The following is a 283187-nucleotide window of genomic DNA, read 5'->3' as shown; positions in this document are numbered from 1 at the left end:
TGGATCCCATCATCAGAACTGAGTTTTGACATAAACGGGACCAATCTGTATATATATACATTCAAACAAAAAAATAATTTTCAAAATCGGTTCAGAAATGACGGAGTTATGGAGTAACAAACATAAAAAAAAAAAAAAACAAAAAAAAACATACAACCGAATTGATAACCTCCTCTTTTGAAATCTTGAAGTCGGTTAATAACCATACAAAATAATTCGGCTATATGGTAACTGTCAAAAAGCGTTGAAAGTTCGTATCTCGTAATGTTTGCAGCACATTGTTGCTCGGTAAGTTTTACATAAAATAATTACGGGGTCGGGGGCTTCACAGTGTTACTTAAAAACTTCTTAATTCATGATTACCCGGATAAATTATGTCTGGTTTGATTTATTGCCCGTGTTGGATTTACACACTGTATAAGACCGGGATATTAATTAATTTATTTATTTGTTTAGAACACAAACAGTCACATATACGTACGTAGTTGTTTTATGGGAGTAAAAGCAAACAACGTAACGCGTTACGTTATGTTTCGCGCGCAACTTATCTTGCGCATCTCCTAGTTAGTAACGACTGCATGGAAACCCCTTTATTTACTTTTTCGATGGTCACTTTACCCATTCACCGCTTAACACGATACGTTGTCGTTTTGCCCCTACAAAGCATTTCCTCTACATATCAGGAAACCCATGTTATCGGCTACGACCGTAGCTCAGCGGTGAATGTGTTAACCTTTTGTATGCTGCTGTCAAAACTAAGCCGTTTAGAGTGATCATATTAATTACATCCACTTGAACCAATCACTAACCTAGGGTTAACCGGACCCGGAATTACTATGGTTACCAGTACAATTTTGACACTGGATTAACAGTTTAACCGGTTAACCCTGGGTTTGTGGGGTGATAAAAGTGGCCCTAAGATGCACAGATCAGTGCCTAAGCATATTAAAGGGTTTCTCTACTCTGTCAGCAAGTAGGTACCTACCTCTTCTACATTCTCTCAACAAGTATAAGTTTATGCTCAATTTCGTAAATGACTCGTAAACGATGGCCATAGATTGTCCATTGTTTATTCGTAAGTACGTGTACAAGTTTTCTTTTTAATGAGCGTACAATTTCGTAAATTGTTTGATGTGAGTATTCCGTACGATACTATGCCACCGCTATAAAGTATGACACGAGTGTACACCTCTAAGATTCTTCACTCTTCCTTTTCACGCATAATTAAAACAACAATGGGTATATAATTTAAGTATTTATTTACAACTTATATATTTAACAAATTCGGAGCGTAGTTCGACGGCGCACTAGGTACGTGTTCTAAGTGCAATTTGTTGCAAGGCACAGATATCTAAATGGAATGTCTATATATAAAGTTTGTACTGTTACGCTTTGTTTTTCCAAATTTGGTTTTTTCAGTTGCACGCAACACATATTTGAAACAATTTTTCAAACAATATAATAGACGTTCCATCGAAATAACTGTCTTAAAACTAAAAAAAACCTTATGTTTGAAACAGGAACTTAAAGATCTATCATAAAGAATGCTGGGTGAACTTTTTTCCCAAATAAACTGCTTATGAGACTAGATGGTGGAATGTTATCTACAATATAATTTATCTACATAATATATATATTTGTATTAGACTAAATATTTGTTCTCACATTCTTATTAGTGTTAATAATAATATATGTAAACATTTTAGATAATATTTATTGCTTCAAAGTGATTAGGATATAACATTAGGAAGGCTGTAAAATTATAAAAAAAATTGGAATATTTCAAAATATCTATAATTCCGCATACGGATGACTTCTATTATTTATAAGGGTGTGTGGCATTTTTCAGTAGTCTCTTACATATATATACATATAGGTAATTAATTGAAATAAATATACAAAAAATATTTCAGGATACCAAAATACTACCAACTGCCATGTTTATTTAAAATATTTATAAAAAAAATGCGTCGGACCCAAGTGCTTGTCACTATATATGTCAGGAAATATAATTACGCAAATAAATATAAACAGGTGTTTATTGAACATGTCCTACGCATCTAATTGACTGCTCGCCTGCTCCACCACAACACTCGCTGATTTGAAACATTCAGAAACCAACAGTAACATGCTAATCACGGGAATAGTTCTACCACCATTTTACTAGCAAGTAAAATACCGATAACCGCATGAGAATATTATAGTGAATTTCACAAAAAAAGTGCAAAGAAAACACTTCCACTAAATAAGTTAACAACGTAAAAATATTACCTAAACATTATAATCATCGTAAATGTAGGGTAATCTAATTATAGTACAGCATCAATTAATCGTATAAATCAATTATCCGCCTTCACTTTAGTCTCAGACCAGCGTTTTCAACACGGCCTAAGTAAAACATCAATGTCGCTACTAGCTCCGACCCTGTACCAAATCACAAAAAACCGTGCTAAAGAAAGCTAAGTACCGGCTTATAAGGACAGGTAATTACTATATTTTATGTTAATTAATGGAGCAAAATTTTTGACTTTTATAGCAGACCTCGACACTTTTTCCTTTGATTGGGGAGTGCGGTGAAAGAATAGTGCTAACGCATCGAGTAGAGGCCAGAGGCGCATGAGTTTGTAAATACGCAGAAAACAACACGAAAATATTACTTGTTATAAAAGACATTTTCTATGAAGCTCATGCGTCTTGCCTCTTAACATTGAGTTTTAAGCGCAGTTATAAAATAACAACGTTAGGTTTACCTAGTTCTCTAATTGTAGGTATGTTACGAATAACTGGCCGTACGTAGATTTCTGGGTCGATATGTAAATATAATTGTCGAATCAGAAACATACGGCAAATTGCCAGGTTGGAAGGTATAATATGGTCCGGCGTGCCTAAGATGCTGGTTGCCCTTTTATCGTCTATCATCGTGTTCGACACTCGAGCGACACATAACTTAATCAATATCAAACTGTAACGTTGTCGCTTTCATACTTGCGCTCATAGCCCAATGTGTCTGTGAATGGCACGCGCCCCTTGTGCTGTCGACGCGTGTCCCGCCTGCGCCGGGCGCGGGCGGGCGCTTAGAGCTTGACGCGGCCGCTGCAGATGTCGCGGAACAGCTCGGAGGTGACGGGCACGAACTGCGCGCCGGCGCGGAAGTACAGCGGCTCGCGGATCACGTCCGGGTCGAAGCCCTCCTTCTGGTACTGCAGCTTCTTTAGTTTGAACGTGCCTGGGGAAAACGAACAAGTTTTATATTTTTTTCCTTATGTGGATACTCTTCCATTACCTACTCATTAGAGATGTTATGCCGGTGCCTATGTTCTAACGCTTTTGGATGACCCGGCGATAGCATGGACAACGAGAATAAGAGTTACTTTATAATATGTAACACAATAATACTCAGGTACGATAAATGTGTAGTGTAACGCATAGCACGAATACGCCATAAATTAAAACGGTCAGATTTTCTTCCTCATGTGACCGGCTCGATGGTATAGACGTTATTGAAAATATCGTTAGTCAATCCTGGATACGACTAGCTAAGGACTGGGCAGGGGCGGACTTGTTGGGCAATGTTCGCGAGCGAGCTACGATTACGGGTCAAAAAAAGAAGATGCAGTACAGGCCAAAGCAATCGTTTATCGACAAACGCCAATCGAAAAGCAAAAATGGATCAGGACGACAGATGCGAAACAACAAGTCGCGTAATCCACATCCACAGTAAGTTTCGATAGTCGTTTCTATATAGGACCGTTATTAGAGCACGGTACGCGGTCTCACTGGTGATGTCGATGTCGTCGACGAGGCGCAGGAACAGCGGGCGCGCGTAGGCGGGCAGCGCGTCGTCCACGTCGCGCGCCAGCCGCGCCAGCTCCAGCGAGCGCGCCGGGTCCGCGATGGCCGCCATGCCCGCTCGCCCTTCGTTATGGGGTATCTGCAATGCAATATATTTTCATATCATTTAAAGTAATAAAAGTTACCATTTACCTACTCTATAATGATTCGAATAGACATTCGATTACACTTGGATCGACGGCCTAAATTGTAGGTATGATGATCTCCATTAATTTCGTTGTCGAAAGTTTATGTATGTACGTAATGAAAGACGTTCCTGGAATCGGGTTGAAGCTGTACGTACGTTGCGTAGATATAAAGAGTCTGGGGATCATGTCTTCATACTAAATGACGATGTAAATATGCCGCCTCTCTATGCGCAAAGTATTAAGCTCCGACCGGAGTGGTCTCTGGTTGAAACTTAATGGAGGGGCGTGCAACGAGGCGTCGGGCTCACAAGTGATTTGATCAGCGTGAGGTTTTGCCTGGCATAGTTATGGTAACCTTTGAATTTTGGCATAAAGAGTGTCGAGTTATGATTATTTTCGAATAAAAGTATGGAGCAGGGACAAAAAATCAATTAATTTCAATAACCGTAAAACAAACCGTAATATTCTCGCAGATGGCTATACTACGAATTATTTGTGATTTTTGTGGCATACTATATACTTCCGCCACGGGTGCGTTTTTAGGGTTCCGTAGCCAAATGGCAAAAAACGGTACCCTTATAGATTCGTCATATCCGTCTGTCTGTCCGATTATGTCACAGCCACTTTTTTCCGAAACTATAAGAGCTATACTGTTCAAACTTGGTAAGTAGATGTATTCTGTGAACCGCATTAAGATGTTTACACAAAAATAGAAAAAAAAACATTAAATTTTGGGGGTTCCCCATACTTAGAACTGAAACTCAGAATATCTTTTTTCATCAAACCCATACGTGTGGGGTATCTATGGATAGGTCTTTAAAAATGATATTGAGGTTTCTAATATAATTTTTTTCTAAACTGAATACTTTGCGCGAGAGACACTTCCAAAGTGGTAAAATGTTGGTTCCCCCCCGTAACTTCTAAAATAACAGAATTAAAAATCTTAAAAAATGTATGATATACATTGCCATGCAAACTTCCACCGAAAATTGGTTTGAACGAGATCTAGCAAGTAGTTTTTTTTAATGTCATAAAATTAAAAAAAAAAATTTTTTTTCATCAAACCCATACATGTGGGGTATCTACGGATAGGTCTTCAAAAATGATATTTAGGTTTCTAATATCATTTTTTTTCTAAACTGAATAGTTTGCGCGAGAGACACTTCCAAAGTGAAAAAATGTGTCGCCCCCCCCCCCCCTATAACTTCTAAAATAACAGAATGAAAAATCAAAGAAAAAAAAATGATATACATTACCATGCAAACTTCCACCGAAAATTGTTTTGAACGAGATCTGGCAAGTAGTTTTTTTTTAATACGTCATAAATGGTACGGAACCCTTCATGGGCGAGTCCGACTCGCACTTGGCCGCTTTTTTTAAATAAATATTTTAAAGTTTTTTTTTTATTGAAATGGGTCTTTTGCCCATCATTTTTCTGCTAAACTATGATTTCTAACGATTTGGCTTGCAAGTAGTCGAGGTTAGGGATTGCAAACCGGATTGATTTTCAATCCGGCCGGATCCGGATTGGTATAGGGATATCAAAGTTAATTAAATGACATATTTTTCTAGTTTTTTGCGTAATACGTATTCCTAAATCTATAATTTGAATTTAATAAAAATAACTCCTTAACAATAAAATAACCCTTAGTAGTAAAAACACTATTTTCTTCTCTTTAGCATAAATTACAAATGCCTTCCATGGCATCTCCATCGTTTAATTTTTCCTTCTATTACAGTATTTATATCGTCGTATCGTGCCACCAACATGAAAGGCGACTTCTGTTCCCAGTCATCGTCATAATATTTTTTTTTTAACTAAATTTAAACTTTTTCATTAGTTTTATGCTCTGTTCAACTTCATACCTCTCATCCGTCGACTTTTCCTCATCTAAACCGCACAGTGCGTGCTGTATTTAGGCGTTTTTTTATTTGACCGGATCCGGTCCGGATCCGGTGATTTTTACCGGATCCGGCAGCTCCTGAAAAGTGCCGGATCCGGCCGGATTACCGGATCCGCCGGACCGGATTGCAATCCCTAGTCGAGGTATGTTTTTTTTAAACAATGTATGGAGCAGTGTCCCACTCACCGACACGCCGTACACCACGGCCTCCCGGTTGCCGAGCGCGGGGCTGGCGCTGAGCGCGTTCTCCACCTCGCCCGTGGACACGTTCTCGCCCTTCCAGCGGTACGTGTCGCCCGTACGGTCGCGGAAGTACAGGTAGCCTAGCTCGTCGCCCACCAGGAGGTCGCCGCTGACGAACGCCGCGTCGCCCTTTCGGAACACATCGCGCTCTAGCTTCTTGTTGCTGTCGGTCTGAAATAAAAGAATAGTAGATTGTTAACCAAGGGTGGAAAGCGAACCATGGTGGTGATATGTCACCCAAGATATTTTGGCGCTCGAACGAAATGACAGCGCCAATAGTTCGAGGGTGAGATGGTTACTTTTACCCGAGTTAAACACTCTACTTTTCATTTCGACTATGAGGAAAGTCAAACACAAGAAATGTTGGTTTTATGACTGGAATTGGCGCCATTTACATTTTGATCGGAAAAAATCTAAAACCATATCACAATCCGATTTTTAATTAGGATGTGTCTGAAACGGCTTTAATGTATATGGCGCGCCTTAAAAAAAAAGTGAAACTGAATGAATGAATGTGTTAAAGTAATGTAATGATAATATTTTAAACATTAATCGTCATTTATATTGATTTATTAACAAATACTTATGTTTATTACATACATTTGATTTAAATATTAAACACTAGTAGTATAATTGAATGCAATGCATTTAACATTTAATTTCGATAATACTTGGCCTGGAAATGCGAAAGCTAATACGAGAGTTTTTAACTGAATAATATGGCATATATGGGTGTTAGCCGTTGCTCGAAGTACAAATAAAAAAAATACTTTCCACCCTAGGGTGGGAAATGCAATTTTCCACCCGACTATCAGCCTATGAAAGGTGAACTTTTCGAATAGGAGAGATGAAAAAAGATTTGTAAAACTCATTAAGTAAACTGGGACGAGCTTTTTTTTACGCATACGCGCATCGCTATGAACGTCGAGCACCAACAATATACCATTACACTTGATGACAAAAATCAGTTTGTGTACCCACCAATTTCTGCGGCTCGACGATGACATTTTAGTCCTTTATTTTATGAGACATGCCCTATCTAAATGGCTACACTTTAGAATGTTTTTGCGCGCGACATTACTGCTTTACTGTTGCAAATGTCAAAATTGATTTCGCAGCAGTATTCCAGTGCGACATTGCTGCATTACTGCCGCAAATGTCAAAAATCTGGGCATCAATATCGATTTTGACTTTTACGCCTGGCCGTAGTTAGCTTCAAAATAAGTAGGTACATGCAATATCAGTTTTGTTAGCACATAAAATGCTGGAATTATTAGCAACCCACCTTGTCGACGTAACCGTAATATTCCCTCGAAGCATTCCCCTGTGCAATGAGACCGATGAACATCCCCGGTTCGCCTGAAATTTAATTAAAAAAAAAATACCAACTGTAACAACGAATATTAGGTAGAATTAATAGTACATTGTGCAACGAGGGGGGTAAGTGATATTTTGGATACGGGGGTGGTCATTATAGACCCAAGTTTGCAATATTCTTACCCCCGGAGTTACACACAATGTTTTTCATCACACTTGCGAAGAAAAAACTAAATTGTTAGCGAAATAATTCTTAAATACCGTGACATATCAAACATTCGTCCGCCATTTTGGAATTTCTTGGTGAAGGTGAGGCATCGAAGGCACGGCTGTTAAATTAATCAAATTAAATAATTTTAAACATAAACAAAAGTATTAAATTATAAACGTCAGTATTTTAAAAGTAAAACTCATTTATGCTACTGGTTTGTGACATAATAAAAAAAGCTTTTTTTTTCACAATCCATAACTCCCCGCCAAAATAGGCCTCTTTCTTTCAGTACACCTCCATGAAATAAGATCTTTTTCGAGTAAGTGTGATGAAAAACAATTTCGGAGACAAGCTTACCATTAACAAACCTCAAAAGTAGTTGAGAATGAAAAACAGTTGTTGTGGTTGGTATGCGAAATGTGGTAAAATAATACGCTGTGAAGTGGAAATGTTACCCGGGTCGCAGCGGATGCAGAAGCCATCGGGCCCGCGCACGAGCGCGCCCTGCTCGTCGACGCGCACCACGGCGATGGGCAGCGCGCTCGCCGGCAGCAGCTTCGGCAGGAAGCCCACCGCGCCCACTGTGTTGTCCACGTTTACTAAAACCACGGAAAATGTTCATACTCGTACATTTGTATACGAGCCCGTTTGAGTGCCGCACAGCCGGACCTAGTGCTCTCCCCTGGATCTCCATAACTCCCGATCATGTGACAGGTTGGCACTAAATATATGACTATGGGAATAGGCAAAGCAGCTTGTGGTGACAAATGAGCAGAATAGTCTCACAATACGACAAATTCACCAGCAGTCTTCAGCAGTCTGGAGTGATGATGAGTTGAAGGAAACTCTTAAGCTATCTCAAGGATTTAAGGTAGTTAATAGTTTTCCTCGAAGACGCGAAAGGTCTTCCACCATTCCATATTATGCTGTTTGCAACACCTGTGTTCAGCTGATATTTTATAATGATCGTGATTGAATTGTCTTTTTTCGAAAACGAGGTCATTGACCTCTACTTTTTTTATTCTTAAAAGACAGTACAGAATAAGTGCAGTCGTGTTTGGCGCCATAAAACTTTGAAGGGCTGCATTTTTAAAATGGTTGAGAAAAAACAATTTTGTCGATAAAACTCATCGTACTATACGTGGTTAACGGCTCCACTATATGTGCACAAACACATTGTATACGATCTTCGCGTACATTCTCATATTAATATTTTTTTAAACGTTACATACTTACATAGCCAATAATGTCACTTGATCTTTATAAACATCTTTATTTGTGTAATAATGTCCTATAATATTTATTTATTTATTTATTTATCTTACCTATCATATGCCATGCTGGTACGTTCAACATCTTTAAAAAATCTTGTTTCATTAATTTAAAACTTCAATGAAATTCGTCCTGAATATACGCATATACCCTGTTATCATAACAACTTACTTTAACAAATAGTACTAAGCTTGGTATACAAGTGATATCAAAGTGATAAATATAAACTCACTTATGTTGGCGTTGCCCTCCGTCGCACCGTAAATTTCATTTATCTGGGGCACTTTGAACCTGTAAACGATGTCACAACAAACAGCATTAGCTTATTCGTGCATTCATTAAGACAACAATGCTTTCGGCTGATTAAGCGACCGCTGCGACCCCAACTTATTTCTCATATTCAAATGACAATAAATTACTACATATTTAAATAGCAGCGCAAGTAAATGAGGTTAGGTGCCTACTAAAAAGTTCAGCGGCTACCATTTCTATTTGAATGGTTAGTCACTATTAATCCATATACTATACTATACATCCATATACTAAGTTGGGACTAGGTAAACAAGTAATGTTCTAAAAATGGCTCTAATGATATGCAATAAATGTAACAAAATCTAATTTTACTACGAAAAATTAAACTACTTTACGAAGGCGATAGAAATCAGGGCTAAATTTCATTTCCCGGATATTTAAATTTTACGAGATTTCCTGCATATTAACGCATTAATATTCATTACCACTTTGAGGGTAACCCCAAATTGGTCATAAATAATGTATCTATGTAATCGCTCGTTAAGCCAAATCGGAGACATTGAGGTAAGAATTTTTACTCGTAGATATATCTTATTATATTATATTATACAAGGGGCCTAATAACCAGGATGGAAATGGAAAACGCTATTTCCCTCTGTCACTCTTTATTAGTGCGATAAAGCAACAGATACCGTTTCGTTCACAGATTCGATAAATGATTATCATATTAGCTAGGCCCCGCGTCCTTTAAAGTTTTCTAATTCGGGACTTGATCCAAACAACCCGACTAAAGAACAAGCTATGTTGCAATACATAATTATGATGTAACAATTGAAATCAAATAATCTAAACTACCTCTAAAATGCTGACAAGTGCACAGTCTTACAACAATTGAAATCAAATAATCTAAACTACCTACCTCTAAAATACTGACAAGTGCACAGTCTTACATATAGGAAAAACAAACCCAAAACTAAATTACCACATTGACTCTGTTCCCCTACAAGCAGTAACTAGTCAAAGAGACCTGGGCATCACTATTTCACATAACTTAAAATGTCCCACGCATATCACCAAAATTACCAAGAAAGCAAATTCTATGCTGTAGGTATATGATCCGGAAAGCATTCCATGTAATTACTAAGGATCTATTTATTAGAATATACAAGTCGTATCTCCGTCCTTTACTTGAGTATGCTTTTCAGATATGGTCCCCCTACTTTAAAAAGGACATCACTTTGCTGGAAAAAGTACAGCGAAGAGCAACTAAAATGGTTGCTTCACTGAAAGACAAGACATATGAAGAACGGCTTCAGGAATTAGGTCTTACAACATTGGAGGACAGAAGGAAGCGAGGCGATCTTATTGAGACATACAAAGTCTTGTCTGGACACTACAATGTTCCAAATATTAAAGACTTATACATATCAAGCCAGAATGTAAGGTTAAGAGGACACTCTAAAAAACTAGTCAAACCTCCATGTGCTAGCAACCCTAGGAAACACTTCTTGCCAAATCGTGTAGTAAATGTGTGGAACTCTCTACCAGAAACTGTTGTTAGTGCACCGTCAGTGAACTCTTTCAAAAATAGACTAGATACACATTTTAGAACATTAAAAAGTGCTAAATAAACACAAGTGCTGCGATATACACGCATCAGCTCCAAGAGCTGCTAGTGTATCAAATAAATAATAATAATAATACCTTAACACACAGGGACATGCAATATGAATTGCTATAACAAGTGACCTGTCAACGATGCTCTGCCAGATGGCCGGGCGCATGCCGTTGCCCACCATGATGCGCACGCGGTGCTGCGCGTCGCTCGGGCGCGGCGGCTGCGCCAGCAGGTAGCGGCACATCTCGCCGATGTACTGCGCCACCTGGATTCAACGACACGCTGGTAAGTGTTTTCAGCAGATGGAAATACTTTAGCGAGCAGCAGCCTAATTTCTTAGACACCATTGTCAATATTGTTAACTGACAATTATATAATTTTATTTAAAATATACCTGCTCCTGTTATAGGTACCAGGTATACCTAATGCATACTGAGCGTCAGTACACATATACATTTATACAACAAATACAACTTTAAAATCTTACCATGGCCGTATGATTGTTTGCCACCGACGTAATATAAATAAAACATATTAAAAAACCTCTTACGATGCCAAAAAAAAAGCAATTGTATGCCAAAAATGCTCTACGTCATTTTGGAAAAGAGCTGATACTCTTCAAACTGCTAGATCGATTTCTTTCAAACATTGCTAAGAACCACCGCGAGAAAACGCTTTCGCGAGCGCGCACTCTCTTTCACGTAAAAAAAAACCGCATCGAAATCGGCCCATCTGTTGGAGAGCTACGATGCCACAGACCGACATTGGCGTCAAACATATTGTTACCCGTCTTTTTGTGTCGGGGGTAAATAAATATTATATTTGTCATCCCGCTCTATTGCAATATTTCATATTCATATTTATCTTTATTACTTACATAAGTTTCAAAATTAGAGTAGGTTATCGTGGTCGTAAAATTATCTTAGGTCTGTGACCGTAGGATATATGTATAAGGCTCTCGGGTGTAGTTTGGAGTATACAGATAAATATAAATTATAACCTACCAAAAATCTAAATCGAGATAAGAAGATAAATTTAATTGCGTAATGCCTCCTTGGTGGACTAAAACTCTTTCACTTTCAGTGGCCGCGTACTTCCAAAGTTGAAACGGCATTCGAACAATTGATAGCGTTAATCACGTTCAGCAGCTACGTGATAAAAATATTAATTAGGTAGGTACTTTATACGTTTGTTTACCGTGCACTGATAGTTGATACAGTCAGTCCAGTAGTTGGAGGCGGAGAACCTGGGGCGGACGACGGACGGGATGCCCTCCACTAGCGCCGCGCCCGTGCCCACCACGCCGCCCGCCGTGTGGTACATCGGCAGCGGGTTGTACATTCGGTCCCAAGACTTCAGCCCCAGCATGTGCACTGTTGCCAACACGATTAGAAGGTACCTGGAGAAGCGATAGGTGCTACTTCAAGCCGAGGGTCGAGAGGACAAGAGGAAGGTCGAGACGTCAGACTTTGTTGTTCCACCAGCAGAATCAAATAGCGCTGAGCAAGTTTCTTATTTGCGAACGTATGTTTTCTTTTAAAAAAAGCTTGCTCCTAACGACAGAAAAAGTGGGTTCTTAATAACTAAACTTCAAGAAACTATAAACGGAGGTGATAACGATTGTTACGAGGCACGATTGTGTTTGAGATCGCCATTGATAATTACAGTCCCTTAATGAGGTTAAAGTCTATTTCTCCCGTTCAAATGAAAACTCACACGTGAGGTAGTAAATCATAGATAAAATTTCTCATAAACACCATAGATTAATAATATGATATGTAGCTAAGTGAACACTGAACACTAAACGTAAACAGCAAACTTGTTATATACTCATAAGTTTTAGATAACTACAAATTAATTACGGCCACAAGTCACAGGAGCTCGGATAATTTGGACCATGTTTAGACCAGCACTACACTCTACGCTAAACAAAGTTCATGCACCTAAGTTCACTATAATAAACCAAATGACAAAACTTTTCGGACCAAGAAACGATGCCAATGTACAGATGTAGTGAATAATCCTTTCCCGTCGTTTTTTTACGCAAACGTACCAACGTGTTATGGTATTTCAGTCAGTCTCAGTACAAAATGTACTAAGGTTGACTGAAGTAGCATGATAAATACGAACGATCCCGAGAAAATACGATGGAAAAGGATTATTCAGTACATCTGTATAACATACTTGGAATTAGGCAGCACCGCAGCCTTCGGCATCCCGGTCGTGCCCGAAGTGTAGATGTAGAGCAGCGTGTCCTTGTAGTGCGGCGGATCGGTGACCAGCAGGTAGTCGGGCGGGTGGCGCTCCATCTCCGCGCCGAAGTCCAGGACGCCGGGAGCCGGCGTGCCGTACAACTGGAACAGCTTCATGTCAGCCGGCAGCTGGCTGCGGACCTCGGCCACGGCTGTCGAAATAAGTTACTTTATAGATACAAGATATTTCGACATTCCATAAATGTAGGCGATTTAAAATAGGAAAATGCCCACTCCTCCTTCTTCTTCTAAAGTTAGAAAACAGCATTCTAGATAGACATAATTCAGATGTAGGTATTTATTATTAAGACTTAAGACGTTTATCAGTATCGGATGTATTTATTTTGAAAATAAATTAACACGTACACAGCGAGGTGGAGGACTCATCTATACGCTGACTGGCCATGTTAACTATGCACAAGTGCAAGGATCATACCGTCGGCCATCTGATCGGAGAACACGATGGCCTTGGCCTTCGCGACCTGGATGCAGTGCAGCAGCGGCTTGTGGCGCAGGTTGCTGTTGATGAGCGCAGACACGGCGCCGAGCTTGGCCATGCCGAGCCACGTCCACACGTACTCGGCGCAGTTGGGCATGAACACGCACACCACGTCGCCGCGCTTCAGATCGACGTGCTCTTGCATCACGCGTGACACTTGGTTAGATTTGGCAGCCATCTGTAAAGGGTTAATTGATTTTGTATCTCATCGTCACATTAAGGAGGGATGAGGGATTCCACCAGTGAGCGACGTATGCCGCACAAGCATTTTTGTACTGCATTTGCTTGTGCCGCACACTGGTGGAATCCCGCCTTTAGATATTTTTACTATCTATATTTAATGCATGGTGCATGGTAAGATATACATACAGGTAGATTTGCAAAAGTGTAGTAACCGGACTTGTAATTTCTCTGACGGCTAATCTCGTACCGCTATTTTGGATAACTCGCTCCGGTTCCACCTATTTCCGTACGCAGGTATTATTACAATCCCATAAATATTTAACTGCGTAGTACGTAGGTATACAGGATGTAATTGTTAAGTGTTTACATGCGATTGCTCCGTAAATATAAGAGATATAAAAAAAAAACTGACATCAAAAGTGAGTAAAATAAGTAAAATTACATTAATAACTTTTTTTAATAAAACTAGAAATACCCAAAATATTAATTTTAAACGGCTCCATACATTTAGTATAACGTTCGTTGAGTGGTTTCATCGTCTACGATAAGAGATAGATATAGGTATGATTCATTGTTTACATGATCAATAAAACATTAAAGTAATAAAACATTATTTTGGAACAAGGACGAAATTAAATTTTTTGTTCACAGTTAGTTGCTTTGCTCGAAGTGACGCCCGTGTTGAGCGATACCCTGATGGGCCCTCATCATTGTTTCTAAATGAATTTTCTTATCAAGATTCCCCAATCTCACTCCCTGTGATTTCTTCTTATGGGGATTCATACAAGACAACGTGTACGCTGACCAAATGTGCAATCTAGAGCTAAATAAATTATGATGATTTCTATTTTTTATTACATGTTTACAGAATAATCCTGTAAACAAGAAAAAAACGTACTTCCATCTTAAAAGCCGGCAGCCCACTTACAACCCCTCTGGTGTTGCAGGTGTCCATGGCCGGCGATAATCAATTACCATCTGGAGATCCGTCTGCCGAAGCTTTCCAAACTCGTACCTCACTCTCTCATAATTCACACGGTATTCGGCGACTGAAAAGCTCTCTATTATATCACGATTAACGATTGTATAAAATACTATTTACTCATTAGATAACACAGTTTCGATGTCAGTATTTTTTTATATTTGTTATATTTACCGAATAATCGCATCATGTAAAAACTTAACGATTACACCCTGTAGATGGTTATTGATTAATTCAAAGAATACACACTACACAGTTTAGTGAAATTATAGACGTAGTCGGTAAACTTACGAATTACAGGTAGGTTCCTGCCTACCTACGAAGATATGATTGCATACGATCCTTTCCGTAAAACTTTTGCCGTATTTCTAAACAACATTCTATATACATTAGGTTTTCTACATTTGGTTCGGCGATATCGCGGAAAAACCGTAGTAATTAATAGATATGAGTCACGTAGGCAAGTAATTAAGTAGCATTAATGGCTAACCCTTCCATTATGAATGCGTTTAATAAGTAATAAGAAATGTAGGTCCGGCGACCTTGGATCTACGCTGTAATCAGTCGAGGCTTCAGAACGACGACGTAAACGGGTAACTATACGTTCTCACATTATCAGTAGAATAACGACTTTCAGGGCTGTATCTAAGTAAATAAAAACTTATCTAGACCTTGTTCATTTTAGGAACCAGACATCCATATTAATTAGAATACGGTTTCATAAACTCGAATGGGCAAGTGTGCATCTGAAGTATTTAAAATGACAAGACAAGAAGGCGCCGCACCCAGCCAGGACATGTCTGCTCCGGACCGCCGGCTGGTCCCGGGGACGGAGTTTGGTGGGGGTGACACGCTCTGGGATGAGGGAGGGATAGTTATAATCAGCCGACTATGCAGTGTAAGTGCAGTAATGTATATTTACCTATTTAAAATGATACAAATACAATATTATTTGTAGTCTCCCTTCAGTTGTTGAGGATAAATTTCAAAGCACTGGACAGTCCGCATTTTAAAAAGGTCCCGTATTTACAGAGTATTGTCTATATTTAGATCTGGTCACAGGATTTACGTACACTGGACTTAAATCTTACCTACTATAAATTAGAGATGCCGTGCGTACGGCATCGGGTTTTAGTAAGAATAAGCATATGAGTGTGGAAGAAGATAATATTCAACCCAGAACGTCCCCGGATACAATAGTAAACTTGGGCAATTTTCATACGTAAGTGACCCGTTTTAACATATTTAAACTTGGGCACTTCTATCCCAAATGGGCTTAGTAGCCTAGTAGGAAGTAAGTACTCATTTTATATTTGCTAGTCCAGGTTCGACCGCCGATGACAATGAAGAACAATACGAGTATTAACCGGCGTTAGAACGTAAGCGCCGCGTCGCCGAACGTCTATGGCATGTCAGGTGTCATATCCAAAGACAATAAACTGCAATGTGACAGAAAACTAGGTCAGAAATGTCACCTCTTTGTAGGTCCAGGTACGGTCTCCGACGACAATGAAGCAAGGAGCGTCGGGCATGAGCGCCGCGCGTTTTGTGAACAGCCCCGCGACCGTGGCATCCTGTCGCCCCCATATCTTCTGTCGGACGATACCTTTCACGTAGCGGCACAAGAATCTGGCGATAAAACAAGCAAATGAACACATGTAAAGTAATGACGAGTATGCTATTGATCCGAAGAGATCCGAGAACGGAATGATACATGACAACACCTGAGAATGTAACTGACTAATCTATGTGTATGGGTATGGTATGTTGCGTCTGAACATGTTACAATACGTTTAAATAAGGAACACAGATAGTCCATTATTTCCGAAATTAGGTATATTATCTTTATCTAGTTATAGTATATGTTTATACCATAATCAGTGCACCCTCAGTGAACTCTTTTGAATATCAGACTCGACAAACATTTTATAAATGGACAAAACATGAATCAGCTATAAGCTGTCTGTGCATTCTTAAATAATAATAATAATAAATGTTTTTACAAGTGGTTTTATGTAAATTGTAAATAACAGAAAGGTAAATTATGAACGTAAGGATCTTATAGACTGCTAGAATAGAACGTACAATAGTTTTTTATATAGGTACATATAATGTTTATCCTCCTGAGCCCCCCCCCCCCCCCATTGAAATGAAATAAAAAAAACAGAGTACAGTATACAGAGTTGTTTTTATTTACTGAACGAAACAAAATTTATTTAATGCAACTCTATCCCAGCTGAAAATTGTTAAAATTTAAAATTAAACTCGCGTGAGACATATCCTACACTATTTAGATACCACTCACTTTAATTTTTCGAAGATATTCATTTTTATATTATATCACATTTTATACAGTTTTGTAGGGGTTACCACCAAGAGATGTTACCAGTAACTACTAAACTACTAGATAAATTTCATCCAAACATTAATTACTCCATGGCTATTTTAGCTTTTGCACTTATACCACCGGTAAATCTGTTTTTATTTTTATTTTTAATTACTTTAAGGCAGTTTACTAAAAGACCAATCGACTTTACAACATTAAAGTACTTACTCTATACTTATACGACATTACTATTTATACTGTTTTTATTAGTATTTAACTTTAACAAAATTTTAGTGGTAACTATAACTACTGGGAAATATCCCACCTTTTATAGTTTGAGTTATCCACCCGTTATGTCGCCCGATTTGTCAAATCTAACCTTTAAAAGTATGACAATAAGAGTCAAGGCACGCGTCTTCGTGATTGACACGATCTATAACCACGGGAAAAAAGTCCCGGCAGTTACCACTGGTAACAACTTAGTAGTAACTAGTGTGGATAACCGTTTTTTAGCGTTTATACTTACTATGCTGTCAATAGGAAGACAAAGGGAAGAAAAAAAAATCCAAGTAAGTTTTCTTTCAAGTGGATGTTACGTAAGCTTTTGCTAAAACAAGAGTTCCAATAATTTTCATCACGTACATTAGGTACCTAATAGATCGCTAAAAAGTGCCGACGTGGCCATCGTTAACGCTCCGTAGCGTAGCGTAGTCACCTCTCTCTATCACTCTTATTAGTGCGATAGTGACAGTTGCGTACCGTTCGCTAGTGACGAGCGTCAACGATTGGCATGTTGGCTACGCGGGCTTGTATAGTATATAACTAGTCGGCTACAAAGAGACTTTGACGAGCGTTACGCAGTGTCAAGCGTCACCTGTTAAAGTTCATGGGGTTCCCATCGACACGAGCACTTTCTAGACACGTGCTGCGTTAAAGATTAACCTTGCGACGAAGTCTAGGTGGGGTGTAGTATCGATTTCCGAATGTTTCAGTCGAAATAATATATTTTAGTTATTGTGGCATACCTAATTTTATAGCCGCCACTAAACGGCAATTAGGTACCTACAACTTGAGGCCAACAAAAGACATCAACGTTCTACTTTTCCTTACCTACTTACCTAGTTAATTAATGTTTATGTTAAGTATTAGGTATAATATTTTGGGCACATCACAGACTTTTCAAGTTTCATTGACTCATTGGGAAAAGAAACACACATTCGGAACGTAAAAAATCCGTTGTGACCGTTATAACGTTGTCAATAATAGTAAGGAGTTAGAGTGCACAAGCACAACACCCTCTGGCTAAATTGCACAACGACAGTGTCATTCTATTCCCTAAGTATGATGATATGATATGTGATGACTGGGGAGATAGAGATTACAAAACAGTTTCCACTAACTAAACCTAGATCGCTTCAGTATAATATAATCTAGGTTTATAGGTTTCCCTTTTTTTGTTTTGGGCGGACGTTGTCTTTAATCCTCATTAGAACTTATTAGGTACCTACTTATATGTATGTACGTCAACACAGGCCGACAGGACCAACCCATTTAGATATTTATTTATACGTCAACCAACACAGGAATGTACTAGTTTTACCATTCGAGTGTTTATTAGCTATCAATACAGCAGACTGCATTATTAGGGCTGCAGACGTCAGTCATTCGCTGAACCATCCAAGGTATGTATGGGTCAGTAAAATACACATGTCATTGCAGCGTAGTCGCCATTAGATATACTGGAGCGGCCGAGATGCTCAAAAATATCTGAACACGTACTCTAACACCTTGACAATAGAGGCGTGTTCAGATATTTGCGAGCTCCTTGGTCGTGGACTCTAGTACGAAATCGCCTTTTCATACAAACATAGTCCTCATTTTCCTCTCTGAATATTCACATTACTGAAAATATTTTGACACAATTTGTTGTATATCAACCACAGCTTTGCCTCTTGTTTTTTTCTCGAATTTTTAATTATTATAAGATTAGCAGCATTTAAAAATTTGTATGAAATCTGTTTTTCGCTCCTAATTTTTACAATAATCAAATAATCTAAAAAAGTCACACGTAGAGGCATAGCTATGGTTAATATACATCAAATTATGTAAACATATTTTCCATAATGTCAATATCCAGAGAGTAAAATGGGGACTACGTTTGTACGGAGAAGCGGCCGGCCCCTTTCGTCTTCATATAGAAAATGTCAGCACAACATTATCTTATACCTTTAAACGAGCAATTCTTGTATATATATATATCAGGGATCTCGGAAACGGCTCTAACGATTTCGCTGAAATTTGGTATATGGGGGTTTTTGGGGGTAAACAATCGATCTAGATTAGTCTTATGTTTGGGAAAACGCGTGTTTTCGAGTTTTCATGCGTTTTTCTTTCGACGCCGAATATGGTCGTTAATTTCGTGTTGCAGGTCACTGTCCGTCCGTCCAGCGGGTTAAGACGCGGGCGGCAAGAAACAACCAGTGTTACGGGTTCGAATCCCGCCCAGGGACTTACTTTTTTTTTATATCTTCAAGCTTATATATAATATTTTAATTTTTATTGTTTTAGACTAGTTTAATTTAGTAAAAAAATGTAGTTAAGATTATCATCTATACACCACCATATTACAATAAATAGTTATAAGTGTTATAATTATAACCGAGCAAAGCTCGGTCGCCCAGGTACTGATTTAATTAAGTTGCTAGTACCTACTTAATTAAATCATAATGTTGGTACTTCCTTGCACAATAAAATTATTGGCATGCATTACCCTACCACGCTACCGAAATAAATTTAATCAATACCGTACTACCTAAAAGTATCTGCCACCCACAAATACTTATCCAGATAAAGACATAACATACCTATCTCGACAGTTTCCGTTCAAAAGTAACTGTAACAGTGCGAATTTTCTTCATACATACACATCTGTTTTTGTAAGCTAACCGAGAATGATTGTAATAAATACTGTTGGCTACTTTTGATGCTGACGGTACCTACTGCGTAAACCGTTTTTTACCTTACTTTCGATTATAAGGAAAATTATAAATTTCAAGATCAACGGAATAATTAAAAAAAAATGGTTAGGTTAGGGTTAGGTCATAACAAAATTGTACATTACGATACAAGTGCGAAAGGTAAGAAATGAGCAACCAGTGGCAACAATAAATTAAAACACGACCGAAGGGAGTGTTTTAAATCCAATACGAATTTCCTATTCGCACGTCTATCGTACAACGTTTTACATTATATGGCCCTTTTAATTTTCGACATAGGCACGTAAAGTGCTAGTTACCGCACTAGTGCGATGAAGTAGCATCATATGTACCCACTGTAAAATATATTAACTTGTACGCTCCTCCTCAGTTCCTTAACTTAAAACTTTGCTCGCAAACAACTGCATATTAATATTATTGTAAGTCAGCGGTAGCATGCAAGTTTTATAAAGTTCAACCCGTTGGTTGCATTAGCGTTGGCAATATTAGCATGGAGACGTAGAGTAGAAGCCATTCGAATGCAGTGTGGCGCGGCCGCGCGATCCCGGTGGCGCAGTTTGACGCAAGCGGCGCCGCCGTAATCCCATAATTCAATGAAGACAGCTGACCTTGGTCTTTGGGGATCGGCGGAGAAACAACAACAAACTGTCAGAATTTTAACTTTGCTTTATTGATTAGTTTAACTACTCAATGATTAATTGACTGTCACTATAGAGACATCGATGGGTTTGGAGTTATACTCGACTCCATCATCTGGCAAGCTCATTGACACCGTAATATTGAATTTTAACATTTTAACTCAATCGGACACCAAAACATGCCAGATACATATTTATAGATAATAGGTACCTACTTGACAACGGTTATTTTTATTTTTTCCCGGTGGTTAAGTTCTAACTAACATGTTAATAGTTCGATTTTAAAGAGACCGCCATGTGACCATCCAACCCGGAGTAAAGCAAGTAACTAGTAGTAAGGTGTATTATCCTTATATTGGATTAGTGACGTCAGAATACATGAGAGACGTGTGTCTTATGCCAAATTGTTTGTTACAATGTTGATACAGATTTTATTTCCTAATCGTTGTCGCATAGATAGCAAGCGCATCGTCTCCAGTTAACCGGTATTAGTTAAAACCTACCTAACGCATAGTTGGTAGATCTCGGGGCCACACTTATATTGGTTTTCTCGTTAAGTGGCTGTAGTAACAGCCGAGTAGCTACAGTACCGTAGCTATTCTACGCACGCGACTACTGCATCCAAAATAGCTCCGCGTAAACATTCGATAGGTCAAACAACCTCGATGAAGACTAGCTTGCTTGCGAAGCAGATTGATCAATGCAACCAATCACGCAATATTCAAGCAAGGAGTTCCATTCCAGATCAACACTTACAATCTTACATGGATGTGAGGGACAATCGTCATGAGAGCAATCGCTCTGTCTGACACGAGAGCAATACATGAGTCACTTATGGCAGAAAAAATTCAAATTGAATAATAATTATTTTCGGAAATTGAGGAACCATTTGATTGTTTACATTAAAATATTTGTAATCAAAGGGAAAACTTTCTTGAATAAATATTTTTATAATGCGCTGCGTCCTGTAACCTTTAAAATAATTAATTCTAGCAAAAGTTGTGCGGCGTGCAAAAACTAAACTGATTTTTTTTAACTAGGTACTCAAAGGGACAGCTGATCTAAATGTATGCATAGCAATATGCAATAAGGTAAACTGAGAGTATGCCAAGGGCAGTGAGTCAGGAACGAATTAAAATAGTCGGCGGACGGGTTTCACGGGCTTTCGGGAGGACGGCCCACCACAGACAACTCTTTAACGTTACGTGACAAGTATTGTCTTATCTGCTCAACATTTGGTTAAGAATCAAATAGTATATACATATCGTGAAACTATACGTATTCAAACGATTATCCGTAATAATTGAACGATGTTATAAACGCCAACCATCACTTATTTTAGCCACAAATGATTTATCGCAACCAGGGAAACATGGCAAAATCTTTGATAAGTAGGAATAATAATCACACACACAATGTCTCTGCTTTACCTTAAGGTTGACTGGTAGAGAATGCCTTTTGGCATTAAGTCCGCCTTTTGTACGATAAGTTTTCTTTTGTGCAATAATGTTTAAATAAATAAATAATGGACATCCCTAACCCTCCTGCTTGATTTTAACAGGTTGTTTTGTTATTTCTACCGTTTAATTTATATTGTGGATATTATGTTTGTAAGTAGGTAATCAATTAAAATGTAAGGAGTCCTCAATAATGTTTTTGACCTAATTTAGAAAGAATTTTACTGTTAAATACATGTAAACAGTTGCAAACATCGTCGCAGCGCCCCCCCGACACGAGGTGGCGAATGTAGGTGGCGGCGATCGATCGCCCCAACACACGTATAAATATAGGAGAAACCGTTCAGGGCCGACCTTCAATTCGCAGGACACCGGAAAACGAGTGATAACGGTCCTTGTTTTAGCACACACTTTGTTTATCCATTACTTACATCGACCGAAAGCGCACTGAACTTCGTAACCTACAATACAAGGCAGTTTAAACTACTTTAGAAATTGGTATAAATACTTATGGATTGGGTAAGTAAGTCAGACCAAGATAACTCTGCAGCGATTTTTATAGCACAAATGTAGTGTTGTTAAAAGTGAACTTTGAACCCTTAAATACTCAAACCTTGAAGGTTCAACCTTTGAAGACTCAGCGTTGAAGGTTTGAGCTAAAAACCTTGACGACTCAAGTTTTTAGGGTTCCGTACCCAAAGGGTCAAACAGGACCCTATTATTAGGGTTCCGTACCCAAAGGGTCAAACGGGACCCTATTACTGAGACTCCGCTGTCCGTCCGTCTGTCCGTTCGTCCGTTCGTCCGTCCGTCCGTCCGTCCGTCTGTAACCAGGCTGTATCTCATGAACCGTAATAGTTAGCCAGTTGAAATTTCTACAGATTATGTAGGAATTTCTGTTGCCGCTATAACAACAAATACTAAAAACAGAATAAAATAAATATTTCGTACGGAACCCTTCCTGTGCGAGTCCGACTCGCACTTGTCTGGTTTTTATTTTATGAGCTCTTAAGTGTAAGTCTTTAAGACTCGGGCTTCATAGAGAGTTCACGCTTTAAAAACTGGGGCCTATTGAAAGCTCAAGCCCCCCGAACCTCGAAGGCCTGAGTGCAGCGTTAAGAGTTTTTATTTTATGAGCTCTTAAGTGTAAGTCTTTAAGACTCAGGCTTCATAGAGAGTTCAAGCTTTAAAAACTGGGGCCTATTGAAAGCTCAAGCCCCCCGAACCTCGAAGGCCTGAGTGCAGCGTTAAGAACTCAAATAATGAGCGTTCTAGGCAGAAAGTATTATTGTTTTTTTTTAGGGTTCCGTGCCCAAAGGGTAAAACGGGACCGGGAAATATTGTTTTATATTAAATTAAACTGTTTCATCTTGTAAAAGCGTATGTACCTTTATACATATAATATGTAAACCTCATCTCATTGTCTAATTTAGTTTTAATAGCATCCCCAGCCGTATGGTAAAGGTTAGGTTAGCCATTAAGTTAATTCTACTAAAATCACAATGCTTTTGTAATTTACCAACATTCATGGTTATTAGGTTAATGGACCATTTCAATACTTGTCTACATGTTTTTTTTAACGTTTGCTTTTTAGTAATGCGTAATGAATGAATTTCCGCTCGATGTGATATGGCTAGCGCCACTTGTAATAGTTCTAATTATACGACCCCAGGGTTTAATGTCTGTCCTCCGTGACCGATCTAACCGCGTACTATTGATCCATTAATTTACCATAAAAATAGACACACATAATGAACGTCCTCGGTATCTTAGAAACTTATGATTGATTATTAAATTGATATTTTTTCAATATTATTTTAGTTAGATTTACTTAAAAAATTGGTTCGGACTTTCTGGATGTTACTTCTTTTTTACGAAAGCGACTGCCATCTGACCTTCCAACCCAGAGGGTAAACTAGGCTTTGTTGGATGTTACTAACTACCTATAAAAAATCTGGTGCATGCGTCATTCTAAAACTTCTCTACGCACACTTAATCACATCATCCTTCCAAGATGAAAAAAATGGTCGAAGACATATGTTTCTAGATAGGCTAGCGTATTGTTATGAGAAGAACCGTCATCTCATTCATAAATCATAATACACAACGTGAGTATCGTGACAGCGCGTTGAGAAATAATAATAATTATTAAAAGTAAGTATAGAAAATGTTTGAAGAGACCAGACGTTTTATAATAAGTATAATAAAATATAATAATCGGTCTTGCCGGGGGTAGGGCCGCGTCGTGGGCGTCAAGTGCAGTGAAGCTCGAAGACTAGTCCGTTACGATAACGGAGTCCACAATGCCGTCACGTTTGATGGCGCTTCAGGGAAACGAAGTGCTCCACTAATCAAAGATTTTAGGATTACATACAGTTTCGAGACGTCGTTCTTCTCGATTGACCATAATTTTACAGAAAGAGTCAGATAAAATAAATTGGTAGTTGCATATAATTTCAGTTTCATTTTTTTTACATTTTAGTTATTTAATGTTGTCCAAATTTTATTTTGGCATACGTTAACAAACAGAGCATACACTAAATCTGTACAAAGGCAAATTTTACATTGCTAACTTACTAAAAGATCCCTCAAAGTTTGTAAAGGAAAATACTGAAATGTTTAAATTTATAAAACAGAGTAAAGCAACTTTTCATGTCTGGATAGCTGCGTTTTGTCAATGTTTATATAGGTATATTATATGTTTCAAGCATAGGCCTAGGTATTTAATTGTTGTTAAGTGGAAATAAAAAAGACACACACATATCCGATGATGATGGCGGAGATACAGTACAGACATACTTAATATCTACTGATGGGAACGAATGATATGACCGTACGAAGCTTTTATCATTTTGATAATATATTATATAAATAGCTATAGGCTCCATTTTATTTACTCTAACACTGATTTGTAGGTATATAGATGGATTGTGGTTTAAATCCTTTTTTAGGGTTCCGTAGCCAAATGGCAAAAAACGGAACCCTTATAGATTCGTTATGTCCGTCTGTCTGTCCGATTATGTCACAGCACTTTTTTCGAAACTATAAGAGCTATACTGTTCAAACTTGGTAAGTAGATGTATTCTATGAACCGCATTAAGATTTTTACACAAAAATAGAAAAAAAAAACAATAAATTTTGGGGGTTCCCCATACTTAGAACTGAAACTCAAAAAATCTTTTTTCATCAAACCCATACGTGTGGGATATCTATGGATAGGTCTTTAAAATGATATTGAGGTTTTTAATATTATTTTTTTCTAAACTGAATAGTTTGCGCGAGAGACACTTCCAAAGTGGTAAAATGTGTCCGTCCCCCCCCCCCCCCGTAACTTCTAAAATAACAGAATGAAAAATCTAAGAAAAATATATGATATACATTGCCATGCAAACTTCCACCAAAAATTGGTTTGAACGAGATCTAGTAAGTAGTTTTTTTTTTAATACGTCATAAAATTAAAAAAAAAAAAATTTTTCATCAAACCCATACGTGTGGGGTCTCTATGGATAGGTCTTCAAAAATGATATTTAGGTTCCTAATATCGTTTTTTTCTAAACTGAATAGTTTGCGCGAGAGACACTTCCAAAGTGAAAAAATGTGGGTCCCCCACCCCCCCTGTTACTTCTAAAATAACAGAATGAAAAATCTAAAAAAAATATATGATATACATTACCATGCAAACTTCCACCGAAAATTGGTTTGAACGCGATCTAGTAAGTAGTTTTTTTTTAATACGTCACAAATGGTACGGAACCCTTCATTGGCGAGTCCGACTCGCACTTGGCCGCTTTTTTAATGTTAGGGGCAACAATATTTGTTAACTAAAACATGGTAGGGGAGCCCAAGAGGGATTCTGACGGATGCCTAATGTGTTTCGAACTTATAACCGTCAGATTAAGTAAATGTGTCCAAATAATTGTCAGCTTAAGTATTAGTACAATTATAACATCAACGTGGACCAAACTAACCAAATTCACTATCTACTTAACGATTTTTTTACTGCCTACCAACCCTTCACGGGTAGCAAGATATCGCTCATATCGTAGGTATGATACAGTATATATATATATATCATGATCACTTGAAGATTCTACAACTACCTATACCCTTATGGAGAGCACCATGATGAACAGTTGACAGGTTATACACCCATGATTATGTAGGTATTTGCACGGGCAGATTATGTATGCAAAAGAAGTCTTGATGAGCACACAAGGCACCCAAAGCACGTCCGTTTGACCAAAACACTGTGAACCGGTGTTCCTAGGGAAGGCATACGATCCGAGTTTATATTATTCTGGACACGTTATGGGTAAAACTTTACTGTATCCAAATTTGGAAGATAACTACCGGCTCGATTTCCGAATGAAAATTAATATTTCCGTTAAACAATTGTGACATTGTAAAATATCCCAACAATGACAAACAATTTTTAAATGTGCCTCGTACACCAAATTATTGTATTTAAAAATGTTACCTACGTAGGAAATATCCTAGGTTTAGTGTAGTAGGAATCGTTATTTTAGCGGATAATTTGTGCGTACTTTTATTAAATCAATGCTATTTAGCACCAGTAGGAGCGATACGTAGTATTTATTATCCAAAGAGCATGTCATAGGGACATATGTTTCAAATATTGTTTTCCTTAAAGGTTTAAGTACGTAGTTTATTTATATACCTATTCCACTATTCTCTATTTGTAAATCTTCTGCGTTTAAATTTTTCAATCAATAGGTCCAGCGCAAAACAATTCGATTTCTGAATGGATAACAAAAAGGTTCTTACTTGAGATCCCGGGGTAGAGTCTTGACGATTACGTAAATGCGTTTCCTGTAGCGGTATACACAGGGCGCGATCGCCAGGAGAGCGAAAATCGCGGCTTTGGAGAGCGTGCTCAGCACGGCGGCCATCGCGGCGGCCAGTGCCATGAGCGCCACGAGCGCTGCCAGTACCGCGTCCATGCTGGCGACGATCCCAATAGGCCACGCGACTATTATACACTAGTATCGCACTGCCGGAGCGACCGATCACACCGTTTGATGCGCGTCCATCGACACAAGTTTCGCCGTTAGTGTAATGCACGCCGACACCACCGTGTGAGCGCCTCGGGCGGCCGCGCGTCAATGGCGAGCCGGGGCCGGAGCTCCCCTCGCAGCTGCACATGCGCCGACAACAGCTGATCCTTGCCGCAGCCTAAGATAACAATACCGGCGTTATTCAAACTAAAGCACTATTGCAATTTCTTACTGGAAACCGACACTACATGACATATTTCACTTCTAATTTTTGAGTGTTGGAATTCGGAAGATTTTTTTTACCATTTACATTTTTTTCATTTACAAACAGGTTAGTAGCGGAGGTTGGATTTTTGAAAAGGGAGGGTTTATAGCGCCATCTATTAGTGCACAATGCAACCTGTCTGAACTGAACCTCCCACGCACCCACGAACCTCCCCATTATAAATTACACACGTCACGTCATATAAGTATGGAGCAGGGGTCGGACACAGTGTTGCCAGCGCATAACTCCAATTTCGGACGGTGTGTAATCTGAAAAGGGACGGTTTTTATGACAATGGGACGAAAACGAACTTGGAATATTTTATCATAGTGTATCTCAATATATGTTTAAAACAAATGTGTATTACTGAATTTGTATGTGTGTTAAAGTGTGATACTTATGATTTTATGCATTTGTAGATGTGCAGAGCCATAGATGGTAGGATCCTACAGATGTGCTATACGCGTGCGTCCTAGAGGGACAGAACATACGCAACACAGCAAGATGATTGGTCGGATATGGTGGGCAACAAATAATCCGACCAATCATCTTGCTTAATTTAAAGTGGAGAATTTAAAAAATTGTGAGAATGTGACAAGGACAAACAATAATATCGCTTTTTTCATACATTTTCATAAAAAGCGAAAACAACATTAAATATAGACCATATTTAATGTTGTTTTCGTTTTTTTCTCAGATTTTGATTTAAGTTTTTGGATATACAGGGTGATTCATGAGACGTGAGCTGGACTAAGCCTACACAATCAGTAAATGTTAATGAATCGTTCACCATCATATTTAAGTAAAACAATCACGCTTTTTATCTGTTACTTAACTTTTTCTTAAGCACAAATTTGATTTTCTACAATCATGGACACCCTACAACACTTAATTAACAAAGATAAAACCTCTTTAACCGTTATGACAGCACTTTGATTATGAAGAAAATAAAATGTCACACTTGAGTGAGATACGATTTTATAAAAGTAACCAGACTCCGATGACATTCAATTTGTCACTAATTATGGATAAAACAAAGAGGGTGACCATAAATATCGTAAATAAAATAAAACTCTTTTTTTTTAACAGTAAAAATTAAATTAACGTTAATCTCACAAATACTGGTACGAATCAGTTGCTGATAATTTACCGAATATGCAGGCTTGATCCAGCTCACGTCTCCTGAATCACTCTGTATAGAGTTCCGTTATCTGTACAACTCGAGCGCCACTGTGTCCTCAAAAATATTCTAGCGAAAACGTATAGAATTTCCGTAAATAAAAGGAAAATTAATTAAATAAAAGGAGATTTCGTGTTTATTCTGATCAGAATGGGAAGCCTAAACCTACCAATTTTCATATCAATTTAAATCTGAGAAAAAAATAAAAATTGACATTTACTTACTCATTTTATAAACGTACCTAGTTTCGACGGCGCTATTTGGGCTATGTATTTGATTCAGGAGGCCTATCGCGAACCACGTTCGACGTGTTGCCTCTCTGTCGCACTTGTAAATCCGTACGTAAGTCTGATAGGGAGGTAGCACGTCGAACGTGGTTCGCGGTAGACCGTCAGATACTATTAGTTAACTTTGTTTTCTCGCAAAATACAAAAAAATACAAAAAAAATACAAAAATAGTTTATTTGGTTTAACTTATAATACACATAACATAAAGGGCTGGAATCTCCCATTAAGTATAACAATACTTGTGTCGGGAGACCCCGCTCTTCCATTAGGAAATAGGGTAAAAACAACAAACTGTACTGAACTTAATTAATATACAATTTACAAATCTGATTATTATTTACTTACTATTATAATTTACAATAAGTATACAATTTCAGACCCGATTCAATTGTGTTATTACAATTAAGGATCTATAATATTTTATAACAATAGGTAACACTATTAAATTAGATTTTAAGAGTAAGTGTTTGTGTGTGCGTGTGTGTGTGTGTGTGTGTATATGTGTGTGTGTGCGTATGTGTGTGTGAATGTGTATGCGAGTGGGATTCATAATAACAGTGCCTCCGTTTCTTCATAAATTTCATAATCTAGTGTTCTTAGCCATGATCTTACTCTATCTCTGCACTTTTGGTATGGCATTGGGTAAATGTTAAGTATTTTATTAACAGAATTATATAACTTAGCCGATTGAGTTGGAAATTGGCGTTGGGCGAATTTTGATTTGGTAGATGGAATTACAGCAACATTGGGTATTCTCCTACGTTGAGTCAAGGTGTCATTCACAAATTGTATGGTGTTGTTTAAGAAGCAAAGCTTCTATATAGAGTTTTCTTACGGAGTGGAGGTCGCTAGTCCTATATAATTCAGTGGTAGGGAATCTAAAAGGTTTAGAATATATGACTTTAAGCAAACTACGTTGAGCCCTTTCTACCGCTACTCGCAAAATAATCTAGATATGTTCCTCTGAGATAATGTCAGAGATTATCACCTCCTCTGTAAGACTAAAAGTTTATATTCCCAATGCAAACTACATAATGAAATTATAGCAGTTGTACCCAAATAATTACGAAGAAATAGACAATTATTTAATTTAATACTTACACAAATACAATAGGATTAACCACGTTACCGAAATTTGCCGTTTCTTTGACCGACCGATCAAATGGTTGTAGGAGAGTTTCTATACTTTCAACTGAATGAACGCTTTAAAACAAAATAATTTTGGAAAACTTACTTAAGAATAAGAACGCTCCAAGGAATAAGGGCTCTTAAGTACCTAGATCACAGTGTTTCTCTTTGACTCTCGCTAGTCGCTTTTCAAGTTTACAGTCCTCGACGTTACCACAGACAATGGCTACAACAAATAAACTAAAACTAAACTAAGGCGAGATGTAGATTAGATACAAACGCGGAAACTATTTTTGTTACGTAAGTTACATTTCTTATGTTGGTACACCTGTCAAACACTATAGGCTACTACAAAGTGAGATATAAAACTAAAACTATATATAAGCGAATGCTACACATTCGATATTCGCCGTGGTTGGAAGATATTTATCGACCATGTAGCAAAGTAAATTGTCATTCGTCACTTTGAAATTAATTATTCTAGGCACTTGATGCCCAAAAGGGACGATAGCTTGGAAGGGGCGGGAAAGGGACGGTGTGGCATTAAAAGGGACGGAAAACCGTCCCTTTTAGGACGATCTGGCAACGCTGGTCGGACAAAAAGTGCGGATGACGTAAAAATGACGTACTTAATCTTGCACACAGGATGATGTTTGAGTTTGTATTTAAACTTCCGTGTGACATGTAGTAACAAAGTAGTATTAATGAAGTAACAAAATAATCGTAAATAAATCCATGGAATTAATAATACAGGTGGTAGGGTGATGTAGTGAATAAAATAAATTTCACGAAACTTGTTACCATAAGGTATAATTATTTGAAATTAGTTAGAACAAGTCTGTGGGATCCTCAGATAAATAGGTTTAATAGTCAAAAGTGGGAACAGTAGGTAAGATTAGCAGTATACGTGTTTGTCACGTACCTCCAAAAACGGAAAATTGCCACAATATTCGAGTAAAGATGACATTTTAGAGCGTTTTCTTATATATTAGTAAATATAAATTTTAGCTAAATATAATCGTGGGGATACAATAGCTAAACAATAACGAAGTCAATTTATTGTTCAGTCAGCGTCAAATACTTCGTAGCAGTCAAAGTAGCCAAATAGTTCGGTACACCATATATTTAGTATGGTGTACCGAACTATTTGGCCACTTTGACTGCTACGAAGTATTTGACGCTGACTGTTCATCTGATTGACAATGTGTCAGTCAAAAACGTACTTACTCATTTCAAGTGGCGATCAGTGTTGCCAGATCGTCCTAAAAGGGACGGTTTTCCGTCCCTTTTAATGCCACACCGTCCCTTTCCCGCCCCTTCCAAGCTACCGTCCCTTTTGGGCATCAAGTGCCTAGAATAATTATTAATTTCAAAGTGACGAATGACAATGTACTTTGTTACATGGTCGATAAATATCGTTCAACCACGGCGAATATCGAATGTGTAGCATTCGCTTATATATAGTTTTATAAAGGTTCATATCTCACTTTGTAGTAACCTAGTGTTTGACAGGTGTACCAACATCAGAAATGTAACTTAAGTCTCCGCGTTTGTATCTGATCTACATCTCCCCCTTAGTTTAGTTTTAGTTTGTTTTGTTGTAGCCATTATCTGTGGTAACGTCGAGGACTGAAAACTTGAAAAGCGAGAGTTGAGCGAGAGTCAACGAGAAACACTGTGATCAAGGTAAAGTTTAAAGTTTTCCAAAATTATTTTATTTTAAAGCGTTCATTCAGTTGAAAGTATAAAAAGTCTCCTACAACTATTTGATCGATCGGACAAAGAAACGGCAAATTTCGGTAACGGGTTTTGGTGAATCCTATTGTATTTGTGTAATTATTCAATTAAATAATTGTCTATTTCTTCGTAATTATTTGGGTACAACTGCTATAATTTCATTATGTAGTTTGCATAGGGAATATAAACTTTTGAGAGATGATAATCTCTGACATTATCTCAGAGGAACATATTTAGAATATTTTGCGAGAGAAAACAAAGTTAACTAATAGTATCTGAATCAAAAACATAGCCCAAATAGTGCCGCCGAACCTAGGTACGTTTATAAAATGAATAAGTAAATGTGCCAGTTTTTATTTTTTTCTCAGATTTCGATTGATATAAAAATTGGTAGGTTTAGGCTTCCCATTCTGATCAGAATAAACACGAAATCTCAATTAAGGACAAAAAATATGTATGTATTTTCCCTTTATTAACAGAAATTCTATACGTTTTCGTAACTCGCTAGAATATTTTTGAGGACACGGTCGCGCTCGAGTTGTACAGATAACGGAACTATATACAAGGTGCCCGTGAGCATTGCGAGACATTTTAACTAAGTATTCCTGGTAATATTTAGAAACTAAAATGTCATATAAATTTTTCTGGATTAGGCCTAGTTTCAGAGATAATTAAATGTTTTTCGAAATCATTCTTTCACCATAAGTCGATACAAAACCAATTTTTGACTGCGGTATTGCCACTTTGAGGTCTAGTCTGGACATACCTATTGATTGACATCGAAAAATAAAAAAAATAAAAAAAGTTTTTAGTTAATTTTAGGTTATGTGTTTATCAATAAAAAATACGTTTTATGTACAGGAGTGTTCTAAAAAAGGGGAAAAAAACAAAATCTTTTTTTTGTCAAATTTCACAAAAAGTCATATAACATTTTTTGCTTCTGTTGCCATCAGGAATGCACCTTTAAAATCTCTCGCAATGCTCACGGGCACCTTGTATATCCAAAAACTTAAATTAAAATCTCAGAAAAAATCAGAAAAAAAAAACGAAAATAACAATTTAATGCCATATTAAATGTAGCTTTCGTTTTTTATGAAAATGTATGAAGAAATAGATAGGTAATATGAAATAGTTTGTTTTGCTCTGCCCATAAATCTAGTATTAAGTATGGATTGGGCATAAGTGGTGGGAAGAACTGACAGAACGGGATAGTCTTATGTATCTTTCAGTAGGAGTAGCGAAAAAGCGATATTATTGTTTGTCCTTGTCACAGTCTCACATTTTTTTAAATTCCCCACCGTAAATTGAGCAAGATGATTGGTCGGATTATTTGTTGCCCACCATATCCGAAGTATCCGAACAATCATCTTGCTGTGTTGCGTATGTTCTTTCCCTCACGGACGCACGCATATAGCACATCTATAAGATCCTACCATCTATGCCTCTGCACATCTACAAATGCATAACATCATAACTATCATAAGTATCACACATTAACACACATACACATACATATTCAGTAATACACATTTGTTTTAAACATATATTGAGAATATTGAGATACACTAACTATGATAAAATATTCAAAGTTCGTTTTCGTCCCATTGTCATAAAAACCGTCCCTTTTCAGATTACACACCGTCCGAAATTGGAGATATGCGCTGGCAACACTGGTGGCGATATCGTTTAATAAAGAGGTCAATAAAGAGATTGATAAATGATACGTGATAATTGTTTATGAAAATCAAAAATACTATTTGAAATCACCTATAAGTGGTTTGACGTCATTCGCACTTTTTGTCCGACCCCTGGTATGGAGGGTATTGGAATCGGATTCACGCGCTCCGAGGGTTCCGTACTATCACACATTAGCTAATTAGTAATTACAATGTTTCTTTCAAAAACTAACGCTTGACCGGTGTTTAGTTTATTATTTCTTGCATGTTTTTTTATTTATAATTAGGTACGCCAAGTTTTATGTTAATGTGTTTAAATAGAGTCATATAAATACAAATATTCACGTTTTTTGTAAAAATAAATATTATATCTAGCAACGATTGTCTATTGCAGACTTGCAGTTCATGAGTTACAGCCCGTTGAGAGACTGACAGCGCAGGGCCTACGCTACGTCATAGGCCATCTAACAGGATTCTGTTTGTCACCCTGCTCTTAGCTAGCACGGGAACTCCAAAATAATTTCTTCAGCATAATTGTTCTAGAAACAGCCGCGTCCTGCTTTGATCGCGATTTGTAATGCATCAGGGCAATTATCTCAGGCGAGACAAAGATGCGTTTTTTTGCTTACTCATCGACTCGGAACTACCTGCGGCTTTATGAGCGTGCGTGGCGTGAGCGTGACTTGAGCCGAACCGAATACGTATATGTAGTTAGTAAGCACAGTGAAGAGAAAAATATATTTCGTGTCATTCACGACGACGCGTAATTGGCACGTATTGTCATGTTATTAAAGGTTAGATTTGACAAATCTGCGCGTCATCGTGGATGACACGAAGTATAATGTATAATTATTATGTATACGTCCGTAATGCAATCGAATTAAGGTCGTGTATTTTTTTTATAAATATTCAAGGCGATATTTTTTATGTTAACTGTAAGTACTTAATTTTCAGGTTTAAGTATTTGAGCAATTGTGTTGAGGTTGGAATGACAGACATCAAAACATCACAATTGTTTTTCACACAAACGTTAATTTGTTTACAAGTGTTATATATGTTAAATTACCGACCCAACCCATATGTTAAATTACCGACCCAACCCGAATGCCGAAAGACTCGCCGAGTTAGCGAAAGATCAGGTTGTCCAGGTTGAACCGAGAGCGTGGAGAGAGGTTTAATTTGCATTTAAATGTAGGTACAATTTTAAACTCTCAAGTAGAGATGGGCCGAATGTGGACTTTGCCGAATATGCGGTTCACTTCATACCGAACCGATTATTTGATACGGTATGATTTTTTTCTGATTATTTTGGAATTACTGAGGTGGAGAAACATAAACCATACCTTTGTTAATTTCAAAACTCTATAATATATTTAAATTATATAATAATTGTGGCTATAAACCGAAATAAAAAATAAATAAATATATTCTACACCGAGTTTTTTTTATATTTCCGTTTCAAGGATACATTCCTGGGCTTAAATTAAGTAACTTTCTCAAAGACACCGGTTTTCTAATTAGAGAGATATTATTGATTATATCTCTCTTTATTTTTATCTTAAAAGGCCCTTAGGGCCTGTTGATATACATATTGAATAGTGTTTAGTACGAGTGTGTATATTTGCTATTAAACGTAAATGCTTATTAGTAAGTAGTAATTTTGGGATCCCTTTGTTTGACATAATTATTGAAAGTCATAATGTAATGATAGTCATATTATCATTAGTCATAACTCTGAAACCGTTAACTTTTCAGGAATTTCCTTAGATTATCCTATAGATAGGTTAGGTTAGGTTAGGTTTGTTTTATGGCAATCCTGAAAAGTTACGCGTTTCTGAGAAAAACCAAATTATGACTAACGAAAATGCGGACAAACAATACATTATGACTTAAAACTTTATGGGAAACAATAGAGACCCAGTAATTTTTCGTGTTAATGGCTCCATCAAGGTGTTGATGATTCTGCCAATGTTGAGGTTGGATAAGACAAGTACTATCTCGGACGATAGGGAGCGTGCATGAACTGTAGGAGGCAGCACAGGAGCCGTCAGATTTTTGGCGCGAGGCGTAAATGTGATGTTTATTGTTCCGATGTAGCCCACGAGATGGCAGAACCTACTATGCACAAGAAAACACGTGACGTGTAAATGTACATGTTTATGGTTTCGATTCAGTGACTTCTATACTTATTATGGAAGGTAGAGTTAATTATTATAATAAAAAAAGGGTGACAGCTGGTAACCACAGTTACCAAAAGCAAGTGAGTGGATATAGAGGTTCGAAATGACATTGATATGTCACGGTTTTCAATTGTTTGGTTGAATTAGATGTAATGCCCGTGTTATAATGACGCTATATGCAACATTTCATGACTTTATAAAAATAATGTAAAAATTGAAAAATAAAGTTTATTTTTTTTGAAAATTAACTATGCCATTTAGTTTTATTAAACGTACTTACCCATACCCCATTAACGGAATTCAATAAAAAAACGGTGTATAATAATTATAATAAATATTTTCATAAAAAGTAATTTAATTTATTATTAGATCATTGTTTCTATTGTCAGTGATATCAACGGTTAAAATATACAACATTTATTAACGGCTTTACTTTTTACAATTTAACTGCTTTAGTTTAATGACATAGGATATATCTTATAAATTACCAAAAAATCGCTCCAGTTACTTGCTTAAAAACATGTTTATTCAGTAAACTTTCGGCAATTCGAACCGAACTATTCCGTCGAATATTGAAAAAATTGCCGAATACCGAATAATTACCGTATATTCGGGCCATCTCTACTCTCAAGTTACCTACATAAGGTAAATCTGTATATTAAAAAAATAAATTTTAACGGGTCTATCACGAATTCCTTTTGTTTATCTTTATTTCCGACGTTTCGACGCAGGTTACAGTAGACCTAGCACATGATTGGCGCGAGAGTATCTCGCGGCGAGATAGACTATCGGTCTTTTTCTAACTATGTGAATTAAAGAAGGACGGGAAGTCTATCTCGCCGCGAGCTACTCTCGCGCCAATTATGTGCTAGCCCGGCAGGTCTAGCACATGATTGGCGCGAAAACGTTAAACAAACGTTACTGACATAATACTATTTAATTTCTGGTCAGTAACATAAAGCCATATGACTAGTTAAGTAAATCCTCGTGGAGGGCTACGGGACCTAAGATTACTGCTTGGATCTAATTATCTGAATATATAAACGGTTTACGTTTTAGGGCAGATACAGCGTTGAATGGTGAGCAACATATTAGGAATAGTCCTCCTCTAGACGTTTTCCCCGAATAGTTCATTAATTAACAATGAACATACACCTCGTGTTTCCTCAATATAACCTATAGTCGTTCGTGCGCGAATGTGGAATAAAAGTTGCATAAAAACTAGAAGTTGACGCATTAATAGTGCAATGTTTTCTACTTGTGCTGTGGGCTGGAAAAAACTCAATTTTTCTACGTTAGTTAGCTGATCGAGTCAGACCAAGACAAGTCTTGTCTTTTCTATATATTTGAAAGAGTACACCGCGGAAAAACGGTAAGAAAAAAAAATATTTTAGCCAAACTCCAACGTTCTCATAAAGTATTCAGGACAGTTAAGTAGGTAGGCTCTGCTAATTAGGAATGCCCATTTTCTTAAAGCTCAATAATTTAATTAACATTTAACATGTAACCTATACATAGGTATAGGTTACATGTTAAACGTTACGCACGCATTTTACGTATTATAAATATCATCATAGGATGATGAATGAGTTCAAAAAATAAACTATCCCACTTACGTGGACCTTTGTATTTGTACGATTGAGCGATTTAGATGAATTTTGGCCCGTAGGTACAGTCAGCGTCAAATACTTTGTAGCAACCAAAGTAGCCAAATAGTTCGGTACTCCATATATTTAGTATGGTGTACCGAACTATTTGGCCACTTGGCCAAAATTCATCTAAATCGCTCAAAACTGGAGCGTAGAAGATAATACAGATAGATTATAATAATAATAATAATAATAAGCCCGCAGGGCAGCTTGTGGCGAGCTGTTGGGAAGTAACGACCCCACGGACCCGAGTGTTCCCGAGAGTCGGTCAAGGTCTCCGTCTCCGGCGTGTCTTTGTCGGTCGGAGTGGACCCCAAGGGGACCCGCAGGACTCAGCTCTGGCTTGTCTTCATTGGCCGTCCAGAGGGGAATCGTTAGAGCTATATGCTCCGGGGGTGGAAGTGAAAGATGCATAAGACGCGAGTTGGCACAGTGGCTGTTATCAGCCACAGGGTAGAAAGCGGCGCACACCTCTCGACACCCCTGAGTCGCTCACACCGGTGTTGCTCCTGGTCGTCTTTACGACGGCAGTTTCAGGGGCCCATCTAGTCAGCGGCAAGTCACCGCCTGCCTCGATAACGTGTTTAAGCATTGTTATGGCAGGTGTCCGGACCTCTTTACAATAGCCCAATCTTTTGACCAGCCAAAGTTCAACACCATAACCGGCCCTCTTATCCACTTTATTTACAATAGCCCCTACACCAGCTGGGACCGATTTACGGGTATCTATTTGTACCCGTGAATGGGTTCTAGCTGGTGTATTACATAACATCAAAATTGTCTAAAAGGGCCTCTGCGCTGTTGGCTTCGGCCCCACGCATGCCTCCCAAAGGTCCGGGGCCCCATGGTCCCGAGATATGGAAAGACATACAAATAATAATAATAATAATTCAGCCTATATACGTCCCACTGCTGGGCACAGGCCTCCTCTCATGTGCAAGAGGGCTCGGGCTATAGTCCCCACGCTAGCCCAATGCGGATTGGGGACTTCACATACACCTTTGAATTTCTTCGCAGATGTGTGCAGGTTTCCTCACGATGTTTTCCTTCACCGAAAAGCTAGTGGTAAATATCAAATGACATTTCGTACATAAGTTCCGAAAAACTCATTGGTACGAGCCAGGATTTGAACCCACGACCTCCGGATTGAAAGTCGGACGTCATATCCACTCGGCTACCACCGCTTCTAGATAGATTACAGGTAGGCAAGTACTTTCCCATGTATAATAACATATTATTATATGTATATGGAGTAAGTCAATATGGAAGGTATAATGTATTGTTTTAGTAAGTAAAATTTAGTTTGAGCGAAGATGGAATACAATTACCTATATTTATGCAAGCAGCTTCAGTGGTCGCTTGAATAACCGTGCCATCGTGTCCATAAATAATAATCTATACCCGACCGCCGCGTTGCAAAACCGTAACCGGGTACTTATATAACGATATGTATTTACAAATCCTTATTGCGAACCTACCATCAAACTGAGTAAATAGATAAGATAAGAACCTAACAATATAAAAACATTTTACAAAAAAAAAGTAAACCGACTTCAAAAAGTATAAAATAAAATATTATTATATATATATTATTGCGAGCCTTTCGTCTTGGCAACAATTTACATGAAAATGTTTTTGATGGGATTTCTTAGTTTATCAGACAGTACTTATTATGTACCTACAACATGTTTTTTTATTGCGGCTATAACAATAGCTAAAAAACATAGATGAAACTATAAATAAATTATACGACCAAATAATTTGATTTCTGTACCATTTCGTGACTTTTCGCAGTGCCAATAATATGAGTTCTTTAAGCTCTGTTTTCCTAGGATAGCGGTATCGTCATACAGCGGCCGACTCCATACAAAATACTAACCCTTTCCTAACTTCGTTCCAACCGAATGTTCCTAGACACTCACGCATTTTTTTTATCAATAATTTTGTCTTCGCAAAGTTAGCTTAAAACTTATGTGTTTTGGTGATGTTTTTATCTATGTATAGAGTGAGCAATCAATGCTTACTGAATTTCTCTATGGCGGCATTCAGATTGTTTGTCCTGTGACGTGACAAGGTAAGAAATTACATAAATTAAATTCCTTGAATGTATATTTTTTTCTTATACAAAAGTTTTTTTAGGACTATGGATTAGCAATGATGCTTGAATTAAGCATTTTAATATTTTTTCAGTTAAAATAGAAATCTCGTTTGTTAAAAAGTTACTCTCGTAAATTTATCGTTTTATCTCAAATTAGCATGGGCATATTATATTTGCTTATGCAGGCTGTATAAAGAATGTGCTAATTTACTTAACCTTGTGAACGCCAAAAACACCTAAAGTTGTCGTTACTAGTCGTGCCCACAGCGCCAAGGACAACTATAGGTGTTATGACGGACACTGTCAAAGTAACCTTCACACTTTCAAGTAAGGTTTACATTAGCTCTGTTGCGCCCGGGAGCTTGGCGTTTGAGTGATGTTTGTGTTTAAGACATAAAGCGTTCAAAGGGTTAATAACTATTGTTTGCGGAAGTGTTTTTAAGCCCTGACGCAAAAAGAGAGATGTTATGTGTATATGTTTGACGCCAATGTCTGTCTGTGGCATCGTAGCTCTCCAACGGATGGACCGATTTCGATGCGGTTTTTTTACGTGAAAGTGAGTTTCTTTGCAGTGGTTCTTAACTGTGTTTGATAGAAATCGATCCAGCGGATTGAAAAATATCAGCTCTTTTCATGAAATGGATTCCATTGAAGTATATCGTAGGGTTTATATTTATTCATTAGTTATGTGAGATGTACTTAGAAGTATGAACCTACTGGACAGTATACCTAAAGGGAAAATCTCTGTATCGAATATAAAACGAAGCTCAGAAAATATATTAACTGTATTCCGACCACATGACTTACAATTAATTAAACATCTGTACAATACATAATTATAAATATAAGGTTTTAAAAGACAAAAATAATGCTGAAAATAAATTCTTACAAATGCGGTCAGTCTTACAAATTTATTGGATTCATGCTTTTTTATTGTGTATGTACCTTAAAGAAAAAAAACATTGATTATGATTAGTATCGCTTTAAGCATAATATCACAATACATACAAAATTACAGTTTTGCATTGACACAATTAGGGTAATGACAAACAAATATTCATTAATGTTCATTATGGTAAACTATTACTTAGAATAAGCAAATAATAAATTAACTAATTTCTATGAAGGGGATGAAATTGTTAGAAATGTTTCGAATTTTCAAAGATGCCTAAGTAACGTACCTAATATGTGTCTAGTTTCCAGTTTTTGACCAAAACCAAAGGGAATAAACAATAAAATACATCCCAAACACCGATTAAAACTAACTTTTTCTTACCTACTTGAGTACCTACTTACTAAGAAGTTGATGTAAAAATTGCTGTCGTGTACGCGTTTTCTAGCACGATGAAAAATAGGACATCTATTTGGTTTCCTTAGAATAATCAAGGACATCAAGGTAGTTGATATTCACGAACCTACGTTTTTAGCAATTTTCGCCTCAACTATCTATCGAGAGCCAAAAACAAATAATTATTTGAGGCATTTGAGTAATTCGTCTTCATATCACAACCGCTATCTATCTTAATCGAGACAGATCTAGAAAGTAAGTACATTCAAAAGCATGAGATAGCAAAAATATAATTTCTTAGTAATTTTCTTTTCTATTAGATGCTTCAATAAAACGGGCAATGTACAGAGTAAAGACAAACATGTGCAAGTAGCCTGATTATGAAGGAAGCTTATGATATTAAACGTGTCTAAATTTTATTGATATTGTTATAAAAGCATAATTAAAGACAGGTATGTTGTAGTTGGATGTGTTGTAATATATTACTGAGATACAGCCACCGAGTACATTGTCTGTTTTAACCAACAATTTCTAATATTTTAACTATGGTTAAGTATTAAACTCAGTGCGGTTCATTGCTTATAATCAACATTTAGTAAACTTTTTCATAAATAAAGTAAGGACGCCACTCACTAAAAAGGTTATAAAACTACCTTCACGTCTAAACCAGACGATACGTAAAAACATCTTTTACTATAAAATTCCTCTTCATATTCTTATTTGTCCTTTAACAATTTTTTCATACTCTTCCGAGCCTAGCGGTAGGTACCGGCCCAACTTCGAGTCGAGGTAGTACAGCTTGTCTTTCTTCACTAGGGCAGGATCGAAACCTTCTTTTTGCAAGTCAGTTTTCTTCATTTTAAATGTACCTGAAAAAATAAACATGCTTTAACTTGTGTTTTAATGCAAATGTGTCCAAAAATCTGTAAAATATTTGATATTTCAATTAACTTGTTAGTAAGTTTACGAGGTTACAAAGGGCAATGGTAACAACAGATTTTAACAAAAAAATAAATCACAGCCGTCAAAACAAAAGATAAATGCATTTTAAGGTAAATATATTGTACAAACAATATGCGGAACATAGTGATAATAAATAAACTCGGACTTCGAACAAGTTAATAACCTTGTGTTATTGATTTATCAATTATTGTTGTTTACTAACAATGTAAACAAACACGGGTGACGGCCGGTCGTGTCTTCTCTAGCTTCGAAGAAATGCTTGTATTTTGCGTCAGATTTCATTCATAATTTTAAAAAAATCGGCCTAAAAACCTAAGAAAAACCTCCTTTACGTAGTATTTTAACTTATCACCATAATGTTATTATTATATTATTTAATTCTGTTTCGTATCTGTTTATTTTGTGTCGGTACACACTGCACAAGTGTAACAAGGATTACAAAGGCAGTCTTTATGTTTACTAAATCACATGTTAAGCTTCATTCTGTCTCACAACGTCCAATCAAGCTTCTAAAGGCTTACCTAAATTGAAAGCATACCACTCTACATATACCTATTACTTTTATAGTACAATTTTTTATAGGTGACTTGTCACCGCGGACTTCGAACAAAAAGCCGCCATGCGACAAGATCCCATTTAAAAAAAAATGTTTACTCTTACTTGCTAGAGAGAGTTATGGTTGAGAATCTACCTATTCGGATAATCTCTCGTATGCTATTGGAACATGGGTCCATGCAAAAGGCAGTTGTTCGAAGTTATTTTAATTAAAGTTTTGCACTCTTCGATTGAGAGAGAGAAAAACATTGTCCCGAACAGTTTCATAATTCGTTACGCTACAAAACTCCACACTGTTAACTTACAGTCGTAACTCGTAAATCTTATTGCAAAAACATAAGGTAGAAGTTGGTAATAAATGTTGTTGTTAGTGTTAGTGCGTGTGGCAGTTTATTTGAAAACAAAGGCAAGTTATTTGCTTTTACATTCTCCGCGTTTCTAAAATAACATAGCATTGTCATGTCAAACACACAAAATTTACAAAACACTTTTCTATTGTTGCTGCTTAATGTAGATGTAAACTGTAAAGCCAGCTGCTTTACAGTTTTTTTAGCGATGTCTTTGAGTTGGGATAGTAATAGTTTGTTAGCACTTGGGCAATATCGTTTCTGTGTCTTAAATTAAGTATCCTTTTGATCATTTTCCTGAACCTACAAATCTTACGATGTACCGATTTTCCGGTTTCTTGTTCTTTTGCGATCTCGCACGAGGTTCCTCAGGTTCAAAGTATTAAAACACTCTTATTTCATTGGATTCATGTTTTTATACTGGTCATAAATGTTTCACGCCCTTAAGAGGGACGTGATCGTCCATAGAAAAAATAAAACGTTTTTCCACTTCTAAATATTTTCCATTCTCCATGTTTCTTTAGTATGCTATTGACACAATGAGAAACTAGGTTTATAGGTTTTCCTAGTCTTCAAAATTTGCACAACAAAATTATTATTTTTTTCAAAAAAGTGAAACTTATAAACCTAGAATATATTCAGCTGAAGCGATCGACATCATCAAAGTCATTTGTTAAAAGACTTAGTTAGTGGAAACCGTTTTCTCCCGAAATGGAATTTCAATGAAAAATTACCGTTATTTCGTTAAATTCGAAAAGCTATTCTTTCCTCTTAATATGTGATATGAGTCATCGGCACACAAAGTCCCGAAAGTTTGTCTTTAAAATAACCCACCTGTCATGGCCATGCACGCGTGACCCGCATGAAGACCGAGCCATTGCCGCTCGGCTATAGGTCCTTGAACAGGTCCTGCGACTTGTCTAGTGCTCAGATCCCTATTAAAGGGAGTATGAAACCTTATAAAGGTCGAGCGGAAATAGTTGGGCAGATTCAAGCCAAGTTTGACATACACTACTAATTCAAAGTTAAAGTTCTCTTTTTGTCCCTGTTGATAGGTAGTGCATCGAGTTTAAGTTAGGTTTGTAGTAAGCCTACCTGTCATGTCCATGCTGGGCATGACGCGCATGAAGACGGGGCGGGCGTAGCTGGGCAGGTCCTTGGCGAGGTCCCGCGCCAGCCGGTCCAGGTCCAGGGTGCCGGCCACGTCCACGATGCCGCACATCCCCGCGCGCCCCTCCGTGTTCGGAACCTGTGCATTCAGATGTTGGCCATTAACTCCTTCACTCTCATTCACCTCCCGCTGTCGTTATATCTGATCACGCAATTACGTACAAAATGTATGGAAAACGACTGGGAAATGCTGAACCTTGAGGGATTTTGGCTTATTCAGCTTAGACAGTTAGTTCGATCTGATCTAGTGTAAAAAAAACCGGCCAAGTGCGAGTTGGACTCTCACAGGAAGGGTTCCGTACCGTTATCTATAAAAACGGTCACCCATCCAAGTACTGACCCCGCCCGACGTTGCTTAACTTCGGTGATTGGATGAGAACCTCGAGATTGGAAAGAAATATTTATTTTATGCTGTTTTTAGTATTTGTTGTTGTAGCGGCAACAGAAATACATAATCTGTAGAAACTTCAACTGGCTAACTATCACGGTTCATGAGATACAGCCTGGTGACAGACGGACGGACGGACGGACAGACAGCGGAGTCTCAGTAATAGGGTCCCGTTTGACCCTTTGGGTACGGAACCCTAAAACTCGAAGAATCCGGGTGTCAGGTAAAGAGAAAAATATATTCATATAGAAGTGTCAAATGTATGAATTTGGCAGCTGAAATAGTATGTCCTCAATCATTACTCGGTAACTTGGGTGTTCAAAAGTTGAAGTTTTCAATTCAGTTACCACATGCCATGGGCGCCGTATAATGCTAGATAGTTCCGCTGTCGAACTCTAAACACAATTTTATCCACAATTTGTACACAGACATAATAATGCTTTTTAGGGTTCCGTACAAAAAGGTACAAAAGGAACCCTTATGGTGCGACGCTGTCCGTCCGTCTGTCACAACGCTAAATATCTCGATAACCACTTAAGCTATCGATTTGAAATATGGAATAGTTATAAACAATGCTAACCCAGACACAATAAAATATATATTTTTTATTTTGATGAAGGAAAATGTGAAAAAAATTATTATTAACACTACTATACATTTTACAGGAATTATATTAGCAGACCTCTATCTTGATAACTGTTTTATTATTAACAAAATACATTTCCGAGTTCAGTTTGCAATTTAACCAACTTTACGTTTGTTTATTCCACTTGAAATTTCTAAGAGATTACATTATATACACCTTTTTTCACATAAAATAAATTGAAATGGGTTCACATTATAGAGATGATCGAAAAATCATTATTATATTACGGGACAATAATATGGTGAAACTCGACAGAGGCAAAACGAGTTTTAGTTATTCAAAATCGCGCACTACATATCCTGGCCGGAGTGAATGATAGACACTCGTCTAGGGGAGAGTCCATTCAACGGGACGGCTGAGAACTGTTCCCCGCCGTATGGCCTTAGCTAAAAAAACCCTCGTGTGATAGTGAACTGTGTGATCAGACATTCAAACGCCGATTGAGACATTTTTTGTTGGATAGACCGTTGTATTCTGTTAGTGAATTTATGAACGATGTATAGATTTTGACGATCCTCTACAGGAGATACTATCTTGACATTATTTTAAAATCCTAGTATCCTGTATTCATTTAATTTTTGAATTGATATTTTATTGATTATGTTTTCGACGATCATAAAATCATAATATGAATTCTTGTAGATTGACATGCTTGCAAATTATAATGTAATCTGTATTATGAAATAAAAACTTTGGCTCAGCGATCCAAAAAGAATCTTGGCCTCCGAAACGAGAGAACGCCACCTGTCCCGATCCAGCGCGGTTTCCTGCCATGAATTGGCATTCAGCATTATCAAATAAATAAATCTAAATCTACGTGCATTCACATTACATCGTGCAAATTAGTTATACAATTTGCCGATAGATGGCACTGTATACTTAGTATAGCTTCTGATCAAAAGTCTTTCGCCTTTATAGTAACAAGAGATAATTCAAAGTTTGAACGGAACCATCGGTACGCGAGTAAAACGAACTGACACTAGACCGGTTTTCTTAATTTTAATAATGCTTACGAACTAATTTGATAAATCCGCAACGTAGGTTTCGTCAGGTGGGTACAACCATAAATCAGCAACAGGTGTCGTCGTTACACACAAACAATACATCTATCCGCAACAGGCTTCGCCATTTCCCCTTATGTTATCTATTATATTAATTAAATTAAATAAGCCTTTAACTCACGTATGAAAAGGGCTAATTCGATTATTCGAATATTTGACCTGTTTTGATATTCGGATATTCGGCCGCAATTTTTTCGAAATTTCGAATATTTTTTATTACTCGAAAATATCTATTTCATCCGCTATAGTTACCGTTTCTGTGTGTTTTGCCGGTTATTAATAATGAATAAGGAACGGTATATATCCAAATGCGAAGGAAATAATATTATTACTGTATTCCTCTCGATAGGCTTCGTGAAATTACAGCTAAACCTAACTCAATTTCAATTTATTTTTACTGTGCGGCTAATGCTTTTTGTAAGACTGTAAATACAAAGCAACGTTACGTAGATTTTAAGTCAAAGGGTCATTCTCTTTATTCAGTACAAGCGTACCTAAAGCGAATATTCGAAGTTAAAACTTTGGCCCTTCTCGCAATTCGCAAATTTTATCATACCCAACCCATTTAACCGTGCCCCTTTAGCTAAGGAATAATCTACCTAGTACTCCCAGTAGTCAGTCAAATTTTTCCGGAATCAAATTATTGTAAGCTTGAAAGCATTTATAGACATATATATCGCCATTAAAAATTTCAATATCTACCCTAATGTATCGCCGCATAAAGCAAAACGCTGCAATTGTCGGTCGTTATGTGATGTCCTGTAGTATTTACCTCGACTCCGTAGACGACGGCGTCCCTGTGGGCGGCGGCGCGCGACACGGCGGCCTCCACCTCGGTGGTGCTGACGTTCTCGCCGCGCCAGCGGAACGTGTCGCCGGTTCGATCTCGGAAATACAAGTAGCCCAACTCGTCCGCCACTAGGATGTCACCTGGAACATACCCACGGATTTATAATGTCCCGAATGTTCTGCATTGCCACATTTGAATTTATACGTCCGTCATGGTGGTGAAGAAGCTTATCATGGATTAAGGCAAGTTTAGCTGCACTTAGCTCGTTTTTTAACATTAGAAAAAAAGGGAAGTAACCTGACATGTCTGTTTAAAAAAAAACGTTTTTAATAATCAGTAACTATTACTTATGAAAGAAAAATAATGAAAATGATCTTATATGATTTATAATTGTTACATATTTACCGTGACTTATTTTTCAAAAGCGTTTTTTATTTTTCAATAAAAAGACACATCAAAATCGTTTATCTTCTTTCTAATGCTGAAAAAACGTTACCGGTTTGTTAAAAGTGTGTGGTAGTATTGACGCTATGTGTTTGTGATACTTTTCCATTCATATCAAACTGAGACTTTTACCTATGCCATTACTGTTAAATTTCGAGTGCCGAGTCGTACTGCTGCTTCATTCGAACTATACATTTACGGTCAATGACGACAATGTAATCAGTTATTGTATATAGTACCTATTCTATAGATTGAGAACACGTCTCGCAAGAACTTCTTGTTGGACACGGACTTGGTGTTGGTTAAGACCCGAGTCCTTTGAGTCCTCTGCTTTGAAACTCAGTTTTTCAGACTCACATATTTAGTCTAAATTCGAGTTCTTATTAACTTGTTAGAGACTCGAGTCTTTTGTAGGGACTTGAGTCCTTTTCGGAAAACTCTCAATGTATTGTTTAAAAATTTCGAAATGCCTTGTCTTTAAGTAATAAGTTAGTTATAGCACACAAATAATACAATAACGCAAAATTTCTTTACTTTTATTTAGGTTAAACCTATGAAATTGTTGACGGAGTCTTTATTCGGAGACTCGGAAGTTTTTTAAGCGTCGAGATTCGTAAAAACGAGTCGAGTTCTTCAAATTCAGACTCAAAAGACTCGAGTTCCTACCAACCCTACACGGACGTGCCCACATTGCTCAGGAAGACGCGCGCGGGGTCGTTGAGCGAAATCATGTAATTACACGCGATAGTTACCAGAGATGAACGCCGAGTCTCCCCTGGCGAAGACGTCTCTGACGATCTTCTTGTCGGAGGCGGACTTGTCCACGTAGCCCAGGAAGGCGCGCGCCGGGTTGTTGGCCGAGATCTTGCCGATGAACACGCCCGGCTCCTCGGGCTCCGCTAACTGGAAACCATTATTAACACTTAAGAGGGGGCGTAAAAGCAAGTATTTAGAAGGAAACAAAAGATATGGCGCGCCGCGCGAAACATGCGACGGAAGATTTGACGCTTTAGGGCGGTTTCAGACTAGCGTATTTTTACGCGCGCATACGGTCGTTTCGACGGCACGAGATTATACGCACGTCACATTTCCCTACATTTCATTTTCACGAGCTTACGCGCCCACTTAGCTTACGCCCGTGGGGCCTAAAATCATTGTAGATTACCCATTAGAATAACCCCTTTCAAGGAATACGGCGAATGTCCAATCACCCTGTAATGCACGCGACGTCTAATTCAGCTGTCAAACTCAAAGCAAAAAAAAAGTCAACAAAGTTACATTTTACACGTCTTTAACCCTTTTACCGCCGATCTTTAACCCTTTGGCCCACCTTCGTGCTTTCCGAAAAGGTTCACAGTGACAAGCCGCCTACGATAGGCGTAGCGTTCAAAGAGTAACTTTTTGCTTTCGACTACTGGATATGACTTCTTCTTCAAGTATTTTTTTCTCGGGTATAAGTATTCCTTTATGATTAGAATAGAATATAATAAAATTATTGTAAAACTAACTATACAATAGCATACACAAAAGGTGTCTAGAGAGCCCCAAACTAGGCTGAGCCTGTATCTTGGGACTCACCAATAAGAGTGTGTAACCGTTGGGCCATTGGATAAACTAAACCTACTCGTAACCTAAAATTATATTTCAGGGTGAGACTGGGTGACAAGGTGTGAGCGTTGTGCTTTTGAGGGTGTGTACATAAATAACTTCATAAACGAAAAATATTTTGCAATTTTTGTTCAATAATCACGTTGAACAACACGAAAGTAATTTAGGAATGTAAAATCCGCAATTTTTTGTACGATTTTTGTAAAAAAATATTCGATTTTATAAACGTAAAACGTTAACACTTTTTTATTGCCCTAATATATACTAAACACTTGTAACAGATTCCTTATGTTATAAGGAGAAAAAAAATGTATTGCAACTATACAGTTGTTTAGGGCAAACGCGTTTAAGTATACACTTACAACGCATTTTTTTATTTTTTTACGGCATAAATAGCGAAAAACTTATTCTTCATGATTCTTTTGCACACATTTTGGCGCAGCCGTGAGCGAAATGACGTCACATCACGCTCGCTTTCTGTATGGAGCGTTTCAACCCGGAGCGGGCGCGCCGCATTTACTTTTGTACTTTGTAAGTTCCTCAGGGTACAATCCATACAATAGATATCAGAATTATTAGAGACATTTGAATCTCACAAGAAGTAGATTCGATTTCCATATTCCAAAAAGTTCATGCATGAAGCTAATTGTGCAACTGCAGCACTCTCTAGTACTTCGTTGTAAATATAATATGTTTTTTGTTATGTTGAACGCAGACATTAGATGGCGCTGTCTCGATTGGTGCTACTTTGTTGCATTCAATTACTATTATAAAGTTTATAGTGTGATTCATGTTTGCGTGCGGTTAATCTTATCTAATCTATTTTTATCGCACAACGACTTCATCTGTTTCATAATGATTTCGTAATTGTTTTTCTATCACACATAAATCACGTTCATACGTGATTTATGTTATGAGTTATGAGATATGTTTAGAATAAACTTGGTTTCATTGTACCTTAATTTCGTTATTCCCTTTATTCGTTTTTTTAAGTATTGTAATTGAAATTTGCATTGTTTTTTCGAAAGAAACTTGAAAAAAAACGAGTCGTTTGGAAATTTTCCCGTATTTTTCCGGGTTGTTCCAACTCTAGTCACAATACCTAAAACTCATATTACCTACACTAAAAATTACTGCTATGTATCGTCTTTAATTCCAGTTATTATTTAATTTAAAATCGACGCCATGTTTCCTAAGAACAGATGTGGCTATCTCTCATAGTTTCTGACTTCTTCACACTGACCGTTTTGGATTGATCCTGTATAATAATAAGGTAAATTTACCTGACAAAGTCCGTTAGCGTCCCGGACGGGCTCGCCGGTCTCCTGGTCGACCTTTATGATCGCGATCGGGTACACCTTCGGAATGATCCTGGACACGAAGCCGATGGCTCCGGGTTTGCTGTCGATGTTCACTGAAGCATCAAATATTTTGATTTAACCATAGGTCAAGAAGCGTACTAATATAATCAGGCGATTTTAAACCTTATCCCGTTATGATACAGCTGAATTGAGACTAATATTTACGTATTATAATTATCTAGGAAATTTCGTACCGGCTAGGAGTTTTTTTTTTATCGTATTTTTACCATTGGTATCAACTAAGCAAAACAGCCGTTCGCCAACAAACTGTCAAGCAGTTTGGCGAAAAAATATGTAAAAGGAATTATTCTGTGTATTTCTTATTGTGTATTTAAATAAAAAAAAAAAAAAAAAAAAGTAAGTATAGGGAGCGTGCATGAACTCTAGGAGGCAGCACAGGAGCCGTCAGATTTTTGGCGCGAGGCGTAAATGTGATGTTTTTTGTTCCGATGTAGCCCACAAGATGGCAGAACCTACTATGCACAAGAAAACACGTGACGTGTACATGGGCATATTTATGGTTTCGATTCAGGCCACAAGATGGCAGACCCTCCAACGCGCACGGTCCCTATATTGAACATTATACTGATTTTGTTGGTAAAACTGGTATGAAAATTATTTTTTATCAACTTTTACTAAAGTAAGGACGGGAAATTTCGGACATTGACCCGCCTGATCCTATCTCTATCGCACGCATTTGAATATATTGCTGTCCCGCTCGCACAGTGGCAAGGACGCGCGAGAGATAAAGATAGGCACAGGCGGATTAATGTATGAAATTCTTCATGCTTAGCGTCTTTAGTGGTAAACACTGGGAAAAAACACCTCAGTAGTTACCACCAAATTCAAGTGACAGGTGTGTTAGTGGTAATGTTACCTACCTATATTAGCGTTTCCTTCGGTTGCCCCATAAAATTCAGCAACGTGTTTGATATTGAACCTTGTCACGAAGTCGTTCCAGATCTGTAATGTGTGCCACATTTCTTTTAATACGCCTTATTATTCTCAAACATTCGAATTTTACATTACATTTTCGTCATATCTGCTTATTTCTTATGGAACATGAGGTGCAGGATACGATAGCGCAGATGACTTTGTAAACATAATTCCGTGAATGTCTAACGAAGCCATACTCTTAGCAGCAGCTATGTATAAAGGAAAATGAGCTCGCATTCCTTTGGCTCATGAATAATTTGTTCTGCATTGTTTGTATGATTAACTGTAATCCTCTCAACACGTACCTTTACAATTAATTAATTACTTATTATTTTCTTTAGTTCTTACCTGAGGGCGCATGCCGTTGCCAAAAATCGTGCGAACGGAGTGCTGCTTGTCGGTCGGCGCGGGCGGCGTCGCCAGCACGTAGCGGCACATCTCGCCAATGTAGTGCGCCACCTGTCGACAATATAGTGAAGTCATCGTCAACATCATAGGTACGCACTCACACTTAGATAGCTCCCGCTCCCGCCCACCGTAGCGCGACAGAAACATAGCTTCAAAAATTCGAGATTTGAAAAGTTGCTCAGCTAGAAATTGCTCTGAAGAGCCTGGCGAAGTCAGTGATTTAAAATAATTTGCTATTTTCAACTCTATTGCAATGCTGCAAACATTCAAATCGAACGACATAGGCACAGCTCTTCAATTTAGTGTGCGAACTATCGACAATATGGAAAAGTTGGTGATTTAAAATGTTTTGCAGGTTTCGACTCTGATTCAATGCTGTAGGATTTTAAATCAACATGTATGAAGTCAACATGTTCGTTTACATAGTTGCGATGCGATGCCGATACGAAATAAATATAACTATTAATTAATTAACCATTTATGGAGTCTATTTTAAATTCAATATATCTTTGGCCTTATTTGTGTGTGTGTCCAGATATTCTGTTTGACCATTGAACCAGTGGCCTTGCCCGCTAATTATCTTGACAACTTGTCGTGTTTGGGAGCGAATGATACGACCGGCTTGCTTCAGAACTGGTTTATTACTGTCTTACATACTTGCATACATGACACTCCTCCCACGCTTATTCTGGGAACCTGATAACAAATAAATAATCACTAGGTAAACACCGTGGACAACAGAAAACTTACAAACTAAAACTTGTAATTTACAACCTTATCTCTAGGGCGCAAGTTAATGCGGCGAGCGCCAGACTCACACATTGCCGCGTTATCATTATCAGTAACAACAGCTGGTGGCACGGAGTCCGTAGGCTCCGTACAAGCGGTAGGAACGGTGTTGGCGTGTGAGTGTCGCGCTTCCGTTATCCCCTCAGCGTTTACATTTTGCTCGAGGCCTGAGTGGGGCGTCGCAGATGCCGAACCTGCGATCAGCTGTTCGTCCCCTCCCGACATAATAGAATCGGTAATGGCGCCATCATCGCATTCAAAAAATTCGTCATTTATTTTATGTCGTTCGCTTGTATTTGAAGGGTTAGGTATTACCGCTTCCACTTCTGCGGAATGTGGGTGTGGCTCAGCAATACTTAACCGAGACGGTTCTGAGTTAATATTTGGTGACGACAAATCTGAGTAATCGTAATCAGAACTGATCGGTGCATAATAACGTCTTAATTGATCAACATGGCGTTTGCATATGCCGAGACTGTTCACAAATACTGTATACATTCTATTACCTAACTTATTAACAATCCTACCTAATAGCCAAGTAGGTCTTTGGGATATATAACAACGAACCCAGACATCATCTCCAGCCTCAAAGAATCTACACCTATTTGTGCCAACATCCAGAATTGATATATTAAGCTTTTGTTTAGGTAAAATTAAATGCAGACGTGTACGCAAATCTCGACCAAACATCAATCTAGCCGGTGAGTCACCGGCTGCGCAGTGCGGCGTACTACGGTATTCAAATAAGTACCTTGCTAATTGCTTATTTATTTCCATGATCGACGAATTTGAATTTTTTTGTAATAAGCATTTTAACATCTTCTTACACAATTTTACATATATCTCGGCTTGGCCGTTGCTGCAAGCATGATAGATAGGAGAAGTTAGATGTTTTATGCCATTAGACCGACAGAACTTTTTAAATTCCTCGTTACTAATTTTTGGATCGTTATCCGATACAATTAATAACGGATACCCAAACACGTAGAATAACATGGCTAATTTACTAACTAGTGTCTTGGTGGATAAATCATTCATATATATGCATTCTACCCACTTACTATAGCTATCTACTACAATAAGAAATACTTTCTGATCATATTGAGCGTAATCGATGTGTATGCGCTCCCACGGACCAGACGCACGCGGCCAGGGGCGGAACTCTGCGCGCGCGGGCGCGGCGCGTAGTGCGCTGCACGTACTACATGAGAGAACCATGCGTTCGATTTCCGAATCGATACCCGGGAACCAAAACTTACTCCGTGCTAAATTTTTAGTTTTTACTACGCCGAAATGACCCTTATGTAACTCCCTAATCAATTGTTCCCGATATATTTGTGGGATAACAATCCTATGTCCGCGTAAAACACAGCCGTCCTCCACGTCCAAATCATTTTTACAATTATAATATGGTAAAATATTTTTACACTTTATCTTACGTGGCCATCCGAAACGAATGTATTTAGATACCGTCCGCAGTACCTTGTCTTTCAATGTAGCCTCCTTAATATCATCGAACAGAACGGGCAGTGTACTGTCTGTAATGAAATTAAGATATGATCCGCCCCTGCAAATGTCCTGTTCGCTATCTGTGTCAATGGGTGACCTTGAAAAGTAGTCCGCTATGGCATTCTTTTCACTTGTTATATATTGGATTTTATAATTGTATGCGGACAGGAAAATTGCATATCGCTGTAACCGCGAAGCCGCCATAATGGGAATCCCATTTTTTTTTCCAAATATGGCTAACAAGGGTTGATGGTCAGTCCTAAGAACAAAAGGTATGTCACGACCATATAGGTATTGGTGGAAATGCCTAACACCGAACACTATTGCCGCGGCCTCTTTATTGATCTGGCTATAGTTTTTTTCACTCGCAGATAAGGACCTTGAGGCAAATGCGAGCGGTCTCTCTTGACCCTCGTCGCCTTGCGCTAGCCAAGCGCCGAGGCCCCCGGGGCCCGCGTCAACTGTGAGTACCAGACGTGCAGCGGGATCAAAATGAGTCAGTACCCTATCAGAAGCTAGTTCTCGCTTTATCGTTTTAAAGGAATTTTCGTGCCTATCATTCCACACCCAGGGAACGTCTTTACGAAGTAACTCGTGCAACGGACTCAGTGTGGATGCGGCGCTAGGAATAAAATTACGATAGTAATTTATAGCTCCCAGGAACCTTTGTACATCCATTACATTTTTAGGGGTAGGTGCCCCTAAAATTGCTTCTGTCTTTTTAGGACACGTTCTAATGCCATGCCTGTCGATGACGTAACCTAGGTATGTAACACTTGGGCGGAAAAATTCGCATTTGTCTTTTTTTAGCCGTAGGCCAGCATCCCGTAGTCTATGAAGTACCTCACGCAATCTAGACATGTGTTGTTCCCTAGTACTGCCTGTGACGCAAACATCGTCAATCCAACAGGACACGCCTTCGATACCGGCTAACAACGTCTCCATCGTCCTTTGGAAAATGGCCGGCGCATTGGCCAAACCATAGACGAGGCGGGTGTACTTAAATAGCCCCCTTGACGTATTTATGGTAGTAAGCTCCTGAGATTTATCCTCGATAGGAAACTGGTTGTATGCGTCACTGAGATCAATCTTAGTATAAGATTGGCCTCCTCCTATTTTCGCGAAAACTTCCTCAATTCGCGGCATTGGGTACCTATCCACATGCATGTCCTTATTCAAAGTTACCGAATAATCTCCTGCTATACGCACTTTACCGTTAGATTTTAAAACGGGAACTATAGGCGTAGCGTAGTTTGAAACATTTACCGGTACCAAAATACCTAACTTGACTAACCGTTCAATTTCTTCTTCTACTTTACTTTTTATAGCAAAAGGTACAGTTCGGGCTTTAAAAAACTTAGGTTCGGTATTTTCCTTAAGACTTAACTTTATTTTAAATTTATTGAATGTGCCTAAACCATCCTCCCATAATTCGGCATACTCATTAATCAAATTTTTCATATCGGTTTCATCATTATGCACCGACAGCTTATTTGTCTGTATTGGACGCAATTCAAATCCAAATTTGAACATAAAATCACGACCTAAAAGCGGTGGCCCTCCGTTCTCAACAACGTAAATGTTAATCTGATTTATAATACCTTTATAGCTAATATCAACTGTAAAATAACCCAAGGGCGTGATTTTGTGTCCATTATACACACATAATTTTATATATGTCTTAATTAGAGGTTGTTTTGAAAATTGAGCCATATACATTTTTTTTGAAATTACAGAAAGCCCAGAACCGGAATCGAGTTCCATACTAACTTCTTTATTATTTATGTTTACACGCAAAATAATAGGAGCATAATTTTCATACCTTAGATTAAAGAGTTCACATTCCTTACAGTCTTGACATGTAGTATCCGAATCTTGTCCTTGAGTTTCCACACAATTAACCCGAACTTTACACACTTTCTTTAAATGCCCTTTTTCACCACACTTCTGGCAACGCAAACTTTTATAGCGACACTTATCACTATTATGATTTTTCATTCCACATACGAAACAACGAGGAACATCGCTATCGCGCTGATATTTCGAACTGGAGCCCGAGGTTGCGCGGCCGGGCGCGCGGCGGTCGGGCCCGTCGCTCGACCTCCCGTCGCTGCCTACCCGAAACACCGGCTCCTGCTTCACTATCACATCAGCGCCAGATGTATCCACCTTTTTTGCCTCGCGTGCGCACTCAGCCTTCTCCGCAATTTCCAGTGCCTTTGCGAAGGTCAAACTTTTACAATCTTGCTCAAATAACTTGTCCCTTTCGTGGCCCATGCCCAACCCGAGGACGAAACGGTCCAGCAGAACCATCTCTAAGGCGGAACCGAATTCGCAGTAGCATGCGAGACCCCTTAATCGCGCCGCCCAGTCACCTAGGGTTTCACCAGGACTTCTTGTAGCACCGTAGAATTTTGCCTTCTCGACGAACGAGCACTGCTTGGGTTTAAAATGCTTATCGAGTACGTCAACCAATTCTTTGTACGTTTTCTTTTCAATGTCATCTGGATATACGAGATTACGTAACAGCCGGTACGACTCATCCGAAAAGTATGTTAACAGCACTGCACTTTTATTGTCATCCTCGATGGAATTCAAAAGCAGGAATTTTGTTAACTTCCCCTTAAAAATCAACCAATCGCCCGTTTTGTGGTCGAAAACCGATAATTTGCCTAGAAACGACATATTTTATTTATTTATTTTTTAACTCGCGGGTAACTTTACAAATCACAACTCGTCAGCCAATGTCGTGTTTGGGAGCGAATGATACGACCGGCTTGCTTCAGAACTGGTTTATTACTGTCTTACATACTTGCATACATGACACAACTTTTACTTGATAAACATTACGATAAATTAATTATTAATGAATTTGATGAATTAATCGGATGAAGATATTCTAATTCTACATATTTGCGTCCTCGTTCACTCTACATCTACATCGGCGTGAGTTTACAATTGCCTCTCGTCAAACCGGTACCATGCATAGACATGCAGGCGTTTTATTGCAGGCTATGTATTTTATCCAAGTTGAGTTGTGCAGGTACCTATTTACTATCAAGGATTTCTGGAATCTGGAAACGTTTTATGGAAATGTATATTGTCCTCTAATTTGTATCATGCATGAAAACTTTACACTCCTTGCATCGTTAATCGGTTTAAATACTTTAGATAGCATGGTTGTGGGCCGTTATAGAATTGTACGTACGAAAAGCTGCGTTTTCCATATATAACGTGAGCAATACCAGCACTTCACAATGGCGACCCATAAAAAGATTAAGAGCTCTTGCTAGAATTCGGAAATCTTAAAAAAAAATTTCTATATATTTGTTTACATATACGTATATATATTAGTACAACATTGACCTCCACAGAGTTCACACATCTGACAACCGCATACCGACCTATACTCGTAATCGGCCGTTCACCGGACTTCTTATCATCGCGCTGCCAGAAAAAATACGGAATTCCACATTTTATTTTTGCCACGAAAGGCCAGATTTCTTGCTCTAAAATTGTATTAAAAAAACAACTGTGTACAAATAATGTTGACTACATGCACATAAGTTTGTGGGTATGGTTCGTCGTAGGAGGTTACTGCTTAGAATTAAGTAGCGACCGCAGAGGTCAACATTTTTAGGTTTATTTGTGTCCAATGACAGCGGCTTTTCTTACATTAAATACAATATACACCTATAAATTAAAGTATTTGACCTACCTATCCCATAAAATGCAATATCTACAAGCCTTTTGATGAGACTAACTACTGAAAAGGAAAAGAAGGTGAAATAGGAGTTCCCTAAATGTTCAAGGTAAACGGACCCAGCTAACGGTAATTAAAGATTCAAGGCTGCTGCTAGTTACTTAGACACAACTTACGACGATAGCGGTCATTATTTTATAAGTAACACTTCGTTAACTTAGGTTCATAAGTTCTTAAGCCGACAACTCAATGAAAAGGATATTAAGGATTGAAGATTGCGTCTTGACTCTAGGGTAATGACTAATGTAATCATGTCCCTCCCTAACGCATTACACGTTGTCTTCGTTCTTTTGATAGTGCCTCAATTACTGCTCGGAGGGTGTATTACCTTTTTTTTGTATGATAACATCTATTCACATCTGTTTCCGACGAGGACTAGTGCGATTTGCGAATACACATCTCGGAGCGCGCTTGAATATCTGAGTAACTGGATTTTCACTGGTTAATTTTGGGCGATAAGAAATATCTCGGAAAGTAAGCCTTTCTTGTACGATGTTTAGGCGCCAGAACGACTAAATGCGCATCTGCGCTCTCGCCTTAGCAATTATTAGCTTATAGCCATAAGGAGATCTCGCCAGTGTTAATGCCAAGACATTCAAGGAAGTTCCAAATCTGTGATGATATAAGGTAACATACGTAAAGAAACGAAGCCAAGCTAACGAAGCGTCTTACCGTAGCCTTGTATTTGATGCAGTCCGGGAAGTACTGCGAGGCGGAGAACTTGGTCTTCACAGCCACAGTGCAGCCAAATAGCAGGGCTTGGCCGACACTGATGACGCCTCCCGCGGTGTGGTACAGAGGCAAGGGGCAGTACACGGTATCGTCAGACGTGATGCCGCCCAGATAGTGGAGGCCGGCTGCCATGAATACGAATCTGGGGCAAAATATAATAGTTTATTTAATAAATGTAATAGACAATACTAATCAGTGAAATAAGCTTACTCTTTTCATTTCAATGAGTTCGTTTTAACCTTTAGCCACCCCCAGAGGCCTATAAAAAGGTCTCCCATTTCATTTTATTTTGAATCTTTATTTTGATAAATCAAAATTACTTTTGTCTTTTCAAGTTTTGGTGTCTGAGATGCCTGGGCAGCTAGAGGATAAAATCATTGATTTTACTGTTTAATTTTGTAAAAGTGATTTCATGTCGGCTGTGAAACAATTTAATTTATGTGTAGGAAACAAACCGTATCCTAATGTTAACCTTTCGTATGCCTTTCGCTGGCTGGCTACGCCCTTGCTCGTACGCGGATTTCCGATCCGCGGATCCACGAGCTTAACGATACGAGAGACGAGAGCTTAATAATGTGGTATGCAAAAACACCGGAACTAGGATAACCTTTTATCAGGCCTTTTTTCTTTTTTGACAGAGAGTATCCCGCCTTTTCGCCGAAAATTGTATTGCCGAATTTCACTTGCCAACCAACTTTTCGCAGGCGTTTCATTTGGCCGAATAAATTTTACCTAATAATTATTTCGCAACCATTTCATTTCCCAACCCCATAGTTGGGAAATTAAAATTGCGTACCAACCTAGTTAGGTTAGGTTGGATTATGTACTGAGGTGACATGCTTGCGAGCCCCCTGCACCCCCCTTAACGGCATGGACGGAAACGCCGCAGGGGAGGTTAGTGGGTATTCTCCTCCTCCCCCTCTGAATAGCAGAGGGGGTTATGGAAGGAGCGAGTCCCACATACCGCCCCCCCCAATGGGCTTCCCTCGCCTGGGGGGCGATGATGCGTAAATGCATTCACCCCTGCGACACCAAAAAAAAAAAAAAAAAAAAAAAAAAAAAAAAAAAAAAAAAAAAAAAAAAAAAAAAAAAAAAAAAAAAAAAAAAAAAAGGTTGGATTATGTAAAGTTGAGAAATGAAATTCGCCCAAATGAAACTTATGCGAAAAGTTGGTTGGCAAGTGAAATTCAGCACGACAATTTTCGGCGAAAAGGCAGAGAACCAGGTCCTTATAAATTTTTTTGTAGTTATTTTTTGTATCGTATCGTAGCGAAAATAACATAAAATTATTACAAAGCTAAACAAGACTTCACCGATTCCATTGCATAGTTCTCTCATTTTACGTAACAAGTCCTTGAACTTAAGTAAGTAGGTACATACATACACCGTGTCCAATAAGTTCGAATACAGTTATGATCCTTAATAAAATAAATTTACGCGTAGTTTATGTTATGAAAATTATATTAAATGAAAGCCACATTTATATACAATATTTACAACAAATGTTTTGGAATAACTCCACCTTTAACTTTTTTTACAAGTTTCAAACGTTTCTCAAAAGAGTCACAAGCGGCACGCACCGCATCCATCGGCATATCGTCCCATATTTGCATGATAACCTTTTTAAAATGGCTCAGGTTTGCGACTTTATAATTATTTAGTTTCGAGAGCATGTATGACCATACGAAATAATCTAGTACGTTTAAATCTGGAGAACTTGGTGGCCATTCAGTTTTCGGCAAAAAATCGGTCAAATTAGCCTTGCACCAAGCTTGAACAGCGTTTGCCGTATGCGACGGAGCTCCGTCTTGTTGGAAAACATAATAATCGTCTGCAAACATATTTTTTAAATTTGGGGCAACATTTTTCTCCAAAACCTCCGATTTATAGTATGCCGCATTGATTTTGACGCCTTTATCAATAAAAACTAGAGGCAGTTTGCCCCTCTTACAAAGAGCACCCCAAACCATCACTGATGGTGAGCTCTGGAACCTAGGCACATTCTTTTCATACTCTGGAATGTCTTCTATCCGTGCTGCCCACAACCGGTCGTTCTGGGCGTTATGAGGCTGCTCTAACATAAAGAGTTTCTCGTCTGAGAAAACAAATTCGTCACCTGCGTGCCAAGAAAGTATGGTGCTACATCTTTCTACTCTCTTTTTCTTGGTTGCATCTGAAATGCCATGTACTTTTCGTTTTTTATAAGCATGACATCCAAGATCTTTTTTCAATATATTATGTACAGATCCCCTGGAAATTTTCAGATCAGCAGCTAATTTTCTAATAGATCGGTGTTTTTTCCGCCGAATTCGCTCTCTTATAGCCTTTACCACTTTTTCAGTTCTAGCTGAGCGGGGCCGACCGGATCTTTTCCTGTCCTCTGTAGAAGAGATCTCTTTATACCTTTTTATAGTAGTATAAACCAGATTCCGTTTAATTCCATGCGGTTGTAACGCCTTGAATATAGCACATGGCCTGTCGCCTTTAAGGAATTTTCTAATAATTTCTTCACGAACGTACTTCATCGTGTATTCAAGCCAAACTAAAAATACGTGACTCATGAAATTATAGTACTATGTTTATGTCAATATACTTTTTAAATTAAAATAAGAATTTTATATCCAGCGATCCGTATGTCTATACAGCAAGTGCTAAAAGTTTGTATTCGAACTTATTGGACACGGTGTAGTGTAGTATACCTACCAATATAAATGCTAATGTACAGACATCAAAAACAACTTTAATATAGGGTAAACAATTACGAGTAACACAGTGTTTTTTTAAATGAGCCGTTTATCTGCCGAAGCGAAACACATCTTAAGTTGAGATTTAGGTCTAGCTCTAGAATAAATATTACCTTTAAATATAAATATCTTCAGCTCAATATTTTTTCTTGTTAATCTATCTGTCTAAAGGCTCTAGAATCTAGATACATTTTTATAGCCATATTAAATATTTAACGAGCCTGAACATTGCATGTAAGGTAGGCTAGGTGAAAGCATCTGGCTATAATTGAGACCAGAAGTGAAAGTCGCGCTTTACATGTCTGACTAAAATTATATATGAACATGAACTATTCTCTGCCCGCGACTTCAACCGCGTTGATATCCTAAGACTATATCACCCTTCTTCCATCGCTCTTATTAATATTACCGCACTAACTTCATGCCCCATAAGGGAGTGAACCTTAAAGGATGACTCCTTGAAGGATAAAAACAAAAACTTAAAAAGGTACATATCCAGGTTGCATTATAGGCTAGCTTATTATGCATGTATGCCAAATCTCTGTTCTGAAGGTATACAAGCATTGAAACCCTTGAATAAAGTAATGATTATAATTTTAGACAAACCTGGAGCTTGAAATAACGGCGGCCTTAGGCAATCCAGTGGTGCCAGATGTGTAGATGTATAGAAGTTTTCCATGGAAGCCATCAGCATCAGCCAAAGACCACGGAGCAGGCGGCGTGGTCTCCAGTAAGGACGTCAGGTCGGCTATCTGGTCGCCGCTCGATTTGGCCTCAGGGTTGGCGCTATTGAGGGGCCGGTGAACAAACTTGAATAATTTCAGTGATGGACTCAATTGACCTGCTACCTCTTGAATTGCTGAAACACATACATTTTTACTAGCCTCTTTCTTTCCCTACTACTTTTATTTTGGAAATCTATTGTATGCAAAATAATAATACATTTACGAGAAAGTAACTTAAGGGGCTTCTTCCTCGCGTTGTCCCAGCAGTTTTGCCGGCTCATGGGAGCCTGGGGTCCGCTTGACAACTAATCCCCAGAACTGGCGTAGGTACTAGTTTTTACGAAAGCGACTGCCATCTGACCTTCCAACCCAGAGGGTAAACTAGCCCTTATTGGAATTAGTCTGGTTTCCTCACGATGTTTTCCTCCACCGAAAAGCAACCGGTAAATATCAAATGATATTTCGTACATAAGATCCTAAAAACTCATTGGGTATACGAGCCAGGGTTTGAACCCGCGATCTCCGGATTGCAAGTCGCACACGCACACTCTTACCGTTAGGCCACCATCAGCGCTTCTAACTAACGTAACTTATTTAATTAATTTGAACAATAGACTAATAATAAAAAAACAATCATATCAGCCTTAAGTGTATAGTTCTGCTATAAATTAGGGAGGAGTCGCCTGCAAGGCCCAGCAAAGATGTTTGCTTTACGCATGAAAGTGGTGACTAATAATATTATATAAACAAAAAGCCAGTGATTACAATCAGTCACAACTTCATAACAATAGTCGCGTCAATTACGCAATAATTACCGGTTTGATATTCCTCTGAGAATATAACTACATCGCAATTAGCGACGTTGACGGAGTGTATTAACGCGTTGCCTCGCTGATTAGTGTTGATGAGCGGGCAGACCGCGCCGAGGCGGGCCGCCCCCAGCCAGATACTGGGCAGTTGAGGGCAGTTACTCATCAGGATGCCCACCACGCCGCCTTTCTTCACGCCTTGAGCTTTCAGCACGGCTGTCACGCGCAAGCTGAAGTCTTCAACCTTAAAAATATATTTATGCTATAATCACTCCGTCACACAATATTTTCCTTGAATGTGACAGAGTGGCAAGTATTGTTTTAATGACAGTTGCCCTACTTTAGTAACTAAGTAATTGTCACTAAAAAAGACAGATAGTTTAACAAAACTAAAATCAATAGATTATTACAGGACACCACTCCTGTCCATGTCATATAGGGTCAAGGCGGGAACAGTGGCTCATCGGACCTTAGATATGTGGCAATGGGCTCAGCTCAAACAGTCGCCTAGTCGCCAGAATATCCCTCTACACTGTAGCATCCATTGTTAGAATAACTATTGCTTGTCGATCTAAATCTGTTTGATTACTGAATGTTTCTGCTGTGGTAGCAGGGAAGCAAATAGTCTCTCTCTGTTTGAAATTAGATTGAGTGAGCCACTGTTCCCGCCTTGACCCTACTAAAGAAAACATAACCAGATGTGTAACATTGTCTTCAGCTTTGCCGTATAAATTGAAGTTGTTGGTTCAAATCCAGCCTCAGTCACTCTTTTGTTAGTATATGTCTATTTCATTTTAATCCTACAATATAGGTAGTATATTCAACTTCATATAGTCTATTTATAAGAATTTACCAGAAAATTGATAACAACATTCAAATAAAGATACAGTACCTCCTTAAAAGTCCACACTTCATCTTGGTGTAGAAAGCAAGGTTTGTTTGGATGACGTCCCACAGTTTCATGGAATGCATCAGGAATTGTCCAGTTCTTCTTCGCTAACTGCCTTGTCAACCATAGCAGTTTTATGTAGCATTTTAGGGCTCTAAAACCAATAACATCCAAGTTATGAGTATAATCAATCAAGAATTATAGCTTTTTTTATGACTCCTAAATAAGGCTAAAATGCAAATACAATTTAAACTCTACATACTCGTAGCGACACTCGAGGGACCTGACGTTTTTTGACACTATAGAGAGAAAGCTAAGCAACTATAGTCAACAAATGTCGAAATTATAGGAAGTGAATCGTTATATCGAGTGATGTTATACGGAGTTAACACTGTATTTGGAAATGAATCAGGCAGCATAGTACAGAGCATCAAAACAAACTGAGAAAAAAATGTTCTTAATGTCCTTAGCTATTCTGTTAATTAACATATATGTCATTTAGCAATAATAAGTTGTAGTTGTAGGTATTCACTTACATGTATAATATTTGTGCATATTAAATTGTATTTAATTGGAGGGAGGAGGCCTATACTCGAGAGAGGTTCTTAATATTCAAGACATAATTTATATATTTATTTGACAAATAAATTTTATGAAGATAATCTAATTACATTTCAATCAAATTAAGTAGTAATAAATGAATGACATAATGTAAAAAAAAATAGTGTATTTTTTAAAAAATATTTATGAATTTAAATAAATAATGTCTATATCTGATAATTCTCTTTTTATATTGTATCAATATCAAGGAATAAATGGCTTTTTTATTTTATTTTATTTATTATTTACTTATTCAATTGTATGTCAAAATACACAATAAGATAATAATAACATATTATTCTCACATTCCATTAAATAACATGACAACTCATGTCATTAAGCAATAATAAGTTGTATATATTGAATTTCATATTAAATATTTGTGTAAGTAAAAATACACAAGAATAAACAACATTTTACTGCTCATAAATAAAGACCTTATTCTCACAATAATATTTTTGGAACGTTTGTTCCTCATGATCTCATGTTTGTTGTAGAACAGGCTTATGAATACAAAGGTCAATTTGATAGTACAATGTTAATTTGGTCTATTACAGTTAACTTCAGTTTACTACTTGAATTTTAATTCCCATTGCCTAATTACAGCTGACTTTAATAAAGCAATGATGACGTGCATAATCGGGAAACTCACGCAATATCCCTCGGGGCAGTCCTTAGGGCGACGTAGCACCATCTCCAGTGGAACAAAGCAACATACAATAACACTAAACTAACAGATAATGTTAAGGTGGAGAGAAAGCCATAAAAGAGACAAACGGCACATGCCGCGATTACTGCGGCCCCGACGAGTAACATCGCGACTTGCTTTCGCCACGAGTAGCGGCTTACTGAGCGGCGACCCACGGTTGTAGCGGGAACCTGTCTTTAGTGGCCGATAACTAGATCGTAGCGCAGAATTCACGGACGCTCTTCAGTACCATTCAAGTGATAGGCGTTTGACCCAACGCACTTGATTATAATGACACCAGCAACTTCTCATTCATACTACGTATGTAGGGTGAAAGCAAATAGAAAAAGGTATTGTAGCAACAACTAAATTTTCGCTTTAATAATAAAAATACAGCTGAATTTTGATGTTGAGAGTTGGTTGACAGCTGACGTTTTATTATGACATTTTACTTTGACAAGTCCGTTGAGAATACGTTCCAAAATACGTTCTAAATTTTTTAACATTTTATCACGTTTCATCAAGTAACCTAAACCTTGGTCCTCCTACTCCTCCTAGTTTTGGCGTTTCGGCGTTGAGTCCTCTCAAGGGCAGTGATAAATGGGTCGCGTTTTATAAAAGGCTTGCTTGCATCTCTTTCTAACAGTGTTGTTAAAAAGAGAGGCCTACTATTTAAAGGCCCCTTATAGATAGCCAGGCCCCTCTTTCCCACTGGGCACTCGGCCTTGTAGATAGCGCGATAACTTTCTTTACATTGCGGCATTTAATCGATCGGTTGAATTTGTTGCCCTTACTTACAATTAGTGGGTAATGTACCAAAAATTGCACGAGCGCATGGCAAGGTCTATAGAGCCCTTCGCTGTCAATAAAAAAATATATTTGACTCACATTCACTGCCAGACAAAAAACGGCGCACTACCCCAGAAACCGGTGGTCTATAGCTGCGTACAAAACAACCCGCCCAGAGTATTATATTCTTTGATTTGACTTAACACTTTAACCCATAGATTATGGAAGGTAGAGGCCTCTACCTTCCATACTGGCGTCCACTCAAAGAGTATAATAATATATGTATCGTCCACTATTTAGGCTCGCCGAGGCGAATCGCAATAATTCGCCTTCTATACATTGACTATGAAACTGCGTCTATTGACCATACCATTCATAGTAATATTTTATTACTATTTAGATTAGATTCGCCTCGGCTAGCCTATTGGATGCCAGCCTTAACAGCGCCCTCTTGAAAATGGTCATATATTTCTGGTCGGGCTTTAGTTGGATGGTAGGATCAACTAGATGTGCTATACGCGTGCGCCCGTGAGGGACAGAACAGAACATACGCAATGCGCCAAATTAAAAACAGGTTTTAACCAAGTTAGGTACGTAATTTGATCTGGTTATTTGTTGTCCACCATAAGCCATACTAAAATTTACGGTACCTTAAAATGGGGGGAAAAGGGACAAAACTGACATTCAAACCTCGATAAAACTTTATTTTTACATGTGGCAAACAAACTGATATAAAGCCTGACCAGTAATATATAATCACGCGCCATATTGCGGAATTTTATTGGAACTAAAATTTTCATACTAAACTGAACTGTCACCTTATACAGGAGAATAACAGCGCCCTCCTGACAATGATCATATATTTCTGGTCCGGCTTTACATTATTCATAATAAATGTTCTGATCGTTTGAATTTTAGTTTTTTTTTAATGATTTTGTGTAGTTTTCATAACTTTAAAATAAATACGAAACGAAATAGTAGGAAATCCCAGCTCACCCGGCAGAAGGGGTGAGGAGGGATTTCCTACTAAGGTGAGTTTTGAAAATTGTTGGATCGTCACTTTGGGATTATGAAAATTATAATAGCTTGATTTGTTATTAGAATATATAATCTACGTAGCAGTAGCCTGTAAAAGCCAACAATCTATCATCCCTCCTCACCCCATTCATAACCCAACTGCCCTCGTAATCCCTACCCACCCTTTTACTTTAAGAAATTTAAAAAAAAAAACAAACAATCACAGCGCTTTCTCGGCTACTCCTATTGAAAGTTCAATAAGAGCATCGCGTTCATCTGCCGGCTCTACCATTTCATCTCTATACTTATTGTACCTCTATGACTTAACCATAGACACGCATTTTGTGAGAACCATAGAGTTAAGATATTGATAGTATAATTCTATAATTAGTCCAAGGTGAGAACCCTGAAAACTAAAAATCGTTCCCCGAATTTTCCTTATCATTTTTCTTTCATGTCCCTCTCATTAATTAATTACTTATTCGTTGTGTATATACCGTGCATGTGTAGTAGTTTTGTGTTTTTTTTTTAATGAAGTATAGTTCCTGAAGTGAGATGAAGACGAAGACGGACAGACAACCGTAATTCCATAAAGTTAAGATAGTCCAAGGGTAATTAATTAATTCATTTACATTACAATAAGAATTCAAATTGAATGTTGTCGTTAAGCTTATATCTACAATGGGTTTGGGTTTGGACAGCTAAGGGCATCCACTATCTTGCGCGGGAGCGCGTAACACGCCGGGTGCCGTTGTAGATAAAATCCGTTGCATGCATCCGCGCCAGTTAGCGTAGCTCATACTGTTTCTCGTAAACCCGCTCATCTACTGCGTGCAACGGCGCCAACTGGCGGACGCTATAACAGCTATAGTGGAAGAATCAACCTCAACCCCCAACCTGTTATTTTTTCTCAACTGTTTTTATATTGCACCCCCTTAAAGTTAATTTATTTTTATTTATAATATTTATAGAAGTTTTAAATTTATATAAGATAAAAATTTAAGAGCCACAGATTTACCAAATTTTCGTATGTGGGTCAAGATCGGATGCAAAAATACTTTTTTTTCTCCATCCGATCGCAATCCGTGATGACAAATTCTTCGTTACCCTCGAATAAGAGTATGTCTCATCTTTACACTGGTACAAAACTGAAACCGTTGCATATTGAAAGTTGCCAATATTCAGGCCTAAACTTCAGTATTATTTAATGATTTGCACCATCGAGATACAGCCCTTGACGTAGTGGAGAAGCTCCAAGAATGTCGCCTCCGGTGGTTCGGCCACGTTTGTCGTAGGTCAACTGAATACGTAGGAAACATATGCCTTCACCTAGGCCTTGACGGCCCCCGACCCCACGGCAGACCAAAAAAGCGATGGCTCGATGTCGTGAAAGCGGATTTGAGCGTAAACGGGCTCACACGAGAGTACGCCCAGGATCGTGCAAAGTGGAGGAAGGCAAGTAAAGCGGACCCTGGCAAAGACCGGGATAACGTTAGGTAGAAGAATAAAAAGATTTTCGTCGAGCCGCGATTGATGGAAGGGGCTTTACGGCTTTTATGGCATGTGCATTTCGCGCCAGTAGCGTAGCAATACCTAGATTTGGCGTAAACGGCGTAGTTCCTACTCCTACATTTGCCAGGCTTTACAGCCTTTTACGAGAACATGCCGGGAAGAATTTCTTCTAAAGACGCCTGCAATTACAAGGCAAGCAATGTAACGGTTTCCTCTTTTCGGCACCTTTATTTGCAAAGCAGTGGATAAATGAATACTGAACGATTACTAATACCAAAAATAATAAGGTATTTTGTTCTCCCATTCAGGTGTCACACCTTAGAGCGCTGCGCGTATGCGCAGGCTGCCTAGCCAACATGCCAATCGTTTACGCTTCGTAGCGAACGCAATTGTCACTGTCGCACTAATAATAAGGAAGAGTGAAAGAGAGACAAAGCGTTTCGTCGTCGTAGCGCAAGCGATTGTCACCCAGAGAGCCTACCGCGAACACCGAAATTTGCAAATTTCGGGTAACTTTCGCTTTTACTCCAATTAAGGCGTAGGTAATTAGAGTGACAGAGATAGTTGCTCGAAATTTATGAATTTCGATTTTCACGGGTATAGCCCACATATCCATTCGCGAATATGTAGCACACTAGCACGCAATGGTGTTGCGAGTGGATTATCAAATAGCCTTTGTATAAGAGTAATTTGAATCCTTTAAATGTTGGCACTTTGACATTGCTCGCTTAGGGAGCCCTTGGGGCCCGCTCTGCAACCTAATCGCAACAATGGGCACTGGTTTCAAGAAACTGACTGCCATTATTTAACCTTCCAATCCAAAGGGAAAACTAGGCCTCAATGGTATTGAGAAAATGAGTCGGGTGCTATTTTCCTTCACCGAAAAGCGACTGATCAATAAATGATGTGTCGTACATAAGTTCAGTAAAACTCACTGGTACCAGTCATGATTCAAACCCATAAACAGACACACGATAACACGGAAGGTCGTGAGTTCGAACCTCCTCGGCACTCAATAGTAGCATTGATTCTCGTAAAAAAAAATATAAAAAAAGAGGGTCAAAGGTTGTGTCCAGTATTTTTGGCGTTGCCGATATTAAAGGGTTTTAAAATACCTACCTGTCCGCGCCTATACCGTGATATCGTGAGCAAAATGAGGTAACCCAACGATCTTAGGCCATTCGCCTCCAGGGATCATAGATTTTTTCCACCGTGTACTTACCTACCTATTAGATGGGTGTAAAGTTCAAAATAAAACACTTATCATGGTTTGAAAACTTTTAATTAATTTCACTCACATTTTACGATATCACATTGTCTGTTTATTGAGGAGCCCACACACAAGTATAAAATGTCATTACGCATATGCAAATGCCTTTATAGGTACCTAACTATTTAATTTACAGTAGACATTAGGATGCTTAAGTACATAGGACATGTACAAAACCATTTTCTTGTTTCCGAAAAGACGTTTCTACCTATTATCAGTAGGTAGTTTTCAACTATTAGGTATTATCATTGGAATACTCTGTCTTATGATACTTTAATTTGCTACCTATGTCATTGTCATGTTCTTACTTATACCTATTTATAAATAGGATTCTACATTTTACTATCTACATAGTCCTTTTAGCCCCGTTATTACAAACCAGAATCAACCGTTTGAGTATTCTCAGCTTAAGTCAGCGTCTGGCATTCATATCTATATTATATATTAATTCATATATTAATATTAATAATACTACCCATATTATGATAATCTTAAATTTAATCACAGTCTTATTTGTCCCGTTCCAATCTTCTCGTATTCTTGTGGGCCTAATGGAAGGTACTTGCCTAGTTTTAAATCTAAATAGTATAATTTGTCTTTTATTAGTGACGGGTTGAATCCTTCTTTTTGCAAATCCACCTTCTTCATCTTGAACGTGCCTGGAAACAAAAATATTACTCCATTATATTATAGGTTACGTTTCAAACTAGTTTTCATGGGCGCCAAAACTAACACTTGTGTCGTTGTGGCGTCACTACAAAATTAAATAAGGCGCGGTAAGTTAGTAAACACACAACACTAGCTCTAAAATATACTCTGGCACACCCAATTTGTCAGTAGAAAAAGACGGCAAATTAAAAAAAAATGTAGGCGCGGAAGTCTGTCCTCCCATAGAAAAGTTGAATTTTTCCTTTTTCTACTGACAAAGTGGGCGTGTTTGAGTGTAACATAAAAATTTTATTTTGTCGAAATGCTAGGAATCTAATTGTTCTATAATTAAGGACCTATAATTGGAGTGCAGGTTTAATTTTTTTCGCTAATGAGTATCCGTATCACACATGCCTGTTCTTACCGCATTAAACACATAAAATAAGCTTGTTTGTATTAGGATTATTAATTTAGCTTACCTGTCATATCGACGCTGGTCATGACCCGCATGAAGACAGGGCGCGCGTATGCCGGCAGGTCCTTCGCGATCCGCTTAGCCAGCTGATCTAGGTCTAGAGTTCCCTCCGTGTCCACGATGCCACACATGCCCGCTCGGCCTTCGATGTTCGGGACCTGGAATATTAATGGACAGCTGATAAGTTGATTAAAAAAAAAACTCCGTGTTAAAAATTATCGTACTCACCAACAATGTAATATAGCAACACAAAGATTAAACTTAAGAACATCTACAAAACGTTTAAAAAGAAGAAGAATAGTCCTAATAAGGTAATCAACGTGTTTACTCCTATTTAAGTAGTCACTGAACATTTTATAAAAATATAAATAAAAAACCGATAGAGTTTACAGCAGCCGTCGAGGTAACATATATTTAATAACAATGGCCAAACTTACCTCGACTCCATAAACAACAGCGTCTCTCTGATCAGCGACGCGCGACACTGCGGACTCCACCTCGGTGGTGCTGACGTTCTCGCCGCGCCAGCGGAATGTGTCCCCGGTTCGATCTCGGAAATACAAGTAGCCCAACTCGTCTGCCACTAGGATGTCGCCTGTAATGACATATTAGGTAAATGGAGAAGCACATAAAGTCAGGCCTAACTTCAGTAAGAATATACGTTAGCGGCATCTGTATCCTAAGTTAATCAATATCTACTGAGGCTAAGTCCCAATTAACTGACCACATTATCTTAATTGTTGTATATTAGTAGCGCCTAACCGTCTCAGAGACCTTCGGATAGCTTGAGAACTTCTAACTGTCATTTTCTCACTTGATAATTAGCCAAATCCCATAAGTTTTCAATTTTCTTGTGTTGATAATATGATAGTTCCATAGGCTCCATAAAAACCAGAGGGCCTACCGTGGAACAAGAAAACAGAAATTCGTTGTCTGCCTCTATCCACTCTTGCATATTCGAACGATAAAGAGGCAGATAACAAAACTCTGGTTTTCGTATTTCCCGGTAGGCCCTCAGGGCCTAGCCCTGGGCAGTAAAGTGCCTTGCCGACTGGGAGATTAAACTTAAGGCTTATTTCTCTACCCTGAAATACTGTCTTTTCCCTTCAAAAACAAATTAACCTAACGGACCATGCTTGCCAGCTAATCCATAATAATTCTCACCTGATATGAAAGCGGAGTCTCCATGAGTGAACACGTCTCTGACTATCTTCTTGTCCGAAGCTGCTTTATCTGCGTAACCGAGGAATGCTCTCGAGGGGTTGTTGGGCTGGATCTTACCGATGAACACGCCAGGCTCGTTCGGTTTGGCCAGCTATATTATACAAAACAAACTATAATTATTACTAGAATTTTTAATGGATAAAGAAGCTGTAATATGACAAAATGGCCATCATACCTAACTTTACTCTCCGCTATAGGTATTATCGTTTATCGATTTTCGAGGCCCAACCGCCTCAATCATCTCATCAAGTTATGATATTCAAAATACGATCCATTGGTAATGACCATTTTGCCAAGCCTGTTTTCTCACCTGACATAAACCTCGCGAGTTCCTGATTGGTTCCCCAGTTTCTTGGTCAACTTTCAGAATAGCAATTGGATATACTGCAGGTATGATCCTGGATACAAATCCAATTGCTCCTGTCTTGTTGTTTATATTCACTGAAAGTAAGAAATCGTGGTCAAACGTCTGTCTATCTTTACATAAAAAAGAAATAATTCGGTTTGCACTGAGCTTTCAATGATAGAATCCATTTTGGGATAAAATTCATGGTGAGGTAAACTGTAGTAAAATAGATACCTATTTGTTATATTCATATGCCTACCTATCGAAGGAAGACGAACTGGGTACCATTGGTACTTACCTATATTAGCATTTCCTTCAGTGGCACCATAGAACTCGACTACTCTCTTTATGTTAAACCGAGTTACAAATTCCGTCCATATCTGCGAAAGGCAAGAAACTATTTATTACAACCACTCAAGCCCTCAGACGTTTTTCTATTTACAATGTGTAGAATTTCACTTTAGCAACAAATCTCAAGCCCAAGCAACAAATCTCACTTTAGCGATCGTTTTGAAGATAGCAGAAAATATGTCAGTATCTAGTTATCTACTAAGAATGTATCAATTAATAGAATGTCCTTATTGTCAATCGATTGGTAGTTTTTGGTGGAAAATAGTGGGAATAGCACATTTACTTACAGCGGGCCTCATTCCATTGCCATATACCCGACGGACTTTATGCTGCTTGTCAGTGGGCGCTGGTGGAGTGGAGAGGATGTACCGACACATTTCACCGATGTAATGGGCTGCCTGGAATTGTTAAACGAATTGTTCTTTGTAAAGATCATAGTGCTTGTAAATGGACCCCATGGCCCATCATGGCTCTCCAAAAATAGTTAGCACGAGTGACTAGAAATATACGAGAGTTAAACCGCAACATGAATTTAACAGTACCTAGGTAAACAAACATAGGTAGTCAGTTGCGGGACTAAAGTAGAAGAAATGTCAGAGACTGAAATAATGGCATATGGAGCCAAAATACGTGTTAGTGACTTGGATGTCGAAATTGTGGGCCGACAAATGTACATTGCATACATGGTTGGGAAAAACCATCGGCGGTATAGACCAGAGCAGAAAATACTACCGCTCTAAGTAGTGACGCATGTGGGCGATTAAAACTTATACTAACGGTGGCATTATATTTGATACAATCCGGGAAGTAAGCAGAAGCCGAGAACTTAGTTCTCAAAACTATGGTGCATCCGAAGATCAAGGCTTGGCCCATGGTTATGCAGCCTCCAGCAGAGTGGTACAGCGGCATTGGGCAGTAGATGATGTCCTTACTGCTCAGTCCACCGAGATAATGAATGCCGGATGCCATGAACGTCATTCTGAAAAGTAAAAAAAAACTATATAACTACTGTGTTAAAAACAAATGCATGGATATTCCATAATATTCTAAAATTATGGCTACAGTGGAGACGTATAAATATAAGTACTTGTATTTTTAACATGTCAATCAAACTAACTAAGACGTCTGAGTGTTCGTCACTGTCTCGGTACATGTCATATTTAAGCTACTCGGAAACAATAACACTGTAGGTATTGTGAAATCTTATTTTATCCCCGTCTAACTACTGGATAATAAGTAAATAGTCTTTAAGCACCTATCTACTGACAGTAGGTATTGATCTATATTTAAATACCTACATATACCCTACAAGTATTGACAGGGATGATTTTTAAGATACGAGAATAATTATTCGTACGTATAGTTATTAAATAATATTAATAAGGCAACAAAGGTGTCAATCCTATAAACCTTAATGTATTCCTAAAAATGCTGTTTAAATACATACTTATTTGTGCTAATAAATGGATGTTCAGATCGATTACCTTGACGAAGAAATAACAGCAGCTTTCGGCAGGCCGGTAGTTCCCGATGTATAGATATACAACATCTTGCCGTTGAATCCATCTCCGTCGGAGAACGTCCATGGTGCCGGAGGGGTTGACTCCAGCATCGCTGTGAAGTCGTCAGACTCCACCACCCTCACGCCGTCGCCAGACGTGTTCAGCGGACGACGGGTGTACTTCAACAGTTTTATGGACGGATCGAGCTCATTAGCAATTTCGTTGATGGCTGGTAACAGAATTTTACGTGAGATTTTGGTTTTAATTGTGTGTAAAACGAATAGGATAGATGCAGTCGGGAGTTTTCAGAAAATAGTGTACCCAATTATATACGTGAGTTGTTAAGAAAATGACTGTCAGTTGTGTGACGATTACTAAGCATTAAATAAATAAAAAAACTTAGTTCTGGTTTTCAGTTCATAAACTACATAAGCAGTAATACAATGTAAAAAGTCAAAAAGCGGATTACCATAAATATTTCATGCTTGATTGTCGTCAAAAAACTGATAGACCGTGTACCTCTGTGCGCACTGATAGAACCTCATTGATGCCTCCATAGACTGATACTTGTCAGATGATAGTCTAGATGCTATCATGAATAAAAAAATTGTCAGCCGGTTGTATCGCGGTGGAAAGACCATCAGTTGACGACATGAATATTTTCAGTCATATCGCTTCCCGCAATATCAATATATTGTGCCAGAAGATAGTTTAGATGCTATTAAATAAAAAAAGCGGCCAAGTGCGAGTCGGACTCGCCCATGAAGGGTTCCGTACCATTTATGGCGTATTAAAAAAAAACTACTTACTAGATCTCGTTCAAACCAATTTTCGGTGGAAGTTTGCATGGTAATGTATATCATATATTTTTTTTAGATTTTTCATTCTGTTATTTTAGAAGTTACAGGGGGGGGGGGACACATTTTTTCACTTTGGATGTGTCTCTCGCGCAAACTATTCAGTTTAGAAAAAAATGATATTAGAAACCTAAATATCATTTTTGAAGACCTATATACCCCACACGTATGGGTTTGATGAAAAAAGTTTTTTTGAGTTTTAGTTCTAAGTATGGGGAACCCCCAAAATTTATTGTTTTTTTTTTCTATTTTTGTGTAAACATCCTAATGCGGTTCATAGAATACATCTACTTACCAAGTTTGAACAGTATAGCTCTTATAGTTTCGGAAAAAAGTGGCGGTGACATAATCGGACAGACAGACGGACATGACGAATCTATAAGGGTTCCGTTTTTTATCATTTGGCTACGGAACCCTAAAAAACCGTCAGCCGGTTTTATCGCGGTGAAAAGACAGTCAGCCGGTCACATGAACACGTAAAAAATACGCGCCTTACCAATTTAGTCCACATTACGCATACTTTAATACGATTTCCGTTTATTGAAACTAGTGGTTTTTTTCACCGCCATACAACCAGCTGACGATTTTTAAATTCACAATAACATCTAACTAAACTATCATCTGAGAAAGTATCAAACGGGAGGGGAGGCGACGACAAAAAAATTTATTCGTGTTTTGGTGGCTGTTTTCCTCAACCCACCAACGGAGCGGCAGGCAGCTGACGTCCACGAGGGTTCATCATACATAGCCGTTAACCATTATACGAGTTATCGCCCGGGAGGCCATTAGTAATGGAAATCTGTTCCTGGTTCGCGATTTCTGACAGCGATTACCTTTCTTAACTAAGTAATTAACTCACTCTAATTGAGTACACATTTTTCTGAAAATTTCTGGTTATGAAATACACTTAAATAATAGTGACAAAATGAAATATAAATGTACGTATGTTTATACCTAGATTAAATAAAGACATTGATTGATTACAAAAGATGCAATTGTTATTCTGCTAACCTACTGAACCTGACTCAGGCTTGCTTACGTTAAATGATCATGAATATCATGATGTTTGATTAGGAGTAAAGGGCACCCAGCCAGCAGCTCTCTAGCTAATTACCACGTCTTTAACATAATGAGTCCTGGCCGTTCACGCACAAGCTAAAGTCTGTGATCGAAAAACCTATTCTATATAAAATTAAAATATATATACCTATATTTTTTTAAATAAATATATGTACTGACCTGACTCAAATTCGCTTCCGTAAACGACGACATTGCAGTCAGCGATTTTGATAGAGTGTATCAACGCTGCGCCTGTCTGATTCGTGTTGATAAGAGGGGACACGGCACCCAGCCGTGCAACTCCCAACCATGTGCTCGGCATGTCAGGACAGTTGTTCATCATAACAGCCACCACGTCCCGCGACTTCACGCCCTGCGCCTTAAGGACCGCTGATACGCGTAAGCTGAATTCCTCGACCTAGAAAAAAAGCTTGTTATAAGACTAAGTAAAATGACAGTTACGAGTATGCTCTATGATAATTAACACTAACAGGACCCGTACTTTTCATGCCGTTGACGAAAAATGACGTATTTTTACATACAGGGAGTACTACAAATTTAGATAGCTTACCTAATACTGACGGGTTGAAAAATACTTAAATACTTATTTCGTAAAATACACTATTAAAAATCAAAAATACGTATTATTTAATAATGTTTCTGTACCGATTGTCTAGTATCTATATCAGTTAACTAAAAAGATTGACAAATTATTAGATTAATTATTACGAAAATACTAATGGGAATCAACTCTATGTAACGTGACGTCATTTTTCCGTCAACAGCATGAATGTACGGGCCCTGATAATTAAGAAACAGGTTCTCATCACGCGGTTGACATTGAACTTTCGTAGCTGTTTTTCTGCCGTAGCTATTCATCGACATTGGATTAAAAAAATCATTTTCAGAAATATTATTGGGTTATATTATAAAATTGCGTGATGCGTGATATACTTCTGAAGTCTAAGTGTTATAGTCTTGTTCTTTTATATTCGATGAAGTGTAAGTACTCGTACTTACAGAGATAGTATTGTATTGTATGGTCTGGGCCTGCATAGGAACGGATGGGAAACCATATTCATGTTAAAATTACCCTCATTTATTCGCCCAGCATTGGGGCTTCGGCTGATTTATGTACAAGAATGTTCTGTAAACCAACGTTTTATGTGCAATTCTGCACATATTTGAAAGGCACAATTTGCACGTTTAAGTAATTAACACCTCTGGTCATGTCAAGGCTGGACCTTATTGTTACTTAGTTGTCACTTAGTCGTTAATTTTACAACCTGTACCTGTTGGAAGGTCCACGTTTCATCTTCGAAGAGGAAGCAGGCTTTGTTTGGATGTTTTTTGACGAGCTGGTGGAATATGTCTGGCATCACCCAATTCCTCTTGGTGAACTTTTTATACAGCCGCAAGATTTTAATGTAGCAAAACAAGGCCCTGAAATATAAAGAGAATTATTGAAGTATTTTTGACGACAGTTTTCACAGCAAATAGTGCTGATGCTGTGCTTGTAGGTAAGTAGATGAACCTAAAGACGACATTATGTGGCTTTCCAATAAAGAAGGGTCCTTATGCTTCTTGCATGTGCAATAAGGACCTTTCTATCAGATTTTTTTTTATATCAGATATGAAGAACCTTATTGCACTTGAAGTTTCTGTGTCACATATTTTTTTAATATTAGTAGGTACTTTGCAAATATAGTATAACAGAGCATTTCTTTTGTTTTATGTACGATGAGAGCACTACAGATTGTACTTAGTCGGCCCATAAGTTCCGTCACCTCTGTCAGACTGTCACAAAGCATAAAAGCACTAAAATGCAGATATTTGATTATTTTTCCGTCTCTTTATGAAGCTACTAATTCATGATTAAGTACCAGCTAAATTACAAAACACGTACGAGAAATCTCTTTTCGCAGTCCTCAGGGCGATGTAGATCCATCTCCAATGGAAGAGTATTACGTAAACAACGACAAGTATGGCAAGGACTAAGAGGCTCGTCTGCCAATCCTGGAAGAACCACGTGACCGTGCAGGCGGCTACGACGACGCCTAACGCGAGCACTGTGGCTATTATCCGGCCCCATGGCGTGGGTTCGTCGGATATCAGATGATTTCTTCCGGTCTCTAAATCGTTGCCATTTAGTTTCACCTGAAATTAATACATAATATTACATTTAAGAAAGGTGAATAATAATAATCAAGACGCGAAAAAAAAAAAACTATAACTGTAGGTATCCTGTTTTTCTATTAATAAAAAAATTCTAAATTTTTTCTTGAAATATATATTAAGATCTAGCTGAAAAAAATATTAGCACAATCGGGATCGGACCAACCTCGAAATCTCTGGAACAGTCCTGAAATCTGGTATGTATATAAAAATTAAAGCCCCCTTTTTCATGCCCACACCATTGGACATTTGGGGCCCTCGAGAAACGCAGCCATCATGGAAAATGCATATTTGCGTTTTACTCTAAATATACAGGCAGTGTAAGGCAACATTAAAGCTTATTAAATTCTACATAAAATAGTGTAGATACCGAACCTTCGGAGCGAGCAAACTGTAGGTATCTCTCTCTCTTGTGCATACTTTTTACGTATCTGCCTATTAGGGGTCAAGCCCACTAGGCTCATCAGTAGGTAGAATAGATATCTACGAAATGACATAAATTCTAGAATTTCTAGATTATTTAGTATTTAAGTATCGGGAGATCCGGTTTAAATGCTAATTTCTCGAAACTTCGTCACTCAAGTATATTATGATGATATAACCAGATTAGGCACGTATTTAACGAGGCGGCTAAGTAACCAAATTTAAGACATTTTTTAAAGTAGCTTAAAAAATAGTAAATTATTAAAATTATTAGGTTGGCATCAAAATCGGAGCCTTCTGAATTAATTCAACCATTTCAACGTTATCGCGGGAGCAAAAACAAGCCTGTCAAAGAACACATGTAACAAAATGCCTGTTTTGTATAGGTACTTAAACTGAATATTCTGCTTACACATTCAAAACCTCTAAGATGTGCTTCGTATTTGGCATGAAGTTTTCGTTGGAAAAGGTCATCAAACTCGTATTTCACTATGCAAATGCTTACCTATGAGTCAACGTGTCAACTTGAATAATAAGTCACTAATGTATTTAAATTTTATATCAGTATTTACTTCTTAAAGAATTTTATTTTGATTTTCGTAATAGATGACCAAATTTATTTCTAAATTTTCTACTGTTTCATATTGAACTCATAGGTACGTATAAACGTTCCTCGATAGGATTGTCACTTCTGTTATTGTTCATTTGTCATAATCTTTCAGTACTGTCAAATCGTTGTTGCTCCCGCGATAACGATGTATGCTTATTATATCTGAATATTCTGAATATGACTTATATTATATAATTAGTTACAACTAATAGCTAATGCTTTACTACTAGTAAAGCATGTAAAGGCACGTACTAAATAATATTGTCAACAAAAATAATACATGGGAGACTAAGTATTATAAAAGGATGCTCTTTTAAAACAACGACCAGCTGTTAATTTTTTAAATTAATTTCTTTTGAAATATTTGAACAGCAAATAAAAACATATAAAAATTAACACACAAAACAACATATAACAATATAAAAATAAACATATAAAAATTGGATCACGTTTACAACATTAGATTCTTCTTTACATCTCAGTGTTTTTCCGGTTGCATCCTAAAGGTGCCCGGGGTCCGCTTGGGTTCCCTTTTTCGAAAAATAGGCTCACTCACTAGTTTTTACGAAAACAGGAATTTTATTACTAATGTCGACTCCATAGCTCGCTAACGTCTTACCGTGCGATAAAAACTCCGATGCCTAATATAATATAATCAAATTTAATGCGATGACCACTATTTGATCTCTTATCTCTTAATCTATACTCTTATCTACATAACTGAAGCTAAAATATTAATAGACAGTTAAATTGCATTATTATATGATACCCCAAAAATAATAAACCTACAGATTATAGATGTGCACATTGTTGACCTGAAGTGGGGAGTCAAATATTCTTATTTTATTTCTAATTTTGAAAAGTTTTTAACAAGTATACGGCCCGCCTGATGGTAAGCAGTCACCGTAGCCTATGGATGCCTGCAACACCAGAGGTATTACATTACACTTGTACTTCTAGGATAATTTCTAGGTTTGTCGAAATCCTAAAATAAAGACTGTGTCACTGTGAGGGAATCTAATCAATGAAATACAAATCACTCAATGTAACAAATTGCCTATTTTTCGGATTAGTATTCAGAGCTCGAAATAGTAAATTTACAACAGCACCACTCAAACATCCTTTCAATACAAAATACGCTATTAAATAGGGATCATTTATTAAGAGCTTTTATATGTACTTTATCGGCCACGGCAACGACACGTTTACCAGCGCCTGCTTAGACTATATATGATGTACGAGATTGTTTGTAGTATGCTGTCGTATTTGTTGTATACTACCGTGAACGGTAACGTAAAAATAGTCGTCGACGATAGTAAAAATAAAAATAATATAAATACTTATTAGGGGACATCTTACACAGATTAAGCTAAAACTAAACAAAGCTTGTACTATGGGTCCTAGGCGATGATAATAATACACACACATATATATAAATATATAGTTACATACATATAAACTCCCAAGACTCAGGTACAAATATCCGTGCTCAACACACAAATAAATGCCTTTACTGGGATTTGAACCCGGGACTATCGGCTTCATAGGCACGGTCACTAAGTGCCTACTAGGCCAGACAGGTCTTATAAAAGCGATTCCATATGATCTCATTATTTTAGTCCTCTGTTGTATCGTCACGATAAAATCGTGTCATTACCTACTGTGGACGGCTCGATAAGTAAAAATCGCGTAGCTCTGAGGCTATAATATGTGTTGTTGAATTATGCATGTTTTTTTTACAACTTTCTGACGCACAAAGGTTTTCTAACGTCAGAGATTCCAAAATTATGTAGCTAAACCGCTATGGGTACATAAATTAAAGGTATACAAGACGTGAAAAAGAAACCATATTTATCTTATTTGAATTTTTATTTCCATTCCAACAACGTCTAAAAATTAAATTATATCGCATCTAACTTAGATGCCTTAGACCATCACCTAATTTGCAATCTAAAAGTTGATACATAAATTGTGGGTTTATTGTTACATCTTACATCTATCTCTTGTCTAATGAACGTAAATATATTTTAACCTATTGATTAGCTTTAGACTTTCTTAATGCTGCAAAAAAACGTTAAGTACACTATTGGTTATGTTTTGATTTCGAGGACCCTTTTAAATTATTGTTCTGGTGTTTTTAGGTCAAAAGTGTTATCTATCCAAGTACATAAATATTACCCACATATTTTAAAGATTATATCGCAATCGAACTGAGTGGTATTATCGTTCACCAGATACCATTATTTGTGATTATCCTAACCTAAACTGTGATTATTTCACCGTGTAATATTTTATTGTTGAACAATTTTATAGGTACATACATATTTGTGTATTTTGTGGTAAGTATTTTATGAATATATTTGGAGTTACTTTACCATAAACCTTTCTTTTTAATAAATAGATAATTTATCAATTGAAATGTAAACGGTGTCAACTTTTCTTCTGTGTAGAATCTTCGGATAGAAATAGCTTAAAATAATTTAAACGAACAGAATCAAAGTAGTTAAGGTAAAATTATAAAGTCGCATCTGAGTAGGTATATTTTTTAATTTTTTTTTATAGAAAGAAATTTATAAATTCATTTTTGGTGGGCCATAGGCCTTGGGCACCTCTTGCGCTTACCTCTTTCAGATGGATTCCATTAGTCTTGTTCATATTGTCGTCGACAATCGCCTCTGTGCTCGACATGGTTGCGAGTCACTCCACTTCGCACTTTACAGGATATGCTAGGTACTTCTAAATATTATGCATTGGAACCTCTCATTGATTGGATCTCATTAAATCCTGAAACAAAAGAATTAAATTTGACAATAGGGTAACTACTATTGTAACTTGTAACAATTTTCTAGGATTGGTGCCTATTTACTTATAAGTAAATAGGGTGTGCTCCCGCTACTGGTTTTCTATACAATATCAGTCTTGATACCGGGAATTACCGGGAATAGCCTAACAATAGGCCCGGGGAACATAATAAATCCCCTAATAGTACCTTAGGTATAAGTACCTACTTACAGAACATAAAAACACATTAAATGTTCGATATGTCACACAAAAAATAGTTTCAATAGGTATTTTACCTATCCACTCATCATAATAAAATATTATTTAAGTATCTTCGAATCGCGTATTGACCTCATCGAAGCTGTAGCATTTATAATATTATTAGAGCTCTACTCTCAACACATATCTTTGAATTGAAGTGTCTGAAAACTACCTACTACGTTTCATTTTCTTGAGGGTGTTAACTGGGACTTGCCTGTTTGCCTACTTCTGTATTTATCCTGTGCATGTTCAAAATATAGAACATTATTCTTTTTTATTAGGGTTCCGTAGTCAACTAGGAACCCTTATAGTTTCGCCATGTCCGTCTGTCTGTCTGTCTGTCTGTCTGTCTGTCCGAGGCTTTGCTCCGTGGTCGTTAGTGCTAGAAAGCTGAGATTTGGCATGGATATATAAATCAATAAAGCCGACAAAGTCGTACAATAAAATCTAATTTTTTTTTTGTAGGGTACCTCCCCTACACGTAAAGGGGGGGTGAAATTTTTTTTTCGCTTCAACTCTAGAGTGTGGGTATCGTTGGAAAGGTCTTTCAAAAGAGATAATCGCTCCGTAAGAAAAAAAAAATGTGTCCCCCCTCTCTAACTTTTGAACCAAAGATCCAAAAAATATGAAAAAAATCGTGGAAGTAGAGCTTAAGAAAAACATTAAATGAAAACTATAGCGGACATGATCAGTTTAGCTGTTTTTGAGTTATCGTAAAAAGTTTTCCCTTCATAGTAAAAAGACTTACTTTAATTAGGTACTAATTATGCAAATTTGCCTATTTGTTTAACTCGGGTGAAAGGTACCGTTTCATCCCTTGGTTAACAATTTACTATACTTTAAGCTCCAGTTTAGCTTATTGTGACGGAAGAGTAACTACGGAACCCTACACTAAGCGTGGCCCGACATGCTCTTGTTCTTACTTCATTCTATACATACACTACAGTTAATTGTTAAACCAGTATTTCTGAAGGGACTACGCCAAGAGTGCGGGAAAGCATGACAATTAACCGTGAAAATACGGTGTTTAAAATGAAAACAAGTTGTACAATGGCTTGGAAATTGTAGTTAACGTGATCGTATTTTATTTACTGTATATACATATACGGAATATATTTAGCACATATTAGGTAACCTGCATTCAAGGTGACGGCCTTAATAATCCGAAGGTCACATATCAAGCGGGACCGCGATGACGTACAATACAATAACATTATAGGCACTAGTGAAAGGACCGCGGGTCGACAACCTATCCACCATAACATTTCACTGTCACGCAAGCGCTAGCAAAAGAAATGGTGACTTTCTCATCAATCTGTGTCCAACTCTGGCGGAATATTATACCTTATACATAATATATAAAATGATTTTCCTGTAGCTCACTGTTACAGCTATCTACATAACCGGATTTTTTATCCCACCGAAGAATACTGTTAGGTATACTGTTAGGTATACGAGTAGGAAGTACCCGAACACAAGGTCTTGTATATAATACAGATCCAATAATCATTGTTCCTAAGTCAATAGTATTTGTAGTTATACGTACTGTGTTATTATATCCCGCATATAGTTCAGAAACTAAATTGTCAATGTAGTTATTTTCCCTGCCCTAGGTACCTATTCTGTATTCTTTTACGCACCCCTCAATCCCACGAGGTAAGAACGAGGCGACAATAAAAACATAAGAAAGAAGCACTGTGCTGAAGTCATTGAGACCGTTAACTTTATTTTCATTTTCAAAGCCTTTCAAGATTTGTGCCTAATTACTCAAGTGCGTGTCGATCTAGAGTAACTTAACTAGGCTATACGAAAAGCTCGTACTTAATTCGTTTTCAATTGGTTGCTAAGTACCTACCCGTTTTTCATCCATAAACCGTTAAAACTATTTTTCATTCCAGAATATCTATTATGGAGGTATACGTAGAACAGTTGTAGCTTAAGCCACAAACACTGTATTTTGTTTAATATTACTTTAATTTCGTTAAGACCAACTTTAAGAAAAAACAATATTTGTCTTACTCCGGTCCGGATGTCGATGTCGTTTCGTTTTAAATGTTTGTTCCGTTTCTTTCGCAACATAAAAGATAAAATAAAAGCAATAACAAAAAGCAAATTTATACAAAAACAAGTAAATCAATTATTTGCATTGTATGTTTAAAAAGGATTAGACCAATATAAGTCTGCAACGATTTTGATAGCACACGCAGTGCAAGTGTTACTTATACGTCATAATTTCATAGAAGTTTGAAGTTCAAAATAACACTTGCTGCGTGTGCTATCAAAATCGTTGCGGATTTGTCTTGGTCTGACTCTATTTCAGTATGGAAATAAATGAATTTTTAGTTTGGCATTTTCAAGGATATTTTCATGAAATCACCATAAATTCTCTATTCTTAGTATTCTTGGCTAGAGTACACTCGTACTCTAGAATGGGTAATAGTACTACTCAGTAATATTAAATAGGAGCGAGTACTTACTTGCGTACTACCTTCGCGACTTGTTTTGCTATTATGTATAATTGAAACATGCTGTAATGTTTGCAATACCTAAGTACTCAATTAACCTACTGTGCGAAGTGTACATAAATACTTAACACGCTTTGTAAATTAAGGTAGTTACTCTATCATGTTGATTTTTTTAACAATGTGATGTGTACAGAGGCAGCTGTTGCTGCCACACTTGTCGTTGACATTAAGTACATACATCACAGTGACATTATTAATACTAGAGAACCTCAAGATGATTAAAAGGCTGTTTCAACTAATGTTTCTTATTTAACAATTATCAATATTATCATGAAGCTTTGTTTGTATTTGTACAGTCAGCTGCCAAGATCTACGTTAATAATAGTAATTTAAGTGTGAATTTTTTGCTGTTGGCTGTATACTTTGGTATTTCTGCACCTTCCTTGTACCAAAGTGTAAATTAGCTAAGTCGTTGTTTGGACGCAGGGCGTTTGCCTTAATTTGAAGAACAACTTTCGGGTAATCAAATACTGAGTTATTTACTAAAGGACAACACTGTATCATTATTAGCACGCTAAAGAATTTTATTTGGGTTGCGTTGTGTGCCTACCTTCGCGTATTTTTATACCATTCATTAAACCAATTGTATTACAACTGACAATTGCTTTGCATGATGATTTATAATTAATAAGTACTTAATTTACCTATGCATAAATATTGACAAAATTAGTTATTATAACCAAGTTCAATAAAATTGTGAATGGACGAAACAAGAAGTTAAGTGAGTTGATGTCTTCATAAATGATGGATGAGGTGTTATTAATTTTGCCTAAATACTTAATTCCTTATTTAGGAATGTAAAAACACTTACAAAACAAAATACATTATAAAAAACCTAACCTAGGGTGCCGCCACCAGCAGCGGGGCAGGGCCCAAGCTGCCGGTGGTCATTATCAAGTCATTATACTCATTGTTATATTCCAACTACAGATTTATTCGACTTGAGTGAATGCAGTCAATATATTGATTATTTAATTCTACCATGATAGCGATATTGATCACGTAATGAAGCAAAGATCTTAGAAACTATGACTTTCTCTGATGCTAGGTACTCGAACTACCAACGTGTTAATTTTATATCTTCCAACTTTCTCAGTACCTTGTGGCTTTCAATCCGTCCGACATGAATATCTAGTCATTCACAGGCATTCATTGTCCGCAATCCGCAACTAAGTGAATATAATGAAACATTAACATTATTGCATAACTTGTCATGATATGATATTTTGGCGTTTATATAATTATTTATCTCATGATAATTATAACTAACATTTTGAGCAGTAAAGATGTATAATGGCGTTATTCATAAGTTTATCAACTCTAACACGCTATTTGTCCCTCTATCATTTCGGCATTTGTGTTTGTTAGAAAGCAACAATTAACAAAGGTTTGCTAATTTATGTGAATAAGAGTCTGACTGGGAGTTAACTAGTTATTATACTACCTATACATAAACATATTTGCAACTTTCAAATTGTATGGGCAAAACCATTATTTTTTCGTTTTTGTTAGGTTAGGTAAAATATTTACTGAATCTCTCTCATCTAACTGTTTATTCCGGTCACAGTCATAACTACTGCTTAGCCAGTTCCTCTTTCTGACTTTTCCTCCTCCACTTCACATGGCTATCGGTATCCTCTTTTGCGAGTTCTTTGGCAGCAGCAGCACGCATGTCTTGTCCAGGAACTCGCAACTTTCCGCCAGGGCACTTTTGGGCATTTCCTTCAAGTGGACCCAGGCTAGCAGCAACATGTTACTCATATAACTTGTTAGTTTTCGCAAAACGTGACGATTCCACAACAATATTAGTGTACAATCGCCATCAGATATATCGTAACGGCCAAAATGGTCACAAATATCTAAACAAAGTCTCTATTATCAAGACGTTAAAGTGCAAGTTCAGATATTTTTGAGCTCCCTTGCCGTAATTTATTTGCATTAAACATTACCAGGTACAAGGTGTTAAGAATTACTTATAGTGGTAGGTTTATTACAGGCTTAAACCTCATTTGGTATGCAAAAGGGTAACTAAAACTAATATTTTAACTAAATGTATCATTGTTTTATTGCAGAGTACTTAAGGTTATTCGATAGAGATGATAATAATCAAATTTTTATCCAATTCCTTAGTTTTCGTCTTGCACTTTTCGCTTTTGTCATACACATTGTAAGCAAGTATAAGTAGGTATGTATTATATTTTGATGAAGTGGAAGTTACCGACTCATGAAAAGATTACTATTGTTGACCCTTGGCATGCCCATTGCTGGACATTGTAAAAGTGTTAGTCACATTCGGCATGATAGGCCATTAGTATGCAACTCAACCCTAAGGTTAAAGCCATCCCGTTAGCAGTTAGCGCCTTTGTGCCTTTAAAAACAAAGTAATTGTCTATACATAAATTTAGAATATAAGAATTTGCTAAACGAACGATGATGAAGTGCGATTTTTAACCTGCAATCTGTGTCTTTTCCTTAAAGATTTTAAACGATTTCCAACTCTACCTATTATCATGTCTGGACGTACCATATAAAAATACTATCAACATTAGAAGTTGTACAAGAGTACCTATTATTTCATTATTTTGCTTCTAAGTTGTTTGTAAATAATAGACATTGTAAACATCTAGTTAATGGTAATTTGTAAATTGACTTCTAAATTTAACACAAAAGATCAGATATTTCAAGTCCGCAGTAAAGCATGTATGTACCTAATACAATAGGCTTACAATTGACAACATTTCATAATTTGTTAAGAGGGCTAAATCGAAAACCATATAGGTACTTAAATATGCTTTCTGTATGTAATATGTTTTTACCCTTAAATTTCTTAGAAAATCGCGAAAAAGTGTAAATTGGAAGTGAGATGTCATTACTACGGCTGTCAAATGGCTTTTCAAATATCATTGTCAGTTATCACGTGTCTTTGTTTTTTGTTTCTTCGCTGGCTCTTTCGTTCAGTAAAACATTCTTTTAGCTTCTCAGCCATAGTAATGACGTCATACTATACTACACTTACGACCCTTTGGAATTCGCTACTTTTAGATTTGATATTATTAAATGAAAAGTTGGTTTACAGGTGAAATAAAAAAAGCGGCCAAGTGCGAGTCGGACTCGCGCATGAAGGGTTCCGTACCATTTATGACGTATTAAAGAAAAATCTACTTACTAGATCTCGTTCAACATTTTACCACTTTGGATACACGTTTTACCACTTTGGAAGTGTCTCTCGCGCAAACTATTCAGTTTAGAACAAAATGATATCAGAAACCTCAATATCATTTTTGAAGACCTATCCGTAGATACCCCACGCGTATGGGCTAGATGAAAAAAAAAAATATTTTTATTTTATGACTTATTAAAAAAACTACTTACTAGATCTCGTTCAAACCAATTTTCGGTGGAAGTTTGCATGGTAATGTATATCATATATTTTTTTTTGATTTTTCATTCTGTTATTTTAGAAGTTACACACATTTTTTCACTTTGGAAGTGTCTCTCGCGCAAACTGTTCAGTTTAGAAAAAAATGATATTAGGAACCTAAATATCATTTTTGAAGACCTATCCATAGATACCCCACACGTATGGGTTTGATGAAAAATTTTTTTTTTTTATATTTTATGACGTATTAAAAAAAACTACTTATTCGATCTCGTTCAAACCAATTTTCGGTGGAAGTTTGCATGGCAATGTATATCATATATTTTTATTAGATTTTTCATTCTGTTATTTTAGAAGTTACGGGGGGGGGGGACACATTTTACCACTTTGAAAGTGTCTCTCGCGCAAACTATTCAGTTTAGAAAAAAATGATATTAGAAACCTCAATATCATTTTTAAAGACCTATCCATAGATACCCCACACGTATGGGTTTGATGAAAATAGTACATTACGATACAAGTGCGAAAAATAGGAATTTCGAAACGAGTGGCGATAAATTAAAACACGACCGAAGGGAGTGTTTTAAATCGACACGAGTTGCGAATTACCTATTCGCACATGTATCGTACAACGTTTTACAGTACATATGGCCCTTTAAATGTTCGACACAGTAACGTAATATGCTACTTCTCGCACTAGTGCTATAAAGTAGCCCCATATGTACTGTAAAAGATTTTTTGAGTTTCAGTTCTAAGTATGGGGAACCCCCAAAATTTATTGCTTTTTTTCTATTTTTGTGTAGAAATCCTAATGCGGTTCATAGAATACATCTACTTACCAAGTTTGAACAGTATAGCCCTTATAGTTTCGGAAAAAAGTGGCTGTGACATAATCGGACAGACAGACGGACATGACGAATCTATAAGGGTTCCGGTTTTTGCCATTTGGCTACGGAACCCTAAAAACACGTACAGGTACAGGTAGGTACCTTACTTAATTTTTTTTTTTCAAACAATATAAAATAGCCCACTTGAACATTTTTAATGTTTTCATTTGTTAGTTAGGCATTTTAATTTACCAAGAAAACCGGACAAATGCGAGTTGGACTCGCCCACCGAGGGCTCCGTACTTTTTTAGTATTTATTGTTATAGCGGCAACAGAAATACATCATCTGTGAAAATTTCATTTGTCTGGTCTGTTCTATCACGGTTCATGAGATACAGCCTGGTGACAGACGGACAGACAGACAAACAGACAGACGGACGGACAGCAGAGTCTTAGTAATAGGGTTCCGTTTTATCCTTTAAGTACGGAACCCTATAATACGATTTTCTTAAATGACATAATCAAAAGCCGGTCTTTTCGTATATTCCGGTTCGAGTACGAGGGCCATGACAAAAAAAATTTGATACTCTATGCTCATTTGTTTTATTCTGGCATGTTATACACCACCAGAAAGGCTGGTTATTCAGTTATAAATTAAAAAAAATGGAAGACCCGGTTAGCCAGTCATCTTTAAAAAAACCGAATGTATCTGGCGGGAATTCGCCGCAACGATGGAGCTCACTCGACGTGATTTTCGGGTTAGGATTAATTATGACTTCAAAAAATATTGAAAGCCTCAAGAATGTTTTAAACTTTCAGTTATAACTTTCGGTGAATCTGCAACAGTTTTTAATTGGTTTTCTGGATTTGAAAGAGGGCGGGGTAGTTTTGAAGATGAGCCGGAGAGGGGTGGCCACCAACCGCAGTTATTCATGAAAATGTGCATGATGTAGAAAAATTATTCGTGAGAACGGGCAAATTGTATACGTAGAGCTTGAGTGAGAAATTAAATTATTTGGATGAATTTGTGATGTGACTAATTATAGTTGTATAATTGTAAATTTTAATGTTTTAGTCTTTCATATTCTGATCTAAGTTGTAACTAATTAATTTTACTATATTGTAATTTACTTTTTTGGCATGTAATCCGACTTTATGTAACAAATGACTATGACTGTTCAATGTATCAGCAGTATTACAAACAATTATTAACGATATCAGCTGTCTCGTCGTAAGCGTTGTTCGAGATGGGCGCCTCACAAATTCAACGACTTGCAGGAAGAGGATCGCCTAGATTGATGTAAATTTATGATAGAAAAGTGGGCGCGGTGCTGGCGAGAAAAAAAAACGTGTAAGAAACATGGTTATATAACTGCGATCCTGAAACAATGCGGCAGTCGACGGTATGGAGATAGAGTACGGTATATAGAGCTGACTCTAACAAAATGTCGCCGAGCGCGCAGCTCACAGAAACAAATGTTTACCTCATTCTTCTGCAAGATGGGACATATTGCTACCGTCCTGCTGGAGGACCAACAAACATTTAACTCGAAATCGTATATCACCGTTTGTGTCCCAAAAGTATTAAAATTATCAGTTTGGTGAGTCAAGCGGCCGAAGTCAGGATCCCGGCACTTGCTGTGATCTTCACTTGTTTCCGAAAATTAAAGAAAAGTTAAGAGGAAAGCGGTATGGCAGAAAAAAGATGCTTATTACTATGACATTTCGGAGGTGTCTAAAGAAGAGTGGTCGTCGCTATTTTCTAAGTGGTTTACATTAAACGGGCAGAAAAATGTATACGTGTTCATGATGAATACTTTGAAAAAATACATACCTGTATTAAAGAATAAACATTATATTTTTTGAGTATCTAAATTCTTTTGGCATGACCCTCGTAAGCGGTAACATCCCACCATCAACTAGTTGCCAAAGTTTAAGGTCAATTAGACAAAAAATCAAAACTCAAGTCTGCGCGCAGATTTTTATAATTAAGAGCCCTTATTCCTTGGAGCGTTCTCCGATTTCACGAAATAACGCTCGATAGATGGCGTTGGCGCTCGGTACGCGAGCGCCGGCAACGCGACGCGCGTTTCAATGCAGACTAGAATAATCTTGATAGTTTTCAATATAATGTCAAGCAACATTAATTTTAGTGTTATATGATATCATATGGGCACACTTTATTTTATTTTATATGCACAGTAGTTTTTTTTATGTACACTACTACTAAGTGTACAGACTACAGAGTGTACTATAACCCTTGCTCTTTATTCTGTCTCTTTCACACCAATGGAAAATGAAAAAGTTAGTAAATGACTGCAGGTATAAATAAAGTATATTAGTGCGATAGAGAGACAGATAGTGTTTCGTTGTCGTGACGTAAAAGATTGTCATGTTGGCTATGCACCCATGGCGCCTAGCCAACATGACCATCGATTGCGCATGTTAGTGCTATAGAGAGACAGTAGTGTTTCGTTGTCGTATCATAAACAATTTGCATGTTGGCTACGCACCCATGATACCTAGCCAAGAAGCCAATCGATTGCACATATTAGTGCGATAGAGAGACAGATAGTGTTTCCTTGTCGTATCGTAAACGTTTGGCATGGTGGCTACGCACCCATGCTGCCTAGTCAAGATGCCAATCGTTTGCGCACATTAGTGCTATAGAGTTTCAGTTTTATTTGAAACTCCTGACTCCATGATGAGAACTTGGACTTCATCCGGGTCAAAAATAATAATGCAAACCCTAACGTAATTTCAAGTAAAAATGCGTTTTTCAGAATATCGCCGCCAAATAACACTAAACCCTACTCATAGTGTTGTGTTCCTGCCGGTGAGTAAGGTTGCCAGAGCTCAACGAGGGGAGGGAGGGGGTTAGGGTCGGCAACGCGCATGTAACTCCTCTGGAGTTGCAGGCATACATAGGCTACGGATACTGCTTACAATCAGGCGGGCCGTAAGCTTGTTTGCCACCGACGTAGTATAAAAAAGGACCACTGAAAATCCATCGATAAGCGAGTCTGTTGTTAAGCATAGTGTAAAAAATGAACTTTTATTAAGATTTTCTAATCGCAGTATATAGCACTTCTCGGAACTCCGTAGCTGATTACGAACGTAACGAATGCCTTACAATCGAGCACAGGTCCGTCCTCTAAGCGCGCTCCGCGCGGACTGAGAGCGGGGCGTCGCTGCTGCGTGATTTATACGTGTTTAAAAAAAATATAAATTTACGGCAATGTAGGTCCCATAGTTATGTTTTTTTTTTTATAGGTTAACATAAAGTTACAGTTTGCTATAATATTATTTTTAAAGCAAAATATGCGTACAATTTGCGGAAAAAAAATATAATAAAACCCTGTTTTCGCCAAAAAAATGAAGAAAACTCGGAAGGTTATTTATCAGTTTTTTCAAATGAATCTTCGATTGTTCATCATTCCAGCCCCTCGTACGAGATATGTTGAATTAAATTGTAGTCATTCATCTACCAAATGATTCTTGTTTACAGCAAAATTGAGAACCGAAACGCCACATCTCACTGCAAAATTTGGAAAAGACTCCCAAAAAAACTCATTAAAAAAGAGGTTTAAAAGAGAAAATTAAAATTTGAACTGTTGGAGCCGCTAGTTTAGGAAACGATTATTTAAGTACGTTACCAGTTTTTAAATAAATACTAATAGTTACGTCGTAATCTTGAATGAAAAAGGAAGCATTTTACAAAATACGCTCGTCTGTAGGAATAAGGACTCTTAATGCAACCACGTGTAACCAAAGCGTCAATACATAAATTACGAAAGCATAGATATTATCCAAGTCTCATCTATAATATTTCTGGAAACCATTAAGGCGCAGTAGGTTCAGAAAAAACAGTTTTTAAAAAGTCATAGAGTTTTTTTGGATCACAATACTGCTGCCATAAATTAAATAATCAATCTTTCTCGAAGGACTGCATCGATTCAAATCCTGAGTTATTTACTTTCCCTTTATAGAAAAAAAATCGCGCATTTTAAAGATGTGTAACTGATTAGGCACAAAAGCTAAAAATATGATAATTGCTTCTAAAAATCGGCAATGTCATATTTAAGGGAATGTATCGATTACTTTTTTATTTAAACATTTAAAAACATGAAATCCGCGCTCCTGGGCACGCACTTTCATCTCGCTCACGCTTACCTGAGATAGAGAGAGTAACACGAACTTACTGGGCCTTAAAGACCAAATCATATTTTCTTCTTAGATACCCTTTCTACAATAGTTGCAGTTTTCGCAAAAGATACCTACGAACCACTGCCACTGACCACGAACAATCTAGTTTCTCGTAGGTATCATGAAGTGGTAAAAACTAGTTACATGGCTTAAGACGAAACCAAAATAAAATCAAATCTAAACAACTTCAGTTAACAATCAGCGATGGAAATACATGTCGTGTTTCGTAAACTGAAATTACGTCCGCCGCGGTGCACGCACTACACCGCAATTTACAAAGTGGGTGCATGATAATTTAAGGTATCTAATACGAGTCATTACTCGGGGAAGCCGTTCTGGAGGTCAGTAGTAAAACTTAGCTATTGCAGTTACTCTACTGAGCGCGTTCGAGAGTTCCAGTATAAATAATTTTTGATTACGTAGTTGTTTCGGATAGCAACGTCAAGTTATGACCATACTTATGCTTACAGCCGAGACAATGTTTTGTAAATTAGACTCATGTTGAGAGATACTGGCTACGCTTGGTTGAAATTTAGAAGATTATAAAGCACGCTCCACATATCATTGGGAATGCCACACATAGAACATAGAGCCTTTCATATAGGTATGCAGTTTTACGATATCGTCTTTTCCGCACAGGTGCGAAATTTTTGTAACTATGTTAACCTCTAGCCAAGATGTTAATCGTACATCGACAAACGCCAAACGAAAAGAAAAAACGTATCGGGAAGACATGCTACGAATAGTCACGTGTCTATTTCCATACATTATTTAAGGCTTGATTGGCGTTTTTAAATAAATAAATATTACAGGACATTATTACACAAATTGACTAAAGTCCCACAGTAAGCTCAAATAAGGCTTGTGTTGAGGGTACTTTGACAACGATACATATAATATATAAATATTTATAAATACTTAAATACATAGAAAACACCCATGACTCAGGAACAAATAGCCATGCTCATCACACGAATAAATGCCCTTACCAGGATTTGAACCCGGGACCATCAGCTTCGTAGGCAGGGTCACTACCCACTAGGCCAAACCAGTCGTCATAACAACGATTGTCATCTTGTCTAGGCCCCTTAGGGTTATTATTATTTAGGTACCTAATAATAATGTTTTCGGCGTCTTGCAAAGTTGCAAGCCGCACCGCAATGTCCGCAATCCGGCCCCAGCTTCTTGTCCCATCTTCCGTACCTCAACCTACTCCGTACACATTAATCCTGTTTACTTCCATTCGAGAGTGACCATTATTTGGCCTTGTCACTAGTAACATGTTTTCTTTTTGGGGACTTTCGTACTTATTACAAATGCTGCCACTCAAGGTAAAAGGTACTAATTGAGAATATATTCAAATGAGAATAGCAGTTATAAAGCAATATATGAAACTTTTATCGAATTACTCAAGACGCTTTATCTAGGTACACCTAGTTACGGTCATAAACATTTAACTATCCATATATACATAGATATAAAATAAATATAACACTGTCTGTAAATAGGGTATGAAATTATCCGGATATGGATTCGGATGCGCGGATCTTCCCGTACTTTTTAGATCCTTCGTGCAAACCCTACCTAAGTATTTGAAAATATTGAAACTCCACATCCTGTATTTAAAGATAATAAAACCGTTCAGGTGATTCAGCAAGGAAGGATAATATAAGTAATTATTAAAGGTACAGTTCTGTCAAATGCACCAACCTCTTTTTTTTGGAAGACGGTTAAAAAATGTTGTACTCGTACCACATTGTTCATTAATCGCTGACTGGTTTTGCCCACTATTATGTTTTTTTATGGCAGCGGAGCCATGCCATCAGGGCAATTAATCCATCGCTGTTTTTGCCCACATCAATTGAATTGAATTATTCAAAATAAAAAATAGTTTCGTGATGCCGGTTGAATAAGATGCTCAACTAATCAGAAAAATATGGTATGCAAAATTATCATTTTATATTTCGTGTAAAATATGTATATGCGGATGTTGGCTATGTGCCTAATTATTCAAATGACGTTTTTGATTTAAGAATGGCATTAACCTTATCGCGCAGACTAACGTTGCCGAGTTTTGCATTTATAGTTTCGCTGTATCTACAGCAATGTTGTCAGCCTTAGATTTACCATTATTTGTGTTTAAGATATAAAAGTGATAGCGAATATCTATATATATTAAATTAATATCTATATTAAATCCCTTAATATCTATATTAGCAGGGCTATTTATTGTTATAAAGAGGTAGAAAAAAAACGAGTAAATACCCGCAAATTTGACAATAGGTAGGTACTTATTAGGGTTTGCACAATGGATTTGAAATGTATGGGAAGATCCGCGTATCGGATAATTTTCTACATTTCGGATCCGGATTGCAAACCCTATAGGTACTCAATCAATAAATTTTTAGATGTTATGGCATCTGTCCATCGGGACAACTCGGTTCAAGTTCGGTTGCATGTCTTCCTGTACTGTACTGCACCCACCGTAGGTATGTTTTGTGATCGCTGAATTGTCAAACGTCAACTTTTGACAATGCAAGTTACCTTATAATTTACGGAGCCATACAGCACCATCTCGTTAAAACTGTTAAATTCGAAGCACAAAATTGTCTTAAACTTTACACATTTTGTCACGATGAATCGATTTTTTAGATTAGGTACCCAGTGAACCCGCGTGAATTATGATTATGACACTATTATTTTTTATCATATTAATATTTATAATATCGAACCTCAAATTAATAGCAATATGCGATATTTTCCTTTCGATACGCCATCACTGTTCTACAAGCAGTGTTGTTTCGTAACAATCGCACGGCGACGCAGCATACCACATAGTATAATAAGTATTGTCATATCGGATCGGGCGGATATCGGATCGGTCATACTATTGAACCATTTTTTATACAATCCAGACTATATTAGATTAAAATTTCTACGGAACCCATAGTTCGGATTCGCACTTGGTTTATTTTTCTATCACCTCACCTGCAATTCTGCTATATAACGTAACCTTTACTACCCATTTAATGATATTAAGATGTTAATTTTATATATTTTTAAGGATAATAAGTTAATGATTAGATTGCTATGATGAATTAGTCACCTATCTATCGATAAATTCAATGCGGATGTAGATTTGCGAACATATTGGAAGTGTATGAGATTGTATTTCATAATCATATAGGCACGAAGTACGAGAACTTATGTGCATAAATGGACTGTCATTAATTCATTCTCATCAATCATCTCTCATCCGCGATTGATTCTCAGCATACAGTTAGGTATTACGTATTCAAAAACATATAATTTTTGTACAAGTATGAGGTGATTATGCTGCATGTGTCTCTGTATTTTTGACCATTGCATCATTTGCAAATAATAAAAACTAATGAAAAATATAGGTAGGTACCGCGAACATGATTGGTCCAGCCGTTTTTGAGTTGTTGCAAAAAGTCCTCTCTTCTTGGTAAAAGACGTATAAAGCGCTGCGAAGTTACTCCCTTAAATGCTTGTAATACATGTACATGATACTTACTAATAGCCACCGTTAAGCCTATTCTGATAAAATGGTAACTCGAAACCCTACACTCAGCATGGTCCGACATGTTCTTGGCCGATCTTTATTGTGTTTCCCTACTGTTTTGATATTCATGTACGTAATAAGAATATTAGGAGGAAACATTAGTGGTTATTTTTCCATACAAACGTTCTCGACATTTTCCTCTCTGGATTTTGACCCTAGAAAAATATTTTTTACATGAGTTCAATATTACCAGTGCCTGTGTTTTGCTTTTTTGATATTCTTGTTTTTATAAGAACTAGGTTACCTACTTTAAAGAAACGCTAATAACGGCCAAATAAATGTGCCGTAAACAGACGCCTAGCATACATAATCGGGAACAATAAACGCAAAAATCAAAACGATCAGTCTCAGATAATTTATTTCTCATTACGTTCCCAAAATTTCGTTAGGAGTCTCTCGGAGGAGGATAATGTCGAGAACGAAACCTAGATTTCTGAGATTTTTACGCAGGATTTTTCACCTAAGCTGCAGTTGCTCTTATCACACTTAAATTTAGGAGCCGCCCTAATAGTCAGCGCGTCGGATATTATTCTGAGAAGGGGCTCAATGGTATTTCCTCTTGAAACCTAAGCCGACCTGTTAAAAAAATTGAACCGTAATACGATTACTTTCCTCTATTTTCATACTATTTTCCTCTTACCATAATCAAAGATATTTACACCCCATGTACTTTTGAATCCCTTGCTAAGCTCAAGATTCTAACCGACGGGACACAAAATAAGCACTCGAAGATATATCAACCTTTGCTCTCTTGTTGTCCAAATAACTATTTATACTTCTGGTATTCGATACGCTTTTAGCGTCTTCGATTTTTTTAGTAGGTACATACAAAATATCTCTTATCCATTATTAAGAGGCCTACTCTCGGCAAATAAAGAGCCCCAAGCAAATGTTGATGCAATTCATTATTGGGTAACCTTGCTCAAGTAACCCACTGACATAAAATATGATGTCGAGACGGCTCAGTTCGACGCATCTCACCATCAGAACAGGTCACCATTAGTTTGAATGCACAGTTTTGTGTGTTTTAACTTTTAACTTACCTTCCAATTTTTAAAGCTAATTTTCTTAATATCAGTCAAATTGACAAATTCTGAAAAATATGCGTTTCATCTATTTTTAACATGCTTAATTAACTTTACTGGCAAGTAAATAATAAAACACAATATATTAACATTTTGTTAGTTTTGTTTGTTTTGCATCTTCTAACCTACCAAGATAATATCAAAAAAATATATAAATTAACCAAACTCATAAACTTACCAATTTTTCCAATATGCGAAAAATCTTCCAAATCACGTTTAGAAATCGATATAAAATTTCAAAGGGAAATCAAATTCCACAGTCGCGTAACATCCGTCAGAACGGCACGGTTGCGGATCGCGCGTTGTACGGTGTACGCAGCCGGTGGTTCGAGCGGCCCGCGTGCTTGTGATGCGCGGCGGAAACTCGGGCCCGGTGTGGGGTGCTGATTGTGCGATAATGCCCGTGAAATACTGTTGCACAGATTGTTTACAGTAGCGCAGATCAAACCTGTGCATAGCTTACCCAGCGCAACGTAAAAACTAATATGTACCATGAAACTGATATGATATTCAAACATAATAATTATTATAATATATTTAGTCCATAAATATTCAATAATATATGAATATATATATTAAATTTAGTCCATTAAATTATTTTGGTACACCAACCCTTCAGGGCAAAGTTGGATTGTTTCACGGGCCGTCCTACCTATCTACTATCTATAGTATTTTTGAAACTGCTTGGGAAATGTCATCTCCATACAATTTATAATTTTAAAACGCAAAATTCGCAAAACATACTATAATTGTGATTGGGTACAGATCGCAAGATATTAATGACATGTACATATAATGACTATAATGAGTATTTACTAGTTGTAGTGATGTTAAACTATGGGGTTTTGTAAACACACGTAAGTATCATAAGGTCCATACTAAACACTCGTTTACAATAACTTTGGGCACTTACAGAATTCCAAAACATAACAATCCTTTGTCACATGTTTAATACGAATTGGATGTTATGTATGCAATGGCAAATGAATGAAACGTAGCCACAACGTAGCATTCAGCAATCAGCAACATAGTGACGTGCATCGTTACTGCAGATCTTCAGGATCGTAAAATCATGATCTTAATATGAAACTTAAGATACATACAATGAAGCGCATTGTATTCTTTTACCTACTTGCTTAACCTTTGAAATATGTCTGTTAAACTCTTCAACATCTCAGACGACATACCTATCTCCTTACAATAGTAGATTGTGTCACACGGGAGCAGAATTATGATATATTTACGGCGAGGGCGGACATTTAATCCTAAACAAAACGAAGGATTCTATGATAGAGTCCCGAGTGTAGCGAGGGATTATAGATTCCTAAAATAGAATCCCGTGCGTAGTGAGGGATTCAAGTGTTAACGCCCAACGTGGAAATAATTTTGCAACCTGTGACACATACTGCTTTTCACATCACCTACGAGGAAATTATTATGTTTCAAAATGTAATTATATAAAATATCAAAATGTTATTTACGGTAAAAAAAATTAATGCCAATTAAAACAAAATAGTGCCCTAGAACATAAAAGTGGCACTATTATTCCTTCTAGCAGGGAGGAAAAGTGACACTTTGGTCTCTCCTATCAGGGAAAAAAAAGCCTTTTTCCGAATAGGTGATGTGAAAAAACTGTTTCCTCATACAATTCAAGCAGGTATATCTTATACACACGCCTAACAACAATGAAAATCAACGGTACCTATGGAAAAAATTGACGCAGAAACCTATAAGAATAAAGAAGTGGCAGGTTCCTCATCTATGCTCACTTAGGTGCTACTTTTTGTAGAAGACTTAGTAGACTTGTCAACTATTATGATGATCTTAAAACGTTTGTTCTACTTATTGCTCTAATCTGTCTTTTGCGCCCCGTGGGACAAAGACACAGGTGGTTCTCTCCATTGACGTGAAGTGTGCCGTCGCCGTCGAGAAAAAGGCAAAAGCACTCTGCGACTAGAAAGCCGCTAAACGTCGCTGATGGATAAGTATGATATTAAGTATATGAAACTCTCTCTGACGCGATGCGCGGCAAGAAATAATAGCATCTGATGATGTGATAGATTCATCAATCTTGTTGACATACATATGTGGTATTAATAGTTTAGGTAGTCATTTGAATTGTTGTAATGTTATTCTTATGAACTCTTGAACATCTCGTACACGTGATGGTTAAAGGTCTCAATCTAATTGTTCAACGTTATTCAAGACAATAACGGTAAAAATATTCATAAACGTGCGGTGGCATCATGGTTCCATTTTTATCACTTGTCACTATGCCCGTCACTTTCGCGCTTACATACTTGTTAGAACGTGACAGGCATGGCGACAAATGATAAGGAGCCGACCATCTTAGCCCTACGGCTGCGAATGATAGCAGAACATAAAACAATGTGGATAATTCGTTATAATGAAACAAACAAAATATTTGCATTAGTATTATCTACAAATTATCATTTGATAACCGCATTAAGAGACTAAGTGACAGGCAAATCAAATTGATCAGAGTATTATTTATATGCCTAACCGAAGATTATGTTTAATACCTAATCTAAATACTTATCTGACTTACCTCTTACCTTACCTCCCATGGGTTGTCATTATAAATTATAAGCGAATTTAAAATGTAGATCGGAGAAATAAGTAGGCACAGTAAGGTCCATAGTAGATGATACAGCTGATAGAAAAACGCGTCAAAAGTATCTACTATCCTTTATTACTTTCGTGATAGAGTTTCGCATTCAAAAGTACCTACCTGCCACGTTAATTATTTTACATAGGTACAGATCTATGGTACAAATAGACATATCTCCATCTCATATAGATCTATAGACCACTCTCTAAATAAAAATGATGTTCCGGATCTGGCAGTCACGGTTGGCCCAAGAATTACTCGCGCTCGCCCATTAAAGATGCCTGCATGGCCTGTGCCACACTCACACGAGTCACACGTGACAAATGACAGTGGAAGGAACAGCAAGTCATGTTTGGTCTAACGACCGTCCTTGTCAGTCCATCTTTATCAACTGAATGGGTTAACTCCGGTACCTTAGTGACCTCCAGGAAGCATTTCTGAGGCGCGGATCCATTTTGTTTAGGCATTGATATTTGCGACATGATCGTCATATTCCCAAGAAAATAATTTATTTTGGGGATAGGATATTCAAAGAAGCACCTAAAAAAACTTAGGTCACACGTAAAAAGAATAAAATTAATTTCAAGCGAATTATTTAAAGAGGTAGGTTTAAAGTAGACGAGGTTAACAAAGAGACTGCTGATGTGCACACTCGACAGCTTTGCGAGGCAATTTGCAGTTGTTAGATTAAACACCTAATTAATGAATTTTTGGTTTGCCTACCGTCCCTGCAAATGACCATTGGAACTATAAAATACCTATAAGCTTGCAATTCTGAACGATACGCTGCACAAGTTCAAAGATCATAATAGTTTAATGGACTTTAGATTTATTGGGGATACCCACCAACTTTAAAAAAACCCTGCCGTAATAGTATTTCGATAACTCATTAACTTAACGATGCAATAATCAAGTTTCAAGTCAAGTGATTGAGCGATAGAACGGTAAAAAGTGTCACAGAAGGGTCACCGAAAGTTTCAAACAAATATCCCTAGTGATAGCTGGTCTGGTACCTAGATCTGTATCTACACGTCTATAATACATCGCGACACGTGATAGTTTAGTTAGAATTGAATGATTACAGTCTAATTGAGACAAAATCGCTGCTGGTACAAAATATTCCAGCCGAAAATTTAACAGGTAAAGTAGATGGCGCTGCACGGCGCTTGATATTTAGCTGCAACATTTAGCACTATAGTGTCTTGATTTCAGGAGTATGAGAACTCCATTCAGTTTACAGTAGAAATACAGCTACTCTTTAGGAATTTATGCATTGAGTTACTCAAACATATAGGTGAGAAATTAAATAATAATGCTTCACAAATTAGATCATTATTAACTTGTGTATTTCGCGCGGTAAATAAGGCGGATATTTTTTTTTTATAACAAAGTACCTAACCCTGAAATTCTTGCAAATCGTTACATGCGTTTTAGAAAATAAAATACATAGCAAAAAATATATACTCGAACGTTATTTTTGCCTTATCTACGATAGATATATTTTTGACGTCAATAGATAACTGTAAACAGTAACATTTTGTTTGGTAATATTACGGCACTTTATCATTTAATAGTAGATAAGTGGCTTATAATTGTTTTCTTATAATTATGCCTGCAGTATAGGTATTTCTGGACCGATACTACTCTGCTGTTGCAGAGTTCCATGGGTGACGGTAATAGCTTACCACCCGAGTGACTATCCTCGGACTAGAAGCCTGTGGCATTTTTCCCTACTGTACCTAGGTTTAAAAATGTGAATAAATTTAAATACGTTACGCGTACGGCGTTGGCTGCACAGGCCCTACCGCGAAAAACGTAAATAAGATTTCCTTATCTGCCTCTCTACCGCTCGAATATACAAGAGCAATAGAGAGGCAGAATACGTAATTTCGTTTTTCGCGGTAGGCTCTCTGGTCTGGTGTTGCTACTGATAACGATCCTCGAAATAAATCGAAACATGTCAAGAGATAATAGAGCCTTATTCTTAAAACTTTGCGAGCCTGAATTAAGCTGAGCCTTGTAGGTAATCGTTTATGAGTAACGCCATTAGTAGACAGAGAAGAGAGTTAGCCCCGGAAATACTACATAATAATGTGAGCAACGAAAGTTGATAGTTTTCTATACGATTACTGAATCCAGGGGTCTGGTTGCAGTTTATCAATGTAGGACAGAGAATGCAGAATGTGGTTTGGTGTAGGTACTATTAAGGTGTCCCCCTTAATAGTATATCAATATTTAATTTGAATATACCTAACATTGCCAGGTTACGGTCTAGCTGAAGGCTTGACTGTTTGAAACTGTTTTGTATTACGTTAACTAAGTAAAAATATAATATATAAACTAGATATATATATTCGAAATATGTACATTTGCAAAAGCCCATAGCCATCTTTTCTTACAAGCCAAAGAACGACACACAAAACTAAACCTCCGACAGAATAACAACCTCGCGTTACCCACATCCAATCTAACATTAGGTATATCATTCAGGACCTCACATGATGTGCGTTAAAATATATAACAAAATTCCACAAGCAATAAAATCAATAGCAAAACCTAAATCATTTGAAACCGCCTTAAATAATTATTTATTGGATAAGCTGTTTCCCGCGACTTCGTACGCGTGGATTTGTATATTGGTGGTTATATACATGAGCGTAGAACATTATGCAGCAAAAGGTAGCAGCAGGGACGGTTAATCACTTGTTAATAATTACACAACGCATGAGATTTGTCTGACATAAGCTACGAAGTTTCAAGCCCCTAAGTGAAAAAAATTGTTCTCGATATAATCCCTCTCAAACCCTTAAGATTTTCAAGTCCACTATTCCAATCGAATGCAAACTTTTTTTCTCCAATCTAGGGGATTAATACAAACTTTCAATGAACGCCATTTTAATTTTAACTCCCTTTGGGAATTAATTTCTAAAAACGCTGTAATTACTTTTATTGTTTCCTATTATTGTGTCTTTTTACGACATTTCAAGATCACTATTTACAAAAAATTTCGTTCCCGATTCCCGATGCAAACTTACAACCCTTTTTTCGCTAACTAACGAATTTTCAAAAAAGGTGATATGTATCAGTTTTTGTCTTTTTGAATATAGAGGTAATGCCCATTTACCCAGTTTCAACTTCTTAGCTTAAAAGAAAACTCGTACCACATATAAACTTCTATCACCTTTTTAACCCCCTTAGGTGTTGAATTATCAAGAACATTAAAATCACTTTTTTTTTCTTCCATTATGTTTTTCTATGAAGTTTTGAAGCATTTGTAATGGATTCAAACTTTCAACCCCTATTTTTGTTTTATTCTAATAGTATGCCCAAATACAAAGTTTCAAGTCCCGCACTCAGAAAAATGTTTGACGTCCATACAAACTTTCAACCCCTTTTTCACTACCTTGGGGGATGAATTTTCAAAAACGCTTATAATACTTTTCTTCGCTTTTAATAAAGTACCAATTTACGAAGTTTCAAGTTCCTAGCTTAAGTTAAATTTTAAACCTCATACTAATTATCAACCCCTTTTTAACCCATTACGGGGATGAATTTTTAAAAACGCTTAAATAACTTTTCTTGCATTCTAATAATATGCCGTGATACAACTATTCAAGTCCCGCACTCACAAAAATGTTTGATCTCCATACAAATTTTCAACTCTTTTTTCATCACCTTAACGGATGAATTTTCAAAAACACTGAAATTAGTTTTCTTCTTTTTTACTCAAATATCTGTTAACGAAGTTTCAAGTACCTATGTTACACTAAATTTTGAACCCCATACAAACTGTCAACCTCTATTTAACCATTTTAGGGTATGCATTTTTAAAAGCGCTGAAATAACTTTTCTTGAATTCTAACAATATGCCTTTATAAAAAGTTTCAAGTCCCGCACTATAAAAAAATATTTGATCTCCATACAAATTTTTAACCCCTTTTTCAACACCTTGAGGGATGAGTTTTCAAAAACGTTTTACGTTGTTTAATTTAAAGAGATAAAACATAACACTATTTAAATAGTAGGTACACATCTAACAGAATGGGTTTGTGTAATTACAATAATAACGAGATATACTCATTTTTATAATCAAGTGTTTAAACAGTTGTTTGCTAATTTTAAACTTTAAACAGGCTTATTTTAAATAAACAATAAAACAATGGTAAAATAGTAATAAATATGTATATCCATTTAACAATCCCGTACTACTAATGTTAAAATAGACCTATATGTTATAATTATGTACACTAAAATAAAGATATTATTTACAATTTTACAAATTTATATTATGAGTCAACAAAAAAATAAGTAACATATACATAATAGTGTATGCATAAAATAAATAAATATAAAACAAAATATGCATATCGTTTAGAGTCAAATCACGCTAACTCTTTCAAGCAAACCATACAAACAGTGTCAGTTTGTTAGAAGTCTGAAGAGTTAGCGTTATTTCGTAAAACCACCCAAATATATTTGTGTGAAAATCCGGCCCTGTTTTTTACCTGCTCCTCGAGAAACATAACATTGCTTCCTTGGCGCTAGCTAGCCGTGCGCTCGCATTACCAGTGCAAGCGAGGTCTTCGAATACGTATCTTTGTTTCGGATCGCAGTGTCACAAGTTAAGCTGGTTTGAGAGCGTTTAGTCGCCTGCCTTAGACGCACCAATAGAGATCAGACAGCTATTCTGTTAGAATTCTGTATTAGTTCATAATGAATCTTATTCCGTGCTCAATAGAGTAGTAATTCAATAAACGCTACCTATGCGGCTTGACCATTTTTTCATAGTGGCACGCGCCTTTGCGGTTTTTAAACAATAGATAAGACGATAATCCGTAGAAGCTCACGGAGGAAAATAGAAACTATACAGACGGACTGCAACTCGACTGCAACTTGTATGGGAACTGCACGTCGACGTTGCAATTGGAGTGCAGTCGGCATGCAGTTCCCATACAAGTTGCAGTCGAGTTGCAGTCCGTCTGTACCGGCCCTTAAACGTACTTACCAATATCCCGAAGTTAACGGAATTCAATAAAAACACGGTGTATAGATAATAGTACATTACGATACAAGTGCGGAAAATAGGAAATTCGAAACGAGTGGCGATAAATTAAAACACGACCGAAGGGAGTGTTTTAAATCGACACGAGTTGCGAATTACCTATTCGCACATGTATCGTACAACGTTTTACAGTACATATGGCCCTTTAAATGTTCGACACAGTAACGTAATATGCTACTTCTCGCACTAGTGCTATAAAGTATGTACTGTAAAAGATATTATTCTTTGCAAGAGTTTTTTGATGATACCTTTCCGAAAAAATAGAATACTAGATTTTTTTAAAATTATTAAGATAGCTGTGCAATGTACTTAATAAGATTAGTTTTAAGTATAAGTACTTATTGTATAAAAATAAATTGCTGTGCCCTTTTTAGGGTTCCGTAGCCAAATGGCAAAAAACGGAACCCTTATAGATTCGTCATGTCCGTCTGTCTGTCCGATTATGTCACAGCCACTTTTTTACCAATTGTGATGGTTTAATGACTACGTTTGACCAAGCTAAGTTGGCTGCGATTTAGATAGCCCAAACTGTGCTAGTGTTATTGTAATCATCAAACTGAAATTATGACGTTTGAATAACAATTAAATTCAATTTTATTTATTTCAATGGACAAAAATGGTCCATAATTGTTAGTAACATTTAAGATTTAAAACTAAGTGTTAATAGAACAAATACCAAAAGCGAACAGTACAGCAACAACAATCACTGGGTAGCGGTCATGATATACTCAAAATGTCGCACAACAGGTGAGCCGTATCGGTATTGGACCGCTACAGTAGCCAGGATGGAGTTGGAGCTGACCCGCACTCTGCAGAGCAACGAGCAACGAGGCAATACTCTTTCGTATTATGGCATAGTAGTTATCTGTGCAAGCTTGTGCAAACATGCCTGATGCGCTGCAGAAACGGGACAGCCCCAACAACATCCTGAACCCATTATTATATATGGGCGCGCAGGGAACTGATGGTTTTTTGCGTAAAACTAGTCCAGAGGCTGCACGTGTAGAAAACTTGACAATAGGCTTTAAATAAAGTAATTTTTACCTGTTGGCTACACCGTGCAAACCTCCTTATTAGCATGTTGTATCGGACCGCCAGTGCTTTGCGCTCCCATTCTATATCTAATTGGTCTTTAAGGTCTTCGGTGGTCGGTGACATAGTGTCCAAGATACTTAAATGTATACATGCGCTTGAGCTCATTATTATTAAGTTTTATGGCAGGTACATATTCCGGTAGCTTGCCCCCGACGGCCTTAAATACCATATATTCGCTTTTCTTAGCTTTATACAGTAAGCCAGTTATTTACGTATTCTTCACATATGCTGAGTAGTTTTCTCAATGCCCTGACTGTTGGGCTGAGCAGCACTATATCGTCTGCGTAGCTGATGTTGTTGATACTAACATCATCAACTCTGCATCCTGCCGGAGCGCTGCTCAACCCCTCCATCAGGTCATTAACGTCCAGGTTGAAGAGTTTGGGGAGAAGTTATACCCCCCTGCCTTACCCCACACTCCAACCTGTACGACTGAGAAAACCTACCAGTCCATCTGACGCTATTGCTCTGGTTAAGGTGCCAATACTGAAATATTCGGAGTAACTCCGCAGGTATTTTTTGCTCCCTTAACTTATTCCAAAGGACATCGTACGACACAAGGTCAAATGCCCTGGATAAATCCAGGAAACAGGCGTATATAGGTGTTCGACGCTCAGTGTAGTACTGTACCGTGTGTTTTAGACTTAAGGTTGCACTTTCCGTGGATAGTCCCGAGCAAAACCCGAACTGCGCATAGTGTAAGTTTAAATGCCTCCCAAATTGTGCGTCCAGTAGGCTATCCAGTACCTTAGCAGTGACAGTAGCATGCGAGATTGGCCGATAGTTGGACTTACTAGAAATAACACTTGCACAGTCTGGGCTATCTAAATCGCTGCCAACTTAGCTTGGTCTAACTCTACTCGCCTCTCGACCCGCGATAGGTATAGTTCGAGTAGGTAATAGCACCACGGACATAATGGTTTGCAAGATCGGGTTCCTAAGAATGATTACAGTTTATTGGTGGTCGCGATACAGACGATGCCACCTTATATCGTTGTGATTGTATGACGTTTTATTGAGCCTTTATGATGTGATTGATGTAGCTTTAGCGACTACACAGAAATGATTTAACCGCAACACTTTTTGCCGTGGCTTTTGTGCAAATATAGCTGCGCCTTCATTTGTAATAAATTGACTAATGTAAAGAAATGCAACACGGGTTTTGCAACAAATAGGACGACGTGTTAGATACTCGTATGATTTTCATTTTGCAAGGCAACCAGTAGAAATTTATAATGTCGCACCTTTTTTTTAAACGAAAATTACTTACGAAAATTTCCCGCATCATTCCATATTAAGGTGGTTCGATTTTCATACAAAAAACAATCGCTATTTATTAATTAATTACACAATATTATTACATAAATAGTTGCGTATCTATCTACTTTCGAATATTCATTTGCGCTAAATTAATAGAAAAACTTTGTTTCATACAGAAATCATGCAATAATCAACGTTATATTTTTATAAATTTTACTCATGTGTGTGTGACAAATGTCGTGTACAAATACATTGCGGCGTTGCCACTCCATGCATCGGCGCGACGTTGCGATGTTTGACGCGTTTTTAGGTGACTCTGTCGACACTGACACTCAGTGTGACCAGGCGTACGATAATTGTCGTACATGTACGATAATTTGGGCCCCGGTATGACGTAATGTTCCAAAGAGCATTATCGTACACTAAAGTACTATAATTTCAGCCCTTGGATGATGCCACCTTAAAAGTCTAGTAATTTGAAGCAAAATATGACACTTTCTCTCAGAAATAGGCTAAAATTAGTATCTTTTGGGTGTTCGGCTCCTTGGTGTAAGTTTAAAGTTTAAAATGTCACAATTCCCTGTATACCGTTTGAGCCTATCCCAAATATACACAAACATAAACAGATTTTTTGCGCAATTTAGACGAAAATTGTCTTTTTTTTATTATTAATTGGAAGTTTAAGCTTATTTTGCAAGACATTTTTAGGGGCTGCCTTTTTGATTGGCGTACGATATTTTTTTCAACGGTGCAATAATATTGACACTCAAGTACGATAATTCTCTTCCGCTCACCTGGCAACACTGCTGAAACTTGACAGGACCTACCGCGAAAACCTAAATTCGCAAATTGCGGGGATCTTTCTCTTTTACACTCACTAAGACGTAATTAGAGTGACAGAGAAAAATGCCCGAAATTGACGAATTTCGATTTTCCCGGTAGCCGCCCTGGTGCTTGAGGTACTTGATAGAAAACAACGCTGCCGTATGTTCTGAATTGTGATTTTATGTGTTTTTGGATTGAAAATGATAGCAACGTCTAAATCAAGTTACAAAAAATCATCGATATTCTGGTCCGCGAAAAACCAGGAAAAGTGTAACTGTAATTGGAGTCTACAAAAATGACCAATTCATAGAAAATATGACCTAGAAACTAGTTCACTTTTATAAAACTCAATTTTGCCCGAGATTGTACTTAGGCGAATACCTAAGGGAGCTAAGTGTATTGATCTTGAATAATTAGTTGGCTAATACATATATGACTCCAACATGATATGGACATTTACATCATAACTATTATACCTAGTTGGTTACTAAGTTCTGTTACTCGATTTCTTTCTTTCTTCCTAGAGCGTTGTCCGAGCATATTGCCACGGCTCAATGGAGCTTGGGGTCCGCTTTGACAACTAATCCCAAGATTTGGCGTAGGCATTAGTTTTTACGAAAGCCACTGCCATCTGACCTTCCAACCCAGAGGGTAAAACTAAGCCTTGTTGGGATTAGTCCAGTTTCCTCACGATGTTTTCCTTCACCGAAAAGCGACTGGTAAATATCAAATGATATCTGTTCTGAAGTTCTGTTACTCGATTTGCAACCTCTTTATTTCCGTTAAAACAAATGCTACCGAAAAAATAAAAAATGACATAATGTGGTGGATTTGTGAGCTATAATTATATGCCACAAATAACGCTTATCTCGTCGTATCTATAATGAATTGGGGCCTAAAAGAGAATCGTATTCCAAATTTTTGAAACGCTTGTATTACTTTCTATATTAACTAAAAGTTGCCTTAAAATTCAGCTTTTATACTAAAAACGGCTTTAAATATGTTAAATTAACAAAATATATTTTGACAGATGCTTTCGCGCCCAAAACGCTCTTTGAAAATTGTGTGACGTCACAGTTTATGGTTTGACACATAACTACATACACACGTAGAAGATACGAACTGTCAACTGATATTTGTCATTTGTTGTTAATCGCCTAACTGTCAACAGTGTCAATCCGAGAGTTGTGACGTCATCAGAATCTTCAATGACGTTTCGAGTTTGGTCACGTGACGTGTGCCAAAAGATATTTTAAATTCAATATTTACAAAAATATGGTCATTACAGGTCCCCTAAAAGTAGTTTAACATGTTCTTATAATCCAAAAGAATTTTTTGGGATACAATTTATGCTCTAAGATTTGTACATGGAAACAACCCTATTGCGTTGCACAAATGTGGGCACCCGCCAAACATGATTTTGGGTGTGTCATACTCAGGGCTAACAGATTCATTTCTGTGAAAAAAGGTGTGAAAACCGGAAACTGGAAACCGTTCTCGAACCAATAGTGAAGCCCTTAAGCCACACCCTATTTCAAAACCAGCCATGGATCTTTGAACAGGACTTAGCTCCTGCACATAAGGCAAAAACAACTCAAGCCTGGTTTCCAATGGACAAAATTGACTTTATTGCCCACGAAGACTGGCCGTCCTCCAGCCCGGACCTTAACCCCCTGTATTATGCCATATAGCAGGTTATTGAGGAGAAAGCCTGTGCTAAACCCCACACAAATCTTAACTCCCTCAAGCGGGCCATAGTTAAGACAGTGACGGAATTAGACATGACAATCGTGCGTGCCGCTATTGATGACTGGCCTCGTCGTTTGAGGGCCTGTGTCAAAGCCAGAGGAGGCGATTTTGAATGATATTGTCATATGTAATTCCTGATTTTGTGTATGTACTTCATTTTAATATATACTTTATTAAACTTTCGTTGGTATATTTTATGTAGATAAAGATTATTGCAGTAACAGAATTTAATAACCAACTAAGTAGAAAACAATGCAATACATAAACACATAAATTGGATATGATGTGATCCGTTGAATGAAATTGACAATAAATAAAATAAATAAATAATTTTCTATCTCTAGGCATTGTGTGTAACTTCTAGTTGTGTCAAAATATCGGGAAATCAATAATATAAACAAACATGGTAAATATCTCATTTCTTTTTATAATGGTTATAAATAGAAGGCCATGCAATTTTGTAACTCACTGTAATTTAATTAAATGTATCGTAAAAAAATGTTTTAATTCTACTGTAAAATAGTACCTACTTTTTTAAAGGCTGGGCAGTAAGGGATTGCTTTAATTTTAGAACAAAACAGCGTTTTTTTTTTTGAAAAAAATACCGGAAAATCTGACTTACAAATTTGGACTTTCTTAGGTTCATTCTACTTAGAATCTTCTCCACCCTAGCATTAAAAAAAGATATCCTAAAATATCCATACCATTACGTCACATTTTAGTGTGAAAAAAATTTCAATGTAAAACTAAAATTTCAATACAAATTTTCGGGTTTTTTTAGCACGAGGATTGATTATGCTAGTTATTCTGAGTTGGAAGAACCCAAAAATATCATGATGTGTGAGAATCAGATTTTTAATATTTTTATGGAAAACGCTCATATTTCTCATAAAATAATTTATTAATAATAGGTACTTGATAATACTGATAACAAAAAAAAAAAATGAGTCTCGAACCCACATCCTCTTGCATGTATTTCCACGTACATACTGCAACGCTATTGAAGCCTACTCACGCTGTGCCAAATTGTCTACTACAAGGATCCCAGTACGACTGTTTGACTGTGTGAGTGATACTTAGAAATAGAGTCAAGAAACATTCTGTCGACATTAAGGGGTAGTTTTTGTACAATGAAGTGTTCAATGTTTGTTGTAATAGTTCAATATTTATTTAAAGAGTGCGCTAAACATAATTTACAGAATAGAAATACCAAGACTACTCCACAAAAAAATTTAAACTCAAAATTTGCAATTGTGGCGCCATCTAGTGAGGTTTAAGCTTTGGGTAACCTAATCGAACCACCTTAAATAAAGGCCTCTACAAACATTTGCGATATAGCAGCCCAACAGAGTGAGAAAGAGCGATAGTTACAGTGAGATAACAATTTATCAGCGGCAACTTGTTTGATAACTTTTCTTTCATTCTAACTATATCTCCATCTCGCTTTGTTGTATTGATAAATCGCAAACGTCTGTAGAGCCCATTTTACTTTCACTCGTTTTGGAACATGCACTGCAGTGAAGTCAGCCCCAAATCGGCAGGGTTGGTAGAATTGTCAGTATTGTCACTTAGGACAGCTTTGGACACTTTGTCAATTCAATTGTCACTCTTCTTTTCTTTTGTATTGTATCGTCCTGTCACGTACCACCGGTAAACACGAGGTGTTATCTATTGTGTTACTGCTGAGATTTTAAACTAAGAATCCTTAATATATTATTCAACAATGTCTCATTTCAAACTAATATCATCGACAAAAGCGTCTGACGTGATTCCTGTGAACAAATATAAGTCGGAAAAAACAGGGCTAACTGTAATTATAGCTGATGTTGAGGGGCCGGTGGTGAACGGATTTTTCTGTCTCGGTATATATATTTCCATTATTTTAATCTGGGTATCTGTGATAAACTAATATTATAATATTTTCTGAGATAACTAATTAACTCCTTATTACTTTGCAGCGACCGAAGCACATGATGACGATGGATTGCCGCATACATTGGAACATCTTATTTTCCTTGGTTCAAACCGTTATCCGTATAAGGGTATTCTAGATTTGCTAGCTAATCGGTGTATGGCTCAAGGCACTAATGCGTGGACGGACACCGACCACACCTGCTACACTATTTACACGGCTGGGGACTGTGGCATGTTGACATTGTTAACAATATACTTGGACCATATTTTGAACCCAACACTATCAGATCAAGGTTTCCTAACTGAAGTACATCATGTGGATGGAGAAGGTGATGATGCAGGTGTTGTCTATTGTGAGATGCAGGGTCGAGAAAACACTGCAGACAGCAGGTATGTTGCAAACTATTTATAAATATTCCAGTAAGGGCATAAGCTAGTAAATATTCAAGGACAATCTCCATACAACGCAACATTCCTTATAAGGCACATTTACTATTTTAACTTTTTGTTCACACACCACAAATTTGCCAAAATAAAAAATGCAAGACCTTTTTATAGAACTCTGGCTGACTAGAGGTTAAACATACAAAATCTGTCACCTACTGCTATTTGTGACTTCTTAACATAAAATTTGACTTTTTTGGCCACTTTCCAAGTGCACAATTAAAACATACAGTCATGTTTGTTATGAAAAAAAAAGCTTCACACAAATTTCAGGATCAACAAATTTTGTTGAATTTTATGGTATTTGAAAGTATTTAACATATAAAATAAGAAACAAAATCTCTTCAAAGAATATTAGTGTGAAATTATTAAGAAACTAATTTTATTTTTTCTTTGCACTTTATTCTTGGCTTCTTGCAAATTGTTGATGTTGAAGAATGTCTGCAAATAAGTATTTTATATTAAAGTCAAAAACATTTCTTAATTTATGATAAAACCAAATCAAAATCGGTTTAGCAGTTTTTGAGATACAATTTTCAGAAGTTTGCTTACTTAATTATATGACTGCCTTACTTTTATTTATATGGCTTCAATTTACAATAAGAAATATGTTTGAGTTTATCATAAAGTACTTATTTGCAGACATTTTTCAATGTGGAAGACACTATTAGAAAAATAAAGCTTAATGGGAAAATATAAGTATTTAATGTTTTCACACTAGTTTTATAGAAATTATTTCGTTTTAATTTTTTTTACATTAAACAAAATAATTTTCTTTCAATTGAAAAATGTATCTGAATTGGATGATCCATTGTAGTTTTTTTTTTCAAATTTTAACAGATTATGCTTTTCACGTCAGCTCCAATGGGACGAAATTTGGGCAAAAAAGCTTTATAACCAGTTAGACTAATATTAAAATCATTTTAGAGATATTTTCATTTAATGGCGCCATCTAGTTTTAACATCAGAATATTTTATTTAAGCAAATATCACCCAATAACATCATCTTTTTTTGTTTTTTTTTTCTTGTACAGAATTTTTAGGACTATATTATAGACTATATAGGAATTAAGGATTTTTTTCAGTCTTGCCTGTTAAAGGGTTAAATCTACTTTTATGACTAGAACTGCATTCAAGTCTAATTTTACATGTGAAATTATAAAGAACAGTTGGGTGATAGTTTTCATATGCATATACCTAAAATGTGAAAATAGTATTTAATGTCATTTACAATACAACATTGATGATTCTCGCGCGAGTGTATGAGGGTTGTCAGTATGCTTAATTCACTAGACTTGGGTCAAGGTAAATCTACCAAGTTTTAAAAATTTGTGTAATTAGTATCTTAATAATTTGTAGTTATTTGGATATAATTTTCTAGGTGTGAGTTGAAGCTGTTGAGAGCATCTTATCCCAATAGCGGGTACTCGGCCGAAACAGGTGGCATCACTAAGAATCTCAGAGAATCTACTAACAACACTAAAGTAAGAAAATCTTTTATTGTTAACATATTTGCTGCGACATGAAGTCAATTTGACCCCCTGAAAGTATGCTTAAGCAACAATTGAAAGAGTAAGTAAGAGGGCCCACCTGCCATAGAACCGTCGCAGACAGAACAACATGGAAATCCATGAAAGAGGCATATGCTCAGCAGTGGACGTGAATATGCTGAGAAGAAGAAGAAGAGTAAGTAAGAGTTTAGTAAGAAATGTCTAATGTCTAATCGCAGTTTAATTCTGTTCTATACCTATTACTCTGTTTTTTTTTTTTTACCTAATACTTAGAAAATAATACTTGCGGACATTAAAAATAATATGTATGTACCTGTTAAACGCCTATTTAATTTATGTGCCTAATTTTCTGTAAAGAAATTCTTTTATGTAAGTACCAACCTAATTATGACATGTAAAATACTATGTTTTATGAATAAAAATCTGAAATCTGAAAAACTCTTGTTTATTCAGTCAGAGAACTAGTTTGCGCTGATACCTACTTTTAAATGTCAATTGTCCCAACTAAAAATGTTCACTTTTATGAAAAGCGACCTGCCCTGGCTTCGCACGAGTTACACAAAACCTTAACTAACTATACACCGAAACCTTTCTCAAGAATCACTCAATTGATAGATAGGGTTGCTATACGTCCCGTATATACGTGACTGTCATCGTATTGCAGGACCGCGTCCCGTATTTGTACCTGTCCCGTTTTTGTCCCGTATAATCGATACCGCTGTAGAATACCTAGTGAAATGGTTACAATTATCTCTGTGTAACCAGTCTGTTTATCTATGTAACTAAGCAAAGGGGCATAACAGAGCAAAGCTATTTTTGTATTAGCACACCCCCCCATAAAGCCATTACTACCCCATTGTCCCGTATCAGTTCCGAATAAATAGGTGAAACTGTATGAAAATCTATTCGGCCGTTTTCGAGTTTACCGCGAATATACAGACACAGCTGGAACTTTGTTTTATAAGGTGTAGTGATAGTGACGCCATAAATCAGTGGTGGCCAAACATTTTTTATGGGGAGCCAGAAAAATTAGAAAATCTCAGAGGGTCAGAATTGCAGCAAAAATAAATTTTGATTTGAAACCGTTAATTAGTCTAGCTGGCTTCTTTGCTTTAGCATCTATTATTTTCTTTATATGTAAGGCTGGAACGTCAAAATACAATCATGTATTGCGGGCAATATACTATAGTAATTATTTCGAAGAACCGACGGCGGGCCGGATAAAATCCTTTCCCATCACTGCCATATATGTATAAAATTTATGATACTTTTAATTTATCATGGTTGTTGACGTAACACCCATAAATACTGTTTTGTTGTCACAACACAATGAAACAATATAAATAAGTGTCTATCAGTAATATTTTATATAACTTTATTTATCTTTGAATGGTGATACTATTTTTACTTTACATATTTTAGACTGCGACATCAGTGGGTTTAATTCATTTAAAATATCAAACTTTTCCGTTTATATTAGGTCAGAGACTTCCACAAGAAGTTCTACAGGCCAGAGAATTTGACAATCATCCTAACTGGACAAATTAAGGCGGAAGATGTATTCAATGCCCTGGCAACTGTGGAGGCGGACATCATTGCCAAGGTCAGTTGCAGTCTCACTAACAAATATATCTCGACTAGTACAATCAAGGGAAATTGATCATGATGGCACTTCAGGTCTTGTCATTGTGACAATCAATTTAAACGCTATCAGAGACCTCGTGTTATTGTCACTGTGATAAGGTAGAAAGTAGCACAGAAATGAAATTCCTTGATGTACAGTCAGCAAAGCTATTAGGCACATTTGTATGCAGGGGTGCTAAGCTAATAGTTTTGCTGAGATGCACAGAGAGAAGATTCTATTTAGAAGTTACATTTTAATTGTGGTTCTATGTTTATCTCCAAATTAATTCAAATGAATATTATTATCACTGTGATGTCCCAATCTAATTAATTTAATTAAGTTATTTCTAATAGATCGTTATTTTCCTACACTCCTAAGGCAGTGTCGTTGTGCGAGCGTTGACAAGACGACGACGATCGAAAGACGCTAAGTGTGCCCGGGCCCTAAATCACACTTATCGGCAACGGCATCGGCTTCCCTCGGTACATGCTAACGTTGACAACTCGCAGTAACCGCGCTTCCAACCGGTTGTCACCGCGCTTGCGTCTTGCCGTCGGCGCGGATAGCGCCCCTGGTTTCCCCCTAAACGCCGCTGTCACGCATGCACACATTCTGTCCGATGTCAACAAGCCGAAACCGTGTCGAGATCTCTTAGGCGCTGAGTTGTTTCTGTTAGGTGCTTACGTATGATTGTTGAGTTGGGACGGCGCTGGTTTGGTGCCGAGGTTTTTGGTGTGCTCCAAGCTTATAACTTATTGCAATTAATTTATTTCAAATTTCATTGCTATAACTCACTCCTCTTACTATGAAATATTGTAATAAAAAAATTGTAGTTCGCGTAATCAATTTGAAATAATGTTTCTTGTATAGCGCGAAAAGGAAGAACTGGAGCCCTGGGTAAAACCGTGGCAGACGATTCCACCGCTGCCCAATTATGGCGAGTACAAAGAGCAGTGGCCGGCGGACACCGAGGATTGTGGACAGGTTGGTTTGTATGGCTGATACACTTGAGAGCAACTCCGTTAAACGCACGCATAACGCAAGAGTTTCGAATTACCTATTTGCACGTGTATCGTACAACGTTTTACAGTACGTACGGCTCTTGAAATTTTCAAACATATGCTGTAATAGTTATTTGTTTTACAAGGGGGCAAAGTTGTTTAACCGCTTGTGCCAATATCGATATATATATTGATATATACAAAAATAAATTCTACCAGCTAACATAAGGAAACAACGCAAAATTTGCATCAGAATACTGTGGCACACTTGTGGATAAATTGCAACTTTCTCATCCGTTTTTGAACAATTAACAGAACCTTTACCAGCTGGTGTGGTGAAAAAAATATTGTGATGCAATTGCCCACTCAATTGACGATATTTTAATATACGTAGGTGTTATTCGGCTGGCGCGGGCCCACGCTGACGGCGCCGTCGGCCACGAAGGAGCTGACGGCTTGTGCCGTGGCGCTGCGCTACCTGTGCGACACGGCCGCCGCGCCGCTGCAGCGCTGCCTCGTCGAGCGCGAGGACGCGAGGGCCGGCGACGTGAGTATACTGTACTACTTGGTATGAGGTCTCAGAATGGATAATAGTACTGAGGAATACATTATTCTCACTGTCTAAAAAACCGCTGTATGACTGTGAATCACGTTGTTCCCCTGTCTCTCTTGACCCATGAGTCACATGACGTTTTCTTTTTCACACTCATTAGACTACCTTAATTACTGCTTGAAACACTTGTTAGCCGACCACGCCCGAACCGTGGAGTAAAACTGATAGTATCATAAAATTACAACAGAATTGAATTGAAACCATTAATCAGAGCTATAAGGAGAAAAGGGCCGCTAAATTGCATGCCCACTTTATTAATGGATTCTTTTATCATGTGTCCATGTCCATGCAATTTTGGTCCCGATAAATACTCTATTTTAATCTGATCCAAACACTAATGCTGAATTGTTTATCTACTAAATAACTCCTTTTTTTAACTTAAATATTTTTACAGGTATCCTACAACCTAACAGAGAACATAGCCTCTCTGATCAAGATACAACTTGACAATGTCCCCATCGACAAGCTGGAATTAGCCCGGGACGAAGCGACCAAGTGCCTGCAGTGTGTCCGGGACGGGCATGAGCCAATCAACATGGAGCGCATGTCCAGATTGGTGAAAAAACAGCTGAGGGAATGCTATGCGGGGCTCGAGTCCGACCCGCATCATGCGATTGCTTTTAGATGTATTGGGGATGCGCTTTATTCTCAGAATGAGCAAGACGTGAGTAATATATTAGGTTTTTTGGCATTAAAAATGAGTAAAAAAGATTTGTAATAGGGTGTCTAGGTAAATAACAAGGTTCTTGAATGACAACCGCGAACTGGCAAACGCAAGCAAACCAAAGCTCTGGTGGCCATTTTAGGGATCCTTTAGCTTATGTTTAGCAGTGGACGATTCTTGATTGATAATGATACAATAAAATGGCAATTTAATGTATTATTTGTTTTTTTTCTTTTTCATATTACTTTTCCATATTAAAACGTACCTTATTGCATTTGCATAAGGTGCATTTTGAAGATATTGCTAGAGAAAATTAACTGAACCTACCCATTTCAGTTCATATCGCGATTGAATCCCCAAGAGGCGCTACAAGAGCTCCTAAACGAAGGCGAGGAGTACTGGCAAGGCATTATGAAGAAGTATTTCACAGACGAACTGGTCATCATCGTGGGTTCGCCTAGTATCAAGCTGCAAGACCAGTAAGTTTAATTACAGTTTGATCTAATCCCATCCAAGACGTCCAATGAAGTCTACATATTGACTGATCATTTAATTTGGTGTATTCCCATTTGTCCCCTGTGGGAACAGATGGGAAAAGGCGCTAAATATGAATCATTTCCATTTATCGCTCAATCGATTTTGGAACAAAGAATAACTACAGTTAAATGTGCGTTGTTCTATAAATTACTTAGCCATAATCCAGTTGTTAAAAATTGTTTTTTAGGATGGCAGAAGAAGAAAAGAATAGAATAGAAGCTCAAAGAAAGCGACTAGGAGAAAGTGGTCTCGCAACGAAAGGAAAGATTTTAGAGCAGGCGATTGAGTTTAATGAGGTACACATTCACCTATTAATAATGATTGATACAAAAATAAACTACTATTAAGGAGACATTAAGTCATTGGAATTACACATTACACTAGAACAATACATATGTAAAGATTTCGATGTATAGTTTCTCCGTGTATAAGTCTTTCTTATTGTTCTACATTGCCAACAGTAGTTACAAAAAGTAGTTTCTATTTATCGTGACATCGCTCAACAATAGTACATTACTATAGAGGACGGGAAACGAAGGGTTGCAGGCCAAGTAGATATAGACAGCCGAGCGTAGCCAGGACGGTAGGGATACGCGGCCGGCAACCCCGTTTCTCGCCGAGATTTGTATAGTGCTTTTCTCAAACATGGAATGAAATAATTAAAAAACATATCATGATGATAATGATGATGATTGTCTCATGTCCTAATGTGATAGGTTATTCAGTGCGTGGGGTATTGAAGGGGAACAAAAATGTAATTATTTTGGCGCTACTACGCACGCCATTACGCTTTTTTTCTTTTCTTTTTCTTTCTATTTTCTTTTTTGTTTTTTATTATTACTTTAGGTTATTAAAGGGGAACGAAAATTTGATTATTTTAACGCTATGACGCACGGTTCAGGAGATACAGCCCTGTAAAGATTTCTGCATGACTGTATAATAAAACTTTATGGGGCTGTATCTCCTAAACCGTGCGTCGTAGCGCAAAATTAATGAAATTTTTGCTCTCCTTTGAAAACCCGAAGTAATATTTAACGAACACATAAAATAAATAAAAAACACAAAAAAGACAAAAAAAAGAAAAAAAAGCATAATGGCAGAATTTTGCTTATAGGTTTTTTATGGTTAAATGCCAATACGTGCCATAATTTGACGTTTAAAAGCAAAAGTGGGTTGCCTTACAAGCCTAAGGTGGAAGGCTGTATGAAATTCCTTTACATATCATCTTCACTCATCGCACCTGATATGTACCTTATTTCCTGACCTAATTTGAAGTAAGTCATGTCAACATTTCATTACAAGTTTGAGAAATAGTATGAAATTAGACTTCTTATTTTACGTATAATGACTAAAGTTGGTACATTGTAACCGTTGTGCGCGCAGCGGCCGCCGCCGGCGGGCACGCTGGCGGCCGTGCCGGTGCCGCGCTGCGACGGGCTGAGGTGCCACGCCATCTCGTCGTGGAGCGCCGACGCCGCGCCCTGCCCGCACTTCGACCTGGCGCAGCTGCCCATGTACGCGAGGGTGCACAGCTTGAAGACCAACTTTGTCTATGTGAGTAGAACGCCTCTACGTCTGCCTATCGTTGGCCGTATTTTTAAAAGCCTTGCTCGACCGTTTCGATTCGTTTTTGTTGAGGGTTTTAGATTTTTTCGGTCGGGCACTGTCTTAGGAACGGTCGCTCATTTATTTCGGTTTACCTTTGTTTTGCCGTCAATTTTTATTATAAATTCAGTTTACCAAAGTTTAAAATACAGAACGGTTATTAAGTTGAACATTAAATCAATAAAATAATGATACATAATCTACTTTTCTAGTAACAGTTCGTATCCGTGGGGGTCGCAGTTCTAACCTAACTCAACACACGTTTCTGAAAATAATGTGTTTTTGTGGAGACACAGTTCTAACCTGATCCACTTTTCTGGAAATTATTTGTTTTTGCGGTGTCGGGGTTTAACCTAACCGAACCATAGTGGGTTACCATACTGGCAATATATTCAGATAATTCAGAACGTGTTGCAGGGTCATATGCTAGAAAATATCCGAAAGTTGTTTGGGGATGACTATTATTGCTTTCAACAAGTGCCTCGTCTCATAAAGCTAAACGTACATATGTAAGACTAGTGTTGAACAATTTTGACAGATTCTATACCGTGGCGAAAATGGCCTGCATCTTCACCAGACTTGAATCCGTTGGACTTTTCTATATGGAGATACATGCTCAGCAGGGTTGGGATCACAGCAGGGAATGAATTTAAATTTCATCTTGTCATCATTCGTTTCTCTTGATATTGGACGATATATGTAGACTGATGAGGTAGTGCGTTCGCGTGCAACTCATTCTATAGTAGAATGCGTAAAGTAATACAGGTTAAAGGAGAGCGATTTGTGCTAATGAATTAATTTTGTAAATAAAGACAAGTTTAATATTCAAATTTGAAGTTTTGTTTTAATTTTATGGCTATTTTAAACTAGGACACTTAATCTGCTCAACCCTGTATACGTAAAGATACGGCTGTTTATGCCGCAAAAAAATTATATTCCGACACTCAAAGGAATCAAAATTTATAGGGTACTTTCCGTTGACCTAGAACTATGAAATTTGGCAAGTAATACCGTCTTATATTACAAGTATAGGGAAATTTTTTAAAACTATACATTTGTAATTAAATCATTAAAATATAGTCTTTATTTAAAGTAAGTAATCAATCATTAAGGTTATGCAACGGTATTCGGGGTCATAATTGTATGGGTGACCAAAACATTTACTAATTTTTTTAAACTTTTACTAGTATGCAGGAGAGAGAAATCTGAAAGCCGAATATTTTTATGTACGGAACCCTCGATGGGCGAGTCCGACTCTCACTTAACCGTTTTTTTTTTAATTAACCAAATTCTTTTCCAGATTAACCTAATCTTCGACACGACAAAAGTGGATCAGAATACTCGTAAATGGCTGCCGCTTCAACTGAACGGGCTGGGCGAGTGCCCCGTGCGGCGCGGAGACGCCCTCATACCTCACGAAGAGGTCATATCCACTGCGGAGCAGCTTACCGTCATGTTCAGCAATGATATGGGCTTCGGCAGGCCGGGCAACTTCTCTGTGGGACAGTTCGGCAACTTCATCCATATTGAAGTCAGGGTGAGTTATGGTACAATATGCTCTATGTGGTTTGTGGCCTCATACGTCACGAAGGGATCATATCCACTGCGGAGCTGCTCACCGTCATGTTCAGCAATGATATGGGCTCCGGCAGGCCGGGCAACTTCTCTGTGGAGCAGTTCAGCATATACGTACGTATTGGAGTCAGGGAGAGTAAATACTAGGGTCAAGTGTGCCATAGGGGTAATTGTGGCTGGCCTTCACATTGGGGCCTGTTTACACATTGAATAGTGTTTACTGCGAGTTCATACATTTCCTGCAGAACGCAAGTCGCAAATGTGTAAACAGACCAGCCATACTTACCCGTATTGACCTTATGTAAGATAAAATAGGACCATAATCATAACGGACGAATAGCATAGCTCAAATATCAAGACATGTATCGTAGAAAACCACACAATATAGGTAATATGATGTAATCAATGTGTAATACGTTGATGTGTCCCATGTTTTCAAATCTTCTCTTAACTGCCTTTGTCGATTTTCGTCGTACTTTTTGCCGGTACCTAAAAAAACCTATACCTAAATGGTTTGGAATTTTGATTAACCTATCTTTTTTTTTACAGTGCGAGCCTGGAGATTACGAGAAAGTGGTGGACCATTTATACGAAGTATTGTATGCTGCCGAAATAACCAAGGAGAGGCTTTTGGTGTTCGCGCAGAGACTTATTAACGACGTCGCGCAGGTAAATTATATTCTCATGTTTATTACAATACTTAAAATAATATAGAAACACGATACAAAAACTAGGTGAGATACACTGTAAAAACTATACACGAGAGAAACATGACTACTTCGTTTTTTTTTGTTCATAATTATGTGTCAAAGTAATAACTAATAAGTCAACTGCCTGCTTTAGTAAAGTTACAGTTGGTGCTTAGTAATGTCCGGTATGTCGCATCGGCGGTAAGGTTCTCTATAAATATCTGAACACGTCTCTATTATCAAGACTTGAAAGATATTTGCAGATGTTTATCTTAAGACTAAGATAAGTCACGTTTCCCGACAGTGCAGTCTAATTTAAACCTTAAATCGGAATGCTAAAGTTGAAATTCTATTGGCGCGTATGTGGTCGTTAAATCCCATAATGCCTAGAAAAAGGTTAACCAAATTCGCTAATACAGGTACGCAGGTGCGGCCACAAGATAGTGTACGATCTCCTCCGAGACTCCGTATACAGCTCGGACAGCAACATCCACTGGTGCTCCGTCCTGCGGCAACAGAAGTTCCTCAAAGAGCTGATAGAGAACCTCAACGCGGGTGGCGACCGAGAGGAGACCGTTTTACAAGAAGCTAGAGAGACTTTGAAGAAGATTACGGAGAATGTGTGGCTACATCTGGCGACGGACTTCGAGCGGTATCCCCTCAGCACCGAGCCGTGGAAGAGGTTCCCTAATGTCGGCAAAGCTCCGTGAGTAACGTTTAAAATGCCCTGTTGGTGAATGGTTGATGCGCAGTTGATAAAGAGTTGCTCTGGGGCCCATTTCTCGAACGGTATTACTGGTATTAGACTAATATTATTAGTCCACGAACTGTCAAGTCGTATGGGTTACCATGGCAACACACTAATAATATTAGACTAATAGGGAGCGTGCATGAACTGTAGGAGGCAGCACAGGAGCCGTCAGATTTCTGGCGCGGCGTAAATGTGATGTTTATTGTTCCGATGTAGCCCAAAAGATGGCAGAACCTACTATGTACAAGTAAACAAGTGACGTGTAAATATACATGTTTATGGTTCCGATTCAGGTCACAAGATGGCAGACCCTCCAACGCGCATGGTCCCTATACCGTTCGAGAAATGGGGCCCTGCTGAATCTTGAGGCTTTATATTTGTCGGGAGCCGATCGTAAAGTCCTTGTGTAATGTTTTGACGGTAGTCACATTAAAGTTTAAACTTATAGATAGGTTCGTTAGGTTGCTTCAGAAACCCGAAGGGCAAAAGGTCCACTCAGGGAAGACAATGATTTTCACGTCACATCTGACTGATTTTACGATCGGCTGCCGACATTTCACACATTCGCATTATTACTTCGAGGAGACGAGGTAAATTCAAAGCGTAAGGAGGCATTAAAGTGCTTTCCTGAACGAACTACAGAAAATTGATAAGAGAATGAGAACCTGTTTCGTTCCCTTTCATCATCAATCCTCCTTACCGTATCCGGCAATGGCGACTCCATCAACAGTTCTTGTCCGGATTATGAAACGCTCTAACGTAGCTCGCAGAACCAAACTTTGTTTTAAAGATGTGGTCGCACGATGCGCAAATGAGTTGTCCAGTCAAATTGTATTCGTGTGAGAGGTCTTAGGCGCGACCTAAGACCTCACACACTCTTGCGGATATGTCGTTTTTTTTAATGATACAAGAGGCAAACGAGCAGACGGATCACCTGATGGTAAGCAATTACCGCCGCCCATGGACACCTGCAACACCAGAGGGGTTGTAAGTGCGTTGCCGGCCTTTAAGATGGGAGTACGCTCTTTTCTTAACTCGGTTCGACTGTATCAGGTAGATATTAAGAATGAAGTTTGTTGCAGGCCGTCCCTATACTGGGACGCAGAGCTGCTGAGTGGGTGGGGCGGGGGCTTCGTGGTGGGCGTGGGGGGCGTGGAATCGTCGTTCCTGGCCGCGCTCAGCCCCGGACCCAAGGGACTGGTGTTAGAGCAGGCGGCCCCCTTGCTGGTCGCTCTCAACTACTTCACACAGCTCGAGGTGCGCGCTCACACATTCAGACCGGGGCGAATTTAGTTATTGATTGTAAAGTCTAGAAAAAAGTGTGCCATACGGTTTATTGCAAGTTCATACATTTGCTACTTGCATTTAGTGGCAAATGTATGGACTCGCTATAAACACTAATCAGTGTGTAAACAGGCTCCAATCTGAAGACCTGCCACACTTACCCGTATTGACCTTAATAATTACGCATCACCTTACGTGGCTGAATATATCTTTTCTACTCCCATACTTTTATTTGTCATTTAAAGGGTCGTGCACACATCTTTAAAACCCTACCTTATAGTTGTCAAAACAAGTCTTTAGTCTATTCCCCAAAAACGCATTTTTGCATACACGCAGTATCTTTTTGGTACTTTTCGATACTTCGTGTGATGACTGATGACCACTTAAAGAATATTGTATGAAATACAATGTTGCCAACCTTATTTTAAATGTCATCTGTGACAAATAAGTGAACCATAGACAGGTTTTTTTAATTTCATTCATTCATTTTCCCACCCGTACCCTACATTCTTTGTTACTTCTTGAATGAGGTTATTGGGTGGGTTATTGTGGTTGTCGAATAAAAACTTAACTTTTGTGTTAAATAACAGTGTGTCTTTCAAGTTAAAATGGATGAAGACGAAAACTTAGTGTTTACGCCTGAAGAAATATCAGTGATTGGCCCAAGAAGTCACTAAAAATTTTTTGCCTTCAAAATCGCGATAGATGAAATGAAAATATTTGTTAAATTTACAATTTTATTTCAAAGTAAGTGCTTGGTCGTGGAAAAAGTATTGTATGCAACGTTGTTTAACTGAGTCAAAAAATACTCGGGGCGTCTTTATTAACAATTTTCGGCTTCGCCTCAAATTGTTACTCACGCCACTCGCCTTCTTTGACCTCTCTTAAACAACGGTTGCATAAAATACTATTATATAATCTTCCCGTTTAAAAAAAATCGGCTAATAATTTTTTTTATGATTACTGTCCATACTGCTGGTATTTTTTTTTAAAAGAAAACACTCGCCTTCGATGAAAGTATTTACTCACTACGTTTCACTTATCACTCGGGTTATCATGGCCCGAGGCGAAAAACGCCACCCAAATCAGAACGGGATGGCGGCGCACTGTGGCAGCCCTCTGCCCCACCTAGGGGATATAAGGCTTTAAGTCACTTCTCACTTATTAACTTTTCTTTCATCTACTTTAGCCTAGTCTCTACTTTAGCCGTAGAGACTAGGTAATACAATAAACGCAACCTCATATAATTCGGGTTTGTTAGAATCATCTTAATGTCTGATGGCTGTTTAATCGGCGATTTTATTTGTAATTTTTAGTAAAAAATGTGTATTTAATTGTTGTCAGGGCCCGATGTGGCGGCTGATCCGCGGCTGCGGGCTGTCGTACGGCTACGGCGTGCGGCCGGCCTTCGGCGAGGCGCGCATCGTGTTCTCGCTGTACCGCGCCACCAACGCCGTGCAGGCCTACTCCAAGGCCAAGGCCATCGTGGTAACGATACTTGATGCAATACTGGTACATTAGGCATGATAACACTGCGATCCCGAGACGGTAAGCTCGTTTAGCGCGTTTCGGTATTGTGACAATGTACAGATTTCGACTACCCTCCCCTTCCCGAAATCATAATTCGCCGCGATCGTTCGGGGACGCTCGGCAGAAAGCGATCTGTCACCGAGCTTGACACATATCGCGCGTGTCCACCCTGAACCCTTCAAAAATTACTCGAAAGAATGAAGTTCTACACCCTCCGTGTCGCGACGTCTTCCGAAACCATAAGCCCCTGAAACGAGTAAGAGGAGTTAACGGTACACTGCAAAATTGTACCGAATTGTAAAATACTCACTGTGGTATCGGGAGTCATGACTACACCTACAGATTTCCTTGCTCCTAGCACAAACAAGGCAACGCTAGTGACTTCCTTCCGATATTTAGTTTATCTATGTCTTATAACTGTCATAATAATGTCATAAACAAATGTTTGGGAATAAATGAACAAGAATAACGAAACTATCAATTTCCTACGTACTTCTTACTTAAAAAAAACCATGTCACATACCGAGATTGTCTTTGAAATCGCCATTGCCAGTAAAACCATCATACTTGATTATCAAAATTAACTATCAATTTCTTTCCCATATTTTCGGCTGTTTAACTTTTTTGTCGCTTTGAAAAAAAAAACCGACTTTAATTGACTAAAAGATTTTCCAACTTATATGGAAAATGATTAACGTGCAAGGGGTCTCGATGATTTTTGATGTTTTTATTTTGTTAAGCACGAACAACATCGTTCGTGATAGGAAAATCTCTAGGTCTAGTCATGACGATGAGCCCGTTGTGCGATCGGTCGACGTTACGATACGCTTTCACAGTGTCGCCACTGTCGCGAGCTTACTGCTCAATCGCGAGACGAAGAGAGATGTGTCAGAAGTGCTGATGTAAGTAATGTATCTAGTCAAATATGATAGTGTTGTCATCTAATTGGCCGAATGTCCAAATCAGATGGTTTTGTTTTATATTGTTTTGTTTACGTACCTAACTAAAAAAACAGATATGAAATTAAAAATGTAAAACAAAGATTTATTGTTTAAAAAAAAACGAATTCGATGTTAACTCGTTTTATACATTACAGGAAGAATATCTTGCGGAGGGTAAATTCGACGAGGACTTGTTCGAGTCTGCCAAGAGCACGGCGCTGTTCGAGGTGGTGGAGAACGAGAAGTGCACGGCCGACGTCGTGTCAGAGTCGCTTCTTAACTACTTCAGACAAGTCTCTGAAAACTACAACAGGTTGGTCTAACTTCAGTTAGTTATATAAAGCCAATAAAGTAATTTTTAACCCTTGCCACGCCTATAGTGCGCGGCCAGTCATCGTGGACCTTGTCGGAATGCACGAAGGTTGATATTGGGCTGTAGCTGCGCGCGTCAGTTGACGTATTTGGCGGTCAAAGGGTAAAATAAATTAGTTCAAGTTGGCGGATTTCTAGCTATTGTAATAAATAAATAAATAATAAAATAAATATTATAGGACATTATTACACAAATTGACTAAGTCCCACAGTAAGCTCAATAAGGCTTGTGTTGAGGGTACTTAGACAACGATATATATAATATGTATATAAATACTTAAATACATAGAAAACACCCATGACTCAGGAACAAATATTCATGCTCATCACACGAATAAATGCCCTTACCAGGATTTGAACCCGGGACCATCGGCTTCGTAGGCAGGGTCACTACCCACTAGGCCAGACCGGTCGTCATATTGTAAATTGAATATTTTAGCGTTGGTAATTAAGTCACTATTTGAGGGAGGATTGATTTGTTACATCTCGGCCTAAAAGAGATACTCGTATATAAGAGCGCGGCCAGATATAGACTGCCGTATGCCTCGAACGCGAATCCCCCGCGCACGTAGTACGTAATGCACTCGGGCAGTAAGCGTCCCTTTCGCAAAAGAGCGCATTCGCGACACATGGTCCGCCAGATCTAGACCTAAAGCGATCTGCATGCACACGTATGTAAAGGGAATAACCAAATAAATAATTAAATTGCGTTCGTCGTTCATCAAGCCGCCAGTATCACGTATCAAATGGCGCCGACATGAAATATTGTTTGTTTGTTACCATTTCTGTAGTAATGTTCTAATTGGTTTCCCAGGGACCTCGTGTGCGCCATAGCGGCGGTGACGCCGGCCACGGCGCGCGCGGCGGCGGCGCGCTGGCTGCCGAGCCTGTTCGACGGCGCGCGCGGCAAGACCTCCGTCGTCTGCCACCCCGGCAAGGTCAAGGAGCTGCAGGCTGCTTTCGAGAAGTAAGTCTTATATATGCACGGTAAACAGATACACCATTGTGAAATCAAGTGTTTACAAAGCTAAATAAAGCGGTCGGACTCTCTCATATCAAAATTAACTGGAAGATCCCTATTAGAGTGGTTAAAAAAAACCTTTTATTAGTATTTCCCGGCGGGACCCCCCCTTATTTTATTACACTTAACGAATTCTTTCACAGGCCTATTTCGTCACCTTTAAAAACGACCACAATACCATGTCGCCAGCATATAATTCCTAATTTGTCACCTTCCTAACTCGTCCTCGTGGTTGTATCGTCAATTTCTTATCTTGACCATATTTCTACAGTATTCCTTCTATACTAAATCTGTATGAGCAGTGGTAAGTCGATATAGGGTTGGTGACAAGTTAGCACCGTGGACCATATAGGAATGTCGACGAAAGAAATACAGTGAACCATATGTTTTGAGGAAAACTTAAAAGGGTGACGAAATAAAACGTTGGACAGAATCGCCCTGAGACCTACATCAATTTAATATTGTATGGACACAAATATTTATATTTGTATATAAATATTTGTTTATATATATTTAGATGTTTTAAAGTATTTGTTTATCAATTATTCCAACATGAGTTATGAAGTATTTATATTTTTAATACTATTTTAAGGCAAATAAGACTTTGTGACATGCTTTTGTATGTTTTGTTGAAAATCAAGATTAAATATAAATATTTTTTTTTACTTACTTCATAACTTATGTTCAAATAATGTTAAAACAACAACTTAAATAAAAATATAAAAAATAATTATTTTATTTTTCGGATTTCAAAGTCGTGTAGCACCCCATTGTAGTTGTTATAAAACTTGGCGAATTCTATCAACAATTCAACATAATAGGTGAAACAAAATAAAGGGATGCCGCCTTCTGTCTAAAGTTTGAATTTACGTGAACCACTCTAATCCTTTTATATTATCACTATTAAAATAAAAGTAGTGGTTTCAATTAAAGTTTTCTAGCTTAATGTCTAAGTACCTGGGCGAGTTATAACTATTTATTGTAATATGGTGGTGTATAGGTGATAATCTAGATAAACTTAAAAAGTGAAATGTGAACTGACAATTATTATTATTTACAATAGATTTTAACCTTACAGCACTTGTCACAGAGTAACGCCATCTATTATCAATTTCTCTTAGTACATAGGTCATTTTTTTACTAAATTAAACTTGTCTAAAACAATAAAAATTAAAAAATTATATATAAACTTGAACATATAAAAAAAAAAAAATCAAAAGTTGTCACCGGGCGAGATTCGAACCCGTAACACTCGTTTAGCAGTCCGCGTCTTAACCCGCTGGACCAGACGGACAGTGGCCGGGAATACGAAATTAGCGACCATATTCTGCGTCGAAAGAAAAACGCATGAAAACTCGAAAACACGCATTTTCCCAAACATAAGACTAATCTAGATCGATTGTATACCCCCAAAACCCCCATATACCAAATTTCAGCGAAATCGTTAGAGCCGTTTCCGAAATCACAGAAATATATATATACAAGAATTGCTCGTTTAAAGGTATAAGATAATGTTGGCGTGTTTGTGACATTTTTGGGCAGATGAAAGCGTTGACGCGATGCTCGATACTTTCTGCATTTAATGGTCAAAATGTCACCGCTTTGGCACTACCTACCGAACAGACGCCAATAATTCCGTTAATTGCATGTAAATTTAAATTGCATGTGTTTTCAACAACATATTTTCTTTCAGGATCAATGTGAAACTGGAAGCATTCGAGTCAATGGAGGCCTCGCATTTCAACAAATGAGAACCTAAATACGTACTGGTAATTACTGCGAACTGCCGTAATAACAATATCAACGTCAAGTTATCATAGAAGTATAAAGCTATGTACAGTATTGTTTTGTATTTTTTTATACTGTCAAACAAATACAGAAAGAAATATTTGACATTAATATCCATATTTCTGCCGTCCATCTTGCAATAACTTTCTTTCCTGAATTTGTATTTCACCAGAGCGCAATTCTAATATTATAACAATTTACGCAAAATAGCTATTAATTATAAGTGTAACGTTTTAATAATCTAATAATTTTTCCTTTTTTTTCTGTATTTTTGGAAAGTTTGTCACCAGTTGCAGCTAAGATATTTCTAATGAATGTATTGAAATTCTTATTGTGTTATGTGATTTAGATAACTAGTTGCAAACTTTTCAGAAATCAACAATGTTTTCAATTATTGGCTGTGCCATTATAATAACGTTGAATATAACGTCGAATAAAGTATATCTTGCATTTAAACGATGATGTATTCATTTTGTGAAATAAAAGCTCATAGTTTTGTGATAATGATAAAGTTTAATCACCTTCATCTTAAAGCTATGTCTATACAAAAAAATATAACTTACATTTAGTCAGATATTTAGTGAACATCATTATAAATCATCTCACAACCGCTGCAACACCTCCAACATAGAATTCATACCCAACCATAGAATAATATCAACTTCAACATTAATGCAGTTATTACATAATTCCATTCATATTCAACAGCAATACATTGTATCCATAACAAATTATGGGGAAAGATTATCATTTTCTCCAAATATATAATTCATAATTTTAAAACTTTCTTCTGCTTTGCATGTCGTATATGTGAGCTTGTTGTCTTGTTCTAAATGACGCGACTAAATACATTACAATTTTATAAGAAACATCACATTTATTACCATCTACTGTCCATTATGCGCCATTTAACTCTTATATACATTTATTTTTATTTGGACAAAGTCTTTCAATTTTAATACTGGTTAGTTGTTGATCAACCATCGCCTGAAATGAGCTTATATATGAATGAGGTACAAAAATAAACTGGCCCTGTAAGGATGTCGTAAACCATTATTATAACCACTCTCATAGGCCACGTTAAACAATATCCCAACCGTAAAAGGTGAAATACCTATATTATCAATACGAATTACTCGAGTGAGTACTAGTTACAATTACAAGACATACAATTTCATATTTACAATTAGACATAAATTTGAATAAGGAAATAAAATATTTTCTAAAATAATTCAAGATTACTAATTTTTATCTGCATATTCAAATGCATATTAAAGCACCAACATATGTACGAAAATACTTTTAGCATTTATACATACGCGTCATATGTAAAATAATGATATACATGTAAGGTCATCTATAACATAGTAACAAGGCGATTCAAATCTTCAGAATTGGAATACGCTACGGTATATTTAGTACTGGAGTGCTCAACGTTCTTGCATTGAAGAGAGATTTGGTAAACGTCATAATTACCTACGCGTAACAGTCTAAAATATTATATTAATTCACTATGGACATCTAGATACTCGACGAATATAATTATCCTAATTAGCTGAACACCTTAACTAAATACGTTAATAATATACGACTACGTAATAATAAAGAGGCGGCCCCATTTTCTTTACCTAACAACTGTTACACTTATCTGACGAATGTCCCATATAATTATGTACTTTTGTACACTTTCCCGCTGCTTGGTCCGACACAGCATGGAACGAAGTAAGATGACTTACATTACTGTATTTACTCAGTTAAACGTATTAGGTAACCTTGCAAATTGTGATGTGGACAGCAATATAAGTCACCTACTTTCAAGTCTCCACGTGTCAGATAATCAGGCGTAGCAGTTAAACTCGGTGTACACAGACGTGTAGTGCACCATCGTGTCGTTCGTTGTAGAACACAGTAGTCCTCGCTCCTCAGTCACGGTTGGGGCTCTCTGTGGCGGAATGGTCTCAACAAACCGCCTTACATAGTTTTTGGATCACTTATACTCAAAGGAATTATTGAAGCAATGACTCCTAGTCTAATATTAATCAGCCTCGCTTATATCATTACGACATCCGACACGCAGTCACGTAGGGCGGCACGAGTTATTAAATAAAAATGAGATACTTATGTGCCAATATTTGCTCGTCAATCAAAACAATTACATCGGTCGTATATCGTAACGATTATAGCTTCGATTACACTAGTGAACAACTAAGCAATATATCAAAGGGCGCAGGTAGTGTGCATGTCGCCTTTTCTTTTGTTATTTCCACTGCAAAGTTCGTAAATATTTTCTGTGTAATCGTGGTTATAAAGATTAGTTATCTTATTCGACGTACTAGGCGAGTTGTTCGGTCGTATTTAATAGATAACTCTACTACCGCTGCGTTTTCGAATATAATTGGCATAACATAATTGTCGCTAAGGTACATAATGTAACTTAAAACGATGCCTGGACCAGCCAGCGATAGAAATTCACGTGTAAATATATTTTAGTGTAAAACGCCAGCAGAGTTATTGTTATCGATCTCAAATACCCTTCAAGTAAAATTAGAAAGAGGCAAAAAAAAGTCGTTTAAATAATTTAAACGCTTTAGAAACGGTCGCGATGTCGACGTCGGCGAGTTATAGAACATGACGCGAACGGCGGACGGGTGTTGTAGAGTACGACTACGGGGTCAGCTCGGCCGGAGTGTGTGGTCTGGCGGGGGCGGGACATCGGGCGGCGCCGCTTACATGATGGAGTTGGCGTCGATGGGCGGCGCGTGGTGGCGCAGCGCCTCGCGGATGTAGCCGGCGATGCTGGCGTCGGCCACGAGGTGGAAGAAGTAGAGGTGCTCGAAGCTCTTGAGCGAGATGGAGCGCAGCGCCGGCAGCCGCAGCAGCAGCGCCGCGAACCGGCCCTCCTCGCCGCCGCGCGCGCGCCGGCAGTACTCGTCCAGGCACGAGAACATCTGCGCACAAGCCACACGTACTACTGTTAGCTTACCACCCCGCGTCAAATGAACTATCAAGCTGTATGGGGTACCGTGGCAACACACTCATGTTAGGCTGATGTTATTAGTGTGTTGTCGTGGAAACCCGTAAGATTTGACAGTTTATATATACTAATAATATTAGTCTAATACCGTTCGAGAAATGGGCCCCCGCATGCAAACGTGTGTGTGCAAAGTTGCTTAGCTAATAACCTAATAATAAATGCCGCAAAACGCCGCGTAATTAAGTTTTTAATAAAGTCGCGTTTTATTTTTACTTTCTTATAGTCGGAGTAAGGTAAGAAGTAAATTTTGACAGTTGTGAATTAACCCTTATGTGTATACACGATGTTTCACTAGAAACTTTCTCTAGAAGATTTCAATAGTGTATTCCTGGTTACATTAAAAGACTAAAATGTACTATTAACTTTTCAGGAATTCGCCTAGTATCAGAGTAGCCAATTGAAAAAAAAAAATTATTACTTAGTGCTAAACATCTTTTTAACCCTTTGAACGCCACGCGTATCGCACGCGGCGCGTAATCGTGAACCTTGTCGGTACGCATGAAGGTTGATATTGGGCTGAAGCCGCGCGCGTCATATGACGTCTTTGGCGATCAAAAGGTTAATCGCGATCTTGCTACGACATAGTCTAAATATCCTCATTGATAGATATAAAAAATGACAAATAACACTTCGCAAAAAAACATTTACTACTACTAATAGTAGGTATTTAGATTTCATCTTTGTAACTAATAAGGGAAGTAACTTTAAAAACTTTTCGTCCCGTCTTCACCCCTCATCATGTTCTACAATATCAATTATCAAGGAATATTACTTACTTTTTCTCGTAAATTATCAACATCTTGTCGACTTTTCAACCCTTTCACATCTGTAATGAAGAAAGCAAAAATATATAATTATTTTCGCTTTTTATTGCATTCATACCGTAACTTTGATACTAAAAATATTTGGGGATGGAATTCAAATTATTGTATTCTGCAATAATTATTAACCCCCTTATTCATAAACGTGTACTAAAGTTACGATGCCGCTGATCATCGTTTGTCCCTTTCCATCATACCAATACGTCGGAAAGGGACAAAGGATGATCAGCGGCATCGAAACTTTAGTACACGTTTATGAATAAGGGGGTAAGAAAAGAATAACTATAGGCCTCCTCCACTTTAGCATGCAACATAGGGTAAATAAAGGCCAATTTATTTTATAAAGAATAACTATAAAGGGGTGAATATCACAAGCACAATCACTATCATCATTTCGAATGTCTAATTTCCTTGCACATTTTTTTAAAAACTGTCCAAGGAAGTTGTAATCCTGTAAGTTGTATAGCCTGGGACCTCTACCAGACAACAACTAACACCGTAAAAGTTACTTACAGTACATATGGTGCTTCTTTCCCGCACACGTGCGGGAATGAGCACTTTCCGTGCATATGTCAAAACTTTAAAGAGCCATATATATACTGTAATAGTAGATTAGACAACAAGGGCATAAAGCGACCCAATCAAGGCCTTAGTTATATACTCTGGTTCTTAACTTCGATTGCGAGGGAAATATATAGAAATGTCGAATATTTAAGGTTATTTTTATGGAATTTATTCAATACTAAAAAAATCGTACTCAGGCGCCCGGCCCTGAGCTGCAGCAGTGGCAGTTGTATGGCAGATTTTTGACTTAACAATTAAGTTAATAAGGGTCATAATAGATGAATTTAAAGCAAAAATATGCCACTTACACGCGACTTAAATACCAAATTTATGAGCATGAGAAGTGAAAAAATATTGAAACACTTCATCTTAAATATTCCCAAAGAACAACGGTGACAAAACGGTCTGATCTTATCTCAAGAACATCTAATCTTCTTCGCGTTGTCCCGGCATTTTTTTGCCACGGCTCATGGGAGCCTGGGGTCCGCTTGGCAATTAATACCTATAATCTGATCTTCCAACCCAGCGGGTAAACGAAGCCTTATTGGGATTATTCCGATTTCCTGACGATGTTTTTCTAAAAGCGACTGGTAAGAATTAAAGGATTTTTCGTAGATAAGTTCCGAAAAACTCATTGGTTCGAGCCGGGGCCGTGACCTCCGGATTGCAAGTCGCACGCTATTCCACTAGGCCACTAGCGTTTTTATTGTCTCAAGAACAATTTTGAAAAAAAAAAAGGTGTTGAAATATGGCGGACTGACCGGGGTTGAGCAGCACGATGGCCTTGAGCGCGACGTACTCGGCCTGGTCCATGCGCAGCGAGCGCATCTTGAGGCTCAGCTCCGACAGCACGCGGTCGAAGATCGGGCCCACGCCCGCCTGCTGCGCCGAGTTGCGGTGCAGCGTCATGCCTGCCACCACAATCGCTACATTTGTAACTAGTTCCGGTTATGGCGCGTAATGATGGGTTTGTTACCACTGGTAAGAATTGCAACAGTTATTTGCGATGCAAGTGCAGAAAATAGGAAATTCGTAACGAGTGGTGATAAATTAAAACACAACCGAAGGGAGTGTTTTAAATCGACACGAGTTGCGAATTACCTATTCGCACGTGTATCGTACAACGTTTTCAGTACATATGGCTCTATATGCACGGAAATGATTTTACAGTACATATGGTGCTACTTTACCGCACTAGTGCGAAAATTTTCATATTACGTTACTGTGTCGAACATTTAAAGGGCCATATGTACTGTAAAACGTTGTACGATACATGTGCGAATAGGTAATTCGCAACTGGTGTCGATTTAAAACACTCCCTTCGGTCGCGTTTTAATTTATCGTCACTCGTTTCCCATTTATATATTTCGCACTTGTATCGTAATGTACTATTACAGTACATATAGTGCTACGTTCCCGCACGCATGCGGGAATGAGCACTTTCCATGCATATGTCGAAACTTTAAAGAGCCATATGTACTGTAAAACGTTGTACGATACACGTGCGAATGGGTAATTCGCAACTCGTGTCGAATTAAAACACTCCCTTCGATCGTGTTTCAATTTATCACCACTCGTTATGAATTTCCTATTTTCGGCACTTGTATCGTAAATAACTATTTCACCACACCAACTGGTAAAGGCCCTCTTGATTGTTCAAAAACGAATGAGAAAGTTGCATTTTATCCACATGTGGGACAAAGTAATGAGATGCAAATTTGAATGATTTTTTTTATTACGTTCATTTGGAGTCAGTTAGGTTTGATTTTTTTGGTGTTGCATAGTTAGTATTTTCTTTGCATTGGTGTGGTGAATTTTTTTGTGTTTCACTCGGAGGCAAAGTTTGTTTAACCCTCTCGCCTTGAAACCCTCGCAATGCTCAAGATTCCACTTCTCGAACTTCAATTTTGGAATCTTTCGCTTACTCGGGTATCAATATTAGCAGGAGCGGTTAAACAACAACTTTGCGCCCTTGTAAAACGAATAACCATTCTCATCTTTTAAAATACCAGCCGGGCTAGTACATGATTGGCGCGACAGTATCTCGCGGCGAGATATACTATCCGTCTCTCTTTGATTAACATGGTTAGAAAAAGACGGGCAGTCTATCTCGCCGTGAGATACTGTCGCACGAATCATGTGCTCGGCCTACTGGTACAGTCAGCATCAAAAGTAGCGGATCAAATAACGTTTCATAAGTATCTACCATTCTGTAACAGCTTAACAAAAAGTGATGTCTTTAATATAGTACAACTAACACTGTAAAAGATATACTCGTACTTTTGAGCGCGAATTTTAACAATTTATATATATTTGGAAAAGTTATCCGAAATATCAGATACTTTTGGCGCGTTGTTTCATCCGCTACTTTTGATGCTGACTGTACCTGTGTATTTACCACTAAAGTGAATTTGCGAAGAAAAATTAATCTAAGTAGTTTTGTCACTGCGGTGAATTACATTACACAAATAACAGGTGAGAAAAACGTTCCCAGCTGTTGTAACAACTTGGTGGTAACAATACAATACAATGGCTATGAATAGCCCGTCTCTATTCCTATAGTTCTGCCGTTCTCGATAACATTCTCCGTTTACTATGGGGAATGTTCTCGCGCGAGACATAACCGAGAACATTGTCGAGAACGGCACAACTATAGTATTCCCGCTAGTTACCACTAAGTTGTTACCACTAAGTTGTTACCAGTTGTAACTACTGGGATTTTTTTTATATTTTTACATATGATCGTTTTTTTTCCCCAGTAGTTACCACTAAAATTGTGTAATAGTTCAATACTAATAATCTAATAAAAACAGCATAAATGGTATTGTATAAATATAGAAAATAATAATAAGTCGATTATTATTTTTCCCAGTAGTTACCACTGGTAACAACTTGGTAGTAACGAGTGGGAATAACTCGTCTCAAAAGGTTCAATCGCAAAACGTTCCATCTTTAAATACATTTTTGCAGAATGACCCTTTCGAAAATGACTCCCCGCAAGATGATGATTTTCAAATGGATTAAAGGACATTATACTTACTAGATAATTAATAGAAATTTGATATTGAACAAACTAGATAATTGATAACCCAAGTGCATTTTCTCTCCTAAACATATGCTTTCGGCTGATTAGGACTGTCAAATATATGAAATACCACTCAACAATCTCTAATCCGGGTGCGCGCATTGTGCCATCATATATAAAAATATATAAAATGCCACTCAACAATTTCTAATCCCTGTGCGCGCATTGTGCCATCATATGTAAAAAATATAAAGACATGTTTTATGTTTGCTTATAAACAAAGTGATTTCTCAAAAACAGCGTGATTAAGATGATACGTAGCTTCGCTTACCCGGCATGAGGCACATGAGCTGCGGCTGCGTGGTGCTCCGCGTGCCGTCCCCGTTCTCCCGCTCGTCCTCCAGGTACTAAAACATTCCAATTAAAACATTCGTAACGTTTCAAACAACACACACAAAAACAACTCTAAAAGCCTCAAAAGATAAACATGCGTTTGTTTATTTTTCGTGGGGAATTTCGCCGCCGCTAAAATACTGCGCTATACTTTGCCCTTGAGACAAAGGCGTTTTTTGACGCAGTGCACTAGAGGCTAAAACTTGGGTAAATAGCTAGACCATTTTACACGTACGCTGGGCCTCATAGTCGAAGCACGCTCCAGTAATTTGTCACTTTTGAAGTAAATTAACCGCTATACATTTTAAGTAATTATAACAGGCCTATTTACGATATCATACACACACATCATATGTCGGAGACATATTATACCTGCTCAATTTTATAGGCCAAAGTAAAGACTAGAAAGATTCCTACATTTATTTGAATATGGACAACACGTGACTATACTTATACAAAACGCGTTACTATTTAAGAAAACCAAACTCATAAAGAATCGAATTCAAATATTAGTAGTTATGATTTTAATTGAGCCTTGTTTCGTCAATTTATAAAGTGAAATCTACCAGCCAACACGAGGAAACAACTCAATATTTCATCAAAACACTTTTCACGTCAGCAGCTCGAACAAGGGTAATTTGTTGCTTAAAAACAGTGAGCAAAATCGCATTTTGCTCACCGAGTGAGACAAAATAACATTCAAGTGACCTTTAGATTCGAATGTCATTTCAACGTGCGGGGCCTAATACAAGTGCGAAATATTTGGATTCTATTGTCTGTATACCTTTCACGTCATTAGCAAAAAGAAAGAGACAAAAAAAGTGCATACGTAATTCAACGGTATATTGACGGTTTATAATAGACCCCCGAAATAAGTCAGACCGCATCGTTCCAAAACACCCTACGAGTCTTCATTCGTAATAATTAATTAATGAAATAAAAGTTTAAAATTTAATAAAAACACCATGTTTTACGTATTTTATTATACAATCAAAACAATGAACTTATACAAATTTACGCAATTGTTACGCAGTAAATAATTGTACTTAACTACTTTTAACGATCTCTACTATAGTTGACAAATAGTAGTATCCGCAATTCGGACCGTATCTTACAAAGTTTTTTTTTTTACAATCAAAGTTGTCGATTGAACTGTCAATTGATGTTCGTTAATTCATTATTTTCGTATTATTTTATTGAAATTTCTTTCGTTTGTTTTATTGCGGTAATTATAGTTAATTGTTAGAATACCTTCAGAAAACATGAGTGAAATAGTGATCGGTCCGTCTGGATTACATTTTTTCAGGTTGTATTTTTTTGATGGCTGACTGACGTGAAAAATTTTATGTACTACACGAGATCAAAGTTATTTACATCTCGTTTGACGACCGGTTTGGCCTAGTGGGTAGTGACCCTGCCTACGAAGCTGATGGTCCCGGGTTCAAATCCTGGTAAGGGCATTTATTCGTGTGATGAGCATGGGTGTTTTCTATGTATTTAAGTATTTATAAATATTTATATATTATATATATCGTTGTCTAAGTACCCTCAACACAAGCCTTATTGAGCTTACTGTGGGACTTAGTCAATTTGTGTAATAATGTCGTATAATATTTATTTATTTATTTTATCTCGTGCGCTTTTGAGTCCCTTACTACGCTCAAGATTCTAAATTAGATTCACTCGCTACGCTCGTGAATCTATTTTAGAATCTTTCGCTTGCACGGGACTCAAAACAAGCACTCGAAGAAATATCAAACTTTGCTCTCTTGTTGTACAAATAACTATTTCTATTCTTGTCTTGTGGATATAATGCAACTTCCTCATTAGTTTTTGAAGAATAAAGAGAGCCATTACAAGCTAGTGTGGTGAGAAAAATGTATTGTGTTGTATTTATTTGTTTGAAAACAAATTTACTGCTTACACCATCACACTTACATGCATGTAACTTAAATTAAACTGCCTATGTTTGCACCACAATGAAATCAATTAAATGAAAACTAACAATTCTTAACACTGCACATTTTTTTTCAATGAACCTAAACAGAAATATAAAATGGTGCAGTAACACCAATGCAAGAAACATTGCCTTTTTATGAGTCATGTGCTTATTAAACATTTACGAGTTCCATGGTTATTGTGCACTACATCATTTTAGAAGTATTACTTTTATTGCAAACATTTTATTATTAATAATAATAACACCTTCGCAGATGTCTCGGGGCCCGCAACGATATTTCAGCCAATCCCAGCGCATTGAATAAATGAAGTGACGCGCACCATCTGTTTTTGATTATTGCTAAATACCAGTAGCCCCCGCAATATGGCTGCGATTAGTGTGGGTTTCATTTGATTTTACGAGTAATAGATGTTAAGGTACTTATGAGCTATGGAGAGTTCTAAATTAAAATAGTTTTACGACCGAAGAGAAAACCTGTCTTTGTAGCTTTTATGTATTATATTTCACATTATATAAATGTTAAATATTGATTATAACTAGTTACGCTGGCATACCTATTCGTATAGGTGATTGCACATAGACTAACACAACAAGTAATACAACTGACCTGAATACTAGAACTTATTTAATTGCAATAAGGTTCGCGTAAAGGCAAGAAACAGTGTGAACGTACCTCCATGGACCGCCAGGCGATGGAGAAGAGCAGCAGCTCGTTCCAGGAGGCCTTGATCAGCGCCACCTGGTCCTCCAGCACCAGCTGCCCGAAGTGCGGGATGTCGCGCGCCCACACCACCAGCGCCGCTATCTGCTTGTTGCCTGCAATGCAATTTGTACTCTATCGTTACAACTTTAAGGATGCTATTTACTTGAAATTAGTTTACAATAAACTTTAAAATGTATTAAGGCTTGATAATTTATACTCTGTTAGGCTCTGTCCGAGATTTCATCCGCAAAGGAGTCGTTCAACTGCGACCGTGTCAAAGTCAAAATAGTCTATATTCAAGGCTTAGGCCTAGCAAAAACTACTTTTAAATCGTCTTACAGCCATCAGTCTTAGTCTACTTAAGCAATTGATTGCTTATTAATAATTAAATATAAGGAAATGAAGTAAAAAGTTAAAACTAGCTTTCCAATAAGACAAATTGAAAAAGTAAACATGATATACCTATAAATACGCACAAAACGTCTTTAATTTCACTCAAGTCATGTAGCTACTGGCTTGCCCTTGGCATTAATTTATTACCAACTTTTGACCTGTTTAATAATGAGGGTAATGTAATGTTTACTAAAAGGTATTCAGTACGGGCGGTGTGGTTTATTTGCGCCGTGCTCCAGAACCCATAATAATTAGTTTAACAGAAGCATCGTCTCGTTAACATACTTGCCAGTGTTATTATCACAAAAATAACAACAGATATGGGAGGCACGCATACGCATAGGTACTTAGGTACAAAGATTAAGTTAAACAAAACAGAGTCATTTTCCCTAACAGGTCGCGAATGCTATCTGCCCATCGAGGACATTCAAAACTAAAGCGAAGGGGATTCAGAATACTAAAACATTATTCAGAATAACAAACACCTACATTCCACTTCTTCTCCGCGACTTGGCAAGCAAGAGGAAAAATCCCTTAAAAATAACGCAACTTTTTGTCGCCATCGAATTGATCTACATTTTTTTTTTATCAACATTCATACTTTTTATTGTTCCGTTGTGTTGTGAGACACGCTTTATAAATATCTATGATGTCACAAATATGTAACGGCCAATTATTTCGTGTGATGATAGCCAATAACATGTTATGTTTGGTTTTTTCGTTACCAAATTGCCCATAACAAAAAATCCAGACAAGAGCGAATCGGACTCGCCCACCGAGTGTTCCGTACAAATTTAACTTATTTATTTTTTATTTTGTACAAATCTAGTTTTCAGATTTTTCCCTGTACTTGTAGTGTAAGACGATATTACTTGCCAAATTTCATAGTTCTAGGTAAACGGGACGTATACCCTATAAATTTTGATTCCCTTGAGGGTGCCGAAATATACGTTTTTTGCGGCAAAAACGGCTGTATCTTCTTTTACGTTAACTTAGAAGTTTGATTTTTTCACAGTTTCAAGGGTCTAGGCCTGAGTATATGGTTTTAATTTCAACCCGATACCTCCAAGCGTTCCCGAGATAAAGGGTCTTGACAGATAGACAAACGGACGGGCGGACAACAAAGTGATCCTATAAGGGTTCTGTTTTATACTTTTAAGGCCGGAACCCTAAAAAAAAAACTAGAAAACCACGACGTGTTGGTGTCAAATCGTAACAAATATGATGCATCGGAATCGGATGGATTGGTTCAGACGTTTATTACAGAGGTATTCAAAGTTGGATAGGAACTCTACACACCTAGGAAGGGTGCGTATCGATCGCTATAATTTTTTTATATTATATTAGTTGTAATAACGCTCATTTGATATAATTATTGTTTGACACAACAACAGATTATATATACACATTACGAATAATTATTGTTTCTTGTAATGTTCATCATATCGAATAACAATTATTATAGCGTTCTTTGAGTATAATGCTTATTTCTAATAATATTCAAATAGTATAACGCTAATTTCATCTAAAGCACAGTGAGAATAACTATTTGTTATATAATGTATTGGATATACAATTCCAAATTTAATACCAGAAAAATTGGGTAGGTTAGAACTTTACTGTGAACCCTAAAGAAACGAACTGCTATCACAAATGTAGGTTAGGTTAGGTTTGAACTGTGCCCCTAAAGAAACGGATTGCTTTCAGAAAAATAGGTTAGGTTAGGTTAGAACTATACCAATGATATAAATTAGTTTAAGGTGGTTACACAAAACGCAATGTATTCAAAAAATTATGTATATTTTTTACATTCCACTTTGCAATATCATTCCAAAATTAAATTAGAAGCCATTGCTCGCAGAAATTCATCTTCCTTGTATTCTTGTTTTCGCTCAAGTATTTGATTAATTATTTGTTGCTTTTTTTGCGGCTGTTGACCATCTCTATTTTTTATACTGCTAGTTAGTTATATAATATGAGTTGTACATTAAAAGTTAATTATAGCATATTATTATGATTGTTATAATAAATAAGTGTTATATCAAATGTAGTATATGTATACGAAATAAACGTTATGCGTAGTGATGAATATACACACAAAATAAGTGCATATATTTTGTTGTTATACTAAATGTTAATTATATGTAGTGAATGATTAAACCCGTTAAAAATATACCAAATGTTGTTATATCGAATGAATATATAATGAAAAAAAAAAAAAAAAAAAAAAAATGAATATATACAAAAAAAATTATACCAAACATTACACACCCACCTAGGAGAAACGAACATTATGCGGACGTGAATTTAATAAGGCACAGTTAAAATGTGTGGTGTACCTAATGGTTAAATCTAATCATTTTTAATAATTGAATTACATTTATAACAAGATATTGTTTCAAACTCTGCATGTTTCTTTAATTTAAGTAAGTAAAAGTCCAACTAACTTAATCACGGATCTTTCTCACAAAAGTAATACAGGTTACCTAATGGACGTATAATAAAATATACAAACAAATCAATTCTCATCCTCCTTCGATATTAAATTGACTCCCATTAGCGTGCCAGATTACTGTAATATTATTATTACATTCAATTGACAATTCTAAATTGAACTGATCTTATACGTATTGTAATAGACATAAGATGGTTTTCGTTATGAAGCAGATACGCCGTTATTTTCGATTAATCTGTTGCAATTATGAAATCAATTTGCTTTAGGATGTCTAAATGCAAATTAGCATCAATCTCGTAAATTGTATTATTAGACGCTAATTTTACCAATTTATATGTCTTCGCGATATTTGATTTCAACAGAATTCTTCGCATATTCATCATCAGAAATAAGTCTTCAAATAATTTTATAAAAAAAAATAATGATTAGGTGTTTCTTAGCATAACATTAGTTGTGTTCTCAGAAAAACGTACCGCTGTATATTTTTGAGAAGGACTATTTCTGCTTTCTATTTGCTTCTTTATGCCAGTAAGGATTAATTATAAACTGACGAGGAGCTTTTTTTCTTAATGTTTTATCGAATGCTCGCCTATGCAAATTACAAAGCTCTAACAAAATACCAAAACTATGGGTTTCTTTTTTCTACTGCAGTCGTATTTATAATAACGGAGAATGTTCGGATATTTTTATCTAAGCTTTGACAGCTATCTGCAACTCTGCATCCAACCTTAATCGTTCCACCATGCACGTTGTTTTATAAGAAGGATGCGCCACCAAGATTTTATCTCCTTAAATAATACAAGACGCGAAGTAAACGGAAAGCGTGGAGCACATTTCGAGTAACGTGTTGTGTTGCGTATTTCCATTTTTAATTTTTATGTATAACATTGACGATACTAAATACATACTCATGACAAATATGAACTGCACTCTAAGGAACCGTCGTTCGACGGTTACAAAAAGCCTCCCTTAAATTGGCATAACAACCCGAGGGTCATGGAACGCACGTTGTTTTAACTACTCGTACTCGTAATGTGCGACGGACGACGGCGATAGGCGTCACCGTGGAGCATGCTTTTCGCGGCCGAGGCGTTAGGGTGCAAACTGAATGAAGGCTCGAGTGGCAGGTGGTGGCGGCGACCAGTATCCACCTCACAGATTGTAAACACGTTACCTATCTGACAGAGGCTGGAGACTGGCACACGGTACCGCGGCGGCACGTTGGTGTCAGAGCCGACGCGCAGGAACTGGTACTCCTCGCTGGGGTCCGCCACCAGCGACTCCATTTCCAGCAGCCGCTCGATAGACAGCTCCTGCACAATAAAAATAAATTAGAAGATTGAGAAACAAATAAAGTAGTAACGGGTTTTGTGATTTTTATCGTTAATTATTACAATTCTAACATTATGTTTTTACCAGCAAAACCAAACGCTTATAATAGATAGGTGCGAACGACGGTAGGTATGTAGGTAGGCCTGCCCTCACATCATTAATCAGGATTGTTTTATTTAGATTTTTGTTCATTTATATATTAGTGTTACATTTAGGTATGTATTAGGTAGATTTATTATTAAAACCAAATTTATCAAAGCGAATTATTGCAAATGACCCACTAGAAGCCAACTTCAGTTTTAAAACCCTTTATATGGATTACTATTTGTGACCACGGCCGGCAAAAAGTCTCACTTTGTCGCTTGCCATAAGAAAGAGATTTGCTTGTATCGTTATACGAATAACCTGTCAAGGCGCATGGCAAGTGACAAAGTGGGACGTTTTGCAGGCCGCGGTCACACATTTTAGGAGTAAGTAGCAGTATTACTACGCGCAAAGTTAACAAAATAATGTATCATGTCATGTACAGGTAAATTGCTACTAATTAAGTAATATTTTTGCCAGTCATTTTATTACGCAAATGTTAATTAAATTAGGAGTAAAGAGGGCGGTTGCAAAGGTTCAGAGCGGTTTATATTTTATTTATTAGCAGGGCCCGTACTTTTCATGCCGTTGACGCAAAAATGACGTAATTGAACATACAGGCAGTTTTTTTACAACACTACAAATTTAGATAGCTTACGTATTGACGGATAGAACAATAAATACTTGTTACGTGAATAAAAGCTTGTTCCGCTGTTAAAAATTAAAAATATGTATTATGTTATTTCGAATACGAAAAACGTTAGAGGCCTGTGGAAACGGAAAAGTGTTTGTTGGATTCTATATAATTCGATCGACATTAATTATTTTACAAAAAGTAGGCAACGAAGTTATTATCATTCGCAAAACGCACGCTAAAGGCGCTGGATATTATAATATTTATTTATGGATACAAATGTATGCCTGCGAACCAAAACCTTTTAGTCATCGTTGACAAAATTACCCCAATACCGCTATTTTTATTCTATTTTACCATATATGCAAATTAGAGTGTCACTACGGTCTCGTCTAACAATAGACAGAAGTTTTGTATTTTATTCCCTTTGCATAAGTTATAAACCGTGTATGCACATATTGTTAAACTTTAAGGTACACACTAAGTGTAACAAGCGAACGATCAAGTTATATTGGTATGTACATACCTACGCGAGAAATAAACTGGCAACTTCACGAGTCTGTAATTGCTTTGAGAACTATTTAAAAATAAAACATTAATTGAAAGTTATTTCGCCAACGGTTTGAATATCAGTAAAATATAGAATTTTAATAAAGTATCTGTCTGATATGTCTGAGTCGAAATATAGTATCTGTAAAATGTTGCTAAAGACGAATTTATGACAAGATTTTATCTTTTAAAGTCTGTTTAGACTAGATAGTCAATGTGAGTATACGCCGTTTATTTTAAGATATTTTTTTTCTAACCTCAAAAGTAGTAGTAATGAGCTTTTTCTTCCGAAACGCTAGGGTCCCTATCTAATAGTGCGGCACAATAATATGTAATGTAATGTGTATGTTTACTTCAATTTAATTTTGGAAGAAGAAGTTACCACTACTTTTGAGGTTATAAAATTTCAAATCTAAAAAAAAACGGACTATAATGAGTACGCGACGAAATCAAAGTAATGTGCCGTGACAAGGACACCAAACCGCGGCGCAGTTTTACAAAAAACTACAATTTAGACATGGGTAAGATAAGGTGCTCTTTATTGAACACCTGAGACTGTTTTTACTTTAGTTTTTTTTCTTAATAAATAATAATTTGGTCACTGGAAACACATAGATCCAGGTTGCGGGTAAGTAGGTCACCCAATTAATTATTCTACCGCATTGTAGTTACTAAGATTAAAATTAAAGTGCTATGCAGGGAGGCAACAAACATAAGGTCGATCTGCATAATGACAATAAAAAAAATCATCACATTAACTGGTAAAGGCCCTCTTGATTGTTCAAAAACGAACGAGAAAGTTGCATTTTATTTATCTACATGTGGGGCAAAGCAATCGGATGCACATTTTTTGAGTTGTTTCCTTACGTTAGCTTGTAGAATTAACTTTTTTATTATTGTTTTTAAATGATATTTTTCTTATTATATTCATTTGATTTGATTTGAATTTTTTGTTATTTCATAGTTAGTGGTTTCCTTGCGTTGGTGTGTTGAAAATTTTTGTGTTTCAATCGGGGACAAAGTTTGTTTCACTCTCGTGCCTTGAAACGCTCAAGATTCCACTTCTGGAATCTTTCGCTAGCTCGGGTTATATATCCCCTTGTAACACAAATAACTATTGTAGCGCATGTACAGTCAGCATCAAAAGTAACGTATCAAACTACGCGACAAAAGTATCTTCTGTCATCATTTTCTGAAAGCTTAATAAAATATATGTATATGTTTATTATATGTAGAATAATAGGTATAACTGTAATATTTACTTTTGAACGCGACTTGTAGAAATCTATTTCTATTTGGAAAAGTATCCCAGGGTACTATTGATGTTGACAGTACTAGTCTAATTAGAAATATGATGTGTTCGGGATAAGTAATTTGATTTTTGTAAAATCCCAGACGTATACACGTCACGAGACGCATTTTTCATCGCATAATATTTTAATCATAATAGTTAATGTCTTATTACATAGGGGTCATCCATTAATTACATCACACGTTTAGGGGGAGGGAGGGGGACAAGAAAATGTGACATGTTGTGACAAGGGGGAGGGGGAAAGCACCAACTTTGTGACGTCACTTTAAAATCAACAGTAATCGTTTTTTTTTTTTCAATTTTTATTCGTTGTAAAGTTAAATAATGAGTTTTTGGAACGATATTCGTTTAATTTTCTTTCCTAATCGGTTTTTTATTATAAAATTACTAATAATACTTTTATCAAAAATAATTTGATAAAATATTAATAATAGCCAATTCGAAAAATGTGACGTCACACCAGAGTTTACCAAATGTGACCAAGTGTGACGAAGGGGGGGGGGGGGGGGGGGGTCAAAAAGCCTAGAAATTCGTGTGATGTAATTAGTGGATGACCCCATACAGCTATGAATATTTCTTGTTTTAAGCATACCTAATGTTTTACACAATGAATAGTTTACTTATATCTCAATCATTCTTAATAACATTGAGCCGTTGGTTTAGGCGAAAAGCAACACTAAAACTCTATTTTTATTTTGTTAGGGCCGGCTCCCGCCACGAGCCTTAGGCAGATAACGCCTCAATGCCCTTTATGAAATAATATAAATCCGAATTTAGCTTCATTAAACAAGCCACTTGTACCGAACGAAGCTTATCACTCTTATCAGATCGCAATATATTAATAATGTAAAAGTTTATTTTAGAAGAAAAAACATGAGTTTTAGAGTTACTTATACGTATATTTTATAATTCTTTGGAACAGGAACACTACCCAGGTAACTAAATAGAAGTAACTATTATGGCGCTCAATAAAGTGGCCTGATGGTCTAATTAAGATCGAAGGGAACTGTTGGAGGAGGGCAGCCCTGGACCGGTGTTATACTGAGGAGATCCTTGGGGTGGCTTATGCACAGCAATAGACGACTTTCAACTGATAAAATGGCGAACGAACATAAAATATCACAAAATTTGCTTTAAAATTAAATATTGCACTTATAATAACATGTATTTCTTTCAAATTCAAAATACGAGTACAACGTACCGCATCACACCGGATGCGGCAGCAGTGTGACGACCGCCTTACTTCTCAGTAGTCGCTAAAGTAAAAAATATTATTATGGAAATGAGTGTGTGATATAGATGAGAGCACATACATCGCTTACCTGCACCGAGCTGCTCGGGTGCGCGTCCTCGGCGCCGCGCGCGGCGCGCTGCCGCTCCTCCTGCACGGCCTCGCGCTTCATGCCGCACGCCAGACACTTCTGGTAGCGGCAGTACTGGCATCGATTCCGCTGCCGCTTGTCGATGATACAGTTGCGCTCCTCGCGGCACGCGTACGAGAGGTCTTTGCGTACGGTCCGCTTAAAGAAGCCTTTGCATCCTTCGCAACTGGAACCAAGGAATAGACTAATCAGGAATCCGGTAAAATCAGTTAAAGAAGGCACTGCGGTTCAAATTACGCACGAATCCATAAGCCATGCGGGCGAACCCAAAGTGCATGAAACTTCAACACAGTGAATGGCTAACCACCCCGACGATTTAACAATATGATGTGTACAATATATCTAAAAGATTCATTACCGCCGTCACGAGGCTATGTAGTTTGTTTTTATACGATGCGTGGTTGCGTGCCTCGGCACACATCGGTCAACCATCGTGCCAACAGCGCGTGTGGCCTCATGTTATACAAAAAAACATATCATTTTTGTGCAAATGAACGGTACCCTAAAATAATTTAATCATCTCCGGTTTGAAAAGGGTGAAAAGGGACTGATTGCGTACGCTGCAGTCGTCACGTAATCTCGTCGACCGCTTCTTCGAAAAAACACATCCTATCCGGTATTGGTTGAGATAAAAAGATAAATGAGCAAACGAGTCGAAAGAAACAACGAAATGGGTAACAATGCAAAACGAAAACAATTAATATATTATAGTGCCGTGCGTATACAGCGCATTGCGTATATTAATAAAGGCTATAATGGAGAATCGTGTGAAATTGATTCCATTAATTGAGCACGAGGAAAACTCATCGTTTAGCATTCAGCTCGAACCGCGGGTCTTTTTTGCAACACGTAATTTGCCCAGACGCGACCATCTCAGACTGGATTTCATTTAAGCCTTGGACATTACGCGGGTTTTGCAAGAACGTTGATGATTATCAAGAAAAACTTTCACTTCTCAGAATTTAAATGACAACTCTTACCTACACCATGTTATTTAGTTAGCAAGATATGTCCATTCTCGTAAGGAGCCGCCGCCGCTGCCGTTATTTATTTGGTTTACAATAAATAAATGTACTTAATTATTGGATTGAATTCAACACAGTCGTGATTTTTTCGCATACTCAGAAATAAGTATGCACATAAACTCTCTACAAGTACACTTTACGATGTAATTAACGCAGCCTAATTAATAAACGCATTATTTAACCAATGTTTAAAAAAAATCAGAGGCACGACTATTTAATTTTTTCGTATGAATGAATCGAGTCCTTATGCACTATTAATATCTACGTTATTTTATTATTATTATTTTTTTTTATTATTTCATGGAATAAACTTATAATCTAGTACAGTTTCCTGCAAAACTGTTTACACAGTTTGACTGCAGGCGCGAGTCTCTGTTATAAGTTCTTAAGTACATAGTCAACGTAACATATTATTAATTAAAACTTACACCATGAATATAACTCTCTTCACTTGAGTGACATTTGCAGGCACAGGCATACAATTGTCACCCAAGTGTTTCCATTAGGTGCAGCTTTAGTGCTTTTTACGTAAAAATCTTTTATCTACAGACATATAAATCCTCTATGACCCGCTACCAAAATCCATAAATAATGGCCAGCATCCAGCATTAAGATAAAATATTTGTTATAACAAATTTCCTTATCTGTGAAAATGCTGTTATTGCGTTATTACAATAACGAAATCGACTTTGTACTAACATTAAAAAGAACATATCTGAGAAAAAAAAGCAATTTTATTTACCCTCTATTCTAATATCACTCGAGATGACGTTTTATACTAAATGAAATGTAAATTGCAAACAATTTGGACAGATCGTGCATGTTAGTTGGTATCGAAAGATATGGCAATCGGCTCCCGACTACAGTTTGTCTCTGAATTAAAAAAAAGTACGGATGCGTGACATGCGTGAAAAAAGTTTTCATTATGGAAGGTAGAGGCAAGGAATAGAATCTCGATAGGCAGGACTGTTGCAAAAGTCTCCAGCTGTCAGCTATAAATAATAGTTCCAAATCTCTCCAGAGTAGCGCTAGAGTAGCTAAGAACCTAGGCGTTATTGACGGAGTGAAGTGCGCTGTCTATGATTCGATTTTTTTTTAAGTATACTTGGTATTGTAGCGCCACCTATTTATGGTTTTTTGTCAGACATTTCTGGTACATGGAGATTCTATTCCTTAACTCTACCTTCCATAGGTTTTATTTGCCGCCATTTGACGTACAGTTTAACTTTTAACTAGTTTCTAATATTAAATTTCTAGTTTAAAATTAATTTGTTAGTTATTTTTAAACTAAGATAGCATAAATGTTGGGTAAAATGAGCGATGAAGATATTCGGAGTATCCGCGAGTTCCGCCAGAGAGCAACGATACCCCAACACGGCCGTAATACGCGGTTAGTGCATACAGCATAGAAAGATCATAGAAAGTTTATAATATGTGTGCAGATAAAATAGTGTATGTAACTGTCTGTACATATTTAGGCATTAAAACACTCGTGTGAACTCTTTTCAGAAACTCACTACGTTCGTTTCTTAAACCCACACTCGTATTTTAATGCCTTTCATTATGTATCAGTCACATAAGCTACTATTGCGAGGCCTGACTGCACAGCCAAGTTTCGGGCCAAGATCCTGTTTGATGCCATGACTTGCATTCGACCACAAAGTGCAGGCGGGCATGCATGCAATATGTGCACATAGAGTACCTACGAAAACTTCTTGCTTCATAATGTACTTACGTTATTCTATGTGAGTATGTCATAGGTTCTCAAATTTCTTAGTTCATTAAATACTATACTTGCCTGAGCTCTTTATTTAGTATTGGTAGATAAAATTAAATAAGACGGCCAGTAAATATTAACATACAATATTTGACTGACGCCCACGTCATAGGTATACGTAAATGTATATGAACAGCTAATACGGGATTAGGTCATAGATAATACATAATTATAGTATTATTCGCAAAAAAGCTTCGTGATAAAAATAGCGCACACGCGTTCTGTGTGCCACTGCCAATTGAACAAGTTTACTAGTAGACATATGTATTTTATACTAGATATGCCTCCGTACTACCGTAAAAACATGGCCAAGTGCCCGGCGGGTCGGTGGGCCGTCTGCTCATAATTATATTTCGGTCAAATTATGATCTAATGTATGGGGAAAACAAACAAATTATATCCAGCTTGAAACGAATGGTGTATAAATAAATAAATATTAGGGAACATCTTATCTTACACAAATCAAACTAAGCAAAGCATGTACTGTACTATGGGTACTAGACGACGACATACATACTAGTATAGATAAAATACATACTTATGTATATAGAAAACACCCATGACTCAGGAACAAGTATCTGCGTTCATCACACAAAGAAATGCCCTTACCGGGATTCGAACTCAAGACCATCGGCTCCATAGGTAGGGTGTAGGGTCACTACCCGCTAAGCTAGACCAGTCGTCAACATAAAAATGGTGCATCAGCATGATACCTTTGGGTATGGTGCTTTACGCACACTAGCGTCCTCTACCCTCCCCCTGACGCAACCCCCCCTTTAAGCATTTCATGTCCCGGTTGACGGTTTATTTTCATTTTTGAGAAAAGTATTACAGTTAGGAAAAAATTGTCAATGTAAGAATTAGCCCTTGATAAATTCTTACCAAATAAGGTTTTATTCTTTAAATGATGCACCGGTTTTAGGGTTCCGTACCCAAAGGGTCAAACGGGACCCTATTACTGAGACTTCGCTGTCCGCCCGTCCGTCCGTCACTAGGCTGTATCTCATGAACCGTGATAGCTAGACAGTTGAAATTTTCACAGATGATGTATTTCTGTTGCCGCTATAACAACAAATACTAAAAACAGAATAAAATAAATATTTAAGGGGGGCTCCCTTACAACAAACATAATTTTAAGCCGTTTTTATAAATAATGGTACGGAACCCTTCGTGCGCGAGTCCGACTCGCACTTGCCCGGTTTTTATGTTTTAGCTAGATGAACTTCGACAAAATGTAGCCGTTGAACAAGTCGGCTCTCCCTATACGATTTCTTTAAGTATTATGTCATATTCTAGTTCATCTAGCTGTAATATAAAAATGGTGTATCATATAAAAAAAATGAGCTTTTTTATTAAGAATTTAATAAGGATTATTTCTGTCATTGAAATTTTATTTCTCAAATGTATACTTTTCCCAAAAAATTAAATAAAATCTGCCAACCGGGACATATTTCATGCTAAAAGGGGGGTTGCGTCAGGGGGAGCGGAGGGGATGCTAGTATACGTAAGGCACTATACACAATGGTATCATACTGCACTGCATGAGTCTCAATTTGGATATAATTTGTTTTTCAAAAAACATAATTTGACCGTATCATAATGGAAGGTTCGGGTTATTGTAAGTGGCGTATCTATCTGTGTTGTAGTACTATGTAATCCATGGGAGAGCGGTAGGTAAATTGGGAACAATATCGAAGTTGATTGCAATCGTTGTTTATTAAAGGTAATAGATGTACAAATATAGAAGGGGCCGCGTTCAGTGTCCGGCTATTTGAATATCGCCTTGTCAATAAGAAATCGAAACGAGTAGTCGTACGCTGTTATTCCACGATCTACACATATTACTGTGTTATGTTACACATTTCTCTGACAATTATTAAGTATTTATCTCCGTGAAAGTAGAAAGTTCAGTACCCCTAGTGTAAATTTGATCGACATCATAACGTGACGAACGCGTTTGCGTTAAGTCTCATTTTATATAGGATTTTGAGTTTCCAAAACGTCCCGCTTGGCGCGCTCTTTCTAAATCCAATACAAAATGAGACTAAACGCAAACGCGTACGTCACGTTTCGAAATCGAATTTATTTACACTAGGGGTACAGGTAGTGAGGTAGGTTTTACTAAGGTAAAGCAAACCACTTGACTAGAGATTAATGAATTGTAGGTAAGCGATTTTCGTATGTAACTCTACGTGGCTTGAAATTAAGAGAAGTATATACCAAGTGATCGTCCATTAAAAAAAATCCATTCTCCATGATTTTTTAGTATTTTATGACACAATGAAAAAATAGGTTTAAAGGCTTTTCCTTTTTTTTTTTCAAAATTTGCAAAAAAAAAATTATGCTGAAGCGATCGACATCAAAATCAAAGTTATTTGTTAAAATTTAGTTAGTGGGAAACGTTTTCTACCAAAATGAAATTTCATAGAAAAGATATCGTTATTTCGCTAGGATTGCAAACTATTCTTCCCTCTTAAGTAAATAATTGAATTATATTATTATGTGTGTGTCCATTAACAAATAGCAGTAATCGGCGTGTACAGATCTTGGAACCGTTCGCTCGCTTAGATCCTTCTAATAGCAGGCAGTTGTCTGACAAAATACCTACATTAACACTTAAATATTTTCATTCAAACATTTAATCTCTTCATGTCAGAATTAATGAATAAATGTGAACGCGGCCAGCAAAACGTCGCTTGCCATAAGGACGAGATTTACTTGTAACTTTATACTAATTACCTGTCAAAGCGTCCTTATGGTAAGCGACAAAGTGGGACGTTTTGCCGGCCGCGATCACATATTTGTAACGAATATAATTTCAAGTATCCGGTGGAATAATTTTGGTTCCACTGAAATTGTAGGGAAATATTAAGCAAATTTCCTTCAGGCGGCAATTTTCCTAAATATTGCTATTGTGTTTGTATTGTTGGATATTGAAAGGTACAGCGTCGTAAAAAGAATCTTTTCTATTGTTACTTTCTTTCAGATAAATTGATTTTTCCAAAGGGCAAATTCACGGTAAGAGCTTATAATCTTATTTTTAAGGTATACGTTCATTTGGTGCTTTAACTATTTTTAAGGGAGAGAAGCAAGTTTAATTTTATGGACTAGAGAATTACAAGTTAACTATTACCTACAACAATTGTTTAATTACAAGCACTTTAATGGATTAAATCGGATGCATTACGACTCATGCAGTAATTATAAAACTCACTTTATTGTTACTCTAAGAGTGCTATAGTCTGATTTATTACGACGACTTTTACGATGAAACGAAGTATAATGCTTTATAAGGGTCGTTTGATTATTTATTGAGCAAATGTTTGAAATGCGAATTTAAAATATATATTTCCATCAAAACTTAACTGAGGGCCTTCTACAACATGAATGTCGACATAAAAAAAATCTCAAGGTGAAAAGAAAATGTCTCATGCATGGAATTACAGGCGGCCGCCGGTCGATAGAATTGTAAATTGCTTTAATAATGTATAAGTTCAGATTCTATAAAGTAGAAGTTGGAAACAGACGTATTGAATCCGCGTATCGGCTCGGAGCCCCTCACAATCCGATTAAAGCGTTACAAGAACAATAACAAGGTATAAAATCTTTAATTTTGCGCATGCCATAGCCATAACCATAACCCATTATCATTTTATACGCCAGACTTGTAATATTGCAATTTAACTATTTATGTACAGTCGAGCTAAAAATATATGTTTATACCTTATTCCATTGTGATAAGACGAAAAATGCATAAATATTTTGGACATAGAATGTACATGTACACAGCTGTCTGTGGTGTCTAGTCTAGACGGTGCTATGCGTAGTGTTGTGCAGAAAATATATACAAGTATGAGTTACCACCTAATGTTGATTCTGGGTAAAATACTTTCAGACCAATACACCTCAACTATAATAATATTCAGTGGAAATCTCTATAACTATTATTCAATTATTATATATAAAGAATGCGCATTTGAATTGGAATTGCTTCATTCCGAGATAAACATGTTTTGTAAGTCGCGTTGTAAATACGATACTTATTCAAGCTAAAATCAGATATTTAAAATTATTCTTCACGTGTACTTGTAATTCAATGACATCCTAATCTTCTCACCGATCTTATAAAATTTGGATATACCTACGCGGGTTCCAGAATAACTAAAAATAGGCACAACCAAGGAAAATTGAAATTAGCAATGAAAAAAACCTATTTATCTAGTCCAGGGTTCCAACTTTTCTCAATCGAACTTCGCCCAGAAAATATTACATTTAATTTTTTTATTGGTTAGGAAGGATTAGGAAGTTCTTAATTCTAATCTGTCAAAAACAAAAGTGACTATGTATGTTGGTAAAGAAAAAACAGTGAAATGCATATCATGTTTGTTCACGAGACGAACATACGAGTAACAAGCGTTTTCCGTAAGAAAGTGACAAGATCTGAAGTGGAGGTATGTGCCAAACGGCCCACCTATATCGTTCGGTCGACTGTGACTGTGTATTAGCGAGCCGACGGCGTTTACTCCTTATGTAATGTTTTGTCCAGCGGCTAATATCTAATGACTGTCCTTTTGTTTTGCGACCCAGACCTGTTACTAAAATTCGATTGCTAGGCCATTTTTCAAAATGGGGATACAAAAAGTTTTGTAGAACATGACGTTCTACGCAGTGTATAGCTTCAACCTTCAACGGAAGAGTGAGAAATTACGTTAAATTAGCAAAATTAAATTAATGTAATCTATAAGGAGATTCGGATAAGAAGGTCCGCAAGGAGATCACGCCGTTCTAGTATATACCTATCTCTAAGCCTTACTAATCTACTGACTTATTTTTGAGGCTTTCACTCTTGAGAACTCAATCATTGAAAAAAAAAATTGGTTATAAAAAGGTTGGAAGCCAATGCATTAGTGATACAGGTTTGTTTTCATAAGCAATGTCTCATCACAATGGAAGAATCCCACCAAACAAGGCGCCATTACTCATCCCAATATATTAAAGTCTCTTCTGCAATGATTGGCAATCGGTACACAAATATATACCAACGACACAATAACTGAACCCTAATAAACCTTATTGTAAAGGGAGAGGGTCTACATATGGTAAATTAAGTGAGCCAGTGTGTGAAGATGATGCCATAATGAAAAACCATGCTCATAAAATTAAAATAATATTGATTACACGTTTAGCTATATTTGATATGGTATTAAAATATTAAGACCAAGTCCGGTCAGACTCGGTATTTCCATAATTTAATTTTGTCGAATTTTTGCATATATCTATGCAATAATTTTTTTACCATTACATCATGGTTTGAAAATAGCTTTGACTATTAGGTATTCGACACAGTTTTGTTGTATACGCGTATTTTATAGGCCACGGAGCACCATTGTAGTTTTTATTCCGGAAATATGCGCATACCCAAGGGATGTAACTTGTCGGGCGAGTACAATGGGATATATTTTTATCACATAAATGTTGACGGCTTCCGAGAGATAAAACTAAAGCTACCTAGCAGTTTAGTTTGATATACTATACCTAGATTTCGCTGCAGTAATAAAACAAAGTAGTAAATATAGCAGGAACATGGACCAAAGAATTTTCTTTGCTATGGTATATTCCATAGCGCGCTAAGTCCGCGCACTATCACTGAGGAATTTTAAGGTGGCGACTGACTTGTAACATTTCGGTGTAATGTAACGTGATACAACCCGAGCATTACAACAGTCAGTGCAGCGAGCTGAGCCGCTCGACGCGAGCACCGCGTGCTCCACTCGGCTGTCGGTTTTTACGCGAATCCCTTTGAGTGTTACAAAGGTGGCGACTGACTTGTAACGATCGCCGTGAACGATACATTACAAGCAAATGTTACAAGTCAGTCGCCACCTTTAGGCTTCGGCGCAACGAACAGATGCAGTGCACAGCCTCTGTAAGTTTTTTTAGTGAGTTAATATTTAGTGTTATGGGCTCTTCCTGTGCAGATCATAAAATAAATGGACGTAAAAGCCTAAATTTCTTGCTCGACCCATATAAATATGCATGTTCAAACTTTCTACTTCTTAAAAGCCGTATGATAGATGATGAAATTAATTAATTATCGTTAGAAAAAATTGTAAGATTTTAGGAATATCATGGCAAGACAGGGTGACAAAAGCAGGGGTTCCAGAAATTGCACAGCTGCCTAGCTCAACCGCGTTTCTCAAATAGAGACGTCTGCGTTGGCTAGGGCATGTGCAAACCAACCTTCTCGACTACCTCGTCATGTTCTTCTTGGTGCGGTTGCGAATGCAAAACGTAACGTTGGGAGGCCATTGCTTCGCTTTAAACATTGCGCAAAGAGGGTCATGATTGCCTTCCATATCGACCATCGAGGCTGGAAGAGCCTCGCAGAACAGCGGACGAGTGGCGCAAACGCGTTTTGGAGGGTTGCAACTTTTGTGAAGAGACCTGGTTCGCTGCACCCGCTGACAAGAGGCAAAACCGACGACAAGGCGTCTCAGTACCGTTTTCCGCAAATTTCTCTTGTCAGGCCTGTGGTAGACGATGTCAGTCTCGCATCGGTCTATTCAGCCACCAAAAACGGTGTCTCTCCGGCGATACACCATAAATCGTCTGCAATAGACGCAAAGGCCAATGACGATGATGATGTTGTTAGAAAAATGTACCCAAATAATTATCAAGAGTCCACAAGAAAGACGCTCATTTTCCGGAACGATTATGTCTCAGATCTCACCTGTATACTCCATAGTGTTTCCCCGACGCCCTATCGCCGCATATCGAGCACAGGTGCTTGGAGCCGCTGAGCGGGTGGTTGGGGGGGTAGTTCTTGAAGGTGGGGGGCGAGGTCGCGTCGTCCCGAAGCCCGTCCAGCATGGCCGTGTCAGGCTTCATCTCCGGGGGAGACATGGGCGACATGAACCCACTCTCGAGGTTAAGCCCTGCAACAAAATGTATAAGATAAGCATACTGGTTGGAAAAATATAACTTCGGCTCGGAAATGTGGCTATAGATGGTCTAAATCGTGACTAGAAATTAGCACTTAGGTGTACACCTGAATCAACATTCCAACAATGTCTTAGTTGTACTATTACACTTCTACTTTCCACTCACTGAATGTTTGACAATGACATTCAATTCAATTTCAGCGCACAAGTTCATTAGGTAATTTAAGGTAAGGCGTTTAATCCTTTTAAAAATAAGAAAAGTTGTTTGTAGGTCCCAAAACTCATAATGTAGGCGCTTTTTACCGTTAATAAAAATAGTACATTACTCCAGAGGCCGTGAAGTAAGGAATAGACGAGCCCGGATAAAGCGAGTCTTGCAATCCCTGTTCCGGCCAAGGATTGTATAGTGCTTTTCTCAAACAATGTAAGAAAATATTATAATTAAAATAACTACTAAGTAATCAAGTAAATAAGTTTGATTGCTTTTTAACGGTAGCACATTACGCATAGCTAAGTTGGCTTCCTCTCTTAAATTAGGCGGAGTACAGTCCATAATTTCCCTATCGCTCTCGTCACTTGATGTCATTTTTAGGGTTCCGTAGTCCTAGTTGACTACGGAACCCTAAAAATGACATCAACAACTCTTATAGTTTCGCCATGTCCGTCTGTCTGTCTGTCTGTCCGAAGCTTTGCTCCGTGGTCGCTAGTGCTAGAAAGCTGACATTTGGCATGGATATATAAATCAATAAAGCCGACAAAGTCGTACAATAAAATCAAAAAATTAAATATTTTTAGGATACCTCCCCTACACGTAAAGTGGGGGTGATTTTTTTTTTCTTCAGTCCTACAGTGTGGGGTATCGTTGGAAAGGTCTTTCAAAACTAATAGGGGTCTTCAACAAACATTTTTTGATATAGTGAATATAGTTTGGTAATTATTTTACAATAGACAAAGTTATAAATACAAGAAGACATTCCCGCACCGAAAACCCCGACGTATGTTCATAAACATGTACTAAAGTTACGATGCCGCTAATCATCGTTTGTCCCTTTCCGACGTATTGGTATGATGGAAAGGGACAAACGATGATTAGCGGCATCGTAACTTTAGTACACGTTTATGAATAAGGGGGTTAAGAACTAAGCGACTTTTATTTATCCGAACTGGATATACTCGTAATGCTTACTTAGGACAAATAAAAATGACAAGTTATGACAAAATCGTAAGTTTTTAAGAGGGATGTATACCACGTGATCGTCCATACAAAAAGAGAAATCGTTTGAAATTTTGAATATTTTCCATTCTCCATGATTTTTTTGTATGTTATTGGCACAATGAAAAACTAGGTTAAAATAATAACTAATAAGTTTTCTTTTTTTTTCTTCAAAATTAGCAAAACATTTCTGTTTTTCTTTAAAAATAAAAGCGTAATCTAAAAACCTAGAATATATTATGTTGAAGCGATCGACATCAAAAACAAAGTGATTTGTTAAGTTTTATTAGTGGAAAACGTTTTCTCCCGAAATGGAATTTTATAGAATAAGTACCGGTATTTCGCTAGGATCGCAAAGCTATTCTTCCCTCTTAAGAGTTCAAACAAATAAAGTGTAACTATACCAACTACGTGCCAACTCGCTTTCGTGGTAACTAGTGGGACTTTTTTCTCAGTTTTGTTAGTGTTCTATACTAATAAAAAGCCTTGATAAATCTATTATGGAGTGTATATAACATAAGTACCTCGATTAGAGTTTCAGTAAACTGCTCTAAAACAGGAATAAAATATTTGAACCATTTTACGTGTACAAGTTTCGGACTAAATAAAATAGTTAAGACTCGTGGGTCCGTGTTCTTCTCTCACTCTCATTGAGCGTACGCGAGAGCGAGATGGATGTACGTGCTTGGGACCGCGAATTTATGTTTTTGAGTTTTAATTTGTTGTAAGTATTAACAAAAAAAAGTAATCAATCAGTTCCTATCCGTCATAAATAAATAAACAAATGTGCATTAAAAAAATTAAGCTGTTTATTTCAATAAAAATCACATTACATATAAATTAAACTTAACTACTAATCTTAAATTCAAAAGATTTAATGCAATTTCGCATTTTAAGCTTTTGCATAAATTGTTACAAATTTGTAAAGTGCGTTTTAGAATCATGTTCGAGATTTTTTTTTATCGAGCGAAAGTCAAAAAATCGTGATGGGAATGGATGAAGTCACTAGACGCAATCCTCAAGATTGCTAATTAAATTAGCAAGTTTGGCAACCGTATTGTCACTCTGTCAAGGAGAATTTAACGCCTACTTGAAAATGTATCTCAACTAGGAATGTTTATTAATTACCTATATTTTAAGTATAAGTATACACGAACAAACAAATAAAGTAATATAATATAAATGAAAATTCTTTATAAATCGGTTTGAAAATATTGCCTATTGCGTTTTCTTTCGCCTTTAAAAACTCCATAACAAGGCCTACCCCTGACGCAAGAGCAAACTTTGTATGGAACCTACTGAACCCAGTGGTAACAATTGAGAAAATAAGTCCCAGTTGTTTGTTACTTGATGGTAACTAGTGGATATATCCCAATAAAATAGTTTAGGTAATACATAAGTAATACGTTGAACAACATAAAGTTTGTGGAGCAATAATTCACGTACATATTATTTAAAAAAATGGGGACTGCATTATAGATCTTCAAGAGGCATGAAGGCTTAGACAATCTTAAAAATCTCTTAGGTACTATCACTTACACACTTACACTCATATTATTATTATTTTATTTACGCTCCAAATGGGCAAAATTGTTGATACCTTTATAACATGTTAATGCTTTTTACACAATTTTGACAATAAAATATTATGTTATCTTATCTTATCTAAAGATCCATTAATTTTGTAAGATGTACTCATCATACACACTAAGCCACGCACAGACTACAGCCAGACTTTACTAGGTCTAAGATTTATATAAGATTTTGTGATTCGAATTTGACTGGTATGGCGCAGTACGGCTCCGTACATTATGCGGTACTTTTGGTTGTAAGTCAATGACCACAAAACATGTAATCTCAGTAAAGCGCCTTCTGGTTCAAGTCTCAATTTAGGAAGCAAATTTTTTCTTAGATTTTACCTCTCTATTACAATCAATAACTACAATGTCAAAATAACAAATCAAAATACAATTTGATAAAGACTACTAGAAATTAAGCGAAATTTCGACCCGATGCAATCATCAGGCACCGATAACAATCCAGTTCAGAATATTAAGATAACACGCCCCGGTCGTGACGACCATGTAAAATGCATTGATAAACTTATCTGATAAATATAACAAAATACATATAGCTTACTAGCATCCAGCGATCATTTTAGGTAAATAAATTGCGAGATTTCAGGCTCAGCTCAGTTTAGCACTTAGCATAGAAATGTTCTAAATGAAATTACTGAGACGTGCTTTACGGCCTCTAACTAAAGTAACTCCGCTAAAGAAGCCCAACAGATGTAGATGTGCAATTTCGTCCGCTCCTTCAAAATTAAATTATGAATGAGAAAACTTTTTACTGACTCAAATCTGAAATATCAAGCGTATTATTAACTAGAAGAGAAGAGTTTCGAGATGAATTAATTGTAAACGTAATCCAACCTGTTCAAATATACATTTTTAAATTCTGTGGTTCACAGTTCACCCACCACAATAAAGACGAATCTTACGATTTGGGCTTCAGATCGTGATAAATAAATAGACATATCGTATCGACACCATACCCGTGTAAAGCTCCTTCATCAAGAGTATTAAAAAAAATGCCTGTTTAAAAAATATGTGCATCGAGCAAGCAGCAGGCAGGTCATTTTATTTGTGCAAAACAAATAAGTTTCTGAAATAAGTAAAAAAATGTATCGTTGCCGGCAAAAGGACCGACAAAACTGGTCCACATGTCTGAGGGCTGCAGAATGGAGCACAAAAAGGAAATAAACACACACCCTCTTTGAAGCGCATTAGAAAGGAAACCATAATACAAATAGAAGCCTTTTACCGCGCACCTTTGTTCACAAAAACACGCTTGTATGGCATTGCGTACGGGTTTACATACATGTGTTTAAAATTTCACATACCTATTGGGTATTAGGTGGACTATTTTATTTAAAGACGTATACACTAGACTTTTTTAAATTATATTATTTATTTTTAGTTTTGTTGTTCCGCCGCGTTTGTCTGTCTGTATATTCGCGATGACCTCAAAGACTTCTGAACGGATTTTCATGTGGTGTCCACCCATCTAAGTGATTCTCTCCTATAAGTGATTCTTGAGGAAGGTTTATATATAATTTGTTAAGGTTTACCCGTCAGCGGCGGGTCGCTACTGTCGCTAGTCGCTTTCTTGTATGACGGTAACGGAATGGAAGGAAAGAAATATGTATGGAAATTTGGGGACACCGTTTTTATGCTTTTAGGATCGAAAGAACTCCTGATTTTTAGTAGAAATAACATAAAAAAATCCCAAATTAGAAAAATAAGTGTGGTATACTAGTGTAAAACTTTTAAAAAAATGGGTATATTTATTAAATTTTTGATGTATGCTTTCCATTACGTATTATATGCATCAATATATTATATGCATTATGTATTATATGTCGTGTTCATTTCCTCTAAGGTTAACTGGAAGAGATCCCATACAGGGATAAGTTCGCCTTTGTTGTATTTAATTTACTCTGTAACTGTGTTTTTCGTGTTTTTATTTCTATGTACAATAGAGTATATACATACATACATATATATGATAATGAATAAAATATGTAAGTATATAATTGTCAGTTCTCTATCTATGGATATCCCCTTTATTACTAGTGTAGAGGTAGGGTTATTATGTTTTATGATACTTCATATGGTGGGTGAGTGTCAATCACTATATAGTTCTCACTGCGCTTTAATAAAATGAATCAATTCCTGTTTACATCTTTTGTCTAAAATTAGTCCTTAAGAGAAGGTTTTACATATACACAGCATATTCAAAGTGTGAAGTCACGTTTCAGCAATGTAAGTAGATGACTAAATAAATACCCATTTGGAGTAAAGTTAATAAAAGCTAAGTTGGAAATTAATAGAGCGCCTCAAATTATTCCGCACGACTGAAATTAAATATTGCTGGAGTCTTATGACGGCCCACGCTGGAGCTACAAGAGAAAATAATTTGTTTATTTGCGGGAGGGCTCAGGGAAATCTAATATCAAACGATGTTATGAAAAATAAGACGCCCATGTTGATAATAATATAATAAAACCAACAATAAAGGAGAACATTTTTACCCCTGTTCGCACTTTGTTTGGCGAAAAAATATAAATCGAGTTACCGTTTTATAAATAAAACCGGCCAAGTGCGAGTCGGCCATTATCTATAAAAATGGGCAAAATATTTATTTTATTCTGTTTTTTAGTATTTGTTGTTATAGCAGCACAGAAATACATCATCTGTGAAAATTTCGACTGTCTAATTATCACGGTTCATGAGATACAGCCTGGTGACAGACGGACGGACAGCGGAGTCTTAGTAATAGGGTTCCGTTTTACCCTTTAGGTTCCCTTAATAATAAACGTCGGTTCATTAGCTTCACATCAACACATATTTATGTCGACTTTTGAAATAAAAATTTACATCAGTTTTGGGTTGACATTATTGGAAGTTAAGTTTTTAGCAGAATAAACGTCAAACATCAACATTTATTGTCTAGGCCTATGTTTATCATAAGGTACATGACGTATTTAGGCATATACTCGTACCTCGATTGTCACTCATTTTATCAAGTTAAATCTGCGGCGGCAATATTGCCGCAACAGTAATGCTATGGAAGGTAGAGCAAGGAACAAAATTTCCATATACCAAAAAGTGTCTGACAAAAAACCATAAATAGGTGGCGCTACAATCACTGACATAGATATATAGACAAGCTATCGAGATCAAATTGTGTCCGCCATTTTCGGCGTTTGACGTTTGTCATTAAGCTAAAGAATAAGCGTGCTAGCCAGACGCGAAAATGTTATGACAACTGCTCATATACTGCCTACATACAGGATTGTTTTTTTAATGGCCTGCAATATTTTACGACGTGAATATATAGGTCATACTGAGCAACTTTTGTTATGGGACCAATCACGAAAACACAAAAAAATGGATTCTCCCATAGAAAATGTGAACAGCACCATCAGACCAGCCAAAATGTATCTATATGTATATTTTATCAATAAATTATAGTATCGTATCGTATGAAACAACCTTCACCTAAGCGCCTCGCAAGCACCTCGTCCTCTTAAAAAATAAAGACGTACCTTCTTTTGTCATTTTGAATGTAATAACCTTTTCTATAACTTTAAAATGTATATATAGCACATGTGAAAACGAGGGTTCGTTCGTAAAATATTATTTCTATACAATATTCTAGGTACATAATTGTAACACGGACGATATTAAAATGTTAAACGATTCATCACATTTTTTATTTAATTCTCAGTAAGAATTTTGCATAAATCACCCTTATTGCACCATAAATATATTATAAAATATAATATTATCACTAAAACTTTCAATAAATAACGAGAAAAATATATATTTCGTAACTTTTGTGCTATTAACCAACAACAACGTATACAACCATTTAGTAAGTACCAATGTGTCACGTCTGATAACATTAATCTATGCACCGAAGAAAATGGCATCCAGCCGCGAATGTTCTAAAGTGACGTGTCATAATAATCTAAATTATGGTAAATCAATGGTTATTTGATTGCTTACCGGTGAAATGTTATTCCATCGCTTTTATTATATTTTTTGTATTATTGTAACAACTTTTCAGTGTGCACGAAGGCATTTTTTTTTTAAATTTTAGATAGACTTGTGGCATCTCGCCAGCAGTCGGAGACGTACTAAACGCAGTGAAGTGCCGGGCACTTCATTGAGGTGTGGAAGCATTTTCTTCCAGTGGTCTTCTCTAGTACTACATAATACCTCAATGGCTACAATACCTAGAATACTTGAGAAAAAAATCTAATCATAGACAGCGCACTTCACTCCGTCAATAACGCCTAGGTTCTTAGCTACTCTAGCGCTACTCTGGAGAGATTTGGAACTATTATTTATAGCTGACATTTGGACACTTTTGCAACAATTCTGCCTAAGGAGTTTATGTTCCTTGCCTCTACCTTCCATAAGTAATGCTGCTGCAGTCGCCATCCGAATGTCACCTTAACATTCAATAAGAGTAAATCATAATGTAGCTTTCTATCGTGCATGGTTTTAATTGTTTTAAATTTAACTTCATGAAATATGAACCTCGAGAACGAAATAATTTATTTTTATTATAACGCTTAAAATTATATGATTGATTTAAAACGGAAATACTTAGGTAGCACGTGCGTATCCGGTCACGCACAGTTTTGGGCGCCATCGTTAGGCATTTTATAGCGAACTTAATATTTGCGTCAAATCAATTTCCATTGTGCGAGGTACGCTTCATTGTTGCGCACTGACGTAGTAATAGTATGAAAGGAACATATAAAAAATATTTTTACAGTACATATGGCGCTACTTTACCGCACTGGTGCGAAAATTAGCATATTACATTCGTGTGTCGAACATTTAAACGGCCATATGTACTGTAAAACGTTGTACGATACATGAGCGAATAGGTAATTCGCAACTCGTGTCGATTTAAAACACTCCCTTCGGTCGTGTTTTAATTTATCGCCACTCTTTTCGAATTTCCTTTTTTTCGCACTTGTATCGTAATGTACTATTACAGTACATATGGTGCTACTTTCCCGCACGCATGCGGGAATGAGCACTTTCCGTGCATATTTCGAAACTTTAAAGGGCCATATGTACTGTAAAACGTTGTACGATACACGTACGAATAGGTAATTCGCAACTCGTGTCGATTTAAAACACTCCCTTCGGTCGTGTTTTAATTTATCACCACTCGTTGCGAATTTCCTATTTTATGCACTTGTATCGTAAATAACTGTTTTCGGATTTTTTTTAAATCCAACTAAATGTATAATATGTATACGTAGAGCAACAAAAAAATAGTTGATCTCAATTATTGAAACGTGAGTTTCTCTTTTCTGCAGGTTCATTATAGCAATAGTAATAGTTCGATACACAAGTTGATGTTTTGAGACCAAAAACATTTCTGAGAACATCAATCTAAGTATTGAGTTACATAAATGAGAACACAAGGAAAGCTAATAAATTAAGAAACTTTCCTATACGATACAAACTCGGATCCCTTTGTTTGGCATAATTATCGAAAGTCATAATGTAATGATAGTCATATTATCATTAGTCATAACTCTGAAACCGTGATGAAAAAAATGACTCTCCCATAGAACATAGAAAATATCAACATCAGATTTTTCGTGACTTCAGGATTGGTCCCATAGTAAAAGGTGCTTAGTATTACCGATATATTAACATCGTAAAATATTGCAGGTTATTCTAATACATTCTGTATTAGTATTCAAACCTGCTTGGCCTCGAGAGCAAGGCCTAAACCTTAAACTATATCAAGGAACGCAAATGGGGGAAACGTCTTTCTTATAAATGTCAAATGTAGGTGCTTATTAGAATTATAAACTGACATCTTGTGACGTTCATGAGATTAAAGAAAAAAACCGGACAAGTGCGAGTCGGACTCGCCCACCGAGGGTTCCGTACTTTTTAGTATTTGTTGTTATAGCGGCAACAGAAATACATCATCTGTGAAAATTTCAACTGTCTAGGTATCACGGTTCATGAGATACAGCCTGGTGACAGACGGACGGACGGACGGACAGCGGAGTCTTAGTAATAGGGTCCCGTTTTACCCTGTGGGTACGGAACCCTAAAAAGATAAAGGTAGATAAAAGATATGCACCCGTGCATACATATAACACACAACAGGAGCAGGATTATCTTTGAAGAGTCTTCCGCTGTCTTCCAGACAACTTTTGGGCGACGAAATTAGAGAATAAATAAATAAAGATATTGAGAGATATAGAGTTAATTGTATACATACTTATTATGAATTACCTAATTTTACTTTTTTATGGTTCCTAGCCATGTCCGTCTGTCTATCTGTCTGTGTTATACTTTCGTCCCATGATTAACTTTATAAAGTTGTTAGGTGCTGTTTAAGTATATATGAAATTGAAATAATATTTAATTGTGATTCATATTCTGATCTCGATCAAACTGAGGGGAGACTTTTCAGTGACGTTTATGTTTTATATTAATAAAAGTATTGTAAAAGACTCAGACAATCCTGTAAGCGTCCTGAATAAATTTATTTTTCGTTCATTTCTTTCTTTCAAAAGTCACGTCAACACGTTGAATCACGGCAAGTGGTAAATAGCAAAAAAAAAACTTGTAACCTGTTACACAACATGTTAAGTATGGATATCTTTTACGTCTTAATTCTAGTGTAGATTCAGACAGTTCTAAATGTTCTAATACAGGCCTGTGACAAATATTTGTTGGGTATCCGTTTCCGGCATAGAAAACTTTAAGCTGAAGATTTAGACCCCGTGCCCGGAAATACGTTTTTGAGGACCATGTGAACTGGCTATACCTAAATACTTTTTTGAACCCTCTGGAAGAGCCACTTATACTGAGGAACTTCTTACACTTAGGCAAATATTGTCAAACAAGTTAATTAGGTACTTCTACGAAGATTTATCCACCCCTGAAATATAAGTTATTAAATTGAAGCGAAATCATATGTCTGAGAACTCAAGTATGTAACGCAAGGAAGTCTGAGAATTCAAGCATGTAACATAAGTTAACGAATTAATGATGTCTTCTGGCCAAAATTATCAATTGTCGTCATTGATAATTATCAAATTATAGTATGGACGCATCAATTGATATTAATATAAATATGGTTTGTAGTACTAACTAATATTAAACAATCTTTACGAGTACTTTTAAATATGATAGGTAAGCGAAATAATCTAATTTAAATCAAATTTAACAACTGTCACAGATGTATCTTTGCAAAAGCGAAAACAACTCAAATTAACTTCGTAATTGAGTTTCAGTTCAAAGACATTTTAAACAAACGCAATTATAATTTTCTCCGCCGATTATAATGTGTAGATACATACACCTAGATGTTTCGCCAGCGCCTCTCAATTAAGAAAATCACAACGAGAAACATCCCGCCATATATTAAAATAGTATTTTAATTGGTTTTATAATTTGGTAAACATATGATAAGGTATATCACCCATTTTTAGGGTTACATACACGAGCGTGCCAAGAGAACCTTGTTTTAAAGAAAGAAGCTCAAAACTACACCTCGTCTCTCTCCGTCAGTTCGATCTTTAGAAGGCTTATAGGACTATAGTAGGTATCTTGGTGATTGTAATAGATCGGCGGCAGAAATTTCGTTATAATATATACCTAGTGATTTACTGAAAAATAATAAATATTTAGGGTGGACGAAGAGTCGCCAGTAATATTTATTATATATTTTTTGTATGTCAAGGCGGGAACAGGGGCTCAACGCAAACAGGGGCTCAGACGCCCAAATATCGCTATACACTGTAGCACCCTTACGTCTTAAAATAACTATTGCTCGTCCATTTGAATTTGTTCGATTACTGAATGTTTCTGTTGTATTAGCAGGGAAGCAAATAGCATCTCTCATGTTTGAATTAGGTTGAGTGCGCCACTGTACCCGGCTATTTTTTTCCGAGTTATTAATTCCCTCCTTGACCCTAGCTAGAATTTTGAACGGATTATAAAACAAAAAGTACTGCACAACAACAAATAATAAAAACTGGTCAAACATGACGTTAGCGTTAGATAGACACTAAAGAAACAAAAAATGTGCTATGGTACTGCTTTTCAAACCCACTAAGCACGAGTTGGACTTATATTTGGCCCAAATATTTTAACATGTTAGAGTTCCATTAATTATTACTTCTACCAAGATTTAAAATAAACCAACCGAAGCAAATTATTTTCAAGTGTGTGAATTCAAGCAAATAACGCAATTAAAAGCCTGGATCATTAGTAATATAAACACATACTAACACAAAATATGAAATTGGTTATTTTTATTCAGTGCACCCAGGATCAGATGTTTATCGAGTTCTCTTTGAAAAAAAGTTAAAGGATGTACTTACCGATTATGAGGAATAATATAGAAAGCAACGTAACGTAAACAAGTTTGAAAAGTCAGACATCCCTATAGTATCCGGCAAGAATGTTACTTATGCCCGAACGATTACAAAATAAATCATCCCTGAAATATCAGTACGTATGCATTGCATTTGCAAGTCTGCGAGAACCGAAGCATGAAACTAATGAATAACGATGTCTGGCCGCTAACAATTGAATGACTATACATATTTTTAAATAGATATTAAGGTCTTCATTATCAAATTTATTGGATCTAAAAATATATTTAATTCCACCTAAAACAAGTAACATGTTTGAGACAAGCTTTTTACCGCCTTATTGACCAGTTAATTATCTAGGTAATTTAATCTCCATGAGGTCGCAATATTGTATAGTAATAATAATAACTGAGATTCTAGGACCGCCTTCGATGACACTGAGATTGCAGGTGAAACAAGACAATGAGGCCAATTCGAACTTACATTTTCGTGTCTAAATGATGTCATTCCCGCGTGCATTTCGGTCGTACAGTCAGCATCAATAGTAGCGGATGAAACAACGCGCCAAAAGTATCTGATATTACGGATAACTTTTCCAAATATAAATAAATCTCTAAAATTTACGTTCAAAAGTACATCTTTTACAGTCTTAATTGTTCTACATATAGAACCATCTCTTTTTGTTAAGCTGTTACAAGATGGTAGATACTTTTGACACCTTGTTTGATCCGCTACTTTTGATGCTGACTGTATATGTATTGGCGCGAGCGATAACAAAGTAAAATCATTTAGATGTGAAAATCTAAGTTTGAATTGGCCTCGTGAGCTTGTAAAGCATCCGATATTAATATTGATGTCACTATTCTCGAGCATACTTCTACAAAAGCCTATCCAAGCATTCATAGATATTTGTTAATATTATTTGATTTGGTATTTGCTATACAAGTTACAGAAACATATCGAAACATCTGTAATATGTAGTTCGTAGTTGTATGTCTCGCTGAACTGAATTAGTTAATGGTAAGTACCTATATTTTGTTGATGAATGGGAGTTGTTTGTGAAGTTTGGAACCACATCACGTGGCCCTTATTGATTTTGCAAGGTACCTATTGATACGATCGTTCCTAATAGTCTCAACAATAGAGATGGTTTCTGTATGATTAAATTGTGATACTTATTAATATTCCAGCTTTAAGCAAAAACATTTGGGGACCTTCAAATTTTTAAGATAATGTTAGTCACCAAATTTCTAACCACTGTCACGCTTCTATTTTTGCCTTTTATAAAATAAAATAAAAAGTTGAGTGTTATTGCAAGTCTTTCTAGCTGTAGATTATAATTTTCTTAAGAAAAATTAAAAACAAAATTTGGCCCCATACAAAAAGCTCCACTCCGTCACATTTTTTTGAGACAAAAAAACAAGACAAAGAAAAGAATTTTGAGCCACCTATACCGAACAACCGACATATTTAAATAAAATAAAAGTAACTCTGTCTGTTACCTCTTCCTCTTCACTCTTAAACGGCTGAAGCGTTTTAGGAGAAATTTAGTATGGAGATAGTTTGAGGCCCGGGAAAGGACATAGGATATTTTTTGTCGATCATATACCACGCGTATAATGATGCAGGCAGGAGCTAGTTCAATGTATTCATGTTACTAGACTAGAAGTTTTAGGTTACGGTCCATTTGCATCCTACTGCACAAGCTACAGACCCAATACCAATAATGAGTGAAAGTTGTTATTAAAATAAAAGCTAAATCGAAAATTGGTCGGATGCGACCAGTCATCAGACCCTGTACCCTGGGATTAACCTGCCATGGGTTAAAATTGAAAAATGCACTGCAAGTCGTAACTTAAAATATTACTGTAGCTACCTTGTAAGTTGTGTATCTGTTTCACTTAGCCAGAAACAGCCGACCGGTAGTTAAGATAATTTTCGAAATAAACCGGCGCCAACTTTTTGTATAAGACAAATTATGAGACGCAATAAAGTTACATTCCATTCCACATGCCTATAGTCCAAACAAATTAAATCATAATCCTTGCTAAAATTGAAGTAAATTTGCAAATATCTAAGCCAATAGGTATGTAATATATTCAGATATTTTGAACGAAATATCCAAACATATTATTTTTTTTGTTGGGAAACTGTCAAATGCAAACCACCTAGGTATTTAGAAGCAATGAGGCAGCGTATCAGGGCCTGGGCATATTTGTGTAATTGTAATGAACAGGAATAATGATTATTCAAATATATTGATGTGTTCATTTAGGTATTTTCCGTATCTAAGTAGGTACTGAAGGTAGTCCATATTCAATTATTCAGCACACCTAGTTTGTATGGATTGTAGTGGTCCATAGTATATTGTGAAACTTGTTTGTCACCGCTTAAGAACCTACTCATTTAATATTCCTATATATTATATATATACCTAAGTCTGTTTAGTGGATCTGTGTACTTAGGTCTTGGTCGCTCGATGACGCTAGGCGCTGCGTTGAGTGTCACATAGTGTGGAAAATTTCTTTTTAACAATACAGCACCTCTTCTTTAAAAACCGACGCTACATAAGTACGGCGTCCAGTAAAAATCAATTACCAAGGCTTTAAGTTATTCCAGAACATTAAAGTGTGCGCGACGGCAATGACGTCCAGGCGTAAAATGCTAAAGGGTAATAAAATTACATTGCATGTCGAGCGAGCAGTCCACCGTCGGGATGTGGTGAGTGTTCTGCATCGACGGCGACGGCATCTGCAGCGGCTGCAGCATGGAGACGGGCGCGGGCGCCGCCTGTTGCGGCTGCTGCTGCGGCGGCGCCGGCCGCACCCAGTTGTTCATCAGTGCCGTCACCGACATCGTCGGCTTGTCTTTCTTCGCAACACTTGACATGACCACCCACTAACATAATCGCATCACTATCACTTCACTGCACTTCGACAACGTTCAAGCTAATTTAATTTGCACGTCGAAACGGCCTCTCGCGAGCTATAAAGAGAATTATGACGTTTGTTCTTCACAATACGGTGCGAAAGCGAACATAGATATGGGACGGCGCATCACGGAGCTCGGGGACAAAGCAAAAGTCGGTGTGACATTGTGATAGCGATTGTTATTGTGCAAGCGATAAAAATCACAGTGCAAGCGTCAACAATAGGTACTCCGCGCTCGCGGCGGCAATGCTTAACTAGTGACTAAGTAATGCGCGCTAAAATCAACGAGCGAAAAATTGACAAAAAATGTACCCGTCAACTTCCGCGCGGTTACGGCGTGAAGGTCTCACCGCCTCAAGGTCCGCATACAATCATACGTGGATAAAACTGATTTAATGTCGGAAAACGAGTTGTATAATAAAATTTTTTACTATTAACCTGCAAATGATATCAAATTAAGTAAGTTAGAGGGTTTAAAATAATTTATTTGAATAGGAATCATCTGAATAATTGTAGTTGTTAGCCGTTGGCCTTCATGATCGCGGCTGCGTGTTTCTGTAATTAAGTTTTACGTCACTCATGGACCGAGCTCCCTGCGTTAGCCTCTATCATACAAAAATTTGCGCTATGTCACTCAGCACATAGCATCCGATTCACGATTTATACCGGTCACCTATTTGTTGAAAAACTAGCCTTTACGATATCAAATACCTTATTCTATTCGTCAATGCTATTTATTAACGACGCGTTCTGGTATGCCTGAAAAATATGAAAAACGTTTAAAATAGTCAGTAGGTATATTGATTTGCCCACCTTTTCCTCGGTTAAAGACACTGACATAATATACATGGTTAAAAAAGAAAGACTAATGACTAAAAAAATATTTTAGTTTAGAACAGATTTAGATTAGAATTTGTAGAAAGAGCATTTCTAAATAGCAAACACGTTATAAAAGTATTATTACATATTATTGGCCTCCTATGTTATGTATCATCTTCTCGAAGCAGGGTATTTTTTTGTCTACCTCGCGCGATTTTATCAAACAAGACATCATTCAACGTTTACACATTTATGGACTTTAGAGAGTCTCCCCACATGGTTCTACAGAGTTTGGCTTTGTCCGCCTCAACATATGTGTGTCCTTGGGTAACGCGCATATCCGAATCCACGTGCCTACACAATTTTTTCTTGTTGTGTATAAATCCATCTGGCATCCGGCGACGAAAAAAGGGAGGGTAGAGTCCGTAAACTATTTACTCCGAAGAAGATTCATGAAATGAATAAAATAGGCAAAATTGTTTCTCGCAAACAACAATCATAACGATGGCGATAAAATCTGAGTTAGGCACTTTATAGTAGAGTCATTTCTACAAATACAGACCGTGTCCAAGATTATTTTCCATTGTGTACTCAAATCGAAGTTTAGATTTTTGACTTGAATTAGGTTTAACAGGATAACAAATAAATGCGGGTGAATCCAATACAAACATTCAAAGACGCCACTACTACGTGGGCTTTGAGAGAAATTACACGATATACGATATGTAGGCAAGTAACATCTATATCTATCGGTTTTTTAGGGTTCCGTAGTCAACTAGGCTTTGCTGACAGAAGGATAACATAAAAACATAAAAATATTTTTTTAGAGTGCCTGCCATCCAAAGTGTATTTGTTGGAAAATAAAATTCTCTTGAACCCAATGGTGTGGGGTATCGTTGGATAGGTCATTCAAAACGAATAAGGGTCTTTAACACCCATTTTTTCATAAAGTGACTATTTTCGGGAAAAAATCGCTCCAAAGGCATAAAAATGTGTCCATTGGGCCCCGTCTGCTCCTCTCTAACTTTTAAACAGCAACAACAGTAAAAAATATATTTTGTTTTATGATTTTTTTCGTAAAAAAAGCCTGATAAATACTTTAAATGAAAACTATAGGGGACATGATCGGTCCAGCCGTATTTGAGTTATTGTAAAAAGTCTTCCCTTCTACATACCATTTTACATTCGTAGAAACCTCACAAAAGTATGGGCCAACTCGGAGAACTTCCCTTAGTAAAAATACGTACAAAGCGTCAGTGTCATCCACGTGTCAAATCTAACACACCTTTAATAACATGACATTACGAGTCAAGGCACGCGTATTTGTGAATGACACAATGTATAATTATTAACAGGGGCTCCGTTTAGCTTATTCTGACATAATAGTAACTACGGAATCCTAAACGGAGCCCGACATGCTCTTGGCCGATGTTATTATTTAATAAATAGGTTACTTCGATTCGGTTAGTTAGGTTATTCTATTAAAGTAAAACAATACACTTAATAACATACCATGAGCCTATTCTTCTCAATCACATTCGACAATAAGACGACATAATCTGTAGCAGCCAGTTATGACAAAAGCGTTAATGGATCATGAAAAATACCCTCATTTATCGCGCCTACTCCGATCATTACTCAGACTTAATTCAATAGGATCCACCCGAGCGCAAATCCATATCCTTTTCATGGTGATATTGATACGCGGCGTGGAATACATTAACCCAACGTGTCAATCAAGCTAGGTATCCTTGACGATCCCTATGAAATTGATAGCCACGATGAGAGAAAATACCTTTAAGAGAAAAAGTGGGCGGACACGTGTGTAAAATGCCTATATACATCATACATTGTATAACTTGTATAAGTTATGTAAGTGTTAAGAACTCCATCAAATCAATAGCTCCGGTAAAAGAAAACACGCCTTTAATGCGACGAAAGCTTCAGTTAATCGCTAAACCATCACGTCCACACGCTCGAAACAAAATGAATAAATATTGAGCTGTTGCCCATTATGATACAGCTTGTATTGATGTGCCACACAAAGGAAATCGCCGCGGTAATGACTAAGCATCCACCAACACTAACAGCTAGTAACAAAGAAACGATTCCATGGAAATATTGCGAAATAGATACAATAAGGATTCACATTATCGATAAAAACAGTAAGTAGACAGTAGATGACAAGAACAGATACCAATTTACAATCTTGCGCAAATAGAAAGATGTTGCTGAAACTAGATATGGAGCGTGCAACAAGCGTAGAGCAATTTGAAGCGTGATCGAGGAATGTTTCCACTTTCCTACACTTTCGTTAGTGCGCGCAAAGTGCATACGTGCATGTGCAGACACGCCTGCCGCCGCACTCCGGTGCACGGCGTGCAGCGATCGATTCGATCCATGCCGACCTTGATTTGACGCGCGCCCGCCAGCCACAATTAACATTGACAATTTCGACGCGAGCGCACCGCCTTATCAGCCTTTTTATTTTACACACGTATACTTTCCTTTTCACTTTCAATGTATCATGACATCATAGTACTTATTCAATGGTGAATTTGTTCGATGCTTGAAAGAGCGTGCCAAAGAAGTGTTTATGCATACATAAATATGTACTAAAATTAGTGTGCTCTCAAATATTTATACACTGGAGTTAATGTTTTTCAGGCCATAAAAAGAGTAGGACTTATATAATGCCCGAGGTTGCGGGACATGTTTTACGGGGGTAATGAGGTGTTACGTCGAATGTGAGCGTGGCACGCAGCAACAAAGTCGAACGGTCGTCCTAGACTTGACCTGAAGAGATAGATAGTCGGTGATCGGCGCAGCGGGTGTGCGCGGGTGCGGTGAGTCAGCCGCGGGGGCGGGCCGTGCACTCGCCGCGAGATATGGGTAAACGGAACGCAGAGAAGCGCGCGGCCAGAGGGGCCCGCGACCTTGGCGATTCACTGACGACTACAGGTGTTTTTTATTTGCACTTTGTTAGTAAGGGACCACGGAGCCTCGGCTGTTGGGAGACGCCGGACTCGGTAACCGGGGCGGCGTTTGTAGCCGGAACTATAACGACTTCTATCCCGATGAGGAGATACGATAAATACCGCAGGAACTACAGGCTATCGACTAGAACGCGACATATTTGTCAATTTTTGTGACGCAGGTATTACCTTAGGAAATTACGACGCTGTATAACGATTATAGACCCGCCAAATTAAAACAACGATCTATTGTTTGCACGAGATCGGCATCTCGATCTTCTTGTGCGTCTCCCAAACTGTACCCCACTATTAGCAATGCAAAATATCGATGGGCCCCAAGTCCCATTCCAAATACATAAGTAGAGTTAATAAATACAACATCTTACGCGACAGTCTTCAGCGGCTCTGGCTCTTAAGGTCAGATGATTCAACGGAAACGGAGCCACGTCGTTTTGTCGCCTAAATAATGTATAGTTTTAAGTTTATAAAATGTATAATGTATGTTAGTAAGGTATTTGTAATATGGGCCGTGCTGCCTGATCTAAATTTTAAATAAATAAGGAGGATATTTTAATTTGTTTTGCAACCTATTTTTCGCTGGGCAGTTATGTAATGTCGATCGTAGCGCGGCGGAAGACCTTGGCCATGACCAAGCCGGCAAGCAATACCGCGGCGTGACGACTCACGCTATGACTACGAACAAGTTCACGGATTGCCAGATTCCGAGAACAACTTAGTATAAACTAAAACGCAATAGAGATACAAATCTTGTTAATGTTAATCGTGCATACACAAGACTAACCAAAAAGCATAATATTTCAAATATTTTAGTTTAAAGAAAGATAATGATTGCCTTATCAACACCCTGCTATCGCCAGTAAGTTTAACAAGTGCACATGTAAAGAGCAAATTAAGAAGAAACGACTAGCTTGTTACACGAAATTAAGTAACTTATTAGTATTCTAAAAGTGAGTTCTCGTGAGGGCGGTAATGAATTCTAATAAAGTAGAAGGCCTTGACAATGATACAATCGTCTTGAACAACTGCTCTATAAAAATTAAACCGAGCGACGCTAACGCGAACATTACAATTTATTTTAAGATCGCCTTTTTATTTGCAGCTAAAACAAGTTTAGTTTCGGGTCCAGATTTATGATCTTGACAAGAAAATTGCATATTTATTTTTATTATACCCATTGCAAATCTTTTAGAAACAAAACCTGTTAAAATTTGAAACAGTTTATTGGCTTTTATTAGATGAAAACGATTGAATGCTGCCAGATAATAAAAAGTGAAAAACAGGCACTTCGACTTGCAAAAATATTGAATACAAGTGGCTGATAAAATAACCAAATCGATCAAGATTAAACCGCACAGGTATAACATTTTACCTTTTCAAGTACGATACGAGCAGATACAGTTTGAAGAAAACTTATTAGGACTTTGTTCACAGTGACACACTCTTCACACACATTGTTTGTTTGTAGACATTTAAGGTACTAGGCCAAGTTTGGTACCGTTTTCATATAAATCGAGGATGCCGAATTTATTTATGGTATGATATTTACACGATTCCGAAGTAAAAACATATAATATATGAAAAAAAACCTCTTCACGCTAAAATCGCTGAACCAATTTAATTAAAATTTGGTATAGAGATAGTGTGAGTCCCAGGGAAGAACATGGGATCGTTTTCCGGCATCAAAAATCTGGGTGGCTCCACTTCTTAAATACATGTCAGGAACACAAAGATTAACTCTGTCAAAGGAAATGTTTTGTGCAGACAACGCCGTATTTGACCTTTTCATGCTTCCTGCAACCACCACTAATAGAAATTTAACAAATTGGCTTTTAACAATCATGCTATGTTGTAGGTATTAATTTACATAGTTGAGAGGAGAACAGAAAGAAGAAACAGGATTAAGTAAAAATTTACAACGAGATCGGAATTAAAAAGTGAAATTTCAGAATCACAACTGAAATGGAAGTACAACTATAATCTCTGTCTGTCTGTTAATGGCTTTTTACGATTAAGGACCAGTTCCCATCAACGACAGTCGGCAAAGAACTATGAAAACTCCCATACAAAAAAAATTGCAAACTTTTTAACGGTTACAATTTGGTGCAACCAATCCTGAACTATGAATAATTGAGCAGATTTTGATGAACTTAAGCCCTAGGGATAGACATAAGTTTGATTTGTGATTGTGATAGACAGTATTATATATCAAACTGTGCTCTCGGCTCCGCCCGCGGAAATTCAACTTTACTGCCTATCCCTGGAAGGAAAAATAATAACCACTAGGCAGAGCCGCAAGCGCAAGCACAGTAAGCTATAATAAGCCAAGCTAATAAATACAGTGAAACCTGGATTTATATCTCAAGGGACCATCAATTTTGTATCAATTAACCAGGTTTTCCATTTACCCAGTACCAATTAACGGGGTTCAAAAAATCGTTGTTTCATTTAATGGGTTGGGTTCATTAACAGAGGTTACGTTGCGGTCTGACATATTTCTTTTATGGAGGAGCAAATAACTATTGAAAAAAAATCGCATGAATTGTGGAAGAAAGTTTTATGGGGTTGTAAAAAGTATGTATGTATTTGATCTTATCAAAACTATTTTACTTAATACCCAATTAATAAAATGTATTTTGGTTTCTGGTATTAATTAAAGATTTGGACAGTTTTAAAACAAAGTTTTCATTATATATAGGAAAAAAAGGTCTACTACTACAGCAGCACACAAAATCTATGACCATATCGTAACGGCTCTGGATGATAGGAATAAGGTGGCGCGTATTATGTGTGATTTATCAAAAGCTTTCGACGTTATTAACCATAAATTAATACTGAACAAATTATGTAACTACGGCGTAACAGATGTAGCTTACCGATTGTTTAAATCGTTTTTATCGGACCGTAGGCAAGTGGTAAAGCTGTCTATCGGTGGTAGCGGCACACTTGCATCCGACACTGGATACATAAATTTGGGCGTTCCTCAAGGTTCGGCACTGGGAAATACCGTATTTTTGACATTTGTCAATGACCTTTCATCTGCTATTACAACAGGATTGCCAGTGCTGTTCGCGGACGACACTACCGTAATAGTTAGCGCGCAAACCTACGAACAGCTAGGTGAAAAAATTAATGACACTTGCAGGCAGCTGCAGCGGTGGTTTACAACTAATGGCCTATTGCTGAATGTTAGCAAGTCCAACGTTATGGTTATTTCAGGACGACAAGTCTCACTACCACCATGTATATCTGACGTCCCGATGCCGCTATGTACAGAGTGCAGGTTTCTTGGTTTTATGATAGATGCTAACCTGAACTGGAAGTGCCATGTCGACAAATTATGTGATAAGCTGAGTAGTGTCGTATACGTACTACAAAAATTGAAACCCCTCATATCACAAATTGCTCTAAAATCGGTTTACTTTGCCATGTTTCACTCTCAAATGTCTAATGGTTCAATAATGTGGAGGAACTCGACGGATGCGAATCGAGTGTTAATCCTACAAAAGCGTGCCCTGCGCGCCATGGCTGGCGTTAAAACAAGACATTCATGTAGGGGTATTTTCGTAAACTACCGAATAATGACACACTACTCACTATATATGTACGAAGTTTTAATGTTTGTGAGGAACAACTTGCCATCGTTTTCGAAAGTAAACGTCTCTGGCAAGGTGATTCGCACAACAGGACGACTTAGAACCGTCCCGCGTCGCATGGCACTTGCAGGGAAAAACCCGCGTGGCATCGGTCCAACGAGCGACTACCCCAAGACTTAAAAGACGAGCCCTCTAATGAAAAAATTAAGAGCCGTTTGAGAAACTTTTTATTGGATAACCCATTGTATTCTATAAAAGAGTTTTATGACATTACCAATTAGATTTATTTAAATAGTAAGCATATTGTCGACATATGTATTTTAAGATTTACTATAATTTACTTCTTTGTTAGCTTAATAACGACCCTAATGGTGACATTATTTTTTATGCTGACATTATTTCTGTAACTGTTACTATTTATTTTCTATCTTAATGACGACCCGTTCTTGGTGAATTTATTTATACAATTGAAATTTAAAAACTTTAGTAATTTTAAATGAATTATTAATTGTCACATGTTTTTCCTATGTATATAAAGTAAGACAAACCGACAATCACAATATAAATTCCTAAGAATTTACCACGCGTAGTTTTAAGTGAAATTGTATATTGTGAGATAAATAAATCATATCATAACATTGCTTTAAAAATATGTTTACTGCTTGCTACTTTAATCCAATTATAGAGGTAATAAGTAAGACTTGTCTCAATAATAGAGGTAATAAGAAAAGCTAAAATAAGGGAACTTCTTAGCACTTTTTGTTCAATTACAGAGGCAAAATTAAGAAAATCACTTAAATCTAAATAGCATTTGGAAGCGGTTCCATAATTTCAATTATAGAGGCGTTTTGCTTTAAGGGACTGGGACCGGACCTTTGATTGCAATTATTTCAAATTACGTAGTCCATGTGAATACTTAATATAGGGCTTGAAGTTTTCTCCGAGTCAAACAGATAGATATAATTGCTTTTAAATTAATAATATTAGTAAATATAATAAGTAATGAAGTATGGACAGCCCGTTTCGCTACCATATTTTAATTTTGGGTTTGTGACACGAGTGACATGGTACCTTGGGGCCCGTCAGACTTTTTTGGCACGATTTTGGTTGTCTATTACATCACTCTGACGTCAAGCTATCGAAACGAGTAATCTTCGAACGATCCTCAGAACGTCTAGTGCACGAATGGTAATTCAACGCGGCTAGAACGATAGAGCCGAGATAAATGCAGTCAAAACATTAGTGTCAACACACTTGCAACCTTGCAGTGTTCTCTACGACTGATGACTGATAAAGTATAGGTGTTTCTGATAAAATTTACAACGAAAATGTTTTGTAGATATTGTAGCAGTTTTATGAGGACTAATTTTACGATGACGTTGATAAACGAGCATAGCTATCAATTTGATATGATATTGTAATATGAAACGGGGTTTAATAAACCCCTTTGTAGGCTTGTCTTAATTGATAAAGCCGTCAATTACTTGTTGATCTTATTGGCACATCGCAGATGGTAATCGATGGTAAGATATTAAGTTTTCTTTTTTTACTATAATTTTTTAACCATTACGAAAGTGAACTATTTTGTTTGTTCTTTGAAACGGAGGCCTAAAAGGAGGTCAAATAAACAATAAGATTTAAACAAAAATATGAGCAATATTGGAAACTATATATTAGTTAAGTTAGCTAAAAGCTACTTTAGTAAAATAATATACCTACCTAAGCTAGAAATAAAACTACAAAGGATGTCCTGTCCTTCAAAGGCCACATAACATGTTTTTAGCCAAAATGTTAAATGACATTTAGAAGTAAGTTTAAATAGGTATTTGAGTTTCTACGTTATTATTACTGTTGCAATACTAAATAGGTATGTAACTGGTATTTAGAATTAACACAATATGCGCATCGTTCCAACGTAACAAACAAAGTATTAATAACAAGTTTACACTCTTAACTCAGCTTCACAACATCACAACTTTTGCTCCCTAGGGTCTAAACGTTCGCTGCATTGTCAAAAATGAGTATGCGACTAAACCGCATATCAAAACAAGATTTGATAAGGACATGGTCTTGGACGCTAATTTCTTAATCTGACAGGACCAAGACAATTCGTCGGCCGCCGTGATGCATCACATCCACCGCTAGCGCTAGGGGCCGCAGTGACGTCAGGAGGGCCGAGTTGTTACCATCAAATTTACGGGGTATGAATTAGGTTGGCGTTGAATGCCGGTTGCGGATCGTGCATCGATTTTATAGTGCGTCGGTCGCGGCGGCAGGACGCGCGGCCGGTGCGGGCGGCGTCGCTGTTCTGACTGTCGTGCCGTGCCGGTGCCGACCGCGTCCCCGCTCGAGCCCCGCGCCGCCGCCGTTTGTTTTGCTGTATTTTCGTTGTTAATCATTCTCCTTGACCTTGTGCGACGTCGAGTGGTCCACTGCACACGACTGCGCACCCCTCGCCCGCGCGCGATCACTTGCAGCGCAACACACGTGCTCGTCCTTTGACTGCATCCTTCGGTATAATTTGATGGAATCAGTGGAATCACGTCACGGCTCATCATTATATGATAATAACTATACCGATGAAACTAAGCGTAGAATACCCGAGTCCAGGTAAGGTGCAGGGGCCGAATTTTGAATTCCGAGCGCCAATTTCGTTACTTGAAAATATGTGGAAAACGGTGAATTGATACTTTTGAGCTACCTACCTACCTACGAGCAATAGAACTTGGGAATCTAGTGGTAATGGCCACTCGTTTTCAATTCTATTAGTAGCATTTAAATGCCTAGTAATAGAGATATATTGAAGCATAGAGAAATAAGTAAGCATAGAGTGCTCATTCCATACATCAGTTTTGTTACCAAAAGTACCAAAACGCTTTTTATTTTCGTAGTCGACATTAGATGTTGCACCGAGAACAATCATATGGCAAGATTGGCAAGCCTTAACCTTAAGAGCTCACGGGGTTCATGAATGCTATGTTCGACTTATAAAAGATATGTATTCGGATGTACAAACACAGGTTAGGAGCCCAGCGGGCTTTTCGGAGAGCTCTAATATAAAAGTAGGTGTACACCAAGGTAGTGCACTAAGCCCATTACTCTTCAATGTAGTGATGAATTATCTGACTGCAAAAATACAAAAACCCACACCGTGGAACCTCTTGTATGCCGATGACGTAGTCCTAATATCGAAAGACCCACACGAACTTCAAGAACACCTCGAGCAACGGAGAGTCACTAGAAACCAACGGATTGCGCATCAGTAGAACAAAAACCGAATATATGATCTGCAATTTTAACCCAAATAGTTCCATCAACGCTACTATTAAGCTCGATGGCATAAACCTCCCGCAAATAAAAACTTTCAAATACCTGGGCTCGGTTATCTCTGAAAATGGGACAATTGAAGCGGACATCATACACAGGACGACATCTGGATGGAGCAAGTGGCGTACGCTAACCGGAGTTGTATGCGATACCAAAATGCCTATTAAGACCAAAGGAAAAATTTATAAAACTGCTGTGAGGCCAGCTTTACTCTATGGATGTGAAATCTGGCCGAAAACCAAGGCTCACCAGCAGAAGCTACATACAACGGATATGCGTATGCTGCGGTGGTCGGGCGGGGTTACCCTTAGAGACAAAGTGCGCAACGAGCATATAAGGGGGAGTTTCAAAGTGGCTCCCATAACCCATAAAATTTCTGAGGCTATAGACTAAGATGGTACGGCCACGTAATGAGAAGACCAGACGATCACGTGGTTAAAAAGTGCCTTTCCATTGCTACAAAAAAGAGGGGAAGTGAAAGGCCCCAAACAACTTGGATGACGAATGTCCGAAAGGATATGAAGATGTTGGGACTCCGCGAACAAGACACCCAAGAAAGGAGCAAATGGCGTCGCATGATTGAGAAAGCCGACCCCGCGTAACGGGAAAAAGGCGAGGTAGAAGAAGAAGAAGACATTAGATGTTACGTTGCAACGAACGAAAAGTGTAATGCTCAACAATTTTCAGCTAATATTATAACCGGAACTCAAATTTCAACTCCTGCTTGTAATACCTATTAGTTTTAAATTGTTGAGCAATACAATTTTCGTCAGTCGCGACACTTGACAAAGGATAAGTTCGCCTTTGTACATTGCCAACATTATTATTTTTTCCTTTTATTGTCTCCTGCCTGTCCCTTATGTACAATAAAGTGTTACAATACTTGAGACATCTAGTGTCAAGCAGCGGTACTGATAATTCCGCTACTTGATGCTAAATGTTGACTACGAAAATAATAAGCGTTTTGGTAACAAAACTGATGTACGGAGTGAGCACTCTATGTAATTATTTCTCTATGATTTAAGCGAGCCACACGAAATAGAGCGCTCGAAATTCCAGAATCGCCCCCTCGGTCTATTTGACGGAGTCTCTAAAAGTCTAAATCAAAATGCTTGTTACAATTTAGGGTGCTAGAAAGTATGATGATGATATATTATATTTTTTTTACTTTTTTAGGTACAGTCAGTGGCAGGCACCTACGTAATTTGGTCGGGTTATTTGTTACCCACCATTAACCATGCTAAATTCATGGTGGGAAATATGAAAAGTGATACTGTGACAAGGACAAAGAATAATAACGCTTTCTCTGCTACTGCTACTGAAAGTTCTATAAGAGCATCTCGTACGGTCATCTCCCGCTCCCCCATTTCATCTTACGAAGAGCAAAATATTCTGTACACAACTTTACCTACTCAACCAAAAGTGGAAAGAGGAGCTAGTGTAGATCGTATTCGTTAGGTATTTCTGCAGTGACTGATCTATGTCGTACGGTAGTATAAGTATGTATATAGGTTAAATAATATATAGGTATGTGACCCCTTAAAATATAAAACAACTCTATGCTATACTATACACTATACTACTATACTATATGCTATACACTGCGTTGCTGATCGCAACTTAATTTGATTACTTAATACAAATTTTATTTATTGGTACAATTGGCTTGGGAGTTATTTTAATATTCAACTTTTAATTTAATATTAAAAGAATGGGTCAAGCCCCAATTAAATACATACTGAATCTGAACCATATCGGAACAGCTAAAGTTTCATGAATACTCACAACCTCGAACAAGCCACATGACCTTTAAAATAAAAAACCGTATGTGTGAGTCTACATACTTACATAGTATGTCACTACATTGTAGACAAATACGGAAGTAAACAGTTAAGGCCTCGTAGATTCGTGGTCTTTTCCCACTCTCACTGAGCGGAATCGTGAACGAAACGGATGTGCGTGCTCGGGACCGGGAATTTTAAATTTGTTGTAAGTTTTAAAAAATAAAAAGTAATCGCCGAGTTCCCTCAAAATAAAATTGCGCATTTTTAAAGCAATTTTCATTTTTTAATTTTTGTTCATCACCTACAAAATTAATTGTATAAACAAAATTTTAAAGTTTTTAATTTTTTAAAGTTCGTTTTAGACCTTGTTCGTGATTCTTCTCTCATTGCTGCCAACTTAGCTTGGTCTGACTTTACATCTGTTCAACTCTAATAAGAGTGCGCGACGTTAGTTTAATATAATTCTTCCGGAATCTGTCCTAGATAGGTATTTATCAAAAAGGTCCCCACTACAGCTCAATCAAAATTTATAATAAAATACTCAACCATTTAAAAACAATAGAAATACCTAGTCTTTTTGCAAATTCTCTGAAATTGTTTTTACTGAGAAATGTTATTACACAGTATCTAACCAATACTAACCTAGTTATAATTTAAGAACGAATTTTATTGTATATTATAGATTTGTAAAATACCTATAGTTTGTATATAATGTTTGTATTAATAATTTGCTAGGCCCTTGCCAGGGTCCATGAGATACTTTGATACTCTATTTTTACGAACTGTATGAAGACTATGGTTGCAATAAACAAATATTATAAATGTAAATAAACAATGGTACTATTAACGCCATCTAGTTAGTCATGACAGGATTAATGCGCGCCATCTAGCTGATGTTCAAGGTTTTAAATGGTAGTAAAAGGGTGATATCAGCTCAGCTGGGTATCTGAAGAAATGGTTTCACCTGATTTTCATGCATTGTATATAACCCTCTGTGCGGCCTTGGACTTACTGAATACGTTAAACACCCCAGAGACGTACAAAGTTACATATAATAATCCTTAATCTAGCTTGTTCAATGTTCAATGCTTAGGAGTTAAAAATTAGGAATGAACTCTTAAACATGTATAGTCAACCTTAAATAAAGGATCCACTTACTAAATCCACACACTGGCAGTAATATTAAATTTCGGATGGCCTTCAATTATTGATTGGTGGCTGATGATTTGTTTATAAAAAGCAACAATTATGAATGATTTGTTTGAATTCATTAAACTTAAAGTCAAACCAATATATATGAATTGTATGTATTATTTGTATTATGTATATAAGTATTTTGTTGCTTATGTATGTTAAACCTTAGATAAGCTTTTGTGTTATTTTTTAATAAGTAGTACCTTGTAGTAGCTAGTAGCACTGCGCACATTCTCTCTGCTTTATCTTAAGGTTGACTGATAGAGAATGCATAATAAGTTTTCGCTTGTGCAGCCAATAACATTTAAATACATATATAAATTAAAAAGCCTTTATGTCCAAATTTCCCATTTTACATTTGAAGTTTTACTACTATTTATTCATTTAATTTGGACCCCTCTTCGAGTGTAGGCCTCCTCCCACTCTCTCCATTTTTGCCTGTCTTCCGCTTTGTTTAGCCAGTCTTTCCCTGCAGTTTCTATGGCTTTGCTTTATATAAACAATATATATACATAAATAAATAACCATAAATTGATAGAGTGAACTGAGTAAAGTATAAAAATCAAGGATGATTCTCAAAGCCTAGCCTGCCCTAGAAAGAGAGAGATAGTTATATGTAGGTATATAAAAGAGTGAGAAAACCAAATTTTCTTATCAGTTGTTTGTTTCAAAGTGAATCTCACAGCACACAATTTATATTTGTCAACTAACACAACTAACTAACAAAATATCATTTGATATTTACCAGTCGCTTTTCGGTGAAGGAAAACATTGTGAGGAAACCTGACTAATCCCAACAAGGCCTAGTTTACCCTCTGGGTTGGAAGGTCAGATGGCAGTCGCTTTCGTAAAAACTAGTGCCTATGCCAAATCTTGGGATTCGTTTTCAAGCAGACTCCAGGTTCCCATGAGCCATGGCAAAATGCCGGGACAACGCGAGGAAGAAGAAGAATAACTAGTTGTAGTGCATTCCATATGACAGTTGCCAAATCTTTCTAAACCTATAGCATCGTGGTATATATTTTTTTTAAATGAGTGAATTAGTTGATGATGAGGAACATTAGAATTCCTGAAGTGATAGTTATAGCTCCTCAAACATTACTTTCAATGAAACAAGTTATAATATAGAAGATAGCTGCACAGAGAAAAATTAAAAAGGTATTACAATAAACAATTATTCATGGCAATTCATTTGATGATTAAATTATTCCACCAATAATTTATTCAAATAATAATAATCATTCAACAATTTTATTTGTCGTTTGCTTATTTTTTTTTTGTTATTTTTGTTGGTAATTCGTCATTTGAATAAATTGTACCCATTCCTTGTTGCAGAAAGCCAAAAGGCCTCTAAGTTAAAGTAGACTAGACCGATTGGAATCTTATTTAGCAGTGACATAAGTGCATTGTAATATGCCTACTTGAAAAATAAACTATCTTTATCTTTAAAACAGAAAGCTACAAAAATTTTTTTTTGAAAACACCATCATTAGGATGCTCAATCCAGAAGTACAGTGAAAATTCTATTGAATAACACAATAAAGCAAATGTAAGCACAGTATTCTATCTATTTGTACTGTTGCTATAATAGAGTTTCTATACACCTACACATGGTAAACAAACTACTCCACAGAAAACTTGTTGTCTAGGTCATGTAAACTATTTATGTCCTGTCATGCTGCTTGCCTACAATACCTAGGCTGGACTACCTTTGCATGAACAACCATTTTTGAAGTGAATACTATTCATGTTTAGTAGAAAGCATTTCCAAAGACAGTATTACCTCATCATGTATTTGGCTTTTGCAGCTGATGCATACAGATTAAAATAAGATATTGTAGTGATATTTCAATAAAGATGTGATCTGGAACAGGGATAGTCTTAGAAAAGTATTAACAGGAATACATTACTCTAACAGAGGATACATGATTACATTGTATGAATAAAGGAATTAGAAATACATACATACTATACATTACTCTGATTGGATGCTCTATTAGGACGTAAACAAATAGTACAGCAGATAAATCCTAACGATAGCGCATTAACTGATACAAATAGCTCATTGAAGAGTTAACAAAGCAGAAAGCTATGTTTTTAATGTTTATGAATAGAAGTTTACTGTATGATAAGTATTAGTATGTACTTGCCTGGGTCTCTCGAGGGCTCCATCTTCCTTCGCACAGAACTAATTTATTTATCGTCTATAACACCACTTTCATGTATCGGTTCAGTCGCAAAGATGAACCTGTCAGTAACAAGGTCGTTGAACTAAATATACCTATAAATGAAATTATACTCGCTTGTAACACTCACGGCTATGATTATTCGATGAAATGTATTACACATATAACTTATTCTTAAACTTAGAGGTTGATATATGTTTAATTAATAATAAATCATCACGATTTCATTACTAAATCCTACTATTTCCGTACACAATTGAACAATTGACATAAAATAAAATACCTAACGAGCGTCCGTCACGTCACGAAAGTTTCGTTCAGAAAATAATAAGGCTTCCAAGTATTTTTTATTGTGGTATCACTTTCTGTGTAACGAATTGGACGCGGTTTTACAAAGCAAAGTCGTCACGATATGTTCTCCACACGAATTGGGCTGCGATTTATGCACATAGTCTGGAGTGGGGCTTAAAAAATGTAGGCGCGAAGGGTTGACCCAAAGAGTTCTAGAGTTGATCTACCATAGAAAATAGGAGATTTGAATTTCGCGCATTTTAAAAGCTTTTTTTATATTGACAAGTGTGTTTTAGTAAGCCCTGAGGGAATACCGTCGAACAAAAAAATGGAAATTTAGTTATCTACTTCTCTATCGCTCGAATATGCGAATATGCAAGTGATAGAGAGGTAGATAATAAAATGTACGTTATCTGCCTCTCTTGCGTATCCGAGCCCTCGGATGTTGAATTCGTAATTTTATGGTAAGCAGCAAGTTAAACATACATATTCTACATCTAATGAAGCAAGTTCTTGAAAAAAATCATTTGAACAAATAAGATATTAGTTTTGTACCTTACCTAATTATAATGTACCACATAACCGGACGCCGTACTAAAAATTATAGCAAAAAAATTCAATGTCAAATAAATGTCATTGACAGTCATACCAATTAGTATGTTCTATGTTCTCCCGCTGTCACGTTACTTAAACTTTATTGGCTATTAAAATATACATGGCATGCATCTTTTGATCTTATCCAATGAAAATATCTCTACTTAATCATTTACATAAAGGTACATTTTTGGTAAATGAAAACATTTTAACATACTTTATAAAGTTAGAAGCACAAACTTTGGCACTGATTTTAAAGCGTTTTCTTGTGTTATAGGTATTCTAAAGAAAAACGCGTATCATTGTGATAGTGTCATTGTCAATAATAGTGTGCCACGGTACGCGGTTGACATTGTTTAGTTAGTTTTAATTCGCCGGAGGTCACGGGCTTCTATTCCACAATGGAGAACAAAACGGATTTTCGCTATCCTCATACATTCATACTCCTAGGAGCTTCAGGAGACTTAGCGAAAAAGAAAATATATCCTACAATTTGGTATCTCTACCGAGACAATCTTCTGCCGGAAAATACAAAGTTTGTTGGTTATGCTCGCACCAAACAATCAATTTCCGAGGTAAGAGAAAAATGTAAGAAGTATATAAAAGTGCGGGCCGGTGAAGAAAAAAAGTACGAGCAATTTTGGGAAGCTAACGAGTACTTAGCGGGATCTTACGATAGAAGAGTTGACTACGAATTGCTCAACCAGCAAATAACGAAGTATGAAAAGGGACCAGTTGCCAACAGGATATTTTACCTGGCGGTTCCACCAACAGTATTTGAAGATGTTACTGTTAACATAAGAAATGCTTGTATTTCCATCAAGGGCTACACCAGGGTTATTATTGAGAAACCATTTGGGCGAGATGATGTATCTTCTGATAAATTAAGTGAACATGTGGCTGGCTTGTTTAAAGAAGAGCAGATATACAGAATTGATCACTACTTGGGCAAGGAAATGGTCCAGAATCTGTTGACTACTAGATTTGCAAACCAGATATTCAGTCCTTCTTGGAACAGGGAAAATATTGCTTCCATTTTAATTTCATTTAAGGAGCCTTTTGGCACTGAAGGCAGAGGTGGGTACTTTGATGACTTTGGCATTGTTAGGGATGTGATGCAGAATCATCTTCTCCAGATACTTTCCCTTGTTGCTATGGAGAAACCTGTGACATTAAACCCAAATGATATCAGAGATGAAAAAGTGAAGGTGCTTAGACACATTCAACCCATTACTATGGAAGATATTTTAGTGGGGCAGTATGTCGGCAACCCTGATGGTAAGGGAGAGGAGACCTTGGGCTACCTGGATGACCCCACAGTGCCCAAAGATTCAATAACACCAACATATGCCATGGCTGGACTCTGGATCAACAATGCTCGTTGGCAAGGTGTTCCATTCATACTACGTTCAGGCAAGGCACTGAATGAAAGGAAAGCTGAAGTGAGGATACAGTTCAAGGATGTTCCTGGAGACATTTTCAATGGCACTACCAAAAGAAATGAGTTGGTAATAAGAGTCCAGCCTGGAGAAGCTTTGTATCTTAAAATGATGGGAAAATCACCCGGAATGAAGTTTGAATTGGTGGAAACTGAGCTTGATTTGACTTATAGCGCTCGTTATAGGGAAACTGATGTCCCTGATGCATATGAGCGGTTGATCCTGGATGTATTCACTGGAACACAGATGCACTTTGTAAGAAATGATGAGCTTAAGGAGGCTTGGCGTATTTTTACACCTATCTTAAAACAGTTGGAAGAGCAGCGGGTGAAGCCTGTACCATATGTGTATGGGTCAAGGGGACCTCCTGAGGCAGATGCCAGGCTGTCTCAGTACAACTTCAAGTATTCTGGCTCCTACAAGTGGCAAAAACCAATACACTCTTAAATTGCTCAACATTTTTTGACAGCTTTTGGTGGTGGTACTATTTTCAAAGCTTATTTTTTCTTAATTTAACCACGTTACAAAGTAATTTTGGCTAAGTAAATAATTTGAATCATTCCAATCATACTTATTTCAAAGGTCATTTTAAGGTTAAATGATTTTCTTCTCAGTCATTCTCTACATCACAATTTGACATTCCTTTGTATGTATATAAACATTATTTATTGTATACAAATAAAATAAGTGCCTTTTATTAATTTATTTACAACCGAGTTCTTTAACAAACTGATATATATATCAAATAGATTTTATCAAAGAAGTGGTGTATTTACTGTGATGCTCTCACTCAGAAATACAAATAAGTAGGTAAATATGTTTAGAAAACATTTGTTGCCATGTGGTTTATTGACTGTGATTGTAGTAACATTGTTTTGTAGATGCATACTGAAACATTTAAATAGGTATTCAAGAGGTCAAATGCCATTTCACCTTGTATATCTTGCATTCATTCGTGACCGTCACGTGTTTATCACATCGTCATTAAATGAAAATTCCTTTCCACCTGGTAGATTTTATAATAGCTCTTACATGTACTTGGGTTTTATCAATTGAAATTGTATTTCCACTGGAGATAATTAAATACTTTTAATAATAACCCTGAATGCTCACTCTAAATGTGCATATCGATTATGATTATGCATAGATATTTTAGTATTACAAACTGCATAATTTATATTTTGGTAAAATATTGTGTGTTCATATTATTAATTAAGTTTATTTATTAAAAATAAAAGTCCCAGTAAAATGTTAAGAATTTGTACGATGATATACCTATTTATGATGCTGTAATTTGATAATAAAATAGCTGCTACGGGTAGAGTCTGAAGCTTTTTGAATCTTTACATTGTTAATAAACTGAACTTATCAGAAATCTTGTTTTTATTTGGTAGTATAACATCTTATCTTAATATACATACCTATATGCCTATATGGTGTAATAATATACTAATAACCAGTGTATGCAATGGTACCAATTTGCAGTATACTGAATTATTAAAATATCTACTCCGTGTTCTTGCTTAACCTGGTTCAAGGGGTTAACATCTAATATTCTTTGTTTACTCTCTGTTAGACAGGTCACATTTCTCAACCGATTATACTGAAATTTTGTAAGCAGGTTCAATAAATAAATAAATATTATAGGACATTCTTACACAAATTGACTAAGCCTTACAGTCAGCTCAAGAAGGCTTGTGTTGTGGGTACTCAGACAACGATATATATAATTACATAATATACAAATACTAAGAAAATACCCATAACTCGGGAACAAATACCTGTGCTCATCCATTGCTCATTACACAAATAAATGCCCTTACCGGGATTCGAACCTAGGACCGCCGGCATCATAGGCAGGATCATTACCCACTAGGCCAGACCGGTCGTCAATAGTTACATAAAATTTTTTTGTCGTTCCGTTTTTTTAGAAAATGTTCAAATGGCAGAAATTTGCACAAGACTTAAGCGCCATTAGAGTATGTGGCGCTTAAGACCATTGTGAATCCACTGTTATAACGACTCAACGAAGTAGGTCAAGTAGGTGTATATTTTTTAAGCGAGGTCTACAGCTCTCAGAGCTCGACTGAAAATGTATTTAGGGTAGGAGGTGAGAGTCAGAATGGCAGGTGTACCTAAATAAAATTAAATGAAAACCGTACCATATTTTTGTACTATTTAGTACCTCCTTTAAAAAAAATTGTAAAGTCCCACCCAACCCAATCGGTCTAGGATTGCCTCCCCTACCCAATCGGTCTATGATTGCATAGAGTGCGGTCTGGGGGCCTACTGCGAAAACTTAAATTCACAAATTGCGGGGATCTTTCTCTTTTACTGACTTAATTAGAGTGACAGTTATAGCCCTGTGGGCCTACCGCTAAAACCGAAATTAGCAAATTGCGGGGATCTTTCTCTTTTACTCTCAATAAGACGTAATTAGTGACAGAGAAAAATGCCCGCAATCGACGAACTTCGATTTTCGCGGTTATAGCTGGTCCGTCAGATATATACTTACTATACTCTTTGCTGTCCTCCTCCAAGTTGCTGTCACACCAAGCTCTCTGCAGATACGGAAACTACGAAAAACAAATGAAGATAATAGTATTTATAAATATATACGGTAAATGTTATTTACCAATACATTTATTAAATGAATACGTAAACTTTAGAAATAATAAAAAAGTATAATTTATGTCAGTAGTGTATTATTAATTATATTTTTACCATGCAAAAACTAAACGCTACGGGACTTATTTATTGCCATAAATAAAATGAAACTACTAATAGGTAGTTTCTTTGGAGTCAATAATTTTTTGAGAACATTATCGTTCATATTCTCGGAACAATTAGCACACATACACAATTTCGCTGACATTTAAATAAGAGGATACAGGATACGTTTACAGAGCCTGTAATCAAAACTGATAATAGTAATCTCTGTTACACTAATGTACATAGCTAAGTGAAGATGAACTGCATACAATGTCAATAACTACCAATCAGCGATATTAATCCGCTAATAACTGTCTTGATCTAAGTACTGGCAGCTGAGAGTTCACGATTCATATTTTGATTAGAATATGACGTGGACAGGGATAGGTCTATGTCATAAGAGTTTGAAGAACCAGTCAAATAATCCACGTATAATAATTGTGTGCAGATTATAAAATAACTAGTTAAAATGTTCTTATGAAATGAGATACTAACCCTACATAAGTAAATATTCATTGTTACGTTAACATAGTCCGCTATAATAAGTATTTTAATGGCTAGATATATTTTATTATCAATCTGTATGGCAGAGCGTAGTCACGTTCAGCCCGATCAGGTACTTCAGGTAAAGCCAGCAAAATTTACATAGATACACGAATATTTAAAAAGGCTGAGTGACAATAAAAGCTCATCCCCACTCTCAGTTCCAACAGAAGTATTTTTGTGATCTCTGCGTGCGTTGTCTAAATGCAAGACGGAGGAAAGATTTCTGGGCAACTGCAAGTAAAAATGCACAACAGAAGAAAGATTCGACAAAAAGTCTTAGCCGTATATGACCGTAGAGGGTGGAATCGAATGATCCACATTTTCAGAAAATGTGGGTAAGGGTTTGCAATATCCGTCAATTTTCCGGATCCGGATATTTCGGATATTATAATTTGATGGATTCGGATAGTACGGATCGGTATAAAAAAAAGGTTACAATCTATAAGGAATTGTCCAAAAACGGACTGGTTTTAGTCAAAAATTAAAGTATTTATCTTTTTTATACCGGTTTGATAAAATCACATAAGCTTGCTTTCTGTACCTTTGAAAAATAGTCGTTAAATAGTGGTAAATTGCGTAGAATAAATATCTAGCTCATTCTTTCAGTCCGCATTACAGCAATATTCCATTATATACGAGTAGTAAAAAAATAATAGAAATCCGGTTAGTTACTGCAATAATGACCTAAGTTGAGCGAAATCATATCAATATTATTATTTTTAGTTAGTCAGTAGAGCATGTTATTTTACTTTAAACAGAAGAAGGGGACCCAATACGATAATTCAGAAACAACATTAGTGATAACAACACTCATAAGCACTGTTGTAATGGTATTCTAAGTAGACGACTGAGCGAAACCCTGGTAATAATTACTGTAAAAAATAATAATTCTCACCTCGAGTTCCATATGGTCGGATTTGAAAAAGTTAACTTCTCAGGAGAGCCAAAACACAATTGGCACTTTGGTTTGCCATCATTTCACGTACTTTGTGGGCTAAATATACCAGTCTTTTTTTATTGAGAAAAGCCTTTTACCTTTTATTTTAGATAAGTAATAGTAAGTTAATATTTAAAAAGGCGGTATTTATGCTAAATTTATTAGACCCGGTTTTTATTATTTCTCCCAATTGAACAGTAATAGAGAGACATAAAGTCGTATTGACTTACTTACACTCAACACTTTGATTATTTTAGACATAAGGTCTAAAGTTCAGATCCGAAACGTAGTATTGTTACTAAAATTATAGGCAAAACGTCGTATCTAATAAATACCTCTCAATGTGTCATTATTTTAGATGCATAGATTCTCAAAGTAACGCCAACCACAAATCGAAACAATTGAGAGGCAAACGTATGGAAGAAGACGGGTGTGAAAACAATGCTTTTATGTTTCACGAAAATAAAGAAAATCATGAAATCCGACATTATGCACTTTCAGTATCTCGTAAATTGAAAATGAAAGAAATACCAGAGTAAGAAAGATAATTCACAATGTATCATATTATTGATTTATTCAGTTTGTTAGAAATTCACTATTTATTACCGTTATTCAAGAATGTCATTTTGGTCGAATTTTCATATCCTGCGTTATAGAACTTGTGTCCAGAATTACCGTTATTTCAGTCAGGAGGTATTCAGATAGGTAGTTTTAAAAACTTTTTCTGTTACTACTGTTTAGATTAAGCAACATTCGCATTCATTTTATGACGTTACTGCGTGACGTGATGTACTTATCATAATTGATGTGCTGTAAGTATTCGAATTGATTAAATATATGAAAATACTATATTTAAATGACAAAATGGTATGAAATCATTCATAAATTACATTCGAAAACTGATTCTGCTATAGGTCTATGACTATATTTAACGGATCCGTAATATCCGAAATATCCGGATCCTATGACTATTTGGATCCGGATCTTATATTTGACGGATATCCAGATATTTCGGATATCCGGATATCCGGATCTCAAACCCTATGTGTGTATTTGTCAAACAAATTCATTGAAAGAGTGACAGAAATAATATCTACATATACTTCACATAGGAGACCGGGTATGGTTATCTCACGGGTTGGTAGTCATAGAGCGGCCGTAAGAACCATTGAACGAACAGCGGTTTTATTAAGCTGTGTGAACCCTTTTTTGACAAGTTGAAATCTTCATCTTTGGAATCACTAAAACATATTCTAGATCTCTTGCCAGGCATCCAATCAATTTCATGTCTCTCTAATAGGACAGCTTTTTTCCATAGTTCGCTGCGAATAGCATCTTGTGGGAATCGGATTGTAAAGTATAACAAATTACTACCTACACTGTAAATTGACAATACCAAATTTGATTATTAATTTGAAATAACTAGGTAGTTTTTTATAGCTCCATCCTATGAAATATATAAGGAAAATTCAAATCTATAAGAAGGAATTTATTATAATATAGAAAATATCTAAATCAAACATAAGTTAATAAAATAATCTACTTCGTTTTGCATAACATCATCCTTATTATCCTCTTAATCTAAAAAGACGTATTTTGTTATGAAAGTCGAATGCAGTTACGTTTTAAATTAGCACGGTATTATTAAAAAAATGTCGTTATATTTATTCAAAATTTTACTGTACACTCGGGCCCGACGTCGGGCCCTAGCAAGAATATTTTTCCGTTTCACCAAATATCAACACATCGTTAACAATATTTGAAATGTAAAAAATACTTTGTCTCTAATTGCGAAAAATGTTCAACGTTTGATATTTTCGGATATGAACCATTTTTTTACATTCCAAATATTGTAAAGGATAGATATTTGGTAAAACGGAAAAATACTTTTGCTTGGACCCGAAATCGGCTCTGATAAAGTGTGAGTGTAATTGGCAATGTGGGTTTAGCAGAAAAGCAGTCTTTACAAAAACGTGCCAACCAGGACTATAGCCGTGAAAATCAAAGTTCGTCAATTGCGGGCATTTTTGTCCGTCACTCTAATTACGTCTTAGTGAGAGTAAAAGAGAAATATCCCTGCAATTTGAGGTATTCGATTTTCGTGGTAGCCCCCTGATGGCACTGTATTGCACTATATGTTTTGCGGTCACTGAATTGACAAACTCAAACGTACTCAATCCTACCGGATAATGTACAGTCAGCTGCAAAGAAAAGTTCCCCCCCTGCATAGAAGTTTTGTTTGCAGGGGGGGTACTTTTTCTCTGCAGCTGACCGTACATGTGGTGTACATTGACCAAGAAGTGTATCCACATGAGAAGCCAATCTTTGGCTTGTCGCGGGGTGGCAGCACAACTCATGCGTGAGAGGCTCGACAAACTCGCCATGAAGTGTCGTCAGAAAATGACAAATTTATATAGCATACATTATTTTGGTAGTTTTCGGAAGTTGAAGTGTGGCAGCACTGAAACTGTCAGCTGAGTTTTTGATTATTGCGATTATCGAGCAATGGTGGTTGCTTTGCTGTTGACCTCAAGAGCTTCAACTGTAGTCAGTGCGTTTTATTTTAGTGTAATTGACTGGCTTCTACTTGATATTACTGGATTACAGTGCAAAATGATTCTATATGTATCATAAATCAAACAATGTAACACTAACAGTGCCTACTGAAAGCTGGATGGTCGATTACGATATGTGTTTGTGTAAGTACAGAATCTTTGTTGTTCAAACGCAAAAAATATTACACTATAAAGTAATCGCACTTTGTTTTATTACATATGTATTTAGCATGTCTTTTTGGTTGAAATTATTAATATTTAATGGAATCAATGTTTAATATTATCATAACATTAATGACGTTGTTTATTTTAGGTGAGTACAAGCATAGGTGTTATTTATTTTGCGCATGGCCTTTATTTAGGCGGATTATAATAGCGCGCGCCTGTTTAAATAATCTGTTTCAACTTTTCATCCCACTACTTTTAGCAGCAGTATTTATTATTGATAGTCATGCTGGCATAATACAATTTTGATATTTGGGGTCAGTAAGATAAAGACGACTATTTAAGGTAAATTTGCGCGCAGATATCGAGCACGCATTGATTTCATGTTAGAGATAAAATAGGTACTTTGGTAAGGAGACCATGACAGTAGTGAGTTTATTTACAAATTAATATGTCTAAATTTGAGAACTTATTACCTGTTTAGAAACTGATGTCTTTACTGCATATACTTTCAGGATCAACCATAATTTTGGTTTTTAATGGACATTTTAAATATTTATGATTATATGAGGAAATAAGGACTAAAATATCATTTTACTTAATAGCACGGTAATTAATGATATAAATGAATTAAAAACATCAATGAACTTGTTTACACATATTTTTAAAAACAATGAGTCATACAGATAAACATTGGTTAGCTCTAATCAAGAAAGATTTAGGTGTTATGATAAAAAATTGTTTGTTTACAGGTATAAGCATATTATTTTCTCAAACTTTCTTCCTATTATAACCTAAAGTGAATTAACATCTATTTTGCTTTGCTTCATTACTTTACTTGCTTATGTAATTGTCATCTTATCTTTGATTATTTGATTAATTATACTTAACTAAAATATCTTATCAGCCATTAAACTTTTTCTTGTAGCCATGGTGATGTCTGCTAGTGTGACAATCTTTAACACATTCACTGCCGGGAACCCACCTGATGGGCGTTCGTGAACTTTGTTCAGATGCCAGACAACCCGCTGGGCGGGTTGCTTTGTATGCAGCTGTAGACCACCGGTTTCTGGGGTAGTGCGCCGTTTTTTGTCTGGCAGTGAATGTGTTAAAACACTCATGTTTCTTATTGTTTTCTTTTTGGATAATAAATATACATAGGTCACTACAACTATGAAACAAAGAAATGCCCTATTACATATACTTTTAAAGCTATATTTCCATTGACAATGTTTGGAGGTAGAAAATTTAGTTTCTTTTTCATTTACTTATAAGAAAATGGTATTCAACAACGATTTGCAAATATTTTACACAAAATTTTCATTTGATACAGCAACTTATGTAAATTAATTGTTTAACCTCATGCCGCCCAATGTGCAGTACATTGTACAAAGTGACAGCATAACTGCCCTGACTAGAAATTAAATTTTGAGTTAAACATCCAGTGTACAATGCACTGTTAAAACATTATCAGATGCCAGTTTTTAATTTTTTTTTTTTCTTTTTTTTTTTTTATACCACGACGGTGGCAAGCAAGCATACGGCCCGCCTGATGGTAAGCAGTCACCGTAGCCTATGGACGCCTGCAACTCCAGAGGTGTTACAAGCGCGTTGCCGACCCTTTAAAAATCTGTACACTCCTTTTTTGAAGAACCTCATACTGTAGACCCTCGGGAAAACCTCGGCAGGTAGCTCATTCCACAACCGGAGCGTGCGCGGGAGGAAGTTCCTCTTAAACCGCACAGTGCGTGACCATTTAGGTTCTAGGGTGTGAGAATGAACACCCTGCCGACGGCGGGCGGTGCGGTGATAGAAAGTAGCCGTGGGCATCATGTCAAACAATTCTTCAGAGCACAGCCCATTGTACAAGCGGTAGAACACACATAAGGAGGCAAAGTCTCTCCTTAGACTTAAAGGTTCAATACCGCTTGTGAGTTTGGGATCGTCGACGATTCGTACAGCACGTCTTTGAACTGAGTCGAAGGGCCCAAGCTGGCATCCAGGTGCTCCTGCCCAAAGGTGACAGCAATACTCCATATGGGGTCTCACTTGCGATTTATAAAGTAGCAGTCTTTGCCCTGGAGTAAAGTATCGCTTTGCTTTATTGAGCACACCGAGTTTTTTAGATGCCAGCGCAGCCTTCCCTGCCAGATGACTACGGAATTGGACGTCACTGGAGATGTCGACACCGAGGATCCCAATACTCCCTGACATGGTAAGGGTTGTGCCTTGGAACTGTGGGACCACAGTAAATGGGGTTTTTTTAGCGGTAAACGCGCAAACTTGTGTCTTTGTGGGGTTGAACCGGACTAAATTATCCCGACCCCACACCGAAACTCTGGATAGAGTGCTCTCAATATCCGACACAAGGTTTTCACGGCTCTCCAGCACCTCAGAACGAGGGATGTTAGCGCGGCCTGTGTAAAAGGCATCCCCAGTGCTATCGTCCGCATAGCAATGAATATCGCCGATAGACAACATGTCATTGATGTGCAGCAGAAACAGCGTTGGGGATAGCACAGAACCTTGCGGAACGCCAGCGTTAATGTCCATGCTATCAGAGCAGCTTCCGTCTACTACGGCTCGTATGCGTCTGCCGGACAAAAAGCTAGCGATCCACTCGCATAGACCCTCCGGCAATCCATATGATGGTAACTTCGACAAGAGACCCCGATGCCAGACCCGATCGAACGCCTTCGCTATATCCAGGCTAACTGCCAATGCCTCACCTTGACTCTCAATGGCCGAGGCCCAGCGGTGTGTGAGATACACTAGAAGATCACCAGTCGAGCGACCATGGCGAAAGCCATATTGGCGGTCGCTGATCAGATCGTGTTCCTCTAGGTATCTCCGGAGCTTCGCGTTAATTATACGCTCCATGACCTTAGAGAGAAGGGAGGTGATAGCGATAGGCCTGTAATTCGATGGGTCCGATCTATCGCCCTTTTTTGGCACGGGATGCACAAGGGCCGTCTTCCACGAAGATGGAACATGCCGTTTGTTGCTGGAGAGCGTGAAAAGACGCAATTTTCGCATTAAATAGAAATTTACCTAGAGGTTGTGATTGTTACAACCTACAAATATCCTGGTCCATAGATTACACACTGAGCGTTTCCTTAGGCCCACAGGCTTTGCTTTGGGCCCTCAGCACACGGAGTGTAAGCATATTGTAATACCCGCGAAGAACGACAGTGCTATGGGCATGAAAAACTTCAAACAAGTCCGCACACTAAGCGTCATCGTAGCGTAGCGTATGAGATTTCTGTCGTCATAACGACAGGCATAGCGTAATACATATGTAAAAACAAACCTTCTGACATAATCAAACAGCAAAAATTCTTCATCTGATGAGAAAGTAAGATCGTTGATACATCCGCTGAATACACCTGGGGCTGGCCTGACTACATGATTTCAACTAATTAGATTTTGCTTATAAAACCATTACGCTTACGCGACGCTTGGTGCCCAGAACTTAGGGAATGCAATAATTGGCCAAACTTCATTCATAATCAGTTTCGGTTATGGTTATTTTCGACAAAATATTATAAATTTACAATCAAGTAATTAAAAAAAACGAAAATTAACGTACAGTATTAGGGAATGTGACTTTAAGTCTACGTTTTTTAATAAAACACACAAAATACAGTAAAAGTGAAATAATGACCTTAGATTTGATACAATATCGAATCAAAATATTTCATAGATAAGGGAAGTAAATTTGGTATATTTTCGTCATTAAAGTACACGAATGACAAAAATTATAGTCACAGGCGTCACCAGCAAAAAAGGCAGAATTTTGTAGTCAAGTCCTTCGAAGTTCAATTCATAGAATTTAAGTCTTAAATAAAGAACCGAATATAACCGTAACCGGTTATTTAAGTTTCCAATAATTGGTTATGAAATTTTGCCAAAATAATCTGTTATAACCGAAAATGCAACATATGTTAATTTGGAATGTGACAGTCTTCCTCACATTGATATCACAATAATCGTGGGTTTGAATTTAAGTTGTGTTGTATGGAGCATTTTTATTTATTGTAGGTAAACGGCACCTGAAAACTAAAAAAAAAAATGAAAACTAAATGAAAACTATCATTCACACATTCACACTGACAGGAGAGATACTCATACTTTATCTTGAGACCAACTCTGCTTTGCCTTATAAACGGAACAACAACAAATAATGTCAAAAATATTTTTGTTTTGTTTTGTTGCAGTGTGAGGATACATTGCAAATGTAAGCAGTAAGGAGGTGATTACACAGAACTGATTTTAGTTGGAAGCAATATTGAACTGCCAAAATGTTGTATGTTTTCCATGTGGACGCTGGTCAGATGACCACATATGACATGAATCTCACGCTGCAGAGGTAAGTTCTAGTTAGTTATATTAGATACATTAATTTTCTTCATTGACATAGATGCTTATTGTTATTGAAAAAATATGATACAAACATCAATTTTTGTGCATCTTGTTGGTGCTATTTATTATACTGCTATTCGAGGTACATGACACATTTTTGACAAAGCAAGTCACAGCGCGAGCGAAGCATTCCTGTTTCAGCTTGGGCACAAATGATTTTGTATGTCCTCTGCAGGTTGTATTTCTCAGTTGATTTTTGTGTAATTTACGTAATTTTGTGATTAGGTTCAATAATTATATGGATTTTATTGTAAATCTAGCTCTAAGGGGGTTCGCCTGGTCTACAGCTCAGCTCAGCAATAAATGTTATCTTTATTTTAACTAAGTATCGAGTTAGTTTTTCTCTTTCAGTGTGTCAAGTTTAAAAGCAGCGATAGAAAGAAAGACAAAAATAGCCGCAAGCTCCCTAGTTCTCCTAGTAAGTGGGGGGGAGGTGCTGCAGTCTGACCACATGGTGTCTTCGTATAGTGCCGGCACGGACACAAACCCCATATACATGTTTAGCAAACCATCGGAGAAGGAGAGCCATTTGAAGCAATCCAGTAAGCCCTTTGAATTTTTTTATTATATATGCATAAAAAATGCATGAGGAAGGCTAACAAAGGGTAGCGGGGTTAATTTTTGTTGTATCTATCTATGATTAATATATATTTTTTTATTTTATTTTATTGGAACCTATTAAAAAGCTCTGTTGCTTACTGAACTCCATTTAAGTAGAAGCAATTTTTTTTCAGATAAACGAAAACAACCCGCTATATGTATATGATATTGTCTTCGGTTAACGTGGTAACCGAACTACTTGCTTATAAAATAAATTACTTAATTATAAATAAAACTATTTGATTGCATTATATCGCGTTTAATAAATTTAAAATATTTTCCGATCGTTTGGATTGAGCGTCTCCCGTTGGCAACGAGCGCTGCACTGTAAAGGGCTCGAAACGTAGGGATGCATTTTAAATACGCGATGAAACAATTAGGCTAGGTTCACACGGCATTACTTTTTCCCGTATACGGACGCCAGAGGGCAGCACTAGCTCATATTGTATCGGCTCCGAGCGGCACGATCAAAATGTATACACATGAATGAATCTGTTTTGGACGACAGTAGCGGCCGCTTGCCGCGCCGTCCGCTGCCCGACTGTGTTTGTGATAGACTGATAGTATTAAGGTTCAAATCTATGTACGAGATAAAATGTTTTGGTAATGTAGCACGATCGACCACCTCAATTAGGCGTCTTTTCGTCATTTAGACAAACATCTCTGCCCTCATAGGTTTAGCTAGTTTTTAACCTTGGTGTGTTAGTATGATTGAAGTGATAGATATTGTGATATGTCTGATAATTTTCTATAATACCTATTCTTTTTTGGAATCAGGCTTCACAAAGTGCTGAATTATCCTGTACCGTACAGTACATGGTACCTAGGTAATATCAACTCTGTGTCTTGCGTCGAAAAATGTTGAATAAAATCGAGAGAGTTTTCATGAGATAATGCAGACATTGTAAGCAGCAAATAATGTTAAGTGTTATGTACAGAATAGTATTTTATTTAGGTTTCATGACCACATTACGGATTACAAATTATGACCCAAGTTAGCTATTTCACAAATAGATGATTAATCTGTCTTTTTATACACGTGCAGATGACAATAAGTAGGTATAATTTACTTCTTGGACAATGGAGGTCAAACGTACGGAGTTATAGCGACAATAAAATCAGAATAAAACTTGTTATGACAAATCGTTTCGATTATTATAGCCTATATCGGTGAGTTAATACTGTCGTAATTTACGGGTATCTGCGGTCGATACCATTAATTGTTCTTAATTATAGATCTAGTGAATGAACCTTACTCGGCGTGATGTGCATTAGCCGTACAGCGATGTGCGTCAGAATGGCGGTTGGACCTTTTCTTGACGATGGTTTATTTTAGGAATAGGTAGGTACTCGGGCTTTTATAAGACTCCTTAACATACGATAAAGTAACTAACGCTTCATGTTGTCATAGTCTTTACTTCGTTAATATAAGGTTTATTTTCGACTAACCTGTGATAATGTTTTATCTATTCTTATTCACAAAAGGTATCAAATATCTCTAAACTTTTCCTTGGAGGTCCATGCACTATTCGGACGCACACGATCAATCACGTTATTTTACGGTGACGTTTATCAACACACAAAACCTCTTTCGCAAAATCCCCGAAAAGAAGTTAAAAGCTGATCGCACCAACCGTGTGTTGTGTTCTTAATAACGATTACTACTTATACTTTTATTTTACGGGAAGCTTTGAAAAATGAAGATGATTTTTTTTTAAATTGGTTGGTTGATGCAACCAGACGTGATAATTATAAATAAATAAATATTTGTGGACAATCTTACACAGATCGATCTAGCCCCAAACTAAGCAAAGCTTGTACTATGGGTGGCTAGGCGACGATATTATCATAATCATATACAATACTTAAGGGTGTACCGAAAAAAAAAACTGGTAATTTCAAATGAAAAAAATGATGCGATTGAGAACAAACTAGGGATTTTAGAATAACTACAATAAAAAGAGACTTTTAATTTAGATATTTGTCAGTTTTTTTATTCATAATTTTTTCTGTAGGAGTCATAGGCAGCTTCTTCCTAGCGCATTCAGTGGCAGCTTTTTACGTACCCGTTTTTCATATTTGCCTGCATCAGCCAGTCACCTGCTGGAATTGTTTATGTTTTTTGGCTGTTTCATTCTTCTCTTTTAATACACTTTTGATTTGAGCCCAATAATGGCTGAGAGAACGGCACTGCAGGACGTTTGAAGCTCTTAGTCTATTCTAATATGTCAACGACCAATTGCGATTTTTGTACGAAGAAAATTGTATGATTTTCGAATTGGCCTAGACTTAAGTAACACACATTTTCTGTAACTTTAGTTATCCTATCCTTCGTACGAAGAACTGAATTGACTTTCATCGTAGTTATTTGCGCTTTAGCCGCATATATCTACCTCAGTTTTTACGATAATTTTGACAGGCATGCTTCGTTTTCGCAAATTCTATTAGGAATCTTTGAGATGGGCCCAGGGTTACTTGTTCCTAGAGATCTGGCGCTTCGAGGCCTCTATTCAAAAGACAACATACTAAATTAGTTATTTATTATGAAATGCACGAAACTTCGAGTTAATTTTTAGTGTTTCGAAATCAGGCATGTAGGATGTTGCAAATTTTCTTGCTATTTGGAAAAGCCCAATTTTCAGTCATTTCTTATATTTACTGGTGTTAAGTCGAACAGAGTTAAACCAGAATTATTTATATTGGAATATATAATATAATAATAAGACTTTTTATCGCGGTAAAAATGCCGTAATCATCTTGCTTAGAAACAAAATTAGAGGGGTTTGAAATTTACAGTTTTTTTTCGGTACAGGCCTTAAATAGATAAATACCTACATACTTATGTACATAGAAAAAACACCCATGACTCAGTAAAAAATATCCGTGCTCATCACACAAATAAATGCCCCTACCGTTGAATGTTGTAATGAAAGTATTTTTAATAGCCTGATCGACAGATCCCATTACTTTGCGGGTAGCCAGTTCATTTGAGAGCTTTTTTACGGTTTCTCAATACAGCTTCTCTAACATAGTAGGTTCATAACGTGCCTTAATGTAAGAATTGTGTGAATATACCCACCGATTATAAGTTTTACCGTTTCAAAGCTTAGAACTCTATTTGACCTCTTTTAACAATACAGTTTGTAGAAACACGAGGTTTTTGTAGTTAACATAGCAACACATCATAATAATTATATAAAGATGTCTTTCTACAAGGCTCACTCAATATAACTTTCGCATTGTAGTGTACAGCGACCTTAGTCCAATAGTGGAGCTAAGCTCAGGCGAGTTCCGGAGCGACACGCGAAGCGGAGTGGAAGGGAAATCCCTAGCGGAGCTGAAAGCGAACGTTGACATGTGCTGTTCACTGCAGCCCACCGTCAACACTGTGATAAAGTGCGCGACGCTTGCGCAGCAGTTCAGTGATCTCGCACATGATGTATCTAAGAGCTGCGATCAGTTGGTACATGAACAGCATTTACAGCATCAGGTAAGATCAATCAATCAATTTTTCGTGTTATGGCTCCATCAAGGTGTTGATGATTCTGCCAATGTCGAGGTGGGATAAGACACGGCTAGTATATGAATCTTATCATATTACGGATCAGGTAAGATACTTTGTACATATGAGTATGATTAGTAGCTTCTACAGGATATCAACTTAAAAGCAAGATGGTAAAAACATAAAACTCAAAATAACACAGTCCGGTCCGTGTCGTAAACCATAGATCATTCAAAATACTCTTTGATTGTATGTCGTTGTTCGGAAGTCGTCCGTGGCGCAGTTTTTTCATTCATTTTAGCAACGTGTATCCTTTGTTAAATTGCGTGCGTAGCGTGGCACGTGCCACAATATGAGTGTTAACCGACTATTTCAAAGGAAGCGAATTCGAAACCACGTGCTTCCGAGTCTATAACGCGTTGTGTATGTCAAGTTGTATGTATCACTGGTTTTTAGTATTCGTCTCTAAATGCCAAAAATAAACACTTATGGAACGACGTTAACACATGTTTTAATTTTATTACCTGCAGTTTAGTTTTACTAGCTTTTGACTTTTAGGTCTAATAGTTATTTCAACAATATTTTACTTCTGTTCGTAATTTCAAGCCCATTTAAATAACGATCTTTATTGCTTAACACAAGGATCAAAATATAACATTTTGTTACTGTTAGTAACACATTTACCTGATCAAAGATACACCTTATACGATTGCAATAAGGTTTACAAATGATCAGTTATCTGCGGCGACGATGGTATAGAGGCAGCAGATTTGTGCGGCGACAGCAACGTCTACTTCCCGATGAACTAACGCGGAGCCGTGATCATTGTGTTCTAGGAGAGACTGAAGAATATTTACCGAATGTGTATGTACATACATAGTTGTACCTTGTACGCATATGGCCTTTGGTATTTATTTTTATATTGGACATGTCTTAATACTAATAATACAGGTGTTGATTGATGATGACTCATATCATTAGTACCTGTTGGTATTAGTATTGGGTTAGGTTGCTCGATTGGTTTCGATTTGCGACACCTTTATAGATCTTAATCAGACTAGAATTAATTATTTGGGTTGGTGTCTGGATGTGAAGTCTATTTTTAGCACTTCTTAATTTTTTATTGGATCTAATATAGGTATATACAATTATTCATTTCATACAGGGTTGGTCGGCGGTTGTGGCGAATTTAGAAGACATCTTCAACGAATTCTGCGAGAGATCTAGAAATTTCAAAGAATCATTCAGAAAACATCGCCTAAAAAAAGACGAGTACCACGAACAATTGACGGCGTAAGTTTAGCATTACTATTATCTAATAGACCTACAATGGACAGACTAAACTGATTATCATACAAAGATATCACGCGTCGCGTGAACATTATTGTAGTCAATGATATTTTTATCTACTGTATTCGGTTCACTCTGGTTTTTAATCATACAACAACAGAATTTGCAAATCCTTTATCCTTTTCGTCTACGTAGAGTGTGTTTGTAACCATTTAAGAAAGACGTGAATCACCTTTGTAAATTGCACCATTAACACATCGTTTCCAACGTCCATTCTCATATTCTCTTCCCCTTACCCAATCGTAAATAAAAAGAAAACAACCTTATGGGATTCTAGTGAAGGTTCAAATCATAAAACAAAGTAAAAAGGAGATATGCGGTTGCGAAGTTTAGTGTCTATATATCGTTAGCGTTACCATGGCTGAGCATATGATGGCCTTAATAGGTGAACAGTTTCCAACATTGACCTTATATACAGATACACGTATGATATATTCCGCGGCTATTATTACGAAAGTGATAAGCTTAAAATAGCGTATCTAATTCAGAAATGGATCTTATCACTATTGGTTTAACATGAAATGATATTTGAATCACATGTATGAAAAATCTTTTGTTATTCTATTGATTGCATACTTAATTAGTCTAGTACAGACTTTTAGTCGCGTATCGTGTGACCTTGCGGATTTCCCTTTGATAAGTTTCGATACTTTCCATCTATGGTGCATTTTATTCGTACAAAGCTGCTCTATTTCTGTTAAGCACCCGCCACGGCCACGCGGACGTGTAAACCACTCATTAATATTTAATTGGACTCACTGCTTTGTGTTTGGCAAATAGAACAAAAAACGATGAGTAACACACATAATGTAGACTTGCAGAAAAACAGTTGCATATTTAATGATCGCCCATAGCTAGAAATGAACTATATTTTTACTGGAAATATCTAGAGATAGAGAAGTTTCTTTAGCATAGCATTTTCTAGCTAACAAAGCATCTATCGTGTAATAAGCGGAGGTGAAATTTATTTTACGTAGCAATCTTGTTGATAACGGAATAGGCCAATTTCAGTCATGATTAAATTATAATTAAAATGGAGTACTACTTAAGTACATTTTTTTATCCTAAGAAATTGTTATATACCGATTCTATAATAACATATCAAGCGTAAAATGATCCAAGGAAAAGCTACGACGTTTACGATGTCTAATATTAAATATCAGTATTTGAGGCTAACTTTCATTTGAGTAATGGAGTCTAAGAACCGTTCAGTTTAAATCTACTCGGTCTACTTTAGAAAACATTTTTATCAACTCTTGTTTAGTTTCTACACAATCGAGGCTAATACGATGTGTCTGTCACGAAATAGACTTAGTGCTATCTAATAGTAGCAGCGTCACGCAAGCTTACAGTAGCGGCAAAACGTCTTAGGCACATATATATATTATTAATTATAAAAAAAAATTATATAGAGGGATGTTGGGGTTTTTTATATAGAGGCACAAAAGCGGGGGTCTCCTAAGGAAAAATATATAATACTAGTTATTATTTTAGAATTTTTCCTTGTGTTTTTGTAGTGAAATACGAAAAACATTAAATTTTGTAAGTACCAGCTATTCTTGTAAGTTAATCATGACTTGGTGCCCGATTTCGGTGCTAAGACCATTTTAAATTTAAACATTTATAATAAGTGTGTTCAATGTAGAAGAAACTAGGAAAATAATGACTTTTGGCCGCTATTGTACTTCGCTGTATAAACCGATGGCCGAGTCATTACCGTAAATCGCGAACAATCTCTAGCGGAGTCTGTATGCCAACGTCTATAAATAAATGTCTATTTAATTTCGATCCAAGGCACTACATATTATTTATAAGACCTTTTAAAGAAACTGACGTCAGCGTTATCGCCTGCGTCGTCTCTTTGTTTGCTAATTCTGAAGTGTGCCTCGGAAAGATCGATTAAACTTTCTTATTTACGCATTTGAACCTCAAATCAGTATGCAAATTGCACCGTTTGTGCGTATTACAATTACTCCGATGTAGCTGTCGGTTGACGTTCACGTTGCGTGTCTAATTCCGTTCGACACCTCATTAAATCTCGATCGGTGCATGGCCATAGTAGTCTCCTTCAGATATATCAAAGCGGCCTAGGTGCGCACACATATCTGAACATGTCTTTATTGCCATGTTTAAACAGGAAATAATAATTCTAATCTAATTCTAGTCTAATTTTGTGCACTTTCGACACACCGATATATCTGAAGGCGATTGTATCTGGTTTCACCAAAGTTACTTAATAATAAGAAAACCGGCAAAGTGCGAGTCGGACTCGCGCACAAAGGGTTCCGTACCATTATTTATAAAAACGGCAAACAAATTATGTGTGTTGTATGGGAGCCCCCCTTTAATATTTATTTTATTCTGTTTTTAGTATTTGTTGTTATAGCGGTAACAGAAATACATGATCTGTGAAAATTTCAACTGTCTAGCTATCACGGTTCATGAGATACAGCCTGGTGACAGACAGACGGACGGACGGACAGCGAAGTCTCAGTTGACCCTTTGGGTACGGAACCCTAAAAAAAACTGATGCTGTGTCGTGTTGCGATCAATGACAAGATTTTGCTAACTGAAGAAAATCGTTGAAAGTAGAAACAGGATCGCTGTAAATTCCGCGTAGTTATTATCATTTCCAAGTTCTTTATGAAATTTACGAACACATAAAAATAAATGGCACCTAATAGTCTCCCGCGTTAAAATTATGCAATTGTTCCGTAAGTCACAAATTGGCTCAATCGTTTCACTTTCAGTCTCAACGAAGTGTTAGAATCTTTAGGCAAGATTCCAATTCTGCCGGCTCTCCAACTGAACGCGGAGGCGCACCGGTTCTCGGCCTTCGACGTGTTTGAAGAGACCGACTTCGAAGGTCAATACTATAGGATAAGTCAGCCCTTGGATGGCTCGGAAAAGACTAATCAAGACTTTGGAGTGGAGGCGTTCAAATTATCGGAGGAGGAAGATGGTAAGCCATTTTACGCACGAGTAATAATTTTATTACGCCACATACCCGCGGAACTTTTATTGGTTTACGGACTACGTATAAATGTTACGTATTAAAAATATGCAAGGTATTGTATATGTACCTATTACTTGTAACTTAAAGTAACAGATCGCCAGTAATAAGTACTTATTAAATAGTAGGTAATATTTTGGATTGCTTTTGCATTTTATTTTATACTCATTTTATAGAAGCCGTAGTGTACCATGAGTGATTGTGAACCGTTCATAGAGTTTTATGTGACTCGGGTCAACAATCTTACGAGTATTTACATGAGATGATTCGACACAAAAACCTATTTTTGCGATCCGATGGTCACCGATCTCACGAGAGATTGGGGAAACGAGACGGGTGACGTCAGTCTATGCAAATAAATACGTATATTATGATCACATTAATTTGATCGATTTAGATGTCACGAAAAAATCACGACAGATCACGTTTGGGGAGAGGGGGTATACGGAGACCTCAGCACGTGTATTTTTCTCAGAGGTCTAAAAGTAACCGAAAAAACCTCAAGTATGTATGTATGTCACTTTATTGCACATAAATAGATTAACATAAAACAGAAAAAACAAAACCAAAAAAAATGTTATGTACAAAGGCCAACTTATCCCTAAAAGGGATCTCTTCCAGCTAACCTTTGAGAAAATGCGAAAGGATCAAACACTAATACGTGAAAGACAAATCAATATAAACAGTAGCAATATGAGAATTCTGGATACACATAAAAGTAGGACGAGAGCAATCAATAATAATAAAATAAAAAGTATAAAACCCGTAGTATGAATATGCAAACTATAACATATACATAAATCTATATACACCTATATACAAGATACATATTATAAATAAATATATGCATACATAAACAAATAAAAAATATTCAGTTCTAATATCAGGAGTCTTATACCCACAACTTTTTCAACTTCTTGAGTGAGGCAATAGATTGCCTGAGTGATTTGTGCACAAGCCCCCTAGCTTGTTGTACTGAATGTTGCTCGAAGACTAATTATATTTGAATTGTTTTTCACGCTCGATCAACTGAAAAAATTTCATTAAAATTACATGTGTTTATTTTATTTGATCCTTTTAAGTATTATACCGTTTAGTTAGCCCAGTAACATGTTGAATATAAAACACATCAAATGTTGGACTAGGATCAATTAAACTTATCGTTTTCCTGTCAAAAACAAAAGAGTATTTCCCTGAGAGACGACAAATGAATTTAATTTTGTACCTAGGTACTTATACCTACATATAATCGGCGATAAAAATTATAATTATAATTAAGATAAAAACTGTTATTAATTTATGTTTCTCGCTTCGGCTCGTCTCGTCTCGCCCAAAGACTCGCGTGAACACTAATTTTATTTTCGTGTTGTTAAACACAAGAGTTACACGTATTATAAATAAATCCTGACATCAATTTTATCACACGTTAACGCAATTAAGCTTTCCCAGGAGGATCGCATGTTTACTGCACACGCTCTCGAGTGCGATTGCGATAATCGCCCGAGAATTTCGTAAATAAACCTATTTCCATAATGGAAACTCCATGAGTGACGCGAGTCCTTATAATTTGATGTTGTATGAATGCCAAAGCTCTTCCAGTAATTATGTTAATCAATTATTAAGGTCACAGTTGGGTTAAGGTTAAGGCGATGTGATAAAGACTTGCACTAATTTATTTAAATGTTTACGTTACTACTTAACTCATGGCTACATTAGGTGTCCGGACTAATTCTGTAGGCAGATTCTCTACCTATTCAGCTAATGATGATGCATTTCCAGTGTTCGGTCATAAAGACGCGTCGACAAGCAAAGAGCAAGCGGAGCATGCGCCGGCGCCCGCCGAGCCGATCGAGGAGTCCGACGAAGGGGTCACGTTCAAAGCGCACTCGTATGAAAACAAGGAGGAACCTACGTTACTACACTGGATATTGGCCCAGGGCAACAAGGCTTCGTTACAAGATATTTTAGACTACTGCCAAAAAGGATTGGCATTGGTAAGACAGTTGACCATTTTATGTAATGTTATACACACTATTTTTTAAATTTTTTTTTTTTTTTTTAAGTTATCTATACACAGGATTACAAACTCATTCGATCTTAATAGGAAAAAAGTGTTTAGTACAACGTAAAATAAAACGGCCCAGATAATTTAAAAGGCAAGCCTTTTAGTTACATTACGTAGCTGCCATTTTCAAATTATCATTTATAATATTTTATTGTTTTTCTCCAGATTATTACTAATTATTTTTATTGTTTTATGGCGACTGCCTGACTTTTTCCTAATTTGCTAACTATTTGTCTTAATTTCAATTTTGTTATTTTTCAATGCTTAGATTTGACATTATATTTGCACGCTTGCTTGCAAGCAAAATACACATTGTACCTGAATAGTTCTAACACCTTATGTTACTGTATTTTTGTAAATAAAAAATGATTGATTTCTGCGATTGCTTATATATATATATATATATATTATATATCTGTCCTGTTTTTTTTCATCAAAAATCTATGAGTCGTGCTATGAGTAAATTGAGCAATACAGGTTACTAAGAACCACATTTATCAGCAAAGCTATTAAGGAGTTATCAAAGTGGGTTTATAGGTTACTATTCTTATTTAATCCAACCTAGTGACTGACTTCGGGCATTGAATGGAGTGATTGTTAAAATTGGCTGATAGTGGCCAATAAATTATTCTAAGATAATATAAACGAACTCGTAAACAAACTGCGTAGTTTTCGCCAAAAGGATACCTAAACCTCAAATCCTTGAGCTACATATTTAATAAATAATCTCGAAAGTTAACTTCTTTGGGCTTATACTTGGTTAGCTGCGCTCGCAGCTTCGCCTGTCTGGGATTTGGTAATTTCCTCTCCCAGAACCCAAGGGATGGATACTTTAGGATAATTTAAGATTTCTTCCTGACTAATTTTATTACATTCGTTTTGAATAATTCAACCATGAAAAGGTAACAGTCAGGCAGAATTACTTTCCTATTTATGTATAATTTATGTATAATTGTTGATAAAATGAAAGGTTCATTTATAATATTAATTTATAGATCTGACCAACAACTTGTCAAAAAAGTTTGCTGATTGTTTGAATCGATACGCTCGATATAAATAAACTGCTGTTTCCAGTTTCGTTTCATATTGTTTTTAATCTTTCTAGATTGACGCAGAGCCTCTCAAAGAACTAGAAGAGGAGCTATGTAACGTGCTAGAATACGCCAATGTGCACGGCCTAAAACAGATAAAAGGCATCGAGGACCGTCTGTACCGCCTAGATCAGCTGCTCAGCGAAGTGAAGAAACTTGAACGCGACCAGCACGACCAGGCAGCTTCGCTAATACAGGTGACTTGCTAAAATACATTTTATAGGTACAAAATCGAAGTTTCGTTGGCAAGGCATTTGGACAAACTGTACCGGCTAGATGATATGCTCAGTGGAGTAAAAAAACTTAACGCGACCAGCACAACCAGACAGCTTCGACAATACAGGCGACTTGCTAAAATAAATTTTTGACAGCAATCGAAACAATAGGACTCAAAACGGTTTTTATTACATTTATGGCACACAATCGTCTCTGGATTAAAAGTTACAAATCAGTCCACTAAAACCCTGTACATTATAAAAATTTCATTTTAGAATTTTTCTCTTGGGCCAATCGGTCCAATGTCTAATATATTTTCATTTTTTTTTCATTTCGAACAACCAAATAGCCAAAAAAGAAATGTGCATTACCTGCACGACCTTTCGTTTTTGCCAAATCTAAATAACACTGTTTTTATTTCAGTACCGAGAGCGATTGAACGCCGCATGCGACCCGTCAGTATTGCCTACATTGGTGCAGTCACATTGGTGCCAACTCGAAAAGCTGCTCAAGGGACACCAGACTCTAGTTGATATTAGACGACGAATATCCAAGTCCAAAGATGAACTGTCGCATATATTGAAGGCGAGATTAAAGTAAGTAGATATTATGATTTTTACTATTGATCACCTGAGTGATATTGATTCTACAGATTATTGTGGAGGAATTGTTCTTATGAGACCTCATAGATACTTAACTGAATTGGACGATAGTTATGGGTAGCTTTTATTATGTACAATCAACGGACCGATCAACGCCAATATGATATGACAGCGAAAGCTGTCGTGAACACGTGTCCAAATTGTGGTTGGTGCAACTTTGCCCTTCTAACGTTAAGTGCAATAACTAGTTTTGAAATTTCATTCAATTGTGTGACATATTGTATTAGAATAAGTTAATGCACTTTATGTTAGGAGGATAGTACTGGCCTAGAACAATTATTGAGTGCCGCCTTAACGTGCAGCTAGAGATATCGCTAGAGTTTTAAAAGTATTACACCAAACAAATTAGGTAAGTAGTGACCAAAAATTAAAATTTAAACTTTTTTTTGGACCATTCTAATACCATTACCATTACAATAGACTTGAGACAGCAAGAGACTTGTCACTCGCTTTGTTTTTGTACAATACGCGTCGTAGTCTTAGTTAGTCGAGCAGGTAGAAGCGCTTGAACTGCCTAAAGAAACTCGCTTGTTTTAATACGTACTTTCCTTCCAGGGCAGTTTTAATGATCGAGAACTCGATGTCGGTGCAGGACGCGCACGCCATGCTCAGCTTCCAGTGCTTCAACCGCCTGGCGCGCTACTTCGACATCGTGGCGCAGCTGCACCGCGCGCCCGCCGTCTACGTGCGCGCCGTGCACGAGGTCGCGAGGCGGAGGATGTTCTCGCAGGCGCATTTGAAGGTACTTTACGGACAGGACACGACTAACGTTGGCAACAGCTGACCCTCACAAATATTGCGGGAAGGCTGCACGTTACTTTGATATCGTGGCGCATCTACTCCGCGCGCCCGTTGTCTACGCCCGCGACGTGCATAAGATCGCGAGGCGGAGGATGGTCTCGCAGGCGCATTTGAAGGTACTTTACGGACAGGACACGGCTAACGTTGGCAACAGCTGACCCTCACGAATATTGCGGGAAGGCTGCACGTTACTTTGATATCGTGGCGCAACTACACCGCGCGCTCGTTGTCTACGCCCGCGACGTGCATAAGATCGCGAGGCGGAGGATGGTCTCGCAGGCGCGTTTGAAGGTATATAGAAAATATACCTTCAAATGCGCCTGCATTACATTCCTTAGCCCTTAATTTAGCACAAAGAAGGTAGTGGATTCTTATTTTCAACTCTTATTAGTTTTTGACGACCGGTTTGGCCTAGTGGGTAGTGACCCTGCCTACGAAGCTGATGGCCCCGGGTTCAAATCCTGGTAAGGGCATTTATTCGTGTGATGAGCATGGATATTTGTTCCTGAGTCATGGTTGTTTTCTATTTATTTAAGTATTTATAAATGTTGATATATTATATTATATATATCGTTGTCTAAAGTACCCTCAACACAAGCCTTATTGAGCTTACTGTGGGACTTAGTCAATTTGTATAATAATGTCATATAATATATATTTATTTATATTTATTAGTGCTGGTTAGGAAAAAATAGACAAAGAGGGTCAAAGGTTGTTTGTCTTGACAAACATTACAAAGTAAAGTTGGTCCACACGGTCGTGCGCCGTCATGGGACTGCAGAAGCCAATCTGTCCTCGTTTTCATTTGTATCCATTCCATGATAAAGGAGAATTTACTTGCGGCGCTCTCTCCATTCGATGCCTCTCGAGAACATATAACATGAAACTAAATTAAACGATTCGTCACAGTTTTTAGATAACCGATTTCTAGCTTTGGTAAACAACTTTATAATCATGGCTATATTGGAACAATTTACAAATTTAACGAAGTAATTCGCCACCAAAGGACAAAGCAAAGTAGTAATCATGATAATACAACGTGACTATTCATTTCAGTGGGCAACAGACTTAGCGGCGAAACTAATAAAAATCCACGAAGAAGAGATCATACGACGGCAAGACTTCAACTGTCTATTCGAAGGGCACTTCCTCAAAAGCTTGTTCCCGGGCATGACGGAGCTGCCGCCGGCCTTCGCCACGCAGTCGCCGCCGGCCTTCGACGCGCGGCTGCCGCAGGTCACGGACGAGGACGTGGAGCTCATAGCCACGGCGTTCCCGCAGCTGGCTAAAGATGTGCCGAATTATGACATGGAGACGACTGTTAAGTTCTTTCAGCAGAGGTACGTAGAAGCCTGGTGTGGCTGCTGTAAGTTAATTCTTGAGTTTGTTAAAATATAATAGGACGAGTCGGTAGGACCCGCCCTGGCTTCGCACGGGTTACACAAAATCTTAACAAATTATATACCTAAACCTTCAGCATTAATCACTCCATTGATAGGTGAAAACCGGATAAAAATCGGTTCAGTCGTTTTGAGTTTATCGCGAACATACATACACACAGACAAACGCGACGGGGGACATTGTTTTATAAAGTTTAGTGATATTTACAGTCGAAAGGCTGAAAAGTTTTTTATGTGGTGTGTGGATTTTGCTTGCTTTGTAATAGTATCCGGTGTATGGTTGAGCCAAAATAAACACTTAAATTACTATTTATGTTTTCAGCCAGTATGGCGAAAAAATAAAGTAAAGATTCTTGAAATGTTTTAATACAATAACTAAACTTGCAGGATAAGTTCTTCAGATCACCAGGAGAGAGATATTGATGTCCAAGTAGATTTTGAGAAGTAAGTGATTTCGCTAGAAAAAAATACTGCAATCGATTAAGTATTGCATTTTACGTGCATTGTTAAGCTAATCTTTAATATGTTTTTTGCACAGGGACTTTGAATCAGAAACGGACGTAGGCGACTTTGAGCGTCTCAGCCGACAGAGCACATCACAGAAACAGAGAGTGGACACATCGACCATATGCGTCCCGGACACCATGGCCGTGTCCACGGTCACAGAGGTGCGCCTTCCCGTTATACTCGAGGCGGACGAGCGAAATGAGTTCGAGAACTCGGAGTTTTACATCGAGGAGTCGCTACCGTCCAGCTTGGAATGGGGTCGGGACGAACGTCAGGTCAATCTAAGCCCGTAAACATTGTTCTGGTGGGACCTCTCTGGTTATTACGGTGCATTTTTATAAAAACATCGCATTTTAAGGCTAGATGACTGAAATATAAAGATTGTCTTTATACAGAGTGGCGTCCCTTTGAAATAACGACCACTTCTCACTTTAGCAAGGTCTCAGTGTCATAAATTGAGTATGGGGCTGAGATTTTGACACCTCCCCAACGCCAATGTGGAGTGTGGAATTAAAAGGAGTAAAATCTCTTATGGTAGAACTGTTGCAATAAATAATAGTTCCAAATCTCTCCAGAGTAGCGCTAGAGTAGCTAAGAACCTAGGCATTATTGACGGAGTGAACTGTGCTGTCTATAATTTGCATTTGTTCTTCAAATATTCTAGGTATTATAGCGCCACCTTTTTGGTACATGGAGATTTCATTCCTTACCTCTACCTTCCATAAAAGCCACCTAGTAGTTCTCACTTAGATATTCACTAGATAGCATTATAATATGAGCGGAGTCCCAACGCACAAAAGTTCGCTCGAGTGATCATTTATTGTATATGACTTATATATATATATTGTTTTGAAGAACGCAACTTTCTATGGGTTTTTACAGTCTTTATATTTACATCTGCTTCGGCGAATCAGATTTTTTGCGAGCACGATTGGCGAGTCATGCCCGATTCATTATAGATAAACTGTGAGGTCAAAGTTCTCGGCAAGTTCAAGGTTGTGATAGAGAGGTCTTATTAGAGGCACTATAGTTGTTTCTGTTGCTCCTGTCTCACCGGCCCCGTACCAGCTAAACCGTAGCGCTCTCTTATGATTTCGCTTGTATCTCATCATGTAGGGGAAACTGGGGACAATTGATTCTTGGTTCTTTGAAAATATGAAGCAATTAATTGCCCATAAATGTAAGACAGCAATTCGAAGCATTAGTACTGTTCGATTGTAGTAGTGTTCGATTTTGCTAATTTAGTTCTAATGTTAATTCTTTGCCGGGTAAATTTTATATTACAGGATCAAACTGTCCATTGGATCAAGTGTTCCCTGTATCTTCTATTATAATCATACCTACTATCATCTAAAAATGCTATATCATTGTCTATGAATCATGCTATTTTGTTCCCACACAGGCTAGTTATAGAATACAATAATGTTAGTCCCTTTTCATTGTAGGATAATATGGATACTCACAAAATAAACATGGAAAGGCTCCAAGACTTCCTATTAAAATTATATGGCATATGTAGAGTTAATATTGTCTTAATTCGAGAAGAACTAGCTAGATTTAAAGAAGAAATTGATGAACAGAAAAAGTTTATAAAAGGAAAGTATATAGAAATTTTAGAAGCGTGGCAGAAAGAGAGCGAAGATAATGCTTTGAAGTTTCGCGAACAAACGCAACGCTTGACCGTGGACCATGAGCTAGAACTTAGCGATATGAAGGCAGCCCTCGATAGTAAAGATGACGTTATTGAATCTTTAAAGAAAGAAAAGGAAGAATTAAAAACACTCCACCAAAGTGACATTGACAGGTTAGAAACAGAGCATAACAATACAAAAGAGTTATTAGACAAAACTAGGGAGGAGATTAAGTCGTTTGAGAAGAAGCTTGAAGAGGCTGATGTTCAGAAACAGAAGGAACTGAAAGAGGCGCAGGAGAAAATGCACTTGGAATATAAAGCGGAGATCGAGTCGCTGCGATCAAGGTAAGGCTCACTTAATATTCATTTTGCACAATTGAGTTGGTGATACTCTGCTATGAAATTGAAAGTATATCTAAGCCTACACTTTACCACATTTATGGCAAATTCGTCGAAATATTAAACCTTGTGCCTTGTGACATGACTACATATATATAATCACTAATCTGCACTTTCGCCCGTTTCAACTGTTTTCGGTGTATTCAGCACTCGTGTGGCACGCTAGGACGACCTCTAATATCAGAGTAGATGTGTACTCCTGGAACTGAGTGTTTACTCCGACGGGGGCATTGACTGCCAGATCATTTGCCTTGAGAAGATTAATTCGCTGAGTCAGTGTACGATTTAGATTAAATTGTTTACGGATCGCCGTCTGAATAAATTGTGTCGCTTAACTTCAAACTCAGATAAATACATTCGACCCTCTTAGAAAAGATCTACCCTATTACCAATAATACCAAAATCGCAAAATCTGGCAGTTGGATTTATCTGAGTTTGAAGTTAAGCGACTCAATTATGTTTTTTTTTGTACAGATATCGCCTCGTAGCCTTAACAAACATGGACCGGTCGCCATCAGAGTCCAGCCTTGAAAAGATCGAGCGATCGGACGTGATAGAGATAACGAGTCACAACGCTATAGTCATGCAGACGAAAGAAAACGCCGAAGTCGAGAAGGAAGAGGCGATAGCAAAGTTGACAGCGGAGTTGCAACGGAAGTTTACTGAGGAGACCAATGCGCTCAAGGCGAAGTATGAAGCGGAGAAACAGGTAAGAATTACGATCAGCACTTCTAGAAGTCTTTAAGAAGCCAAAATATACACCCGTTAGAATCGGAGAAAATGAACACACACAAAAAACACAAAAACAAGGACCAATAAATTAACTGGTTATTCTTCTTTTTTCGAACGAATGAGTAAATTTAATTAATTTATGTGAAATGTAAACATGAGGGCTGATTCCGAATAGGGATAAAAGTATTTACATATCATAACAATCCCCTGGGGGATTGTTATGATATGTAAACAATTAACCACGTGAATCGATCGCCTGAAATTTGTATCTGTGGAATTATGTTATTGTCCCAACTATGAAGTCACGTGATTTTTTTTACATTATTTTAAGGTCCACATGGGTCCACTCCAGAATAGTCACGACAGCAGAGTACAATAATAACGAGCAGCACTCGTAATGACATCTATTTCCAGATAACAATAAACGATGTTACTCGGCGTCTACTCTCCGAGAAGGATCGTCAGCTGGACGAGCTACGCGAGCGGGAACATTTACTATCACGCGAGTGCTCCAAGTACAGAGACACTATCCGGCAGCTGACCGACCCCGAGACCAACGAGTGCGACCCGCTGCTGCGATCGCAGGTTTGTCCCAGTCCATGTCGTTATTGAGGTAAAGAAAAAATCGTCCGCTGAACGAAATACGCAAGCGGGAATATTTACTATCACGCGAGTACTCCAAGTACAGGGACAACATCCGGCTCCGCTCACCGAACCCGAGACTAACGAACGAACTTCAGTTTTCATGTGATAGAATTCCATCAGAGTGCTGCTTACGAAAGCTAACGTCAAACCATCTTTGAATTTCCTATTATTCTCAAAGCAGCGTTCGTATTCTTCAGTGTTGTGTGTTACTACTGCCAAGCAATAATTGCATACTTTCTTGTGTGCACAGATTGCAGTTTGTCCTGAATTACATACCCTTTTTTACTATCTAGTATCTAGTATAAATCTCTTCTCTCTTCTTTTTGATCTTGATCTTGGAATGGCTTCTAGATCAGATGCATTCGGAGAGTTATTTCTTTATCAGCCAAAGAGGATAGCCTAGCAGTACTGTTTGATTAATTAATAATATTGTTAGTGAAATCTGATTAAAAATAGTATTTGTTTTTTAGTTGGCGACGCTTGAAAATGAGAAGGCTCTGCTACAGCAGCAAGTGCAAGATCTCAAGAAGGAACTCGAGAAGAAAGCTGAGGAAGCAGACAAAGCTAAGGAGGAAGACAGTGAAGGAAGGTGAGTCAGCTATGAATCTTTGTATGATAATGATTCGTTATAGGTTATATTTTATAATGAAGCAGGCAGGTTGATTAAGTATCAATTATCAAATTTAAAATTCAATGAATAAAGTAATGTAATGAAAAATAAAAATGGAGGATCTTTGTACCATATACCTGCATATGCCACGTTTAGTTACATGTTGTTAAATAGGGAATTTCTCTGGCACATCATGTGCATGTTTCGGTCTTATGATCAAAATGATAATTTGGCAATATCAATACTATTTATATTGCCAAATTGGCTACTGAATGTTGTTTAAAACCAGGAGACCAATAAGAGGCGGGCGATTGAGGTACAAAGTTATGATTGTCAGGTCGTCGTCGCCGGCGCGCGAAGGCAAGAAGCGCGGGCGCTGCCACACGCCGTTCGGCCTGTCCGCCGGCACGCTGAGCCTGTCCTCCTGCCTGCCCGGCCACACCGTGCTCGTCATGTGGGACCCCGACCACTACAACTACACCGTCATGCAGGTACTATACGGTTACATACACGTCAGACCAAAACGCATCAGATGTGAAATAAAAGTAGGTCTGAAATTAAAAGTGTAGTTTGCGTTTGCTTTATAAACCTGAAATCTGACGATATAGACGAAGCATGCATTTGGGCGAGCTATGGAGCATAGTATTAGATAACGGAGTATAATAAGACAAATTTAAAACGACGCGTAGCTTAACTGCGCGTCCCAATAAACTTTTGTGAATGACCCCATCATGTGCTTACCTAGTTTAGGACTCGAAAGTTTGACCACCCCATACTGTCATGTTTGTACAAACTCTTGTGTATGTACTGTGTTCCTTATGTAACGTGCTCTTTTATGTACAATAAAGTTATATTATTATGTCTTAAGCAAAACAAAAGAAGGTTGTCCTGTACGCTAATTGAGTTGAATTATTTGATGGTCTGGCATAAGGGTCTTCAAACTACGGCCTGCGAGCCGAGAAAAAAGAAGCGAGAAAAAAAATGCAAGAGAGCAAAAGCCCATATAATCCGTTCCACAAAGGAGGAAATGGAAGAGCTGAAAGCCTGGACGTAGACTCGGGGTCAAAAACTTGGAAACCAGTTTCAGCAAAGATAAAATTATTCAAGTATAACCTGTGATTATTCCAGGAAGCGTCGATAATGTACTTCGTACACAGCGACTGTCTGCCAGCCCTCGATCTCAGCATACAAGTGAAGCACGAGTCGGATCGCCGGCTCTATGCCGTGGCCGTCGTCGAGTCCAAGGAGTATTGCTACGCTAAGAAGGTAATATCACTATCCACCGATTGGCGACACCAGACTGTCGTCGAGTCTGACTAGGGGCCTAACTATATAATCCAAGACGGGCGTTGCAAAGATCAACGCACTGTATTCGTCAAAGTTTCAGTTTCCGTGTGTTCGAGTTCCATGTTTGAAATTATAAAAAACTAGACATTTCTTTTATTTATATACTTATAAGGAAAGAATAGCTTTGCGATTCTAACGAAATAACTGTACTTTATGTATGGAATTTCCATCTCGGGAGAAACTGTTTTCATTGACTAAATCTTAACAAATCTCTTTGATTTTCATGTCGATCGCTTCAGCATAATATATTCTAGGTTTATAGGTTTCGTTTTTTTGCACTTATTGCAAATTGAAAAAAACGAAAACCTATAAACCTAGTTTTTTATTGTTTCAATAACATGCTAAAAATCATGAAAATGGAAAATATTTATGAGTGGAAAAATATTTCCTCTTAAGAACTGAAAGCTCACCTATAAACCCTAAATATTTTTTATTGCAATTTTTTTTGTATGTTGAGTATTCCGTTAATAATTAATAATAATCTAAAAATGTCAATCACGTTAATATATATAGTGGAAAAGATAAACCATAGACTACTGACTTTTTTTAGGGTTGTTAACGCCCTCTGTAGTAAAAGCATTTGGCAGTGTTTAGCCCCAAAATAATGACAAGGAATATAAATGTTTGTTTATTACAGAGCGGGAACCGGTACCACATGCCGCGCGCGTCGCGCTTCTACCGCGTGCGGGTGCGGCCGCTGCGGCCCGCGCCGCCGCCGCCGCCCTGCTGCGACCACCGGCACAAGCCAGGTACCACACCGCGCATTGCCACAGGACGACATGCAAAACACGATTATGAAGCGTTTATGGAAGCCGACGCCGTCGCCATGCTGCGACCATCGACACAAGCCAAGGGTACGTTACGTCATACTCATGCTACATGGAAACACGGCATCAGTACCGCATGCCGCCACCGTCGCCGCCCCGCTGCGAGTGCTGCGGCCACAGGCACAGGCCAGGTACGCCGTACTCACGGAACTATGTGGAAAACACGATCAGCCGGCCTCGGAACGTAGGCTCCAAGCGTGGCCGAGGCTTTAGGGAAGAACTAGGAAAATTGAGACTACTAAGCCTTGGTTCCAAAATTTTGAAAAGCCGTCTCACCAATCATTTGAATACAAAATTTAAACATATATTCTGCTAGCAAATTACATTTAAATAAATAAATAATAAATACGCAAGCTCGGTTTTCTATACGAACGTAGTTACGCTCTCATTTTAAAACGATTATCTAGATTGCTCTGAAACTTTGTACTTACAATAGAATAAGGTATATCTAGGGCTGTAATTAGTTTATGTAGCCTCAGATAAGACAGTAAAAAAAAATCAGCGAATTTAAATTTTCATACAAAATTTGTTTTTGCTCTATTTTGTTTGTTTTATAAGGCGGAGCAATATAAAATAATTTCAGTCTTAGATATACATACCTCATGTCATTATATGTGCAAAGTTTCAATACAATTCACGAATACGTAAGTTTAAAATGAGAGCGAAACTTCGTTTTTATGGGAAGGTGAAATTCGGCTGTGCTTGCCGGGAAGAAAAGTTGTTTATCCTTCGATGATTTTTTTCATTTCACTTTTTTTTGGGTTTCTTTTAGTCGTTCATTTTGTATTGGGCCCGCATAGTTGACCTTTACATTTGATTATGTTATGAGAATTGTGATCGTTTTTTCTATGCATTCGAATCGTATTGTGGTGGTACTAAATTATGTTCAATAAAATACCCCTACAGGACCTGATAATCAAAATATCTGAATTGTTGTACTTATTATTATATTAATACTATTACAGATACACTGATTGAGTAAGATGAATAAAATCTAAGACAATTTCATGCTTGAAATTTGACAGGTAAATGAGATGGCGCTGTACGGCTCTATAGGGACCGTGCGCGTTGGAGGGTCTGCCGTCTTGTGGCCTGAATCGGAACAATAAACATTTACATTTACACGTCACGTGTTTTCTTGTGTATAGTAGATTCTGCCATCTTGTGGGCTACATCGGAACAAAAAACATCACATTTACGCCTCGCGCCTTAAATCTGACGGCTCCTGTGCTGCCGCCTACAGTTCATGCACGCTCCCTGTACATTTTGCGGTAACTCTGATTGTCAAAAGTTGACGTTTGATAATTCAGTGACCGAAAAACATTTGGCGCAAGTAGTACAGCGCCATCTGTTTTGTGATGTCAAACTAAGGGGCATGTTTTTTTCTTAGAATTTATCTCACTATTACAATCAATTCTCTTTAATAATAAGTATGTCGTGGTGACATCTAAAGACTGTTAACAAAGTCATACTTCAAAAGGACTATGTGTCAAAATGGTCCAAAAACCAACAGAGTTGAGAGTTAGATCATTAGATAGGTATTTCTGCATATGAACTTCATTTCATTCTATGGGCACCAAGCGGAATTTCAATGCAGAACTAAGATATTGATATTTTAGGCAATAGAGTCCACCGCTGTGCGAGCGGGGCGAATGGTTTGCCGCGCTCGCAGCGGTGCGTGAACATCTACCCTGCAGCCATTAATTTACTTACTTGGACCCTATTACCTAGGTAATAAGGGTAACATTTTTACCAATATATAAATATCTCAGTTCCGCAATGGAATTCCGCTTGGTGCCCATAGAACGAAATTAAATACATAGAAATACCTACTTAATGTAATGACTTAACTCATTTCTGTTAGCTTTTGGACCAGGCTCCATAAAAAGTTGCCCATAGATTTTTCAGCAACTTTTTAGTCCTTATATTACGCACATATTCATAGCGTAGTGTCACTTTCTATTACGTGCGCCTACCATAGTCACTTGCACATAAAACTTGGTAGTATAGTACATATGTGCTATAAGGTTACTATTTAGAATGTAGAATTGATGTGCTTTTACATACTCGTGCTAGTTCTTGTGTTGTTTTTATAGCTTAAAACCTGCTTAGCAGGGCCTTATTTTATCAAGTTACAATATTACAAGACAATGCCGGCGACATTGGTGCAATTTACATGCGCTTGACCAATAAAGAGAAGACAGGGTTATGAATAGTCTTGTCAGTTTTTTCAAAATTGTAACTTTGTGAAATAGGGTCCAGTTGTCGTCAACCTTTTTTGCCAAAGTGACAAAAATGCTTGTCGCGACTGACGTTTGTCTAACGCGGTTATCACACTGTTGTAGATCCGCACGTCGCTCCTGTGTGAATGAGACAACGCTATGTACGTATCGCGTATTATAGCGATGTCCCGCTTGCACATTTGAGGGGCGTGTAGATTCGCTTCCAATGTGTAGACCGCCTAACACTGCACACACGCATTGCCTTGCAGATGTAATGCATCGCAGCGCTCTGCCGGTGTTTGGTGAGAATCGCCCGCTCAAGAAATGGTTGACCTACATGCATGCACCAGGTCTTTGCTTTTGTTTCAACCTTCACCTGGCTTTGTTTGTCCTTGATAGTGGTTAGGGGTAAACTGTACATATCCACTCAGTAAAGGTCAAATATTGTTCACATATGTATACATGAACTTAATTTTATGACAGTTGTTTTGACATATTAAACTTTACTGTGAGCCTGAGGCACTAAATAGATTTCTAACATCAGTAATTCTCCTTCTATCTCTAAGATTCTTAATTTATTTAAATTTATAAATTCATTGTCTCATTTAGTTTTCTATTTTTTATAATAATTCCTATATATCATGGTACATCCTCATCCACTAATCTCAGACAAATAAATACGGACTGTAAATAATGTACCAAACTTAACATATTAACAAACGGCTCCAGCCGTTTGATAATAATTATACATAAATTTCCCGTTTCACAGACATGTCAAAGTCGGTCGACACGAGCCAATCAACGAGCTCGAACACCGACGAAGCGAGCAAAGAGGTCGCCACGGCCACGCTCATCAACCTGGAGTCGCCCGTGTCCACCAGCGACAACACGGCGCCCGGCGAGGACCAGCTGGACTCCATCGAGGCCAACGACCAGTGGCACACTGCGAGGATGCAGGTTTCCACTGCCAGCGCTCTGTGAGTTAGCATATACTTTTTTCTCAAACATCGACGAAGCAAGCAAAGAGGTCGCCACGGCCACGCTCTTTAACCTGGAGTTGCCCGTGTCGACTAGGGAGAACACGTCGCCCGGCGAGGACCAGCTAGATGCCATCGAGGCCATCGACCAGTGGCACACTGCGAGGATGGAGGTTTCCATCAGTAGCGCTCTGTGAGCTTTTATTATATAAAAGCCGTTGCGGAAAAGAAATTGTCAAAATTTTCCTCAATGTTTTTTCATAGCATCTTGCTATTTTTTATTGTCTTCTGAATCAGTGTGTATATTCATTGGAATTATTTTCTACATATCCTTTATTTGAGGAACATTTTATGTTACTTCTTTATGAAATTATATTGAGTTAATCAAATTATTAATAAGTAAACAACTTCAGAACCTACCAGTTTTGTCTAATGTGTACCGATAACTGAACTAAAAAGGTGCTCTCGCTGAGACGGTTTCATTAATTTGATGTATTTTTTGTAACTTATTTCCTTAAATAAACTCCTTGCCTCCTCTTCAACCTGTCCGATCCCAAGGGCCCAAATATGTGGCGTAAATAAAATTTCCAGATTTCCCACGACCTTGAAAACCTTAGGCAACGTCCCACGGCTCAAATGTGTGCCCGCGATTTGGTACACCTATATTTCCCACGGCTGAAATCTGTGCCCCAATATTTTATTCCGTTAGAAACCGTAAAAACCGTTTGTGAAAATAAACGACATAAATTCAATTGGACTAAATTTCATTCGAATTCTAATGAGAATGATACCAATCATTCATTCACTCACAACAGAAACAACACGTTATGACCAGTCAAAGTTTGGACTCTATGTTTATACCAACGGGACAGTGTCTCGGTGTATTTTTTGATTTTGCGAATGAAACAGTAAGTCATTGTTGTTTTTTATATATTTATTATTTATAGATTAGTACCAAACGCAACAATTGGTTATTATATTGTGTTTTCTGTATAAAAACTGTAAATCAAAATTGGGTCTATAGTTCGTCCGTTACAAAGTTTTAAGCGAGTGATATTTTGAGTTTTCTGTTAGAAAAGTTATCGCAAAAGAAAGAAGTTTACTTGTTACGAAGAGTTTGAAGTTACAATAGTCGCTCTCAATTATCACGCCGTGACCGCCTTGGTCGCAATATTGAAGTGAAAAAAAAAAAGATGTATATAAAGGTCATATTATGTGGTACTTCCAATTATAGTTAGAATATATTATTTGACGGTGGAATAATAACATACAAATGTAATTCGATTACTAAAACTCTTTTATTTTAGTGAATCTATTCATCATGGTCCCATTTTTCTTCATTCTCTGGAATTCATAAGATATGTAGAATGAATTAGGCGCTAATGAAGTATTTTAAATACATCAACATAAAGCTTAATTCATCCTCTTCATAAAAATATACAAAACTCTTTATTCGTGTATAAACACTTCAGTCTCATAAGCGATAAACAATACGTAAGTCGTACGCTCGTTAAGTGTCAAAAACTCGTGGGAAATACGGGGTTCGGCCAACGCGCAGTGCTCGGGAAATATAGGGTGCTGATATTTTGGGCACGTATTTGGGCCTTCGGAGACAACGACAATAGTTATTTACGATACAAGTCCGAAAAATAGAAAATTCGTAACAAGTGGCGATAAATTAAAACACTACCGAAGGGAGTGTTTTAAAACGACACGAGTTGCTATTGCACATGTATCGTATAACGTTTTACAGTACATATGACCCTTTAAATGTTCGACAAGTTTCATAATGTGCTAATTTACACACTGCGGAAAAGTAGCACCATATGTACTGTAAAATTAGTTTTCGGGTCGTGGGGTCGGACAGGTTAACCGTTCAATAAATATGCTGACTTGTAAACAAAAACTATTCTAACCAATTTTACAAAGCCGTAATTTGAATGCGTACGAGTGTTGTTACGTTGTGTGTTGTGAATACGCAGCACGGACATGGAGTGCAGCGTGGGGCGCGTGGCCGGCGAGCCGCTGGAGCTGGCGGTGGGCGCGGGCTCGGTGGTGGCGCGCGGCGGGCCCGGGCCGCACGAGGAGCTGGCCGAGGAGGCCGCGCCCTGACGCCGCGCCGCGCCGCGGGCCCGGCCCGAGTGCGCGTCGGGAGGACCGGCACCGCTCGAGCTTGTCAGCGGCGACCGTACTCGACGATTGGCATTGTGAACTTGTCAAGTGATATCAGTGGTTTGACGTCGGAACAGAAATTATAGCTTCTTGCGTGAATTCAGCCTTGTGGCGGTGTATAGAGGGTGAACTTTGATGGATTTTGGGATTGAAAGCTTGGAAGCGGTGATATAAATGATAAAAAATCTGTTATTTGATGAAGTTCATTGATTATTTCTTGCGGTGCAGGTCCATCTGTGCTTTGCACTGCTGAATGTTAACATTGTAATGGGCTATTAAAGTAGCTCCATCATGATGTGTTCGCGGTGCAAGTACAGAGCGATACTAGCTAGTGTAGCAAGAATTATCGGACAAAAACTAAAATTAAGTCGTTGTCAGAGGTAAAAATAAAAATGTCTTCTTTTACTAAGCATGTAAGGGTGGTATTCCACCTGTCCAATTTCTTGGTCCATTGTGTATTCGCATTTCACATTTTACTTCATAAGAGACTGAGACGCAATGCACATTAAACAAAGAAACTGGACAGGTGGAATACCATCCTAAGGAAGAGAGAGAACTAAATTATAGCTATACTTACAAATCTAATATGTATTAAATTGATTGGTACTGTCAGTAGCAATAATACATGTTTATACACTTGAAATATTGCACACCAACATAATGTTTAGACGAGAGATAATTTCCAAATCAGCCTCGGGACCTAAGTCTTCTTATACATCACAATACCGATCTCCCTAATTGTTGTTTTATTTAAATAAGTTGATATGATTTACTTATATTACTAGATTAGTTACCTTTTTGAATTAAAAGCAAGTTTCCCTCGATGAAATAATAAGTTCTCACAATGTGTTGGAACATATACACAGGAGTAAGTCCCGAGGTTGGTAGTAAGATTGATGATTCGCAAAGTTACGATGGTGTCCACCTATTGATGTCTTCCAAGGCCACACGGAGCATTAAGCTCTTCAAAATTTTCCTAAAGTTGACTCTTTTGTTGTAACAAATGTAATTACATTGGGAATGTGCTTTCAATTTTTGAACTCTTTCAAATTCAATTATAAAGATAAATGATAACCTAACTGAGGCTAAGCGTTGTGTAGGTACGTACATACGTTCACACTTATATATGATACCATCAAAGCTTGAAAGCTTCAACCTATATGCCGTTATAAGTATTTAACGTGATACAAATACTGTAGGAACCAGACACTACAAATTATGACCGAAGTTGGGTTTAAAATGTAATTATTATTTTACGACTGGCAGCTTTCTGCTCGAATTATTTTTCTATATTTGTAAAATCTCAGTAGTACAAATTTTATTATTTAGTCACCTTAATAGCTTTACACGAATTATTTTATTCTGCGATTATTATTTGTAATGCTTAAATGAATATACCTATTTGTTTATTTTTATATCTATGTTGTGTTATATTTTAGTTTGATTTGAATTTGTAAGTTTTATATGATGACAAATTTAAGTGTTTAATTAATGTTTGTATTGGACTAGGTTTTAACCCTATGGTCATTAGACTAAGAGCTGGGCTAAAAACGGATAACTATTTCTGAATTAAAATTAGGGGTTCAAATCCGAAAATTCAGTAATAACATGACCAAGATTTGGTACAGTTCGTGCTTTAAAAATACTGTAGTGACAATGTGTTATTGCACAAAATTGAAACATGGTATCATTTCTTTTCGATCTTAGCTTTGATAGACCCTAGACTCAAGGAAATGTTTTACTATTCAATATTATATATGTGTCTAAATACTGTTATAAACTAAAGGTCTTAGCCATATTCATCCTTAAGATTCTCCTCTTTATAAGGCTATTACTATTGATACCTAAGTCATAGTGATTATTTAGAAGGACCTTACCTTTAGGAATTCCACTTACAAGTGTTAGGCTTTCGCAATGAAAACGCTTTGAACACTCGATCTCGCTGCCACTTGAACTCCTTGACTACTAAATAAGTTCCGACACCCTAGTAATAGTTTAGTCGAAATAGATTTAGATGTTTGTCGAAGTATCTACCGAGACTTACTGAACGAGACACAAGCACTTGCGTCCAATTGTTTTAGCGGTTCTAATAATATTGTAGTTCGAATTGAAGCAGATCTTGAATGTCGTGTCGTGTAAGGTGGCTTCGTGTTAAATTTGTTTGTGGCCTTATTGTAAGTGGCGCCCGCTGGGGGCTACAGGGCTGTCGTTCCCTCCGCTTCTCGAGCGTATTGCCATATGCACTCTAGAATAAATCTAGTCTCTGCATAGTTGTATCTATAAGTCACATCACATGTCTATGAGATGCACCGTATACAATGATTCCAGGTCTCCACATTAAATTTTTCCCGTACTATACATATGTAAATTACAAATAATTGAGTGCATAGGATGTTGTAGAGTATCTTAATGGTGTAGGATGCCACCGAGTAGTACAAGTACCGTTAACCGGGGTGATAAGAGATAAAAACGGGGAATGATATTTACCTGATAATTTCTTAAAAAGTACCAACACAAACTACATCATGCTATTAAAAATAATAGTACATTATGTATGATACAATTTTTGTGTGTAGATTTTAAGAAATTATCAGGTATACGTCTTCCCCAGTTTTTATCGCTATTCACTCCGGTTAAGGTACCTAACATAATACAAGTGTGATGAATCTTCGTAGACGCTTCATAGTGCGAAGTCTGTGTTGTAACGGATTTATATTGGTTAGCCTACGATACGCTCGGTAAGATAAGGAAATGACAGCCGTCTCTGGCCCGGTCTGCCTGGTGGGCTGGTCGCTGGGCCGGGGACACCCTTTGGCTATAGCCGACTGCTGTGATAGTGTGTGCTGTGCTCTCCTCGATCCCTCGCGCCGTTCAACTAATACAACACTTGAGTATTCAATGTAAATTTCGTATTATAATTTTAGGCCTATTGCTAAACACGTACATTTTAATCGGCAATGTTAAGCTACTTGCAAGTAAGTTCTGTATTAGTTGAACTGCTCGCATATTCGGCTCCAGAAAGCAAGATACGAAAAATCTCGGATTGTTAAATTTGTTTTACGGGACTTTGGAATGCGCACTGTATGTGGGAGTACTCCAACATAGACATAGAGTGCGCCGAAGTCTCCCCTGCGAACCAAACTGCCGTATGGCGTTGGTTACATGTGATTATTTTTTGTTAAACCCACGTTGACGAGTTTCATGTATTAGGAGCTAAAGTATTTTAATCACATTGTTATTGTACATAGTTGTTCATGAGGTATCATTACTATTGGATCGAAATCGAGCGGTTTTAATAGAGTTAAGTTAGAGTTGGTAACAGCCAAATTGTGTTTTGTTTGTGCTGGACACAAATGAATAATTAACAGGGAGGGTTCACGCTTAGGTCGGCCGGGCGATGGCAGGTCACAGTCCTTAGTTACGTCATCGTCGCGCGGAATGTTTTCGGGAATGTTTTGCGACTGCAATTGCATAATAAATCTTATCGTGTGATCGCTTTATGGACTATTTTGTAGTGACCAATTTTATCGTTAGAGAATAATACAAATGTAAAATTGACAATTTTAAATGTAATTTTTATATACAATAAATAGAAGTTTTTGTACAAATTGAGTTTTATTTACTTCAATAGATCATAAACAAAACAAATTGTTACAGCCATCAAGTCCTTTTAAAAAATAATTTGTACTGATTCAGTATCTCAAATTCATTAAAAGTATTCAAATAGGAAATAAATCATAAACTATGTAACTTTATTTACATTTGTACACTATATTTACAATCTAACACTAAACTTAGGTAGTCATTAATTGTAAGAGAGGGCACTAAAAGCATTGACTGCTTGCTGATGTTGTGCGTCAAAGTATTGTTTGCATTCTGAGAGATCATTGGATGCGAACGCACAGTCTGTGTAATTCCACGTTTGTACCTCCGCGCCGGTCTGGGTGCAATCCTCCCCATACCTGTAGTATCGCTGGTCTTGCATGTCCATGACAGGAGAGGTTCTCGTGCTTTCTGTAGGGTAATATTGCGCGTCTTCAGGGTAGTAGACTTGGGGAGGGTATGTTTGTTCGCAATAATCTGTCTGTTGGTAACCGAATAGTTCCGGCGAGGGTGTTTCACTGGATTCTGAACCGCCGGCCGCTCGTTGCCATTCGAGCCAGTAGGCATCTTCAGGCCTGGAGTTATCATTGTGTAGTTCCGCAAACGTGGGTGGGGAGCCTAGCGTGTTTTCTTCCATGGGGAAGTCCATACGGATGGGATGGTCTAGCTGGAAGATTTCTTCGGGGTGGAAGATGTCCTCAGCCGGTAGGGCAGTAGGGTCGTAGGGCTGCGGAACGGGCGCGGGCGGCGCGGGAGGCACGTAGTTGGTGTAGTGGGGCTCCGCTGGCGACCAGGCGTTGGGAGCGTACATCTCTGGGGTCGGTTCTGCCCGCCACCGGCATGAACACTCGAACGGGCCGCAAGTACATGCCAGTGCTGAAAAAAAAAAACGTAATCTTATCAATCAAACCGTTATGGTCGCCTTGAATTTATTTCTTTACGTTGTAATAATAATGGGACTTTGCAAGAACGCCCTCTGCGAAGCTTTAACTGGATCATTTAATGTGAAATTCCTAATTGAACTCTTTAATAAAATATACAGTTACCTAATTATACAAAAGCTGCAGGTACTTACTTCTTTGGTTGTCAGGAATGAGCGGCGGTGGTTGCGGAGGAGGATTGCTAACTTTCTGTATCATTTGTTTATCAGGCTTCATCGTCAGTATTTTATCATTGATTGCCGTCTCTCTCGCCAGCAGTAACGCTAGCCCTCTCACTCTCCTGCCAGCTCCCAGTGACCTCCTGACTTCGCTGGCCCCCTTGGCTTCGGGCCGCGGATGGTCGTGCGCTCCCTTCGCTTGGAAGAAGATCGCGTGCTCTGTGTGCCTCCAAAAGTGGGTGACGGGGTAGCCGCAGTGGCCGCGGCATGGTTGTACTTCTAGTCGACCGCCGTTGCATAATCTGTTTGGGCATGGTTTACCTGGTGACAAAGGAAATATGTGATTAATTACTTGAACAATTTTATGATGTGTCATGGCATTAATAATGCCAACACTTTATTTTTTCTCAGGGTTACGAGAAAACTTCCAATGAAACAGTTGATATTTAATCTCGTATTTGCAAAAAAAATTAAAAGGTAAAGTGTAAGTTGTAATATTTTCATAAGATGTTATGTGTCATAACTCGGTGAGTGATATATTTTACCTAATAAGTACTAGCTAGCTACGTACAAATTATCCTACCTTGTTGTTTTTTCCGCGCCTTGTCGCATATCGCTGGTCTAAGATGCACTCTTGATCCGTCTGGCAGTCGACACCTCGCGGAACACACCAAAACACCGAGACAGCTTTTCTTCAGTATATGCACGTTATGGTTATTCGTGTTTCTCATAGCCCAGCCGCTCGCGTGGCGACGGGCTTCCTCGCAGCCCGGCGGGTAGACGCGGCGCACGTGGCCGTCGCACCACTCGCTGAAGCCGTCGAACGAGGCCACGCGGGGCACCACGGCGTCGTTGATGTCCCACTCGGTGGTTGCTCCGTCTGACATCTCCGATCGGCCGCTGGAAGAGTGATCAAGTATTAGGAAAGTTTTCAAAATGTCCTTAAATTAAAAATACTTATTTAGATATTGATGATTGGTACGTTTACACTTTAATTATGTAGGTACCTACATATCTCTTCAACCTCTTCCTGCATAAAATATTAACTTTATCACAAACTAAGTTATTTAGATACTACTAGCGGCCCGCCCCGGCTTCACACGGGTTAAGTGCGTAACACCTTAATAAATTATACATCTAAACCTTTCTCAAGAATCACTCTATTGATAGGTAAAAACGGCATGAAAATCCGTTCAGTAGTTTTTGAGTTTATAGCGAACATACAGACAGACGAGGCGGGTGACTTTTTTTTAAAAGGTGTAGTGATAACTTAGCGACATTTGAGTTTACGATTCGGAAATTACGTGCTGAGGAAACACGGTTGGCGCTTTTTATTACAAATAGTTTCTATACTTAAATAATAAGTAGGTAATAACTAGGTAGGCAAGGCACTCTTAAGGAGTAGGTACTCTTGGCACACGATACGCCTAACTATGAAATGCGTTATAGTTAAATATACCTCAATTAGAATACCAACCGAAGTCTATACTATAAGTAGGTAGTCCTAAATCAGAGTAAAAGCTAATTAATATAATAATAACACCTAATCTATATACCAAATATTTTTGAAATCTAAATTCGTTTGAATATTTCATATTGCTACGACTACAAAATACCTATCATTTAACATGCATCAGGACTATTTGTTTAGATTTCCTTCAAGTCTCTGTTCAAATCGCAGGGAAAGCTCCCCTCGGCGAATGCTATTGAGGCAATTGCTGTAACGTCGTCTGAAGGGGTCCTTAATTGGCTCAACAACTTCGTATTCCAAGTCTGATATAAGGTAAATAGACACGATTCAACGTTAATACGCGCGAGAAAGGCTGGGAGGGAAATCGCAGACGCTTTCCTTGGTTGTCTTTCACATAACTTGAGGACTGACAGTTAATTAAAGATTCAACGAATACATATAATAGCATTAGAAAAAAAACATGAATTGCCACGTGAATGAATCGAATCGAAATCAAATTATTTTAAAAATAGTTAAATCTTTTAATTGATGAAGGCATTTAAACAACAAATTTACAATGAAATATTCATTCATATTTTTTTGTTGTTCAAGCGTCCTGAAAATTTTTTTATTCTATTATTTTTAAAATAAACTTCAGAAATACGAATGCCCAAAAATTAAAAACCATTTACAACTTTGCGCGTGCGTGGATTTCTACAGGTTGAATGCTATTTATTACTCGTGTTATGGTGAATGAACGTTTCGGTGAAATCAATCGACACATTCAATTGGTTAAACAGGTGTTTAATGCAATGCTATGTATAAATTAACTGTCCATGCATCCTTAATTTCTCTTTGAGAGTTAAACTACAGCATTTCATAAAAAAAAAAACATTTATTACGGAATAAACATAGTGGGTGCTCCCGGACCTCAATAAGTTCAATTAGGACCAATTGCCGGCCCCGGCACCTTCCACAACTCACCCTACTGTAACTGCATGCTACACGGTCAACTGTAGCTACACTGTACAGTCACACACGGTGCACAATATTGCGATCGGCGTTGATTGATATTTCTCAGTGAATCCTTTTGCCCCGGTAATAAGGGTGACGGTTGGTCACTAAAAATACCAAAAGCAGTCGATACCAATGAGATACCAATTGAAAATTGTCGAGGAAATTGTGCAAAATTAGGAACTTTTAGATGGTTAAGTTTTGCTGCTTCTGACCCTTCATTCCTTCGTGAATACACAGGATTTTTTTTATTTATCTTGACCCCAGTGTGCAGAAAGTGATACGTTTCTACACTAGATCATTTCACTTTCCTAGTAGGTACGTTTTTTTATTATTTTTTTACGATAAACAATTAAAATTTAGTTTTAAATGGATTTATTACACCTACAAATTCCGTTCTGATATTTAATTCCCCATTTCATAAATAACGATACTTTTACCTAAATTGTTAATTAAAAGATCCCTCAAGAAATACTATAAAAGTATGTACCTACTTAGTAATTTTTTTTTTAATAGGTACACGTGTATTTTCCTTTCCTCGTATTCGAAATGAAAAGTAGAGTAGAATGTATAGGTATAACTCAGGTTGGGCACCATTTCAGTCTCTGACTATTAGCGCTCTCTTTGCGTTGGAGCGCCAAACTACCTTGACAGAAATGAGTATCTTTCATCCCTTGGTCAACAATTTACTATACAAGCTTATGAACGTATAGTAATAACGCGGATTAATTCGTATAGTAACTAAGGAGTGAAAGGCACTCATTTCTGTCGAGGTAGTTTGGAGCTCGAACGCAGTGAGCGCGCTAATCGTACGAGAGAGGTTACTACTATTAATCTGTATTTGTATTTTCATTCGCGTGATGTGTTAACGATTGGCATGTTGGCTACGCGGGCTGAAGTACTAGAAAATAGTCACGTTCCTAACCCTACACTTTTTTGGAATGCCCCATTAGAATCTAAATCTCTATGGCAATAGTATGCGGTCGTAACTATTCGTGATTCAGTAAAATAAAAAATAAAACATTCGAAATTACACTCTCTTGGGGTCGCGTAAATAGAAAATTGAATAGCAATAAAGGAAAATTCTATTATTTAAAAAAAATCCATATTTAAAAATCTAGTGATATTCAATTTCTAATCGGATAATTTTCTAATAAGTTCTCGCCGTACCCATGCCCCACAAATTTTGAAAAAATTGTAGAGATAGTTAGAGCCATTAAATATCTAATAACTTGCACGTTATTGTATTATATTGTTTGTATTCTGATTAGTAACCTAATGTATTACTTACATACTGGTAACATGTCTGGTAGAGTCAGACTAAACTAAGTCGGCAGCGATTTTTAATAGCCCAGCCTGTGCAAGTGTTAAGTAAACGTCATAATTTCAAAGATGTTTGGAACTGTTTGGGCTTTCAAAATCGCTGCCTACTTATCTTGGTTTGACTCTAGATATGGTTCCTATATTTTTAAAATCTACATGAAAACCTAATCGATTCTGAACAAAAATTATTTTTAAGTAGGTAAAAGTGAACAAAAAAGTTAGGATAGGCATAAAAGATATGTGACCGATCGAAACTTATCTATACAACATTCATAATATTGTACTTATAAAAGTATACTAATAATAAAAGGTACTTACAGAATCACCATCTCCGTAGGGCAATCAAAACCACTAATCACAATTGTCCTTTTCCAACCGTAATCTTGACACGTCCACTCACAACACAGAAGTTTGTATAGCTTATTAATATTTTGAACGCATTTGTTTGTCAACCTACTCACACCTTGAAAGCTTGCAGCTCACTAAATACGATTCAGAAAAATAAACAGAGGGTTGCTTCCCCCCACCACCGACCCACGACTGGCAAACCAACCGACCAATCACGAAGCCTCATTAATTTAACGCCGCCTACTGGCCAATCACAACGCTTCGCGGTCGCCAATAGCGTAGTGTGGACTTTAACGTGTTTGTTTTTCAGGAAAAAAAAACGTTTTGGTTAATTTCAGCCATGCAATGTTATGTGGAATGAATGTGTTATTGGATTCGGGGAAGGCCGAGAATGAGATACCTAGTTGGGTGTTTGACGTAAGCACTTATTTTAAGGATACGAGTATAATTGACTATTAAATTTGTTTTTATGATGTACAATATGTAAATAGTTTTAGGTTTTTACGGTGGTATTTAGGGTGGTACATATTATTACAGATATGTAGATATAGGTCCTTCCATTTCAAAAAAAAAATCCTAGGAAAAGGGACGAAGTATTAGAGGCCTTGGAAAAAAATATGGCAAAAAATATATGTACCTAATTCAATTAATAAACCTATTTTCGAATAAAAATTCAATGGATGTGCTCTTATTTGGTAGATAACTATCTATCAAAAGGATAAAAAATGGCAATGTGTTAAATTTTATCTAAGTATTATGGGCGAAAAAGATATGTACCTAATTCAATTAAAAACCCTTTTTCTAATGGAAATTCAATGGATGTGTTTTTATTTGGTTGATTGATACCTACCTATCAAACGGATAAACAATGTGTTAAATTTTATCTCCGTCAACAACTAACAATCCGTAACAATTAATTAACCTATATGCTTCGACGCTTTAAAATTTAAATAGTAATTTTTTTCATAAGAATATTACAATTCACTTACATGAGTAAAACATACTTATACTAATAATTAATTATATTGACGAGTACATTTATCTATTTATTATAACATTAAGTGCAAATTCTATCATATTCTTGCAAAACTATACAAAGAAATATTGATGTGGGTAGGTAGACATTTTTTAAATGTTTTGCCCGCAGCAACATAATCAAACACGTCACGTTTTACACGTCAAAAATTACAGTATGTCACATTTAGAACCATTTATATCTATAATTAAAAATTAAGTATGTAATGATCCTTAGCTATAGGTAATATATTGTGCTTACCGTTTAAAGTTGGAGTGGCATTCAAATGTCTGTTATTGATGTGATACGATAGTATGCATCGTGCTTGCACCAATGTGGGTAAGTAGCGAGCGAGATGTACTGAAATTAATATCATATAATTGTACCATATTTTTCATGGAGCTACTAGATTATTGACTGAGTTACTTGTTGTTTTATCTTTAAGGCAGGGAAAACTGAGCCCACTTACGCAACGTATGTAATGCGTTACGAAATCTGAACTCTGGAATTTGTAGGCTTGGAAACATATCCGTCATGCGTTGCCTTGCGTATGGCAAGTATCTATGTTTCCAAGCATACAAATTCCAGAGTTCGGATTTTGTAACGCATTGCATAGGTACGTTGTTAAGGTACGTGGGTTCAGTTGGTATCAAGATTTTCCTCGAGCCAGAACTGTAAGCTCCCGCGAACTTGGCGAATGAGAATAGGGTTCAGAGTGCGCCCGCGCCGGTTTAACGCTCGCCCGCATCGCGCACCCCTGCTGTACATAGCGCTATGTGCAATCACCAGCTGCACTTCCGGTGGGAAAATCGAAAAAACATATTTTATTCGCTGTAATTGCCGCGAAAGGTTGTTTAATGGTAAAGCTGCAGTAGGTAGATAAGTACATAATATAAATGTGTATTTTTGTCTTGTATTAAACCTACTAAGGCGGTTGGTAAAGAAGATGATTTTTGAGAAGAATGTAGTTGACTAAAACTAGTCTAAAAATTAAATTTTAACTTACTTAACAAGTCAGCTTTATGCTGCCAAGCCAAGAAGTTACTATGGTTACCTACAGGCTGGTTATCCAGTGGGAGATCCGAAGGTGACCATTAATAGCAGCGTTTTATCTTACAATAAAACGCTTATTAAGCGAAATACCTAAATACCAATCCAAAATTTATTTGATAGTTGCAACTGTGATGATTGGATCTTTTTTGTGTAAACTAAACTTGTCTTTACGAGTTAAGCTTAAACATCGGTGTTTTTCCTTCAAACGGGATCTTTGACGGCGAAACAAACCATAAATCAAATATAATCCGATTTCCCACAATTTCTGGTAAATTCTAGGCCAAACCGGTTAATCCGCAACCCATTTTCATTGTTTATTCGCCAAATTTGTACCAGTAGCAGTAAAAGTCTGGTTACTTATCAATTCCGCCGTAGATTAACCTATTGTTTCACATTTAATCCGATCCTCTGTTTGAAGGTTTGGATTAAAAATATCTAATTGTAAAATGATGTCATTGTAACCGATGGTTATTTTTAATCCATTATGTTTAATGGGATTTTTAGAGCTTTGTTTGGAGGCGAAGGATTCCGTAGTGTGTGTGTTAGTGAGATTATCCAGCTTACCTAGGGCCGGTAGACTTTTGAGAGCGGCTTCTTCGGTTCCCGGATTAAATGATCTAGAATAACATTTAAGACGATCATTGTTGCGCTTTGTGCCGCCAAAATTTTGTTTAATAAGCATTGTCCAAAGCATGTCCGGTTTGAATTTGTGGCTTTTTAGTGGTATTATGTCGTTTAATAAATATTCATCCGCATAGGGTACCCTACCAGGTATCCTATATTCCTAAGAATAGGTACTTGTAAGTATGCTAACCATTTGTTACACCTAGGTAGATAATAATCATTAGGTACATTAGTTTGAACTTTGAGCATCCCATGGGGATTGTTTGATTGATGGGGAGCCAATGAACAAGAGTAGGTACAGTCACTACTAACAACTAGTAGGTAAGTACTAACGTAAAGTACCTACAGCATTTAAAAAAAACCGGTGTATGAAGGTAGGAACAACACATCTAGTTACAGTAACACAGCACTGATTGGGCTAATTTTAACATAGTCTAACATTTGCTAGCGTTTTTAACACGCTTTTATTAGGTCGACCTGTATGTAACTATGTAATGGAATCTAAGGTAACTAATTTAACCATCTTTCAAGGATCGTAGAGTTATGAAAATTGGCAGCTGAATGTAGTTCTGATGACCATACAATAATATGGAACTGTCGAACTGATCTGATGATGGAGCCGGAAGGTATGAACTGGAACTTCATGATGGAACATCGTATCATAGCTGTGTTTGGATTTGTTAGAAAAGTCTTGTAATGAACTTTGACCACGATTAGGTTTCAAGGTCTGATGATGAAGCCGGAAGATAGGCACTGGCCTTCCATGATGGAATATCGTATCATAGGCGTGTTTGCACTTGTGAGAAAGGTCACGTAATGGACTTTGAACACGATCAGTTTTTGGTTTTTACGTGCATTTATAAAAGCGTGTTTTTCTAGTGTTTTTTAAACTATTAATTTATTAGGGTTCCGTAGTCACCTATAGATCCTTTGTAGTTCCGCCATATCCGTCTGTCTGCCCGTCCGTAGCTTTGCTTCGTGATCGTTAGTGCTAGAAAGCTGCAATTTGGCAATGTCACGAAACGGTAAAATAAATAAGAAAAATTGAATTGAATTGAATTGGAGCCTCGTCTGCCAACAAGTCATACTCTGGTTTGACGGAAGTTGTGATTTAGATTTAAGGTTTGTTTTTTGAATAAACATTTATTTCATTTCTTAAAAGAAAATATTTTTAGGGTGCCTCCCATACAAACTTTTTTCTTTTTTTTTCTCTTTGACCAACTGTTGTGGGGTATCGTTGGATAAGTCTTTCAAAACGAATAAGGGTCACCAGAAATCATTTTTTGGTAAAGTGAATATTTTGGGAAATTTTCGCTCCGAAAGGAAAAAAAAAGTGTCCCCCTCTAACTTTTGAACCATGGATCCAAAAACGATTAAAAACGTAAATAAATACTTTCAATCAAACTATAGCGATCATGATCGATTCAGCAGTTCAGGTTTTAAGTTATTGCAAAAAGTCTTCTCTTTTTAGTAAAAAGACGTAACCTACAAAGCGCTGCGAAGGTACTGCCTGATGAAGTACGCTTGTAATGTAAGTACATGATAGGTACTTGATGTTATTTACTAATAGCCCCCGTTAAGCCTATTCTAACAGAATGGTAACTAGAGAACCCTAATACACTGAGCATGGCACGACATGCTCTTGCCCGATTTTTTATTTAGAGAAAACATGACATCTGGATAGTGATTTTTTCTAAATATTTTGTAGGTAGAGCTCGATTAGGATAAAGTATGTGAAAGAAAACAACTGAGACTGTTAGCGTCATTGTGTTCCAGGTTCCAGCGTTGTAACTAATTACCGTAAGATATTTTTAATCCGTTTATAAGGATTGCTGTCGTCGCATTGTTTGGACTCTGTCGCTGGTGTGTTGTTTAAGATAATCCTGCTTCGTACAGCCGGTAGACTTTCGCAGTGAAGAGATTAGGACGAGTCGGCACCTTGGTACACAGATTACTCTGAGCCTGGATGAGCTGATTACAAGGTTTACCGCGTTCGGCAGGGTAAATAAACAAAATACAAACTGGAACATTTTTTGCCACAATTCTTTCATTTTCTCAGTGCAAGGAACTGAGCTTTCTGGAGCCGCAAAGGTACCTTGGCGCTTTCATATTTATATTCTTTTTTATTCAAGATCGGGTAACTTTAATGGCGTTATTCTTAAACGTGATACAAAGCTCAATTAGCTATTAATAGTTTTTCTTAAGAGCCCGGTAGTGATTTTAGAGAAAAAATGTAAAATTGATAGATTTAGTAATTGAACTTGTACATCTTTTGTTACGTATAATATCTAAATAACCTGTTTCTGTTCTTTATTCTAAATAATCTGTTATTGGTTTCTATTAGCACGTCTTCTCATCTTGCTTTTTAACCGACTTCAATTTCATAGAAGGAGGAGGTTCTGTATTCGGTTGTGGCTATTTTTTTTTTCACCGATTACTCCAACACCCGTGGTCCGATTTGAGTAATTCTTTTTTGTTTGATAGGAGTTACTTCCAAGTTGGTCCTATAATATTTTCGGTTCTGATCTGATGATGGAATCCACGAGGAATTGAGGGAACTCCTCAATTTTTAAAGGCACATGTATGGTGAATCGACTATATTCTTAAGCAACTCAAGCATTTCCTCCCGAAAACTACCAATTTGATGTAGTGCAACTGTAGCCTTACCACGTTTTTGACCTTACATATTAGCTGACGTCTTCATAACTAACCTTCTATACATCTCGCTCGCACTAATTGGATGCCAGTACGAGCGAGATGCATAGAAAGTAGTTACGCTAACGAATATGTCAGCATCAAACTCGTGGTAAGGCTACTTACTGATTATAAAGACCACGGGCGATATGTGGAACTTCCCTCTTATTATGATTTTTGATGTAGGTAGTGTTGGAAATAAGAGGCGAGGGGTAGGTGTGAGAGGTTTGTGAGGTAGTCGGTGGTGGCGAAGGTAGACGGGGGAGGTTGGGGGTTGAGGGGTTGGGGCTTGAGTCAGGGTTTGAGAGGTTAGGGGGTTGAGGGGGCGGTGTGTTGATGTGGCGGGGACTGACGGGTTTGGAGTTGAGGAATTGGGGAGTAGGAGATGAGTGGATGAGGGTTGGAAGTTGTGGCTTTTGGGGATTAGGATTAGGAGTTAAATGTGCAAGGGTTTCAGTGATTAGAAGTTGATGTGCTGTGAGGTTGAGTGATCGGAGGGTTGAGGGATTGGGTCAGTGGCGGGGCGGAGGATAGATTTAGGATCTGGCAGGAATGATTTCTCAGAAGGACTCGAGGAAATTCCTGATTATTTATTAAAGTTATCGAATTTAGTGTAAAACATGATTATGATATTCATTCATGCGTCACGCGTCACTCATAAGGTCTTAACAATACCTTAAAACTAAAAATGGTAAAATAAAAACTTTTTACAAAAAAAGTAAATCGACTTAAAAAAGGATAAAATAAAATATTGTATTTTTTTTAGTCTATGCGCTACCAACTAATATGTTTGAAGTCGGTGCCAAGCCAAATAGTAACAATGCTGGTCAACAATAACCAGGTTTATGACTATAAATCACATTACAACTGGTAATAGGTATTATAAACGTGGAATTAATTCTCTTTGTTTCTTTGTTAACTTTTCACGGCTAAACATCTGAATCGATTTAGGTAAAATTTGGCATAAAGGTAAAAAGTTTAAGCCCGTAGTTTAAGTTTAATGAAGTTCTCTGTATAAGGGACTGGAAATAACTCAGTCTCAATTCCATACTTGCGTGCTATGGACAATTCGAAAATTAGTATAAATAGCTCTTTGAAAATTACGACGGCACTATTTTTTATACTACGCCGGTGGCAAATAAGCATACGGCCCGCTTGATGGTAAGCAGTCTCCGTAGCCTATGTACGCCTGCAACTCCAGAAGAGTTAAAATGCAAATAAATATAGTGCAAATAAACGCATTGGATTTATATTAATATACTGACAAACATGGTACGGACTGCGCTAAGCAGGTTCGTCCTGTTCTTAGGTTACCTACCTACTATGTTCATTGCTGTCGTGTAAGGCAATCCAACGTATTGTACATACTTGTATAGCGGCATCCTTGTCGAATCGCCTCAAAATCATGGTATGCTTCAAAGTTTCGCTTGGCACCGACTTCAAACATTAGTTGGTAACGCATATAATTAAAAAATGATAATATTTTATTTGATCCTTTTTGAAGTCGGTTTACTTTTTTTTGTAAAAGTTTTTATGAATAATGAGGTCGCAATCGTGCGTCCCCGGTAATATGTGACAAGAAGGGACAGTTTTTAAAAAGTCATCAAAAAGGTATGGTGGTAAATTATACAAAATGATGTATAAGAACAGTTTCAGCAAATGTTGTGGATTGTTTAAGTATCAAAATCACTTTTCAAAGAAATTGTCACTTGTTTTGAAGTAATTTCTGGAGAGAATTGATTTCGTCTAACTGTCATTTACACTACTTCAAATTTATAATAACAAAAATGTAGTTTATTAAATTATTACAAATAAGAGCTTCAAAGTCAGTGCTTTACGCGCGTTTACCTAAACGTCCATCAGAAAAAATGAAAATGAAAGATAACAAGACCTGCTAATAGAATAGAAACCAGTAGTTGTTAATGTTATTTCTAATAGTTAACAAAAGGTGTACAATTCCATCGACTAAATCTATCAATTTGACATTTTTGCGACTAAAATCGATAACGGCCTCTTAATTTGTCATTTTGACTTAGGTATTTATTAGAAAGAGATAAAACATAAATTAACTAATTGAGGCATTTAAAGTTTTACAAATACTTAAAGGGGGTCAATTTTAAACTTACCTTCTATAATACCTAATCTGTTCACCGTGACATTGATAACAAACAGGTCTTTAAAAATGGTATATGTCACCGTCAATTTTTATAAAAAATAGTCGCGCTAGGTATCAAGTATGTGAAGTACTGAGTAGTGGGAGGCAGAGTGGAAGTCCCCTCCTTTTCCAATTGTCCATTACCAATTGACGCCCAAATGAAAGCTGAGTCCCACCAATTTGCGACCCTCAGGCCGCCCCGCGGATGTCGCCAATTCGCCAAATTGACAAGTATCCCGTTTTTGAATTAAGACGTTACTCTCCCTACTATTCGAATTAAAAATGAATAGTTGAATAGGTACCCTGATAATCCTGACTATCTATTACTACTATTAGATAATATTGAATAGTAACTTGTGCTGAACTGGATGATCTGCTCTCTGCTGCTCGCTGCATTTGATCAATAATCGCATCATCGCATTCAATCATCGCATTTATTCGTGATAAACTATAACATACAAAAATATATTTAAACATAAAATAAATATATTCATTGTTAACATTGTTGACCGTAAAATGGTCCCGCCTCAGCATAAATGCAGTCAGCGCTGATCTTCCGGCCTTTTGACAAATATAGGTACATATTTCAAATGACAACATTTCTGAGATAATCAAACAAATAACCGATTAACAAATACGGCCGATTAATAACTTGATTGTGACCTTTCAACAAGAGTTTAGATAGGTATGAACTATGTTTTTAGATATCTAGAAGCGTCAGTAGGTAGAGTCAGAACAAGTTAAGTTGGCAGCGATTTTGACAGCCCAGACAGTGCATGTGTTATTTTAAACGTCAAACTTCTATGGATTTATGATATTTACTTAACACTTGCACAGGCTGGGATATCACAATCGTTGCCAACCTAGCTTGGTCTAGCTCGATCTAGATCTAGATTCATCGTTCCACGGTAGCCGAATAGTCCTAACCCATCTTTAGTATAATTTGCTGCCACTAAGAAGTCAAATCAGTTTTAGGTCATAAGATGTTAATTTAAATTACCTGCGCCAGGCTTGGCTGTAGTTAGATACACAAACCATTTAGTAGGTAGGTATAACGCCTAAATGTCCTTTCCTAAACTTTGGTTGCTTGACAAAGATAAGCAACCACAAAGCCAAGTCACTAGTCCAGTTAGTTACTCACTGCCGCAGCCTACTTTGGTTAACATATTAAACTCCTTTTAAGTTACAGTCTTTTTAAGGTTTACAGTAAACGGAAGTATGACAACAAGCTTTTTTACCATGTTTTAAAAATGTGTATGGTAAAAAAATAATAGTTATTAGTTTAAAAAGGGGGAAAAGTTGTTGTTTTATTCCTCGTGCTAATATGTATTGATACCCGAGCAAGTGAAAGGTTCCAAATTTGAATTACGAGCGTAGCGCGTGGTTTGAAAAGTGGAATCATGAGCTTTGCGAGGGTTTTACGGCATGAGGGTTCGGTTCGACAAAATTTGCTACCGAGTGAAATATTTTTTTTACCAAACCAACGCGAGGAAAATACTTAGTAAATTACAAATCAAATTCAAATGCACGCTATTAAATACCTATTTATGTATAAATCAAATTCATCACTTCAAATAAAAGTCAATTCCACCAGCCAACATAATGGTCTAAGATACGTTATAAGGAATATCTACCCTGAACTGTTATTTATTTATGATAAGAAATAAATCATAGATAATATTTACATTCACACATTGCAAATAGGTTGCCTAGTAAAATTGCGTACGAACAGATTTATTTTTACTCCTTTTTTGTTATTGAATCGTATATTATATCAAATGAAAGCTTTTTATTTATTTATTGATATTTTATATATAATCTAACTGTAATAAAAAAAAGAATAAAATTAAAAATTAATTATTATAATAAAATTGTTTACAAACCATAAAAGATCATAGGTAACCTAACTACTACTATAGTACCTAAATAAGTAGATAATCGGCCGATTAATAGATACCTACGTAATATTTGACCGAATACCGAATATTGAAACGTGGCCAGTAGGCCCAATACCGAATAGTGGACGAATATTCGTATTATTTCTAGTTTTTTATAAAGAAGAAAGCGTGAGCTTTTTAGTTTATACTATTTATTGTTACCCACCTCCTCGTTGTCTCGATTAACTGGATTATCCGTGCTCAATTACAGATTCATTCTTATCAGTGCTATCCAGCGCTATCATCTCCAATCACATACAATAGTACAGGTTTATCTGCCGCTGACAATGCAGATAACCCTTCACGTCCGATACCGAATCTCCATACCCATCTCCATTCACCCCCGGGAGCCTTTACGAGTACACAACCGCTCAAACAAAGGATCAAATTAAACAAATCCGCACACAAACGCGTTCCAACGAACATGAAAGAGAGCTAATCAAACAACTATCCCGCCCGAATCGAACGGTTGTAGTAGGTGCATGTGTTGGAAACAGTAGCGCAACTTCGTTTATAGTTCGTTTTTTTAGCATTAGAAAACAGGTAAACAATCTTGAAATGTCTTTTTATTGAAAAACACTTTTTTAAAATCAATAACTATTACTTATTGAAGCAAAAGAATGTAAATGATCATATGATTTATAATTGTTACATATTTGCCATAACTTTTATTTTTCAAACGTGTTTTTCAATAAAAAGACACGTCAAAATCACTTACCTTCTTTCTAATGCTTATTAACTAACTATAGTGCTCAAATTTTTCGGTGTGATTCTTCAGTCGTATCGTGTGTGAAAGGAATTTGCAAATTTGTATTTATGTGGTGTATTGGAATGTCTCCTGTTACTTATTTGTCGTTCAACGACTTAGGTAGGTGCAGAACTACAATCAATTGTAGGTACTTATAATACCTACTTATCTATAGTATGTAGCTTCTTACCTTACCTATATTACTTTTAGTCGCTTCTATTTGTGTCTCGTTTATGAAAATACCTCTCAGCAAACAAGGAAATAAGACCACAATAAAGATCCTAAAAAAAGGTTTAAACTCCGATTTTGGTAAAATAATTTAGTTGCAACTTTTTTGAACTTACTCTCTTTGCGTCCTGACTCTAATTATCGTAACATTCATAGACATGTTCTGTGTTGGTTGTAGGTACTTACTGCCTTCAATCTGTGCACTGCGCAAATACTACGCCCCCGCGCATCTCCAACTGTCACGGCAACAAACACGCCTATGATTGACCTCAGCCTGCCAAATCTCACGAGCTCACAATGAGACCCGGCGCGACTAATACCATACGCAACCATTGTAATATGTAACGAATATTGTGGATCAGCTTGCCCAGATGGCCGGTTAATTGATTTTGGAGTCAATAGTTCATAAATTTGTCATTGAGTATTGAGTAAATTGGATTACTTATTTAGGTGTGAACGGGTTGTAGAGTAACTTTTGTGTAAAGCTGTTTGAAGCTTTTGAACGTTACTTTCGATTTACTATTAGGTATGTAAAAATATGTCTGAAATTAACTGATTCAGATTCGTTCGCAAAATAATCTGTGTTGCTCTTTTTTCGTTACTCTCAGTTCGCGTTAATATAGTAGGCCTGTAATAGTTGGCAAGTTGATAATACCTTGTAGGTACTTTCCTCTATTATGCAATCAAGTACAAATAAAACATCACATAATGCCTACGGGCTACGAAACACTTCTTGGAAAATCATAATTTCACAACGTGAGTAACGCACCCCATAAAATCTGAAACACGTGCGTAGAGGCTGACGGCTGACATACATGAGTCAAAGGTTCTTCCAACGTATCACGGGGAAAAAACGTCGATGATTATCGATTCCATAAAGTCGCAAGGTGAAAACTGTCATTAGAAATAGCTCAGTTGTGAAAGGCTGGCTAATTTATCGTCGCCCGTTATCTCATGCGGGCGCGTGTGCCTACCGCCGTTACTTAAAATGCAGCACGCGACTATTGACAACTGTTTTTGATAGTTACTTTGTATACTGGATTTTGAAGAAAGTTAGTAATTTTGAAGAATAGGTACTGGTTTTTTTGCTAGCAATTTTTATGTATATGTTAATGGCACCAATCTTAGGACATTTAAGAAAATTTGGAGTATTTTTATTATTTCAGCGACATTTGTAAAGTTTCTACCGCTATACCTATGCTTTAAAAGTTCCAGTACAGTCCAATTCGTCCTTTATCATTTCTATGTATTTAATGAAAGCTACTGCAATTAGTTTCAATAATATTATCCAATTATAGCTCTGGTTTTTTGCTCCATTCATGGGATGTATGGCGCCGTTAATTTTCAAACTAACAAATATCAATGAAAAATTAAACTTAAGCAGCTCTTTGGCTCTTGTTTATAGTAAAATGTTGCCAACGATTAAAAACTGATGGTAAATAGTTGTTTTACAGGATTTGTCTATACCATCCCATTACTGGTGCCCGTTCCATTATAGGGGTGTTTACTATAGGTAGGTGCTTTTTGTACTATACACACATAACGCTACTACACAGTAGTCGCGTTACGTTACTATCAACAACTTAAAAAAAAACACAAAACTGACTTAAAAAAGGATAAAAATTTTTTTAGGATTTAAAGGATTTTATTTTATCCTTTTTGAAGTCGGCTTTCTTTTTTTGTAAAAAGTTTTTATTTCTCCATTATAAGTTTAAGGTACTATTATGGCAGTAGGAGCTTATGATATGAGTGCCCCGCCAGTGACCAAATTCCTCAACACCCCCCGATCACTCAACCCTCGACCCTGAACGAATGGAATTTTCATTCCTCATGCTCTGAAAGTGGGTCGTCGTTGTTCTAAAAAGTGTGCTGAAGACAATACGTTTCTGCTCTAGAGCACTGTACTTTTTCTAAATGTGTTTTTTTTTCTCTTTTTTTACGATAAGCAATTAAATTTTTGGTTTTAAATGGATTTGTTGCACATATATCATTCTGATTATTAACTCTACATTCCATAAATACCGATATTTTTACCTAAATTGTTAATTAACAGTACCTTACTGAAGAAAAGAAATACTACCGAAGTTCATACTTAGCCGTGTTTTTTTTTAATGAGAGAAATGGGTGCCTTTCATCCCTTGGTTAACAATCTACTATTCTTAACTATCTACTGCTAGTCTTAAAAAACACTTTATATTTGTTTGGGCAAAGTCTTATTTAGACTAAGTCATAGGGACATATTTACATGCGATTATAAGTGTGTGTCTCTTCCACCCCTTCTAATTTGTAGATTCATTTGAATCTCGCACAAAAGACGCATTTTGCATAAACATAGGCACGAGCAACATTTCCGCATTAATATGTCTGCGTTTCTTTGGCCATTACTGATTTATAGTTATTTTATACAAATTGTTTTGCGTTATGAAGAATATTGTGATAGCGTATAATTTATATTTATTATTTGATTTAGGAATGCATGCAAACAAATTTGGTACAAGGAGATACTTATACAATTATGTTTGTCTATTTTGTAGTAGAAATGAATATGAGGTAAGCTTCATGCCAAATTTATTTTAATGTTTATCTCTACATACTGTAAGTTATTGTTCAATCGCAAAACTTAAATCTTACTGGAAAACATTAAAAAAAACTAACATCTTAACATTTAACGTTTAACGTAAAACATTTAACGTTTTGTGCTTTCTTAATTATATTTTGTATTAAAATACAGTGGTCAGTTTAATGTTCCTTCTTCTAGGTTTAGATATAGAGCTAGCACCAACATTATTTAATGTTTTCATATAACGCATTTTACCACAAGCAGATGTATCATGTGGCTAATATAAGTAGCGGTCTGCCGTTTCACGCGCACCCCTGGAAACAACGGGGTAGTCCCGGGGCCCAGTAATCTAATAAAGGAATGGAGATGTTGCGTGATTGCGAGGTATCACGACGTGGGAACACCTTGATTGGTTGCTATTAATTAATTGACGCTAATAGTGCGCGGAGCGTGGGAAACTATTTTATGATTTAAGTTCTTTTGTATTAGCAGATTAATGTTAAAGGTCGTTGTAGTTCTTAATATCAGTAATATTTGTTGACGAGATCACATGTTATTTATTACTCGTAGTTGGTTGAAATAGGCACGCGTCCTTTTCTTAACTTTATTGTCCTATGTTCTCCGCCTCTGGATGCCTCTTGACGGAGTTTGGAGACCGCTTGGGTAGAATAATAAATATGTAATGGCCAAAGCTTTCGATTTTGCCAAATGATTTCCATTATCTTCACATTTCCAGTAGACCTTTACAGTAGACCACCAGTAGAAATACATATAAAGATCATACATAATACATTTTTCAGTTAGCATCTACCTAATAAAAGAATAAAGTAATCCCATCAAACAGCAACAACACAGAATTTCACTGATGATAACCTTTTAAAACAGTTAAACCGACCCTCGGGTATTCGCAGATAAATCGTGAGTATCATTATCGGATATATCGAAAAATGCGGTTGATAATTTAACATTTCACATACAATATCCGGAAATCGGATATTCGCAATGGAATACAGCTAAACTCAACGGCAACCGGCAGACCATTAAATTTTATTTGAATCTTCGATGAAGGGTGGCCAAACGGCGGGGCGTTCGAGACATAAATAATGGCGAAAAAACATATTGCGTTTTTTGGTGGCTCATTATGCGCAATTAGCTCCGATTGTAGTGGGCGCATGTGAACGGATTTTTAGCGATGGATGAGAACTGCGCGCGTTCTAATCTGTATTCTGTGCCATGTGTATGTAAGAGAAAAAAGAAATCTAGTTGGCTTGAAATTAAATTAGGATTCGAGCCGTTGCACGTGGTTGTAAGGCCACAAGCGCCGATTTACTCTAAAAATATTTTCAGAATAGGTACTTAGTATAAATAAATACGTATATTAGCAGCTCTTGAAAATTAATTAATTTGTACAGTTTCAGGTTCAATTAAAATTACATAGTCGCCGGTCTTTAAAAGGATATCTGAACACAGCTGCGACAAGAAAGCGCCGTTAACAAAATGTGAACAAACGCTGATATAATATTTACCTGTGTCAATACTATTTAACCTAATTTGTAAGCAGAGGTTAAATATTTTAATGCGTTTACTCAATACTCCGACCCCTCCCGTAACCCTCCCTTCGCTGAACGCATTAGTAAAATTAGAGCGGTGGGAAAGGGTTGAGCTGCGCAGGATTCACTTTATGTTTATTGTTATTAGAACAATATTTGTACTTGAGAGATGTACGGTTATGGTTATTGCGTATTTTAGCGGTTATGTTTCACAAATCATCTCTCACTTCGGACTTTGACTTTTATTTTGTGTGAAAATGAACCATTTACGTTACAAAGTAATTTTGAAGCCAAAAACTTTATGACAAAAATTACTGTGCTAATCGTGAGAGAAATAAATACGGTTTTGTTTTGAATCCATTCAAGTAAAATCGCGCGTCTACATGTTTGGCCAAACAAACAATGAAATCATGAGATGATAAGTAACAAATTTTTAGCAATATTAACGGTTCCTGTCCATTGATGTTGCAATCTCAACACTAAATATAAAATGTAAAAAAGTGTATTAATTCAGACTTTATTTAATAAAATTAGCGATGTATTCTTCCTGATCAATGATCGATCCCTGTCTCCCGTGGTCAGTTTAACGCGGTGACTATTGTCGTGCTGGTGCCCAACACGGTACCTATTGTAATCAGGAATGTCCATTTAGCTAGCCTCTTCATTGTCACCGCTCGGACGCGTGCGCTCACGTATTGTCCTCATCCTCCCTGTAACTGATTATTTATTTATAAACAAAATTCTAATGCGCTTTTAACGAATGTTAATAATGGTTCTTGAATTAACAGCTATGGATAACGCGTATAAATTACACTCGTAGTAACATTGTCAATTAACTTCAATTGGTGGGTCTGCTATGATCGTTAATAATTGTAGATTAGACGGTTAGGTTTGAAAAGAAAATAAAGTACCTACATATATGATGATCATGTAAAATACAAATGCTTCTCAATAGTTAAAGTAAAAATATTTTTTTTATGGATAATATTATAATCTGTCTGGTCTGCGATGGTCTTGAGTGGAATATTGATTTGTAAAGTTATAAAACATCTTTTTTTCAACTGTCTGTCATAACAAGTCATACGGCATTAAAAAACCTCCGGTTTGCAATTAAAAAAAAAAATATATTTCAGACCATACGATACATATTTTGTTAGTTACCTAACCAGAAAAAACTTATATCGTAAAGCATGTGGAACATTCTTGGCTTTTTTATAATCGGTCGGCGATGAGGTCGATTTCTAATTGTATAATTTACTATAAGTACTCATTCTTGGAAACATCTCCCATGTCGGCTCCATATATTCGTCGGTAAGGTACGGTCAGGTGAGCGGATCCACGCGCGGGCGCGCCCACGTGCGTCGCCACGCGCCGCGCACGCGCACCCAGCGCGATAACACACGGAAAAGCTTTCAACTTTACAAGTTGCCTGAAACTTTACAATGTCCATGGTCGTTCGCGCGGCAAGCCACGAGGATTCTTAAGTAGGTAGTTCTATACTTAATAGCTGTGGTGAAAAAGAACTATTTTTATCGTATTTCTGTTAAAGTGGAGTTATACTGGGGTTGGCAACTGTCAAAGGTTTGAATAGATGGTGCCAGCATAGGTTTTCTCTGTCACTGGTTTTGTTATGAGATTTGGCTTAAAGGCTGTAAAAAAAATATTGAGATTGGACAAAATTGTAGGTCTTGGCAGGAAAACCTATGCTGGCGCCATCTGTAAAATATTTCGACCAGCCAAACCAGCCAGCAAAAACGATTGGCATGTTGGCTACGCACCTTGGTTTGAATGACTGAATACTGAATAGAGTTGCCGTCAAAAGGTCGAAAAGTAAAATGATTTGCGTTTCAGTGGTCTGAATCTTTTAGAATAAAAACAAAAGGGAATCTTATACTTATATGTACACTAACTTGTCAAAATTACGTATGTAGTAGCTACGTGTGTTACCCTGCTTTGTTACCCTGTAATAGGGAGTATTACTGCAATGTTCTGCCGCTAGAGAGTAGCACTATCACATCACATAAACCATAGAGTATACATACTAATATGCCTTAAACAGTTTTTTGAGAAGTTTTTACTATGACTTTGATGCATCAAAGCGGTTTGTTTACAGAGGCCTACCGCGAAACGCGAAAATCGAAATTTCGTTATCTGGCCTCTCTATCGCTCGAATATGCAAAAGTGATAGAGAGGCAGATAACGAAATTTCGATTTTCATGTTTCGTGGTAAGCCCTCAGAATGTGGTAGTGGCGCCCTATGTGACGCATAGTTTTGCGTAATATCCCCTATCGCTTTTTAGGGTTCCGTAGCCAAATGGCAAAAAACGGAACTCTTATAGATTCGTCATGTCCGTCTGTCTGTCCGATTATTATTTGTTAGGTACATAGAGGAACGCTGTTTAGGTGAATTTCTTATTTTATTTTGTTTTGTTGTAAGTTAGAATACAAGAAGTATGAAAATGGTTAACGTTGTAGGTAAGCGAAACTAATCGCGTTAATTGGTGCCTATTTGATAACTTCAACTATTTGTCACACTCTCACAGCTCGTGCCCAAGTTGTTTTTTAAATAGAAAGTAATGATAGTTTACGATACTGTTATAATCGCAGCGTTAGCGCACTGGTAATCGCGGTGGCACCCGTGCACTTTATCACCGCGACCAATCCCCCTCATCCACTGGAGTCAAACGGCTTAAACCGTGGCTACAATACGGTACGTTATTGCTGACAGACACGTTGTGTGACTATGCCACAAAGGTAGGTAATCACTAGACAATTCAGTAATCGCCTATATAAGTATCAAATACGGTAATTTTGGTATAAAACACGATATAAATCAGCTAAAGTTATAAGTACCAACTCGAAAACAAATGTGAGAGTGAGATCGTTTTTTTAAGTGATTGTCCGCGACTTCGATTAATAAGTAAGATGTTGTTCTAAAAACACCTTTAGCGAGTCTCAATATTTTTTTTATATTATGGCATTTATAGTCAATAGAATAAAACACCACAAAAAAGATAATTGCGAAGTTGTACTGTGGTAGGTAAGCATTATAGAGTCAGAAAGTTGCCCTTAATCCGCCTACTAGACGTTTGTATGGTTTTGCGAAACGTCACTCAAGTTACATGCTCATACAAAGGAAACAAAACCCCAAATCAGTTCGGATGCGCCGGAGCACAATATTGGACATCAAATCGATGCGTTTACGTAAATATAGACCGCCTTTTATTATCTGCGAAGTTCGATTGTGGCTGCTCACCCCTCCGACTGTTCATTCACCAAGGATGATTGATCTACAACAGATTGACAGATTTTTTACAGCACCAGTCGAGGGTCGCTGGCGAGCGAATATTAAAGGCAATTGTTGTTTAATTTTTACATTGGAAGGGCGCGGGTGAAACGATTCGAGTGTTGTAATAATGTTTTGATAATAGTAGTATCCGTTCGGGTCATATTTCTTATTCAGAGTGCGTGGGACTGCGGCTGGCCGTTGATCGCTCCCTCTTGAATTTAAAGTAAAATGAGTTATTTTGGTGTATACACCTTTTCTTTTTACTAGAAACTTATTATTCTGAATTATTAGCAAGAACAGAAAGAACTAAATATACAGGCTTAAGGGTTATCTTTTATTCATTTTTAATACTCTATTGTTTGAGTACCTAAGTAAAAAAGATTTAATATTATTTTAATACCGACCACAATTTTTTTTATAAAAAAACTGTCATGACCGCGTACCAGCTTGCTACTGCTTTGACACTGGACGGGTGCCCGGCTTAGTTTTTTTCATTACTTTTTATTCTTATTGGGACAAAAGTTCAGCTATTCGATACTTTAGTACAATGTGCCCACTGATCCTCATTGATCGCCAATTACTGGACATTAAGTACCTAAAATGCCTTTCATGCCCGCTATTTGTAGCAACAAATCAAATATGTAAAAAAACACGACAATGGACCGTTCAAGATTTGTATTGAGTCCGTGTATTGGGGAGTTTTTATAGAGCTTTTAGGAGCTTTTTTCGGACATTGCAACAATAGCTTGTGGGAGCTAAGTTCATTTCATGTACAATAGCGATTATTATGCAGTGTAAAGCTGAGGTCAAAAATCGGGCTTAGAATTCAAGAGAGTGGTACTGAAATTATGTGAAACGATCAACGGATATTTAGATAAATCATTACCTATACCTACCCCGTTTATTATAATTTGTATAAATTAATCTCTGACTGATTTAATAATGAAATTGTCTCAAACGCAATAATATGGGATCTATACAAGCAGAAAAATCATACGGAACACGGCATCCTATTTAAACCCAGGACAGGCAACTTTTGGCTACTTGTCAATAGACACTTCACAATTGACAAGAGATAGTTAAAATATATTACGAATGGCCACTTTTACATACTTAGCTTCATTGGTGACAGGATAAATGAAATATTTATCTACTAAAACAATTGCCGCTAATTTCACGAACTTTAATAAAAAAACAACATTTTAAACACTTTTTATAGGCAAAGCATGTGGTTAAAATATTAGGGGTGGTGGCTAGGTGCGCGTCAAGGTGCGCACGCGCCGCCGCATCCATTGTCACGCTCGTCACGCTCGGCGGCGCAACAGTGGCGCTTGAGCACGCGTTATTGCGTTTTTATTGCGCATCTTCAAAGCTTTGTTAGTTTTGTTACATCTTTTATTTGTATTTTACCGACAAAAGTTTGCACGATGTATGGTTTTACGCTATAATTATTTTATTACTATGACGTTTTTTACTCTTTTTTTTATATTTGCAGACATTTTTTTCTGAAAATCTCAAATAACAAAAGATATCGCTCATTTTGTCCAAAATTAGGAAAAATTCTAATATCAAATGTTGCGGATAGATATTTGACATCTAAACTCTTACTTGATCTTTTTGACGGTTCTTCTATTTATATTAATTTGAGCTTTTATTATTCTTGCGTTATCAAATATCTCGTCTTTACCATTCAATTAATAACGAATTAAGTTTAATATTTTAGCAGTGCGGGGGGCTCCGTAAATTTTTAGTGCTTTAAGATTTTATTTTTGCCCAGTCAAAGTTCAAATTGTACACACTTCCCCATAATAAAGGAATGTTGTATATCTTTCTGAGCACTGTCACCTTAAAAGTAAGTATTAATTGATTTTGCTGCTGACTGTCCATGCAATACAAACTACGAGTAGTAATAAGACATCTTCATCTGCGATGCTATGATTCACAGAGCCACGCTGTCTGGCCTAAGATGCGGGCTTGTGACGTAGCGACTGTGATTTCTATCCAGTAAGATGTTAATGTCCCGCTTCCTATATTAGGCCTATCATAACTGCGCTGAGGCTGCCATGGAGCCAATTACACATTAGCTTATGTCGTGATCTGAATAGACATGGGCCGTAGAGACGTTGATTATGTACTTGGTGTCAGTTTGGTTTTCATTTTTAGCAGCTACCAGTAATTAGTAATACGCGCTATGCAGCTGATATTGAAATCAAATTAGTGTCAATATACTTTTATTTTTCTCTAATCTAATCTGAATTCCGGCAGCGGGTATTTGGTTTCATTCTTACCGCTCGAGAGAAAACTTGCCTGTGTGTGACCGATTTACATTAGGTTTGCTGAGTATATATTAAAAGCTTACTCTATTTAATCCCAATAGGTAACTGAGCAATTTTGGTCTAGAAAATCACCGCACAACTTCTTTACTGACTGCCTGTGGTGGTTCAGCGTTTCTTGAACGGACTTTGGTCTTTTGACCACCAGACTACGGATACTAAGGACTGCTTGGATTAATTCGTTGTAATGTTTCTGGAATAAATCGAGACTGCTAGTCTAGTTATTTATGTCGTTGTGTATTGCTGTGATTTGTGAATCAGTCGCCTCCGCGTCTGCGTCTGACGACTCAGACATGCGGGTGATGACGTGAGATAGGAAGTGAATTGCAACGTCTTATGGGACACTGATTGTTGCATCGGAAGATCGCATGTGGTCACTGAACTGAATCGGCGTTTTGGAAGCAAGAAATGTATCCGGTTCTGGAAAAATATTTATTTTACCCACTCGTAGTGGAAACAACCGGGTCTTGGTCTGCTGAGAATAGGGCATCTAAAGTGGGACAGGGCTCCGTGTCGTTTATTGTGCAAGTTAATGTTGTACGCTAAGTTATACTAAAATGTAGGATGAGTAATTTTGTATGGAGGATTCTTCTTTAATTTTGTTAAAGAATAATGTGTGTGTGATTTAACTTACATATATTTTTCCGATACAAAATACTTATCTACTTACTTAAAAATATCCCAACACGCATCGATCGCACCGAAATACTGACAACTATAGCCAAGTATTTTACGGCCCATACGCGTTACACAGTCCCCTCCCAAGTCAAATTGAATTAGCATCTCGAGACAGTGGGAACTCCTCTTGAGAGTGGTCAGTGATTCACCATGCGGGCTGGCACTGGGTCAGCCCACTCGCGCCTACAATTGACATTCACCACGGGATGGGTGTGTCAGATGATTACGTGGGACGAGGCCAGTTTAATTAGCAGGGGTGATACTTGGAACAATATTTTTAATGTAACTGTTAAAGTTCACAGTTTGTATCCACCTACAAGAGGCTTACGAGTAAATTACGAATGAATCAAAAGTTAGTTAAAAATTACTATCGCCAGAATCTAAAATCTGGGTAATTATGTTGTAGGTATTACTCTTATTGTATTGTGTCTTATGGTATTGTTTTAGTTGTTATACGTTATTAATTACAACTCGTGTGGGTACCTTAACCTTAGATTACTATGTTATTTAAAATAAACGTTATCAAATTAACCATCTAGTTAAGAGTTAATCACATGAATAAGCAGAATTTACCTCTCAATCATCAATTCATCTCCTCATTGTTCAAACCGCAACTGGTGTCAATTTTCAGGGCTGGCACACGACCGCCGAAAATATTGTGATAATCCGTCTATTCTATTGTCGCTCGATGACTTGATAAAAAACTAAAATGGGCCCTAACTCCCCCGGGACCACTCCGCGGTGGAAAACAGACTTATTCCCATAATCTATTCCAATTAACTGACAGTACCATATTGTAATGTAACACAATGCACTCGGCACCCTCAATACTTGGCGCTGTGAGCTTTTGAACACGCAATTTCGACTCTACATTGTATGATATTAAGTACAAATTGTTTCAGTTTTTGTGCCAAAGTTATGACGTTTAAAACCATTGTAATGAGAATACATAGAGTGACCTTATTAAGCTTAATATCTCCATCTTGATATTAACTTGTGACGTAACTGGTAATAGTATTATATGTGACTGCTACATAATGAAAGGCATTCAAATACGAGTGTTTTAATGTCTAATTATATACAGCTGTATACACTATCTACTATTTTATCTACACAGATATCATAATAAAGTTAGATTAGGTTAAAAAATTACATTGTTTAATACAACAAAAATTTGGCTAGTTAGTGTTACTTATACTTATAAAAGATTGATCGGAGAAAGAAATGAAAACAATTACAGTCAAAACCGTATAAGAATATCGTTTATAACCACCAAAATTTTGAGGTCCCGTATCAACGTTTAAGCTAGGTTATATCGAGTATCGGTTATAACTACCATATTCGATCCCTTCGATGTCGTTATTAAACGGGTTTGACTGTATTATACTTATTAAGTGCTATATTAAAACGTTGCTGCAAGATACTGTATTTATATTAAAGGTTCCGCTAATACGCTAATATGTATAACTACTCTACAAAATATCGATGTCGGGATACAATCAAAACAAATCGATATTTGCACACCGTAATTTGAAGGGATTATCGTCCATTATCTGACGTCACTATCATGTAGTATCGGGCTACCTTTACTTAACTTTCCGCAACTAATCCCGATAGATAAGTTAGGTTCCCTCGGCTCGTCCCCTTTCAGATACTTGATGGGAGCTATTAACTGTGATATAATCTCCATTGTCTTTGCCCTTTCCCACAATCACTCGAATTAGGGTGGATCCTCGTGTACGTGGCCATGGTGCGCAGATATGTGAAGTGGTTATACTCTTTCTAATAAAGTTGGTCTTGGAAAAAAAGGTCAACGTGAAAATGTAACATTTTTATAATTAAAGGAGAAAAAATCAAATTCCCCGCTTTGGGCAAGATTCGAACTTGCGATGTTTTGGAACACCGGTCCATTCGCTCTTAACCAATTGAGCTACCTAAACTTACCAGAAGCGTGTGAATCTTTCCATTCTTCTCTGTTTGTTTACATGCCTTAAGCCCCGGAGAATGTTCAACTTAACGGCACCGGTTTCTCAAGTTATATTGTGATATCACCAGTAACAATGTGCTAACCTAACAAACTACATACATGTTACATTGTCAGTGTCTTATGGTACCTACTGCCGAATATGTGGATTATCTTTGTATAATATATTATCTGCGAAGTGTAGATACATATAGAAATTTCACGGTATGATTAGGTATGCTCGGTAATACTTCTTCATTGAATGCGTATAAGTAAATTCACCTAAAAGGCTAGCATAAAAGCGACATAAATACATACTTAAGTACAGCTTTAAACTGGTTATAAACTTTATGTTACGAGCTCTTTAATTGCCGTTTACAGGCGTTATGGCTATTATATTTAAACCAAATAAAAGCTCACATTAATGCCCAAAGAATATTATTATCTATTTGTATTAACCTTCCATACTACATATATTGAATATGAACATACTTTATTCATATAAAGCTGCAGCATATCTTCGGCTGAGAATACGTTTGTGTCATATCCATAATTGAGCAAAATCGTTTTTTAATGATTCCTAAAATAACAAAAATTTGATAGATAGATTAGATAGATTAATTTATTTCTCATTGAAAATTAAATAAAATATAAAATAAATATAAATATATTATAGGACATTATTACAGAAATTGACTAAGGCCCACAGTAAGCTCAATAAGGCTTGTGTTGAGGGTACTTACACAACAATATATATAATATATAAATATTTATAACTACCTACTTAAATACATAGAAAACACCCATGACTCAGGAACAAATATCCATGCTCATGACACGAATAAATGCCCTTACCAGGATTTGAACCCGGGACCATCAGCTTCGTAGGCAGGGTCACTACCCACTAGGCCAAACCGGTCGTCAAACATGATATTTAACAATGTTACAATGTTTCTAAATAACATGAACTCACAAAAAGATCGTCAATATGCTATCATAGTCAATAAAAATATATAATAAAATCCCAGATTCTATTAAAATTGTTGAAAGCTATAATATATTTCGAAATAAACTCAAATCGTGGTTAATTAGTAAATCATTCTATTCATATCAAGAATTTATGACATCTGATAACGAATAAGTATTAATTTCAATTTTTATTTTTCTTTTATTTTATCTTTTTACCTTTGTCTCAATGTAATGGAATGATTTAATGAATTGACATTATTATTATTTAGATAATTACACGCTAGTTATTATTAGAAATTAGTATTAGTAAGACTCGCGATATTTTAAATTAGATATTAGGCAATAGGTAATAATATGTTTTGTAAGGTAATTTTAAGTATTTAGTTGATAAGTTTAACTTGCTATACCCTACTCAGGGTCCATGTTGTGAAAATTTAATTTAACATAACATCTGTATGTACCATGGAATGCAATTAATAAATGAAATGAAATGAAATGAATCATTGACACTGAAAGGTTTAAAAAAAACTTTATATTTCAAAAATGTTGTACCATATCCGCTTTTTAACCGTATGCTACACTCTGTCAACAGAAAGGTATCACAAAAATTGTGACCTTAGTCTACTCGACAAGTTCAAAATTGTGTAAAACAGAGATACTACTCCTAAAAATACGTGTTATTAGGTATACCTTATTGGATTTGGAATGAAAAATTTATTCACAGCAGTTATGCATACAAAAAAATTCAAAAGTTGTAAAAAGGAAGTCATTTCCTTTTTCACCAATATCTCAAAAAGTATTAATAAGAAATCTGAATAGAATATTATCAAGGACGAGGAAAATTTCAATCAAAAAATTCCTGGCTTGCAGAACTGTATCTCCATTATTTATACTTTTTATTCAACGCTAAATAGTATAATCTCCGCGCGTCATTTTGGGTATGGACGCGCGGCGTAAAATGCAAGTACGTCATATTTAAGGTACGAGTATTAATAAGGCATATTCTGAACACGTAAGATAATTTATTGCCGTTGGAAAGAAATCTTAGAGTGTTTTTTTCAATAAGTTGGGCAATTGTTAATTAACAAAATTTCCTTCTTTTACTACGTTAGTGGCAAACAAGCATACGGCCCGTCTGATACAGGCCTCCTTCTTTATTGTAAACTAATAAAAAAAAAATTATGGTAATATTGTTTTCGCTTCGTAGAACCCTTCAAGATCACCTTATAAAAGTGTTGAAATAATTAATAATTTGGTTATAATATTGTTACTTATTTTACCATGATTTTTCATTTTGTGTTCGTTTTCACCATTATTATAAAATGTATTTTAAACAAAGTATTAATTTTAGTAAAATTTGTATGACGTGACCTTGTTTTTATTACGACGCAATTTTTTTTTACGCCAAATATTTTTTTTTTTAGATTTACAATAAAGAAGAAAGTTCGAGAAAAATGTGTTACTGAATAACTGCCTTACATGTTGAAAAAATATACTTTAAGATAAATTTCTAACAGTAATACATTTTTTATATGTTCCCACTTTACCATATTGTCTCTAAATTAAATAAATAACAATGAATGTTACGTATTCGTTTTTTCACGCCACGCACGTATCCCGAAAATGAGGCGCGGAGGGCTATGTTCAGCGTTGAATAAAAAGTATAAATAATGAATATACAGTTGTCAAAGTAGGACTTTTTAAATGGAAATTTCCTCCTTTTAAATAATATTCTATTCAAATTTCTTATATATTAATAATTTTTGAGATATCGGTCAAAAAATATACATCTTCTTTCTTTCTTTTTTTGTCTATAACTTTTGAATTTTTTTGTGTGCTAATAAACGCTTTGAATACATTCATCATTCCGAATCCAATGAGGTATTACTCGTACACGTATTTTTATTAGAAGTATTATGTCTGTCACCATTTTGAACTTGTCGAGTAGAAACGAAAAGTTTGCGTCCTGATCATGACATACATTGTACGTTTAACATTTACTCATCAAAAACGTATTTACTATATGTATATAATAAGGAAGGGGTAGACCTCGGCGGACTTTCACTCATAAAATCGGGGAAATCCTGAAGAAAGGCCAGGTCAAGAGCACCCTAAACCGACGAGCGTGTATGAGGAATGTCATGAAAGTGAAGGAAGCGAAAGTGGTATGTCAGGATCGTAGCAAGTGGAAATCCGTGGTCTCTGCCTACCCCTTCGGGAAATAGGCGTGATTATATGTTATATGTATGTATATAATAAAATGTGGCTAAATGATAATTTTTTTTATACTACGTCGGTGGCAAACAAGCATACGGCCCGCCTGATGGTAAGCAGTCTCCATAGCCTATGTACGCCTGCAACTCTAGAGGAGTTACATGCGCGTTGCCGACCCTAAACCCCCACCCCCCTTGTTGAGCTCTGGTAACCTTACTCACCGGCAGGAACACAACACTATGAGTAGGGTCTAGTGTTAAATAAGTTGAATATTGTAAGTGTGAGCGTCAGGATGACAGGACCCAGCTATTTATAACGAGAGTTACTCCTAGTTTTAGTGCCGTTTTTGTACTAAGTATTTGGTTGACGAACAAAAAAAGTTACAGTTAGAATAAACTTTGTATGTGCACAGTGGTGCAGTCAGTCAATGTGAACCAAGCCTTAAATTTAGTTCAAAGGTTAATATTTAAGGCTAAAACATTTATTTATTTTACTAAGGGGTTTGTTTGTTTGTTTGTTTCGTTTTTAATTTGGTGAACCAATCCAAAAATGAAAAGTGGAATCTTGAGCGTAGCGATGGTTGAAGACATGAGGGTTAAACAATTTTTTATAACGAGTGAAACACAACAGTGATGATTTTGAAGTTAAAGTTAGTTTTTTTCTCGTGTTGGTGTGGTAAAATTGTTGTGTTCGACTCGGTAGAAAAAATGCTCGTGCCTCGAAACCTTCGCAACGCTCAAGATTCCACTTTTCAAACCACTCGCTATGGTCGTGGTTCATTTTTGGATTGGTTAAACATATAACTACGTTACCTTCTTGTAAAATAAAGGTTTTAACCAAAAATTTAAACTTTTGAACTTCATTTAAGGCCCGGTTCACATTGACTGGCTGCACCACTGTGCACATAAGAAGTTTTTTCTAGCTATAGCTCTTTTTTAGTAAGTCGAAATAAAATAAGAAAAATCGTCATCAAATGTACAAATTAGGTAAGTAGTAAATCTTTGCCAAAAGATGGATTCGATATAACCAGCGGATATAACGCCTATTTACTACTAGGAGAACTGGACTTGGTCCTGTCAACCTGACGTCAGAATGACTGACCTGACCACTTCATTTTCATTATTTCTCGATTTTTAGCGAGGTAAAATTTTTATGATGTGAGGTACCAAATGGTACAAAAAGGGTACCAAAACTTGGAGTAACTCTCGTTAGAAATAGTTTTCACGGTCCTGTCATCCTGAAGCTCACTTTTAAGTGGCGTACGGCACAAACGTCGTATTCTCACCCGACGATATAAGCAGCTGTAACATATAAAGGTACTTAATATTGCAAAAAGTGCACTCTCAAGTCTAGTTTCCGAATCAGTTCCCACAGAACAACCGCAAGTGGCACGATATTATCGATACGCCAATTTAGATCGATAAATTTAACGTCATATCGACATCAATATAATTACTTCGATTCCTAATAAGCGCGGTTCTCTGGCCCGGCAGGGGGCTGGGGGGCGTAGTATCTTCATGTGAGATCTCGGATTTTACAAGTCAATTCACAAAAGTTGCAAGTTGTTGCAAGGAGGGATGTAATTGAGATTATTGTTTACGGGAGCTTGGTTTGAATGGGCGGTTGTTTTGTGCTTAATGGCTATTTTATGAACCCTTCACTTTATATTTTCTCCTCTGTGTTTGTGTAGTAACATTATATTTTGTTGTTGTTACATTATTGTATTGCTAGTTCTTACTTTTCATTACTGCTGTTTCTTAAACACACACTTCATTGTTCGCAGGCTTATCTTAGGTCTCGAATCATTAAGTTTAATGTCGGTATGTCCCAACTGCGAGACACTAGCCTTGTCTCATACACCATGTAGAGGGGGTGTGTGTCATATAAAATATAACTATTGAAGTATTCTAAACTCTTTAATAATACCTAAGACTGCTTAATTTCTAAGAAGCCTGCATAAATTAGAAGAAGTTTCCTAGTATCCGTACCTGTCTGCAGAGCGAAGCACATCCTCGCTGTGCATCGGCGCAGCCGCGCAGGTGGCCGACACACGATACCCTATTCACGCTCGCAGCCTTCCATTTATCGCATCTGAAAAGGATTCCTGGCAGACAACGCTCGCTCCGCTACTAATTACGCGGGGTAGATGTTGTAGGCTTGATGAAGGATTTGGGTAGAGGCGTAACTCTCCCAAGTACCCTTCCACCTAATCCAAAACTCAATAATATAGTCCAACACTGAAAAAAAACTTTTTTCTTTATTTACCTAAATGTAAACGATAGGTAAACTTTTTTCTGTGAATGTGCATATCTAAATAATAACACTATAATGGATCTTGGTATGCTTCTTGATAAAATAGGGAATTCTACTAGACCGAATGTGCATAATTGAAACATTAACATTCGAGAATGATCCTAATTCAGAGACCACACTGAAGTCACATCTGACTGATATATTTCATCTTTGCAGCACTTGTGACTCATCTTGCGTGCGCACAGATTGCGAGCGATTCAAACGAAATGAAAAGCGTTTTGTGCGCCCGCGACTCAATGAGCGCATGTGCGTACTCACAAAGGAGAGAACGCTGTTTTGCAGATTTGCTCTATTTTGAATTATTGATGCTTATCGCGAATTGACTTATGGTTATATCTAGAAATAATTTGATGGCAGAATAATGACGATGAGGATGGTGACTTGTTTGAGTAAGAAACAAAGGTTTGCCCACAATGCATTGCATTGAAATGCATTACTATTCCCTAATAGATAACTATCATCAAAAGTCGATAACGAAAAAATCAAATTCTTGTACCTACATTTGGAGAGTTCTTTTGATTCCTCAAAGTGAGTCCTCTCAGAGTTCGTACAAAAGTGACACCATCGAAATGAAACACTAATTTAACCTACATTACTTTCCTATACTTCCAAGTGTGCTTGTTTACAAACACCATTAAACGTATACAAGGAATTAAAAAAGAATAAATTAATCTAATAAAATAATTACCATAAATTTAGTGAAACTCGACACACCTTTTTTTCTGGAAGCTGTTTAAAAAATGTTACATAATAAAGATAATTATAATGAGGTATTAACATATCAAATTGAAAAGTATGGGTACTAAATAACCTTTCGCACGTGCCGCCCGTATCATTTTGCGTGCAACATCTAACGATTCATGTACTAACGTAATTGCGTTAGGCCAAATGCTTAGTGCATTTCCATTTTGTCATTAGCAATCGGCTATTAATTCCTAGATTATGAGTAGACGGAGGCATAGGGGCTCAATTTCGCGGCAGCTGCCGGCATATGAGTATATATATCTGTGCAAAAACTTTTCCTGCAAGAAAGCCACCTGCGCTGATTCCTGTGTATCACGTCTAATAACGTATGCAATTTCAAACCTTATGCGGTAGAAATAAGATCTCTATAACTTATGTATTAGAGGTTGCTGTATCTTTTTCAATTGGTTGTGATGTTATGTTTGTCCATTTAAAAGGTGTCGCAGGTTTAGTATCAATAAAATAAAAACGTGCATGTTTCTTTAAAGTGAGAGAATGGAGGGTATATAAAACCTTAATTTAGACACTTTATTGGACAAAATCAGCATATTTAAATAAGAGCATACTTACTAGTTTTATTTGTACACATGAATAAATATTAGTTTCAATTTTCTTATTGTGGAAGGTAATTTTTTTACACTAGGTATACCTACCATAAACCGTATAACTATTGTACATTTAAACTTTACATAAAAAAAAAAACATTTAAATCAAAACGGACAGTTAACAAAAGTAACGAATAAATCATATTTTTCAGTTAATGCAGTAAACTACATATGAGGACACTTAATGTAAATTATCTGTGTAACTCTTTTATTTAGATTTATTGAGCGGTTATCGGCGGATGTGTGTATCGTATAATCTATGATTTTTATGCAGAAAATGACGCAATATATACTTAACATTAAAACTTGTCAAACATGTTTACTCACGTTCACCGCATCATTTAATAAAAAAATAAAATCATAAAGCCCGGAAAGGGCGGAAAGTGTGCACGATTAAGCACTATGTACCTACATATTAAGTGCAAGGACTCGTTTAGCACTTAGCTCATACTACGAGTAGATGATATTTATTTACTAGTCACCTGGCACAAACCTCGATAATTATACATTATGCAATGCCATCTTCAATCAAATCGCAACAACTGGTTTGTCCTGTCGTGTGAACGAGCTCTATAACTTTGCAGGGTTGGCGAAACTATACAGGCGTACAACTCTATATTGTAATTTCACTGATAATGACATACTCATAAATATCACAAAATTAGCTGTATTGATACACCTACATATTTGTATGTTTATTTAAATTGTAAATGTATTGTATGTACTGTCTGCTTAATGTATGTGTAATGTTCATATTCCTCTAATTAATTCGTGCACTACCTAAAAACTTACTGTTCTTTATATCCTGCTACCCTAAGGTTGTCTGGAAGAGATCGCTTAGCGATAAGACCGCCTGTTGCAACCTTTCTTTACATTGTAAATCTGTTTTTAAATTTGTTTTCTTTGTGGTGCAATAAAGAATATTTACTTACATATAGGTATATTAACGGCACCAATAATGGGACATTTAAGAGAAAATTTGTTGTTTTTGAATGTCCTATTTGCCCTTTATGTTTTCTATGTATTTAATCAAAGCTGCTGCAATTGGTTTCAATTTTATTCACATTTTAAATCTATGTTTTTTGCTCCAGTCTTAGGGTGTATGGCACCATTCATTTTCAAACTAATAAATATCAATAAAAAAAATTAAACTTGAGTAGCTCTATTGCTTTTGTTTATGGTAAAATGTTGCCAGAGTTTAAAAAGTGATGGTAAACACTTATTTTTCAGGATTTGTTTATACCATTACTGGTGCCAATCCCGTCATAGGGATGTTTACTATATTTTACGAAACATTAACTGTATAAGTTTTTCGTCTGTTAATATAATGTTAAAGTTACGTATAAGCAGCAGTAAAGGCAGCTACTAACTGACTGTGTTGGTGTCACTATTACTATATACTGTGGCGAGATAATATTAAGTTCAAGTATTTAAAATTTCCCAGCCCTACTACCACGTGGTAGGTTGACCACACGACACCTGTTAGCTAAATATACCATGAGCAATCAGCTCAAACATCTGCCTACTAGATTATTACGCAATAACTCTATGTTAAGTAATGCAGTGTCCACACAAACAGATGCTCAGGCACAGGACAGTCCGTTGAACTTGAGATTTCTATGCGCACTGACTACTGGAATAGATTACACTGGAAATATGGAGGACGCTAATGATCAGGGTTTTTATAGAGCCTGCTTATACTATAATGATCTGCGTAATAAGATTGACATATGATGATAATTGGCACTATATGTATAATAATAGTTATTTGTTTTATAGGGGGCGACGGGAGTCGCTACAAAATTACGTAGTTTAGTTATTAGTACCACTAGCTGGGAAAATATAGCAGAAATGGAAATTACCGGTTCAGAACGGCAAGAACCATCCGTTTAACGTTTTGGAGATAACGCACTTAAAATTAATAACATAGGCTGAAGAATAAGGATATCCCATAAAAAAAATCATGTAAAATGGTGTCCTGATAAAACCATAAGGCTCGCACTGTCAAAAAGTTATCAGCATGGGATCTGATAACTTTACATGTAAAGCCAAGCTTCTAACTGTGCAAGCCCTAACTTCACAAAATCTACACCTTAGTCAAAAATGTCAAAATATGTGGCTTGGCTGTTTCATCTTGCATCTTACTAGTTAAAAGCTGTGCGAGATATAAAATAATAATACATTACAATATTTTCTATGTCGATGAAGTGTACCTATGCTGAAAATAACGGTACGACTGAAAATTAATAAGTCGTTTTCCAAAACATAGTGAAAACGGCGCCTGGTGAAAAAAAAAAAACAATAAGTACGAGTACATATATTCTGTAGGACGGCAGTATTTTTCAAATATTATTTACCATTTAGGTAAAATTTACTTGATGGTGTGCGTCCTTGAATGTATACTGTTTTAGAAAAGGTTCTTCCCAACCTCGCGGAATCCTAACAGATTAACAAACAAACCCCGCTAAGGCGGGTGGTATGAGTAAAGTCGGTGTTCGTGAGTAAAAATGCCACAGACCTATTATTATATTGGCACGATCGCTAATTTGATGCGTTTGTGGTAATTTCTCAATTAAAGACATTAAGTCTTAGCATTACTCAGTAGTACAAGTAACTTGGTAGCAGCGCTGTGTGTGGTTATTAAGCGTCTATCGTAATTTGTGCAAAAAGATGTAAATAATTACATAGTTGCGTAGAGTTGTTGTCTTAATAATGATGAATATATGTTTGCTTCTATACAAACAAACCAATGGGGTTCGACGGTCGACGCTTTTTAACCGACTTCAAGATTTCAAAAGAGGAGGTTATCAATTCGGTTGTATGTATTTTTTTTTAATGTTTGTTACTCCATAACTCCGTCATTTCGGATCCGATTATTTTGTTTGAATTTATAGTAAGTAAGTAAGTAAATATTCTTTATTGTGCACCATACATTTAAATTTATATATTTACAGATAGCGTCAGTATAGGTTTACCTGTCAGTCCTACCAATAGCGTCATTTTATTATGTTTCAGAGCTCTTTAATTCAAATTCCATACAACTAAACTAGCAACAGGAATACTATGTTAGCGCCATCTATACTAGCCTTTAACAGTTGCCAACCCTTTTATTAGGCGAATAACCTGCTGATTCTTATTTTATATCTGACACCGTAAGATTGTGCACCCGTTAGTTTATAATCTAACGTAGGTTAGGTTAGGTTAGTTTGTAATCTAATTACCGTCGTTAATGTAACTAGCGAGATTATAAACTGACGAGTGTTTACAATTTTACGGTGACATATCCATTCCAAATGTTTGTTATTCAACTGTTTATTTGTCACTACTATACGATTATTTAGGAACAATACAGAAATTGATTCCGAAGTATGGAAGGTAGAGGCAAGGAACAAATTCCTTAGGCAGAATTGTTGCAAAAGTGTCCAGCTGTCAACTATAAATATTAGTTTCAAATCTCTCCAGAGTAGCGCTAGAGTAGCTAAGAACCTAGGCGTTATTGACGGAGTAAAGTGCGCTGTCTATGATTAGATTTTTTTTCTTAAGTAGTCTAGGTATTGTAGCTCCACCTATTTATGGTTTTTTGTCGGACACTTTTTGGTATATGGAGATTTTGTTCCTTGCTCTACCTTCCATATTCCGAAGGACACACGGTTGTGTGGAGTTAGGCATTGACAGTGACATCGCCTTTGAGGCGTAGGTATTCTGATTGTAATAAAAGGTACCTAAGGAGATTGATCCGGATTTCTCACGGTTATGATCTGTCAGTGTCAAAAGCGAGTTTTTGAAGTGAAAACTTCTTTAGCGGCGCTGTGCACTTTTTGTGATGGGGAAAAAATGTAAAACTCCCGTCAGGGCGTCAGGTGTCACGTGACCATCAGATTTAAAATTCGTAAGACGGACACGTGACGTCATGGTGACGTGCAAAATTAATGTCATCGAAGCCTGGTTACTTTTGAAAAATCGTATCTTATTCAAGTGTGACATTTTATTTTCTTCATAATCAAAGTGCTGTCATATCGGTTAAAGAGGTTTAATCTTTGTTAATTGTGTTGTATTGTATCTTTATGTTGTTGGGTGTCCATAATTGTAGATACTCAAATTTTTCCTTACCAAAAAGTTAAATAACAGAAAAGAAGCGTGATTGTTTTACTTAATAATTATGATGGTGAACGTTTCATTAACATTTACTAATTGTGTAGGCTGTAGTCCTGCTCACGTCTCATTAATTACTCTGTATATCATGTGTATGTTATACACATACACATGATATACAGAATGAATGAATGAATGAATTTTAGTGTTACTTAACACTAAAATTCGAATTTCAAAATATCTTCCACACTCAAATTTATTTACGTAGGTATAATAGAGAATTATCTCTTTTTATAAAACTGCTACTCAATTTCTCCAAAATATCAAAAATGTACAACGTTAATATTCAAGTTTTCACTTCTGCTGGCACTCCCGGAGTGCAACTTGTTGTTTTTTTTGAAGAAAAAAGATATTAATATCAGAATACGCATCCGTGTCGTAACGTTGCAACACTTACAAGTATATACTACTCAAAATAAAATATGAGCCACGAAGCGTTTTGACCCACGTGAAAACAGGGTGTTCAGTGCGTCGTTTCCCAAATGTCAGTCAGATAGGATAGATCGCTTTTCTGACCTCCAAGAAAAACTTATGCTAACGGATATATTTTTTTTTGGACTTTTTCAAATTAATTTTGATAAGTCATGAAGAACCTACCCGTTTTAAAAAAAGTGGATGTGGTAAGGCCTATATTTTTATTGTAATGTGTAAATGAGTAGATATATAGTACTTTTCAATATTAATTTTAAAAAAATGTGGTCATTGTGGAGGCTATGTAGCTTAAATCTTTTTTTGGTGGCCGGAAAAGATGGTAAATTCCCAACCTATCTTACATTTTACACAAAATATCTTGTTTAAAAAAAACCAGTAAAACAAGGCTTTGGATATTTAGTTTTCCTGTAATGATCAACATTCTTAATGGCACCTATGTATTTTCTTTCGAGTAGTCTATATATGTAGTTAATTATAAATAGTGGTGTAGTCTAGGCATACAGATGCATATTATAAGCTAAATGTGTGGTCTAATTTGTCATATGTAAAGATGAACAATAATGTGGGTAACCACGCTTAATGAAAAAAAAATATATATATATATATATCTAAATCTCCTAAAATTTACATCAATAATTTTGGTGGTCTTAAATCCATTCTTGGTTCCTAAAAGGACCAATCCTGTCAAAGGAAATCTCTGGTTTACGAAACGTCGTATTTCATGAGCGCTATATCCTGGGTGCTAACGTAATGTGCATTTTTTTATTTTTTTTGCGTTTCGTATATATAGCCAACTTTTTAGTTGCGTTCGCTACGGAAAGTTGGCTACGCACCAAGAACTTTACTATTTGCACATTACTACCTAATTACCACGCTTCTTTTATAACCAAAAATATACAACAACTAGCTAATCGGCAACGAAAACGGTTACAAGCTGAAAAGTAATATTTTTAAATGATCATAAAGTATTAATATCGGAATGAATTTTCCCATCACGGCACGTGTGCCTAATTGTGTGCCCGCATCCCTGATTGACGGAGTTTAGCGAGACAATACCGTTACACTTTCTACTGACACCCTAACCTAATGCAATACTGCTTAATAAACTATGAAAGACGTGTTTGAAGGGCCTTTTTCGGAGTGAATACTAGCGGCCGACTAAGTGAACATAATAATTACCTATACTTGTACTTTGTACTTGTAACAACCCTACTATAAAACGAAGTAGGTGTTTATGCAGGTAAGGTGTACCATATATGTGTATTTGTGCAACAAGAGAGCAAAGTTAGAGTGTCAGTGAGCTAGTTCTAAGGGCAAAAATTGGCCGAAAAAACCTCGCGTGATTTGTGCACAAGCCCAAACTTGTCACCAAATGAAACTTTCTAAATGTGAATTTGCACATGAAAGTACTAAAATTGCTGTATGACTGACTATAAGATTTGAGGACCTTTCCATAATTTCTCAAGGACGATGGAACTGAGAACCTCTTCTTTTTAAATTTTGAAGTGTTTAAAAAAATAATTTTAATGTTTTATATTTAGGAAATATTCAACTTATCTATTAATTAGGCACATGTTTACTATTTATAGTACCATAAAAATAAAATAGTGGTTATCATGAAAAAAAGCAGTTTTATTATTGCCATATACGTTTTTGATGTATATGTACCTACCTAACATGATACAAATTTTTGGATATGTCCCAACTTTGCGATAATTTTTTGAAAAATAAATATATTTTTAAACCGATACACTAATCGGTTTCAATTATAGCATTTTTATTTTTATTTTAGGAATCTTTAAAACACTTTTGCACAAAAATGGATATGATACAAACGTATTCTCAGCCAACGAAATGTAGTTACGGTGGTCATAATAAGTGGCTACAATTTAGTGAGCGAGTCGTGATAACACTAATAGTAGTTATAGTTAGTTTTTATTTTATTTCAAAAACTGTTGGATAAAATTAGACTTATGGAAACTGTGCCAATGTCGTGTTTTTTGATTATTGAATACTTAATGACTTTATCTTTAGGGTTATGTGGCCTATACTCGTACCAAATTGAACTTAAAGTGTAGGTAATTAGGATCGTTCTGTTTTTAATATGTTTTTGTGTTACTTATTCTCTAAAATGAACTTGTTCTCTATTTTAAGTGTAAGTCTCGGGACTTTTATAGTGCTACCTGCAGTGTGCTACTATTAATTATTGTAACAAAAAAGTCTTAGTCCAATTAGTTATTATTTTTGTTTGTTTTGTATAACTTGCGATGCTCACTGATTTACTTTTGATTTAGTATATATTCTCATTAAGTGAAATGTAAAATTTCTTTTGAGAAATAAAGTTCTTTAAACACAAAATAGCATAAACGGAACCCTTATAGCTTCGTCATGTCCGTCTGTCTGCCTGTATGTCACAGCCATTTTATTTATACATATGAATTGTCCATCTATACAAAGTAAGCTATGTTTATTGTGTGCAAAGTAAATTATTACCACAAGATGGAGTGGTTTATAGAGACATAGATGGGTGTTAGAAATAAATGGGAAGAAAATATCGATGCGGTTTGAAACATGTGTCGAACATTAGCAAAATGTAGCTAGTCCTCATAAATTAATGCACATTTCTTTATAAACCACACCACGACGTTAAGGCTGTGGTCTCCAGATCGTAAACTTGCACCTTTCGCTCTCCTAAACAATTCCTTTGTCTATTCTTATGGCATATTCACTTTCTTTTGTTTTACCTTTTGTTGTGTAAGAATTAGTATAGTAATATACAGTCAGCATCAAAAGTAGCATTACCTAATTAATATAGCTAAAGGCCCTATAGGTTCGTATTTTTCTCTCACTGAGCGTAAGCGTGAGCGAGATGGATGTGCGTGCGGCGGATATCATGTTTTTGAATTTTAATTTGTTGTAAGTTTTAACAAAAAATTGGCAACTGTATTGTGATCTATCAAACCGGCACGATTTAAAAAAAAATCCGCTCAAGGGTAGATATATAAATGTATCTACTAGTTTCTGCCCACGACTTCGTCTACGTAGAATAATGATAATGTTGATAATCTGTTGACTCAACGATCAATTGTTTCGATAGTCGTGTCAGTGTCAGCGAACGGTCTCATAGCGAAGAATCTCGACCAACACCTAGAGAGACTCTCGCTGGGTGGTTGGATAAAAATAGTTGGATCAGATAGAATCAGGCGTTACTTTGCGGAAATACATATTAATTAAAACAAAAAATATTTGCTAATCCGCGAAGAGATAACGTGCTAGTCAATCAGAGCTAACCCGTTATACTTACTTGCACATTTTTACATGCAATTAATGCTCCCGCTCCCATCCTCTCACCGTAAAAATAAATACGCAAAAAAATATAACAACCCACCACCGAAAGTGAAGACTGAAGTCTGGTTTTCAATCGTCAGATTTCGGATCGCCGACATCCCCTGAGGATGCCTCGTAAGGAGGCGAAACACATGTTGAGTTTTGTATTTTCTGTGGTGGGTTGTTATATTTATTTGCGTATTTATTTTTGCGGTGGGAGGGTTACAACATTAATTGCATGTAAAAATGCGCAAGTAAGTATAACGGGTTAGCCCTGATTGACTAAAACGTTATCTTTTCGCAAATTAGCAAAAACGGCCACTTTCTACTTTCTATCACCGCACCGCTCGCCGTCGGCAGGGTGTTCGTCATCCTCACACCTTAGAACCTAAATGGCCGCGTACTGTGCGGTTCAAGAGGAATTTCCTCCTGCAGACGCTCCGGCTGTAGAATCCCTTCCGAGGTTTTCCCGAGGGTCTACAGTATGGGGTTCTTCAAAAAAGGAGTGTACAGGTTTTTAAAGGCTGCGGTGACTGCTTACCATCAGGTGGGCCGTATACTTCTTTGCCACCGTCGTGGTATAAAAAAAAATAGGGATTTGGAAAAGTATTAAAGGGTGGCTGATTCTTTTGGCGTGTTGTGTCATCCGCTACTAGTTATTGATGCTGATTATACCAACCATAATAACTTGATTGGTCGTTGATGCTTCTCGCCAGAGCAAGTATAAACCTACCTATTTACCTTCGTGGTTTAAGTTGAGAGGCAACTCGAATATCTAAGCGAAAACTGCCATGTTTGTTGTGGGCAATACAATAATGTTTTATATTTTGTTTTGTAAAATGGGAAAAACAGAGCGCAAATACTGCAACTATTCATACAGGCATCATCGTTAACTTGATCAGTACCCCTAGTGTAACTTTGATCGACATCATAACGTGACGAACGCGTTTGCGTTAAGTGTCATTTTGTATGAGATTTTTGACTTTCCAAAACGTCCCGCTTGGCGCGCTGTTCAAAAACCCATACAAAATGAGACTAAACGCAAACGCGTACGTCACGTTTCAAAATCGAATTTAGTTACACTAGGGGTACTGTACCCCTAGTGTAAATAAATTCGATTTTTTGTTTTGGAAAGTCAAAAATCTCATACAAAATGACACTTAACGCAAACGCGTACGTCACGTTTCGCTGTCGAAATTAGTTACACTAGGGGTACTGAAGTCAAATGAGTTGACGGCGATTCGGGCAATTTTTTTTACCTGTATGTTAGGGTATTTAGTAAGTTTTATTATGTTTCTTTTTGTGTATTTTCTATTGTGTCTGAAATAAAGTTTCAAACTTTTAATGACAGCGTGGCTTTTAGTTCTGGGTATACATCTTGTAAAGTAGAAAGGGTTAAGGGTTTTAAGACAGCCGTCGTTCACTCAAATATTGACAACATTAAAGTTTCTTACAATCGCACAACACACGTTAAATACCTTACGTTAAGTCTGAAAAATTATCACGAAAGCCATACCAATGTCAGTACTTACCGTATCTGGAAAAGGCTTTTCCTAATTACTTGGGGTGTGTTTTGTTTGCGGCTATCAGAGTGTAACGAGGCGCAAATGGGTCGCCGGCGATCGCGCGATCATGCGGGCCCGCCCCCGCCCGCCCCGGACGTACGTCAAAGGCCTTTGTACGTGTGTACGGGGGTCGCACTGTGAAAAGCGCAAGCGGTTAACGGTTTGATTCATTTTGTTGCAGCAAGCTTGTTTAAGTTAGTTTAGAAATGAGCGTTTCTTAAAAATATGCCACTTTAATTATCGTGTAATTCTTCATAAATTTTGTGTTTTGTCTACTCAGAATCACGAGCTCTTTCGATCCTAATGCGATAAAAAATGTCCTAGAGTTTTTTACTATTGTGTTAACATTTCCCCATATACGTTGTATGGTGGTAACAATAAGGAAAGATTGAAAAATGTATGGAAATTTTGGGACACTTTTTTCTCCTATAAGGATAAAAAGGGCTCGCGAGCCGAACTAGAAATAACACAGTGTCAAAAAAAGGTGACATAAAAAAGTAACAAAAAAAGAAACGCCATATCAGTTAAATGCTATATGTTTGCGTTTTGGTAAATTATATCTTTTCTACAGCTGAAGAAATCATTTTGTAAAAAAGATAATGAAACTGTAAATCATGGAAGATAATTAAGTATGTATACCTACATGCAAGTAGGTAGTGTTAACGGGCTGGGTTTTAATATTTTAAAAGAGAAAAAATAGCTTTTCATTGGACTTTCAAAAAATGTATTATCCAAAATATTTAATTCTAATTTACCTTCACATTTTATGCGGATCCACACGAGGCTCCGTGTACGAGCGGGACATCTGTATAGCGCTGTCATGCTCACACACCAGAGCGCGTGCTGGTCCGCATTAGTGTAATAGCCGCGTTATCCTAAGCAGGATGGCTTATTAGTAAGTTTGACACGTCTATTTTGTACAACCGCTTTCCGCTCTCTCTTGTGCTAAGTCGCTGCTTTGCCAGATAAGACCGCTGCTAGAATCTCGCGTCTATCCTTGGTAATGAGTTTATCTCATATGTGCAATTAGCCCAAATACAATCTGGCGCAAGGACTTCGAGGTGCGCCAAAGGTTTAACTCTAGCTAACAATTGTATATGAAAATGCTTATCTTACGTTTGGACTGTTGAATTATACAGTTTGAGCATGTATTTTTCGAGCACCTTAAAAATAATAAAAATAATCTAGATAATTTTACGCCGATGCCCAGGAAAAAAGAGTTATTTTTTTGTTAGGTACCTAGTTTTGATTTCTTAGATGCTTGATTTAAGACATGTATACGGACTCGTAAGTAAGCTTTACTGAATACTTATATAAAAAATGAATTTGGGAAATCATTAAATTATCAAATATTAAAAGAATATACAAATGTTGGTCTACTCTAACTTCAGCAGATGCTTGATATAATGTAATCACAAATAAACTTATAAGTTTACTTGTAAATATCTGATGTTCATACTTAACAACTATGTTTTCACTACACCAGCTCGTAAAAGCTATCTTTATTTGTCAAAACCTGATGAGAAGGTTACATTTTATTCACAAGACCTGTAAAGTAATTCAATGCGAATTTTGAGATGTTTCCTCATGTTGGCTGGAGGGATTCCAAGGCCGCGGTCCAACACGCCCATCTATTACCTATATAAACTCTATTAAAATAGTTATTTACGATACAAGTGCGAAAAATAGGAATTACCTATTCGCACATGTATCGTACAACATTTTACAGTACATATGACCCTTTAAATTTTCGACATAGTTACATAATGTACAAATTTACGTGCGGAAAAGTAGCACCATATGTACTGTAACAAATCTTTCGACACAATCATACTGTTTGAAATGCCACCTTCAAATATGATTTTTGTACTCGTACAAGCTCGACTCGTGCATTTGCACCATAGTTTTGTTGGACTTTATCCTCAACACCGACTCGCGCTGGAACGGTCATTATTATGTGTTTTTATGCAGTGTATTTTCTTTACTATCACACTTAGTTTACCATTTGTATACATGCTGCACAAAAACCAAAAAAATCTTGACTCTGTCCAAACAACTGTCTACTACCTTCGGTTCTTTAGACCATGAGACAGGGCCTGCTAACAGATAAAAACATAGAGACGGGCTCAATAATAGAATAGGATTTCGTTTGTTATCGAAGAGAAATGAAGGTCGCCGATGTAAAAACTAGGTGATTTTTCTTACCATTACTTTTCATTGAACATCAATCTAGGTGATTGAAATATTTTATACTTCTCACCACTTTTCATGCTATTCGTTTGTTTATAGGTTCAAGTAAAAGTTTGCTATAACACATTTATTTAGAATCAGCGGGTAATTTTTACTATATATACTATTATTTCTCGATGAACTATGAAACTGCTTTGTGGCGTTTTTTTTACCATAAACAATTTAAAAAAAAAGAACGTACCTACCTACGCACTGTGTTCAAGAAACGATTGTTTTTTTTTATTATCTAAGTGTAGTTTATTATTGTTTAAGAAATGTGTTTTGATCTTATAGTTCCGTATTGTGTTTAAGGTTCTGTCACCTAAAGATTTATGGTGAAGAGAATATGTTTTCATATTTTATGAAGGCAAAACTCTTCACGGTCCTGCAAGAGTAAGAGGCAACTATCTGTTAGAGTGAGAAAATAATATATAGACGTTACCATATCACTTTAGGAGATGGCTGCCTGCCTCCTGTTTTGCAGGGCTGTAAAAATGCTGGTTGGACTGTCAACTTAAAGGTTTTTTTTATTTAAACTTTCTACGGGAAGTCTACTCTTTCGTTAACATTTTTTTTAATTTTGCCACCTTTTTCAACTAACAATATCGCTGTGCTGAATTATTTTTCTTGGCTGAATTACATTATTCCTTGGACTTAAAAAAATCAACTGCGTATGAGAGAATTAATTTAAAAGTTTAATCTTAACGGAAAAATTGATTGCTTTCACCGTATTTCTTAGTAAATGTTCAACGAAGCGACCAATGTGAGTATGTTTTTGTACAAACGCTTTTATTGCAAATGTATGATACAAATGATACCCGTAAATACAAAACGACATAAATCAAATTATATCATCGTTTAACGCTATAATCGTATTTCTGAGTGCACTCAAACTACCCAGAGATGAAGTCATTAATTCAAAGGTACATATATTATATAATTTCCAATAGTCTTTTGGTTGCCATCATAACTTTTAAGATTCATAATATATCATTTAAGGTTAGTAGGGTAAGTGAAACATTGAGGCCAATGCCGATTTAGAGGTCTGGAGGCCTCGGGCAATAAAGGTGTGGAGGCCCCTGGCCCCAATTTTTTTCCAAATAAAATGGTAAATTTACCGAATTCTCTATTGTGGGGGGCCCCTCTTTTGTGGAGGCCCGGGGCAGTAGCCCCGGTTGCCCTCCCCTAAATCCGGCCCTGACTGAGGCAAGAAAAACACTTGTAGGAGTACTTATACTGTTCCTCCTGTCTGTCCCGAGAAAAATAAACTATGTTCATCTTCACATTCACAAAAAACCTTTATTAACCAAAAAAAATGCATCATCAGATCCACAGCGCAGACTCCACAGTTCAGACATTATAGAACAAATTAACTTACTTTCTATAGGTACTTCATTTCGTTTATTTTCCTGTTACCCAACATTACCTTACCTGGTTTAAGCGTCTGTTTATAATATTAGACCAACTATGTTATTGACCTTAATTGAGTTTGTAAGGATCCACCCTATCACCGTGGCCACGTATTGTAACAATTATGTAAATGACATAGCCGCAATATGGCCTGTGAATTGCCGCTTATCGGCCCATCGACACGCGACGCTTTATTAAAGTGACTACTATTGTTATTTTTAAACTGTTTTAGCATTTTAGAGTAGTCATAATTTAATTGCTGTATTGATAAGAGGAGCGCGTCTGCTGTGTTGGTAAATAAGCAAGGGATGCAATTTACCCAATTTACACATATACGAGTATGACAATGTACAAATACCAATTAAATACAAAGGTAAATTCTTTTAATGTGTTAGTAGTAACCAGTTGGAGTATAGCTAAGTAAACATAACTGCGACGTCCCCATTGCCATACCGCAGTAAAACAATTTCGATACAATTTATTTTTTCATAAATACCTAACATCAATTGTAACGATGAGTTAGTAATTGGTATTAACCACTAAACAGCTCACGAAAATAAATTCTGAGAGCATACAAAGGCGCATACATTGTTGAAATTTCAACTGCCGACATAACACCCGAGCAATATCTTGAAGAGAGCTACACCGAGTGGTAACTTCAAGTACCTCGTATCTATGGCATATCCGTTATTACAAAATAAACCTTATGTAATGTTGTTAAAGTTGAAATTTGACATGAAAGTCGAGTACGATTGGTGATTCTGGACGTTATTTGTCAAAATGCAGAGGAAGACCACAGGCCACAACGAGACCTTGACAGTTCAAGAAGCACTAGTCCTCGGGGTCTTTGCACCTGATTTACGATGCCCAAACCGCATTCAATGTGCCTTTGTTGAAAAACACTTTTATTGAATAATAAAACGGGACGGTAAAATGGAGCGAGTTTACAGTGTCATAATTTCTCCACACCTAACATGCGTTTACTACTTTAGTAAAATCACTTTATGTATTTTTTATTCTACTTACCTACTTAGTAGTCGTCTCTATTTTATTCTAGTCCCATATTCTATATTTGAAACGGTTTATTTAGGTTTCAAGAAATATACATGCTAATAAAATGGGACAGTAATTGGCACGCTGAAGTTATTTTATGAACCTGAACCTATGCTATTTAACGTATAAAGTACCTGGGCGACCGAGCTTTGCTCGGTTATAACTATTTATTGTAATATGGTGGTGTATAGGTGATAATCTTAACTACATTTTTTTACTAAATTAAACTTGTCTAAAACAATAAAAATTTAAAAATTATATATAAACTTGAACATATAAAAAAAAAGTTTGTCACCGGGCGAGATTTGAACCCGTAACACTCGTTTAGCCGTCCGCGTCTTAACCCGCTGGACCAGACGGACAGTGGCCGGCAACACGAAATTAGCGACCATATTCTGCGTCGAAAGAAAAACGCATGAAAACTCGAAAATACGCGTTTTCCCAAACATAAGACTAATCTAGATCGATTGTATACCCCCAAAAACCCCCATATACCAAATTTCAGCGAAATCGTTAGAGCCGTTTCCGAGATCCCAGAAATATATATATATATATATATATATATATATATATATATATATATACAAGAATTGCTCGTTTAAAGGTATAAGATAAACAAGACAGCCAGTCTATTGGCAAGGGCGTAATAGCTGGCGTACAGTTGTCCTACCTATTAGCATGTATGTATATTCTCGGCTTAACAACTATGCATATCCGAAATCACACTATAGATAACTCCTGATATGTACGCCTAAGGCGATATGCTCGGTAAGTGCTGCCCTTAATATATAACATAAATTGACCCTAATTATGTCCCAGACTCAAACAAGACACGTCATGGCGGCAATCCTGACCTATACTTCTAACTGCGTCACAACACATGTTAAGTACCTAAATCTTTTGCTCCAGGGATTGTTGTGTTATAATTTCTGTAATCCGACTAAAGTAAAGCCAAAAGGAAATATTATTACGAGTAACTTAAGTCAACTCTTAAACTAATTTGAAAAAGGAGGATCCCCTGTCCTCATTTAAAAGTTGCTTACTTAATACAATTACAATTCTTATTACTTGGACTTGAATGGCACATTTCACAGAACAAGTATCTATCTACTTCTCTACTCGATTTCTCTAGCTATATGGATACTATATACCTACTTATATGAGAATCAAATAGCATTGTTAAAATGGCTTCACTGCGGTGGCCAGTAAGCTAAGAACCTACCTATTCAGATACCTTTAATGATTATTGATTAATTATTAAAAGGCAGCAATTTGTCACTTAAGTTTGAAGCATTCCATAAAATGTATAAAAACCTACATTGGAATATAAAAAGTGACATCATCAGTTCAAATTAGTGGCGTGACATTAAAAACATAAAGGTAAAACACATTCGTGCTTAAGATAGCATCGCGCGGTGAAACGCGAACAAGAGATAATGGCTCGATGAATAATAATGAGGCTGGTAAGTGTGAATCATCAAATATATTTAAATTGTTATCAATTAAAAGCAATATAATAGCGATTTGAGTCGACCGTAGGGCCATATGGTGCGCGCACGGGACTACCGCGCGGGCCCTGGAATGAGCGTATATCACACTTTTTTTTCATAGGTAAGCGTTTTGGCAAGGCAGAATTTGAATATGATAATGCGAAGACTCATAAACGTCTACTAAAGTTGACAAGCCGCTAATACTCGTTTGTCCCTTTCCATCATACCAATACGTCGGAAAGGGACAAACGATTATTAGCGGCTTGTC

At 37.1% G+C, this 283187-nt stretch overlaps 9 protein-coding genes and 1 long non-coding RNA gene across 16 annotated transcripts; 4 read left to right on the top strand and 6 right to left on the bottom strand.

Annotated features, from left to right (window-relative positions):
- Positions 1-1242: 1242 nt before the first annotated feature.
- LOC133517696 (long-chain fatty acid transport protein 4-like) lies at positions 1243-27412 on the bottom strand. Its single transcript, XM_061851065.1, has 12 exons — positions 26916-27412; positions 16189-16342; positions 13486-13726; positions 12982-13201; positions 11995-12196; positions 10929-11062; positions 9160-9218; positions 8111-8254; positions 7413-7486; positions 6071-6298; positions 3778-3931; positions 1243-3226 (listed from the first exon to the last, which is right to left on the bottom strand). Exons 1-12 carry the CDS (start codon positions 27089-27091, stop codon positions 3075-3077), a joined length of 1938 nt encoding a protein of 645 aa, XP_061707049.1. The 5' UTR covers positions 27092-27412; the 3' UTR covers positions 1243-3074.
- Positions 27413-40116: 12704 nt separating this feature from the next.
- On the bottom strand, positions 40117-65002 carry LOC133517694 (long-chain fatty acid transport protein 4-like). Its single transcript, XM_061851062.1, has 12 exons — positions 64524-65002; positions 63275-63425; positions 62389-62626; positions 61455-61707; positions 58045-58246; positions 51252-51362; positions 50849-50930; positions 49890-50020; positions 47751-47901; positions 46537-46694; positions 43595-43748; positions 40117-41503 (listed from the first exon to the last, which is right to left on the bottom strand). Exons 1-12 carry the CDS (start codon positions 64685-64687, stop codon positions 41343-41345), a joined length of 1956 nt encoding a protein of 651 aa, XP_061707046.1. The 5' UTR covers positions 64688-65002; the 3' UTR covers positions 40117-41342.
- On the bottom strand, positions 51934-58022 carry LOC133517693 (uncharacterized). Its single transcript, XM_061851060.1, has 2 exons — positions 55432-58022; positions 51934-52007 (listed from the first exon to the last, which is right to left on the bottom strand). Exons 1-2 carry the CDS (start codon positions 56292-56294, stop codon positions 51995-51997), a joined length of 876 nt encoding a protein of 291 aa, XP_061707044.1. The 5' UTR covers positions 56295-58022; the 3' UTR covers positions 51934-51994.
- A 4135-nt stretch (positions 65003-69137) lies between the features above and the next one.
- On the bottom strand, positions 69138-97977 carry LOC133517692 (long-chain fatty acid transport protein 4-like). Its single transcript, XM_061851059.1, has 14 exons — positions 97646-97977; positions 81440-81601; positions 77516-77766; positions 76902-77052; positions 75790-76027; positions 73676-73922; positions 72969-73170; positions 72479-72589; positions 72139-72220; positions 71805-71935; positions 71435-71585; positions 70708-70865; positions 70275-70428; positions 69138-69806 (listed from the first exon to the last, which is right to left on the bottom strand). The coding sequence occupies exons 2-14, from the start codon at positions 81503-81505 to the stop codon at positions 69649-69651; spliced, it is 2100 nt and encodes a 699-aa protein (XP_061707043.1). The 5' UTR covers positions 81506-81601; positions 97646-97977; the 3' UTR covers positions 69138-69648.
- Positions 97978-111707: 13730 nt separating this feature from the next.
- LOC133517689 (uncharacterized protein C05D11.1-like) lies at positions 111708-130410 on the top strand. Its single transcript, XM_061851050.1, has 18 exons — positions 111708-111952; positions 112049-112394; positions 113830-113932; positions 115440-115562; positions 116454-116567; positions 116979-117131; positions 117592-117861; positions 118198-118340; positions 118586-118694; positions 119782-119952; positions 121304-121540; positions 122128-122247; positions 122687-122973; positions 124101-124275; positions 125647-125790; positions 126929-127086; positions 127960-128112; positions 129860-130410. The coding sequence occupies exons 1-18, from the start codon at positions 111814-111816 to the stop codon at positions 129915-129917; spliced, it is 3003 nt and encodes a 1000-aa protein (XP_061707034.1). The 5' UTR covers positions 111708-111813; the 3' UTR covers positions 129918-130410.
- A 37-nt stretch (positions 130411-130447) lies between these two features.
- LOC133517691 (protein ultraspiracle homolog) lies at positions 130448-188594 on the bottom strand. Of its 6 annotated transcripts, none has more exons than XM_061851053.1 (10): positions 182016-182343; positions 172176-172476; positions 158128-158332; positions 148527-148761; positions 144477-144615; positions 140425-140567; positions 137730-137805; positions 135135-135284; positions 133765-133814; positions 130448-132902 (listed from the first exon to the last, which is right to left on the bottom strand). In XM_061851053.1, the coding sequence occupies exons 2-10, from the start codon at positions 172378-172380 to the stop codon at positions 132681-132683; spliced, it is 1425 nt and encodes a 474-aa protein (XP_061707037.1). In that variant the 5' UTR covers positions 172381-172476; positions 182016-182343; the 3' UTR covers positions 130448-132680. The 6 variants fall into 6 exon arrangements, with proteins under 6 accessions (XP_061707037.1, XP_061707041.1, XP_061707040.1 ...); XM_061851057.1 differs by having other exon boundaries at positions 148536-148761; XM_061851056.1 differs by having other exon boundaries at positions 172176-172417.
- An 807-nt stretch (positions 188595-189401) lies between these two features.
- Positions 189402-192019, top strand: LOC133517690 (glucose-6-phosphate 1-dehydrogenase). Its single transcript, XM_061851052.1, has one exon. The coding sequence runs from the start codon at positions 189607-189609 to the stop codon at positions 191089-191091; it is 1485 nt and encodes a 494-aa protein (XP_061707036.1). The 5' UTR covers positions 189402-189606; the 3' UTR covers positions 191092-192019.
- A 5255-nt stretch (positions 192020-197274) lies between these two features.
- LOC133517695 (RB1-inducible coiled-coil protein 1) lies at positions 197275-228868 on the top strand. 2 transcript variants are annotated; one of them, XM_061851063.1, is made up of 23 exons: positions 197275-197538; positions 201777-201928; positions 202333-202523; positions 205827-206071; positions 207249-207376; positions 210184-210395; positions 212226-212440; positions 213617-213799; positions 214242-214414; positions 215036-215222; positions 216338-216621; positions 217069-217125; positions 217220-217349; positions 218634-219166; positions 219695-219929; positions 220367-220537; positions 221068-221186; positions 221545-221698; positions 222336-222473; positions 223192-223303; positions 225873-225953; positions 226373-226580; positions 228563-228868. In XM_061851063.1, exons 2-23 carry the CDS (start codon positions 201861-201863, stop codon positions 228690-228692), a joined length of 3954 nt encoding a protein of 1317 aa, XP_061707047.1. In that variant the 5' UTR covers positions 197275-197538; positions 201777-201860; the 3' UTR covers positions 228693-228868. The 2 variants fall into 2 exon arrangements, with proteins under 2 accessions (XP_061707047.1, XP_061707048.1); XM_061851064.1 differs by lacking the exon at positions 225873-225953 and having other exon boundaries at positions 197278-197538.
- A 3689-nt stretch (positions 228869-232557) lies between these two features.
- On the bottom strand, positions 232558-238474 carry LOC133518222 (transcription factor glial cells missing 2-like). The gene is made up of 4 exons (XM_061851853.1): positions 237560-238474; positions 234038-234354; positions 233431-233775; positions 232558-233231 (listed from the first exon to the last, which is right to left on the bottom strand). Exons 1-4 carry the CDS (start codon positions 237568-237570, stop codon positions 232558-232560), a joined length of 1347 nt encoding a protein of 448 aa, XP_061707837.1. The 5' UTR covers positions 237571-238474.
- A 39480-nt stretch (positions 238475-277954) lies between these two features.
- Positions 277955-281319, top strand: LOC133517688 (uncharacterized). The gene is made up of 2 exons (XR_009799397.1): positions 277955-280749; positions 281100-281319. It is a non-coding gene; the product is annotated as an uncharacterized LOC133517688 (long non-coding RNA).
- Positions 281320-283187: the final 1868 nt, after the last annotated feature.

The sequence above is a fragment of the Cydia pomonella genome, chromosome 5, assembly GCF_033807575.1.
Source record: "Cydia pomonella isolate Wapato2018A chromosome 5, ilCydPomo1, whole genome shotgun sequence".
Lineage (NCBI taxonomy): Eukaryota > Metazoa > Arthropoda > Insecta > Lepidoptera > Tortricidae > Cydia > Cydia pomonella.
Note: the sequence above shows the minus strand (reverse complement) of the source record. Positions and strands in the feature narration are given on the sequence as shown.

What these genes read in the sequence shown, in the direction of transcription:
- LOC133517690 (XM_061851052.1), top strand. Translation starts at nt 189,607, where the DNA reads ATGGAGAACAAAACGGATTTTCGCTATCCTCATACATTCATACTCCTA.
- LOC133517696 (XM_061851065.1), bottom strand. Translation starts at nt 27,091, where the DNA reads ATGGACGCGGTACTGGCAGCGCTCGTGGCGCTCATGGCACTGGCCGCC. An exon ending in ACTCTACCCCGGGATCTCAA is followed by an intron (nt 16,343 to 26,915) that starts GTAAGAACCTTT and finishes TTTTATCGCCAG; the next exon opens with ATTCTTGTGCCGCTACGTGA. An exon ending in TGGCAGAGCATCGTTGACAG is followed by an intron (nt 9,219 to 10,928) that starts GTCACTTGTTAT and finishes CATCGTTTACAG; the next exon opens with GTTCAAAGTGCCCCAGATAA.
- LOC133517691 (XM_061851053.1), bottom strand. Translation starts at nt 172,380, where the DNA reads ATGTCAAGTGTTGCGAAGAAAGACAAGCCGACGATGTCGGTGACGGCA. An exon ending in AAACACTATGGAGTATACAG is followed by an intron (nt 148,762 to 158,127) that starts GTGAGATCTGAG and finishes CCTTGGTTCCAG; the next exon opens with TTGCGAAGGATGCAAAGGCT. An exon ending in GCTCGGTGCAGGTAAGCGAT is followed by an intron (nt 144,616 to 148,526) that starts GTATGTGCTCTC and finishes TTTATTGTGCAG; the next exon opens with GAGCTGTCTATCGAGCGGCT.
- LOC133517689 (XM_061851050.1), top strand. Translation starts at nt 111,814, where the DNA reads ATGTCTCATTTCAAACTAATATCATCGACAAAAGCGTCTGACGTGATT. An exon ending in GAACGGATTTTTCTGTCTCG is followed by an intron (nt 111,953 to 112,048) that starts GTATATATATTT and finishes ATTACTTTGCAG; the next exon opens with CGACCGAAGCACATGATGAC. An exon ending in AGGCGATTGAGTTTAATGAG is followed by an intron (nt 118,695 to 119,781) that starts GTACACATTCAC and finishes TTGTGCGCGCAG; the next exon opens with CGGCCGCCGCCGGCGGGCAC.
- LOC133517694 (XM_061851062.1), bottom strand. Translation starts at nt 64,687, where the DNA reads ATGTTACTCGTCGGGGCCGCAGTAATCGCGGCATGTGCCGTTTGTCTC. An exon ending in AAGTGTGGACTTTTAAGGAG is followed by an intron (nt 62,627 to 63,274) that starts GTACTGTATCTT and finishes TATATTTTTAAG; the next exon opens with GTTGAAGACTTCAGCTTGCG. An exon ending in CCGTCGTCTACGGAGTCGAG is followed by an intron (nt 43,749 to 46,536) that starts GTAAATACTACA and finishes CTGAATGCACAG; the next exon opens with GTTCCGAACACGGAGGGGCG.
- LOC133517693 (XM_061851060.1), bottom strand. Translation starts at nt 56,294, where the DNA reads ATGTCGTTTCTAGGCAAATTATCGGTTTTCGACCACAAAACGGGCGAT.
- LOC133518222 (XM_061851853.1), bottom strand. An exon ending in GGCGCGGAAAAAACAACAAG is followed by an intron (nt 233,776 to 234,037) that starts GTAGGATAATTT and finishes CTTTGTCACCAG; the next exon opens with GTAAACCATGCCCAAACAGA. An exon ending in CATTCCTGACAACCAAAGAA is followed by an intron (nt 233,232 to 233,430) that starts GTAAGTACCTGC and finishes TTTTTTTTTCAG; the next exon opens with CACTGGCATGTACTTGCGGC.
- LOC133517695 (XM_061851063.1), top strand. Translation starts at nt 201,861, where the DNA reads ATGTTGTATGTTTTCCATGTGGACGCTGGTCAGATGACCACATATGAC. An exon ending in GTTAAGTTCTTTCAGCAGAG is followed by an intron (nt 216,622 to 217,068) that starts GTACGTAGAAGC and finishes CTAAACTTGCAG; the next exon opens with GATAAGTTCTTCAGATCACC. An exon ending in GTCCAAGTAGATTTTGAGAA is followed by an intron (nt 217,126 to 217,219) that starts GTAAGTGATTTC and finishes TTTTTTGCACAG; the next exon opens with GGACTTTGAATCAGAAACGG.
- LOC133517692 (XM_061851059.1), bottom strand. Translation starts at nt 81,505, where the DNA reads ATGTCGAGCACAGAGGCGATTGTCGACGACAATATGAACAAGACTAAT. An exon ending in GCTGTTATTTCTTCGTCAAG is followed by an intron (nt 73,171 to 73,675) that starts GTAATCGATCTG and finishes TTTACTTTTCAG; the next exon opens with AATGACGTTCATGGCATCCG. An exon ending in GTATCAAATATAATGCCACC is followed by an intron (nt 72,590 to 72,968) that starts GTTAGTATAAGT and finishes TAACAATTCCAG; the next exon opens with GCAGCCCATTACATCGGTGA.